Raw genomic sequence first — 288,358 nt, 5'->3', positions numbered from 1 at the left:
GAGAAGAATCCAAAGACCGTACTTTCAGGGATCATTTCTATACTTAAGGGAAGTCCAGTTATTATTGCCAGAAGTGAGACTTGAACTCACACCAGAGGAGAAGAGGTGGAAAAATGCTCTAAATTTAAAGTGTTTTTTTCATTTCCTACCAAGCAGTACCTCCATGCCAGCGTCAATCAATATACCCACCATGTGTGGCCTTGAACTATCATTGGGAATTTAGCATTGCTGAGGGAACAGCTATTTCCCCCAACTCCTAGGGTGTCATCACCCTATGCAGAAAGTACAGGCTTTAAGAAAGAAGACATATTATTCCACATGAAAGTCACCACCATCCCATCCCACCTTCTATGCTACACTCTTCCAATGTGGTAGCCACAAGTGACATGGGACTGTTCAAATTTCAGTTGATTAGAATTAAAAATTCAGTTTTTCAGTCACTCTAGCTATGTTTCAGGTGCTTAATGGCCCCATGTGGGTGTCATATTGGACAGCATAGATAGAGAACATTTCTATCACTGCAGAAAGTTCTATTGAATAGCACTGGTCTAGAGCTCCTAATGGTGCCAGGAACTTTCTTTGATTATTACACACAGAATTAATCACAGCCTCATCTATGTTCCTACAAGTCTTTGTTCCCTCCCCTGCCACCCCCTTTAATACAGTCTGGCTCGAAATGCAGTTAGTTAAGTAATAGGTCTGTCTCTCCCACTTGACCATAAACTCATGAGGGCTAGGACCAAGCTTGTGTCATTTGCCATTATTCCTAGCACCTAGGGCAGAGACTAGCAAGCAGAAGTTCGTGAATTGAATGAACGACTGAACTGTAAACTCCTTCATGGCAGGAATGAAATGTTCTCATTTTTGTATTCCCCACACTTCCCTGAGCAAAGAGGGAACCTCAGTGAATGTCTGTTGGATTGTTGCATGTTGTTACACCTGCCAGCCTTAGGATGTACCTTAGCATCACTAAGACAAAAAGCCATATTGCTGTGTCCCTCAAACCACCAAATTCACTAAGCTCCCTCTCACCTCGTCTTTGCACATTATCTCCTGTGGCTTTGCCACATCCTACCCCATGTCTCTCTGCTTGGTAGCCCCACCTTGCCTCCATGAGGCAGGTTTCTTCATGTACTGCCTAACCCATACACACGTACACACACACACACACACATACACACACACACACGTGTGCATGAGCAAACACATGTGCACTTCATGCTTGTCCTTTGGCAACCTTTCTCCTCACACCTGGAAAAGTAGTCTCCAGACTGTGGCGTGTGCATCCCTATGAGTTGTTTAATATGATCCTCTGGAGGGCAGAGAAAAAATGTTTGGACTTCTGGAATTTTTTTTTAATCTCACTATTTAAAATCACCTTATTCTGCTATTTAGTTTCATATGTTAATCATATATTAGTGTAGTAATATATGCTTTTTAATAAAATAAATACTCATGTTTGGAATGCGATCTAACTTATTTTTATTGGTAGGAGCTTGTGCGAAGAAAGGCAACTGCCCTGGCCTACCTCCTGCGTGTCCTTCCACCTCCTGGTCTTGCATCTCAAAGACCAGCAGGATCCCCTTCCTCTCTGCCTGCTCCAGTCTACTCTGGCTCAGCAGATTTTCAGGGAACTGACATAGAGCGCTTACCAACCCCTGAGGTCTTCCATCTATGAATTCTTATTGTGCTTCCTGGTAGCACACTGTACTTGCTGTTGAGTTCTTTGGATTGTTTTCTATGACTACCTTTGTCTTTCTAACCAAATGGCAAATTGCATGAGCATCTTACACTTATTTTGTACCGGAGACACTCTCAGAATGGAAGGGCGGAGACAATACCGAGTCCAATCACATTTTATACATAAGGAAACAGAGTCAGAGAGGTAAAGTGACCTGCTCAGGGACACACAAGTAAAAGCTTGCCCCAGTCATACATGGTCATACCCTGGGACCATGGGTTTGGACAGAGGTAGCTCAACAAATGTGGGAAAAACTATGCTTCCAAGGGTCTCTGCTCCAGCCCCATAAAAGCCGCCCTGAAAGCCAAGGTTATGTGTTTCCTGCCTGCCTTCAGCTTGCTGGGCTCATGAGGAACAGCACCTCTGTGAGGCTTGAAGAAAGTCTACACACAGAGGAGGTGTCAGCTGCTACTTGACAAAAGATGAGAGCCAAGGTCATGACCTTCTAATGGCAAACCAGCCTATTAGTTTAGCATTATGTGTCTCCAACATCGGAGCCAGGCCTGGTGGAGATTTGATTTTTTTATTATTCAGGAAGCCCCTTACTTGAAAATGAGAGCAACCTCTAGCAACTGCTGGAAATCCCTTCTTTTAAAATAATAAGAAGAATCTTCACCTAAGAAACTTGGCTCCATGCTCTTTTACACTCAGCCATGCCCTTAAAGCCGGTGGAGGAGCAGAGAAGGCAAATGATTCGAACCTGTGGGCTTTAAAAAAAAAAAAAAAAAAAAAAAAAAAAAAAGATGCCAATCAAATGTAAATGATGATCGCATTAAATAATGATTTTCATTCAAACTCAACCAAACAAATTTCTCGGACTTTGTGATTAGTCCTGTGTCAAACCTGCGCTCTTAATTTTTTTTTTTTTACCAGTTCATTTGTGATATTCTGCGATCATTTTAGGTTTGGGGGTTGGATTTTTTTTTTTTTTTTTTTGTTAAGTACTGACCAAAAAAATCTTGCTGCATTCAGTCTCCTGAGAATGTTGGGTCGAGTTTTTTGATCCCTGTGGCTCATTGATTTGCGGGCTGATGTAGTGCGAGGGGTCCTTATTAGTGGCGTCTGTCCCTGCTGTAATGTTTTTGTTATTTTTCCTCATTTGTTCACTCTGACATCATGTCATTACAGAATGGTGCTGTTCAGGCCCTGCCTGGGCTGTTCGTTAGCGTGTGTTTAATGAGCAGCTTAATTGAGCTGTCTAGGAGGCCACCTGTCGCCCTCCGGACTTATTAACATACTAATGGCCTGACATTGTATTCTCTGACAGGCAACAGGGCTTACTGATTTGATGTCTGGACATGAGGATTTGATGCAGGAATGAGAGCGGGCATTGGGAAGGAGGTTTAAAAAACGCAAATTAACTCTGGTATCTCTGTGTTTATGGCTCTCTTGTGGGGCTGGGGCGGGGGTGGGGGGAGGAAAAAAAAGTTCAACCCCTTGCAGGCCAGGAAAGCATGTCCTGGGGAGCAAGGCTTGCCCCTGTTGTGGTTCTCCGGAGAGAAAATCTGCTCCCCCTGAGAAGAGCGGGCTTCGTTTAGGTTTACGTTATTCTTGTCGGGCTTCAAAGGGGAGATCGGCAACCCCCAGGGAAAGTTTTGTGCCTGGACTGCTTCTCTGCTTGGGGCTGAACAAACGAAAAGCAGCAATGCTCCGTCTCAGGGCCTTGAGTGTGGTCTGCTGCCCCTGCCTTTTGAATCCAGCAGGGGCCAGGATGGTGAACACTGGGCTCCAGGGGAAGGCCTTGGAGAGATGGCCAGAGCTCGCACAGACGCGTTGGCCAGGGACACCTGTTCTGTTTGTGTTTTACGTCTGTGCAGTTGCCTCCCTTCTGCACCCCGGCCTCCCTCCTAGAGGCAGGAGGAAGATCTTCTGTCCTGGGAAATTTCAGGGGAATGAGGCCTAGAGGGCGGGACAGCACTCCTTCAGGGGGCTGGATGTTGCTCTTCTATCCTCTCATCTTCTCTCCCTAACCATCCCTTCCTCCTCCAATGAATGCCTCCACACAGAATAAGCATAAAAAGAAAAACCTCCTTTAAGATGTCAGGAAGGGGTCATGACTAAGGGCTGAGCAGAGTGAGCCAAATCCCTGAAGTAGCTTGGAGATGGGGTGGGAGCCCCTGTGGGAGAGCCCCATCCGGTGGCTGGGGTTGGCCACAGCGACACCTGCCCCCTCGCCACCAGCCCTGGGGCAGACGTTCAAGTCTATAGAAGCTATAGGAGCTACAGAAGGCTGGCTCGGCCGAGGGAGCCAGAACGTGTTCTGGATGTGGCTGCCTGGAAGCAGCATCCCAGAACTTGGCATGTTGAACCTACAGCCTGCAGACCTTCTTTAGGGGAGGTCAGGAGTGGTTCCCTCCTCCTGGGTTCTGAGCACAGGAATGCTGCCAGTGGAGCAGTCACATTTCCGATCCTTGCTAGTACCCAGCCATATGGGGAGGAGGAAGAGAAGAAGGAGGGGGCAGGGGGAAGAGTGGGGAGGAGAAGAGCAGAAACCTACATACTGTCTGTGCACTTTCCTGTAATGATGATAATGATGATGATGATGATGAGAGAAGCCTTATTTTTATTCCTTAAGCCAAGCCTTTCATAAACATGATTTCATTTAAGTTTTCAACCCTAGAGTTTCTCCACTTCAGCACAATTGACCCTTTAAGTCACATTGTTCTTTGCTGTGGGGGACTGCCCTGTGCCCTGCAGAAAGATGGGGTGCCTCCCTAAACTCCACCTACTAGATGCCAGTAGCAGAATCCCAAATGGACTCTGACCATCAAAAATGTCTCGAGACAGATGAACATAGGGGAAGGGAAGGAAAAATAAAATAAGATAAAAAACAGAGAGGGAGGCAAACCATAAGAGACTCTTAACTCTAGGAAACAAACTGGAGGGGAGGTGGGTGGGAAGATGGCCTACTGGGTGATGGGCATTAAGGAGGACACATGATGGAAAGAGCACTGGGTGTATATGCAACTGATGAGTCACTAAATTCTACCCCTGAAACTAATACTACACTATATGTTGACTAAATTGAATTTAAATTAAAAAGAAATGTCTCTAGACATTGCCAAACGTCACTAGTGTTGGAGGGAGAGTTGCCCCCAGTTCAGAAACACTGCTCTAGAGGGAGATGTACTGCCCTCAGTTGGCAGATGGGAAGCAAACAGAGTGTAAAGGGGAGACTCACTTGCAGCTAATATGCAGGAGGCAGCGGGGTTCAGACGCAAGTGTGTTGGATCTCATATCCTGGATCCCTCCTTTGCACAATCCTCCCTACGCATGATGAGGATGGATCTAGCTGTGACCAGAGATGGGTCAACTGTCTGCATCCCCAGCACTGACCATTGGAGAACTAGTAGAGATTGGGTATTTTGCTAAGGATTTCATATATTACCTTTTAAAATTTTCTCCATAGGGCAGCCCGGGTGGCTCAGCGGTTCAGTGCCTGTCTTCAGCCCAGGGCATGGCCCTGGAGACCTGGGATCGAGTCCCATGTCGGGCTCCCTGCATGGAGCCTGCTTCTCCCTCTGCCTGTGTCTCTGCATCTCTGTCTCTCTCTCTCTGTGTGTCTCTTGTGAATAAATAAATAAAATCTTTTTAAAAAAATGCAATCTTAATGATGTCAAACATCTCATAATGTTGCCCATTCAGACAACTTATCCCCCTGTGCTACTTTCTGGGTGAATTCCTCTCTAATCATCTTCCAGTTCATCAATTCTCTCTTTAGCCATCCAATGTAGAGTTTCTCTTGCCCTATTAAGCTTTCTTAAATTTCAGTGATAAGCTGCTTTATCTCCAGGATTTCTACATGGTTCTTTTTCATACCCATCTGTTCATTTTCTATTTCTGCTCGGCTCAAGTCCTTACTTTTTTATTTTTTCATTTTGTTACTTCTTCCTTTAACTCTTGGAAGATTTCAGCATAGTCATTTTAAAAATCTTTTTTAAATTGCACATTATTTTTATTTTCTCTAAAGTGATTTCATTTCCTGGCTGGTGATTTTGCTGATTTGATGTGAGCTTGTCAAGAATGAGTTTATTTTTGTTTTGTTTCATTTTGTTGTAGCTGCACTGGCTCTGTACTCACTATTCCCTTTTGGGTAAAGGGAAGAGAGAGCGGGTTGTTGTTTTCGTTTCCCCCCTGTTCAGAACCACATCTTCTGGTGGGTTTTCAGAGTGTTCATCCTAAGGAGGTAACTGAGGGCATGGTAATCACGGAGCCATTTGGTAAAACACCCAGATTCTGGCTGCAAGGCTTTGCTTTTCCTCATTTTAATAGGTGTGCATTTTCAATGTAGACAGTGGTGGATGGAAGCATGTTTTATCCTCTCTTTAAGGGGGAGCTGCACCTCTTCCCTGACTCCATCCCCTGCTTTGCACGAGCCATTTAGAATTTCAACCAATAAGCTCCGGCTTCCTCTAACTGCTTCCAGCAGGCTGGTAGCTTCAGTCTTGCTTTCTGTTTTGTGTTTCTGGATCATGGTGATGTTATCTCTTTGGAGCATGGCAATTAAAAAAAAAAAAAAACTATCATGACTCTGTGTTGCTGCCAATGAAAGGCTCAAAGCATGAATCTTGGCGGAGTTTAACGTCCCCTGCTGTATACGTGTCTTATCACTAGTCCACGATATCATATCAAAAAATCTCCCTAACAGGGAAGAGTTGTCTGCTTGCTATCTTGGCTTACAAAATGCTCAAAAGTTGTGGGCAAAGTCAGCCTGTTTGGGTTCAAATCCCAGATCTACTACTTCCAGTTATGGAAACTTAGGACCACATTGTCTAAGGCTTTAAGCCGTATTTTCCTCATCATGAAATATATCAGTAGTATAACTTTCTAAGGTTGTTATGAGGATTAAATAAAATAATTCAAGCAAAAGCACTTCCCACAGATTCTGGCACATGGTCAGCCTTCAGTAAATGTCTGCTGTTATTATGGTGGTTATCACCACTTGGTTTGCATCAAATATCCAACTTCAGAGAATTATTATTTTTCAAAAGGTTCCAGTGGCCTGCAAGGCAGAAGAGAGAAGTGCCAAGAAATATTTTAACTGCCAAGTTTTTTAATCTTTAAATTTTTTTTAAACTTCAAGGTGCTTTCATATCCGTTATCCATAGTCCCACAATAAATCTCTGCTTTGTTTCTCCCATTTTATGGATGAGAAAATTGAACCACAAGATTAATGCACACTTTTTTTTTTATTACTGCACACTTTTGACTAACAAGGCCCATGAATGAAAAGTAACACTTAGCTCACACTCTCAGGGGCACCAGTGATACCACCATTTTTGGAAAGGGATTGGGAAGTAGCCCTGGTTTCTCCCTGGAAAGTGGTATTCCCCATTTCCCAGATCTGTCAAAGTTGCTATGCCATTGGTAGTCCTGGACACTGAGATTACACCTGGATATATACTCCATCTTTTATTCTGGGAAACTGAGTGGCTGTTTCTGCCTCCATATCCTCTTCATGTCACCTCTACTCTGCTCTGGGTCCTGCATCCACATGGTTTATATCCACAGGCTCCCCTGACCTCTGGCTCCTGGCTGGTTTGGGCAATAGGCAGGGTGACTAGCCCTTGAGAAAGTCAGCCTGGGACACAGCCACATAAGAGTGAACCAGAATCACTACCCATAGTACCCTAACATATAACAAATACTCAGATACAGGTGTGTTATTCCTTTAACATAAAAATATGAAAAATAGGAGAGCTTGGATGTCTCATTTGGTTGAGCAGCAGACTCTTGATTTCAGCTCAACTCATGATCTCAGGGTTATAGGATTGAGCCCTGCGCCAGACTCGGTGCTCCTCGAGGAGCCTGCCTGAGGATGCTCTCTCTCCCTCTGTCCCTCCCTCTGCTCCTTCTCTCTTTAAAATAAATAAACAAATCTTTAAAAAGAAAATATGAAAAATAAAAAGGTACATCAAAGGGAATGTAATCAACGATATTATAGTAGCATTGTATGGTGACAGGTGGTAGCCATGCTTGCTGTGAGCACAGCATAACATATAGACTTGTTGAATCACTATGCTGTATACCTGAAACCAATGTAACATGGTAACATTGTGCATCATCTGTACTTCAATAAAAAAAAAACAGAAAAGGGGGAAAATATGAAAAGTAACTGAAATTATATATTATATTATTATATTATTCTATATTACCCACTTTCCTGTTACATAACGTTATTATGTGAACAAAACAATGGGGACGTTTGGGTGGCTCAGTGGTTGAGCATCTGCCTTGGGCTCAAGGCGTGATCCCAGAATGCCTGGACCGAGTCCCACATCGGGCTCCCTGCAGGGAGCCTGCTTCTCTCTCTGCCTGTGTCTCTGCCTCTCTCTCTGGGTCTCTCATGAATAAACAAATAAAGCCTTTAAAAAAAACAATGGTTGGACTAGTGAATTAGTTGTAATTAGTAGTGGGATAATTAAATAAATAATATATCTGAGAAAATATAACGATACTTTGATCATGTTTCTTTCTGTCCTCTAATACAGCAGTTTATTTTAACTCCTTATTGGATCTTTAAATTTTGTAGGCTATGTGAAGATACATGAATGTAAGATATTTAGAAGGAAAATATAAACACAATAGGACTACTTCAGTATTTATATTTAATAAAATGTGGCGATGATGTGTGTCTTTCTGTCCAGTGATACAGTAGGGATATTTTTGCCCTTGCTGTTTCCTCCTCTGCTAATACCTCTCTGAACTGCCTTTAGGACATCCTTCTTTTTCTCGTACGTGGTGATAACGCTGAACATAGTCAAAGGAAAATTCACTTTGAACTTACGGCTCTTCTCTCCTTTTATTTATTTATTTGAGACAGACAGAGAGAGCACAAGCTGGGAGGAGGGACAGAAGGAGAAGTAGACTCCCTACTGAGCACAGAGCCCCATGCGCGGCTCAATCCCAGGACCTTGAGATCATGACCTAAGCAGAAGGCAGATGCTTAACCGAATGAGCCACCCAAGCATCCTCTTACAGCTCTTCTCTTATGGGGCCCCCATTATATTGATGCCTGACGTCAGTCCAAAGTGATGACATTGAGCTATCTTCTCAACAAAAGCATTTGAACATAGAAAGCTTCCTTGCTGGACACAGAGGTTAATTTTATATGTATCTTGGCTAGGCTGGGGGGCCCAGTTGCCTGGTCAAACAGCAGTCTAGATGTTTCTCTGAAGCTATCTATGTTTCAGATGTGATTAACACTTTTCAGTAGGCTTTGAGTGAAGCAGATGACCTTCTATAATATAGGTGGGCCTCATCCAATCAGTTGAAGGCCCGAAGAGCAAAGACTAAAGTTTCCTGAAGAAGAAGGAATTTTCCTCAAGACTGAACACCCTGCCTGAGTTTTCAGGCTATAGGCCTGTCTCACAGGTTTTGGACTCAGGACTACAACATCGTTCTTATCTGAGTTTCCAGCCTTCCAGCCCAACTACAAAGTTCAGACTTGCCACAGTCATGTGAGCCAATTCCTCAAAATCTCTCTCTGTCTCTCTGTATGTCTCTGTCTCTCCTCTGTTTCTGTAGAGAGCTCTGTTTAATAAACTATCAACAGCAAGTTTTTAGACTTGCAAGAACTTGTTTCCAGCTCTGCAAAACTGCCCATCCACTCTGTACCCACAGGCTTGTTTTTGTAGGCTGCTATTTCTCACTCAGGACCTTTGCATCATTAAACTCGTTATGTGGGGGCCCATGTCCAAGATGCCCATCATTTTAAGCACTCTGAAGCAGACGGCACCAGTTAAACCTCTCTTTCTCAGGGATAATGATTTTAAAACATAGGAAGAGTTTTAACTTTGGAAATTTTAAGTTAGAGTACAAATAAGTCACAGATTTAGTAAAAGAAAGAGAGAGAGAATCCAGTTGCCCTTTCTAGTGATTTTAAAATTTTCTCCAGTCTTTAAAAAATAGTTTTTTTTAAAAAAATATGAGCTAGTGGGTCACCTCCGGGTGGCTCAGTTGGTGAAGTGCCTGGCTCTTGATCTCAGCTCAGGTCTTGATCTCAGAATCATGAGTTTAAGCCCATATTGGGCTCCACACTGGGCATGGACCCTACTTAAAACAAACAGGAGCACCTAAATGGCTTAGTGGTTAAGCGTCTGCCTTCCACTCCAGTCATGATCCCGGGGTCCTGGGATCGAGTCCCCCATCGGGCTTCCCACAGGGAGCCTGCTTCTCCCTCTGCCTATGTCTCTGTCTCTCTCTCTGGGTCTCTCAGGAATAAATAAATAAAATCTTTTAAAAAAATAAAACAAAATTAAAGCATGAACTTTTGTCATAACCCCCACCTTCCATCGAACAACTCAAGGACAGTTGGTTGGTCCTTTGCTAAGCTTTTTGTGACCCCTTCAAAGACCGTTAGACAGTGTTTGGTAAAGAATATATTCATTCTCTTTTGCTCTCAGCCTTTTCCCCATTCTCATCCTTAATGTCTCCCCAAATCAGAGAAGCGCATTCTTTTCGCCCCAAACTGTGAATATATGTTTTTGCAGCAGGTCAGCATCTTTCTCACGGGGGCCAAGAAAGACAGCCACGTTACAGGCACAGGGCTCAGGGGGCTGGCTCCTTCCATCTCTATCAAGTGGGAAGTCTCCCGAAGTGCTTCTACATGTTTTGGGGAAACCAAAAGTTGACCATGAACTTTCACTACAAAAGTGTCAATATCCCCAGTAGGAAAATCACACCTCATAAATGCAGGACGATTTCGTTTTCTTTGGTAAGAAAGTCGCAGATGGAAAGGGACGCTTGCTGAAGTTCACATTTGCACCGTCAGCCAAATCTGTGCCGCTAGATTGACAGAGTTTAGTGTTTATTTGAGCAAAGGATTAATGATCTATATTTTCTGCAGTTTCATAAAACGCTTCATGGAATCCAAGAAGATGATCTGAAACTCTCTTTGGGGAATGTAAGTCCTTACGAGCTGGGGAGAACATTTTTTGGTTTGCTGTGATTTGGTGCATCATTTGACATACTGCAGAAAGCATGACTGTTGGTAAGAGATGAAAAAAATAAATCAGCTCTACCGTGTAAGAGACCGACATATCTCTTATCAAAATTTTCCCCTTTTGTACGCCTGTGTTTGTGGGGGAAAATAGTGTGGCAATAGGCTAATGCCCAAATACCACATCGCTCAAAGTTTCTGGCTTGATAGAAGAATGTGGTGGCCTGCTGAAGCCTGGGGGACAGTGCTAGCCGAAAGGGGACATGCTAGAGGTCCCAGTACTGTCTGCACCTGCCTTACACACCTTCAAAAGGAGCCACTACATGGGCCCATCTTCCCCTGAGCCAGAATGCATTGGGCTGGGAAGCAAGGAGGTGGAGATGAGAGCACCCCTCCCACTGTTATACAATATAACCCTCTCATCTTGGAATTGGAGGGTTCAGAATTTGTCAGGGCCTGCCATGGTCAGTGTGATGTGTCAATCTGTCCAGTCTCTAGCCCCCTTACCTAATCAAACACAAACCTAGGTGCTGCTGTGTGTTCTGTAGATGGGATTAACATCTACAATCAGCTCACTTCTGGTAAAGGAGATTATCCTCAGTAATCTGGGTGGGCCTGAGCCGATCAGTCGAGGGCCTTAAGAGCCCAGCTGAGATGTTCCTGCGGGAGAAGAAACTCCCCTGTGAACTGCAGCATTAGCTCTTGCCCAAGAGTTCCAGATTGCCCTTCCTGCCGGCCTGCCCGGTTGGCCTCCACACTCAGGCAGCCAATTTCTTGAAATAAATCTCTTAATGTTACAACCCACTTGCTCTGTTATTCTGGTGGGGTTCTGACTGCATCCAAGAAGGAAATAATTCACCCCGGGAGCCAAGGCATAGCTGTTCTTAGGGATCCTCACGCTGCCTAATCAACAGCGAAGGGGGTCACCGTGTTGACCAGGGTGATTGATTCCAATAACCATCGGGCAAATCACCTCATGTGGTTGCGTGTGTGGGTCCCAAGACATTCACTAGGATACTTCTTGCTATTTCTTTATCCAATAGTCCAGGACAATGGAAAGAGAACCACCAAGGACCCAGATCCTTCCAGAATGAAGATTCAGGTGATCCTTCTAAGTAAAGAACTCAACCTAGTTGACATCGGCATAGGATGGGGGGAACACAGAAGGACGAGGGCAGAGGGCAGTTATGGTTAGCACCTTGGATTTATGACCTATTACAATCACGAATCATGTCGGTTATATAAATTAACCATTCCCTGCCTTTCTTTTCCTCATTATCAAATATAAAGAGCCCTGGTGGTAGCTAATATTTTAGATTTTAGGTGGGAGTTTGGCTGAATTGATAGCACTGAATTGAACAATACAGTAACTGATGGGATTCTATGTGACTCTCTCTGTTGGGGATAAACATTTTTTTCAACTGGACAAAGGACAAGAGCAAAAAGTAGGGGCTGGAGGGGTGGCCTGGGCAGGATATCTTCCGTCTGCATCCCCGACTGTGCTCCCCATCCCCATCTTCTTGCTCTGCACCCAAAATGTCGAGCTGGGAGGGTCACATCGAGGGGCTCTCATGCTCTCTGACTCCTCGTGGCCCTTGACCAATGGGGCCAGAGGTGAGAGAAGCTAGAGGTGAGAGGTCAGACCTCTCTGGGGATCACTGCGGGCTGGCCAAGCCCCTCCAGACCTGCCAGGGTCGGATGTCACCGCCACCCAGCCCTGGCTCCATTCAGCACCTGTAGGCCTGAGGGTGGTGACAGCATCCGCCACTCCCCCAGCCCAGGAACAGGCTCCTGTCCTTATAGTGCCTTTCCCCCAGTGCAGCCCACACCCCATAAGGTGGCCCCGACTGACCTTCCCCCAGATTCCACCATGTGCCTGTTCTGTTTCTCATTTGCACCCTGAATCTTACAGGGCTTCTGCAAGCTCTCCAAGGATTTCTCCAAATATTATCAAAGACTGGCAGACAGGGAAGGGTTGGGACCGCATTCTTCCCACAGATGAGACAAATGGAGGCCCATGGGGTGAAGTGATAAATCCCAGCTCAGCCAGCCACACAGAGGCCCATCCAGACCTCATGGCCTCTCCTTCCTTCGGCCTCTGGCTCTGTGAGTTAGGAACCCTTTGTAAATTCTTCTGAGATGAAGGAAGTAAGCACAAAGGAGAAACCCAGGAGATGAAAGACCTGGGGGAGGGAGAGAATGCTGGCTTTCCAAGGGCCTTCAAACCACACAGGAAGTAGCACTCATAGAAGCAAAAATCAGCAACCCATGTCAGCGAGGGGCAGCTTTTGGGGCCCCGGCCAGAGCATGAGGAGAGAAGTTTATCTATCACCCATCCCATCCTCAGTTTACGTCCTTGTCCTCGCCTTCCTTGGTTCCCACCAGCTGCCACTCACATGCCTCATTCTCAGGAACCCCTGCTCAGACTGACCAGACAACTGAGGAGTTAACAGATTTTTCTAGGGCATTAGCCAAGCAGTTCACAACAGGGGAGAGAACTCTCTTCAGTGTGGGCTTCCAGGAGTAATTATGCTTGGAGACTGTGAAGAAATAGCAGTTTCCCCCAGCTGGCACCACCTCCTCCTCCTGGGCCAGCAATGGAAACCCACCGAGGGGACACGGGGATCTGTGGCCTCTTGCCATTCCTTTGAATATTTAGCAGTAATTTCCTTCCCTAGATAAAAGTTCCCTTGGATAGGGACACCTGGGTCACTCAGAGGTTGAGCATCTGTCTTTGGCTCAGGGCGTGATCCTGGGGTCCTGGGATCGAGTCCCACATCGGGCTCCCCACAGGGAGCCTGCTTCTCCCTCTGCCTGTGTCTCTGCCTCTCTCTGTGTCTCTGTCATGAATAAATAAAATCTTAAAAAAAAAAAAGTTCCCTTGGATAAAAGTTTCTGCAGGCCCAGGAGCTGGACAGATGCTGTTTCATTTCGGGTATTACAACGTCCATGTCATATACTGGCCACAATTCCAGCCATGATGTTAAGCCTTCTCAGCTTCAGCTCAGTCCTGCTTCAGGTCGGAAGCCACACCAGGCAGATGAACTGGGTTCGTTTCTTTTCTTTTTCTCCTCCTGTTGCTTTTATGCCTCCCGGTCCTGCCTCCCTGCTTCCCAGTTTCTGCTGTGTCCAGAGTGGGAGCAGCACAGCAGGGAGGAGGCTATAAGGGGATCGCTACAGAAAGACCCCAGGAACTTTCCAGATTAACAGACAGGAAGGACACATGGCAACCAAATGCAATACAGGGTTAGGATGGAGTTTGGGGACGCCTGGGTGGCTCAGTGGTTGAGCATCTGCCTTCTGTTCAGGTCGTGATCCCAGGGTCCTGGGATCATGTCCTGCGTCTGGCTCCCTGTAGAAAGCCTGCTTCTCCCTGTGTCTCTGCCTCTCTCTGTGTCTCTCATGAATAAATAAATAAAATTTTTTAAAAATGAAATGTTTAAACCAATTTTTGCTTGTGGCACCACAGAAGAAAAGAGAGATGAATGTCTGCTGAATTCTTCAGAAGTTACCTTTTCCTGGTCACCTGGGACTGCCTCACCTGGATCATTCTACCCAGACTCCATTCTTCAGAGAGAGAAAAGTTTCCTGACCTAGAAGAACTCCTTACCTTCCCAATCCCCCACAAGAGGTGTGTGCTGTTCTTCAGCCACACGCAGTGGGGCTTCTGTCCCTTTCCGAGGTCACCCTCCCCACCACCCCCAACTGGTTTGACTCGGTCTAGAGCTCACCACATGATATTCACTGTCCTGACTGCACAGTGAGATCCCCAACCCATGACATGCACACAATATGTATATGGTGTCCATATGTCACGTGGGAGCTGGAAGAGGGTAGGGGAGTAGCCATCTGGTAACCAAGGAGTCAAGCTAAGAATTTAATACAAAGAGCTGTTAAGTAGGTGTAAAATTATTTAAACAGTAACTAGAGCTGGCACTCCTCACAGGAGGAACAGAAGCTCATCTCAGAGGGCTGGTGTTTCTGGGCTCATAAGAGGGACCCCATGGGTTGGAAATGCAGCTCTGGGAGGGGGGCACTCCCGCCAGAGGGGGCAGGGAGCTGATTTTGTAACTGTTGGAAACACCACCCCCTGGAAGCATCTCCTAATTCAGGAAGAAGCCTGCTTGGATGGCCCCTCCAGGGAGAGGAAGCCACAGGAGGAGCTGGTCCCTCTTTTCCACTCCAGCCTCATAGTGTTTCCTTATCACCTGACTGGCAAAGCCTGTGAGGGACCCTGCAGGGAAAGTAGAAATGGGATCTGCAAAGCCCCAGGGCAATCCAACAGCATATTGGCAGATTGGAGAGGGTGAGCTGGAATGGAAGGACCACAAAGCCTGAGACATCTCCACATTTAAAGTGATGGGGTCCATCAAAAAGATAGAACACATGTGGATTTACAGGAGATGGCCCCCTGGTAAGAAAATGGTCTCCTAAAATGGTAATAGTTGGATTTTCTCTGCAACCACTCCAGTCAGTGTACCCCATCTAAACAGAGACCAGGACAGCTTTGGACAAGTTGAATGTGCCCTGGTGTTGCCCAAGCTTCTAAATGAGCCGCTTTGGCAGGAGGGCTGGGGAGGGGAGGGGAATTGGGGCTGAGGACAGCATGAGTCGTATCAAAAGGTAATTAGGTGTAGGCCATCTGGGTGGCTCAGCCGGTTAAATGTCTGCCTTCAGCTCAGATCATGATCCCAGGGTACTGGGATTGAGTCCCACATCTGGCTCACTGCTCAGCGGGAAGTCTGCTTCTCCTTCTCCCTCTGCCTCTCCCTCTGACTCCTGCTCCCTCTCTCTCTCTCTCTCTCTCTCTATCAAATAAATAAATAAAATATTTTTAAATAATTACATGGAAATAATCCAAGTGTCCATCAACAGAAGAATAGATAAACAAAATACAGTCTATTCATACGCAGACTATTACCCAGCCATTGAAAGGAATGGAGTTCTGGTACATGTCACAACGTGGATGAAACTTTAAAACTTTATGCCAAAACATTCAAACAATAAGCTAGACATAAAAGGACAAATATTATATGATTATATGACTTCACTTATATGAAGTATCTAGAATAACTGGGTTCCTAGAGATGGAAAGTAGATGAGAGGTTGCCAGGGGCTGGAAGAGGAGAAATGGGAAGTTAACCATGAATGGGTGCAGAGTTTCTGTTTGGGATGATGGAAACGTTTTGGAAATAAATAATGGTGATGGTTGTACAACATTGTGAATGTAATTAGTACCACCGAACTATGCAGTTAAAAGTGGGTTAATGGCAAATTTTATGCTATCTAAACAATTTTTAAAATTAATGTAATGTGTGAAAACTATTTTGGTATATACTGTGTTTTTTAATTTTTTAAAATTCGATTATAGATGACACACAGTGTTACATTAAATGCAGGTGTACAACTTCTCTATATGAATAGTGAATCAACTTCCCTATATGTTATGTAGGCTCACCAGTGTAGCTGCCATCTGTCACCATACAACACTATTATAATATCATTGACTATAATTCTTATGCTGTGCCTTTTATTCCCACTATTTACTCATTCCATAAGGGGAAGCTTGTATCATTCATTGTAGTGTATACTTTAAATGGGTATATTGCACAGCTTGTGAATTATATCTCAATAAAGCTGTTTAGAAGACATGCACGCACACAATCACAGCTCCTAAGTCAATTTTTCAAACACAGTGCAGCCACTATTGGCTATCATAGCCCATGGAGCCCCCCAGGAAGCCTGCCTTGAAGTAACTCCAACTCACGCTTTCATCTCCCTTGATGGATCCAACAGTTTGAGGTGAAATTCCCCCCATTCATCCTATCATCTCATTTCACAGAAGAGTAAGAATGGGTATGTGATGAGAGTGAGGTGCAAGCTGTTGTCTGCTCAACATAACCACAGAGCCTTTGCACAGCCCCGAGAAGTGTTTGCCTGCAAATGAATCAGTGATCAAAGAGAAATAGAAACAGTCCTTCCTTCAATCTTTAAAAAATTAAATTACTCTATTTTCATTATTTAACATATAGAGACAGCTACATTGAGATACAACCTCATATTCATTTGGATAGCTATTATGAAGAAACAGGAAATAACCAGTGTGGGTGAGAATGTGGAGAGAGTGGAAGTCTGGTGCATTGTTAGCAGGAATGTAAGATGGTGGAAAACAATCTGGTTATTCTCAAAAAAAAATTAAACCTAGAATTAACATATGTTCCAGTAATTCTATTTCTAAATCTATAGACTCAAACAAATATTGGTACACCAACATTCATAGCAGTATTATACACAATAGCAAAAAGATTGAAAGAACCCAAACACCCATCAGTGGATAAAAGGATAAACAAAATGTAGTATATACTTGCAGGTGGAATGTTGTACAGCCTTAAACAGGAAGGAAATTCTGACAGGTGCTACAACATGGATGTCCCTTGATGATGTTATGTTAAATATGTTAAAGACAAAAGGACAGTACTGTATTATTCGTATTATTCCACTTAGAATAAAATAGTCAAATTCTAGGTACCTCATAGAGGCAAAGTAGAATAGAGGTTGCCAGAGGCTTGAGAGAGAGGGAATGGGGAGTTACTATTTAATGGGTACAGAGTTCCAATCTCAGAAGATGAAAAATTCTGGAGATGGATGGTGGTGTTGGTTGCACAGCAACGTGAATGTACTTATTGTCACTTAATTGTACATTTAAAAATGGTTAAAATTGTAAATTTTTAAAGAAAACAAATAACCATTATCTGAATCAAAAAAAAATTGTGAATTTTTGTTATAGCTTACCACTATAAAAAATGTCGAAATGAGACAAGGAAAAAATAAAGATTGCCAATAGTTCTCTACCCAAAGTCAGTTGCTAATAGCAGCAGTCAAAATCATTGCAAACTAGTTCTGGGAACATGGGTTAGATTAAGCAATGGCTGAGAAAAATTGAGCTCCAATGGTAAATATATCAAATTTGTACCTCAGGCATTGTTTTAATTCATCCATGCACTTATTCATTTGTCAAAGACATTGATTTTAGTTGTTAGAAACACAGAAAGAGAATATGGGTTGTCCAGTGGCACAAAGATAAGATGTGGTCCTTCCGGTGGGCATTTACAATCTTTTGGAAAATATGAGACCTTAACAAACCACATGACCACAAGGGGAAGATTAATGATCTTGATACATAAGAGAGGTAGAAAGTTTCTAGAAAAAGAGCTCTCTTATAGCACAGTGTCATGGGAAGCATCATGGAAGAACCAGTATTTGAACTGAGCCTTGAAATGTGAGAAGGGGAAAGATTCTCAGGTAGGAAGATTCTCATGTCTTGACCAAAGTGTGGGCATTAGGAAGGTGAGTCTATTTTCAGGAATTTGACCACAGGACTCAGTAAGTGTCACACTGTGAGTAAAAATAACTGAGGGTCAAACTAGAGGAGAGTACATGAAGTTAATAGAGTCCTTGGAGATATGACATGACTTGTGCTTTAGTAAATTTAATCTGACTTCCAAGACTGTGTACATGTAGCTCTGAGGAGAGTAGGTTTTAATAGGGTTTAGTAATAGTCTGTAAGGATGGGTATTTTATAAAAATTACATTATTTTCTAAAAATCAGTTTAAAATTTGTTTTACTTCTAAGAACATGTGCCCTCAGTGCAGAACATTAGTCTGAGCTGTACACTACTACCACCTGTTGGCGACACCTCTAATTGTAGGCAAAATACTAGCGTGTGTGTGTGTGTGTGTGTGTGTGTGTGTGTGTTTGGAGGGTATGTGAAGGGTGAGGAGAAATATTCCAATAGTGAATTTATAAACCAAAACACATGGTATAATAACATATTAGCACAGGCGATTTTTATTTTGACAAGAGAAATTAAAATCGCAATACCATACTACTGACCATAAGGGGAAGCACAGCTAGAACAGAATGTATTAATTCTGAACTACAGAGAGTGCTTTTTAACTTTGTGAGGAGCAAAAGAGAAAATGCACAGGTCCCCTTATAGTAAGACATGTAGCACCTTTTGGGCTAACTTCACTCCAAATCATACCTGCAAATAATGGAAATAAAAGTTGGCAAGAGAGACTGTCTATCCCCTTGCTTCAATACCTGTTAGAAATTGGCATCCTTTCCAACCATTAAAAGAGACAGCCAGCTGCCCTAACATCCATATTTTTGTTGCTCCAGCTTAGAAGGGGCACAGGCACATATTTGCCCAGCTAAACAACATTCTCCAGCCTCTCCTGCAGTTAACTGTGGCTGTCAGACTATGTTTTTTCTAATGAGACACAAACAAAAATGCTGCTGCTGCTGCTGCTTCCAGGCCCATCCACAAAAACTTTTCATACACGTTCTTCCATGCTATGTCCTTCTTCAAGTTGACCAAGATGATGAACACCAGGACAACCTTGGAAGTCCCATGTTGAGGATGGTCCCTGCATGACTGTGTGGAGTAGGGTTGCCACTGACTTGCCCCCTGCCCTGGACAATCAGCTGAAGAATAAACTTTGTATTCTTTGTTTTTAAAAGATTTCATGGATTTACTTGGGAGAGAAAGAGAGAGAGTGTGTGACAGAACAAGGGTAGGGGGAGAGGGACAAGCAGACTCCACCCCAGCATAAAGCCCAATACAGGGCTCAATCCCATGACCCCAAGACCACAACCTGAGCTGAAATCAAGAGGCAGATGCTCAACTGACTGAGCCACCTGGGTGGCTTTTATTCTTAAAGGCACTGAATGTTGGGAGTCCATTTGTTACCATAGTTCAGACTATCCTCCCCCATCCTTTTTCGATGCCTCCACAAATTCAGAAACTGGAAGTCTTAAGCTGCATTTCCCAGACCCTGTCCCACAAGGGAGCTAGAGACAATTAGATCCTGCCGATCAGATGCACTTGCACAAGATTTGCAAGTTAGAGGTGAGGCAGAGCTGTACTTGCTATGGTGAAGGTGTCCAATGGGTAGGGTCCACCAGACACAAAGCACTGCAGCGGCCAGATTTGCTGTTTTGCTCTGGCATTGGCTTTGTGGACCAGTGTTCAGATGGTGATGGATACTTCTCCCTTCTGGATACAGCTGCTGTGATGTGACCTTGGCACCTGGTAAATGCCTTCTGCCTTCTACTTCTCTAGCCCTTCTACGCTAATGGAAGCATAATTCCCTATATTAAATACCTTTCTGCATTTAAGTGTTCTACACTGATACTGGCCTCCACTCTAGGGGGAGAGTAACATTTCTCACCCTTATAAATGAATTCACTGTATCCACAACAATTCAGCCTTTTACTTTATTTGCCTTTCTCGGAGACTCATCTTCCCATGCATCTCCCTGGTTCAAACATTTGTCTAGTAGTTATTCAATATTGTCTTCTGAGCCTTAACTACAATATCTATAAAATGGGAATAATAATTCCTGACCAATAGAATTGTTCCGAAGAGAAAATGAGACAATATTGGATGGGAAAACCATCAGACAGATTGGATCATGACATATTAGATCCAGGAAAAAAATGATTGAGTATTATTTCCATGAGTTGGTAGGGGAAGAAACTGTAGCATTTGCCTATTATTTGAAAGAAATTCACTTTTTGAAGTATTGACATAAATGCTATGTCTCTGCATTTATATTTTCAAAATATATGTACAGGAACATGTATTAGGCTCTAGACATTCTAAGGACGGGTTGATTGCTTAAATGTGAAATTTAAGTCATGACACAGGAGCTGCAAAGTGTGGCCCTAATTATGTAAAACATCTTGAATCATTCAATATTTATTTTCTAAAAGTAATTCTTTTTACTGTGACCATCAATGACCAACTGAAAAACTTTTTAGATTCAAGATAAAGTGTCTGTGCCCAAGTCCACCCTCTGATCAGCAGCTACTCTCTCATTAACTCTTGTGGCCTCGTTGATTTTTGCTCTCATTTGTGCTGCGCGAAGGGCCTCTGACAGCTTCCTTCCCTCTCTGTTCAAACAAACAATAGCCTATAAAACAAAGAAGGAAATTTGTAGCAGGTGAAAGTTTAGTTTTAATGATCCAGAGACCGAATTGTTTTTAAACCTGAAATATCTAAAAGACTCCAAGTCCCTTTAATTTCTCATTTCTCACAATTATCCATTACAGTTTACCAAATCCCTTACTTTGAATCACAGAATCTTTGAAAGAAATTCAGAAACTAACCCTTTGCACATACGTAGCTTATTAGCAACAGGAAAAATTGCTTTTCTCTCTGTGAACTTTCTCTCCGCAGGATGGAGAAGCAGTGGCCAGTGAAACTTTCATATTTCCTTGGGGAAAGAAAATCGAGGCTAGAGAGGGTAAAAAAGCATATGCTTGGTCATTTGCATCCACATGTAGCAAAGGAGCTATCGGGCACTGATGAGTTGCTCAGATCAATACACCCACGGCTGTTGGCAGTTCTCTTCATGCCCTGCAATCCTTGAATCAGAACATTCTAATTGGTGTGTAAAAAGTCACCTTAACAAGGTTCACCATCACCTTTCTGGCAAATCTTCATGACAAAGGATTTGTGAAAACTTTTCTAAACAAACATGATCTCGCTAACATTCAGCTATAGAGAAAGGAGAAATGTCTACTTTCACATACAAGGTCATTCCCACTCCTTGAGAGCTCTTGCCCACCAATATCCAGAGGTAGCATTGAGGATGGAGGGACCAGATATGAACAGGTGGGGGTGGCAACAGGTGTATTAGTCAGACTCAGTTATACAAGCTGCTGGGTCAAAGGGTAGATACACCTGCTGTTTTGATAACTGTTGTCCAACAGCCCTCCAGGGATTGTACCCATTTGCATTCCCACCACCCTTACATAACATAAGGATGCCTTGTTTCCTCCCAGTCTGCCAAGCAGAGTGTGCTACCAAATTTATGGAATTTGTCTTCAATCTGCTAAATGAAAAAAAGAAACCAGCTGATATCAAAATTTCTGAAAATCTAGTGTAGGATATTTCTTCTCTGTCTTTCTTTGGATTTTTTTTTTACTATAATAACATAAAAGTTACCATTTTAATTATGTTTAAGTGTAAAATTCAGTGGTATTAAGTACATTCACACTATTGCACAGCCATCACCACCACTCACCTCCAGAACTTTTTCATCATCCCAAATTGAAACATTAGCCAGGTAAACACTAACTCCCCACTCCCTCTCCTTCCACCTCTTGTAACCTCTATTCTACTTCTGTCTCTATGAATTTGTCTATTCCAGATTCCAGGAGGTTCACGGAAGTGAAATCATATGATATTTGTCCGTTTGTGTCTGGCCTCTCTCACCTAGCATGTTTTCAAGGCTCAGGAATGTTGTAGCATGTGCCAGGATGTCATTCCTTATTAAGGCTGAGTAATATTCCACTGTATGGATAGACTATGTTCGGTTCATCTGTCAAAGGACACTTGGGTTGTCCCCAGATACCTTTTGGCTATTGTGAATAATACTGCTATAAACATGGTATAAATATCTGCTTAAGTCTCTGCTTTCAGTTCTTTTGAAGTGGCATCTCTGGATCATATGATAATTCTATGTTTAATTTTCTGAGGAACTGCTAGACTGTTCTAGTAATGACCTCATCATATTGCTTCCATTAATTTAAATCCAAATAACTGATGTTTATACAATCACTTAGAGTCTGTCAAGTGATCTTTCCTTAAAGAATCTCCTAAAATCCTTGTGAAAATACCATGAGGTGAGTGTTATCTCAATCCTCATTTTGCATGTGAGGAAATTAATATAGGCAGAGAGTAGGATCCCAGAGATCTAGCTGGGGTCCTTTGTTCTTTTTTAAGGAAAGTAGGGTTCATACCAGCGTGGAGTCCAATATAGGACTTGAACTCACATCTCTGAGATCAAGGCCTGAGCTGAGATCAAGAGTTGGACCCTTAACCAACTGAGCCACCCAGGCGCCCCTAAGTGGGGTTCTTACAACAAATAGCAGAATCTACTCCAGCTAGCTTAGGAAGAAAAGTTTCTTGTCAAAAGGTTCCATAGGGAGTTCATAGTTTTTAGGAGGGCCAGAAGATCAGAAGCCAAGAAACCCAGTCACACTGGAGAGCAAAGATCCCATGACTGCCCCACCGGGCACAGACATGGCACCATGTGTTCATGGTGGTTGCTGGACTTGGGATTTCTGTCACTGATGCCCCCAAAGCCAGATGCCTCCCTCATCACCCTCACTAGAGACATGGTTTGCTGTGACGCCTGTTTCCTCGTGCTACCTTACTCCAAAATCCATATATAGACACCTGCTGCCTGCAAATCAAAGCTCAGAGTTGGTGCTGTCCCTTCAAAGAGGTAGGCTTGAGAGGCTTTGTGTATGTTTATTTCAACAGGCTGGCATCTAATTGACTTAAAGCAGTGTGGGGCTCCTATCTCTAAATTCTCCTCAGAGCCAAAGGCACACTCTTTTGATTATAATCAGTAGGGGTAAATCAGTGCTTTAGATTCCTCATCCATAAAATAGAGATAACAATCGCTCATTCTTCTTAATGTTCTTGAGAGCGTTAAATGATGCAAAGTGCTCAGCACAGTGCCTGGCACATGGAAGAGCTTAATAAAAGTTAGCTATTACAAGTGTTATGATTGAATCTTGGTAGGGACCAATCTGAGCTATGGTATTTGGGGTCCTAAGTGAGACATGCTTATAATGAGTATGTGGAGCTTCCCTGCAGGACCATGGACCAGAAAGTTTGCTGAGCAGGATGAGCGCGCTCATCCTAATGAACATTAATCATTAATGAACATCCTTCATTGTGTGTACTAACCACCTCCTACCTGAAGCATGCGAGTGGGCACCTCCTTCCTTACTGCTAAGTCCTCCTGTCTTCTCTCCAGTTACTGCAGAGATAGAGTTTCTGCAACACAGAGGGGTCTGTTACACACTTTCCCTGCATTGTTGAAAGCAGCTCCCTCCCACTGACTGGCCAGATGACGGTGCCCTGGGCAGTGACCTGACCCTCAGAACAGGTGAAAAGATCATCTCAGAAAATCCATATAGACATCTCCCGCTGCTGCTCATCCTCGAAAATCTTTAAGGGTCTCTGTGTTAACATATGTACTCTTAACTCAGCCCTTGTTCTGAAAAAGGCACTGTGCTTTGCCAGGTAACTCGATGCCCTCTTTGAACAAGGGTCAAGGCTCAGACCTGGTAGGCTCAGTGAACTCTGTTGGAGGTCATGCCCTTACTGTGCAGGAAGGCTTCCATGAATGGGCATTATCTGGACCCCTGGGAGGAAATGTTCCCCTGAGAAGCTGCCCTTAGCATCTCACAGGAGCCTGGTCCCATCTTCAGAGTGACCACTCCCCAGAACAGATGTTAGAAAGTGAAGGGCAGATGGCCTGATGTCACCCCTCATCCCCATGGTCATTGCGTCACAGGGGGACTCAAGATCTGAGAAGCCCAAAGTTCCCTTTTACCAGCTTTTAATCTTTACTGTCTCTATCAACAGATACAGGATAGACAGATGATCGATCGAGGGTCGATGATGATGATAGATGGTAGATAGGTGGATACTATGTAGTGCAATGTAATAATAGCTGAATTTGTGTTATTCTTTAATCCTCTCTCAATACCTCATAAATCTGTGAAACAAATAGGTCATCAGTAAATAGCCATTACTTTTACTGTTGTTATCATTTTTACTAGTATATGTGCACTATTCTTCTTTGAATAAATATTGAGTACCTAATACATGCCAAGGACCCTGTATAGCCTGACTCCTATCCAACCATCCAGACTTTCCTTGGGTCACCACCTGCTGGGTGCCCTGAGGTCTCTACATGGAATTACTCACCAATTCTTTACCCAGTAGAACTCACTGCTCTTTCACCTCCTGCCACTCCTTCTGCCTAAAATAGCCTTTCTTTTTCTGTATCTGGCAAAGCTCAGTAATACCTTGGGACCCTTATCGGATGTTACCTCCTCTCCAAAGCCTACCCTGATTGGCTTCCCCTCTTTTTATACTTATCGGATTATATCCTAATTATTGGCTCACGTGTGTGATTATCTCTCTAGACTGTAAGCTCCCCTTGGTCACTTTATTCTTTCTACCCAGTGCAGGGCCTCCAGGAGGGTCCTTGACATATATTTGGTCCTCAGTTCATGTTTGGTAAATGAAGGAGCATGTCAACACTGATAGGAGGTATCAAGAGGGGAATGAAGGAAGCCCAGAAGACAGACATTGCCTACTTCCCAACGTGTGTTGTATGAGCCTCCTTACCACGTAGGCACCAAGACAATTTGCTCCCTCTTTACATGGGGCTTGACCTGCTTCCTCTAGCACCTTATAGCTTTAGAATGGGTTAATCAGGGTAATAATTTAGCTTTTCCCCATAATGCCTACTCCCAGCGACTGCAGATGATTTTTGTAGAGACAGACCACACTGTGATGGGTCCATGAGCTCTGTGTGGTCCTGCTTCTGGCATGCTGGTCAACCAGAGAATCCAGGTAGCATTCCATTTACTGTTAAGGAGCAGGAGGAAAAGTGGATTTCGGGAAACTGATTAGCATAAACTCCCACTATCAGCCTTTTTGTCTCAGAGCATTTGGTACATGTGGGTTTGTTCCTCTGCTCAGACTGTGAGATCTCATGCTTTTCCAGAGACTAACAACCAACAGGCTGAAAACAGGCACAGGGTCGGCTGGCTGCCTGCTCCAACTAATACTCCCTTGTATTGTCATCTCTTTGGCTCCATCTAAGAGAGAGACCTTTGGGTGTTTGTGGTGACCTGTCTGCTCTGATCTTGCTGAGAAGCCATTAGTTAAACTTCTGTATAAAGAGCAGCAACTTCCCTGGGAGAAGAACAAGAGTCATTAAAACTTTCTCCGTGAAATGAGAGCAAATATTAGGTACAGACATAGAAAAAGTTCTGTGAAAGATGCTTATCAAATCCTGAGGAATGTTAAAATCTGCAAATGAAAAATACTTCGTGTTAACATACCTTATTCAACAGCTTGCCTCAAACGGGGTTTGTTTTTTTTTTTTTCTGGTGGAGTTGTTAATCACTCTTAGGGGTCCTTAAAAGGTGATGTGTACAATCAGTAAGCCCCAGTATACGTTCTAAAGATCCTATTGGAATTTGTAATAATGTGTGGATGTCTTGTCTTACCTACCCGCCCCCCACACACACACCTTGTTTTATAAGTCCTGAAGGGAGACGGCTATTTCTTGGTCCACCCCAAACTCCTATTTTTCTGCCTCCCCTATCTGCCAGCCTCAGATGTCTGTTCTTGGGTTGGTTCGTGACCCAAGTGAACCAGTGCTTCGTTGCCCCAGGATGTGTAGAACTGGGATGTAGAGTGAACTCTGCAAGTCTTCATGGTCATGGTGATGAGACATGAGGCTTCATTGCAATCAGGAATCATGTTTCCTCCATGAAGAAAACTATAGCTAGAGAGAAGGAAGATGCAGAGACAAGAGGCAGAGAGATTTAGGGGACCTGTGGAGTCCCTGGGGGCAGTCGTTCCTAAAGCCAAGCTGTCTTCCTTCCTGCCTCTTGGCTAGGAAACAACTCATTAGACTATGTGAGCCCTCCCAAGATCCACTGCCTATTTTTGTATGGCCTGTAGACTAAGAATTTACATTTATTAAATGGTTCAATATAAAATATTTTGTGAAAATTAAATGAAATCCAAATAAAGTTTTATTGGAATATAGCCACATTCATTTGCTGTGGCTGCTCTGGTGCTACAGTGGCATAATTGAGTACTGGTGACCAAGCCCCCAAACCATAAAATAATTCCTTTTTGGTTCTTTACAGAAAAAAAGGACTTATGCTAGTCAGAAACAATGGAGCATCTTTTAAGAAGTCATGAAATTAGATCAACTTTTAAGAATGCTACTCATAGTGCAGCCACTAGAGAAAACAGTACAGAGTTTCCTCAAAAAATTAAAAACAGAACTACCACATAATCCACTAATTCCACCTCTGATTATATATCTGAAGAACAAATTACTGTCTCAAAGAAGTATCTACACACACATCCTGTGTTCACTGTAGCATTAGTTATAATAGCTAATGGAAACAATCTAAATGTCCATTGACAGATGAATGGATAAAGAAAATGTCACACACACACACATAAAATCACACGATAGAATTTTTTTCAGCTACAAAAAAAGAAGGAAATACTGCCATTTGTGACAACATAGAGGGAGCTAGAAGCATTATATGAAGTGAAATAAGTCAGACAGAGAAAGACAAATAATGTATGACCTCATTCGCTTATATGTGGAATCTAAAAACACTGAACTCAGGGGGTGCCTGGTGACTCAGTTGGTTAAGTGTGCAACTCTTGATTTTGGCTCAGGTCATGATCTCAAGGTCATGTCAGGCTCCGCACTGGGCAAGGAGTCTGCTTAAGATTCGCTCTCCCTCTCTCTCTGCTCCTCCTCCTACCTCTCTCTCTCTTTCTAAAAAATAAAAAAAAATAATAAAACACTGAATACAGAGATTCAGAGAATTGGTGGTGGTTAGAGGTAGGAAGGAGTTGGGGTGAGGCAAGTAGGTAAAAATGGTCAAAGTAATACAAAATGGAAGGTGGAGTAGGTTGAGTAGTGTCCTCCCAAAATTCATGTCCACCCAGGACCTCAGAATGTGACTTATTTGGAAGTAGAGTCTTTGTGTGTATAATTAGTTGAGTATCTTGATATTTGTTGTCCTTATAGGAAGAGGAAAAGTCAGGGCCCCTGGGTGCCTCAGTTGGTTGAATGTATGACTCTTGATTTTGACTCAGGTCATGACTCATGGATTGTGAGATCAAGTCCCACATAGGACTTCACATTCAGCTTGAAGATTCTCTCCCAGTACCCTCCCCAACCCCCTAATCCCTGCAAATAATTTTTAAAAATTTTTTAAAGATTCTTATTTATATATTCATGAAAGACACACACAGAGAAAGAGAGAGAGAGAGAAGCAGAGACACAGGCAGAGGGAGAAGTAGGCTCCATGCAGGGAGCCCGACGTGGGACTCGATCTGATCACACCCTGGGCCGAAGGCAGGCGCCAAACCACTGAACCACCCAGGGATCCCCCTACTTTTTTTTTAAAGAAGAGGAGAAGACACAAAGAAGTCTTGTCAAGAGGGAGGCAGAGGATGGAGTTATGTTTCCACAAACTAAGGAATCTCAAGGCCACCAGAAGCTGAGCGAAGCAAGAAAAGATTCTCCCCAGAGCCTCTGGAGGGAGTATGGCCCTGCCAACAACGGATTTGAGACTTCTGGCCTCTAGAACAAAAGACAGAAAATTCCTGTTGTTTTCAGCCACCAAGTTTGTGGTACTTTGTAATGGCAGCCCTAGAAAACTCATCTGGAGTGGCTTGAGTTTCCATAGGGTATGCTGATAGGTTAGGTAAGAGACAGGGACTGAGGCAATTATTCACACAGGACCGTTGCTACTGCCCCTTCCATAGCCAGGTCCTACCCTCTCATTTCTACCCTTCTGTTAGACCCCAACATTCAGCCTTCTTCCTCGGACTCAAGAAAGACAACCCAACGCATGAAGACCTGGCCTCTTAGTTGTCTTCACTGAACCTCTTAGTTGGCCTTCATTGGCCTCTTTGTTGTTTTCTCCTGTTTTGAAACTTTCTGTTTGTAATCCTATTTCCTAATTTGTGTTTTCTGTATCACTCTTTTCACATTTGTAAAATTCCAACTTTCTTATCACCACCATCTCTTTTGTCCTTAGGGAAATTCCCTGCAGGTATCATCAGTTCGATGCACAGGTGAACACCAACTTTTCTCCTAGAAACTCCATAGTGGCTCAGGGGAGCAAGAAGGGTTGGGGATTCATCTAAATCCTGAATACTTCTAATTGTGGCCAATGCATCATGAATAAGCAGAACAAAGCTCTTAAAGCATTCTTATTTCTTTTAATTCCCAAAGCATAAATATACCCTGTCTCTTACAGATCATATACTCTAAAGGTACAGTTGACCCTTGAATAACATGGGTTTAAATTGTACGGGTCCACTAACATGCATGGTTTTATATTTTTTTATTATTTATTTATTTTTTTAAATGCATGTTTTTAAAATAAAAATGGTACAGTACTATAAATATATTTTCTCTTCCTTATGACTCTCTCAATAGTATTTTATTTTCTCTAGCTTACTTTATTGTAAGAGTATGGTATATAGTGCATATAGTACACAAAGTATATGTTAATTGACTGTGTTATCGTAAGGCTTCCTTCCGGTCAGTGGTAGACTATTAGTAGTTAAGTGTTGGGGGCGTGGGACTCAAAAGTTATATGTGGATTTTCAACTGTGTGTGGGGTTTGGTATTCCTCCCCCTGTACAAAGGGGGAGGAACTGTAGTTCTTTTGCTACTTCTGTTCAAATGCTTGAAGTCTACTCTAAAAAAAAAAAAATTGATCATATACACTCTTGAAATTTATGCTCTTGGAATGTAGTCAGACCATTTTTTAAATATTTTTTAAATTTATTTATGAGAGACACAGAGGGGTAGAGACATAGGCAGAGGGAGAAGCAAGCTCCCCACAGGGAACCCAATGGGGGACTCAATCCCAGGACCCCAGGACTACCCCTGAGCTGAAGGTAGACACTCAACCACTGAGCCATCCAGGTGCCCCCAGATCTTTTTTTTTTTTTTTTTTTGATGAGGAAGGAAAATAATATCGATACTAAGGCCTATCTTCCCCAAAGTTATGTATTCATCAAGACTGTTGTTCTTCATAGCATAAGGACATGCTGACAATGAATATCTGAAATTTTCATTCGGTAACTTTTCACATGTTCTCAAAGCAGGTGAAAAACCAAATATTTACCCTTGGTTGCAAATAGGTCACTAGGCTACAGTCAGTGGAACATTAGATTAAGACCAGATCTTCTCTTCTTGGCTCATTTATGTCCTTTAGAAAGTCACACCAGCTCTCCAGTGTTTTGCTCTGTTCTGTTCTGTTGAAGGCAGGCTGGATGAAATCCTCTTCAAGGTCATTTGTGGCTCTAAGACTCTACTCCTAGGGTGGTTCTTTCTGTTATTCTGTGTTGTTGGGGGGACTTGCATTTGTAATCAGCCTACATGCATGGAACATAAGCACAGTCAGGGGGAGACATAAAGCTGGTGAAGCCAGATTCTGTTCCAACCCACTTCAGCAAAGCTGGTGCTTGGTACTTGCCCCCTCCTCTGTGGCATTTGTCTACATAGCGAAAATCTAGCTTTCAGAAACGATGCTGCATCCTGCAGATGCTTGTCTCTGGGACTCATCAGGGGGACAAAGACAGAGCCACCCAGCGCTCATTAATCCATGTGGAAATAAAAAAGATTAAACAGCACAGACACTGTGACCACTGAGAAAATGACAGAAATAAAGATCATTACACGCATCTGGTTTTCCAGGGGGAAGAAATGGAGATAAAGCGTTAAGTCTTTAATAAGGCTAGAAATTAAAACCAGGATTAACGACAACGAGAAGCATTTCTAAGAAGCTGTACATGACATCCCTGCCTAAGTTCTGCTGGCCTGATATCCAGAACATTTTCTGTTGTTATATTTATCATCATCTTCTTTTCTGGTTGAAAAAATAGTCACTGGCCATTTGGTTTCAGGTCCACAGCCTTTTTGTAGATCCGCTCGATCTGCTTTAGGGCTGTATTTCTTTAAAAGTCATCATTTAGCATAATTTCCATGAGGTTTCTGCAGAGATGGAAATTTCAGTAAAGCTTTGAGGTCTGGCCTCACTCTGTGATACCTGGAGAACACAGCCCCCTTGAGAAGTGACTGAGGGTCTGGTGTCTTGGGCGGCGGGGGCTGGGGAGGGCAGGAAGGGAAGACAGGCTCCCTCCCACGTTCAGATTCTCCTGCCAGAGCCACAGTGGATATCTAGAAGCCTGTGTTAAAATGAAATTCTTCCACTTGGCTGACCAACTGTTAGTGGGTTGAAATGGGCGCCCCACAAATATATGCTGAAGGCTGGGGGTGGGGGTTTGGGGGAGTCAAAAGTTATATGTGAGCTTTCTTTTTTTTAATTGTTATTTATTTATGATAGTCAGAGAGAGAAGGGGGGGGAGAGAGAGAGGCAGAGACATAGGCAGAAGCAGGCTCCATGCACTGGGAGCCCGATGTGGGATTCGATCCCGGGTCTCCAGGATCGCGCCCTGGGCCAAAGGCAGGGGCCAAACCGCTGCGCCACCCAGGGATACCTATATGTGGGCTTTCAATTGTTGGGGGGTCAGTGCTCCTCACTCCAGCATTGTTCAAGGGTTAACTGTAGTTCTTTTGCTTCTTCTCTGTTCAAATCCTTGAAGTCCAGGATGCCCAGGGGGCTCAGTGGTTGAGAGTCTGCCTTCCACTCTGGTCATGACCCCAGGGTCCTGGGGTCGAGTCCCACATCAGGCTCCCCGCAGGGAGCCTGCTTCTCCCTCTGCCTATGTCTCTGCCTCTCTCTCTCTCTCTCTTTGTGTCTCTCATAAACTCATGAATAAATAAAATCTTTAAAAAGAATGTTCTAGGGAGAAGATATTTGCAAATGACAGATAAAGGGCTAGTATCCAAGATCTATAAAGAACTTATTAAACTCAACAGCAAAGAAACAAACAATCCAATCATGAAATGGGCAAAAGACATGAACAGAAATCTCACAGAGGAAGACATAGACATGGCCAACAAGCACATGAGAAAATGCTCCGCATCACTGGCCATCAGGGAAATACAAATCAAAACCACAATGAGATCCCACCTCACACCAGTGAGAATGGGGAAAATTAACAAGGCAGGAAACCACAAATGTTGGAGAGGATGCGGAGAAAGCCTCTTACACTGTTGGTGGGAATGTGAACTGGTGCAGCCACTCTGGAAAACTGTGTGGAGGTTCCTCAAAGAGTTAAAAATAGACCTGCCCTATGACCCAGCAATTGCACTGCTGGGGATTTACCCCAAAGATACAGATGCAATGAAACGCCGGGACACCTGCACCCCGATGTTTCTAGCAGCAATGTCCACAATAGCCAAACTGTGGAAGGAGCCTCGGTGTCCATCGAAAGATGAATGGATAAAGAAGATGTGGTTTATGTATACAATGGAATATTCCTCGGCCATTAGAAACGATAAATACCCACCATTTGCTTTGACGTCGATGGAACTGGAGGGTATTATGCTGAGTGAAATAAGTCAATTGGAGAAGGACAAACATTATATGGTCTCATTCATTTGGGGCATATAAAAATTAGTGAAAGGGAATAAAGGGGAAAGGAGAGAAAATGAGTGAAAATATCAGTGAGGGTGACAAAACATGAGAGACACCTAACTCTGGGAAATGAACGAGGTGTAGTAGAAAGGGAGGTGGGTGGGGGGTTGGGGTGACTAGGTGATGGGCGCTGAGGAGGGTTCTTGATGGGATGAGCACTGGGTGTTATGCTATATGTTGGCAAATTGAACTCCAATTAAAAAAATAAAAATAAATAAAAATAAATAAAAAGAATGCTCGAAGTCCATTTGAGGTTCAAAATGGGGGTTACCCCAGTACCTTGGAATGTGACCTTATTTAGAAACATGAAGTGAAAATGGGGATCATAATGGTGGGCCCTAATCCAAAGTGACTAGTGTCCTTATAAAAAAGGAAAATATGGACAGAGAGACAGACATACACAGAGGGAAGTTCAGACGAAGAAACTCAGTGGAAGGCCATGTGAAGGTGGAGATTGCAGTGATGGACAATCTACAAGCCAAGGAACACCAAAGATCTATGGCGAACCAGCAAGTCTAAGAGAGCAGATTGTCCTTCACGGCCATCAGAAGCAGCCAACCCTGCCCACACCTGGATCTCTGACTTCCAGCCTCCAGAACTAGACAACACATTTCTGCTCTTTAAGTCACTCAATTTGTGACACTTTGTTACATTAGCCCTAGGAAACTAATACACCAACACTGCAACCAAGTAGAAATTATTAGTGCTTTAGCTATTGTCACCTAGCAAAGAGCAGCATTTTAAAGGAACGGACAGGGGCCTGGATGGCTCAGTCAGATGCATGTCTGACTCTTGGTTTCGGCTCAGGTCACGATCTCAGGGTCGTGAGGTCAAGCCCCATGTGGGGCTCTGCACTCGGCTCAGTATCTGCTTGAGATTCTCTCTCCTGCCTCTCCCTCTGCCCCTCCTCCCCATCACTCTCTCTCTCTCTCTCTCTCTCTCTCTTTCTCAAATAAATCTTTAGAAAAATTTAAAGGAATGGAAAATGTGTTTGAGAGGGAAGGCCTAAAAGATCCAGAAGAGGGATTGGTGCAAGCAAAGAGCACAGCAGAGGGCATGTTGCCACAAAGGCCATAGCATCCCCAAGCACTAACCTAAGGTCACTGGGAGCCTCAGAAAGTTAGGGATGGAGCCTGAACTGAAGGTCAGGAAGGTGTGAAAGATAAGCTCTCCTACACTGACTTTGCTGAGGCTTTGACCACTAGGTTTTATCTATAACCTGAAATAACCAAATGGCAATGCAAGTAGTATATTAGTTCAGTGCAGGCTAACTAACCATCGCGAGCAAGTGCAGACTGCATGGCTTAAACTGAAGGCTGGAAACCCAAGATCAGGGTGTCAGTAAAGTAGATTTTATCCTGAGGTCTCCTCTCTTGGCTTCCAGAATGCCACCATCTCTGTATGCTCATATGACCTCTCTGTACACATGGGAGAGAGAAAAAAACTCCCTGGTGTCCCTTCTTATAAGGACATCGGTCAATCAGATGAGGGTCATACCCATATGACCACATTTAACCTTAATGTTTTCCTACTCCAAATATAGCCATACTGGGGGGTTAGGGCTTTAGTATTTGAAATCGGGGGGATACAAGCATTCAGCCCATGACAGCAAATTTAAGTGTTTTCTCCTACCATGTTAGGCTTAAGATCAAGTTTATTTCCATTTTAGGGAAATAAACTAAATTTCTCTCTTTGCATCTGAGTGTGTGACCTGTAAAACTCGGGCCATCCGTATAACATGTAACTATCATGTATCTTGTATCTAAGCATGAATATATAAACTTCTAGAGGATTTATATAAAATATTAGCATTGGGTAGCATTTGGAAATGGCCTTAGATGAGTAAAATGCTATTTTTTCTCATGAACAAGAAGACCGAGGGCTGGGGACTGATTGACAACGTCATCAAGGGGACCAGCTCTTCTGTTGTCCTGACCCAACATCCTTAGCGTGGCCTTCATCCTGAGGTCACAAGATGCCTGATGCGCTGCGGGTATGTGTGTGCCCACTCTCCAACCCGTGAATTCTTCACAACCATCGATTTTGTTTCCATGGATTCGTGGAGACTTTGTCTCTACCGTGGTGGGCAGAGAGCAGCTGAAAATGGCAGTCTTCCTTTCTTCCCCCACTCCCTTCTTTTTAAAGAAATATCAGGCTTCCGGGATTAGTAGTAAGAGCTGCTGATTGACACATCGCCTAGAGTCACCCAACATTTTTTACCCAAATCTGATGTCATTTTCTCTGGAGAGATTACAGGCCCGTCTGCTTCCCCTTGCGGCCACAACAGCAGCAACTACAATTGAATAATCGTGGTTATCCCAGGGTTCAGCCGTATGCAGTCCTTCCTTAAAAACGAAACAAAACCAAAGGAAATATCCAATATGTTTGCAATTTTGTTCCTTGCTGGGAAGGGCCCGGTAAACTGCCTCTTGCGGCATAGCTGGAACAGAAGAGAAACCCATCAAAGGCGGGAGAGGCTGAGGGGGTGCAGACACAATTATCTCCCAGCCATTTGGGCTTTCAAGTTAAGGAAGCCGATTGTAGCAAGTGACTCCTTTACAGAACTGCCAACTTATTAGAGCTGCAGCCAGGGACCTGGAGCTTAGGGAGGCGGGCCCGAATGCTGCAAACTTCTGGCGCTGACTTGAATTTAGAATCAAGTTCCAGGAGTTTTTACCCCAGTGAGAATCAGTATTCCCTAGTTTACTTTTGAAAAGAAAGTTTAAGTCCTCTAGGAACCCAAAGGCGTAGGATAGAGACCTAGCAGTTTACTGCTTATAATCTGAGGGGGGAAAGAGCTGTTTTCTTTTTCTGTTACTTGATGAATGCAAGAGCCACTGCTCCTGGAATATAATTCTCTCTCTTTCCCTTTGTCTCTCTCTCTTTCTTCTATGCTGACAGTACTACTTTGCAATGTAAAATGCCCACCTCTTCTTTCTTTTTTTTTTTTTTAATTTTTATTTATTTATGATTGTCACACAGAGAGAGAGAGAGAGAGGCAGAGACACAGGCAGAGGAAGAAGCAGGCTCCATGCACCGGGAGCCCGACGTGGGATTCGATCCCGGGTCTCCAGGATCACGCCCTGGGCCAAAGGCAGGCGCTACTAAACCGCTGCGCCACCCAGGGATCCCCTTATTTCTACTGCTCTTTGAATTTTGATAAATGTGACCCCATATAACTATCATCCAGTGCAAGATATAGAACATTTCCGTCATCCAAGAATATTCCCCAGTGCCTTTTTCCTGTCAGCCAGCACTATTCCAATTTCTATTACCATGGATTAGTTCTTGAACTTTGTATTAATGGACTCGTAAAATATGTATTCTTTTGTGTTGGCTTTTCGTGCTCAACATAACCTTTTTCAGACTCATCCATGATCACCTGTATCAATAGTTTGCTCCTTTTGATTGAGGAGTAGAATTCCATCATAAAAACATATCATAGTTTATCCATTTTCTTGTTGGTGATTCCAGTTATTATAAATAAACCACCAAGAACATTCTTGGACATATGTTTTGGTGGAATATGTGTTCATTTCCTTTTGTTGTTGTTTAGAAGTGGGAAGGGGCAGAGGGAGAGGGAGAGAGAGAATCTTAAGAAGGCTCCAGGCCCAGCATGGAGCCCGATGTGGGGCTCGATCGCACAATCCTGAGATCATGACCCGAGCAGAAATCAAGAGTTGGACACTTAACCAACTGAACTACCCAGGCACCTCTATGTGTTCATTTCTGTTGGGTATATATATCCAGAGGTGGATATTCTGGATTATAAGGTACATGTTTAACTGAGATTATACTATTTTTATATCTGCCATCAACAATGTATGGTTGTTAACACTTGATATTATCAGTCTTATGATTTTGGACATTCTGATGAGTGTGCTACAGTGTCTGAGGTTTTAATTTGCATTCCTTGTTGCCTAATGATATTGAACTCTTCATGTATTTCTTGGCCACTCAGGTATCTTCCTTTTCAAAGTGCTTATTAGAGATTTTTGTCCACTTTTATGGATTCTTTAAAAAGTATTGATTTATAAGAATTCTTTATATATCACAGAGAAAGTCCTTTTCAGATGTAAGTTCCTTGAATATTTCCTCTCAATCAGTAGCTTGACTTTTCTCTCATTTTTATTCTTCTGTGTGAAAATTATCAAAGTAAAACTGAGTGGAACTTACCACTGCACAAATAAAGGTGTATAGATTGTGGACATGTTCTGTGAAATCGGAATCTTATAAAAGCTACAACAAAACCAATTCTATGTCTGTGAACCTAAAGGTTCTCTTAAAAATAAAGTTCATTGACTTTTAAGAGAAGAGGAATGCCAAAAACAAAGAGAAAAACAATTCTACTTAAAACAGAAAAGAGAGACCCAAAACCAAATCCTATAATCACTATAATTGGTGAATATTGAGGAATTTGGTTCTCTGTTCCCTGCAGCACTGCTTGTCTTCAACAACTACTAATAATACAAAAATCCTAAAATGCACATTTTTATCCTGGGGTTAAGAATTTATCCCTTTATAATCCGGAAACCAAAATTGTCTATGAAATGTGTAACCTGAGTTTGAGGAACAGAGGAAGGCTCCCTGAGAAGCCCTGTCTCATGTCACCTGCCTCTCACCACCTCCAAGTTCTGTCCCAATTCCAGCATCCCTCAAGTCCTTTGGCCGCTGAGCTAACCCAGGGATCTACTATGTGTGAGGGTGGACTCATCCCAGGCCAACTTCCTGAGCTAAAGTGGGGTCCCATGTCCCGTGCTGGGGGACACCAGCTGCACCAGGTCTTAACAACTATCTCCTTAGAGCCTCTTTTCCCAAGCATGCCCTTCCTCACGGTTTGACTTGGAACAAAATTGGGTAAAGATTCCTTTTTGCAGGGGATTCCTGGGTGGCTCAGCAGTTTGGCACCGCCTTCAGCCCAAGGCCTGACCCTGGAGACCCGGGATCGAGTCCCATGTCAGGCTCCCTGCATGGAACCTGCTTCTCCCTCTGCCTGTGTCTCTGCCTCTCTCTCTTTCTCTCTATGTCTATCATGAATAAATAAATTTCAAAAATCTTAAAAAAAAAGAAAATTCCTTTTTGCAGAGCCCCAAAGTAACCTACCTCAGGAAACCAACTCTTCATAAACTGTCAGAGCAAGCCACACCTCCCACCGGGAATCAGGAAGTCTTGGTTCCATAGTCAAAACTCTCTTCCAGCCTGCCCTGGGGTGGTACCTGCTCTCAGGTAACCCATGTGCAAAGCGTAATGCTCCACATCCATCCTGCCAAGCCCTTTGGCATGCCTCCCTTCAGGTTCTGTGTGGCAGAGAAGGTAGCCTCTGTACCTCACCAAGCTCCATTGCTGGTTCCTACAGCCTCTCCTGACTTGGTTCTGAGAGATATTCCTTTTTTTTTTATTTTAATTTTTTTATTGGAGTTCAATTTGCCAACATATAGCATAACACCCAGTGCTCATCACGCCAAGTGCCCCCCTCAGTGCCCATTACCCAGTCACCCCAACCCCCGCCCACCTCCTCTTCCACTACCCCTTGTTCATTTCCCAGAGTTAGGTGTCTCTGAGAGATATTCCTGATTCCTCCCAATCAACCACCCTACCACACACAGCCTTTTTGTCTTCTTTTTTCCTTTAAGATTTTATTTATTTATTCGTGAGAGACACACAGAGAGAGAGAGAAAGAGAGAGGCAGAGACATAAGCAGAGGGAGAAGCAGGCTCCATGCAGGGAGCCCGATGTAGGACTCGATCCCAGAACCCTGGGATCATGCCCTGAGCCAAAGGCAGATGTGCAACTGCTGAGCCACCCAGGCGTCCCCTCTTTTGTCTTCTTATGGTCATTTGAGTCGGTTTCGGGTACCTGTCACCAAAATAACCTTGACTTGGTTCAGGGGACGCCAACATGTATGAAAGTGGGGAAACAGAAGCATTGGCCGTGCCCTGCATGAAGCCCCGTGGTGGACATACCAAGAGAAACATGGGATGGTGAGTCAAGACCTCCTGACAAGCTGACCCCACCATCTGCACAGGAGCAGGGAAACATCTCCAGAACACAGAGCCGGAGGAGGGTGCCCTTGAAAACACAATTCCAAACCATGCAGTGGGGCTGAGAAATGCAGGGCGCCAGGGCTGGCCAGTCCCCCCCAAAGGACAGCATGAAGAGATGTGTGTTTCCAGATGTGCTGGGGCAACAGTAACCAAAGAGCAAAGCCTAGACACAGGCTTTCCAAGTGCAGAGTCAAGAGAGGTTTGCTGGTTAGTCCAGGCTTGTTCCAGCCCATGGATGAAAATGCCACCAGGACCCACCAACTACTCCACATTCCAGCTCTGGTTGTGGCTGGAGCTACCCCCTTTTGTTCTCATGCCAGGCCGGGTCTTAGGTACTTCAGATTCATCAGTGAAAGGACCGAGCGCCCTGCCCTCAGCGAGTTCACATTCTATTTACTGAGCATCTATGGGACGCTGAGCAATCGTCAAAGCTCTTCACCGCGTTCATTCAATCCTCAGAGCAGCCCACTGAGGCAGGCACTGTTCTGAGCTGTACTATACAGTTGTTGAAACAAGGCTCAGATTGATGAGGAAAGTGACCCAAGGGTGCACAGTTGGCAAGTGGCAGAGGTAGGACCAAGCAGACAGCCTTGTTCCAGGACCAGAGGCCTTGACTTCCATCTAGGTAGAATTGGCAACCTAGGCCTATTTCCCCTGCTCCTCACACGCATGAACCATTCAGCTGGAATCCTCTAGGCACCGGGATACAATGGGAGAGGAACCCTCGGTCCGGTGAGAGGTGCGGCCTTGTTTGGTCTTGGCCAGTAGGAGCTCTAAAGAAGGAGCCATTCGTGCCACAGGATGTGGGATCACAAGGAGGAGCAGTCTCCAGAGAGGACACCTCAAAGACAGGGTGGGGGGAAGAGTGAGGGGGGGCCTCGGGGGATGACAAGGGATCTGGTATGGCTCTGAGACCAGTCCCTTGTGGTAGGGGTTGGGGAGGGACAGTGAGGGAGAGATGAGGAGGGTCAATGGGAAGTGGGTGGGAGGGAGTGGCGGGATGTCCAGTGCCTGTCACCTCAGAGGAAGGAAAGGAGGAAGAAAAGAGTAAAAAACCAAGGAGGGACTGGTTATGAAAGACAGTGTTCCATTAAAAAGTTTGGGCTTGGGCAGCCCGGGGGGCTCAGTGGTTTAGCGCCACTTTCGGCCCAGAGCCCAACCTGGAGACCAGGGATCGAGTCCCATGTCGGGCTCCCTGCATGGACGTCAGGTTCCCTTCATGGACATCAGGTTCCCTGCATGGAGCCTGCTTCTTCCTCTGCCTGTGTCTCTGCCTCTCTCTCTCTCTCTGTCTCTCTCTCTCTCTGTGTTTCATGAATAAATAAATAAAATCTTAAAAAAAAAAGTTTGGGCTTTCTTTTATCAACATGGAGTCAGGAATGGTTTAATTGGGAGGGGATAAGTGGTATTTGACAACATTTGTGTTTCCATGCTAGATAAATAGAGGTGATAGAGATAGATAGACATAGAGATGGATGAGGCGGGCCAGAGGTGAGGAGAGATGCAGGAGGAGATGGGAATGACTTGGATGTGGGGTGGTGACAGCGACAGGGATAGGGGGCGTATATCCTTTCCCCTGGGGTGGGTGGAGGAGTAGAGGGACAGGGCTGGGCAGAAGCTGGATTACTTGTTCCATTTCTCCTCCTGCCATCGCCTCAGTGCAAGGAGTCCTCTGCTCCTGGTTGGCTGGTGGCCGGTGGCTGGGGCTGGGACTGGTGGCTGGTGGCTGGGGCTGGGACTGGGACTGGTGGCTGGTGGCCTGTGTCCGCAAGAAGCAAGCACCGGGCTGGAACAGCCACTTCCCCTATCAGTCGCCCGCCACGGGGCTTCAGATCGGCAGGACGCCCCAGCAGACCTGCGGAGAATGTAGCTGCTAATCGCCGCTGAAAAGGTCCCTCCTTAGAAACCAGGGGGTTCGTGCTTGTATTTTGCCATCAGCAGCCCGGTCCACGCCGGCCTCGGTGTCCAGCCCTCCCTGCCACTGCCTTCGGGCCTGCACATTCTGAGGAGGGGACAGATCCCCGCAGGTAGCTGCCACCTCGCCCACAAAGGCAGCCTCGGAGGGAGCCGGCCCCCGGCGGCGAGGGGCCGAGCCAGCCTGGGAGGGAAGTGACCAAGGTCAATGTTGGGGACGCAGCATCTGCAGCAAAGGCTCCGGCCCATTCTCCTCCTGTGGTCATTGTTACTTTCCACTGACCAGCTGCCTGCAGGCTCCGGGCGAAGACAAAATGGGTAACACAGCCACCATTCAGGGGAGATTAATGCCTGAAATGAGCCACACCTCCGAACAATTGCTTCCTAGAAGAGGGACAGCGCTGAATGGCCGGGGAGCCCCATTGACGGCTGCTATAAAAGAGGGGACGGGAAAGAAAAGTTTCACCCCGCCCCTCAAACCCAGCTCCGGTTCTTCCGTGTCGCCGTCCTTTTCCCTCCTGACTGCCCATTTTCCTACGTCGCCCTAATCCAGAACCTTCTTTTGATCGGGCCTCGGGCTGCACGCTTAAAATTCACGGGTTTGCTACTGTAAGTCATATCGGCGCGGCTGCGCGCTGATCGCATTAGTACCATTATCTCTGCAACTTTCCGACTTGACAATTAGTTACTATCATTCACGCTGTGCAATCAGCTGTTAAATCCTCATTTATGCTAATTTGAATACGAATGTGCTGTTCAATAACACGTTAGATTGCCATGTTTACAAATATACTCCAGGTATTTGGAAATTTAGATGATGCAGAACATACTGTTTAACTTGTGCTCGGTGCCAGTTTAAATAACTTAAGCCTATTTACCAGCCACTTAGCAATTCTTTTCACATACTTCTGTTTTCCCCTGTCCTACCCTTCTCAACCCAAACGAAAATATGCTCTTTGGGGTTTGTTTGCGTGGTGGCCGTATTAAACTAATAATCTTCAAGATGAGACTTAATTAGCAGTCACCTCTACGTGGGCCTCCTTTCCTGATTCCTGCTGATCTAATTTCTCACCCCCCTCCCCCACGTTTAGAGGCGGATGAGACTGTAAAAGGGGAACCAGGCAGCTGCAGCGTTAAATATCAAGTCCCCGAAAGCAAGTGACCTGTACGTAGCACAAAAAAAGGAAAGAAGAGCAAATCTCTGAATGTAGTTACAACCTCAGAGAGCAAGATGCATCTGCTCGTCAACTTCTGGAAGAGCAAGCAAGGTGTCCTGGAGAGCAGGGTGTTCTCAAACTTTAACGTGCAGTTGAACCGCTTGGAGGTTCCCTACGACTTGCAGACGCTGGTTCATTAAGTGAGGCTGGGGCTGACATAGAGGGTGTCTAACCACCTCCCAGGTGCTGCTGACCGGGTACCATACGAGGAGGCAAGACTCGAGAGCAGATGTAATGCGCCCACCTCCAACTATTAGCTTTACACGAAGAACACGCTTTTCCATTGGAGATTCCAAAGTCAAGCCTGACAATTCCACTTCTGGGTATATAGGCAAAAGAATTGAAAGCAGGGACTCGAACAGCTATTTATGCACCAATGTTTATAGCAGTGCTATTCTCAATAGTCAAGAAGTGGAAGCAGCCCAAGTGTCCATCCATGGATGAATGGATAAACAAAATGTGGTTCATACATACAATGGAATGTTATTCAGCCTGGAAAAGAAAGGAAGTTCTGACACATGCTACGACATGGATGAACCTTGAGGACATTATGTTAAGTGAAATAAGCCAGACACGAAAGAATAAATACTGTATGATTCTACTTCTAGGAGGCATCTAGAGTAGTTAAATCCACAGAAACAGAGGTAAAATGTTAGAGGGAGGAGGAAATGGGAAATGGTTGAATGGACATGTAATTTGGCAAAATGAAAAAGTTCTGGAGGTTGATTGCACAATGTGAATGTACATGACACAAACTATGTACTTAAAAACGGTTAAGATGGTAAATTTTATGTTATGTGTATCTTACCACGATTTAAGTTTTTTAAATACGAAAACAATCATTCTTGGTTTTAGGGACATCGTGAAGAAGGTTTACTTCTACCAAGAAATCTATATTTCAACGGATTCATAATCAATTCTTCAACGAGCTGGCCAGATTTCACCAGCCCAGATACCAGCCCGGAAAGAATAAATCGATTTTTCTCCCACACTCTTATGTCCTTTGATCAAAATTCTATTCCAGCAATTATTGCATTCTGATCAATGTTCAAATTCTGTGTGTATCTCCATCCCCCCAGCCCCAGAGTGTGAGGTTTTCAGGGTGGTTTGCCCTACAGTGATGGAGCAGGCGCTATCTAGCCTTCAGACACTCCTCTCCCCCATCCTGACACAATCCTGATTTTGTTCAAGTGTCTCTCCTTCTCAACTTTGTCTATGTGCTTTGGAGGAGGCCACGGCCCTAGAACATGGACCACGAAAAGTCTAAATCAGTTGTGAGGGCTCCATTCCCCCTTCCAATGACTGATTCCAACCTAGTGGTGGGTCAAGTTTGTGGTCATTGAGCTATGAGGGAGCCCTGTGGAAAGGTTTCCTTGCTTTTATGAAGAGATACAGGAAGACACTGTTTCTCTATTTATGAGGGACGTGGTCTGGATGAGACACGTGGAGAGAAGTTGGCCGTCTTGACAGCTGCCTGATTAAGCCAGCACTAGAAGGTGACAGAGCCAAAGGACTCCAGAAAGGCGGAGCCAGAGCCAGAGCCACCCTACCTTTGGATCTCTCGCCATGTCAAAACCAGAGAGCTTCCTAGTTTAAGCTGATTGAGGAGGAATTTTCTGTCCCTTGCAGCCAAAACAAATCTAATTGATAACATCTTGTGAGTAGGAGATATTCTGATATTTGATGGATTAAATTAAAGTAGGAAGATTGGGTTGGTTCACTGCCCTTAAGGGACTCCTCAGGCAGGGTGACAACTGTTCCTGTGCTAAGCAACCTCATGTGTGAAATGGATTTTCCAACTAGAAAGATTAACAGGGTATTATTGTTTGTTTTGCTTGTTTTATTCACAGATTCTCCTTGGGCTACCTTTCCTGGGATAACATGTAAAATGTCATTCCATTTATAAAGTTTCATTAAATTTTTACCTTTTGACAGATCTGTGTCTTACAAGAGCAAACTTCAGGAAGGGTCATTGTAATGGCTGATGTTCATCTAGCATTTATGCGCCAGGCCTTACGCGCAGTTAATCCCCAGATTGATTCTATGATCACCCTCCTTTCACAAATAAAGAAACAGAGGCACAGAGAGCTCCATTCACTTGCCCAAGGCCACACAGCTAATCATGGGCAGAGGATGGGATTCGAACCAACTCTTAGGCGTGTTGTGGCTTTCCTCAATTTGGATCACTGTCATCCATTCCCTACAGCATGATCAGAAAGACCTTAAAACTATTAAAATCTCCTTAGAACTCAGACCATGTTAACCTCCAACTCCGTGCCCCTCAGTGGATTCCCGTGGATGTCCCAGATAGCATCCGAAGTGCTGACACAGCTCACAGGCTCCACCTGTGTTGGTCTTCACCACAGTGTCATCTCCAGGCCTGTTTCCCTCCCCTGGCCACTCTGGCCACTGGTCAGCCTCTTTAACACCTTCTTTGGCACGTGTTATTCATTCTGCCTGAGTGCAACACCTTCTAACCAACACACACGCACACACACACACACACACACACAAACACACACACCTGCCTCCTGGAGAACTTCCGCTCATCCTTCAAGTCTCAGTTGAAACATTTTACTTAGAGAGTTCTCTGCTGACCTATCAATCTAATTTGTCTCACGGTTATTCCCTCCCTGTCACCTTTGGCACAGCATTTCTCAGAATTTATAATTGTATTAGTCTGTGTGATTTTCTGCTGTGTCTCTGTCCTCCCAGAGGAGAGGGTCAGCTCCACTTGTGCAGTATCATGCCCGTGTTGTCTGCACCTTATCCAAGTGATGGGCACGCCACAACAAGAGTGGGGAAATACTCGGGGACAAGAGGGAGAAAGGAGGTTGAAAGGCAAAGAAAAGACTGGAAGGAAGGGAGGTGAGATTGAGGGAACACTGGCAGGAAGAAAAGGACCGTGAGGCTCCACAAGTCGCCAAGTATTTGAAAATGTTTACCACGGTAACATTCTCTCCCCAGATAAGCCAGGGGCACGGCTCAGCAATAGCTAGCTTCTTTCTTTCTTTCTTTTTTCCTTCCCTCCTTTTTCTTTCTTTCCTCCTTCCCTTCCTTATTTATTTATTTATTTATTTATTTATTTATTTATTTATTATAGACATAGAGAGAGACAGAGACACAGGAGGAGGGAGAAGCAGGCTCCATGCCGGGAGCCCAACGTGGGACTCGATCTCAGGACTTCAGGATCGCACCCTGGGCCAAAGGCAGGCACTAAACCGCTGAGCCACCCAGGGATCCCCTTCCTCTCTCTTTCTATACCTGTTTTCCCTTTTCATTTTATTTTTTAAAAGATTTATTTATTTGAGAGAGAAAGTGAGAGTGTGAGCGAGGGAGAGGCCGGAGAAAATCTCAAGCCGACTCCATGCCCAGCTCAGAGCTCGACATCAGCTCAAACCCAGGACCCTGAGACCATGACCTGAGTGGAAATCAAGAGCCAGCCACTTAAGTGACTGAGCTACCCAGGCTCCCTCTGTTTCCCCTTTTTAAAAAAATCTCCCTAAAACAAAAGTAAATGACCAGCATTTAAAATTAAATCATCTAGGGCACCAGGGTGGCTCAGTCGGTTAAGCATCTGCCTTTGGCTCAGGTCATGATCTTGGGGTCCTGGGATTGAGCCCCGCATGCCTGCTTCTCTCTCTCTTCCCCCACTCATGCTCTCTCTATCTCTGTCACTATCTCTGTCTCTCTCTCAAATAAATAAAATCTTTAAAAATAAATAATAAATAAAATTTACATCAAATTTTACATCAAATTATATCATGGGGTCATGAGATTTACTGCTCAGACATGTTCCTTTAATGAGTTCAGAAATAACTAGTGAGAAAAAATATAATGACATGAAAACACTGAACGATGAGAGCCCCTAAAACAGAATAATCTGTGCACAGCAATAGAATTTCTAGCACTTAAAAAAAAAGAATTTCTAGCACTTTAATTCATTTTAAAATAGATGAAATAAATTTATTCCAGAACAAATCCAGCTACCTATGACATATGATGATACTCACTATATTGTTTTAAATTTTATTTTTCAGAGTACTGAGTTATTATAACTAAGGTGGTATTGACTAAGAAATTCTAGCTATCCCACTTAAGCCATACATTTCCCTAGGTTTGAAAGTACGAAGTATTGTACTTTGTATGGAGTAACTGAAAAATGGCTTCTTTCTTTTGTTTGTTGGAGTCATTTTTATTTATTTATTTATTTTATTTATTTATTTTTTTTTTAAGGAGAAGCAGGCTCCATGCACGGGGAGCCCGATGTGGGATTCGATCCCGGGTCTCCAGGATCACGCCCCGGGCCAAAGGCAGGCGCCAAACCGCTGTGCCACCCAGGGATCCCTGTTGGAGTCATTTTTAAATTCATTTTATTCAGAGTGCTGATTCATCAATGAATCACCTGGTGTAGCAAAGAAAACCAAAGAGAGGGAGGGAGAAAGAAGGAGGAAGGAGGGAGGGGGAGAGAGGGAACCTATGCATCCAAATTAATATTATCCTTCTACTGTGTTACCCTGAGATTACACATTCATTCTTCTGTACCTCCGTTCCCAAATATTTGGGGGAAATTTCTATCTGGAACATATATATATATATTTTTTAAAATTTTTTGTAGCAGTCTTTCCTGGCAGTAGGTCTAGCATGGGCTAGACCATCACTGATGCATCTATATCACACATCATGATAAAGGTTTAATCCTGGAAGGGACTTTAGAAGTCATCAAGTGTGTATCTTTAGATAAGAAAACTGGAATTCTGAAAGTTCAAGACACTTGACAAAGTCACAGAGCTCTCATTTACTTAAAAAATCAATGAGAGGGTAAGAAAGGGGATTTGAATCACTGCCACATTGAATTATTCAAAGTATATCATTCTTTTTCATTGGATTTTCTCTTTCATTCATGCCACAAATATTTACTGCGAGCCTTGTGTGTTGGGGGCACTGCCAGGGATATAGCAGTGAACAAATAGACAAAACATTCCACACGTTCATGGAGTTCATGTTCCAGGGATTCAATGTGATTTAAATTCTTGATTCTACTTTCCAATTCAGAGGTGGCTATTTTAACGATTTTCAGGAACCACCTAATTAGAATCAAAGATGCTGAACAAATTCTCTATTGACACAACTTGGTGAGTGTAGGAATTGCAAATATGAGTCAACTATTGATTACAAAGAGGAAACGGTGTACACACAAGTTTTTTAGGGAGAAATAATTAAGCCCCATGAAAAAACAGGGCTCCAACATGACATTCAGATTCAGCCGCCACATCTAAAACACAGGGAAGGACTGTTGGAAATAAGAGAAAACTAAGCATTTTTAAAGGCTTTACATCCGAGATAAGAAGACATTAAACTTTTGGCAAGCATCCTGGCAGCTAGCAGAATGGAACCACACACTGCCTGCAAGTGTTTAGCCCACAGCTGTTGGAAATGAAGAATGTCAAAATACCCAAAAGCAAGAATCCATGCACACACATCAAAGAAGCAACGCTCTGGGGGACACCCAGTGTCGAGTGGATGATTCCTGGAGCACCAGAGGAAAGGCAGAAAGGGGAGGTGCTGGACAACATAGAAGATGGACCAATCTTGATATCACATCTCTAACTTCAGCTGTGTTCATCCCCCCTGTACCACCGTGGAAAGTTGTCCCAGACATTTGAAAATTCATTTACTAGGACCCAAAGCCTGTTGCTGTTACTTCATTCTGCAAAAGGTGTGTTGTTTACTCCATGATGGCATCATGAAAACTCAGGCTGGGGTCCCTTTTCTCTTTTTCTAAAAGTTCTGCTCTTTTCTTTTCTTTTCTTTTTTCTTTTCTTTTCTTTTCTTTTTTTCTTTTTTTCTTTTCTTCTTTCTTTCTTTCTTTCGTCTTTCCTTCTTTTTTTCTTTCTTTCTAGAGTGGTGGGGAGGGGCAGAGGGAGATAGAGAATCTTAAGCAGGCTCCATGCCCAGTGTGAGCCTGACGTGGGACTTGATCTCACAATCCTGAGATCATGACCTGAGCATAAATCAAGAGTTGGGTGCTTAACCAAATAAGCCACCCAGGTACCCTCTTTTTTCTCATATTTACTGCACCAGTAGAAATAGTTATTTTTTAACCCTTAAATTAACCTTATATTATAAAGAGAAAACATTGTTTATTTTGAGAAGCCAATGTTCTGAAAGTTCACAAATCTATAGCTGTAGTTCTTTGGTTTAAGATGAAACATCACATTCTAGCCACAAGAGAGCAGCAGCTTCACAAAGGGGGCAAACATTTGTGTGACTTTCTAGAGGACAGTTTGAAGATTATGTCACTCAAAGCAGTATGGTACTGGCACAAAACTATAGACATAGATCAAAGAAGATTATGTCACAATTTGGAGAAATGGTGGGGTTATTTTTCTATTTTTCTATCTTTATGGAATTAGACAATGTTGGTTTTATAATTTCAATAAATATTTTCTACGAAATAAAACGGAGTGAATCTCTACTACAGCTTAGAATATGTGGCATGTGCCAAGCTACAGCCTTTCACATAAAATGACAAAGGAAAGTGGCAAAGCTGGAGAAAGCAGTGGAGAGATTATCCATGGACCAACTAAATCAGAGGACATATGCAATAGAGAGAGGGAGAAGGTGGTATTTTGTAAATTGCTGAGGCGAACCTAGAGAGAACACAAGACAACTATAGTCACAAGGCATAAGAGCTGCAGGTTGCAAGAGGCTGAATTAATACAGGTCAGCATGGCTTCCCAGCCACCGTGTATCCTGCCCACAAAAAGTCAGCTGGCAGGATTTGTATTATGTAATAAATTCCCAGAGGACAGCTTGACTACATGTGTAAAAACCATCATATTATCCTTTGACCCAATAATTCTACTTTAGTCAGAGAAGTACATACTATATATAATCACAAAAATTATTATATGAAGATGTCCATTTCAGGGTTCTCTATACTATGAACAAAACGGACATACTCTAACTGCCTCACAAAAAAGGGCTTAGTTGGGTAATTAAGTTGTGTCTGGATGATGGACTCTTATGCTCCCTTTCAAAAGGAATGTGCAGACCTAGAGTCAGGGATATGGAAATAATTTCTATAATATTCTGTTGAGCTAAAGCAAGCAGTTTGGGGCCCCTGGGTGGCTCAGTTGGTTAAGCATCTGCCTTTGGCTCAGGTCATGATCTCAGGGTCCTGGGACAGAGCCCCACATGGGGCTCCCAGCTCAACGGGGAGCTTGCTTCTCCCTCTCCCTCTGCCTGTTGCTCCCTCTGCTTGGGCTCTCTCTCTCTCTCTCTCTCTCTCTCTCTCTCTCTCCATCAAATAAATAAAATCTTTAAAAAAAACCAAGCCATTTATAAAATGGTATGTGTGGTATGGCTTAATTTTCACCTAATAAAATGTACAAATGCCAGGGAGACATCTGAGAGAGTGGTCTCCAGTCTGTTGATGGTGGTGACTCTAGGTGGAGAATTTAGGAAGATGTCTACTCTGTTCCTCATCCTGCCCCATGTAGCCTGAACATTCTAGAAGAGTCGGTGTGGTACCGGAAGGAGGCCTCTGGGACAGAGCTGCTGGGAAGTCCTGAGAAACCCCAGGATAACGGTCCATGGAGGCCCTGTGGATGGATTTGAGGGTGGCAGAAAGGCGTCAATGATGTGGAAGCAAAGAGGGATCCAAAGCAGTTTATGGCAAGAGAAAGAACTGTGACCAAGCAGAATTTCCGGGTGATTAGACCTAATTCACTGGGAGGCTGCACGGGATTGCGTGTCCCATTATTATTCATAGAATTCCTGCCATCATAGAACTCAGCGCGCCACTGGCACGGTCAGGCTAACCAGGATTTTTCTCAGTTAGCTTGGGGCTTGTGCAGGGAAAGGAAGTAGCAAAGCTAACTTTCTCAGGAGACACCACAGTCTTTGGAGGTGGGACAGAAATCTTTCCAAGCAACATAGAAATCGTTCCAACCCATCCAGGTCCACAGTAGGCTGAAAACTATCTTGAATGGTGTGTGTCCAGCACTATGAGATATAATAAGTTTTTCTTTCCTAAAAAAGAGGGGACTATCCCTGTAACTATTATACTCAGCTTTAAAGTCCTCATCAATCAAAGATGTGAATAGTTATCTGTTCTAAAATAGACTAGTTTAACGGTATAAACTTTTCTGTGGGGGAGAAGCTTCGGTGGCCCAATTACTAATGTGCCTGATTGAATGTTCTCTTTAGAGTAGGTGGAGCTAGCAACAGAAATGAAAAGCGTTCTCTCCTTAAAGAATTTCCAATACTTCAATAACACAGTTTATATCAGCTAAGTTAAAGGGAAAAAAGGCATTCTAAAAATATAACCTAAGTACACATTAACAGGAAATTATCTGCAAAATTTTTACCCCAAAGAGTTCCAACTTAAATGTCTAGGGAAGTGACATCCTAATTTCTAGAGGGCTTTCCTCCTTGATCATTTTAAAATTTGACTGCCAAAAGAAATAAAAAAGTAAAACCATAAAGCAAGGCCAAGCTGCAACAAAGGATCCTCAAACATTGATCCCATTTAAACATTTAAGAATGTCTCCAAGTGAAAAACAAGCATCTCTGCTCAAACCTAGTTAGAAAATGTTTGATGTTACAACGCAGATTTTCTATCATGCACTTTGCGTTAACACAGAGATACAACTTAATACAATAAGCATGGCTTCTCCCATTTGGGATTCTTAGAACATAAGAAATGTAGCATGCCGGCTATTTATTTGGTTTGAATGAATAGTGATGTACATATGGGATATGATTAAGATCAAGTTAGTCTATGACCATTTGCTGCTTGAAATTTTCCCATTCAGCAGAATCTATACATTGCTGATGTTAAAAATGAGAGGGTTTTTGTGTGTGTGACCCAAAAAAAAAAAAAAAAGTATTTGTGTAATCTTCAAAGTGTTTAATTTGTATTAAAGCTAAATCCAGAGGCTCTGAAACCTTAGGGGCTCTCGATGTGGATTTTTGTTCTGGTTCACACACCTTGAGACAAAGGCTCATAGTCAAGATGTGGAGGAAAAAGACGTTTTTTTGTGTGCGAGATGCGGGGCAAATTTATTCCGCAGGCAGCCTGGAATGGGCTTCAGAAAATGGATAGAGTGTCTTCTTGAAGAAAGGGCCTCTAAGTAAACTCGACTGCCATTCAAAAGATTTGCTCTGACACTTAACAAGTAGTGCAGGAAGAAAGGAAAATCTGTTGTCAGGTTTGGGGTGTTTATCAGCCCCCCTCGAGACACTTGACCTAATGCTGTGGCCCCCCTAATCCGCTGATCTGCATGCCGTGGCCTCGCGAGCCTCAGCCCGCAACTGCCAGCAAAATTGCCTGGAACACTTGTTCCAACACATTGATCCCTCAGTATATTGTGTGCGGCTCACCTACTCCCCCTCCTCCCCTCCCACCCTCCTCCTGCGGCTTCCCCTAAATTTAATTCTGCTCACAAATTGTGAAATAAGTTGTTTGGGCTGGATTTGTCGAGTGAATTGTCCCACTAATGAAACAGTCTGTTCATTATACAGTTGTAGGACGGAAGATTTAGCGCTCCCATACCCCGGGACCCGGGCAGGTTAACGTTTTTAGACTGACAGTTGACAAAAGAATGAATAGCTCTCTCCTGTCAAATCAGGCTTACAAACAGCTTGGCATACAAACAGTTACTGCTTGTGTGCATGTGGATTTAGGGTCCCCGCCTGCTAATGCCCCAGATTTGTAAGTACAAATTGGTTAGTCTTCAAACTGTTTGCGAAAGGAATAAAATGACCAAAAATTAGTTTGTTTTAGCCTTTCCCCCTCCCCTCCCCGCTCCTGCAAGTGAAACATTAAAAAAAAAAAAAAAAAGAAGAAGAAGAAGAAGAAAGAAAGAAAGGAAAGGAAAGGATAAAATAGTGTGTAGTGGTCTCATGGAATATTGTTGGGTTTTTGCTGAAGGCATCAAATTAAGCAGGACCATTGTTTGGCAGGAAACATTTTGTTCTGCTTGGGCACCCTGCTTCTCGGAAAGCAGCTGAAAATCTAATGGAATTAATTTAAGACGTGTGATTTTAAAAGATAGAGCAGAGAGAGTGGAGGGAGAGCTCAAAAACTTTCATCTCATTCATTTTAGTACCTGTTACTTCAAACGGGTTATAATACCTCCCCTCCTTCTAACTGCATTGATCTTTCAAAATGGGTCCTTTGGATTTCTGAATCTTTTCGTAGGCAATTATGTGTAAATTAGCCAAAACCCGTTTTATTTTTCTATGGTAGTTTGAATTGTTTGGTGAATAAGTTAAATTCCTGCAAAATCTTCGAGGATGCTGTATAGGGAGTCAGGTGAAGGTTTTTCTCACGTTATTTATCATCAGTAAGGTGATAGTTTTCATTCTGGATTGGGTTAAAAAAACTCGTTGGTGTATTATGACTATAACAGAATAGTAGATAAGAGTAATATATAGTTCTATCACTTTATAGGAGAAACAAACAAAAAAGGTAACAGACTAAGAATTTTTTTTAGATTTAAGGTTGATCTAACACCTCTGAGTTCAAAACTCTCCCCTTGGTCAGATACAGCCCCAGGATGGCCAACCCTGCAATACTAGGAGCTATCCTTTCATATATCAGGAAGTTCATTATCACATGTTTCCATGTGATAGGCCATTTTTAAAAATCAGACTTCTAGGCAATGTTGCAAGCAGAAGTGATGAGTTAATTCAAACATTCCTTTAAACCTTTTCCCTTATTGGTGCCTAAAACTTGTACTGATATTTTGAAGCATTAAGAGCTTCCAAACTCATGGGGAGTCTGCTTCTCCCTCCGCCTATGTCTCTGCCTCTCTCTCTATCTCTCTCTCTCTCTCTCTCTCTGTGTGTGTGTGTGTGTGTGTGTGTCTTTCATGAATGAATAAATGAAATATTTAAAAAAAAAGAGTTTACAAACAGTAGGTATGATCATACCTCATTAATGTTCAAAGTCAGTGACAGCTGGCTACTGGCGATCTGAATAAAGCAAAAGCATGAGAGAGAACAGTGGATCAGCCTCCATCCCAAATAGGGTGCAGTCGTTTCATATGAATTCATCCAAGCCTACAGAGTTTGCTGCACATGTGAGCCCTTAAGCCAAAACTGGTCATTTAAATCTGGGGACACGAGTGGCAGAGAAAACTACAAACAGCTCAGAGACAACAAACTACCCTATGGCTGCACATAGAATAGACCTCTTCCCAGTTTCCAACACTCGCTACTATTCCCAGAGCATTGCAAACATCTTTCTGTAGCATCCATCCCTTTTTCTTCAAATGTAAGAATTTTTCCCTACTTCGTCAGGATGTTTTAGGACATTTCAAAGACAGAGGCCATAACTCGTGAAGAATTGGTCTAAAATATATTGCATATGTTGAGTGCAATATTTTTATTTTTTATTTTTATTTTTTAAAGATTTTATTTATTTATTCATGAGAATACACAGAGAGGAGAGAGAGAGAGAGAGAGAGAGAGAGAGAGAGAGAGAGGCAGAGACACAGGCAGAGGCAGAGGGAGAGGGAGAAGCAGGCTCCATGCAGGGAGCCCAATGTAGGGCTCGATCCCCTGTCTCCAGGATAAGGCCCTGGGCTGTAGGCGGTGCTAAACTGCTGAGCCACCCGGGCTGCCCAAGAGCAATATTTTTAGAGAGACATGGCATTTCCCCATGAATTTTGTAATGCAGTGAGCAAGCTATCAGCAAAGGCAAGAAGTTTTAGTCATCAGTCACCTGCTTGGGGCAGGCTTCTCCCTAACAATCCACTGAGATTGAAAAGAACCCAAGGATGATTGAGACCAAAGTTGACCCAAGTTCCATGCAAAGATTGAAGAAAAATGAATCAGTACTTAGGGCTGCTTATTGTCTTAGATACATAAGCTGCTAGCAGAAATATATTTACATAGCTAACAATAGGCTAAAATACAAAGCATTTTTAGTAGTTCTAAAAAGGTGACCCAACGCTAAAAACAGAAAGCTAGATAGTTAGCAGGGAGGGATGGGTGTCGAGTGTGGGTCTCTCTGCTGAAGGAAATGCCATTGAACTACACATGCAATCTTCTGTGGTAGCAAATTGACTCTTCCAAGAGCTTCCCTGCCCGGTTGTAAAGTGGGAAAAGTAGTATCTCACACTGTTGTCGAGTTGAGTAATTTATGTGTAGCACAGTCTTGGTTGCCTGGTCCAGCAATCAAGAAATAGAAATAAAAACATATATTTCTGAGAAATCTCATTTGGCCGAAATAAAGAAATACTAGTGTTGCATGAGACACCCAAAAGATCCAATGGAAAGCAGAGGGCCATGACTATAGCTCATAAGCTAACCTGACTGGTAAACTCACTCGGCTGCTGCATTGCCAGGTAAGACTTAATTCATCGAATGTCAGTTCTGGATGTCTACCTCCTTCATTTCATAGGTGAGGAAACCAAGGTTCAAATTCACAAAACTCCGGCCTCCTGACCCCCAATCTAATAATATTCTTCATGCACATTCATTTAAAAGGAAATGCTGTGAAGGCTGTATCCTGATTTGTCTTTTCAATGCATGATTCCTACTTTGTATGAAATGGAACATTTGGGTGAGTTCAGAGAGTTTTCTGAATTGACATTGTTTGGCTTCCCTTTGCCTGTTAGGTGTGTTTATGGATCTGTAAGAGCTATTTTTAGAAATTAATTACAGTGTCTATTTTTTTTTTGTCCACTTCACTGCAGAGGTGGTGGTTATTGTTTTGTTACTTGTGAAGCCAAGTTAATAAAGCAAAACAAATCTGTTTGTCATTTAAAATCTTTTAAAAATGTAACATCAGAAATACATTTCTCTCTCTCACACATACACACACACACAAATGTATGTGTGACTTGAGAAAACAGTCCCTAATCATGGCCCCAGGGTGAAATGAATGGTGAACAAGAATGCCAATTAAAACAGGTTGTCTGAGAAATGTACTTGCACAGGTTTTCCAAGATCCTAAGTCCCCCCCGGAAACCTATAAAGGTTTTTGTTTTCTTCTTTGACATTCTCCTTCTGGGAAGGCTGCCAGACCAGCTTCACTGCAAGCACCAATTCAGCATGTAGACACGGCGGCTGAAACAACTACCTCTCAGGGTTCAGGTTAGGCCATCAGCAGTTCCATGCTTGGGCTACCTCTTGCCTTGATTCGACACATTTCTCCCAAAATGCAAGTATTACAAACATCACAGATCGGCAGAGACTGTCTTTCAGAAAGAGAAAGCTAAAGGCCCCAAGACAAATTTCATCATTGGCCTAGTACCAGCCCATGGAAAATCCATGTAAACAGAGACCACTCTTGAACTAAGGATGGGGCCAGGGAATTAAATCTTGAATCAAAAGGAATATAATATAGGGATTGAAAAGAGAAACAAAACCAAAAATCAAGTAGATCGTGCAGAGAACATGGCTTTGAACTTTACTGCTGCTATGGAGAAGCTGTGCGATTTCTCTAGGTTATTTGACGAGCTTGTGCACTGGTTTCTTCGTGGATCAGGTGGGGGTGATAATACCTACCATGAGGCTGAAAGTAAGGATTAAACAAACATGCATAACACAGAAATAAGGTACTTATAAGACAGACTCTAGGGTTAATAAATGTTAACTGCTATTATTGGATAGTCTCAAGATCCTCCAGGGTCTTGCTCTTCAAAGTGCGGTCCTTGGACCAGCAGTATCGATAGCACGTTGCCAGCAATGCAGAATCCCAAGCCCCATCCCAGATCTGCTGAATCAGAATCTGTTTCAGTAAGACACTCTGATGATTCATAGGTACTTAAAATTTTGAGAAATGCTGACTACTTAGTACACACCTCTTTCTACACTTTAAACCCACCCCTTGAGGCTTGGGTTTGTAGAAACGAATGGAAGAGTCTTTGGCTAGGATCCCCTGTTTGCCAGAACACTACCCAGCAGTGGGGGTCATCAGGCTGGTTATTTAATGAGTTTTATGATACATTAAATCTTCTAGACCCCACGGCAATTTGACCATTAAAGAAATAACTTTTTTGAAGGTAGCCCAAAACAAGCCAACTCAAGCGAATAATGGGATTAGCGTGGTGATATTGAAATCAGAGTTGTACCACGTGAGTCTCTCTCCATCAATCACAACCGCTGTCCTCACGGCTGATTATGGCACATTGTTTCATCAAATTAAACACCAAAGGGATGTTGTAAGGACAACATATGGTCCTCTTTCAAAAGTCATTAGCCCGGCATTGCACGAGCGGCCTCATCCTGGCTCCCCTGAAACCTCCCTACATCAACACATTGAGGGTATTTGCTTTGGCAAAACAATGTCTCATAAAAGTGGTCGCTTTTAATGACAGGCTTGCTGTTGTCGGAAGCATGGCCAAGAGGCATGAGAGGTGAGGGAGTGGTGGAATCAGGGTAGGAGGGGAAAATCAGCTGCTCGTCTTTTTCTGGGAGAAAAGATGGGCGGATACCTGTTCTCATTTCTGCCACTCAGATGGGTACTGAGCCGCACGAAATCTATTTTTCACACACCCTGTTACACAGAGCAGACTGGGGATTCGTTTTAGAATCAAAACAGAAGTACCTGCATGTGGCTAAAAGACTGGCTGAGAGGATCAGGGAAATACAAATCAAAACCACAATGAGAGACCACCTCACACCAGTGAGAATGGGGAAAATTAACAAAGCAGGAAACCACAAATGTTGGAGAGGATGCGGAGGAAGGGGAACCCTCTTGCACTGTTGGTGGGAATGTGAACTGGTGCAGCCACTCTGGAAAACTGTGTGGAGGTTCCTCAAAGAAATAGATCTGCCCTACGACCCAGCAATTGCACAGCTGGGGATTTACCCCAAAGATACAGATGCAACGAAACGCCGGGACACCTGCACCCCGATGTTTCTAGCAGCAATGTCCACAAGAGCCAAACTGTGGAAGGAGCCTCGGTGTCCGTCGAAAGATGAATGGATAAAGGAGATGTGGTCTCTATATACAGTGGAATATTACTCAGCCATTAGAAACGACAAATACCCACCATTTTCTTCGACGTGGATGGAACTGGGGGTTATTATGCTGAGTGAAATAAGTCAATCAGAGAAGGACAAACATTATATGGCCTCATTCATTTGGGGAATATAAAAAAAAGCGAAAGGGAATAAAGGGGAAAGGGGAAAAAATGAGTGGGAAATATCAGAAAGGGAGACAGAACATGAGAGACTCCTAACTCTGGGAAATGAACTAGTTGTGTTAGAAAGAGAGGTGGGCGGGGGGGTGGGGGTGACTGGGTGATGGGCACTGAGGGGGGCACTTGATGGGATGAGCACTGGGTGTTATTCTATATGTTGGCAAATTGAACACCAATAAAAAATAAATATTATTTAAAAAAAAAAAAGACTGGCTGAGAGGGAGAAGATTTTTCTCTAAGGATCAGGAGACACAGAGGATCATGTTTTGTGGTGGAAAGGCCCAGCCGAAGGGCAGCTTGGGCAGAAACCTTGTGGCTCAGGTGCCACCAAAAGGTGGGACCAGCCCAAGACTGAGTTCCAAGAGAAAAGTCATTAGGCAATATTAGCAGCAATGTTTGGTTGTTATTTTGCATTTATGTGGCTGGCCTTTCCTCCAAGGAGCATGAGCTCTCACCAAGGTGTAATTAGTGAACAGCGAGCTTCACAGCACCCCTGCAACCCAGCGTGGAATGGTGTCAAAGCCACCAGCCACCTTCCTCTCTCTCCCTACTGCAACTCTTTCTGCCACCCTCCCCTAAAAGCGCCCCCAAAGTAAGACGGCTTGGCCAACCCGGGCGCAGGGGTTCCATCAAGTCTGCCGCAGGGTATGTCAAGTCACACTGCCATATATCCTAAGCTTCACAGAGCTAGCTGTATGTTCGTTACATTCCAATAAAACTGGGGAAGATAAAAGATGACCATGGGGCACCTCCTACCTCCTGGTCTGTAGGTAGCCCTTGGTCACGTCTCACCGCACAGCTGCCACCAGCCCCAGGGGGCAGCTCCAAGTCCATAGCCCCTTCTGTGTCTGCTCGGAGGCAAACATACCCAAACACAGAGGGCATCTTTGAATCAGAGCCTGAAAAAAAAATTGTTTTTGCATTATTGAAAAGTGAGACTTGGTTGTTTTTAAAATTTTTCAAAATAAGGGCGCCTGGGTTGCTCAGTCAATTAAGTGGCTGACTCTTGGTTTCAGGTCAGGTCACCATCTCAGGGTCCTGGGATTAAGCCCCGCATCGGACAGGGAATCTGCTTGGGATTGTCTCTTCCTCCCTCTGCCCCTCCCCCTGCTCGCACGCACTTCTCCATTGACTGTCCTTCTCCCTCTGTCCAAGAGCAATGGCTGTTACTGGCGTGTCATGTATTCTGAAAGGGGTCCTGGATGGTGCTCATCAATGTCCTGGTAGATACTGGAATCTCCTCTATGATGCTGAGAATGAGCCAGAATGTGCCTGCTACATCAACCGTGGGGGGAATATCTCACACATACCATAACCTTTTCCCTTGGAAATTCAGAGGTTTGGGTTTTGTCTTGATTTGTTCATTTATTTATTTTTAACCCTGGGAGGATTATACAGTAGGGGTGCTATTTTACCCATCATAAAATGCACGTGACAAAACTCACCACCTTCTTACCAGGGAGGCAGAGAAAGCACTAAATAGATAGGTATCCAAGACAATAAAATCCAAGAGAGTGGTAATTTCCGTGACCTCAAAATTCTAAGTTATTTTCCTCAACCGATTGGAAATTTTTCAAATAAGCAGACATTGAAAAACAACAGGTAAGGTTGCTATCTGCCAAAGAAGCTATTAATAAAGTAAAAGGGTTCTTTTAACAAAAACAAAACAAAAACTCTCATCCACTGATCTGATTGAAATAGTTCAGCGTGGAGAGATTTCATTCTAAACTGGAGGGAAACATTGCATTTCTGCTGGGATAACATGCATCTTAGAGTGGAGAGTGAGCCTTCCAACCCCAGGTTTAGAACACTACACAAATCTATGCCCCCAACTGTGACAGGGGTAGGACCTCGTGACCACGTTGTTCCTGGTGCAGGATTCATGGGAGCTGGTGCCTGTGTACAGTCTCTGTCACTCAGCTATAATAATGGATATGCTTAACCAGTTTAAGTGACCTTAATAAAGCTGTAACCCTGGTGTTTTGGCCACTTTGGGATCTACTGTCGCTGAAGCGTAGCAAACAACCAACCTGCTGGGGGAAGGTGCTACTCAAAACACCCCTGTAACGAGTTATTTTTTGGTATCAATTTAAAGCCCAAACACTGATGCAATTTGGCCCTCTTTCGAGCTGGCCTTCATCAGCCGCTCTCCCCATTAATTAACGTGAGTTGTAAGATGTTGCTAATGGCTACACATCTTGTAAACATGTTGGACTGGGCCTGCCCCTGAAGGCCCCACACTGTTAAGTGATATCTCAGCTGGGGCTGGCAGAGCCAAGATCCCCACCAGGGAACAGCCAAAAGGTGTGCAGCCTCCATTCAGCATCAAAACATCATGCTCCGAGAGCTTCCTTTCTGCTGTTGCTCCCATAGAGGTGACTGCCTTTTGGTAGTAATGAAAGTAATAATGAGGAGAATAAAAATAAAAAGAGAAGAAGGAGGAGGAGAAGAGACTTGCACTTACACTCACTAGGGAATGTTTCTGCCAAGGCTGAGTGTTGGGACTATGGAAATCCTGGTTTCTTCCCACTGGCATGAATAGAGATGTCAAGACTTGCAGAAAAGGAAGTCTGTGACTGTTCCTCAGTCTGCTGAGGTGGCGGTCAGCTGCTTTTATAGGTTGCTACCTATAAAAAGCTAAAATCATAGCAGTGGCTGTTTAGAAACAGGTTTGCAAAACAGCTTTCAGATAGGAAAACTCTAAGCATGAAGAAAGGATGAAGAGGTGAAGGCCCAAGGGCTGCCATTTTGTTTGCTAACTTCATGCTTGAATTCTGCTGCAGGAGTGTGTTCAGTTTGGGGTATTAAGTGGTATATCAGGAAAGGTGATTGTGGATACCAAGCAGGGAGGAAGCCTAGAGTTACTGGAGGTGGACTCACCCAGTTTGCGTGAACTCTGATGGTTTCGGCACTGGAAATCAGGTGTCCAGGGAGACTCTTTGGTCCCAGACAGACCAGAGCAGTTGGTCACTCTACCTGGAGTCATCACCATGCATGGGTGAGAGAGACCCTAAAGACCATCCCGCCCAACTCCTCATCTTACATAAGAGGAAACTGAGACCCAGAGGAGCCCATGAGGCAGCGTAGCATAGGACTTGGGTTTTCTTGATAAATGATGAATATATCTACTGTCTTGTCATATGGGTAAAGTCAACAGACATTACTAAGTACAAACATGGTACAAGACAAAGGACTGGTCTCCAAGTGAGCTGACAGGGATTCTAATCTTGGCTTTGCCATTAAATAGGAACCCCAAGTATGGTAACTCCCACTTGCCTACCACCTTCAACTGACTATTTCATTAACCTGAATGATAGTTCTTTGAGGGAATATTAGAAATGGGTTCAGAAGTCAAGTAACTCACCTAATGTCCCAATAAGACATGAGATCTGAAGGCAAGTTCTTCTGACATCATGGCAGACGTTCTTCCCAGAATGGCACACTGGTACGAAACTGTGGACAACTTCCAATAGCTCATGGCTCCTACCAAATGATTCACCAAACGGGAGTGGCAGTTTGGAAAAGGATTATTTTCTATTTGTGCACTGCAGTTGGAGAGGTGCCCAAATGACTATATACTAAGAACTGCCTACTTCCAAGAAGGATTTAGATTAGCAGGATACATGTATTGACCTGAAATTTCTTTCCCTTTTTTTTTTCCTTTGTGACAAACTCAGCATCTGGTAGACTTTTTAAAATGTTAAAGCCACCAGTTTCTTATCTCCATCAGAGTCAGAATCTTAACTTCATGAGGACAAGAATTTTGTTCACGGCAATAACCCCAGGGCACACATGCCTGGCACATAGTGGGGTTTCAGTATATAACTGTTAAATGAAAGAATGAATGTATAAATGAAATTTAAAAGGCAACATAAGAACAGTAAGTAATTTTATTATGCATTTTTATTTTATAATGTACTTCAAGTTTGATCACAAACCTGTTAGGGAGGAGGTTGATATCAAGGAGGCAAAGATATATCTGCCAGAAAAGATTTAACCAAAAAAATTACTGAATGGGATCTTAAATATATGTATGTGTCTTTAATTTCTGTAAATTAAATACTTTTAGTTATACTGAAGGAGCTTGCTATTTAAAGGAAGCATTGTGTGCATATATATGTGTATGTGTGTGTCTCCCATAATGAAGAATCTTTTCAGAAAAGGGACAAAGACCATAAATTAATTTTCTAAAAAACTTTAGGGTTTATACTGGATTTGCTTCCAGTGAGGGGTTTTTTAAATGGTTGAGTTCAGTCTCACTTCTCTTTATGTGGTGACACACATGTAGGGAGCACAAAACTGAATGATGTATTTTATAATTATTTTTGCCTCTTAAATATTTATCAAGCATCTATTGTCAAAACAACATTAAATAATCAGAATTCTCCAAGCTGATTTTTAAAATAAATCTGTAGGTCTTTTCTATATGATTAACATTATTTTTCATTAAAAATCCTACAAACATATACAAGCACCTCTGCTTTTTATTTTTATTTTTTTAAGATCTTATTTATCTATTTGACACACAGAGAGAGAGACTGAGAGAGAGAGAGAGAGAGCACAAGCAGGGGGATCAGGAGAGGAAGAAGCAGGATCACCACTGAGCAGGGATCTTGATGAGGGGCTCAGTCCCAGGACCCTGAGATCATGACTTGAGCCAAAGGCAGATGCTTAGTGAACTGAGCCCCCCAATGCCCCACATCTTTGCCTCTTTTTTTTTTTTTTAAGCATATATGTTATATTCAGGATTCCTCTGATACTCTAGATGAACTGGGTATGCAGCATTAGGGGTTTGGAATTTATGGGTAAAGCTTTCTACCATTTTCCAAGTTCTATGTTCCCTAACTATGAGTGCTTGAAAATGGTAACACATCTTTGAATAATGCATGTTTGACAGTGGACGATAAATAAGAATAAATCACAGAGCTTCAAAAATGTTGTTACCATTGTCTCAGCTCTTAAAGCACATTTTAGATGAAAAAGTAAACTCTTATAGAGAGTTAATCATAATAAAGCAACATGTCAGGTTTGATGGCAGGAGATCAGAAAGTAGGCTTAAATGTAGTATATGGTGTTTGGAGTTTATGTATAAATGTAATGGTCTGAGAAATAACTTTCTGATTGGATTGTACTGCCCTTCTGTGTTAGATGTGCTATTAAGATAATGATGGAACATCTTCTTTCTTTGTGGACACAAGAGGTCTAGTACCATAAAGAATTGATTAAATCTGTGACTTTTTCAAGGCAAACAGTGCATAAAATACCCATACTACAACAAGGAAATGTATCTAAGCCAGGTTAACAGATGCATGAAACCATATGAACTCTGCTTCTTTTGGCTTAGTCTTTATGTCTCCCTAGAACTATGACTAATCCTCTTTATTTGAACAACTTCAAAGACTCTGATTTGACACACATGGCACACATATAACAGACAAACTTAGTTCCTGCCAGCAGGTAATCAGAAGCAACAAAAAGGTGTGTCTTCATGAAGAATTGCCCTGTTGTCCAAGCCACCACTTCAGTTTCTCTGACAGAAATCTGCCCTGTCACAGCCCACTGCTCAAGGGCAGAAAGAAGCCCAGTTTGCAGAGGCAAAAAAATCAATCTAGTCTATCAGAAAACTTTTTGGAAAGTCATCAATTGCATCTCACGGTATTTCTACAAAATCTTGTTTATAATTCTCACGGTATTTATTTAAAGAAACCTATTAATTTGTGTATAACTATCTTTGTTACCAAGCACCTTACTTAGTTATCTTGTTGTTTCTAATATAATCTGCAAATAATTCCTTTGTCATATTTGTAGAGGTTTTGTTTTTAAGATTTTATTTATTTATTCATGAGAGACACAGAGAGAAAGGCAGAGACATAGGTAGAGGGATAAGCAGGTTCCTCGAAGGGAGTCCAATGTGGGACTTGATCCCAGGACCTGGGATCATGCCCTGAGCCAAAGGCAGATGCTCAACTGCTGAGATATCCAGGCATCCCCAGGATTATTCCTAATTAAAACTTTTAAAATTAAAAAAATGACTTAAATTTTGATGAAAAGCTCTTTTGGCCATCAAGAATATAATCATGGGGTTGTTCTCTAAATTATAAATATAGCGAGTTTGGATGTTAGAGTTCATAATATCAAACTATCCTTGCACTCCTGTGATTTTCACACTTTAATAAACTCCTGAATTCTATATGCTAATGTTTTCCTTCAGAATTGTACCTAAGGATATATAATATAAAAGAATAGGATTATCCCCCTCCATACTGATATTTCGATTCTCTTTGGCACCATAGGCAGGGGGGATGCTAGTAATAACTTTAGAATTTAGAATTGATTTGCTGAAAGCAAGTAATAGTAATAATTGTAGCTCACAGTTAGATAGTGTGTGTTCTGTGGCAGATGCTAGTCTAACAGCTTGGCATGTTTTAATGTTTTCCATCCTCAGAGCAGCCCTATGAGGAAAGCACCGTTGTCCTCATTGTCATGGTCACCATCTCTGCTTCTCAGATGAGGAAATGGAGCTTGAGTCATGTATTCAAGGTCACACAGGTAGTAAGTGACAAAGTCCAGGCAATTTGGCATGAGAGCATATGCTTTGATTCCCTAAGCCACTCATTTACTCCACCTGCAACGTGTATTTACCGAGTGACTCCTATTTTGAAGGCACTACACAATATTTTGCTTTTAAAGAAGCAAGTGAATATTGTGATGGATAGTTGAGTCTAAGTTATGTGTCTAATGCTTGCATCTCTTTTATTCAGGTAATATTTGTTAAAAAAAAAAAAAAAAAAAAAACTTGTCTTGCAACATTTCTGTCCTCCCTGATCCCGTGTGTCAGACTGAGGAAATATTAAGTTTAGCCCAAGAGACTAGCTTAGTCTGATGGCATCCTAGCAGATCCTGTGCAGGTATGCCCACAGTAATGAAGGAGAATTAAATATCCACATGAGTTTGATGGAGAGGCTGCAAGCAACACTGCCAGACACAAGACATCTTGTCTGGTAAAACTAGATCTAGTTAGATTAAGATGGACAGCAAGACACACCTGCTTGATCAGGAGAAAGGTAAAACACGGGGAGAAAGTGGTTCTTCCTCTCTGTCCAGAAAATCACTGAGCGCCAGCTCGAGGCAGAGCATGAGTGGGACAGTGTCTGGGAGGTGGCCTTCATCCCATATGTCTTTCCCTGCCTTAGAGCCCCTGTGGCATTTTTGAAGTGTTGGTCTTCGATCCTTCTATTACCTGGTTTTAATTAACCTCCAGAAGCCCCTTTGTCTGGGTGGCAGTGTCAGCTGTGAGGGCAATGAATAGAAGGCACCCCTGTCAATATTTTTTGGAAGGAGCCTTGTGAATGGGCCTGATGAGCCGAGGCTAGGGGGCAGGGCCGGGGAAGGAATGTTTCTTCTTTAATCCGGCATTTAATCACTGGAGCGGAAGACAATGAAGGCTCCTTCAGCCTCCCCGAGCCTGATTCCATTTGGCAAGCCCAGCCCTCTTTTGTCAGCCTCCCAAGGAGGCCCCACCTCCCCATGCTCCACACAAGATTCCCTTCACAAGTGTCATTGAGATGAAACAGCCAGGATATGTGGGGCTTGGGGACTGCCAGGCCCAGCCTCTGCTACCAGTGCTGGCCCATCCTTCACAGGCTTTGTTACTCTCTAGATCCATAATTCTATGAAGGCCATGATTTAATTTCCAGGCCCTTTCCTAGTTAGGGAGTCTCTCGTAGGGAGTGTAGCCCAGTGGGACCATTTTCTCTATATATTATTTTCCCTGAAAATTCTCATTCCACTAAAGGAGCTAAAGATGCCAGCTGGCTCATAGCATTGTGAAATTATAAACTCAGTGGTACTAAAATCCAAGGACATCTCTCAACGACTTAAATGTCTGCCTTCCTCTTCCAGTCCTTACCTACTCTGCCTGTCGAGTTCTATATAATAATCACAGCAAGGATGCATCTCTGTTCCTTGTGGGGGTTTTCAGCCAAGCACTTTTTCATATTGCTATGTTGCTTCCATAATGACGATTTCAATGGCTAGATATGTATTTTATCAAGTTCATATTGTTGACCTTTACGCTCCTGCTGGACACATATATGAAGGGACGTTACACTACTGGTGAGGTGGCCTCAGCCCTGGTCTGCCTTTTTCCAACAGTGTAATCTGTGTACTTTTACCACTCTGAACATGAGGCTCTTCATTTATGAAGTGAGGGTAACAACAACACCTACTTCCCAGGGCCACCGTAAAATCAAAGAGATGATGAGCGTGAGAGTTGTTTCTGAAGCAAAGAGCCCATACAAGTGGTAGCTATGGCTAGCTGGTTTCTTTATGCCCCACACTAACAGTAGGATCACACTGAACATTTTCAAACACATACTGTTCAACTTCTTTTTAGTTCTTTGCCTAGGAGAGAGTCCAAGAAGTCTGATGACTGGATCAAACATGAACATTTTTATGATGTGAGATCTCAACCCTGAATCGCTACCTGATTTTCAGAAGACTTGTACCAATTTTCACTATAACCAGCTATATATAGATACAGCATTTTCCAAGGCCTCACCTGCACAGCAAATTTCCATTTTAAAGATTTTATTTATTTATTTATTTATTTATTTATTTATTTATTTATTAGAGAAAGCGTACACTCAAGCAGGGGGAGAAGCACAGGGGGAGGAGGAGGGAGGGGAAAGAATCACAGCACAGAGCCCTAGGAGGGGTTAGGGTCCTGAGCCGAAACCAATGTCAGTTGCCCAACCAACTGCATCACCCAGGCGCCCCACAGATTTTCATTTTAAAACATGTTTGTGGGGCCCCTGGGTGGCACAGTCAGTTGGGCGATTTTGGCTCCCATTGTCATCTCGGAGTCATGGGATCAAGCCTCACGATGATCTCCATCCTCAGCATAGAGTCTGCTTGAGATTCTCTCTCCCTCTCTCTCTCTCTGCCCCTCCCTCTCATGCTCTCTCTCAAATAAATAAATACATCTTTTTTTTTTGGAAAAGTAAAACATGTCAGCTAATTATAGAAGTAGCTGCCATGTCTGCTGACTACTAGTGAAGTCTGAATTTTTCATGAGTCCCCTTATGAAAAATAATTCCTCCTGTTTGTGATTGCTTAGCCATGTGTCAATAAGTGAGCTTTATTTTATTTTATTTTGTTAGATTATTTATTTATTCATGAGAGACACTCAGAGAGAGGCAGACACATAGGCAGAGGGAGAAGCAGGCTCCCTGCAGGGAGCCTGATGCAGGACTCAATTCCAGGACCCTGGGATCACCACTTGAGCTGAAGGCAGATGTCCAATCACTGAGCCACCCAGGTGTCCCTATAAGTGAGTTTAATACAGTATTAAGACCATTTTTAAGAGAATGTAAATTCCCCAAGGTTAGTGAGAAAAAGACTATATAAGGTAGAGAAATCCACTTGAGCTTTAAAATGTCACTCACAGGGGCACCTGGGTGGCTCATTTGGTTAAGCATCTGCCTTCAGCTCAGTTCATGATTTCAGGTTCCTGGGATTGAGCCTCTCATCCAGCTCCCTGCTCTGCAGGGAATCTGCTTCACCTTCTCCCTCTGTCCCTCCCCACCCTGTTCCCGTTCTCTCTCTCTCTCTCTCTCAAATAAATAAAATCTTAAAAAAAAAAATAAAATGTCACTTACATATAAAAATGTTTGCAATATTCTGCAGGCATGGAGCTCCCAAAACCAAGATTCAATTTTCAACTTCTTTCCTGGCATGCATCCCTCTGCAATGGCTTATCCAGAGGTGGTGCCCGACCTGGCATCTTTGGTCCTTTTCTATAGTGTGGGTGTGACCTTGTGAGGAAGGTCAATGACACATTTAGAGTCTGACATTCTACCTGTGAGAAATAGGTCTGGAGGCAGAGGGACTGCACTTTAATTAATGGATTGATCGACAGGATTTATTAAGTGTTTTTAAGCAAGCATTAAAGCGTGGTTTCTACTCTCAAAGGAAACAATACCTGCCCAAACAACAATGGGAAACCATCAGAGAACACTGAACATACTTGGAAGTCCAGTGGTGTTGCCTCTTGGCACCACTGGAGACCAGGAGATAGGGAGACAGTGTAGCCGGAATGAGCAGCAAGTCTTCGGAGAGGAGACAAACATTGCCTTGCCTTAGACCAATGACAACAGAAGAACAGACCTGAGGAGCTGGTCCACCTGAAGCATTTCATGGTTGGCCACTGTGTTCAGCTGCCCCTGTCCATGAGGAACTTCATATGGAGGGTAGGACATGGAGTTTGACAGAGACAGGGTTTGGAAATAAATGCAAATCATAAAACAGAGAGATAACTATGACAAAGCTCTGAAGATAGTATTATGGTTATAATACATGAGTGGTAGTTCAATGATATAATATTTGAGCATGGTATTATGATTATAATATCTGAGAATTTGCATTTTTTCATACTATTTGAGTAGAGCCTTACAATATGTGAATATGGGTACTACAGTATAAGATTGGACATGCATTATAGTATGTGGACATTGGGACTATCATAAAGCATTTGAGTATGGTATTAATATGATAACATTTGAGCATTAGTATCTGAGTATAAACATTTAAGGATTTCATTATAATTATAAGATTTGGGTTGCATCCTAGCCGTCTGACTTCACCATAACATACCTGAGTGTGTGTCTTCATTCGTGGGAGTGTAGTATTTCCTTGCTCACCAGGCTGATGTAAGAAAAATATGCATTGAAAGACATGTTTGTAACATTTACTTAATGCATTACCATTTTTTAAAGGATTTTATTCATTTATTCATGAGAGAGAGGCAGAGACATAGGCAGAGAGAGAAGCAGGCACCCCACAAGGAGCCTGATGTGGGACTCGATCCTGGGACTCCAGGGTCACGCCCTGAGCCAAAGCTGACACTCAATCACTGAGCCATCCAGGCATCCCCTGTATTACCATTTACAAAGCACTTCCACTATCCCCTGGCTTGATTGAGCTTTATGGATTCATTTTACAGACTAAAACACTGAGGTTCAAGGAAGTCCTATGATTTGCCTAAGATCATAGGAGCCAGGTTAAACCTACCAGAAGCCTACAAGTCTACATAAAATGGTACTTTATTTTGTATCTACCATGTATGTGCCAAGCACTGTGCCAGCCTTGTTCCTTGCAACCTCATGCAACCCTCCAGCCTCTCTCGATGAGAGTTTGGTCCTGCTCAGCCCTGGTTTGTAGAACAACACCAAGGTTGAGGGAGAGAGAATCAGTTGATGACACAGCAGGAGGAGCTCAGGTCTGTCTGACTTCAAAGCCTGTGCTCGCTTCACAACATAACCAGCCTTCCTGGGAGATGATAAATCATATCTTAGATGAGTGATGCCCAACTGCTGGACTGCATGGGGAGAGCCAGTGGGCTGCCAGGCCCACCTGAGGGAGGGGCTCTCTAGCTCTCTGCAGAAAGAGTGGGCTGGAGACCACAGAGGCCAACAGCATTCAGCTATAGTTCAATCCCAGCAACAGTTTGGCTCTGAAATGTGCGTCCCCACCTACACCACACATCAATGAAAAAGGAGCCAAAACCCTGCTACTTCTCATTTCATTTGGGGCAGACAATAAAGGTGAATCATGACCTAAAAATGTTTTACCATTTGAGCTAATCAATGAAACTAGGTTATTTGTTCAAGGTAATAATTCTATTTCTTTTTTTAAACCTTAAAATACACATACACAAACAAAGTATGATCATTTATGAGTTTACTGCTAAATCAGTTTAACACAAGTTTCCGTTTCTTTGTGTTTGGCTCTCTGACTATGGTGTGTTTTGTAAAAGTCTAGCAAAGTAAAGTAGCAGTGAACCAGGTAAAATGTTTTTAGTAAAAATGTAAATGTTCTCACCTTCTTTAAATACAGAAATTGTATCCTTCGGGTTTAGAGTTCTGCTTTTAAAAATGTGTGATTTATTAAGAAGGACTTGTCTTTTCACAGAATTTCATATTAATTTGCATTCCTTTCTTTCTTGGGGGTCGCAGCAACATTTTGATTGTATTGATCATCTGAATTAAATATAACATGATTACTGATTTTTGTTTCATTCCTTAGCACGCAGTACAATTTTAGAAAGGCCATGTTTGAGTTATGATAATTGCAAATGACTCTAGGTAAACATTTAATATTTTAAAAACTCAGAATCTTTTTATAAGATTTCTTTTTTTAAAAAATTGCAGTTAAACTACTAGTTCTCCCATATCCAAAGAGAAGCTGTTAAAATGTAATTTGTAGTTAGAAGAGGAAATTGAGGGTATACTAAATTAATATCGTATGATACCAAATTAATTTGAAATATATTATCAGTTTTCATTTTATTTACAATTTACATTTTATTTACAATTTGGTGGCTTTTTAAAATTCTATTTCTCCATGTCTGTTATTACTTGAACCTTATGCAAAGAAATTATAAAATGTCTGTTAAAACCAGAGATGATTTTGAAATAAACTGAAAAAACAATTTGTTTCATGAATTGCTTCATTAAGAAAGTGAGTTTACAAAGCACATTTCAATTTTCATCGGTAGATGATTAGCATCCGTTGAACATGGTAGAGAACAGGTTGCAGAATAAGTTTGCTCTGGGAAAAATACGTTGTGGCACAGCTTTAACACAAATTTCTTGCATTTTCAGCTGCAAGCAGGAAAAGGACGTGCATGGATCACAGAGCCTAGGCCTGTGGCGCTCTGGAACAGCAAACGGCAGCCCTTTGTAAGTTTTATTTAGTGGCCTAGCAAGTCCATCGGACAAGCACAGGAATATTTAAAATAATTGAAATAGTTGATTTCTTGAGTTTCAGAAACTTTCCCACTGTATTTCAACAGCTATCAAATTACATAGAAAACTATAGTGACATTTTGCACAAAAGCGTGGTCTTATGTGCATAGATTTTTTCCAAATGTACAGTCATTTTTTGCTGGCTGGGTTCAGCTCAGAGTGGGAATATCTGGCTGATGACTAAGGTTCTGAAGGGAAATGTGGAAGCGAGTGTATCTGTGATTGTTTGCTCCCTGTAACCATACTGACAGCACTGGAGCATAATGCTGGTGACAAAAATAAAATACAAGAGAGCTGCGGAAGCCCTTGGGGAGACATCAGAGCCCAGGGAAGGACCATCTCTCCCTGCCAGGCTCTGTCTCTGCCAGGTTCATTAGGACACTGTGCCAATGGGGTGACGTTTCTTTGCCCATCTTTCCCAGTTCAGCTCCCAAGTTGGGAAGAGAGGGGCCAGAAGTCCATGGTGACAGGCAGGCAGACAAAGTTAGCCCTTATGTTCACGCCAGTCTCAGGATCTGGTGGGAAATGCACCTGTTTGTCTTGAATGCCTATGGCTTCCTCTTTTCTCATTCTTGGCACCCTTTCTTCTTCTTAGCTCTTGGTGAAAGATCTGACACCTTCCTGTTTTAAGTAATTGGGTTACCTCTTCTATTTAAATCCAAAATCCCTATATCCTTTTTTTTTTTTTTTTTTTTATTGGTGTTCAATTTACTAACATACAGAATAACACCCAGTGCCCGTCACCCATTCACTCCCACCCCCCGCCCTCCTCCCCTTCTACCACCCCTAGTTCGTTTCCCAGAGTTAGCAGTCTTTACGTTCTGTCTCCCTTTCTGATATTTCCCACCCATTTCTTCTCCCTTCCCTTATTTTCCCTTTCACTATTGTTTATATTCCCCAAATGAATGAGAACATATAATGTTTGTCCTTCTCCGACTGACTTACTTCACTCAGCATAATACCCTCCAGTTCCACCCACGTTGAAGCAAATGGTGGGTATTTGTCATTTCTAATAGCTGAGTAATATTCCATTGTATACATAAACCACATCTTCTTTATCCATTCATCTTTCGTTGGACACCGAGGCTCCTTCCACAGTTTGGCTATAGTGGCCATTGCTGCTAGAAACATCGGGGTGCAGGTGTCCCGGCGTTTCATTGCATTTGTATCTTTGGGGTAAATCCCCAACAGTGCAATTGCTGGGTCGTAGGGCAGGTATATTTTTAACTGTTTGAGGAACCTCCACACAGTTTTCCAGAGTGGCTGCACCAGGTCACATTCCCACCAACAGTGTAAGAGGGTTCCCTTTTCTCCGCATCCTCTCCAACATTTGTTGTTTCCTGCCTTGTTAATTTTCCCCATTCTCACTGGTGTGAGGTGGTATCTCATTGTAGTTTTGATTTGTATTTCCCTGATGGCAAGTGATGCAGAGCATTTTCTCATATGCATGTTGGCCATGTCTATGTCTTCCTCTGTGAGATTTCTGTTCATGTCTTTTGCCCATTTCATGATTGGATTGTTTGTTTCTTTGGTGTTGAGTTTAATAAGTTCTTTATAGATCTTGGAAACTAGCCCTTTATCTGATATGTCATTTGCAAATATCTTCTCCCATTCTGTAGGTTGTCTTTGAGTTTTGTTGACTGTATCCTTTGCTGTGCAAAAGCTTCTTATCTTGATGAAGTCCCAATAGTTCATTTTTGCTTTTGTTTCTTTTGCCTTCGTGGATGTATCTTGCAAGAAGTTACTGTGGCCGAGTTCAAAAAGGGTGTTGCCTGTGTTCTTCTCTAGGATTTGGATGGAATCTTGTCTCACATTTAGGTCTTTCATCCATTTTGAGTTTATCTTTGTGTATGGTGAAAGAGAGTGGTCTAGTTTCATTCTTCTGCATGTGGATGTCCAATTTTCCCAGCACCATTTATTGAAGAGACTGTCTTTCTTCCAATGGATAGTCTTTCCTCCTTTATCGAATATTAGTTGCCCATAAAGTTCAGGGTCCACTTCTGGATTCTCTATTCTGTTCCACTGATCTATGTGTCTGTTTTTGTGCCAGTACCACACTGTCTTGATGACCACAGCTTTGTAGTACAACCTGAAATCTGGCATTGTGATGCCCCCAGATATGGTTTTCTTTTTTAAAATTCCCCTGGCTATTCGGGGTCTTTTCTGATTCCACACAAATCTTAAAATAATTTGTTCTAACTCTCTGAAGAAAGTCCATGGTATTTTGATAGGGATTGCATTAAACGTGTATATTGCCCTGGGTAACATTGACATTTTCACAATATTAATTCTGCCAATCCATGAGGATGGAATATTTTTCCATCTCTTTGTGTCTTCCTCAATTTCTTTCAGAAGCGTTCTATAGTTTTGAGGGTATAGATCCTTTACATCTTTGGTGAGGTTTATTCCTAGGTATCTTATGCTTTTGGGTGCAATTGTAAATGGGATTGACTCCTTAATTTCTCTTTCTTCAGTCTCATTGTTTGTGTATAGAAATGCCACTGACTTCTGGGCATTGATTTTGTATCCTGCCACGCTACCGAATTGCTGTATGAGTTCTAGCAATCTTGGGGTGGAGACTTTTGGGTTTTCTATGTAGAGTATCATGTCATTGGCGAAGAGGGAGAGTTTGACTTCTTCTTTGCCAATTTGAATGCCTTTAATGTCTTTTTGTTGTCTGATTGCTGAGGCTAGGACTTCCAGTACTATGTTGAATAGCAGTGGTGAGAGTGGACATCCCTGTCTTGTTCCTGATCTTAGGGGAAAGGCTCCCAGTGCTTCCCCATTGAGAATGATATTTGCTGTGGGCTTTTCATAGATGGCTTTTAAGATGTCGAGGAATGTTCCCTCTATCCCTACACTCTGAAGAGTTTTGATCAGGAATGGATGCTGTATTTTGTCAAATGAAATCCCTATATCCTAAATACATGGGAGGGGGACTAAGCCATTGTCACCCGTGAAAGCATGATGACATGGATGGGGGAGGTAGAGCCACCCACACTGGTGACCAGGCTTGCTCCAGCCCCAGGTCTCAAAGCTGTGGGGGCCTCATGGGGGTCACCTGATTTGGCCTTCAGCTCTCAGCCTTGAGGCAGGCAAGGTGATGACCTATGTTTGCCTAGTTGGTACCTGTTGGAGGAGCATCAGACCCCAGGCCGCATCTCTTGGTGCGGTGAGCTTTCTCCTTGTAGCTAGCTAACCAGTAATCTCTTCCCACAGACTTGGTGACTTTTAACACTGCTGCACTATGAAGAAACAGTAAAATTCCAGACAGCTGGAATTAGACACCTCCAGACAGGTGGTAATAGAACAGGCCTGGCCTGTGTGGTCCAAATGGAGAGAGTGGATTAAATGACCTCTTGGAACCTCTCAACTCTCCAATTCTGTGATTCTGATAAGCAAGATCTTAATAGTTAGGGTAAATATTGCCTTTAAATGAAGAATGTAGAGATCGCCACCTGGCTTCCTGCCCCCTGGCACCATCCACACTCTAGTTTTGCAGCCAGAAGATATCCACCTCTTTCCCTCTCCAACACTTATGCCCTGTTGTCTCCAACTGTTACTATTTCAAATTCTCTCTCGAGTCTTTAGCTTCTCCTTCCAGTTATTGTTCCTTCCACACACCTTCTGTCTCCTCCCCCACCACCTCAGGTCTGCTCTTAGGAGCATTAATATGAGACCAGCTAATCAGCCGAAAATGTCATTGCACTGGGCCACCACTCTGCTCCCCAGCTGGCACCCCTCCTCCTGTCTTGGCCCTCCCCTCTGCTCACCTGTGCTTCTCACTACCCTCCCCAATTCCAGCCAACCCCTCCTCGTCTCTGAGCTCATCATGCTACACTCTGCTTGCTCTGCCTGGCCTTCACTCATACTGTTTCTCTCCCTGGCAAATCTTTCCCCTTCCTTATACCTTTCCAAGTGTTACAGTTTTAACTGTGTCCCCCTGGAAACCATAGTTTGAAGTCCTAACCCCAGGACCTCAAAGTCTGACTGTATTTTGCCAAAGTGTCTTTCAAGGAGTCATTAACTTAAAATGAGGTCATTTGTGTGGGCCCCAATCCAATATGACTGCTGTCCTTATAAGATGAGATTAGGACACAGATGGGCCCAGAGGGAATGCAGGTGAGGACACAGGGAGAAGGCGGCCATCTTCAAGCCAAGGAATGAGGCCTCAGAAGAAACCAGCCCCGCTGACACCTTGATCTTGGGTGTCTAGTCTCCAGGACAGTGCGAAAATAATTTCTGTTAAGCTCCCCACCTGTGGCACCATGCAGACTAATCCATCAGGTCAGCCATTCATCGGAAGGGCTCAGTTCGAGCCCTACATTCTCTAACTACTCTTGTCCACTCTGTTCTTTCCTCTAGATATCGTGTTGGAACCATGTAAGCTGAGCAAAAAGACAAGTGAGGAGAAAACAGTAACACATCAGCAGCAACTAGTACCATAGTTCCAGGTTGGGTCAGAAATCATGGGAGTTGAGTTGATCCAAGGATCGAGATAAGCAAGGAATTGCAGGTACTGGTAATGACAAAGTGTCATGCCCAGTAGCGTGCTTGTCTATCAGCACTTACTACATTGCATGTTTGATCAGTCCCTCAGAGGGGGCTGTTAACAATTCTCTAATTATTCCACTTGTCCGGGCACCTCCCAGCTACCACACTCACTACCCAGTACATAGAAGCCTCCAGCTGGGCAAAGGAAAGGAGATTTGCCAAAGGGCTCATCTATTCAGGGCTACAAGTTGAAGATGAAGGCTGAAAAAGAGAAGTTTAGGGGCACAAGAGGCTAATTTATATCCCAGAGATAGACACTTGGGCATACAGCAGAGCAGAAAAACAATGCCCTCAGAGAGCTTCCCGACTAGCAGGGGGTTGGAAATGCTCCAGGGGCCCCCAAGGACACCACATCTATTCCCACAGAAAAGTAAGGAGAATACACGACACATCCCCAATCCAGCTTGCAAAAGTCTGTTTTAAGGTTAGAGGGGCACCTGGGCAGCTCAGCGGTTGAGCGTCTACCTCAGCTCAGGTCGTGATCCTGGGGTCTTGGGATCAAGTTCCACATGGGGCTCCCCGCAGGACTGCTTCTCCCTCTGCCTGTGTCTCTGCCTCTGTGTGTGTGTGTCTCTTATGAATAAATAAAATCTTTAAAAATAATAAAGTTAGAAATGGGTCAAGTAAACATACATCCTTTATACAACATAACTCTCTGCAGTCATCAAAAACAAAAACCTCGGGATCCCTGGGTGGCGCAGCGGTTTAGCGCCTGCCTTTGGCCCAGGGCGCGATCCTGGAGACCCGGGATCGAATCCCACGTCGGGCTCCCGGTGCATGGAGCCTGCTTCTCCCTCTGCCTATGTCTCTGCCTCTCTCTCTCTCTGTGACTATCATAAATAAATAAAAATTAAAAAAAAAACCTCAAACCAAAAAACTCTGAGGTACCCTTGAGATAAGAAATTGACTTCAGAAAAGTTAAGAAAGGAACAAGGTACATAACAGTTTGTATAGTATGTTTCCATTATGTAAAAACGGACACACACACACACACACACACACACACACACACTTACATGTGCACTTGCATATTAGAATAATTCTGGAAAGTTACACAAGAAACAGGAAACACTGAGTAACTGAATACACACAGATGTACAAAGAAACTGAAAGACTGGGATAGGATGATAACTTACTTTTATTGTTATTTTTTTACTATTCCATTTTATCGCATATATTACTTTTTCAATTAATAAAAAGTAAATATCCATACTTGGAAGGAATAAAGTCTATTGAACCTTTTTTTAAGTAGGTACCACACCCAGTGTATGCTCAACATAGGACTTGAACTCACAACTCTGAGATCAAGACCTGAACTGACATTAAGAGTTGGACATGTAACCCACTGAGCATCCAGGTGTCCCTGAACTTTTCATCTCATCCTGTATTCGAACCAAATTCCTGATGGATTAAAATTGTTCAATTTTAAAGCACTAAGTACATATTGCAATCTCTAATGAAATCATCAATTCAGGCAAGAATTCTCAGCGGATACTAACGCCAATAGGCAAATTTTGTTAGAGGAACAGAAGCATCACAGTCTCAAAGCATCACCCCACAGATTGCTCTTTAATTGCAGAAGAAAATGTAAACTGATCTCTGGATGAGAAAGAATGCATGCAAGCATAAAAACAAAACGAGAAACCCATCTCTACTACACACACACACACACACATACACACACACACACACAAACATAGAACAGGTCTGACCGCACACAAATACAGATTTTCTTTTTCACAAGAAAATTCCACTGTAAGACCAATTAAAAGCAAATTGCAAAATCTGAAAAGTACTATGACCAGTACAGTAAATCGGTATATGTATTATATAAAAACCTGACACAAACTGACTTGTTACAAAATAAAACAGGGATGCCTGGGTGACTTAGTTGGTTGAGCGTCCAACTCTTGGTTTCCACTCAGGTCATGATCTCAGAGTCACGATCTCAGGGTCATGTGGGGACAGAGCCCCACATCAGTGTCCATTCTCAGTGCAGAAGTCAGCTTGAGATTCTCTTTCCCTCTCCCTCTGCCCCTCTCACTCATACTTTCTCTCTCTTTCTAAAATAAATAAATAAATCTTAAAAAAAATAGAACAACAAGGAAATTGACAAAGGAAAAAAGATATTTCACAGGGCAGATATATGACAAAAGGAACAATTTAAAAAAAATAAGACTTACCCTATCATCAAAGTAAGGCCAAGTGAAATAGAATTGTACGTTTTGCTTTCCGAAGTAGCCAAAATTTAAAAATAATGGTATACTTAGACTCTAAAGAGAATCTAGCCAATGAATTTAAAAATTGGAGCACCTGGGTGGCTCAGTTGGCTAAGTGTATGCTTTCCAGCTCAGGTCATGATCTCAGGGTCCTGGAATCAAGCCCCACATTGGGCTCCCTGCTCAGCAAAGAGTCTGCTTTTCCCTCTCCTTCTACCCCTCCCCCTTCTTTCTCTCTTTCTCTTTCTCTCTCTCTCTCTGCTTCTCTATGTCAGATAAATAAAATCTTTAAAACAAAATGTGAGTTGAAAAAAATTTATTCTAAAAAAAAGAATTTAAAAATAGTTCATATACATCAACTCAATAGTTCCATTTCTATGACACTCATCTAGAGAAATAAGCCAAATGCAGATGAAGCTTTATTATCTAGGATATCCATCGCATCATGTTTATAACAGCTAAAAATTAGAGGGCATTCAAACATCCAGTAATAGGGAAATAGTTCATTGCAATACATCCCTACAAGAGAGTATTTTCCAGCCAATAAAATTAGGATTTTGGTGAGATTATAAGTCAAAAAGCGGCAAACAAAAACCATAGAGTATGATCCCTATTTGGACTTTAAAAAATAAGCATTAAAAGTGTGAATGCTTTGGGGTACTTGACTGGCTCAGTCAGTGGAACATGTGACTCTTGATCTTGGGGTTCTATGTTGAGCCCCACATTGGGTATATGTATAACTTAAAAAAATAAAAATCTTTGGGGCACCTGGGTGACTCAACATCCAAATGTTGTTAAACATCGACTCTTGATTTCACCTGAGGTCATGATCTCAGGATCGTGAGATCGTGCCCCTGTCAGGCTCCTGGCTGGGCATGGAGCCTGCTTAAGATTTTCTCTCTCTCCCTTTCCTTCTGTCCCTCCCCTTGCTCACATGCTCTCTCTTTCTTAAAAAAAAAAAAGAAAGAAAGAAAGAAAAGAAAAGAAAAGAAAAAGAAAGAAAGAAAGAAAGAAAGAAAGAAAGAAAGAAAGAAAGTTAAATTTTAAAAATAAATGTGAAAGGTTAGCAATGATTATCTCCATGTAGTGGGATTACACATCATTTTTATGTTATTTTACTTCTTTGAATTTTTCAAACTTTTAATATTCGTTTTGTAATAGAAAGGTTTACACAATAATGGTAACAACAACATTAAAAACTAAGTATTGGTCATTTCCTATGTGCCTGTCCCTATGGTAAGCATGTTACCTGTGTTATCTCCTTTATATTAATCCTGTGTCATAGGGATTCTTATTACTTTCACTTTGCAGATAAAGAAACCGGGGTCAGAAATCAATGAGTTCACAGTTTGAAGAATTTTTACTGGTGAAAGGAAATGCTTCTGGTAATTAAAAATTAATGACTGTTTTTTTGTAATGCACAGAGAAAAATATTGACAGTAAAACGTTAACAGTGATCATCTCTGGAGATGGAATTTGGGGGAGAGTCCAGTATTTTCCTTTGTGTTTATATTTTTGATAATAACCATAGATTACCCAAATGATAGAGGGAAATGATAAAATGTAGTGATGCTGATGGTTAATTTGGAAAACTAATCATCATGTAAAATGTTAATTAGAAAATGTATTTTGAGTTCCAAATATTTGAAAATTACAGCCCTTCATAGGCAAGGGGCTGATTGGATTATTTTTGATGACCCAGTATGTTTACACGGTAAAATCGTAGTACTTCTTCAGTACATACCAAGTACCTCTTTGTACCTGTCAAAGTGCTAGCACAATTTTTTGAACGTGGACTTCTCTCCATAAAATCTATTGATAAAAGTGGCAATACTAAAAGAAATGTACTGGGAAGGATTTTTTGAACTAGGAGGCACAGTGACATGACAAGGTAAGCATCTTGTAACGTGCGCTGACCCCCAGCTGAGTCATCCTAAGACCTAACTCAGCCTTGCCTATCATTTGGATTCTTTCCAACACCTTGGGTGAAGAAAGCCCATGAATGTGGTACATCAAAGAGAAGGAAACCAAGCTCCCTTCTTAAATCCAAAGCTAGGTCCAAAGATACTTGCTCAGAAGAGCCCCTGCTTCCTATTATGTTTTCACTGAGATGTTTGCTGTGATGGAGTATCCCCTCTCTTCTCTTTTCTCACTCTCTGTCTACTTTCCCTACTTCTTGGTCACCAGCCTCAGGGGACCAGGGCAACTCTCCTCCCTTGGTCCCCAGAAGCTTGTACCACTTCTAATTTGTCTCCTGGAGTCAGGAGCACTACTGGGAGCCCGCGGGCACCCCCTAGGGGAGTCTACTAGCTTGTCCCAGAGCCTACAAATCTGGTTTGGTTTGCAGAGAAACATTGCCATCTAGTGCAAGAAAAAACAGTGTATCCAATTCTTTTCTTGAGCTATGGGTATGATTGTGGATCGAATGTTTCTAGTGCCATCTCATTTTGGGTTGTTGTTGAGATTTATCTATTTTAGAGAGAGCACACACTCCAAAGGAGGGGCAGAGGTAGAGGGAGAGAGAAACTCCAAGCTGACTCTGTGCTGAGCTTGGAGCTTAATGTGGGGCTCAACTCAGGTTCCGTCTCATGACCCGGAGATCAGGACCTGAGCCAAAACCAGGAGTCGGAGCCTTAACCAACTGTGCCAGCCAGGTGCCCCAAATGCCATCTCACTTTTAGGCTGAATCACATTTAAAATTTTCTAGAAAAAGTTCTGATAATTTTCTTTCCATGTTAAATGTTATACTTCAATGAATTGAAACAAATGTAATTGCTACTTTCCTACCGAAATCTGAGATAGACAGGGAAGGAAATCAGGAGAGAATAAAGGCATTTTTCCTTTATGATCAGTTTGGGATTCCCTTCATTTTTACTGGTACTTTCCCCTTGTCTATGTACATACTGTGATTTCCTTGTCAAAACTCCACTTAGTCTGGCCCCATGGGCTCAGAATACATAGGTGTTGGTGTTAATAAACCTTCCTGGTGTGGTATTCTGGATTGGTGATCCCGTTTTGGAAATATGCTATCAAGAAATTATTGTCGAAATAGAGATGAGTTGATGGGCCCAAATGAAGAGAAAATACTTGAGATTTCTGAAAATCACAAGGGCAATAATGAACATTATCATATGTGTCCCATAGGCCTTGGCAGAGCAAGCCTTAGAAAGTTTTGAGTAAAAACAGAGGGAGGTATGGGCTTCAGTGGAGGGTCACACAATGGAAGGAGCCCAGGTCATTGGGTCACCCTGGAGTTGAGTCATCCCCTTATAGGACCACTTGGATTGAACAGGAGCATGCAGCCTCCGCAGAAAACCCAGGAAATTGTAAGATGCTGTCAATTCCAATTGACTTCTTGTGAGTTGTTAGGATTGGATTCTTGGTCTCTTAGGGGATACTTTTCAGTCCTGGGTCCCTGCCTGCCCACAGTGACCACACACAAGAAGAAAGGAAACCTCACAGAAGGAAGATCCTGGGAACTTTGTGGATAGCGCCAGAGTTCCTAAAGCAGAAGGACAATTTAAACCAGAGACTCATCCAGGGGAAGGACCTCCACCATTCTGCCCTGACTTCTCTTGTGCTCATAAAGGCACATGGTCTGGCCCTACTTTGACCCCATAGGTTTGCAGGAAGGCCACGGGGGCCTAGAATGGTGAGCTCCAGGCTGGGATCGGCCCCTCCAGCCTCCCCCAGTGCTTTCTACTTCAGAGCAGTTAGGGGGGAGCTATTCTCTAGAATGTGGCTGGCCTCCCCTCCCCCAGCCCAGCTGATCTTCTCTGTTTGCCAGGCACCTGTTACCTTAGAGATGGAACTCTCCATAGGGTTCTGAGTGGTCAGCTGTGGCCCACGGGCTGGCACTCGGAGGCAGAGCTGTGGAGCCCTACGCAGCCATGGAGGGCCCACCTTTGGCCCCCGGATTCTCTTTCCAGTTCATCCTGGAGCTCATGTCGCATGTACTTCTGGTGATTTCTGGAAGCTGGGGACATAGCCCAAGTGTCCCTGTGTTTCCCTGGGGCGATGCTGGTATGTACTGTGGTGCTGGTTTTCCTAGAGAAGATACGACTCACTCTAAGAAGTATGAAGGCGCTGGGCAAAAGGTGTTCTTCCCATGGTAAAGCCCGTGGAGGAGGCAGTGAGAACACTGGACAGATGACACCAGCCAATGATGCCCTCAGGCCGCCCGGGGTGGAGGCCAGTCCTCCCACATTGTAAACCTGCTCGTCAGCAATGAATGCAAACCTGAGCAGGCTCTCACTTCGGGACACTGTCAACTTTCTGAAAAAGGCACAGATGGGCCAGCCTCCTAAACTTCCCCAAGTCACTGGTGAAAAAAAACCCATCTTAAGGGTATCAGAGAAGGATGGAGAACAACTTTGGAAGAAAATAATGGATCATTTGAGTAAAAACACTCATTTTCCAGAAAGTCCAGAACTGCTCAACCAAGGAATTTCAAGATGGAAGCAAAGAGGTCAGGAAAAGGAGGGGGGGAAAAGCCTGGGGCAGTGGACAGCAGGCATGGAGGCGTCCCGAAAGATCCAGCCAGCCAGGGGATCCCTGGGTGGTGCAGCGGTTTGGCGCCTGCCTTTGGCCCAGGGCGCGATCCTGAGGACCCGGTATCGAGTCCCATGTCGGGCTCCCGGTGCATGGAGCCTGCTTCTCCCTCTGCCTGTGTCTCTGCCTCTCTCTTTCTCTCTGTGTGACTATCATAAATAAATAAAAGAAAAAAAAAAGATCCAGCCAGTCCCAGCCCACAGGCCCTGGGCTGCAGGCCGCCCCTCGCCTGACCTCCCTGCAGATCATCAGGGTGCCGGGACCTAGGGAGTCCAGCAAAAGTGGGGAGCAGGACACAGCGATCACCCTGCCCATCGGGCACAAGGGTGTCACTGATGATGCTGGGATCAGTGTGTCCCTTCAGAGCTCTGACCAGGAACATCAAGAACTAGCCAGACAAGCGTGGGAAGAAAAGCGAAGGGAATGAAGAGCTTAGACGACAAATAAAAAGTCTCCAAACTGAGGAAGCATCTTTGCAGCGTGAAAATTCACAGCTTGAAAGGGAGATTCAGCGGCTAAAGCTGCAGCTTCAAATTCTGCCTGAATTACACCAAGAACACATCCTGCAACTTCAGAGAAGACTGGCGGAGGAGGAAATGCGGCACCTGCACCCGAGAGGAACCTGGCCAGCCTGTGGCGAGGCACGAGCTGCACGCACGTGTCAGATCCGCAGCCTCTGCGGGAGGCCGGCCAAAGACGCAGGCAAGGAGTTGGGGAGGAGCACCTGCCACTGTCGCCAGAGGGCCTCTTCATGAGAAAAGCGGTCCAGAAGGCTGGGTGGCAGCTGTACTGACCAAGAGGGAGCTCAAGGAGCTAAGAAGTGATCGCAACGGGCACCTGCTCGCTGGCCGACGTTGAATCCAAGCAGCACTGAGTCTGCCCCCTGGACAGGTGCACGCGGTGAGGCCTCTGGGCCCCCTGAGCTTACATCCTCGCCAGGGCCAGGGCAGGGCAGGGAAAGGAAGGGGGTGTGGAAGAGGAGGAGGAGGAGGAGGGAGATGATGGGGGATGAAAGCTCTCAAGCCACCAATGGCCTGTAGCTGGTTCTTACCGTGGGAGGGACCCTCTGGCGGTGGCCTCAGCAGGGCCTGACCCGTGACCGAGCCTCCCGGCAGCAGCTTCGGAGCCCAGCACGCAGCCAGCGGCCCTGGTGCTGAGGCTGTGGTCCTCGTCCCCTGCTGGCCCTGACGTCCCCACTGGGACTGAGAGGCTGCACTCTGTCGGCTGGCAGGGTGGCCAGAGTGGAAGCTCTGAGCCAGCTTCACCTCTGGAAGCCTCTTGCCTTTTGGCTGCGTGTGATCATTTCCACGTTGGGTCTTCTTTGGTGGCTGGACCAGCATCCTCACTGCTGACCCAGCACAGCCTGGTGGTTCAGAGTCTGACTCCTGGCACCGTCACACGCTGTGTACCCTTGGCCTGGTCACCTAACCTCTCTGTGCCTCAGTTTCTCTTACATAAAATACGATTGCTAATCAATAGTATTCGCTGTGCACAGTTGGTAGGAGGTCAGGCTGTGACCCTGGCTCAGTGCTTAGGACAATGCCTGCTCTGAGCAGATCCCATGTGCTTGTTTTCTTGTTGAGCAAATGGAGCTCTGGTGGTGAGATGAGCCACCCAAGGTGAGGCAAGTGCATGGGGACCCAGCCAGCCGGTAGAGGTACAGGAGGTGCAGCCAGCCTGGTGTGGATGGTTGAGCGGAGTGTGATGGCAGCGCAGGCTGGGTGCTCAGGGAGCTGGGGCAGGTCTGCAAGAGGTAATGGCAGTCATAGGTCACCTGGTGCAAGCTCCCAAGTCACCAGGATTCCCTGAGCCGTGGGACCCGGGGTTCTCCATTTGCCCTTCCTCGGGCTCTCAGGAGTGGGGCAGGGGCTGGGGCATCAGGGTGGCTTAGTCAGTTAAGGGTTTGTCTTGGGCTCAGGTCATGATCTCAGGATCCTGGGATCAAGCCTGGAGTTGGGCTCCCTGCTCAGTGGAAAGTCTGCTTCTCCCTCTGCCCCTCCCACCTCTCATTATCTCTCTCTCTCTCTCTCTCTCTCTCTCTCTCTCTCTCTCCCCCAGCCCTCTCAAATAAATAAAATCTTTTTTAAAAAATTAAAATACTTTATTGATAAAAAAATGCTAACCATCATCCGAGCTTTCAGTGAATCATAATCTTTTTGCTGGAGGATCTTACCTTGATGTTGATGGCTATTGATTGACCAGGGTGGTGGTTGCTGAAGGCTGTGGTGGTTGTGACAATTTTTTACAATAAGAAAACAATGTAGCTTGCCACATCCATTGACTCTTCCTTTCATGAACAATTTAATTTCTCTATAGCATGTGATGCTATTTGAAAGTATCCACAGACCTTCTTTCAATACTGGAGTCATTCTTTCAAACCTTGCCACTGTTTTATCAACTGTTTCTGTAATATTCTTAACCTTTTGTGGTCATTTCAACAATCTTCATAGCATATTCACCAGGAGTAGATTCCATCTCAAGAAACCATTTTCTTTGCTCATCCGTAAGAAGCAAACTCCTCACCTGGTCAAGTTTGATCATGAGACAGCAGCAACCAGTTCCATCTTCAGGCTCCACTTCTAATTCTGTCTCTATTTCCACCACATCCATAGGTACTTCCTCCACTGAAGTCGTGAACCCCTTAAAGTCATCTATGAGCATGGGAATCAGCTTCTTCCAAACTCCTGTTCATGTGGATATTTTGACTTCTTCTCATGAATCATGAATGAGATCTTAATAGCATCTACAATGGTGAATGTTTTCCAGAAGGTTTTCAATTTGCTTTGCTCAGATCCATCAGAGGAATTGCTGTCTATGGTGGCTAGAGCCTTTTAAAATGTATTTCTGAAATAAGACTTGAAAGTCAAAATTACACCTTGGTTCATGGTCTGTAGAGTGGATGCTGTGTTAGCAGGTATGATAACAACATCTCATCCATCTCCATCAGAGCTTTTGGGTGGCCAAGGGCATTGTCAATGAGCAAGTAATATTTTGAAAGGAATCTTTTCTTCCTGAACAGTAGGTCTTAACAGTGGGCTTTAAATAGTAAACCATGTTGTATACAGATGAGCTGTCATCCAGGCTTTGTTGTTCCATTCACAGAGCACTGGGAGAGCATATATAGCATAATTCTGAAGGGCTCTAGGATTTTCAGAATGAAAATCAGCATTGACTTCAACTTAAAGTTACTAGCTGCATTAACCCCTAACAAAAGAGGCAGCCAGGCATTGACTTCTTCTCTCTAGCTATGAAAGTCCTAAATAGAATCTTCTTCCAATGTGAGACTGTTTTGTTTACATTGAAAATCTGTTGCTTAGTGTAGCCACTTCATTGGTTATCTTAGCTAGATGTTCTAGAGAACTTGCTGCAGCTTTTACATCAGCATTTGCTGCCTCATTTTGTACTTTTATGTTACGGAGATGGCTTCTTTCCTTAAACCTCACGAATCAACCTCTACTAGCTTCAGACTTTTCTTCTGCAGCTTCCTCACCTCACTTGGCCTTCACAGAATTGAAGAGTCAGGGCCATGCTCTCAGATCAGGCTTTGGTTTAAGGGAACATTGTGGGTGGCTCTGTCTTCTATCCAGACCATTCAACTGTGGTGCTTTTTTTTTTTTTTTTTTTTTTCATTTGTGTCCTCACTGAAGTAGCACTTTTAATTTCCTTCAAGAACTTTTCCTTTCTATTCACAACTTGGCTAATCAGCACAAAAGGCCTAACTTTCGACCTGTCTTGGCTTTTAACGTGCCTTCCTCACTAGCCTTAATCATTCTAGCTTTTGATTTGCAGGGAGAGATGTGTAACTCTTCCTTTTGCTTGAACACCTAGAGGCCATGGTAGGGTTATTAACTGGCCCAATTTCAACACTGTGTCTCAGTGAATAGGCCAAAGGAAAGGGAGACAGACAGGAACTGCCTGTAGGTGGAGTAGTCAGAACACACAACATTTATACAACTAAGTTCTCTGGTCTGGAATGAGTAGTTTGTGACACCTCAAAACAATTACAATAGTAACACCAAAGATTACTGATAAAGATCACCATAACAAATATGACAATAATGAGAAAACTTGAAATGCCGAGAATTGCCAAAATGTGAAACAGAGATACAAAGTGAACAAACACTTCTGGAAAAATGGTGCCAATAGACTCGATAAACACAGGGTTGCCACAGACATTCAATTTGTAAAAAATGCAGTATCAGGCAGCCTGGGTGGTGGTTTAGTGCTGCCTTCAGCCCAGGGCCTGATCCTGGAGACCCGGAATCAAGTCTCATGTCGGGCTCCCTGCATGGAGCCTGCTTCTCCCTCTGCTGTGTCTCTGCCTCTCTCTCTCTCTCTCTCTCTCTCTCTCTCTCTCTGTCTCTCATGAATAAATAAATAAAATCTTTTTTTAAAAATGCAGTATCTTCAAAACACAATAAAATGAGGTCTTCCTGTAAAATTGGACACCTAGACAAAGAAGAAGAGAGTTACAGACATCATGCTCCCTGATTTCAAACTATATTATAAAGCCATAGTAATCAAACCAAAATGAAAAGGCAAGCTACTAGATGGGAGAAAATATTTGCAAATCATGTATCTAATAAGAAGTTACTATCCAAAACATATAAAGAACTACAACTCAGTAGCTAAAAAACAACCAATCCCATTTTAAATAATTTTAATTCTATTTTTCCAAAGAAGACACACAGATGGTCAACAGATACATGAAAAGGTGATCAACATCACTGATCATCAGGAAAATGCAAATCAAAATCACAATGAGATACCACCTTACACATGTCAGAATGACTATTATCAAAGAGACAAAAAGTAATAAACACTGACAAAGATGTGGGAAAAAAGGGAACCCTTGGTCATTGTTGCTGGAAATGTAAATTAGTGCAGCCACTATGGAAATAATATGGAGGTTACTCAAAAAATCAAAAATAGAACTACTGTATGATTCCACTTCTAGGCATTTATCCAAAGAAAATGAAAACACTAACATGAAAAGATATCTGCACCCTCATGTTCACTGCAGCATTATTTACAATAGCCAAGACATGGAAACAACCTAAATGTCCATCAATGGATGAATGGATAAAGAAGTTGTGATATATATGTGCAATGGAATACCATTCAGCCATGGAAAAAAATAAAAACTTGCTACTTGCAATGATATGGATGGACCTTGAAGACATTAAGCTAAGTGAAATAAATCAAACAGAGAAAGACAAATATATGATGTCCCACTTAAATGTGGAATCTAAAAAAGCAAAATAAAATTGAGCTCATAGAATAAATTGGTAGTTGACTGAGGTGGGGAGTGGGGGGAAGAAATTGGTAAAAGGGATCAAAGGGTACAAACTTCTAGTTATAAAATAAGTCACAGGGATTTAATGTACAGCATGGTGACTATAGTTAGTAATACTCTGTTGCACATTTTTAAGTTTATAAGAGAGTAAACTTTAAAAATTCTCAAATTTGTATGATAATGGATATTAACTACACTTATCATGGAGACCATTTTGAAATACCTACAAACATTGAATCATTATTGTGTTATGCACCTAAAACTAATAACATATGTCAATTATACATCCATTTAAAAAATATCTATATTATGCTCAAAATTAATTATAGGTATGTTTTAAAAAATCACATGTGCAAAGTAAAACTTTAAAATGTTCAGGAGAAAATATAAAAAATAACCTTATAACATCAGATGGGGAAAGGCTCTGGAGCCAGGCTGCGTGAGATCCAATCTGAGCTCCAGGACTCACCAGCAGTCAAGAACCTGGGCAAAGCATCACCTTAATTCCAAAACCAGACAAAGACCCCACCATAAAGGAGAATTACAGACCAATATCCCTGATGAACATGGATACAAAAATTCTCAACAAGATACTAGCCAATAGGATCCAACAGCACATTAAGAAAATTATTCACCATGACCAAGTAGGATTTCTTCCCGGGACACAAGGCTGGTTCAACACTCGTAAAACAATCAATGTGATTCATCATATCAGCAAGAGAAAAACCAAGAACCATATGATCCTCTCATTAGATGCAGAGAAAGCATTTGACAAAATAGAGCATCCATTCCTGATCAAAACTCTTCAGAGTGTAGGGATAGAGGGAACTTTCCTCGACATCTTAAAAGCCATCCACGAAAAGCCCACAGCAAATATCATTCTCAATGGGGAAGCACTGGGAGCCTTTCCCCTAAGATCAGGAACAAGACAGGGATGTCCACTCTCACCACTGCTATTCAACATAGTACTGGAAGTCCTAGCCTCAGCAATCAGGCAACAAAAAGACATTAAAGGCATTCAAATTGGCAAAGAAGAAGTCAAACTCTCCCTCTTCGCCAATGACATGATACTCTACATAGAAAACCCAAAAGCCTCCACCCCAAGATTGCTAGAACTCATACAGCAATTTGGTAGCGTGGCAGGATACAAAATCAATGCCCAGAAGTCAGTGGCATTTCTATACACTAACAATGAGACTGAAGAAAGAGAAATTAAGGAGTCAATCCCATTTACAATTGCACCCAAAAGTATAAGATACCTAGGAATAAACCTAACCAAAGAGGTAAAGGATCTATACCCTAAAAACCACAGAACGCTTCTGAAAGAAATTGAGGAAGACACAAAGAGATGGAAAAATATTCCATGCTCATGGATTGGCAGAATTAATATTGTGAAAATGTCAATGTTACCCAGGGCAATATACACGTTTAATGCAATCCCTATCAAAATACCATGGACTTTCTTCAGAGAGTTAGAAAAAATTATTTTAAGATTTGTGTGGAATCAGAAAAGACCCCTAATAGCTAGGGGAATTTTAAAAAAGAAAACCATATCTGGGGGCATCACAATGCCAGATTTCAGGTTGTACTACAAAGCTGTGGTCATCAAGACAGTGTGGTACTGGCACAAAAACAGACACATAGATCAATGGAACAGAATAGAGAACCCAGAAGTAGACCCTGAACTTTATGGTCAACTAATATTCGATAAAGGAGGAAAGACTATCTCCACTGGAAGAAAGACAGTCTCTTCAATAAATGGTGCTGGCAAAATTGGACATCCACATGCAGAAGAATGAAACTAGACCACTCTCTTTCACCATACACAAAGATAAACTCAAAATGGATGAAAGATCTAAATGTGAGACAAGATGCCATGAAAATCCTAGAGGAGAACACAGGCAACACCCTTTTTGAACTCGGCCACAGTAACTTCTTGCAAGATACATCCACGAAGGCAAAAGAAACAAAAGCAAAAATGAACTATTGGGACTTCATCAAGATAAGAAGCTTTTGCACAGCAAAGGATACAGTCAACAAAACTAAAAGACACCCTACAGAATGGGAGAAGATATTTGCAAATGACGTATCAGATAAAGGGCTAGTTTCCAAGATCTATAAAGAACTTCTTAAACTCAACACCAAAGAAACAAACAATCCAATCATGAAATGGGCAAAAGACATGAAGAGAAATCTCACAGAGGAAGACATAGACATGGCCAACAGGCACATGAGAAAATGCTCTGCATCACTTGCCATCAGGGAAATACAAATCAAAACCACAATGAGATCCCACCTCACACCAGTGAGAATGGGGAAAATTAACAAGGCAGGAAACAACAAATGTTGGAGAGGATGCGGAGAAAAGGGAACCCTCTTACACTGTTGGTGGGAATGTGAACTGGTGCAGCCACTCTGGAAAACTGTGTGGAGGTTCCTCAAAGAGTTAAAAATAGACCTGCCCTACGACCCAGCAATTGCACTGCTGGGGATTTACCCCAAAGATACAGATGCAGTGAAACGCCGGGACACCTGCACCCCGATGTTTCTAGCAGCAATGTCCGCAATAGCCAAACTGTGGAAGGAGCCTCGGTGTCCATCGAAAGATGAATGGATAAAGGAGATGTGGTTTATGTATACAATGGAATATTACTCAGCCATTAGAAATGACAAATACCCACCATTTGCTTCGACGTGGATGGAACTGGAGGGTATTATGCTGAGTGAAGTAAGTCAATCAGAGAAGGACAAACAGTGTATGTTCTCATTCATTTGGGAAATATAAATAATAGTGAAAGGGAATATAAGGGAAGGGAGAAGAAATGTGTGGGAAATATCAGAAAGGGAGACAGAACATAAAGACTCCTAACTCTGGGAAACGAACTAGGAGTAGTGGAAGGGGAGGTGGGCGGGGGGTGGGGGTGAGTGGGTGACGGGCACTGAGGGGGACACTTGACGGGATGAGCACTGGGTGTTATTCTGTATGTTGGTAAATCGAACACCAATAAAAATTAATTTATTAAAAAAAAAAGAACCTGGGCAAGTTACTCTCTGTTCTCTAGTTTCCATATCTGAAAAATCAGAATAATAATAGAAGAATTTGATGAAGTCTTTTTCAGAACTCTCCTCCATTTTGTTTGTAGGTCATAGCAGCAAAGAAGGAATCCAAATAAATCCAGTGGACAAGTTGGAGAACTTCACCACATTAGGTTATAATCCCATGTGTCTGAACTCCTCCCCTGAAAGTTTAAAAAGTTAAAAACTGATGGAATGCAGAATGTTCTACCCTGCACAAGAGCCACCAGGGCTGATCCTGACTTCAAAAGGCAGCAGCAGCGAAGGGGGTTGTAACTGTAGCATTTACTATCTTGCCAAATATAGCCAATAAAATTTAAATCACATGAAGTTCAGTTCAGAATAAATATGTTTCTAATCTAAGTGTTTTCATAGATCCTCACTAATGCTGACATTCTTGACTTGGGAGGCACTTGGAGTCTTCTCTCTGCGAAAGGAAGGCCCCTGAACAAAGTTGAGGAGGCATGTGGCCAAAAAATTTTATGATATGCTAAAATATGATATGTTAAAATGATATAGCTAAAATATGCTATAATTTTATGATATGATAAAAAATTTTATGATAAGCTGCCACAGAGATTTAACTACTTCTGGCAATCCTAAGAGAAAGTAGAGAACAGGAGTAGGAAGTTTAGATTATCTGTGTATAGATACAGTATTTTTAAAAAAGTAATAACAGAACCTACCTCAAAGCATTGTTGAGAAGATTACATGAGCAATATGCATAAAGCATTGAAAACCGCCTGACACTAAGTGCTTTATGGGTTTTTGTTGCTGTTATTGTTTTCTGTTGAAGTAATTACACCCGGTTACAAGAGACAAGTGTGTTCTATTTGGCAAATCTCTGCCTAACAAAGTCCAGAAATTTTAAGAAGGAAGGAAAGGAAAGGCCATTCAATCCTGGAAGGTAACAAAGAAGGAAAAATAACAGAAAAACATAATGGAAGGACAAGAGTTCAAGATCTACTCATCAAAACCAAACAAATATAAATGAGTTGAATTGCTCTATCAATCATTTCAATCAATCATTTTATCTGTGTATGTCCCCCCATCCCACCACCAAACTGCCTCCACCAAGCATAAGCTCCATGAGGTGTGTTTTTGCCTTCTTTCTCTCTGCTACACTTCCATATTATAAAATGTGCGTGCATCATGGGTGTCCAACAAAACTCAGTTGATCAAGGACCAGAATCTGCAACCTTGATGCTGCAAGTATGGCCCAGATGATGTATTCTTTCTCTGCTTGGAGGCACATTTTCTAGTAAGATGCCATAGAAATCAGAAACAGTGAAACAGATTTCTTAGAGGTCCAGCAGACTTTGCAATAAGACTTTCCTTTATACTCCTCGTTTACAAGTATTTATGATTCCTTCGTTTTTAAAAGTAGTTCTTTAATTCCATACTACTTTTATGTCATGTTTTTCAAAGACTGACAAACTGCAATGTACAGGATTACAGTTCACTTGCTAAAACCAGTAACATTGCGTATCTACAACATTTTATGTTTTTGACACAGTAAAGGTGTGGTTTTTCTGTGCTAGTTTTACTATTTTACCATCCTTTTCATTAGAAAATTTATTACTATCATTCTAGCTGTATCAGCCAGTTGAATATATTTTCAGCATTGCCTGCTTTTGCAAGATGGTATTTAAAATACTGAAGAATTGATTTTTTTAAAAAATCCTGTGAATTGAACCTAAATTTCATTTCTGACTAACCAACTAGCAATACTGCCTTGTCATCTAAAGTTAGTAGGACTCCAGGAGTTTGTAAAAACATTAGTTTGGACAAGTCACCCAAGTGGGAGTTTAATGATCTGCAAAGTTCTGGGTTTGCTATTTCCTTCTCAGTAAACTTTAAGGATTTATAACAGACAACCAAATCACAGATTTGAAGACTATAAGTTAGAGGAATCAGTTGGAATTAGGACAAGGTTGAATAAGGAGTATAGATGGCCTTTCTTGCCACCTTCTTGACTACTTGAGCTCTTTCCTACCAAGATGAGAAGCTGGATTTTGTTTCTGGTTTCACCCTATCAGTATCTGGTATATAAATAAATTAATCTCTAGGATGCCTGTGTGGCTCAGCGATTGAGCGTCTGCTTTTGGCTCAGGGCGTGATCCTGGAGTCCCAGGATCGGAGTCCCACATTGGGCTTCCTGCATGGCGCCTGCTTCTCCCTCTTACTATGTCTCTGCCTTTCTCTGTGTCTCTCATGAATGAATAAAATATTTTTAATTAATTAATTAATCTCCTATTGCTTCACGGATAATGCCCGTAACAAACATTGATTTTCTTGTCAATAGTTTGAAACTTCTAGTAGTAATAGGATAAAGGGAGTGTGAGCAACCCCTCTAAAATAGGCCTTTCAAGGTAAGTGTTGGTTTGGTCAAGTACTGGGACAGCTGGGTTTAAGATCTCAGTCTATGAGAATCAAGTGTCACCAGTAGGTGGAGTGCTTGGCCAGAAATTCATGGGGGGCTTGGGGATGGGATGTTGGAGATGGAGAAGGTTGCCAGCTTAGCTATTAAGTGATCCAAGCAGGTCAGAGGATGCTCCTGATCCAGATAGTTTAGCAAATATCAGGAAGTGGGTATTTAACTAGATGAGACCCAAGACTAAGTGGAAATGTGGGACATAGTGAAGGATGACACCACTAAACCAGGGCAGTCCTCCACAGAGTTCCAAAGACACCTTCTCTTGGGCAATGGAGTCCTAATCTTTATTGCACACTGTCATAGCCCCCTGAGCCAGGGCCCTCTCCATCTGGCTGGCTGACACCCAGAACACACCATGATGTGGAACTGTGGATTCCAGCCACCTACACTTCAGCAGGTTGCCAACAGATGCCCAGCTCAGCTGAACATACAGGCTTGGTGGGATTCAGGAAGTTAAGGCCAGTGTGTCCTCTAATCACTGGTTCTCCATCTGGTACATAAATCTACACATTCTACTATACTGGTTGTTTAAATATTTGTGCCAGTTTGTCTCCCAAATATCCTAAGAGGCTCCTCCCTCTTGGACATGTGCTTTGCAAGCTGGGATTTTTGCAAAAAAAGTTAATAAACTGTCCATTTCCTTTTCCCTTCTTCCCCGTGCCTCACATTACCTCACCAGGCTTATACACCAGCCCCCTAAGGCTTTGAGTAGCATGAGCTTGTTCCTCAGAGCATGATCAGGTCCACATTCGCTGAAAAAAAAATTGAGTTTCTTGTAACTCAAAGTTAGATTAGACCCTGAGTGATGATGACCTTCTAAATGGCCAGTCACCCACTTCTGTGGCATCTCTAAAATATGTCTCTATAACCACTGCATAAAGGATGCCATTCCATTTTTATATTCCAATTCTGAGTCTGCTTCCAGTAAGAGGAGGTGATATTGGCTTGGATGAATGTGCCTCTGCAGTTGGCCCTGACAAAAATTGAACAATTGTGCTTGGAGGCTGCTTACTGTCCATTTGTGAATATGCTGTTCCCTGGTTATATTGCTTTGGATAAATTAAACTCCAAGGTAGGCTGGAACATTAATATACCCAGAATTTGAAGATATGACAAGTAGGTTTTAAGAGAATGAAGGTTGACAAAAAATTCTTTTGTGGATAAAGTCATTGAAAGGAAAGTCTCAAGTTTTTTAAACTTAGCCAGTGGCTCAAAAAAATCTTGATGCAAAGTGTAATGGCAAAGATTGTGACCCTACTGTATTTGCTAGGCAAGGTCAAGGTATGACAGGAGCACCTTCCCTTGTTGCTACAGTTCTGAATAAACCAACCATGCATCTCCCAGGGCTCCATTTGGAAACAAAGAACTCAATACAGGTTCTGGCTTGGAGGGAAAGAATCTTGGCTTAGGTAATGGAAATAACAAAGCAGCCAAATCAATGCAACAGGTCAATGTATTGAAACCACTGACAAGTTGGAAAAGCAAAGGAGTTCTACTTGAAAAACTAAAGAATGTTGAATGGATTTGCCAAGAGAATATGGAAGAAGATTGTCCTGTGTTGGGAGTACGGCGTCTTGCTTTTGGGAGGAGCTAAGATGGCAGCATAGTAGGAGGACCCTACGCTGGTCTCATCCCTCAAACACAACTAAATAGACGTCAAATCTCTCTCAATACTCCAGAAATCAACCTGAAGACTGAACAAACAGACTTCACAACTGAAGGGAAGGAGTATGACATCACTGTACCACAGATGAAGCTTTGTGATACCTAATGAAGGCGACCTATGGGAAGAACCAGCGCAGTATTAACAGCCTGAGCCAGCAAAGCAGTAACATCTGAATTCTTCACTCCAAATCTTGGGCTTAATTGTAAAATGCTCTGTGTTATTCTTTGAAGACATGCTGGTTGGTTTCAATAAGCAAAATGCACACTTAAAGTGCCCATTGCAGAAATTTCTTTATTTCTCCAATAAGTTTAAGTTGGGATCATTATTCCTTACCTACAGTATTAATATCCAGTGGATTCACTTTGGAAATGAAGAGTCACATCTTGGGAGTTCACCAGGGGGTTGCTGGACAAGGTGTGTTATGTAGGACACGAAGGTGAAGACTCTAAAAAGAAATGTAAAGACTTGATTCACTGAATTGAAATACGATCCTGTGAAATATGATTACAAAACATTTTAATGAGTCTTACCATACATAGGTGATAAGGGCAGGGGGGAGAAAGTACAAACAGAATTTTTCAGTTCTTACTTTATTTTAGCTCCCTGCCTTGTGAATAGTGTACACTTCTATCTCATTCAAGAAAGGATTTAGGATAAGATTCATATTTTTGGAATGTAATAAGTTGATACTTTCCTTGCTGACTTCAATTCTTCTTTCAACACTTTTATGGATATAACTCCTATACTTCCTAATACACTCATTTAAAATAATAAATTCAATGTTTTTAGCACATCCATGGAATTGTACAACCAGCCTCATTATCAATTTTAGAACTTTTTTCTTAAGATTTTTTATTTATTTATTCATGAGAGACACACAGAGAGAGGTAGAGACATAGGCAGAGGAAGAAGCAGGCTCCTCGCAGGGAGCCCAATATGGGACCCAATCCCAGACTGGGATCACACCCTGAGCCAAAGGCAGATGCTCAACCGCTGAGCCACCCACGTGTCCCTAATTTCAGAACTTTTTTTTATCACTTTTTTATCCTTGTGGGGTTCCACCCACAACCATTAGCAATCACCCCCGATTTCACTCAACCCCAAGCCCTACACAATCAAGAATGTAGTTTCTGTCTGTATATATTTACCTGCTCTGGATAGTTCATGTCAAGGGAATCATATCATATGTAGTACTTTCAGACTGGCTTCTTTCACTTACATGTCTTCAAAGTTTATCCATTTTGCAGCGTATATTGGTACCTCATTCCTTTTTATTGCCAAATAATATCCTGCCACATGAATATATCACATTTCATTAATCCATTTGTCCACTGATGTTATGCATAATGCTGCCAGGAATGCTCGTGTACAAGTTTTCATGTGAACACGTTTTCATTTCTCTTGGGTATATACCTAGCAATGGAATTGCTTGTGTCATATGGTAGTTCTGCATTTAACATTTCAAGGAACTGCCAGACTCTTTTCCAAAGTGGCTGCACCATCAATACTTCTTATCTTTAAAGTTTCTCAGTGTTCAGAAATTTGATCACTGTTCAAATAATTTTCCTATTTTTCTATGGCTTTGTTTTTTAAATCTATTAATCCCATATGGACTTCATCCAATTGTAGTGACCATCTAAATTTGGATTTTCCTCTAAATTCGCAGCCAGCGATTCCAGAATCATTGTTATGTAATCTTTAATTTCTTCATTGATACTTATTGTCTTCTTTTAGATTTCACAGTTATATATTTAATAAACTATAATTCTGCACTGTTTATGATGTTCCATTGATCTATCTGCATACACCCAAGTTAGTACCATACCATTTTTATAACTCTAACTTTGTTTTAATGATTCATATGGCTAATCTCTCCTTATCACTCTTCATTTTTGGAATATTTTTATTATCTCAGTTGAATCTTCAGAATACTCGCACTGACTCTTTTGGAAAAAATGCAGTGGGAATTTTTATCATTATTGCATTATCTTTATAAATTAACTTGAGAGAAGTCATTTTTAGAATATTTCATTCTTTTACCTTGAAATATGCTATTTCTGCAGAAGAAATTTCAAAACAAGACTTGCAGTTGTTTGCTCTTTGGACTGAAGGAGAAGGAAAAATAAAAAATGCTTCTGGGGCATCAAGTCTGAGGGACCAAAGGGAGCTTAGTATGAGACAACAGAGTATTGCAAAGGACTATTAAAAAGAAGAGGGCAGATTTTTTTCAGTGCTGCTTTGGAAGGCAGAGAAACAATATCTCATTACCAGGAGACAGAGTCAACCATATATAACAAACCATTTTACACAGAAGCACTCTCTAGAAATGAAAAAAATCTGCCATGTAAAGAGGTAAGACCTTCATTTCTGGAGGTATTCTCGCTGAGGATGGATTACCAAGTATTAAGAAGATGACATTCCTGTGTTGAGTTCTGCTGTGTTGGGTTTGTCCTCCAAGTGGGGGTAGCTTTAGGATTATTCAAACAAGGGATTGGAATTCATGAAGAAGAAATGTAAAAGAAGATAGGAAAAAAGTTATGACCTTTAGATAGTGCTGAAAGGAAAGAGAAAGAAGAGCTATAGGGAGAGAAAGAGATGATGTAATTATTAAGTAAACACGAGAGAAAAATCACAGAATCAAGGACCATAGAAGGGTTGGCTAATAGTCAAGAACCACACAGAGCATAAGTAGATTAAGGCCTTGAAAGAGGCCTTTATAAAACCACTTTAGGGGCTTAAGACATCACTTTGGAGTTTCCGGTATTCTATTTTATGGAGACAATTATATACAAGAGAGATCCTCAAAAAAAATTTTTTTAATTCTACATCTCTTAAAACTATCAAGATTTTACTTACTGGAGGAGGTGAGGATATCACTATAGAAGAAAACCATCTCAGGAAAGGGGAAGGGCTGGTTTTTAGCTCAGAGGAGGAAAAATATTTCAGAATCTGGAAAGAAGAACAAAGGATGTGTCTTAGCCTGGTTTCCTCAGAGACAAGAACATGAGAAAAACACATATCTGCAAATCTTTTGCTAAGATTGTGATCCCAAGAAGCAGCAGTGAAGGAGAGTGACACACTGGGAAGTTCTCTTATTGAGTTGCTTGACCCCACAAGGCACCTGAGAGGCCATTGGACACACATCTCAGGACTGTCTGTGTGGTGTGAGAAAACAGGCAGAATGTGTCTGCACCCTCCACTGGTCAAAGAATACTCCATGAAGCATTAACTCCCCAGCACTTCCAGGTTGTGTTTATGAGGATGCCAAGGGTTGTCTGCCTTGTTCCAAGCCAAAATGACAAGAGAGAAGCCTTAGCATAGAAGGCAAGAGGTACTTGCAGGTTGCCTTCAGGCACAGCTGGTGGGACCCATGGCAGAACTATTTACCACAGCGGTGACTGGAGTAGAAAACAAGTATGGCTGAAAGAAGGTGGAGTGGTGCATAACAGGTGCCTGCTCCAAGATTTTTGCAGTTTAATAAAACATGTGTTTCTATGAACAGAGTGATTTAAAAATGGAGACCAGGTTCCTGGCTCCTCCCAAGAAAATAAGATGCAAGGACCTCTTCCAAGAATGAGGGCACTGTGGTAGGAATGAATATTCAGTATAAGTAGAGGAGAGTCATCAGAGCCACTGAGCAAGAGCAGACTGGAAGGATGGTCAGATAGTGCAGGGGTCCATTGAAAGCCAAGCATTAATGAACTTCTGGATCTTTGCATTGTTTCCACAAGAGGAGCTGAGAAGGCAGTTGTGGGGGCAATCCAGGTCTGGGCTGGTATGGTGTGTACAGCAAGGGCTGGGTGGGGAGTCATCAGAGTGGTGGGGAAGGCAGCATGGAAGCAGCTGATCACAGAGTCAAGAGTGGGTGAAACAGATGAAGTGAAGCCCAGGCACTGCCCACATAGACATTTCCATGAGGGTAAAGCAGAGCAGGAGTCGGGGGAGAGAAAGAACAAAAAGGAAACAGTGACAACTTGAAGGTGGAACAGAGCCACATGCTGATGACAAGGTCTAGAGCACAATCAGTGCTAACAGATGAGGACACAAGCCTCAGTATCCTGCAGCGGAGTAATAGGGACGTTCTGATTGACATATAAGAACCTGGAATGGAAAGAGAAAACCTGAGATACATCCTGAAGTTGCCCAGGATGGTGTAAATCCTAATAGAAGATACTGGTAATGATCTGGAGGCGGTTATGGAGTGGTAAGAAAGACTTTGGATGATAACACGTGGAGAAAGGCTGTTGGACAGAGTGGAGTTAGAGGCTTTGCTTTAAAAGAGTTTAGAGAATGAACATGTTAATTAACAATCAAAGCAGATACTAAAGTTTGAAAACAAAGCAAGATTTGCCTCAACGCAGACTTCTAGCTGGCATTATTTCTGCAGGATAAGTTGGAGAGGTGTGTAGAATTTCACTCTTACTAAGTGCACTGAGTGTTATTTGAATGTGCTATTGGGAGCCTACATCGCTCTTGTGGGAAAGAAAGAGAGAGAGAAGAAAAGAAAAAGAAGAAAGAAAAGGAAAGAAGGAAAGGAAGGAAGGAAAGAAAGAAAATTAGTCAAGGGCAAAACTAGAATTCAAGCCCACAGTGAACAAACACTTGTCCACTACCTTTGACTCCTCAGCTGAACAAAGCAGGCAGCCTAAGGTGGGGTTTTGTTAGTTTTCCCAAACTCATTTTTGCTAAATCCCCTTAAACAGTGTGACATAGGTCACACCAACACTAAATGTTTTATAAGTGAGGGTTTTAGAAAGACAGAGATATAAACCCTGTTGTAAATGTTTAACATGCTACACACACAGATCCAGTCATATTCATCAGCAGCTGTTTGCTTGACCTTCAGGTTTCCAGGGAGGAACCCATCTCCTCACGCTCTGTGTCTTTGTCCCAGTGTCCCCCGCTCAGCAAGAGGTCCTGGGAGGTATCGATGTCCTAACAAAGAGTAATACTGACCACAGTCACCATTGTCCATGGCTCCTTTTGTGCACAGCTCATGCTTAATGCTTCATGTAGTTTCTCTTAGTTATAAAATACCTGTGAGCATGTGATGGTATCTTTCTCCTACAGACGGAACAGTCCAGAGCTGCTGTGGGGATTCAGCAATGTCCTCGAGGCGCCAAGCTTCCCCATGGTCCTGCTCTGCCCTCCTCAGTGACAGGATCTGCTCCTGCAATCTCTGTCTGTTCACCCAGGAAGAAGCAGCAGAGGAGGCAGTTACCAGCAAACAGCCACTCACCTGGTATTGGCCAGAACTTGTCCCTGGTATGTCATTCAGGGTTCAGGTTGGTTACAGACAACAGAGTCCACTCTAGTTGGTTTTAAAAACAAGGAATTTCTTAAGACATACGGATAGTTCTTGAGTCATGGGGAGGGCTGAACAGGCCCCAGGTAGAACTCAGAAAGTCCCCAGGGAATTAAGCTGTGGAGGGAGCTGCTGCCTCTTCCATAATCAGGAAGTTGAAGTAAGAGGCCACCTTCTACAGCAGGAAGCCAGGACCACAGACATCAACTCCAAGTCATGACACACATCTGCCATGACCAGGAAGCAAGTCTATCAGAAAGCACCAGCTCCTGCATAGGCCAATTCTGCTGAGGCCGATGTCAGCAAAAGACATGCTGAACTCTCTTCTTATTTCCCACTGAACTCAATTCCTAAACAAAGTCCCATGGTCCTCTCTCCATGTGACTTAGTTCCGGATCAAGGAGAAGTGATCAATAAAACTTAAATCCTATCTGGAGCTGCAGCAGCAACGGTAGTGGAAGACTGCAATTTACGTATTTTGCAGATGCAGGCAAGAGAGAAAGGCACTGGGACAGAGGTTCAGTGTGTCATACTCCGGTATTAGCCACAATTATTCTGGAAAGTTGGGACAGCTGGGCTATGCTTGGTCAGCTTTCCCCTCCTCTACTCTCAGGATTCCTAACAACATATATCATCTCATCGAATCCCCACCTCAACCTTTCAATGAAGTATTGCTATCCCTTTTGTAGATTAGGAAACTGAGGCTCATGAATTTTAAACAATAACGTTCCAGAAAGTAGTGGAATCATGATTTGAGCCAAAGTCCATGTCCGTCTGTTCTCACATGGTAGAATTTATATGTTTGCTTTGCTAAAACTAAATGCTGGGGATAGTGGATTCACTCTTCTCAATCCCCTTCCTCCAGACTGATTCACTGGCCTTCAAAGAGCTGAATAGGCTTGGTTCTCTCCCATCTTCAAACCTTTGCTCTAGCAACATTCTTAATTGCTTTAGTAGCTTGGTCCCATGGATCATCTAAGATGCCAGATGACCTGGGTGTCAGGACTATATGGGATAAGGGAGGAGGAAACCTTCATCCATCAGCTCATATCCTCCATTGGCCAAAGATTCACTCTATGAGGCATTATTGTCCTTTTCCTTTATATCCGATTACTCAAATCCTAGCCGTCCTTGAAGGCCCAGATCAAATGCTACCCCTCCTCTACAAAGACATCTTCAATTTCCCTGCCAACAAGCAGCTCCATCTTCCCTGTAACTCCCCTGTATTTTCTTTGTACTTCCCTTCAAACATTTCTCATATCAATTTATATAACTACCCCTTCCATATTATAGCTTCCTTGAAGACAAGAACTATGACATTTCTTTTTTTTTTTTTTAAGGTTTTACTTATTTATTCATGAGAGACAGAGAAAGAGGCAGTGACATAGGCAGAGGGAGAAGCAGGCTCCATGGTGGAAGCCCAATGCAGGACTTGATCCCTGGACTCCAGGATCATGCCCTGAGCTGAAGGCAGACACTCAACCACTGAGCCACCCAGGCGGTCCCAATGACATTTCTTTCCGTTGTACCTTAAAGCTCTTGGCACAGCACGTGTATATGGTAAGGGTTTACTAGATAAATAATACAAAAAAAAATGAATTTCCTTAAAGAAGTGGTCTCTTCTTTAAAATACTGGATAATCAATCTCTGGGTAATTACAAATCAACTGCTTTAGTTTCCCTCGTGTTTTTCATTAGTGAGACATTCCTCCATCACCACCATCCATCTGATTTCTCCAGTATTTACTGACCCCCTCATCAGTAACATATACAGAATATTTTTTACATATTTCCTTGCTTTGTGGCTCTTAAAAAGTGAATGAAAAAAAAAAAAAGAGGGAGAGAACAGGACATCTTTGGAGTTGAAATGAATTCATTTTCTCTTTGAAACAACCACAAGAGGACAGTTTTTACCCTAGTTCAGGCATTTGCATACATAACAATCCATCAGGCCAAAAAGAGTAGAACAAAGCATGAAAGTAAAAGCATGTAGGAATTTTCATGCTCTACACTTAGCCCATTCGATTCCCGCTACAGTAGAATTTCTTTCATTACTGTCGGCCCTTTGGGGTCAGCACACAGCACCACTCTCCCTATTTTCTTCTGGAAACTTTCCACTGTAGAACCCCAAGACAGTCACCAGCACTCACCAAAGCAGGTTCCGTCCTGCTGTGTGGGTAATGAAGCTGGTGGGCCGGCAGCTTCCTCCTGGTTGCCAGGGGAACGACCAGGGCCATTGGCCCTCTGAAAACGGAAAAGAACAGCAAGTGCAAGACCACGCATTCCATCCTGCCTTGCAGATTAAACCAGCTGTCAAGCCAGAGTGAAGAATCAAGCAGAGGTCTGCCGACTGGAAAAGCAACCCTCACGGTGGAACTCTGAGATGTAAGTACTTCCTCTGTTCTTTTTTGAAAAGCATGTCTAGCATGACGGGTAGTTTTCATAGCTTCAGAATTTTTGCTCCCTGGCAGGCAAGTTCTGTGACCCTGTGAGGAGCCACTTTGGGCAACCCCTTTTTCTCACAGAATTTACATTTCCTGAACATAATGTACACTTACGGGTGGCTTTCACCACGAAACAATTTTTTTTAGGCTTCCAGGCACATGCATTGCTCTTTACTGAGATTTTGCCTTTAAAAGGAAATGTTTTAGTGCCTTCAGCAAAGAGTGAAATGGTCTTCTCATTTAGTCTCTAAGCAGATAAACTCACTTAGGCTAATATTATATAAGAGACATCTTCATGGAACCTGGGCTTCTTGTTTCTATTTAAAATATTTGGCTCTATTTCCCTGTCCATCTTCAATGTGAAATCATAATTACATACGAGATGACCTCTTTCCTTATTGTGATCCCAAACAGAGAAAACTGGGAACTCTCAAAACATCAGTTTATATTGTTCCTTTGCTCTGTTTTTATCTAACAGTATTACATTTATTGCTTTTTTACACACTGCTCACTGGAAAACATAGAAAGATAAGAAGAAAGTATGCTTAGATGAGCATTAGCCATGGATTGGTTAACTTTTTAAAAAATGTGTCCTTTTATTTAAAAGTGAAAAATTTTGATAAATACTGTAGTTGAAGGCAAGAGGATAGGGGTTTTTTTTTTTAGTTCAAACCTATAGCCTTACACAGTCTGCATAAATTTTATTGTTAATAAGCATGTTTCTGGACAGTTTTTTTTTTTTTTAGCAGTAAGTATGTTGGTGTGAACTGAGAAGAGGAAATGTTTCAGAAAAGTTGTGCATAATATCCTATAAAAACCTGTCTTCAAAAACTACCAAAAATATCCAGCCTCATTTGTTTGAAAAATTTGTTAATGAAAACAGCGATCTTTGGGAAGTTTTTAACTTTTATTTTTGGACCAAGTAATGCAATATGTTTGAAGGAATAAAAAAATATTCTCACTAAATTTTTTATAGAAATTGGGCATTTTCTGAAAATAATAAGTTCAATAAAGTGTTTATGGAAATGAGTGCTTTTCCACAGCTGACTTGGATTTCCCAATTTTCTTTTCCATACCAATATTTGTGTTGGTTAAAGCTGGTATACAATCAACTTTTTAAATCCATTGTTCAGCAGATCACATCTCTGTATCAGTGTCGGGAGAACAGACAAGTCACATGGCTTCATGGGTATATGATTAAGGGCACAGACATGGGAGTGTGTGGCATGCTAGGGGTCTGAACCCCAATGATCTGATTAGCTGAGCATAGATCAAGTCATTCAAGGGAAAGGCTTCAAGGGTTTGCAATCACTGGTTAACTAATTCTCACAAGGCCCTGTGTCAAGGACAGAAGTGCAGTAGCTACACATTTTAGTGAAGTCTTCCCATTTGCTCAGTCTCTGAGATAGTTTGTGTCCCACATGCAGAGGCAGCACTCAACTGATGCCCTTATTTTTAAATCTAATTTCTAAATGTTCTTTTTTTAAAAAGTGTTTCTGAAATGTTTGTATCTTTGTTTCCTATTCCTCTAGCATGAGGTTCCTAAATACCTTTTATGTTAAAGGGCACAGAGTCTAGTGATAGAATACGAGGCATTTGAGTAGGGACATGACCCTGGCATGGAAAGTAACCCTGTGATGTCCACCACGACTCCCTAGAGCATATTTGGCTGCCTGGGTTCAAATCTTAGCTGTTTCTTACCAGCACTGTGACCTTGGGCAAGCCATTTAACCTCTGTGTGTCTCCATATTCTGATATAAAAATGGGGCCACAATATCTACCTTTATTATGATTGCAAGGATTAAATGATATAAAACATGTAAAAGTTCTTTGAAGAATACCCAGCACAAGAGAAGCAATCTTTAAATATTATTATAAATCAATAAAACATATGTATAGTTCCTAATTTCAGTCAACTTTCAACACAATGTATTTTCCACGTTTCTTATTTGGAAGTACATCATCTGTTATTAATGTTTTCTATAGTTAGCTGGTTTAGTTGTGTGAACACAAGGCTGAGGGGCAGTAAATGTCGATGTGGTAAAATGTTGATTCGATAACATGTCTTCTCTAACAAGCAGTCTGAACTCTCATGGGAATCAAAAGTTGTGTTAAGTTGAGGTGTCTTGAATATTCTATCAGGTTGAGCTAGCAAGTAAGATGCTGGATATATGAGCATGAAGCTCAGGAACAGTTTGGGAGATGGTTCATCATCAGCATATAGACAATATTGAAGTCCATAGATTAGCATGCAATCAGGAAAGGAGTGGATATACACAGAGAAGGGAGCCAGGCACTGAACCAGAGGCAGCCAACAATGACAAGGAAGAAGGGGGATGCCAAAGAGACTGAGAAGGAGCAACCACTGAGGTAGCAGGAAAAACTGGAGAATATGGTATCAGGGAAGAACAGAAAGTTCTTTGCTCAGAGAGAGAGTAATGGTGGAAAGAGGGCAAGCAAAATTAGATCAGGAAATTAACTACTGGATATGGGCATGTTGGAGGGTGGGAGTCACCAGAAAGATGAGGATAAGGGTTTTAATGGGGTGATACTAATAGAAGCCTGACTGGAGTAGCTTAAAAATCTAACACAAACAACATATGGGCTCTCTCTGTACAATTACAGATTTGCTTATAAGAGCTTGTTTTTAATATCTTTTATGGTAGACTGGTGTAGCCCTATAGGAGAAACAGGTTTGAGGCAGGCAAGAATAGCCATTCATGTCCCTAGCTACTACAGTTTCATGCAACAGGTAGGATTTAAAGATGCTTTGAGACGAGGCTGGTTTTTTAGCAGTTGGGAAATAGAAAACACTCCCAGACACAGGGAAAAACATAAGCCACATGAAGGAAGTCTCTCTCTCTTTCTCTCTCTCTCTCTCTCTCTCTCACACACACACACACACACACACACACACCAAGCCCTTTCAGGACTTCCTCCCACAATATTTCCTGATGCCTCTCCCTTCCAGTTTTGATCCATTTTCCATAAAAGGATCATTTCCTGTTTGCGTCTCTGAATTGCCTGGCCTCCAAGGTCATCAAGAAAGCCAGGATCTTCTTGTGGCCAAAAGGGCTAAAGAATTCATTTGGAGTCACGCCTAGACATCATATCATGGGTACTCAGTTTGGCCCAAATTGTGATGCCCAGATGATCCACTGGAGCTCTGCTGTTGTCACAAAAGTAATCTTCAAGAAGTCAACGAGATAAGGAGGCATTCTTTTAAAAAAATATTTTAGGATAGTTTTAGTCTTAGAAAAATTGTGCAGATAGCATAGAGACTATCATGTGCCCCACATCCCGTCTCCCCTGTTGCTACATCTCACCTCATTATGCTACATACATTTGTCACAATTAATGAACTAATATCAGTACATTACTATTATTAACCAATGTACACATTTTTTTTTCAGATTTCCTTAGAATGCCCTATTTCTCTTCCAGGATCCTTAGCCATAATTCCCAGGAGGCATTTAAAGACCCTTACAAATCTTTTAAGAAAGCAGCAATGTTTGGGGCACCTGGGTGGTTCTGCTGATTGAGTGGCTGACTCTTGGTTTCTGCTCAGGTTGTGATCTCAGGATTGTGGGATTGACCCCTGTGTCAGACTCTGGGCTTGGTGTAGAGTCTGCTTGGGATTCTCTCTTTCTCTTTCTCTCTCTCTCCCTCTGTGCCTCCCCTGCTCACATGCACACTCTCTTTCTCTCTCTAAAGTAAATAAATCTTTTTTTAAAAAAGAAAGCAGCAGGGTTTAAATTGCTTTTGGTTCCAATATTTCTAACTGAAACCACTAAAGGAAATTTAATTCTTACTTTTCTAAAATCAAATTGTTGGAATAGTTGAATACAGATGAAAGGGAAAAGCTTAAGGCTTACGTTGTGAGGAAATAGTTCAAGGCATTTTATGGGACTGTAATAATGTATAACACTAAGTGGAAGAGCTTACTCCTTTTTTATTGTTTTGGAAGCAGGTAATTAAAATATTAAAGGTTTGCAAGCTTTTCTTTTCCCCCCCTCATCTCTTAGCAAAGGGATTGCTCTGACTCATTCTCCTTGGCAACCTCACATTCATATAATATAGGCCCAGTAATTTCAGCAAAGCTGTTCCAGGATAGTTTTAAAAACTGGGTGCTTAAATGTTGGGTTGTGGGGAAGTTTGCAGTAGGGGTTATTATAACTCCTCAACCGGGAGCAATTAGGGCAATGGCTTCTAATGCTCACGGCTATCTGTGAAATCAATGCTTACAAACTCTGCTCACTCTTCCCATAAGGCCTGGATGGGTGTGTGCAGTGAGGTAGAAGGACAGGGATCTGGGGCCTTGACTTGGGGCTCATAGTCCCCATTCCAGGCGACTGTATTTCGCCCTGTGTCTCCATCAGACTTACAGGAAAGTTCCAAGGCAACTGCAAACCTAGGTGGCACTCATTGCTAAAGCCACAGAGGTTGGGGATGTTTCATAGGATTTTTGCCAGGTGTCACTCAATGGCTTTAGCGGGGACTCATAGACAAGGCTTAGGATATCAAGTTCATATTTCCCATCCTCTCACCCATTCACAAAGTCTCAATATGCCTGCTTTGTCACAGCTAGGCCAAACACCAAAATTCCTTCTAAAAAAGATGAATTTTGTTTGCTGATTTGATAATGTGATGCACTCCACAATTCTAGGAGGTGAAAGGTAAAAGAAGAAGCAAAGGATCAACGATATGCATCTTTGGTTTAGCTAATGTAGGGATCCACTTGGGTAATATAAATATTTATGGAATGCCTCTATGTATCTGTGCTAAGGACTGGGGGAAAAACCATAAACAAAAAGACCAGTTTTGTCACATCAGAAACCTGACCTACACAGCATACCAACAGCAAGGGGTCCAGCATCCAATTTAGCAAATTAGCAGGTGAAATGAGTACCCGGCTGAGCTCAATGCTTTCAAAACAAAATGCCTGCTTTTCATTTGTTTCAAGTTGGTTCTTAGTCCAATCCAGAAGCTTCTGAGCCCATTTCCATTATTAAATACATTTAATCTCAAAGCAGTAATCCATGGATCTTTGAAGAAATCCTGACTTCAACCAACCAATGAGCACAAATACGGTTAAATGAACATTAACCGCTTGTATTTTCCTGGTCTGTGCTTCCACCTACCTGATACAGGTCCTTGCCTCCTTTCCTACCACTGGTTTGACATAGTAGAGTCCCCAGGAATATCTTACCCGTGCTCAGAAATTACCCTTTCACCTGATTCTGTCGCCACCACAACTGGATGTTGACTGTCCCTTGCCTTAGCCATAGGGTTCCCCACTGATTCACTACTTGAAGCGTAATGACCAGGGGAATCTCCAGTCTGTCCTCCTGGAAAGGCCAAGTGGTGTTGCCTGCCCCTCTTTCTTTATTGTGCCATAGCTCTCTGCACTCCATGCAGAAGTGGGGAGAAGGACTCTACCCCTAGCTCAGTGTCACATTTTGTCACCCAGATAGGGCCACTTGTGCCCCACCTTTCAGAGTTCTTGAGAGCAGTCTGTGCAGCCTCTGCCTACAGCTCCACTGGACTCAGCCCAAGGCCTTAATTAGTCTGGGCTGAGAAAAGACAAGTGCCATCCTGTCCTTCCACTCATCCCTGCCCCAGGCCTTCACACATCATCTTCACGCTTCCTTCTTTCTTCCTTGACAGTTCCACACATGCAAATAACTACTGGATACAGGCCCCCCTGTGAATTCATGAGACATGTCCAGATGCATCTGTTTAGGCTGGGCTGGGTCCAAACAGCATGACGACTCTGGACAGTTTTGAGCTTGGTATTTCAGAAAACAAGTAATGGAGTTGAGGATACAGTTACCCCAAGAGCTTATTTATGATCCAGTTTGGTGAGAGTAATAAGACACAAGAAACAATTAGCAAATACTGTAGGGCTGTAAACAGAGTTGCTAGTGCGTTTGGTCCAAAGGGTGGTGTGATATGGGTGTTTTGTAGTTTCCTCATAACCTCCTTATTAGTTTCCTATTACTACATAACGAATTTCTACAGAGTGGCTTAAAAGAAATTCATTCTCTTATGTTTCTGGATGTCAAAGTCCAAAAGCAGTCTGACTATGCTAACAGTCAAGGTGTCGACAGGGCTTATTCCTTCTGAGGCTCCAAGGGAGAACCAGTTCCTTGTCTCTTCCAGCTTCTAGTGGTTGCTGGCATTCCTCATCTTGTAGCCATATCACTCTCATCTCTGCTTCTGTTGTCATGTTGCCTTTTTCTTCTCTGTCTCTTCCTGTTTTCTTCTTAGAAAGACCCTTGTGATTACCTTGGGCTCATCCAGATAATCCAGGATCTCCCCATCTCAAGATCCTTGACTTAATCACATTTGCAAAGTCGTTCTTGCTCTGTAAAACAACATTTATAGGTTCTAGGGATTAGGACATGCAACCTTTATGCAGCCCCCACAGTATCTAGCAGGAATAAGAAGAGACCGGAGAGAAATTGTTTTGATCAAAGTCTATACCCTGCTGCTCCTTTAAACATTTACACACATTTAAATTAGCAGAAATCGCTGGACACTTCTTTCCATTTACTAGATGTGCTCACTAATGATTTCAAGGCTTCCCATTCCCCAGAATTACAGAAGAATATTTGCAAGTCAGAGTTATTTGTTACAGGAAAAATGGTGCAAAGAGGCATCTTTGCTTTACGTTGAGCCTGTTCTTTATTCAAATTTTTGAATAAGTAGTAAGTAGTGCATTAAAAGAAACATTAACTTTCTATTCCTTTGGGATGGCTTTTGGGATGCCCTGATAGAACATGTTAATTTATCCCTATTATCATTATAATTCTGACATTACAAAATATCATAGCTAATAAGTAATACTATAATACTATGTATATCATAGTATACTTAGTAGTAATAGTATTTCATGAATAACACTAATAGACTCTATATATTTCCACATGCACCCTGCTTTACTCATATTATATCCTAGTGTGGTAGGGATTATCATCCCCATGGGATGATGGGAGAAATGACTCAAAAAGTCATTTCTGAGTGGCCCACATGCACAGTGAGTTGAACATGAACCATCACAAAAATACTTTAAATTGTGTCCTCTGGAGACCCGAATGGCCTGCTTGATGCTAATTTTGCCTCAATGCCATTTTATGGAGGCATGAACTTTTGTTTCCGCCTTTTTCTAGATGAGGAAATAAATCAGATGATAGTAAACAGTTTAGCTCCTACTATATAAATCCAACAAGATACCGATCATCTCAGAATCACGGTGAACTCCACTTTGTACCTCTCACAGTGAACTGTGTCAAGTTCAGTGACAGGGAAGTGCCCTTCATCAACAGAGTGTGCACACGGTGGTGCCTCCAGAAGTAGACACTTGGGAAGGCATGTGAAAATTCAGTGGCTCCTAGGGGGTGTGCTGTTGTGGAATGCGAAGAAAGAAAAGACAACCCTTATCACAGTAAGAAAACATTGAGGAGAGACCCAAATCAATGTGGCTTTCAACATTATTAGGATTTCAAATATTAAATGACAAAGCTATCACTCCTCTTTTAAATATCGTCTTTCGCAGTGTTTATCTGTAACCTGCCTCCTGCAGTGTGTTTGTGGGACAGAGACAAAGAAAAGAAAATGCCCCAAATCCTTTTTCTCAAAGAGCTTCTCAAGGTCCTGCACCTAATGGGTCTCCCATGAGCATCTCATCCACCTGAGCCATGAGCCTGCCCTTCCTCCTTGGCCTGCCTGGGAAGGGTGATTGTATAGCCACAGATGAATGGAAACCAGACCTGAGAACAGGAGATCTCTCAGTTCTGGGGTCCTTGAGATGAGTCCCCATCCCACACTCCTCCCCTACTTATTTAATCCTTGCTTTCCCTCTAACAAGGGACAAGTAGAGATAAAGCTCAAAGTGCAAATACCCTTGAGCAAGAACGTGTTTACTTAAATCCATATTAAGGTTTCACCAAGTGCCATTTAGGGCCCTGTATGAGGGTGGGTTTTTTGCACCAGGTATCTGGATGAGCCCTGACCAAGGAATTAAGAGGAAGGCATAGCAAGGGGACCCTGGGGATGGGAAAGCTATTGTATCCACTTCAGAATCTTGCCTAGAACTTGTCTTGCCAGCAGCTGGTCTTACTGCCAGCCTAACAAAACCACCCAGAGGCTCCTGACTCAGAAAATGAACTGTGCCTTTTTCAGGGCTGTCGGGGACAGAATGGGCATCTTCAGGAGTAGAGTCCAAGGCAAGCCATGATGGGATGCTAAGAACGAAACCGAATGCTTGCCAGTGCTGCCCACTTGGGATTTCCTGCTTCCTACACCACCTGTTCCTCCTGAGGAGTTCAGGCAGGTGTCCCCGGCTGCATGCCCACAGCAGGGCAGGAGCTTTGTCCTCACCCCTGCCTGTTGAATCCTCCTCCCTCAGTCCCCTGCCCCATCCCAGGATTCTGGATACTGAAATCGATTTAGCTGGAGAGCCTGGAGTGAGAAGTCAGCAAATGCAGAAAGAAAATACAAAAAAAAAAAAAAAAAAAAGTTCTGCTATTTAGAACTAATTGTATTCTATCTCTACTCCAATTTCATCTCTGACCAGCGCCTAAATGACCTTCCCTATACAGGGAACTAAACAGGTCTGCCTTGCTTACAAACTTTCAGCACCTCCTTTTTGCCTCTTCCAGGGGCCTCCAAAGGGGGTGTTTGCATCCAAGGGAGCACACAAACCAGGCCAGTGGGGTAGAGCTGAACATCCTCCAGCTTTCACTCATCTCAAATTTTATTTTTTTTAAAGATTTTATTTATGTATTCATGAGAGACACACAGAGAAAGGGGCAGAGACACATACAGGCAGAAGGAGAAGCAGGCCCCATGCAGGGAGCCTGACATGGGACTCGATCCCAGGTCTCCAGGATCAGGAGGCCCTGGGCTGAAGGCAGTGCTAAACCGCTGTGCCTCATCTCAAATTTTAAAAATTCTACTCTTCATGTATTGCTTACAATGCAGATAATATAGAAATACGGTATTTATAATGTTCTTACAAATAAAAGGTTTCATCTATTGGGGAGGATTTTTTTTAAGTTTTTATTGATGGGGTGAGGATTAGTAGGGTTTGGAGACTAAACCCCTGAGCTTGGCTGGCAAGGTCCTGTGTAACCCTGCCCTGCCCACACTCCAGCCTCATGGGTCCCCAGATGCGCCAAGCACTACAGTCTCTGAGATTTTGCTCAAGTGATCCTTCTATCTGCCCTCTCCTCATGCCTGGCCCTAACAGCACCCATTTGGGGAGTCTTTTCGGGTCCTTCTGCCTAACGCTTGCTCTGTGACTTTAAAATCACTCATCAATCTCATTGCCCTATAATTAGTTGCCTACTTGTTTGATCCCAGAGTAGCTGCTGAACTCCTGGGGCAATTCAATTCATTGGACCCCTGGGGTGAGTGAGGCCATCTTACTGCTCTCAGGGTTAGCAGCACTGGGCACCTTTGGGATAAAATACACTTCCAGAGTAAGGTGTAGGTCTCACTTTGTGGGATACACCCCAAATTCCAAATTGTCACCTTTCCTGGAATTTCCCTCATTTTCGCTCCCTGAGAATCTTCAACTACTTGCAAAAACACCCTTTGAGAACTGCATTTGGGAGAGACATCATCCTAACCTAGCTCCCCAAGTCGTGGCTTTGAGTGGGTTTCGTGGGGTACGTGGCCACTAGCTGTCTTCTGCCTTTCTTCCTGTGTCTATAGTTCAGATTTCTCTTTCAGACCATATGTTTCTTGCTGGAGCATCTCATTAGTCTATGGTCTTATTTTTCAGCTTCTTCAACAGAGTCTTTTCCCTAAGTGTCTTTCTACCTTTAAAAGTGAAAAATCCTTTTTAATGTCAAATTAAACTTGCTTCTCAATGAAAAACTTGAAATCACTCTTAATTTTTAATTGCAGTTAGAATCTGGAGAATTCCACTCTGTTTTTCCACAATTGTATTTTCTCTCTTTTGTGTTGAGACTACAGAGTTCAAAACATCATGATTCAAGAGGTTTCAAATCTGTTTTGGGCAAATGGTCCAAACAGTATCCTCCCACCGACAGACACACTATCTCCTTACTAGTAATGTCTTCTTATAAACAGAACTAGTGCGGTTTGAAACATTCCTTTTGGAGCCAAGTATAAACATTATCTAAAAGTTGGGTGTAATCCTAGATTGGGGAGGAATCTGTGTGGAACTTGTTTTGAAGTAACTGATGTCTGTATCTGCTCAATTCAGAAATCTTTGCTTTTATGCAGCTAATTGCTAGTATTAATTGCTGTTGAGATTTCTTCAGTTGCAGAACAAAACTAATAGTTGAACTGATTCTGAATAGTTGCTATGGTTTTCCAACATACTCAGTGATTTAAAGGCTCGAAGATTTAATGATCATACATGGTTTTCTGCACCTTGCCTGAAAAATTTAGGTGGGTTGACACCACCTGGTCGTTTGTCATCATTGCATAAAGCCATTTATTATGTCTCACAACCTAGGCAGGTCGTTACTGGCGCCCACCAGTACCCATGCCATCCATCCTCTCCTCTTTTGGCATAATGCTGGACTTCATTTTCAAACTGCCTGCAGAGAGGGGTTGACATGTGCCTGAGTTCTGGTCGGTGAAATGTGAACAAAAATTTCTGTAGAGGATCCAAAGGCCCAGGAGATGATAGAGCTATGGATGAAAGCTTGAGTCCCTGTATGACCATGTGGAGAAGAGCACACCCTCCCCATCCCCACAGCTCCTTAATGCCATTACATCGCCACATAAGGGGCAAATCAACCTTTGCCGTAGGTCCACTATGTATTTTTTCATGTGGGCAGATTCCAGCACAACAGAAGCAGAACAGCACAGACATGTCAAATTGCCCCTGTCCCCTACTAAGCCGCTGCCCATCCTGGGGGTGGGGAGAGGGCTCATCTTAGGACATAGGAGGCAAGTCCTAATGACAGAGCACACAAAAAGCTAGGATGCTGAGAAAATGATGTGTCAGGGCAAGTCACAAGTTTTCACCCCATAGGACTACTTACCTCCCCTCTTGCACCGCCATCCCCACAGCCCATCAATCTCTCTGCCCTACTCCTGGGTTTTCAAATTCTGATCACCCTATGATAATTACATAGGTAACTTTTCCTATTCTTTTTTCACTTTTACTGCCCTCCTCAGATACTTCCTCTTCCATGAAGCTTATGACACCTTCCATTTCCAGGCAAAGTTAAGGGTAGACTTAACACTCTGTACAAAATGTTATAATGATCGTCACACCATGCTGTGGTTGTTGATTCAGGGGTCTCTTCTACTGGTGTAGAACCCCTGAGGGAGCTCTCATTGCCTTTATTCTCAGTTTCCAGCACAGTGCCCAGTATATAGCAAGTATTCAACAAAGGTTTATTGAATGAATGAAAAAAAAAAGTTTACCAAATGTCAGTGTCTTCTTCGTTGCTTGTTAAAGAAATCCAATTTAGACTGGTTTGAGTAGGAAAAACAAAAACAAAAACAAAAACTTGGTTCATATATTTCAAAAATCAAGGAAGGATGTCAGGCATGGCTTGATCCCAATGCTCAAAAAAGGTTGTTAGCAATGTCTCTTCATTTCTTGTCTGTTCTTCTCTCTGCGAGCTTCATTGTCAGGCAAGCTCACCCCTTCTGGAGATAAGATTCTGGTCACCAGTAGATCAAGATTTCCCTTCTAACAAGATGGGCAACCCCCCAGAGGAAAAAGTTTCTTTCCCCATAGTACCACCCCCACAACAGTCAGAGGCCTAGCTAGGGGAGGAAAAGGGTCAGGGTGATGTATCTGTGCCCATTCTCCTTATGCCATACTGGAATCTGCCCACAAATGAGTAAATGCATAGTGAAACTAGGGTGTTCGCAATCCAAATCTAAACAAATTAACAAATCTAAAGAAACAAATCTAAAGAAAGTAGTCCAGGGTAAAGCTGAAGGAGAAAAATCTCCAACTAGCATCTTTTTGGAAACCCCATCAGCTTGTTACCAGGGCCATCTATCCCATTCTGTGCTCTATCAGGAGGCTTCATGTATCTAGCCTCCTGGTTCCAGCCCTGATAACCAGAAGGCAGGGAAAGGCCACCCTGAGGTCCAGCCAGGGCTTTGACTGCAGGGGGTGGGGGGCCCGAGGGGCCCGGGGAACTGCTCACAAGTCCCTTTTATGATCTCCAGCCCCACTCATTTCAGGAAATCAATGTCCATTTCCCTTCCTACCTCTTTTATTCCTCCATGAATGCCTCTGAAAGGTATTAGCACCTGCAAGAATAAAGTAGACATGTTCCTCACCAAGCTCCAGGCTGATGGATAGATTCTCTTCCACCTCCCTGTCCCCTCGGGCTGGGATCAGAGCAAGCTAGGGATATTGCTGACAGCTTTCCTAGTTCTGGGATGAAAGGGTTACCAGGGTATGAAGTCCCAGAAACCTCCAGTGGAATCTGGGACAACTGATCATCTAAAATTATCTTGTAATTAACAAATTAGTCACTGCTCCTTACTAAGTGGGGTAGTCACCACCACATTTTAAAACTATTTAAAACTGTTAAACCCTGTGTTCAGGAAGAAATCTGACCCTATGCATTCCTCAAAGCCCTTCTTTTATTACAAAATGAACCAATGAATATAGCCTTTAAGAAAGCCCTGTGCCGAGTTCAAAATAAACACAAAACTCTATAAAGTACCATGCTCAGCCCCTCAAATGGACTTTAACCTAGCTCTCCGCTACGTCCCTATAACTATTCATTTGTTCAATTGGCCTTTCTCAGTTCCACCTTATTTGTCCCCTTCTGCCGATAAGCCCTTGGAGGGCAAGGGTACGTGTCTTACTTGTCTTTGTTTCTTCTGCTTGCCCTTGGCACATGGCCCATGCTGAATCCTACCTGACTCCTCTACCTTTGCATCCTCTTCCTCCCCACTGCTGCAGCCCCTCAATCCTCACCTGAAAGGCCTGGAGGCAGAATCAACTCCCTTAGAACACAAGTTCCAAAAGCTCGTTGTCTTCTGGGCTGTGTCCCCAAGGCTAGCAAGGTGCCTGCTGCCTGAGGAACTCCCCATTAACGTTTGCTGAATGAATGGAGTTATGATTGCTGTGAACCAATATCTCACCTGCTCACATATACCTGGCTCAGCTTATTTTTAGTCTCCCGGCTCTCCAGGCACCTGCTGATGAGCTTGTGCTTGCAGCCCGTCTACCTGACCCCGGCACTTTTAGCTTTACTTCCCTTGACTTCTCTTCACCTTGCTTTGCCACCTCATGGCCTCATCTTGCACCCTAAGTGTAGCATGTCCACCTCGCCCCTTTCCTGCTGTCACCATTCTCTTTGGACACATGTTCAGCTCCTCAGACTGACCCACCTATCCCTCCCCAGCACTTCCTGCGGGGGCCCTGCCACCAACCTTGGACTTTCCAAGTCAGAGGTCTTATTTTAAGTATTTTGCCAAACCCATGGTGCTTTGTACATGCAGATTAATTCAACTATGTCTTTGGTCAATTCAGAGGAACTGAATTGTACCTTTGGTCTTGTATCTCTTGGTCAGGCATCAGCTCACTCAGGGGAAATGTCCTTATTTTTGAAAGACTAAAACCTGACCCTACTTCATAATGTATGTCTCATTCCAAGCTCACCATAAAAGAAGACCATGTATCTATGATATGCCAGGTACTTAGAGCATTTTCCTCCAGATCAGACATTGGCTTTGCTCCTTCAACTATGCATGCGCTCCTACCTTATTTAGATCATTGAACGCTACTGATATATTGCTTAGTTTTGGAGGCCTACACTAAATTATTTGATAAAATCAATTTATAACATTTATTCTGGAGAAGGAGCAGATGAGCAAGTTTCTTGTGATTAATTGGTGCGTGTTAGCGTGTTCATTATCCATCAATACACTTAAAAATCTACTCTGATACTTCACATTTGTAGGAGAGCAGGAAGTATCAATGGACCTCTAAACAGATTAATATGATGGGGGGGCATGTTTGTCTAGTTAGAAATTAAAGTTTATCATTAACTAAATGTTTCACTGGTATTCATGCTATGCTGTTTAACAGGTAGCGCTTGGGGAACTGAATCCAACGCGGAACTGTTTGTGTCCTAAATTCCAGAAAGTCAGATACTGAGGGGGAGGAGGGAATGTGCAGGTTTCAGAGGTTGCCAGGGATTCAGTACAAGGAAGACAATGTTTGGAGAATGTGCACACTCAAAGCACTACAAATCCCTGCCCACAGACAGGGTGCACCGGGTCTTATCTCAGGCACCCTGTCTTGCTTGCTGTTAGTGTGTTAGCCTGTCGGCAGACATCACAAGTTTTATACCTCAGATGAGCAGGTTGTTTGCTGCCTCTCCTGAGGCCCTGAGCAAAGATCATTTCTGCACTTGGGCTCCATGCATTGCCTGCCTTTAATAAAACTATGAGAGAGAAAATTATTGTGGGTTATTTCAGGAGCTCCTTTTTTATCAGTGGCATGTTTCTTAAGTAGTCTCTACACCCAACATGGGGCTCAAATTCACGAGCCCGAGATCAAGAGTTACAGGCTTGAAAAAAAAGAAAGAAAGAAAGAAAAGAGTCACAGGCTCTCTATGGACTGAGCCAGCCAGGCACCCCATAAGCTGCATATTTTTAATGACAGCCTGTATGCTTTTCTTTCAGGTGAGCTTCAGGGAACTGGCTTGCAAAGAGGAAACACATAGTTGCTGGCCCCCGCTGAGACCAGAATGGCACCACCTTCTGGGCACAGCCTCCTTCTGACCAGTGCACTGGGCATCTTCATACTCCACTGCTTCACACGAGGGCAGAAGAACAGCACACTCATTTTCACAAAGGAAAACATCATTCGGAACTGCAGTTGCTCTGCAGATGTCCAGGACTGTGACTATAGTTTGGCCAACTTGATGTGCAGCTGCAAAACTGTCCTGCCTTTTGCAATAGAGCAAACCAGCTACGATGGCCATCTGACCATCTGGTTCACGGATACATCTGCACTGGGCCTCCTATTGAACTTCACACTGGTCCGGGACCTGAAGCTTTCTCTGTGTGGTACCAACACTCTCCCCACTGAATACCTGGCTATCTGTGGTCTGAAGAGACTTCGTATCAATGCTGAGGCCAGGGGTCCATCACTGGAGCAGAGCTTACTCATCTACAACAATGGGGAAAGTGAACCCAGAGAGAAGATTATGTTGTTACACAAAGGCTGGCAAACATGTATGTACATCTCCTTCTTGGATATGGCACTTTTCAACAGGAAGTCATCCTTGAAGGCATACAGTATTGAAAACGTTGCCAGCATTGCCAACACTTTTCCTTACTTTTCTTACTTTGAAACTATCCCAATTTTAAGCAACAAAAGCTATGTGGTCACATTCATTTACTAACATTGAAACAGGCTCCAAACACCAAGAACTGTGGCCAACTATGCATAAGGTGAACAAGGAATCTGGAAATAAGGCCTTGGGTACCCTTACCTACAACTTCACCTGTCTGCCCAGCCCTATTCACAACAGAGCCACACCTACAACCAGCCTTCTCTTCTCCACTCTCTGCCCAACCATGGGAGGTGTTTTGAAAACCAAAATTAAAGGAAAGAAACAAACAAAAACTCAGGAAAAAAAAAAAAACCAAACCCAAAACAAACAAACAAACAAAACTACTTGAGTCCAGAAGGTCTTAAGAACCAGCCAGAGGCTGTGGAGAAATGTCAGGTCAGAAACAGAGAAAGCAGTGCACACCAAGGACTCAGCAGAGGGGGATGACCCCCAAGGAAGACATCTTCCTTCAAAACACTGCCTTGATTTTTTTCTGCTTCCTTTCATTACATTGACTAGAATTCCCCTAAGAAGAGAAGGATAGGATTCCAGAGGCTTCAGGACTGTGAGTTCCACAAAATGATTACATTCTCTTAGACTGATATTTTGCTAAAAATCTTGCTAAAAACTTGAGCGCTGTGAAAGGGGAGTTTCGAGAGTGGAACAGGCTGGGTTAGGGTAGGACCTTCACCAAATGAAAGCACTAGGTTTTGAAGAGTGTGATACAGAAATTAAAAGCAGAGAGCACAAAAACCAATGGCATATTGGCACCAAAATTTTGCTTAGGGCAAGCCCTAAACCTGGAGAGTTTCTCTCTTTATCCTTTCTCTTTCATTTATTCATTTTTTGACTTCTTTGTTGTCCCTTCTGTACCATTTCACCTTTCTCCTCATTTTCCTCATCTGCCCTCTCCCCTTTATCCTTCTGCTCCAGAAATAAGAACTTAGATTAACACCATTAGAACTGAATTTAACACTACTAGGGGCTAGCCTGCAGAATCTAAGAATCATTTATAATGTTATTCTTATGGGCAAAAATGCTCATATTACTAACAGATAATTACCAAAAGATCTTTTAGGGCTCTTTTTAGGTTGTGCATCATACAATTTACAAAAGATTTTTTCCATTTGATGTTTAATTCTGGAAAGTTAGGGTACTTTGTATGACATGGTTGACACAAAATGGTCTTAGATGTGATGACAAAAGGAACCAAGGCAACATAGTTAAAAAAAAAAAAAAAAAAAGGAAACTGACCTTAGTGTACAAAGGAAAATTTTCCTTGCAGAGATTCAATTTACCACCAAGATAGAATGTAAAGAGTCCATGGCAATCATGATACAAATGACCAAACTCACAATGCAAGGAACTAGAAACATAATTGCATTTATAATGTCATAATGGGAAGAAAGATTTTTTATTATAAAGTAACAGGACGTCTTGGGGTTCATGATTTCAGATCACATTTACCACATTTTTCTCTTAACCTTAACATAGGGCACCTGAAATAACCTGAAATATCCACATTCACTTAATTGGTGGGGGATTTGGCCACTCAGGCTAATTAGCATGAGTCCATAATGTCAGTGTTTAAATTAGGCCAAAACTAAGATCAAAGTACGAATTTTAATAGAACAATGCAATGACCTCATTACTGACATTGTATTTGAGAAGTAAGTTTAAAGTGAGAGAAAAAGACAAGGAAAAAGATGATTTGGAAAAGGAAAGGCAAGAAGAATATAAGTGAAAGGATGAATAATAAATATATTTACTATCATTAGTTACTGAAAATGTAAAAAACTGAATTTTAATGGATTTTTATTAATAAAGTATAAAATTAAATGATTTAGAAATTATGAGCATCTTCATATGCATTATCTTCCATTTGGTGGCATTGAATAGTTTCAAAGCTCTTTCACAAATGTTGTAAGTGATTCTTGTAAGAAATAATTGTAGATCAATGGAACTTAAATCAATAGAAGAGGAAAGTTAATTTAGTAATAAATCAAGCTTGCCTGATTTATTTCTGGCCTGAAAATATGGTTCAGGTTTCACTGACAGAGGATAAATAAGGAACAGTGAAAATCCACAGCACATACATGGGGGGAAGGACACTTGGTGCTCAGTGGAGGGTGAGGGCTGGTGAGACACCAGGGAGCAGTGGGGATAGTGGCAAATTGAGAGTATTGCCCACCCTTTGAAGGTCCACAGCACCTCAGCTCTAGCTGTGGGAGCATATAATGGGGCCAGATTCCATCTTTCAAGAAAATTAGGAATCCCAGGTTTTTATGTGAAACCTCACAATTTGTAAATGTTAACACACTATTTTGCCTTTTTGTTTGTTGCTTTCAGGAACACTATGTGGTCACGACCATGTCAATGGTCCCCTTAACCTTGGGGCTAGCCATTTGTCACCTCTGATTAGTGGTATGCTGGTAAGTTTAACCACCAGCTCTCCAGAAAAAAAAAAAAAAGTACATAGATAAATATGTACATAAGTTTATTATAAATTTTGCTGATAGAAAGTTTGTGTATCACACAATTTACAAAATGATAATAAAATATACATAATTAATTCCTGAAGAATGCTTTTGGTGATTTTTGGCAAATTCTTGTATCCAAAGCTAACCTAGGGTTGTGACTGATGAGTGCATATAGTTAGTTCTGGCATGAATGCTGGCTGATATTTTTATTTATGTTAGGAGTAAGAGGGAAATTAAAAAAGGTTTTTGTGGGAATATCATTTGCTAGTCAATGATGTAAGCAAATTGCTGAATCAAATAATATTTTTCAAATACTGGAAAGATATTTCCTTAATTTTGAGGACTATTCGAATGTTAAGGCTATTGAAATGATACACTTTTATGTTTAATCTGTATTGTTAACATTTTCTCCAGCACACTCAACATAACAACAAATCAAACCCTGATATGTAGTGTTTTCCAATGTTAATGGTGTAAATACTGACATCATAACCAAGAGAAGCCACTGAGCACAGAATTGAGCAAAGATATGCAGTAGGACATGATTAGATAGCATTTCTACCTACAGATGCAAGAGGCACAAATAATCTCAAGAACATAAATAATAGTAAAATGCAGTAGAATAATGAAGAAGTGGTAAGTTTTGAGGAATATCTTTTTTTATACAATTAGTTTTAAGTTTTTATAATTTAATTTTTAATAATGACTATTTAACAATCAGCTTGCAAAATTCCTGAAAAGTTAACAGTCAGCTCTGGTGAGCGAGTGCAAGAGAGCTCCAGTGCCCCACTGACTGGTAGAAAGAGATGCAGAAGGAATGGAGTGAAGACAATGACCTCAGGGTTGTGGAAGATCACTTGCAGTATTTTTTTAAAGATTTATTTATTATTTTAGATGGACAGAGTGTGCACATGTCCTTAAGAGGATGGTGGGCAGAGGAAGAGAATCTCAAGCAGACTCCCTGCTGGGTGTGGAGCCCTCCCCTGGGCTCAATCTCAGGACCCTGATCTCAATCAGGGCCCTGATCTCAAGACCCTGAGATCATGACCTGAGCTGAAATCAAGAGTTGGATGTCCAAATGACTAAGCGACACAGGCACCCCCTCTTGCAGTATTGATATGCCTCATTTCCTCATCTTTCAGAGCTACAGGTGGGAATTTTAGGAAATTTGCCCTCCCCTCCCATGCAGTAGCTCACTCTTCAACATCTAGAGTCAGGATCCTAAAAGCCCTTAGGTGGGAGATGGGGGGTGGGCGGATAGTGAGGGATCTAAGGCCTTATGAGAAACAAGAGTTCAGGGTTAAAAATCTTGAGTAAACCTATGAAAGGCTCCTGAAAGGAAGGAAGAATAAAAGAATCAAGAAAAGCCATTAATAGCCTTTTACACGTTAAATTAAAAATGGGAGTTGGACAATCAATTTCCATTTCCCAGAGTCCATTAATAACTCCAGGATCTCTTTTTCCAGAATCTACAGAAGGACGTTTATAAATCTGATGGGATTTGTTATAGGAAAAAAAGATGTGAAAACAAAAAGTTGTTTAATGCTGAGCCCTTTTTCTGTTCAAAATTTTTTTAGGGAACCCTGGGTGGCGCAGCAGTTTAGCGCCTGCCTTTGGCCCAGGGTGCGATCCTGGAGACCCAGGATCGAATCCCACATCGGGCTCCCGGTGCATGGAGCCTGCTTCTCCCTCTGCCTATGTCTCTGCCTCTCTCTCTCTCTGTGACTATCATAAATAAATAAAAATTAAAAAAAAATTTTTTAATTTATTTTTTTATTGGTGTTCAATTTGCCAACATATAGAATAACACCCAATGCTCTGTTCAAATTTTTAATGCATTTTAAATTTAACAGAGTCCGTAGTCCCAAGTCACAACTCAGAATGACACATGTGTCACCAGGCTACCTGATGTAGCCTACAGGAAAGCACTGAGGGGGAGCTGGCTCTGCAGGAGCACAATGTATCATAAAGCCTCATTCATTCGTTCATTCATTCATTCAAGACACAGAGAGAGAATCAAAGAGATAGACAAAGGGAGAAGCAGGCTCCTTGCAGGGAGGCTGATGTGGGACTCTATCCCAAAAGCAGGATCACGCCCTTGCCAAAGGCAGACACTCAACAACTGCTAAGCCACCCAGGCGTCTCAAGCCTCACCAATTTAAATGATACAGGCACAACACCACACAGGCGAATAAATAAAGCGGTAAGAACAACTCAAAAACAGATGCCCCGTTTAAAAGAATCAGCACATGTTAAGAATAAAATCACAAATCCATGGGAAAAGAAATTTAATAAATGGTGTGAAGAGGAGAAAAAGGGAAGGAATTTTAATAAATGGTGTGCAGAGGGGTAAAAAGATCAGAAGGATATACACTGGGCAGCCTGGGTGGCTCAGCAGTTGAGTGTCTGCCTTTGGCTCAGGGTGTGATCCTAGGTTCTGGGATCCAGTCCACATCAAGCTCCCCTCCAGGAGCCTGCTTCTCCCTCTGCGTATGTCTCTGCCTCTCTCTCTGTGTCTCTCATGAATAAATAAATAAAATCTAAAAAAAAAAGTATATACACTAAAATATTAATGGTACTGCGTCTGGGTGATGATATTAAAAGTGATTTTCATTTTCTCCTTCCTGAGTATCTTGATTTTCTAAGCTTCTCTGAATAAACGTAGAATCACTTTTGTAATAGGGAAAACCCAATAAGAGCATTTTTATATAAACAAATGTTAGAACAAGTGCTTAGTACCTAAAGCAAAAGCCTGACCTCCTAAGCAACATCATAATGTTAAGTTGGGTAATACTAAAATGAAACTACAAACAACTCTAAAATATGGGAAAGAAAAAGAAAAGGATTAACATTATATTAAACAGAAATAAATAAATTGGTGATTCACATGACACTCAAATAGCCAATAACTGAGTTAAAAATTACCTCTACTAAAATAACCAAGACAAATGAAATGGGACACTGATATTTCATCTATTTGATTGGCAAAAAAAAAAAAAGCTACTTAATATCAAGTTTTGTCTTACTTGTAGGCAAATAAATATTCTCATATAATTTTGATGGGAGAATAAACTCATACAGCCACTTTAAAGTACAATTTAGGAATGTGTCTTAAAGCACAGACAAGCTAGAAGCCAATTCTACTTCTTTATATCTATCTTATGCACCTTCCCCCACAAATATACAGATATCAACTAGTAAAAATTCATCTAGCCATTCACCTAGAAAGATACGTACCTTTAAAAATCACATTATACTTCAATAAAAAGTTTTTTTCAATAAAAAGTTTTAAAAAGAAAATAATAATATAACTGATACTCATGTAATTATCATCCAGAATTGACAAATGTAAATATTTTGTCAAAATTACCTAAAAAATGTTTAAATATTTGTTTAAAATTTTTTAAACAGGGCAGCCCCAGTGGCGCAGCAGTTTGGTCCCGCCTGCAGCCTGGGTTGTGATCCTGGAGACCCGGGATCCAGTCCTGCATCGGGCTTCCTGCATGGAGCCTGCTTCTCCCTCCGTCTGTGTCTCTGCCTCTCTCTTCGCTCTCTCTGAATGAATAAATAAATCTTTAAAAAAAATTTAAACAAAACATATATAAACAATATTAGTTTTAAAAACTGCAAATACATTATGAATTTTATTTAGAAGGCTTGTTGGTAGTAGTACTGGCATGATTATGAAACCATTTGGTGTGTATTATAGGATTGTGCAAAAGAGTAAATATGTTGAAGATTTGGGAAACCAGAGTTCTAATAATAGGAAATATGAACTAAAGGGAGGAAAAGCAACAACCTGTGTTTGGAAACAAATTAATCACAAACTCAGGGTTTTTAAGATATACATTACATAACTTTATCCACTGAGAGGCCCAAGAAGTAATGACATCCTTGTGGCAAAGAACACATCAATACCTAAATTTTGTTTTCTCAAAACCATTCCTCATTAAAACAAACAAACAAACAAATAACAAAATAGGTCCTTGAAGAAATGGCTGATTCCAGGGGATAGCACAGCAAAAGTATAAGGTAAGTCTGGAATATCTTATTGTGACAGAAATTAAGAAAAGCTCAATAAATTGATGGGAACATATCCAAAAACTACAGAAGTCAGACTAAAGGATTCCACTGGCCATAAGAGGGGCCATCTGAGCATCAATATGATCAATTACAGGAATGGTTTATAGCATATTGATTCGAAAAATATTCCATGAGTCTGTATTATCACAGTGAGAAGGCACAACATTACCTATTTAGTATTCTTGTTAAAAATGTTAAGTCTGCATCTAATTTAGATCCAAATTAAGGCACATTCTGCAAAAATAAAAATGGGGAAAAACTCAGAAAGCTGAACTGGACTCTAAAAATATCAATGTCATGAAAACAAAAAAAAAAGTGAGAGAGAGAGATGGGCTGTTCTAGAACAGTTATGTTCTATGACAACTGAATGTAATACACAATCTTCACTGGATTCTGTATTGGGGAAAAACAACAGCTATAAAAGGTAGGAGAAAATCAATATCACAGCTCAAGCAGAAAATGAATGTCCCAGCGGAAGTAGAGTGTTCTGTTTGGGCCCTCAACAGATTGGATCATGCCCACTCACATTGATAAAGGAGATCTTATCTCTATGGGAGACATTTCACAGATATATCCAGAAATAGTGTTTTATCAGCAATCTGGGCATCCCTTAGCCTAGTCAAGTTGACACATAAAATTAACCGTCACAGGGGAAAAAATCCATGGAATAACATCTCAGTTATCCAATGAGGACAAATTGTTTCCCCTTAATGACTGGAATGGCCTAGTATAATGAAAATGACTGGTCCTCCCAGGGAATGTTTCATATTGGAGGATCAACCTTGGTTTCTGCTGTCAACAGGTTGGGCACTAAATAGATCAGTTTTGGTGAAGGAAGTCCATGTTGTTGAATCCATGCAAAACCTTCATCCTTGACACCATGACTACTTTGTTCCGAAGGCCACTGTAAACTAGTGTAGCTAGAGAAAGAGGTAGACTATATCCATAGAATGAGTCATCTGATCCACCTGATTATTGAGAGCATTCTTTTTGGTGGGGGGACTTTGCATCCCCCCACCAAGTGCTTATTTTGAGTCTATTCATATCATTTGTTCCCATATCACTTTGTCTAATTCTAAGTCACTGACCATTCACTCCAGCCTTTCTTACCCTGGCCTCTGCAAGAGAATTAAACCATACAGAAAATGATCTGAATGGCTATTTTCTTAATTCTCTCAAGATGGAACATACCTAGATGCATACAAGATAAGTTCATTCTAGATGCATAAAAGATAAGCTAATTTAAAACTTAAAAAGGATGCCTTAGGGCAAAGAGGCTAATTTTCTTGAGGAACCCCAGCTGAAGAGTGGAAATTAATCCATTGGTGACTTATATAATGAGTCAGAATAAACCTGTTCTTCTAGCCAGCTTTTCCCTGGCAAAGCAAGCAGCCAGACGAACTGGGATGATATCCTTTCACAGCTTTCTTCATGTCCACTCCTGACTGGGGCTATACCGCTACAAAGCCCACTTTAGGTGGTGTCAGCACATCATGTAGAACCACATGTAAACTAGACTTGAATTTTTTCTTCCTTAATCAGCTGGTCTTTGGGAATACCTCAAGAAGCCATAGGTATGCTTCAAAGGACAGGTAGCAATGCATCAAGAGTACAAGACACAAAGCACAGGGAACAGCGTCTTCAAGATCCGTTAGCATCCAATCACATATGTACTACTTCCACCAAATTTTAGAGGACTGTTTTGCATGTCCAGCTTTATATTTTAGTAGATCAGATAACTTTAGTTCATCAGGGCAGCTAGATCAACATGGTCACTTGGTATCCCATGGTTAGGCATTCAAGTGTCTATTTGGGCTTAGGGCAAACCAGGAGTAATTTCTCAAAAGGTGATTACTTATTTGCCAACTTAACTAAATTCAACTCCTACTATTCACTTCATTCAATTCAACTGGTCCATGTTGGTCACAGGCCTAAGGTCATCCTTATTATGATAATAAAGCCATATGATTTAATTCAATTGTCTAACAAGAGAGTTAAAAAAAATGATCTAAGATCAAACAACAAAACAATTGTATACTTAGTGATTACTTACAGGAGATCCTCTAAAGGGCTAGCAAGGTTAGTGAAAAAGGAAATAATATGAGCCTGGGGTGTTTTTGAAGCAGTGACGTTCTGCTAAATGTTTAATAACCAGCTCTCCAGGTAAAAGAGATCTGATTTGAGGAATCTGCTGATTTCCATGGAGTAAATATTCCTGCCTCAGCCAGTTTCAAGCTACAATGTGACAGCACTGAGCATGAAGTTGAGAAGAGATTGTATTACCAGCTCTTCTTAAGTCCACATAAGTCAGCTCCCGTACACCACTGAGAGGACGGTACTTCAAGTAGGAGAGTGGGGTCAATCAGTTTGAAGGCTGTTGATAAATTAAATAAGATGAACATAGAAGCATCCTCTGGATTTGTAAGAGGTCAGTCATTGGTGGCCTTAAAAGAGGAGTGTTAGCAAAGTCGTGGAGACAGAAGCCAGACTGGAGAGGTTTGAGGAATGAATGGGAGATGAAGAAGTGCTGGCAATGAGTAGAGACAAATGTATGACGTTCAGCTGTGAAGGAGACCAGACAAAAGGAGCTAGAGTGAAATGTCCAAGGAAGTTCTAGGATGGAACTTACTAAAGTAGGTGTGTGTGCTGACAGGGAGCAGAAGACACAGGGGTTAGACAATAGAATGAAGTCTTCAAAGAAAGAGAATACAGTGCATACTTTGATAGATTAATTTTAGCTAGGAAGAAGGATTCTGTTTTGACTGACATGAGTGAAGGCAAACAAGAGTAAGTACAGATGCAAGCAGATTTGTAGATGTGGCCCTTTCTGATGGTTCCATCTTTTCAGTAAAGGGTTATATAGTCATTAGTTGGGGACACATGAAGGGCTTTGAGAAGGGGTTATATGCTAGTCTCATAGTATGGGAGAGGAAATTTACCAAGAACACAGATTAAAATTCTGGATAAATTTACTGAAATCCCTCACGTGCAGAAGTCTCTTTCATCTCCTTTGTCATGGTTTCATTGGGGTGATGGGAGAAAAGACTGATAATAACTTTGGGGTCATTCTCACAGCTTTAAGTCAAACTCTATCTACCTCTTTAATATCTTTCCTGCTTCTTTCTGTTATTGGCTTGTTAAGAGCCATTTGGCTCTTCTTAAGTCAGTTTTGTGAAATGTGTATTTTGTTACAAAATACATTTTCTGTAGAATTTCATATGTATTGTTGCTGGGTTCCATATTACATCTTCTTGTAATTAATTTGGCTCTCGTTTTATCTAATGTTGTAGGTGGTTTGTGTATTTTGTAATGCTTTTTAAAATCAGGCTTAGGTTTTTCTTTATAATTCCTACGTTTTGGGTGTTATTGTTTTCTCATGTATTGATTATAGTTTTCTCTTTGAATATTCCAATTCTCCACAACCTTTGAATTACTTTGCCAGGGTTTTGTTTTGTTCTTTCTGAGGTTGGGTAATTTATTTCTATCACAATTTTCATAATTACAAACAGTTTGAAGTTATACTTCAACTATACCTTTAGATGTGTACCATATACTTTATATGCAACTATCAGCATTTTTATTAATTTTAGAATTTTTAGATAATTTAAAGCATATTTTATTTCTTCTTTCATTTGGAGATTTAGGTGGCTGCTCAATAATTCCCAAGTAGTCAAGGCTTTTTAAGGAATTTACATTCAGAAGGGTTACTCGCCTTTTTGAGTTTAGTTTGTCATGTAACTTTCTCTGTGGTTGGAGAGAATGTGCCGTGTAAAATCTCTACCCTGAAGAATTTGTCCAAGTTGTCTTTTTTTTTTTTAATTGTAGCCAGGTTAATGATGGCTAATTATAAATGTTTCCCAGATGGAACAGATGATTAAATAGTTTCTGGAGAGTACATGATTCTATCATTTTATCTATACATTTGAGCTCGCTGATTATATTATTAACATCTCATGTACCAAAAAAATAAATAAAAAATAAAAATAAAAAAAATAAAATCTCATGTACCTTTACATATGACTTGGCTACTACACTTGTCTGACTCAAACAGAAAAACATATTACAACAATGTATTATAAAGAAAAATGTTTTTAGCATCCATATGAAGTCTGCATTCCATTTAAAACAGAATTAGGAATTTTAGCTACTCAAGAGCAGATACAAAAAGTTCTGCCTCAACTATGGCTAAATTTTTGCTGGGTGAGTATAACAAAAGGAGAGGGGAGAGGAGAGTTAAAATTGTAGGAAAGGGGTGACTATAATCTTGCCCCATGAAATCCAACCTGGAAAAGGAGGGAAACAAAGGCAGGAGGAAGAGAATGGGCAGTGAACAGTGATGAGTAACTGGATGTGGAGTAAGCAGACGGGAAGGATGGAAGTGAGACAGTTCCTCAAAGATAACCAGTAACTCCACCAGTGACTTGGAGAAGGTCTGAGGTGCAATCATTGTAGCAAGCCAAAGTAGAGTGGTGGATATGATTATTAAAGATGAATGGAGTATAGAACTAACTCCAAGTAGATTATGTACCAGAATGACGAAGTCACTAAGAAGCAATGAATGAAAGTTCATCAGACAATTCTGGAAGGAAATGCATCAAAAATTAAGTGTTAAGATTATAAGTAATAATTTTCTTTCTTTTGTTCTGCATTACCTGAATTTCTAAATAGGCAGGTAGTACTTTTATAATTAAAGAAAGGTTATGTTTAAAAGTCCACTTAATTGGGGCACCTGGGTAGCATAGTCAGGTAGGCGTCTAACTCCTGGTTTCAATTTGGGTCATGATCTCAGGGTCTTGAGATCGAGCCCAGTGTCGGTCTCTGCACTCAGTGAGGAGTCTGCTTGGAACTTTCTCTCCTCCACTCCTCTCCACCACTCTCTCTTTATCAATCAATCAATCAATCAATCAATCTTCAAAATAAAATAAAAGTCCACTTAGTTTTTAAGGAATTGCAAGCTTGCTTTGGTTCTTCTCTATGTAATTATACTACAAGGTTACTGTGTTTACCTTGCTGCCTTCTAGTAACACTCAATAACACAGAAGAAAGAAACATTGTCTTTTGTACCTAGAAGAGATACTTATAACTGTTGTTTTTAATAATGTATTTTCTTTTCATTTTTATCTCAAGTAGGACAGACAGTAATGTATGCATGGTATTGAGCTAACACAAGTGAGTTCTTTCAGAGAGGCTGCATTGCTATTTTTGCTTTTGCATTAGTAATATATTTCTTAGATGCATTTATAAGGTGTCCATTATGAATGCAATATAAGTATTATATCTGTACTATGCTTGCAAATTATACTCTTTCACAGAGCAACACTAGCAATGTAAAAAAATATGGGGGTGCCTGGCTGACTTAGTCAGAGGAACATGGGACTCTTGATCTTGAGGTGGTGAGTTTGAGCTCCATACTGGTATAGAGATTACTTCAAAAAAAGACAAATGTAAAATACTGAACTAGATAAAATGATTTCAACTGCTCCTCATTTTACATGAAATTTTTTAAGAAACGTTTACTCAAGGAATCATCCTGGAGCTAGTATTTGTAATCTTGAAAGAAAATGTTCTGTCTCAATCCTAGAAATTCTTACATATTTACTGATGATGAAGATATTTAAATAGTCATTGGCACATGGGAAGAAATAAATAAAGTTAAAATTTCTATCACTTTATATTTGTGCTTCTTAGGATGTAGTACCCTACTGATTTCTGAATAATATTAACTGCAGTTAGTAATTAATTTTTATGTACTTGTTTGTTACGTCTCTAGCACCTGACTACAGACTACAGGTCTGGAAGGAGAAAATACATATCTGTCTTGTTCATTATTGTTTCCTATTGCCCACAATGCCTAGAACATAGCAGATGCTCAGTAAGTTTTGTTGAATAAATAGATAATAATAGAATGACCTGGTCTAAACAGCAGTTGTATTTTTCAAATACTGAATAAGCTCAATATTTCCATACAAGGAATTAAAACATTGTTTACTTTTATTATGACACCCTAAATTTGGATGAAAAGAAATTTTACTTGCTTTTTTTGAAAACACTTGTCATTTCAGAAAATTGAGGAAGAGCCATTACAGTTGAATTGCTAAAACATTCTTAAAAGTTGAGTGTCTCTCTAATGAAAATTCTAATGTGGTGGAAAAAAATTTAACTTTTAAAAGCCTGAGTCATTTAAATCTGGATTCCATCAATAATAATGGTTTGATAGAAAAAGATAATTTTACGGAAGTAGATACAATGATTCTATTTCAATAGAGTTGGAGACAAAGGATTTAGAAATTGTCTAACATTTTTTTTAAAGATGTTATTTATTTATTCATGAGAGACATATATATAGAGAGAGGCAGAGACACAGGCAGAGGGAGAAGCAGGCTCCATGCAGGAGCCTGATGTGGGACTTGATCCCAGGTCTCCAGGATCACACCTTGGGCTGAAGGCAGCACTAAACCGCTGAGCCACCAGGGCTGCCCTAACATTTTTAATAGTATCATTCACATGCTCTGGATGGAGGTACTTGTTCTCTGTACTTGCAATAACTACAGACTTGCAAGATAAAGAGCTTTCCTCACTTTTGCTTGTGACTTAAATGCTAGTATCTATATAAATATCTTAATAAAAGTAAATTAATATCTGCATGGATATCTTAAGAGAAAAAAAAAAGAAAGACAAGTCCTCTCTAAATTTCTACAGTAAAGCTGAAGAGATATTAAGCTGCTAAACTTAAAATTTTAAAACCACAATCCCTATCAAAATACTACCAATATTTTTCACAGAGCTAGAACAAACAATTTTAAAATTTGTATGGAACCAGAAAAGATCCTGAGTAGGCAAAGTAATGTTGAGAAAGCAAAGCAAAGCTGGAAGCATCACAATGCTTCACTTCAAGCTGAATTACAAAGCTGTAATAATCAGGACAGTATGATACTGGCACAAAAACACACAGATAAATGGAACAGAATAGAGAACCCAGAAATGGACCCTCAACTCCAGGGTTAACTAATCTTCAACAAAGCAGGAAAGAACATCCGGTGGAAAAAAGACAGTCTCATCAAAAAATGGTGGTGGGAAAACTGGACAGCCACATGCAGAAGAATGAAACTGGACCCCCCCCCCCTTTTTTTTTGGTGCTTATGGGACCAGATCTATTTTCAGGTATATTTCTTTTCTGGATCACTTTCTTAAACCATACATGAAAATAAATTCAAAATGAATGAAAGACTTAAATGTGAATCCATCAAAATCCTAGAGGAAAATACAGGCAGCAACCTCTTTGACTTTTGCCACAGCAACTTCTTACTGGAAATGTCTCTGGAGAGAAGGAAACAAAAGCAAAAATGGACCACTGGGACTTCATCAAGATAAAAAGCTTCTGCACAGCAAAGAAAACAAAAGCTAAACTAAAAGGCAACCTACAGAATGGGAGAAGATATTTGCAAATGACATAATGGATAATGGGCTAGTATCTAAAATCTATAAAGAACTTGTCAAATTCAATACCCAAAAAACAAAAAATCCAGTCAAGAAATGGGTAGAAGACATGAACAGACATTTCTCCAAAGAGGACATCCAGATGGCCAATAGATACATGAAAAAATGCTCAACATCACTCATCATCAGAGAAATACAATCAAAACCACAATGAGATACCATCACACCAGTCAGAATGGCTAAAATTAACAACTCAGAAAATAGGAGATGTTGGTGAGGATGCAGAGAAAGGGGAACCCTCTTACACTGTTGGTGGGAATGCAAACGTGGTACAGCCATTCTGGAAAACAGTATGGAGGTTCCTCAAAAAGCTAAAAATAGAGCTACCCTACAACCCAGCAATTGCACTACTAGGTATTTACCCAAAAGATACAAACATAGTGATTTGAAGGGGCACATGCACCCCAATGTTTATAGCAGCAATGTCCACAATAGCCAAACTATGGAAAGAGCCCAGATGTCCATCATGAGATGAATGGATAAGGAAGGTGTGGTATATATATATACAATGGAATACAAAAAAAAAAAAAATGGAATACTACTCAGCCATCAGAAAGAATGAAATCTTGCCATTTGCAATGACATGGATCAAGGAACTAGAGGATATTATGCTAAACGAAATAAGTCAAAGACAAGTATCATATGATTTCATTCACGTAGGAATTCCCTATGTGGAATTTAAGAAACAAAACTGATCAACACAGGAGAACGGAAGGAAGAAATAAAATAAGATGAAAACAGAGAGGGAAGCAAATCATAAGACACTCTACCTCTAGAGTGTCTAGAAACTAATACTATACTATAGTGATAGTAATACTACCTCTGAAACTAATACTACACTATATGTGAACAAACTTGAATTCAAATAAAATCTTGAAAGAAAAAAACCCACAATTGTACAAAGTGCACAGATAAAATTAGCATTACTATGAATTTAAAAAACTTTATCATTTTGTTAGAATTTGTTAGAATTTTTTGGTCCTAGTGTTGATTCTAACTAATGGAAACAAATATGAGGGTTTTTTTTTTTAAGATTTATTTATTTATTCATGAGAGACAGAGAGAGAGAGAGAGAGAGGCAGAGACATAGGCAGAGGGAGAAGCAGGCTCTTCACAGGAGCCCAATGCAGGACTCGATCCCAGATCCCGGGATCACAACCTGAGCCAAAGGCAGCCACCCAACCGCTGAGCCACCCAGGTATCCCAAACGTGAAGTATTTTAAGCAAAAACACATAGTCAAACAAGAAAACATCCCCAATAGCAACACAATGAAAAAGAAATTTACCCTAAGGATTCTGGGGCATCTTAGGGAGCCCACAGACCGCAGTGCAATCCTGCTTCAAGGAGCATTGAGAACAAGAACCAGGAAAGAAACAAGAACCCCACAGGCTGTTTTGCCTTCTGCTTTCTAGCACATCTGCTTCATTCTTTTCTTCTGCTACACAGACTAGTTTTCTCAGCTTTTGAATCGACATGGTAATTTATGGCTTCCCTTGGGCTCTTGAATTCATTGCAATGCCAGCCACAAGCAGGGACTCATGGTCTTAGTTTCAAGTGCAAAATCTGGGAGAACCTGATTGGCTCACCTTGGATCAGGTGCCCATGTTCGCCCAGTTAGTGCTATGTAATCAGGCTTCCAGTTCCTAAAGGCCTATGGGGACCTATCTATTACTGCTTTAAGAACTCATCTCCCCAGTAATTTATAACAAATGTATTGCGAACTTTTGAGAATAAGGGGACATAAGCTGTAGAAAATGTAATTTATATCAACATCGGAAGAAAATATTTATCACTATTTAAATAAACAGATAATGTTCAGTACCATTCAGTCAGCAAATATTTATTGCCTATTGTGTGCAGGTGCGATTCCAGGGACCATGAAGATAACAGTGAACAAAACATAAAATCTCTTCTCCCATGAAGCTTACACTTTAAATTGATGCAGAACTGCCTTCAGCAAGGCAAGCTCTAAAGACATTTAAATAATTAAATGATTTTTCCAGAATAGGATTTTTGAATTATAGTCTTAGAAGGAAAAGAGAAAAAATCCTAGATCAGGGATTCCTAGACTATGAGATTTCACCTGCCAAATACAATTTTTAGATGAAATTAAAAATTTAGGAGGATTCATAGCTTTTACTTTTTAATCTGCCAAATAAGAATGCAAAAACAAACACACAATCATATACCATCCTTACTGTTTCAGACAGAAAGAGATTTTAGTAGCTTAACCTGGAAAGAGAAAGACAATCTCAGAATAAATATTTTTTCCCCAAGAAAGGACATCTGGCTACTCTACACAGATTGTTCTTCCTCTTCTCATTTGGCAGCTGACTAGGGAAAGCTTTTCACAGGTTCATAGACCTACATTTCGTAACCATTGTTCTAGACTACAGAGTCTAATACTGAGTCAGCAAACAAAACAAAACTGGTTTGCCTGTTTTATCTGAATTTATGGGTCAATTAATTCGTGCGAAGTCACAATTCAGTGGGGGAAAAAAACAATCAGAATTATTGCCTGGAAAGATGGCTCTTTAAGAAGAACTAACTTCTTGATTCAAACAAAATGACTGATATAACAGTTCTATGTAAGCTGTGTTTGTTTCCCTAGAATACTAAAGACATTCCAATAATAAATGGTGATGACATACTATACGCAATAAAGTTAGTCTGTTTAATACTCAAAGCACAGAAGCATTTTATAAAATCATCAGTTTGCATAATATACAGGCTGACAGGCAACCAAAGCAGCTATTCAGTTTCAGGAATTTAATTTCCACAAGATCTATAACTTCTATAAAAGGACCTTTGGCTTGCTTGTGCAACAAAATAACTTTCAAGTGCTTAACTTTGCCCTTTAATTATCTGAATAGGTAGACTGTCAAAGTTATAAATACATTCATTGTGTATCACTTTCTTGGCTCATGTTAAAATGACAAGTGTCCTCCCCTCTCTCTATATTCAGCCACCATTTTTTCGGTGGAAGATCTTTTTGAAATTTTAAGCCAAGATATTAACATGTTCTGTTCTGGACCGTATGTTTGTTGCCTCTGCCCTCATCATATTACTGTAAATCTGTCTCTTGGCTCAAGTGTCTGGAGGCCGATCAGCACAATTTGAATCTTCTGTGATGGGAACTGGAGTTCCATTTCACCAATGAAACACTCTGTTGGAATCAGCACTTAAATCAGTGCTGAGCAACTAGAATATAAGAACTTAGAGAAATGAGAGTAGAATGGGAGTTAGATGCTACTAACCTTTCGTATAAACTGGACGAAAATGTTACAGAAGAGGCTCTTCACCTAAATCATCCTTCCAGTTTCTAAAAGTGGGTCCCGGCTGGGCAGTTCTCACATCCAAAGAAAACCAGAGGGGGGAAAAAGGTAGATATGTATGACATAGAAATTCTTGGTGGGCTTGGAAACTTCTGCTTCAACTTGGAACTTAATTCTTTTTTTTAATTTTTTTTATTTTTTTATTTTTATTTTTTTATTTTTTTTAATTTATTTTTTATTGGTGGTCAATTTGCTAACATACAGAATAACCCCCAGTGCCCGTCACCCATTCACTCCCACCCCCCGCCCTCCTCCCCTTCCACCACCCCTAGTTCGTTTCCCAGAGTTAGCAGTCTTTACGTTCTGTCTCCCTTTCTGATATTGCCCACACATTTCTTCTCCCTTCCCTTATATTCCCTTTCGCTATTATTTATATTCCCCAAATGAATGAGAACATATAATGTTTGTCCTTCTCCGACCGACTTTCTTCACTCAGCATAATAGATTCCAGTTCCATCCACGTTGAAGCAAATGGTGGGTATTTGTCATTTCTAATAGCTGAGTAACGTGGATGGAACTGGAGGGTATTATGCTGAGTGAAGAAAGTCGGTCGGAGAAGGACAAACATTATATGTTCTCATTCATTTGGGGAATATAAATAATAGCGAAAGGGAATATAAGGGAAGGGAGAAGAAATGTGTGGGCAATATCAGAAAGGGAGACAGAACGTAAAGACTGCTAACTCTGGGAAACGAACTAGGGGTGGTGGAAGGGGAGGAGGGCGGGGGGTGGGAGTGAATGGGTGACGGGCACTGGGGGTTATTCTGTATGTTAGCAAATTGACCACCAATAAAAAATAAATTTAAAAAAAAATCCTAGAGGAGAACACAGGCAACACCCTTTTTGAACTCGGCCACAGTAACTTCTTGCAAGATACATCCACGAAGGCAAAAGAAACAAAAGCAAAAATGAACTATTGGGACTTCATCAAGATAAGAAGCTTTTGCACAGCAAAGGATACAGTCAACAAAACTCAAAGACAACCTACAGAATGGGAGAAGATATTTGCAAATGACCTATCCGATAAAGGGCTAGTTTCCAAGATCTATAAAGAACTTATTAAACTCAACACCAAAGAAACAAACAATCCAATCATGAAATGGGCAAAAGACATGAAGAGAAATCTCACAGAGGAAGAACTTAATTCTTTAAAAAAAAAACATTTTAAAAAAATTTGTGTATTCACGAGAGAGAGAGAGAGAGAGAGAGAGAGAGAGGCAGAGACACAGGCAGAGGGAGAAGCAGGCTCCCTGTGGGGAACCCCATGCGGGACTGGATCCCATGACCCCATGTTCACAACCTGAGCCAAAGACAGACACTCAAGGACTAAGCCACCTTCAATTTTTTTTTTTAAGATTTTATTTATTCATGAGAGACACACACAGAGAGAGAGGCAGAGACACAGGCAGAGGGAGAAGCAAGCTCCATGCAGGGAGCCCGAGAGGGACTCGATCCCAGGTCTTCAGGATCAGACCCTGGGCTGAAGGCGGCGCTAAACCGCTGAGCCACCTGGGCTGCCCCGGGAACTTCATTTTTAAGCGAAATTTTGACAGGATGGCGTGGGCAAAAGGCGCTCTCACATTTCCTGGTAAGAGTACAAATAGACACAGATTCTATAAAGAGCAACTTATAATTAGCAAAGTTACAAATGCACACATTTGGATCTAGCAAAGTCCAGTTCTAGCTTGTTCTCCAGATGTGACCATTTTTCAAAGATTTTCATTGTGGCACTGATTATTACAGCAAGACGGGAAATAACCTTATGGGGTGGTTTTATAAATTATGGTACCTTCCAACAAGAGATCCATATGCATAGGTAAAAAAAAAAAAAAAAAAAAAAAAAAAAGCCAACCTTTATGTATGGACACGAACCAAACTCCAATTTATGTTAAACTAAAAACATAGTTTACGTGCTGTGTAAAAAGAGGTAATTCATAAAGATACACTCATTTGCTTTCACGTTCATAGAGTATCTCAGGAGGATCATGAGAATTTTAACTGAGGCACAACTGGAAAGCTTCTGGTGATGGATGGGCTCTTTTTTTTTTTTTTTCTTCACTATAGGAATGCCCTTTGTTACCCTCTCAATTTTGAGATGTGCAAACGACCTGCCTAGAGGCGCACAGGTGAAGGAAAAGGCCTCCATCCGGGGATACCCTGGGCAAGCAGTCCCGGAGCCTGCTGGGGCCTCGTCAGTTAAGACCCTTCCCTCTGTGACGCAAGGCTGAAATGTGTCACAACCGTCCCCACTCGTGCAGGTCCATTTCCCTTCCGTTTCTGAAATCAGCTGCGTTTCAGAAATGCTGCAAAATTTGGCATTCCCTCGAAAACACTACAACACGTTGGCTCTCGGCTTAACGGAGACAGGGGCTGCAGCCATCAGGCCCGGTGACGCGTTCTCCTAGATGAAATCCAATGCTGCCGACAGTGCTTTGTGGCTACAAAGCTGTAGGCACACGAAGTGGGACTCCGTAGAGTCAGTGACAACTACCCTAGAGTTCGGGAAGCCTCTCCCACCGTGGGAACCTACTTTCCCTCCCCAAACCTGGTCTGTCCTTCTGATTTCCCCCACCTCCTCTCCCCTCCCCTCTCTTCCCACTACTTCCACTCCTCTCCTCCTCCTCCCCTTTTTCCTGTCCTCCTCCCCTCCCCCTTTTCCTCCCCTCCCCCTCTTCCCCCTCCCCTCCCCTCCTCTTCTCCTCCCCTCTCCTCCTCTTCCCCTCCCCCTTGCCCTCCCTCCCCTCTTGCCCTCCCCCTCCTCCCCTTCCCCTCCCTTGTCCCCTCCCCTTCCCCTCTTGCCCTCCCCTCTCCTTCCCCTCCTCCTCCTCCTCCCCTCTCCCCTTCCCCCCTTGCCCTCCCCTCTCCTCTTCCTCCCCTCCCCTCCTCTCGTCCTCCCCTCCTCCCCTCCCCTCTTCCTCCCCTCTCCTTCCCCTCCTCCTCCTCCCCCCTCCCCTCTCCTCCCCTTCCCCTCTTGCCCTCCCCTCTCCTCCCCTCTCCTCCCCCTCCTCCTCCTCCCCTCTCCCCTTCCCCTCTTGCCCTCCCCTCTCCTCCCCGCCCCTCTCCTCCCCCTCCTCCTCCTCCCCTCTCCCCTTCCCCTCTTGCCCTCCCCTCTCCTCTTCTTCCCCTCCCCTCCTCTCGCCCTCCCCTCCTCTCCCCTCCCCCACTTGCCCTCCCCTCCCCTCCTCCTTCCCTCTCCCCTCCCCTCCTCCCGTCCTCCCCTCCCCTCTCCTTCCCGTCCTCCTTCCCCTCCTCTTCCTCCTCCTCCCCCCCTTCCCCTCCTCCTCCTCCTCCGTCGGCCCCTCCCCGCGCTTGGCGGGAGCTTTCCTCGCGTGACCACTCTGCGTAAGTGCGGAAGACGCAGTGCAGCAGCGGGGGCCGCGGGAAGACCGAGCTTACCCGGTCCTCTCGTCTCTATGATCCTCTCTGTGACCCGTCGGACGGCGCCGAGTCCCAGTTCCGCGCCCACGGTCCTCCACGCCGGCAGAGGACACTGCGACCAGCTGGCGCTCTCGCGAGAGGCGCGTTGGGGCTCTCCTCGGAGGGAGCGCGCCCGCGCATGCGCGCTCGGAGGTGCGCGGTAGACGGCCGGCGAGACCGGGCCCGGCCGGGGGGGCCGGAGTGCGCGCGTGCGCCGTCGCGAGCTGGCCGCCGCCGGGGCCGCCGAGTGGGAGCGGGCGTGAGACCGCCGTGCGAGCCGCGGGGATGTTCCGAAAGGCCCGGCGAGTGAACGTGCGCAAGCGGAATGACTCGGAGGAGGAGGAGCGAGAGCGCGATGAGGAGCAGGAGCCGCCGCCGTTGCTGCCGCCGCCGGGCGCGAGCGCGGGCGCGGGCGAGGACCCGGGCTCCGGCGGCGGCGACCGGGCCCCTGGGGGGGAGTCGCTGCAGGGCCCGGGGCTGCCGCCGCCTTCCGCGCTGACCCCGGGCTCGGGGGCCGAGGCCGGGGGCTGCTTCCCGGGCGGCGCGGAGCCCGGCAACGGGCTGAAGCCGCGCAAGAGGCCGCGGGAGAACAAAGAGGTGCCGCGGGCCAGCCTGCTGAGCTTCCAGGACGAGGAGGAAGGTGAGCGCCGCGCCGGCGTCCCCGGAGCCCAGACCCCTGCCCTGGGCCCCCCGCCGGGCGTCCCCGCATCCCCGGACGCCCAGCCTTCGCGCCCGACCCGCCGCGCATCCCTCCCCGCCTCCGGCCTTCTGCTCCCGGCGGAGGACGCGCTCCCGCGCCGCCGCCAGCCTTTTCTTAACCACCGCCTCCTCCTCCTCCTCCTCGTCCTCCTGTGCATTTCCTGCTCAGATCCGTCATTCTGAATTTTTGTTCAGTGGAAATTTCAGTGCCCCCCGTCCTGCTCCCCACCCCCCCGGCGGGTGTGTGTCGGGGAGAACTTGAGTTGGGTCCCCCTCGTCTGCTCTTGGCCGGGTCTCGGAATCTTCTGCAGGTCCCGGGGCCCACGCCTCTTGGGGGGAGTCTGTCCAGGCATCCTTGACCTTAGGAAGGCCGGGATTGTAAGGAGGATTTCCTAAATCTGGGAGCAGAATCCCCGGAGTGGAAGCCCTGGTTCTGAGTGACCTTGGGTCAGTCCTTTGCAAATGCCAAGCCTCAGTTTTCCTATGGGAATAAGTAGGGGTGCAGACGTCCGGCTTTCCTCGTGCCGTGGAGAGAGACGGTGCAATAGTAACTGAAGGCGTTTTATCCAATCGGGTGTGAGAGGCCAAGCTGCAGTGAATTTAGCTTTCTGATCATATATGAGCCTTAAAGCTAACTTCCCGACCAGTTGCATGTGTGTGTGTTTATGTAACTCAGTTAAGCGTGTGTTAGGAGGAAAGACTTTTGGATATCTCACTTGCATCTTGATGCAAGATGCTTTCATCTTTCCAGTAAGGTGGGCAGTTTCTTTTTGACCTTTCTGTTAATTTTTATCTTGTTTGAGAGGACCACTGCCAGATTTTTTTTTTTTTTTTGCATAGTGATGCAGTGATGCAAACTAGTGTTTGCATTTGACTTGAAAAATTTCAAATCAAAGGCGGTGGATACATACCCAACTTATTTTTGAAAACTACTTTGTTCTCAGCTTAGTCTTGAAATAATATGTCAGTTTGTGATGGACAAAGATTTAGTCAGACTTGACAGCTCTATTACCCAGCATCTTTTGATTTCGGGTGTTTGTTTTTTTTTTTCCCTTGATACCCTAATAAAGTAATTATGTGCTTTTTTTCAATGATTTTGTTTTCCTCCTGAGGAAGACAATAGGACAGGAAAATTTTGTGCAGTTGCATATGTTGTGCCTTTTAAAAAGTCTCAAATTTGCATTATGCGAGGTTAATTTATGAAGTTGACTTCAGCTTTTGAGGGTCTGTGACAGATTTGGAATAACTTCAAATGATATAATGCTTTGTTCTATGAGTGTCTATTTGGATGAATGCAAAAAGCACCTAAGTTCATGTGAAAGTTAGAAACGAAGCTATCTGAAATGGTTGCTACAGACTTCATTTAATTTCTTTTCTAAGAAAATGAAGAAGTTTTCAAAGTGAAGAAATCAAGTTACAGCAAAAAGATAGTAAAATTACTTAAGAAAGAATATAAAGAAGATCTTGAAAAATCGAAGATTAAAACAGAACTCAACTCATCAGCAGACAGTAAGTACCAAACTCATAGGAGTCTTTTGAAACAACAAAATGAAACCTCTTTCTCACAGGGATTGAATGGATTTGCTGTATATGTAGAGTCAGTTGACTCGATTGTTTTCAGAGGTCCAAATTGAATATTGATACAGTTCTATTATTTAATTCTAACACAACTACACAGTAAATGTGATTTTTCACAAAGACAGAATTCACTGCTGCTGAAATGTTTCTGCTGTAGCACCTGAATCCTCCCCAAATTTTCCTGCTGGTGTTCAGGCTGCTGTTGACCAGAGAAAGGAAGTTTCCCATTTTAAGCCTGAGACCCAGGTTTATTTCTGTTTGAGGTAGTACTGTGTAAGTTCCTGTACTTGTATTTTATAGAGACTGGTGTTCAATTTCTTTGGTGGTATTTCCACAGTTGGTTTAATTCTTGCAGAACTTTTAGGAACGCCCTTGTTTTAATGTTTATTGATAATGCTTTCTCATTCTGTAGCCTTATCAGATACGTGGTGAGGACTCCTCAGTGTGAGGCCCCTGCCTGCATTGTACAGACATTTCTCACACCCTTTCACAACTGAAGCTTAACAATTTTAAAAAGTTATTTGTCTGGGAGGAAAGTGGATTCATTATAATATGCTGTGGTCTGAGTTATTCTCACGCAAATACCTTAGAGAAATTTTTTATTCTATGGAATTAAGGATAGAATTATTTCACAGGTTCTCAGCCATAGGCTTAATGTGAAAAAGTATGTCATTGTATCTCAAATTTAGAGTCTAATTTTGGAGACAGCATCAAAATTACTTAAATGTATCATTGGACCTAGTGTTTGGCAAAATGTCCAGTGAGTGGTTTAAAAGGGAACTACATTTTTTTTTCTTTTTTTGGAGGCAGGAGAAGGAATGCTTTATAGATAAAGTGGAATATGAAACTGGGTTTTTGATGATTTAAATTCCAAAAGATGGGAAAGGGAAGATAGAGTGTATCATCAAAGATTAAAGTGACCTAAGGCAAGAGCAAGTATACCTGTCAGGTCAAAGTAGATGATTTGGAAGTGGAGGTTTGGGGTGAAAGGTACATTGTTGACCGATTATGAAGGATGTTTAATCTCCAATAAGGGGTTTAGAGTTGCTGTGTTCAGTGGCTTGCCAAGATGGTGACATGAAAAATGCCTTTGAAACTTTAACCTGGTATTAACATGCAGAATGGATTGGTGCAAGGAGAGATCGGAGCCCTAAAGCTGTTTGAAATCAAGGGCCAGCTTTGATCAATTAATAGGGAGTTTAAAAAGGTCTTAGTTGAGCAAGACTAAGGCTTTTCCTGACTCAGTGGGAAATTGTGGATGAGTTAAAAATGTTTGCTGTGGGTGTGGGAGAAGAAATGAAAAGAAAGGATTATTTGAAAAATGTTCCAAGGAAGAAATTGGTAGGCTTGATATAGGCTTTAGCTATTGGACTTAAAAGAAACAGTCAAATTTGAACTTTTGTGCCATGGTGACTGAGAGAACAATTCTGTATTATATACAGAAATAGGGAAGGCAGGTGGGAGGAGGAGTATTTTTAGGGGAACCACTTATTTTGGAGTCTAGGAAACTGCTTTTTTCCCAAATATCTTGAGAACCGACTGTGTGCAATATAATAGTGCAGGAGAGGTCAGGAGAAATGAGAAAGGACCATTAGAAATTGAAGCAAGTCTGGGATTTTTGAGGCCTTCCCTGTGACCTGTCTTCCACTTTTACATAACTGATATTGCACTTGCCAGGTAACTTAATTAACGTCCTCCCTAAAGGTAGAGCCTCTGTATTATATATTGTCATCTTTACCCCTGAAATGATGGTGCTGTGGAGCTCTTTTCATTAATCAGCTGACAATCCTGAACTCTTCCTTATGCAGTCCTCCTTAGATAGGCAGAGGTGCATTAATCTCCAAATCAACTACTGTCAAGTTAGAAAACCCATTTTTGTGTTATTCATAAAATAAGGAGTTTGCTTTTAAACTTGAACTTGAGTGGAAATAGCCAGTAAACAGTTGGGGAGATGTGGATTTAGGTATGGTGCTTAGCAAGGTATTTATTAATAGCAGAAGTAAATGGAATCGATGAGGGAGCAGCAAGGAGGAGAAATTCCAGAGGACCAAAGACTTCTATCTTTAATAAATGTATGCATAGAGAAGAGGATTTTACTAAATAGAATCATAATAGCCAGAGAAGAGACAGGAAAGTTTCAAGATGATGATACTCATTTGTATGAAATAGGACCAGAAAAGTCAGGAAAAGAAAGGACCATGGGGTTGAGGGAACTTTCTCAGGGTTTCTGTTGTTTTCTTTCTGGAGGAGAATGTCTGGTGGAAGAGACAAGCCCACTAAACAAGCTCTTACCTGTTTGGATGAAGAAACATCTTTTGCTAAATTGCTTGATACTGTATGAATTAATTGTAGCTGCAGCCATTGGGATAGCTGGTATGGGAGCTGGGACTGCAAGAAATCAAAGGCCATTTGCCCAGGTTGAGGCACAAGTGGTGACGAAGTAGAAGGCAGCAGGTCCACACTGCTTTCCAGAAGTTTGTCAGAGAGAGTAGTAGAGGACAGAGAGAGTAGCTAGAGAGACCATTGGGATCAAGGAGAAGTTTTTCAATAGAAATGTGTCTGTAGACAGAAGAAAGGCATGGGAGGGCCTGATCAAGGTAAAGAGAATGTTCATGAAAACAAGTTTCCTGATGTGGTAGTAGAAGAAATTGAAGATAAAAGAGGAGCCTAGAGAAAGATTATTTAGTATCTCTTTTTATAAAGACATCTGGAAGGATAATCCATGTCCACTAACAAAAACTCAGCTGTTACCATGTTGTGCACTTGTATGTGATCAATCATAAAATCTATTTGCTCAGTCTGTTAAAATCTGCAGAAATCATTATCTGAACATACCTACCTGGTTTAGTGTACATTTCCCAGTTCTATTAAAAGCCATTGATGTAGTGTGGGTTTAGAGTAGAAGGAAATGGATAGTTTTTGACTCTCGTCTAACCGTATCCATCTGATACGGTGAATTTTTAAATCTTACAGTGTCAGAATGTACTTTAGAAGGAAGGCTGTGGCTAATGAGGTAGGAAGATAAATGAGAAAACTAAGGAGCTTAAAACATAATGACCTAAATCCTAGTCAAGTTAAAAGTGTGTATGTAGGGGAGTGTTGTTATCTCTGGGATTCCTATTGAAGGTAGTGGAATATGGCTTGAGAAGAATAGAGAATCTTTGAAACACTTTTTGGGAGGGGAACATGCTAGGGAAACAATAGAAGAATATCATGTTTAGAATAAACTTCTAGTATTTCATTATATTCATCATACCTATAATGTGCCAGGTTCAGTGCTCATGGTGAAAAACACTTTGATTTTTCTTGATTTTTTCTTTCTTTTTTCTTTTTTTAAGATTTTATTTATTAATGAGAGAGAGAGAGAGAGAGAGAGAGGCAGAGACACAGGCAGAGAGAGAAGCAGGCTCCATGCAGGGAGACTGATGTGGGACTCCATCCTGGGACTCCAGGACTATGCCCTGGGCCAAAAGCAGATGCTTAACCGCTGAGCCATCCAGGGATCCCCTCTTGATTTTTTTCATCAGTCCTACTGATAGTGCAGTAGGACTGGTTAGCTCTATAAAGATACAGTGGTGCCTCCTGGAGTACAGTGGCAGGAAAAGCAGTGTTGTGACCAGTCTTAGGAATGGCCTCAGCATTAGGGAGCTCTCTCCTCTGTCCATATGGCAGAATGTGGTGCACTCCAGCTCCCTTCCTGGTTTACATGTGGTGGTTTTTAGTGCCACCTGGTCTCTGACTTGTCTTCTGTCTCAGTTCCAGATTCCCGGAAAGAGAATCAGGTTGTCTCTGCTTTGGTCACAAATCCTGCTTTGGTCACTTTTTGAATCTGCTTTGGTTAGTCTTGAACATTCAGTCATGGCAGTGGGGTCAGAGTTACACTGTATAAATGTGACTTAAAAGGGTCTTATCCCTTGAGGTGATGGATGGCAAATATTTGTGACCTAAGAAGATAATCCTGACGTATTCATTACAGTGAGGGTTTTTTTTTCTTTTTTTTAAGATTTTATTTATTTATTTATTTATTTATTTATTTATTTATTTATTTATTTATTTATTTATGAGAGACAGAGAAAGGCAGAGATACAGGCAGAGGGAGACGCAGGCTCCATGCAGGGAACCCGATGTGGCACTTGATCCCGGGTCTCCAGGATCACACCTCAGGCTGAAGGTGGCGCTAAACTACTGAGCCACCGGGGCTGCCTACAGTGAGGTTTATATGGTTCATAAACATTGTTCTTGATGGAAAGCTGCCTCAGATGGACTTTGAGTTTAATAAAATACTGGCATATAAGATGAAATAAGCTTCAAAGAGGTATGAAGTTATCAGTGGGAGTTTAGAGGAAGAAACAGTTAATTTTGATAAATTCAGTAAAATTTTGATGTAATGAACTCAAGGTGGAATTGAACAGAGCCTCCAGTGCACTCCTGTGACCCCTGTATTATTTTTACTTCCCATTTAATGCCTATTGTTTGATATTTCATTTTCATACATCAGTGGTTTTGAGTTTTAAGAAAATTAAAATAGTTGCAACTTGAATAAATTGAGCTTATAAATGAATAAAAGGTGCCTCCTTATGCAGTCTGTTTTAAACATCTTTTAATAACTTTTCAAAAATGTAGACGAACCACCTTTGGACAAAACAGGACACGTTAAGGACACCAGTCAAGAAGATGGAGTTATCATCAATGAACATGGTGAAGATGAAATGGATATGGAAAGTGAGAAGGAGGAAGAAAAGCCAAAAGCTGGTGGAGCCTTTTCTAACGCTTTATCTTCTTTGAACGTTCTCCGTCCAGGTGTGTACTTGTAAATACTTCTCAGACATGAAGGAAGCCCCCAAGGAGGGGCCATGTGTAGCGATGGTGAAGGAAGGAGGTAGCGAAGTGGTGTTTCTTAGGACATTCCTATATAAGCCAGGGTGTTGCCTTTTGCAAATAAAGTGAGAGAACTAGAAACTTTCTAATTTTCCAAGTTTACTCTCAGGCATCAGCAAATGTGGGGCTTTGAGTAAATGGATAAATGGAACTGAAGTCTTTTTTTTTTTTTTTTCACGTATTTCATCAAGACTTTAACATTTTTAGAAATGCTACTAAAAGCAAAAGTAATTACTACTAGTTTTATGCCCACACTTCGTTTTTACTTTTCTGTAGGGAATAGTTTGCAGAACTATTCTCTGGGTAATCAGCTTTCCAGTAAATAAATGTTTAGAAAAAGAATCTAGAGGGATCCCTGGGTGGCGCAGTGGTTTGGCGCCTGCCTTTGGCCCAGGGCCCGATCCTGGAGACCCGGGATCGAATCCCCCATCGGGCTCCCGGTGCATGGAGCCTGCTTCTCCCTCTGCCTGTGTCTCTGCCTCTCTCTCTCTCTCTCTCTGTGACTATCATAAATAAATAAAAAATTAAAAAAAAAAAAAAAGAATCTAGAAAGAGAAGAACAGCTTAGTAAGTTAAGGTACACTTAACATGATTGATGTTACAAAGCCATTAAAATAACAGACAAGTAGCAAGGCATTAATTTTTATTGAGGTAAAAAGTCAGTTTGATCATGTAGTAGATTAAGCCATTACAAATTATATTCATGCCAAACAACAACATGGAAAAAACTTTGCTTTAATAGGAGGAAGAAATAGGTACACAATGATATATTCTGAATGCTTACAGGTGAACTTAGACTATTTGCAACAGAAACATACTATGATAGGCTTTTAAGGTTTGTTTTTGGGTGCCTTTTTTACTGGTTGCTTTCTAGTTTAGTAATATGATTTGATTACTTTTGTTTATTTCTTAAAAATGAAAAAAAAGTTACAGTTAAAGTAACTGTATGGTGGATTTTCCCCTCCCCCCTTTCCCATACATATTGCCATTATGTATATATTTTTAGGGTCCTTAGCGACTTTTAGCTTCCATTTATGCTAAATTAAAAATAAATCTGATGGATTACAGGCACATTTTGGGAAGGGGAGTACCAGTAACTAACGTTAGTTAGAACGTCACTGCGACCAGGCTGTTTTTGAAATTATTTTACCCTTCATATTTTCAAGAAACTAGAAATTTTATTCCCTAATACCTCTATCTTTTATAATCCTTATCATATGTTTCCAGGAGAAATTCCAGATGCAGCTTTTATACATGCTGCTAGGAAAAAGCGTCAAATGGCCCGAGAATTAGGAGATTTCACTCCTCATGATAGTGAGCCTGGTAAAGGCCGCCTTGTTAGAGAAGATGAGAATGATGCCAGCGATGATGAAGACGATGATGAGAAACGCCGCATAGTTTTTTCCGTGAAAGAAAAGTCACAAAGACAAAAAATTGCGGAGGAAATAGGTAACTTGATTTAATACGATAGTAAGCCTGTTGCATTGCTATTAAATATGATTTGCTATTAAATATAGTCCTATGAAAAGTACCCACATTTACTTAACTATGTTTAATGTTTGAGGACTGTTTTTGTTTGGGTACAAGTGTCTTATTGGAATTTTTTTATTTTTTTTAAACTATAGCATGATGTTGAAACTAACGTTTATTGAGTACTTCCTGAGTAGGCAGTACTATGTTAAGCACTTTACACGCATAAATTTTTTATAATCAGCTTAGCATTCTTTAGAGGCCTTTAAGATTTGTTCTTCCCTTTGTCGATTTGATGTCAAGCTCACAGAGAATAGGAAACCTTTCTAAGGTTTTAACAATTACATAATACTTAGCCTTTGCTTCAAGGGATATGGTGGCCAAGACAAGCAAGGCCAGGAGGATCAAAGGAGAGGAGATCAGGTTAGACATTTTAGTGAGACTGAGTTAATACCAGTAGTTTTGAAGTGTCAGGATAGCATCTCTTCCCTCCCTGCTTTTCTAAAAGTATTTAATTTTCTTTGCTGCTATGGCTGTAGGCATCGAGGGGAGCGATGATGATGCTTTAGTAACTGGAGAACAAGATGAAGAGCTCAGCCGATGGGAACAGGAGCAGATAAGAAAAGGAATTAATATCCCTCAGGTGAGAACTAAAGGATTTCACTTCAAAAATTAAAAAAAAAGTAAATGGAAAACCTTTTTTTGCCTATTTTGTTGAGTTAAAAACATTGCACATTGAATCGAATCTTATTCATTCAACCAATGTGGTTAAGAAAAGTACATAAAGTTATGTATCTGATAAGCTTTTAAAATAAACTGTATTATCTTTTGCTCTTTACAGTCAGAATAATGGGAAAATGTCTGGTTTCTTAGATCAGTATTTCTCAGAGTGGTCCTTCAACCAGCAGTAGCAGCAGCAGCTGGGAGCTTATGAGAAATGCAAATTCTCACCCTCTTGAGATCTAGGGAATGAGAAATGGGGTGGGGGGCAGCCAGCAGTGATGCACGCTGAATTGGAGAACCGCTGTTCAGATAAAACCTTTCTTCTCTGTATGGCTTATTGTTTCTGACTTTAGAAATTATTTTGTGGAAAATGGATTTCTCTGTAATGTGAAAATTTAACTGTAGATGAAAAGTCTTGCTCAATTGTTACAATAATTTGCTTTATAGAATTAAGTAGTACAGTGGAAGTGTTGCATAAATGTAAACTACTTTTGTTACTGGTGTTTTGACACAGAATTTTGCACACGCGGGTTAAGAAAATAGGATACTTAGATCTCTAGTCTCTGCTTATCTATCTTTACTTATAAGAAGTCATTTATTCTCTTCCATTCATAACATGGTGGCCTTGGATTATTTTTTATGTCCTTTCCAACTCTAAACTTCTTTGATATACTGTTTTCTTGAAAATTATTAGAAATGATTCTCAAAATAAAAATTAAAAAAAAAAAAAAAAAAAAAAAAGGGATCCCTGGGTGGCGCAGCGGTTTGGCGCCTGCCTTTGGCCCAGGGCGTGATCCTGGAGATCCGGGATCGAATCCCACGTCGGGCTCCCGGTGCATGGAGCCTGCTTCTCCCTCTGCCTGTGTCTCTGCCTCTCTTTCTCTCACTGTGTGCCTATCATAAATAAATAAAAATTAAAAAAAAAAAAAAAAAAAAAAAAGAAATGATTCTCAGCAATCCCATAAGAGTTAGAATGTTTCCAAACCCTACCTTTACATGATTCTGAAGAACTCTGAAATTATTTATCTTAATTGGCATACTGTTTGGAAAATGGTATAATTTTTGCTATTTGTTTTTGCTTTTTTTTTTTTTTATATTAACACTAGCGGTGTGATTTTATAGTTTTAACTGTTAGTTTTCATATGTGTCCCCATTTCTTTTCTAGGTTCAAGCAAGTCAGCCCACTGAAGTGAATATGTACTACCAGAACACTTACCAGACGATGCCTTATGGTTCATCCTATGGCATTCCTTATAGTTATACTGCCTATGGATCATCTGATGCCAAATCTCAAAAAACAGATAATACAGTCCCTTTCAAAACTCCCAGTAATGAGATGACTCCCGTTACTATTGATTTGGTAAAGAAACAGCTTAAAGACAGGTAGGGCAGATCAACTTCTTAAAGACCTGTCCTCTAGCTTTCTGTTCCCTCAGGCAACATGTAGTCTGGGGTAGCAGATGCAGAATATCCGCAACGAAGATTTCACTGGCCCATCTTCAAAAGCTAAACAGAAGATGACTTCATACTTTGTTCTGCTACCTTCTTGGATTACTTCTGTGGAAGCCTCGAAAAGTTATAAAAAATGCCACTCCATGATCTTGTTGAAGACAGTTCTGAGTTTGTACCTCTCGGACTTTGAAAAAGTGTAGTCAAGATATGGGGGGAAAAGCAAAAGATTTTGGTTAGCCCACCAAATAACTTTATTTGAAGTCTGTAAACTGCCTTTTTTTTCCTTTTTTTTTCTTTTTTTTTTTTTTTTTTTTTGAGGAAAACGGTACAGATGAAAAGATGGCCACTCCAAGTATTTTTATATTCTAATAGTGGAACTAAATGCGTTATTATAATATTGCAAGAGTCCTGACAGCACAGACTTTTGGATGTAAATGTGTTATATTTATCCTTTTGTGTTCTTAAGGTTGGACTCCATGAAAGAACTGCACAAAACAAATCGACAGCAGCATGAGAAACATCTGCAAAGCCGAGTGGACTCTACCAGGGCTATTGAAAGATTAGAAGGGTCTTCTGGGGGTATTGGTGAACGGTATAAATTTTTGCAAGAAATGCGAGGGTATGTCCAAGACTTGCTTGAGTGTTTCAGTGAAAAGGTAAGAATGCAAAAATACTAATCTCTTTGACTAAGGCAAAGTTAGGGAGGTCTAGACGGCCTTGTGTAGATCATTTCTGTATATCCACTGAATTCAGCTCTAGAAGTGATGAAAAGCCATGCTTCATTTTCTTCACTTCATTAGCAGCATTCTATCTTGGGGATGGCATAGTGCCTTTGTTGAAAACAAAAAAGGTTGAGCATATTTAAATAAGACTTTGGCAAGTTCTGCTTAATATAGTGATAGATTTTTGGCCGGCCCTGAAATATTAGAATATAAGGGACTCCTGGTGGAATATGGTTCTGGTCTAAACTTAACCTTCAAACTGTTTCCACAAGTAATTCCAAATAGGCATAAACTTGGAAAATTTTATTAGTTTTTTTTTTTTTTTTTTTTTTAACTAGATAAAGTTGGTCATGTTGCTACTGATAGTTTTCATCTAAATAAGCCTATGCTTTATCCACTTCAGGAACTGTAACATTGGTCGTAATTTCTTTGAAGGCCTCATTTCTTGCTTCCAAGTTCGTTTTTTGTTTGGGGTTTTTGCTTGTTTTTTGTGTAGTAGTCACTTGGCATAGTTTTTTGCATTCTTTTGTATTGCTTATTTGCATTTTTTAAATTAGCTGCACATAGGATCCCCTTCTCAAATGACTTAATTTTTTTTTTAAGATGACTGTTTTTGGTGCATTGGTTTATAAGCATCTATGGACTTTGTGGCCCTATGTTTTAAAAAAAATTAAAATCTTTGAATATCCTGAACTTTGAGGTGATACAGGATTAGGAGGCACATTTTTCCCTTCTTGGTTATGTGAATTAGCATAGAGTCTGTAATTATATGTTTAAAGGAGTATTTTATTATCTCTGCTGATTGCTTCAATACCCTAAAGCCAAAGACTTGCAAAAAGAACAATCCTAGACTATGTCTTCCTAATGGGTCTTACTGGTTCTTAGGCAATCTGTGGTCAGAGCAGGTGGAGACAGCATTCACCAGGTCTTATTTGTAGGGCTTATCACGTTCTTGTCTTTATCACCTGACTTCTGAAGAAGCAGCTATAGCCTGAGCTATGATATCCCTTGTGGCAGGTCACTGACTTAGGGTGACTAGTACAAGGGTGGGAAAGAAACAGATTTGATGCTGCAGGCAATAGAGTCAAGGTAGGAAGTGGACATAGGTATCAGAGCTGGTGGTTGTGTTCTTCCTGTTAATAAAGTCCTTTTGAGCCCAGTGGGCATGGTGGGCAACTCTGACTAGAGAAAGAATCTTTGTCTTAAACCATACTTTGTAAGTAAGGTTTGTTCCTGTGGAGTTTTTTTTTCTTGAAGTACCTTTGCTTTTAGAACTAACTTCAGTAAACTCATACACTTGTAACCATAAGCTTAACTTAAAAATTGATAGTAATATGGTTAACTCAATTATATCATTCTTGAATTAAAGAGACTGCTAGGATGTCTGGTTCATATGGTATTCAATTGCTGTTTTAAAAACAAGTAGTAGCATAATTTATTGATCTCAATTTTCTAGAGAAATCACTTAAGACTGTGCTAATATGGTTTCAGAGGCACAGAGGTAGATAATCCTTTATTTTAAGGATGAGTTTTATTTCATTTTGATATTTTGATTGGATTGAGCTTTATTAAGAGACTACAACTAAATTAATAATGCCATAAATTGTTGCCTTGGAAATATTATTTAGGAGTAATTGGATACATTTGAATATTCATTTTATACTATAAAAATTTGCTTCAGGGTAAGGCCATAGATAAACATTTCTTTGTTTTTTTTTTTCCTCTTTTGTTATAAAAGTTTAAGTAGTTTTGAACTTAGATTTTTTAATTATTTAAAGATCATTTTAACTTTCCATTGTTTTATTTCCCTTTAGTCATCTTCCTTCTTGTTTCCTTCGCCTTAAATTTGGTCTTGAAATAAAAATAGTCAAGAACAATTTTGAGTTTGGAGAGGGTAAAGAAATTGTCATGGTGCATACTCTTGAGACAAATCAATATTGTTAAGAAACATGAAAGAGAGCTGAAGAAGTGTTGGAAGGTTTTTGTTCTCAGACTTTTCTCAGCTTTGTTGAAAAGCATTCCAATGACCTAAACAGAAAAATTACATTATCAGAACTTTAACTACAAATTGAATAATTAAATTGTCTGATTCAACCTGTGGTGTGTAGCTCTTACAGTAGAGGAATGTTAACAGTCTCCAGGGCTGAAAGAATGCACCTTAGGTATATGGATACGTTAGTCTTTAGTCCTGTGTGGTGTGGAAAAAACTAGGGGGATGGGGAAGTGTAAGTCACAGTAATATAGCACCAAATGCTTAAAAAAAAAAAAAAAATCACTCGTAAATTTTAAAGATAGACTCTTGTGGGCTCAGCTGTCTAAGATAATCAGGGCAGATTTGGGGACATTGTTGCCCATGGTGTGGCATAGTAGAAATTAAAATAACTCCATCAGTTTGATCGTTCTGTGAACATCTACTTTTTCAACAGAATCATGCAAGTGTATAAAATTGCTTTTATTACAGACATCTTTGAATTCCACCTGCCTTTTTTTATTTTCCATTTGCAGTCTGTTCAGTTCAGGAAGCTGCTATAACACTTGGTGCCAGTGTTCCCAAACTCTAAATAATGTGTTTTCCATTTGCACTAACCATCAGGAAACTAGAATTTCTGGTTTCCTCAGGTATGTGTAGTGGTCGTTAGTGTTTTGTGAAAGTTGCATAGCATTTTGTTATAAGATATTGATAAAGAGAAAGTTTTCTGTTTTTTCTTTTTAAGTTAGGATTCATGCTATAAGCTTTTGTATGCTGTATGAACCGAGTGAATGTTTAGTTGTGGATATTAACCTGGAAAAATCCAGTGACTTTGTAAACTGATAATTCATGTAATGAATTTTATTATTTTATTTCAAAATATGGAAAAATTTAAACGTTTTATAGGAAGTTTTCTGAGTTCGAGGTATTGATATTAGGTTAGTGAAAGCTAGAAATTTTATTTGTCTTACTATAACGTAAGTGAATGCAGTTCACAGTGAAGAACGTGTGATAAAGCTGCAATGTAGTGTGACATTACCATAAGATGCTTGGTTCATGTGAGTGGCAGAGCAGTTTAAGCGTCCAGAATTGGGCAGTTAGCAGACTCCCATTCTTACCTGCTCATGGAGCCCTTGCCTTTTTTTGGTACTGTACAGCAATAATGGTTTATTTTAAGCTACAAAAATTCTAAGGTAGATCATGCTGCTAGAAAATTAAAAATGGACATTAAAAGACTTGCAAATACTTTATTCTGAAAGAAAAAAGCACTACAATTTTTGACATTTCTTTACTTGCTCTCTTTACTAATATTTACTAAGTGTTAAGTTTCCTAACCAAACTTTTACTCCGATAGCTAGGCACTGGACATTATAGCTCTATGTATGGATTAAAAGAAGAGATGTGTTCTAAACACCTAAAACCGAATTGCTATTGTGTCCCACTGGGAGTTCATGATTATTCTGTCCATAGAGGGTACTTTTTCAGAAATCCGGAAATAGTATGGAACCCTCAACTAAGTAAGCAACTGAGGAGTTTGGTGTTACGGAGTGTGTTGTATTTTTACAGGTGCCACTGATTAATGAACTTGAATCAGCAATACATCAGCTGTACAAACAGCGAGCTTCCCGCCTTGTCCAAAGACGACAAGATGATATTAAAGATGAATCTTCGGAGTTTTCAAGCCATTCAAGTCAGTCCATCTTGAAGGTTTTTATTATTCATTAAACAACCTTGTTTACTTAGTGCAGCCTAATTGAAAATTAGAGAGCTTAGCTTTTTTTTTTTTTTTTTTAAGAAGCACATTTCCTTGCTCTTGTGTCAGGTAGTTCTAAAACTTAAAACAGCACGTACTTGGACTGTGTTTAAGAGCTCAAAAACGTGCACTGATATTCTATCAATCTTATTCTTCTTTGGATATACTTTTTCATTCTTTAGAGTATAGAAAAGACATCAGCATTTTATCTTAAAATCACTATCATTTGGCCCTAATTGATCCCCCCCTCCCATTTTCATCCTGTTCATAACACCAATACAAATGCTGTTGCTGATAACAGTCAAAGATTCTGAGTTTAGAGATTAGGAAAGTACTAAAGAGGGCAGAGGGGGTTTTAATGACATAACAAACAACTCCAAGATTAGGGGATTTTTGAGCTTCATGTCTCCGAGGAAGGCAAAAATTTTTTATTCTCTACTTTGCCTTTTATCCTAGGTTTTTTAGTGAGTCAGTTGATGCCTCCAATTCTTGAAATTTTAATGTAAAAATTTAGAGATTCAGTTTGTATTCCTTTCATTATGTTATGAAAAACCAAAATTAATTGGAAACCTCTTATTAAATAGTTCAGCTGTGATTCTTTAACCAGATGTTTTAAACTTTTTAATTCCGTTTTTCCATTGTGCTCCATATTCTTTGGTGCTCTATTAGGAATTTTCCCAGCATGGATTTCTCGTAGCTTCTTTTGTCATCTCTTTGTTCCTATCTCAACAGTTCTAAATGATGTGTGCATGAGAATTACACGTGATACAAATTTAAAATGCAGGTTTCCTGGTCCTATCCCCAGAGGTTTTTGCTAGGTCTTGGATGGTGACCAGTATCTGCATGTTAACCACGGGTGATCCAAGTGCCAAGGGCCCTAGTATTATTCTTTTTGAAAATAGTGCTTTGTCATACAGCGTGTCATCTAAAGTAGATGCTGGATCCCTGAGAAGGCATCCTGTGTGTGGGATGGGTTTGGAGCATTGTAAAGAGATGGTAGTATGGCCCTCAGAGCTGAGCGAGACTCATATGTGAGCCATATGAATGGCTTTGATCTTATACTTTTGCCTCACAAGCTTAAGTTGGATTATTGCCACAGTATTGGGCACCTAGATGGCTAATGCAGGCCTTCCAGATCACTTTTGATCCAGGCAGAACCAGATTTCTGGGCAGATTACAGGTAACCTTCTATGAAGGGAAGTGATTCCTTCTTAAGTTAAATGGTTTGTATGAGCTGTGCATTTTACCAAATACCTCTTCCTACCTATGATCTGTTCTTCATAATTTGGAGCTATTTACTTAAGTGGAATTAGAAGTAAGGGTTGAATGATGTATATTAATTAGATTGAAAGTTGAAAAGGAAGTCAAAAGTAATGAGAAAGTGAAAAATACTGTCTTGGAAGGGAGTATTCATTGTCAGAGGTTTGAGGAGCATTACATGGGACACAAAAGTATCCCTTCCATTTCTGATCTTTTTTTAAAGAAGCAACCTGAAATTAATCCTTTGAGATTTGTGAACACTTGCCACAGTTACTGCATGTAGTTCTTAGAGAAGTGAAGGAGGCTATCCCTTAATCATCTACCCTCTCATATCTCTCTTAATATACTGTAGAGTTTTATAAACATAGCAACATTTTAAGTATTTATAATAGCAATGAGTATTTTTAAACTATTTCTTTAAGGAAGGATACCTCTTAAAAAGACAAGAATCATTTTTATAGTTTGGGGCTTTAGCTAATTTACCTGTGCTGTGTGAACTCACAATTGAGGTGCAACAGGGACAGGCTTGTTTACCATGCTCATCTTTCTTTATTATTGCTGAACTCTAGAACAGACTTCCTTCCTAATGTCAGAACTATTTTGAAATATGAATGAACAATTCAGTAAGAAAGTCAACTTTTAAAATAGTTGGGTCTGTAGTAGTTAGGATACCCTGAAGTGTAGAGGGCTAATTTTGGGGTTTGTTTTTTTCCTGTTGCTGCTATTGGTGGCACATCTCTGATATTGGGGGAAAGTAGCAAAAACCTTAAATCAGTATTTTTCATTTTATGTGTTTTTCCCTGTATCCTATCCCTGGGATTGTTGGCTTCTATTTTGATCCCTGTCTTATGGATTATCTTTATAAAATGTAGAAATGAGAGAAGTATTGCAGACAGATATTACCACCACTCCTCTTCCTACCCTAGACAAGAGATTAGAGGACAGTTCTCTGGAGAAAGAGAATGGGTCCAGAGAAAAGACTCTGAGACACTAACATCTGGGAGCCCCCAACAGAAGAGTTGACATTCTCCCAGTGGTCAGATCTAGAGGCTGCTGTTAGACACCACCCACCTTTGTCCACAGAACTTTCAGGCTCATTCTTTTATTTGAGGTAGTTACTGATCATCAGAGATCGCAGCACACACAATAGAACCAGAGGAACTGAGGAAACAAAGACAACGCAGGTGACAGAAGGAAATATAAAATATACTTGCTACCCTTTGGGAGGTCATAGGAGGTGTCCTACATGTGACATAAGCTAGAGGATGCTATAGAAAAGGAGTATTCTAAGAATAAGAACCATCTCTTAGAAATTAAAAACATGGTGACTGAAATATAAATTTAAATAGGAAGGTTGGAAGGTTAAGGCTAGAAAGTTGCCCTAGAAAGTTAAAGAGAGATGAAAATAGGAAGCAAAAGAAGTACAGAATTCTGCTTTGAAAGCGATTGTTTGAGGCAGCATTTAAGTTGGTCTTCTTAGATCATGTTTCCAGTCTGCATGTTGATTCTGCCTTTGTTCTATAAATAGTAAGGAGAATAAATTTCTACTCAGCAAAATCAGAGTAAATAGGATAGATTACTAACTTCTCTGAAACAAAGCTGTTTTTCTCATCCTTCCTACTTGTGTTTCTTTTCTGTCATACCATTCAACATGTGATGCTTAACTTCTTCCTTAAAAAGTAATCTATTATTTTTCCCTTTGCACAGGTAATTTTGATTTTTAATTTATTTGATTATCATGATAGCATCAACTAGTTCTTACAAGTAGATATAAAAACAGTGATTAAGCCCAATTGTATTTGTGTAGGGTTGTTGAACTCTCCATTTATTTTTCTACTCCTTTTCATGGGAACGCAGAATAATACTGAGATTTGCTCTAAACTACAGAACTATCTGGTTTACCAGTTACTGCAGAATCCTGCCATTGAGATTAGCAAACAGTCTATCATTATGGCTTATTCTGTGCAAACTCTTTCCTCAAGATTGTTGAAGGAAGGCTTTTAATTTTAACTATTGTTGTTTTACAGATAAAGCTCTAATGGCACCAAATCTTGATTCCTTTGGGCGAGATCGGGCACTGTATCAAGAGCATGCAAAACGCAGGATTGCAGAACGGGAGGCCAGGAGGTAATTCTAAAAATGTGTGGCTTTTGCTTTGTTTGCAAAGGGAGGAATCTCTTCTATCTGGTTTGGGAACATGATCTTTGTTATTTAGGACTCGTCGTAGACAAGCCAGAGAGCAAACCGGTAAGATGGCAGATCACCTTGAAGGCCTTTCCAGTGATGATGAAGAAACTTCTACAGATATTACAAATTTCAATCTGGAAAAAGGTTAGACATTTATTGGGAAATGAGATTTATTGCCACTTTTGTTTCTATTTGGATGTGGTTTTTACCATAAGGCGGTGTGAAGTTTTGTGGCCTCTGCGTTTAGAATCAGCCACTCTTTTCTTAATTGTAAAAACTTGCACCCATTTTTCTTAACTGAATATATGATGAATTCTCAAAAATAGTGATGATACCTTATCATGGGCTTTATTTAGCACTTGCATAATAAATGATATTACTCTTCAGAATCATAGAATTTTAAGTGACCAAAAAAAAAAAGTGTCAGATTCCCAAGGATAGCCCTAATGCAACCTGTCCTAGGAAGGTACAGCTCGGCCATGGGACACTCAGCCCTGAAGGAAACTACTGATTTGGGGAGTTCTGAATAATTTCAACCAAGAGGAATAGTTACTACCAATATGTGCCAGAAAAGCTCCTGGAACTTTCAACTCATTGAAGTACAACTGTATTTTTCATTAATAAATATTTTTGTACTAAAAAAAAAAAAAAAAGGGGGGGGGTCTTCAGAAGTCTTCATTTCCCATCATTGGTTGTGGTTATTTGGAGTTTTACCGGCTACAAGCCATTGGAACTTAGTTAGAGAAGTCTATTTTTCTCCCACCTTTTTATAGTGAATATTTTTAAACAGACAGAAATTAGAAGGAATACCACAGTGATCACTCATGTACTTGTCACCCAGATTCAACAGTTCTACCAAGTTGAGGGAGGGGGTGGTATACCTGTGTGTATGTATATTGCTGAACTATTTCAAAGTAACCTATAAACATCATGATACTTTATAAGCAGTTGAGCATGTTTTAACTACAAGTTCTTAATATTGTGTCTATTTAGTAGCAGCTCTTGAGACTCTTTTTGGTGGATTATTCTGTATTTTCCAAACTAGAATCCACACGAGATTTCCTGCCCTGTATTTGGTTCCATTTTTTTCCCTAGAATTAATCAATGTCCATGAATTCCTTACACGTCTACACACCCCTATTGTTTAAGACATTGGGTTTTTGAAGAGATCAGGCCACTTATTTGCATTCTACATTCTAAATTTGTCTGTTTTCTCATAGTCTTAGTTTGATTTTTCCATTCACTGTATTTCAACGTAAGCCGGCACTTAAGTCTGAAGACTTGATTAGCTTCAAGTTAAGCTTTGTTTTGGCAAGAATACTTCATATAAGAGCCTGCTACTTATTGTATAATATCAGATGGCAAAGGTTGAGTTGTCCCAGTATTAGTGATATTAAGATTGATCTTGAGAAGATTGTCACAAGTAGATCTCCCCATTATAAAAGATTCCTGTTTCCCAAGTCATCAGTGTCATCAAGTAACCTTCCACTTAAAGGTCTTAACATTCATTACTGATACTTGTCTGTGTCCATCCTTGCACTCACCAACAGATTTTGAAAGAAGTGTTATGATTGTTCACTGATCATAATGCACTTCTGATCTTTATAGTGATTTGTGAACTGAAGAACTAGCAGCAAAGTCTGTACTTCATGCAATTACTCATGATTAATATACCATAGTAACTGAAATTTGAAACTTGTTGGGGGACAGGTGGCATTTAACAAAACTCTGGGAATAGGAAATGGTATATATTGGAGCCGTGCAAACACTCTGGTTTGCATAAGAGACATTTGAAACCTAAACTTACTCTCTTTATGCTTTCTGTTAAATTGCAATTAATAATGATTCTTCTGTTAATGAGCCTGAGTGATTCTGAAGCTACAAAGAAAATACTGAATTGTGTTTTGTCTACTCCATACTAAATTATGGTTCTCTGTGGGGTTTTTGTTGTTTTCTTTAGATCGCATTTCAAAAGAGTCCAGCAAGGTTTTTGAAGATGTCCTTGAAAGTTTCTATTCAATTGACTGTATTAAATCCCAATTTGAGGCATGGCGTTCAAAATACTATCTGTCCTACAAGGATGCTTACATCGGCCTTTGTTTGCCAAAGCTGTTCAACCCCCTTATACGGCTACAGCTTCTCACTTGGACTCCTCTCGAGGTAAGTGGCTTGTGTCACTAGTACCAAGCAATATAACATGATGCCTGGATAATTTTAATCTCAAAGCTAGCAAAATATTTTTCAAGGGAGATACGGTCACAGGGCTACAATACAGATTGTATAATGTCATGATCTTTTATGCAGTCTTCCTTCTGAAGAGAGCTGTTTGTGATTTTCAGGTTACATACAGTGCTTTCCTCAACTAAAATTATACATAGTGGGATCCCTGAGTGGCGCAGCGGTTTAGCGCCTGTCTTTGGCCCAGGGCGTGATCCTGGAGACCTAGGATCAAATCCCACATCGGGCTCCCGGTGCATGGAGCCTGCTTCTCCCTCTGCCTGTGTCTTTGCCTCTCTCTCTCTCTGTGACTATCATAAATAAATAAAAATTAAAAAAAAAAAAGAAAAAGAAAAAAAATAAAATTATACATAGTGACACTGGGATATGAACATGAATGAATAAGAATTTGATTCTTTGGTCCTAGAAAGATTTAGAACCTCATGGGAAAGCTCAGTGAGGCAGATGTAAAAAGAGGACCTGAACTAAGTAGGTGGTAATGGAAATTGGGAGAATAATACAAATTGATAAATTTAGGAAGTGGAATCAATTGGACCTGTTGGCTTGGTTTATAAGAGGGGAAGCTAGATGGCCTATATGTGTTCAGTGGCCCTGTTTAAGGGAGAGTGTTAGAGGTTACCTACATGTGGACAGAGAACCATGGGCCTGAGTGAGATTGGCTGGGTTGAATGTGTAAGTTGTAAGGGGAAGAGGACTGAGGTTGGAGCCCTGGAAACAACTGAAAAACAAAAACTGAACATTTGACCTCCAGCTCCCATTTGCTCTTTGCTGGATATTGTGTCTTTGAACACAGCAATGGTTGGGGATTTGTGTGCATTTTGGAGTCGTTGTTCTGGGTCACTCCCTCCTCTGCCCCCACCACTTCCAGTTGTCTCAGCCACCCTGAACTCCAGTACTTTTCTCCACAACTGAATAAAACTGCTCTGCTTGCGATTCCCACCCTGCTCTGCTCTCTCCACCAGGAGCTCACCTCATGTGATTGTCTCCCTTTTGGGGGCCATCTTCCTATACTACCTTGTCCAGTGTCTGAAAATAGATGTTTCATATATTTCGTACAGTTTTTGTTTATGACTAAAGGTTAAATCCTGTCCGTTATTCTTAATTATGGCTAGAAGCAGAAATAGCAGATATTTTAAATGTTTTGCTTATAACATTCTTTTTTCTAGGCAAAATGTCGTGATTTTGAGAATATGCTGTGGTTTGAATCTTTGCTATTTTATGGTTGTGAAGAGCGAGAGCAAGAGAAAGATGATGTAGATGTTGCACTATTGCCTACCATTGTGGAAAAGGTGATTCTTCCTAAACTAACAGGTAGAGATTTCTGAATTGAACATTTAAACACATGGGTTTTCCAATTCTATTTTTATGAGTTTCTAACCAGAGCGTATTTCCTCATGGAAGTTATATTACAAATGCTAAGGTAACCACTGGACTAAAGGATAGATTTCTCTTAACCTAGGACATGGGGTGGGCTTGGAGTTGGAGACAGTAATTGATCCATAGATGAATTTTAGAGACTTTTATACACTATTTGAGGCAAAACTGAATACATACTTTGGCAGGAGGGTACACATTTTCCTGGGGAGCAATTTTCATTACTTCCATCAATTTCTGAAAAAAAGATTAGGAATCATTGGTGTGGGAACCTATTTAAAATATTAAAAATAAAGTTTTAAGTTTAGTTAGGAATTCTTGATGCTGGGACATCTCCTAGGATATAGAAATCCTCCCCTCCCTGGCAATGTTTATTATCGCTGAGCAGCAGAAAATAGGACGAATCTATGCCCTCCCCACATTTGCCTAATCCTCAGCGTTCCCATTGTTAAGAGGACAAAGAAGACTGCAGCTTATACTATAAAGAGAGAAAAAGTAAATCAGGATTGGCATTTATAAGTTGAGGACTGCTTGACAGCAGATTTAAGTCAACTCCAATTTACTTCTGTATCTCAACACATTGTACTTTTCTCTTAATAGTAATAGCTGAAAATATGTGGGACCCTTTTTCTACGACACAGACTTCAAGAATGGTTGGAATTACACTAAAATTAATAAACGGATATCCTTCAGTAGTGAATGCAGAAAACAAAAATACACAGGTAATTAATTTATTTATTGTCTGTAGAAGGTTTTTCCCTACCTTTTCCTTTTAAAATGAGCAAGAGTTGAGGGAATGAGTGATACGTTCTAAGACTTGCCAGAAAATCTCATTCTCTCAGGCCATCTGGTCCTTTACAGCTTGAAATATACAAGGTTTGAGATAATCATTTTTAATTTTAAAATCTCTGGTGAGGGCAGCCCAGGTGGCTCAGCGGTTTAGACCGCCTTCAGCCCAGGATGTGATCCTGGAGACCCGGGATCAAGTCCCACGTCAGGTTCCCTGCATGGAGCTTGCTTCTCCCTCTGCCTGTGTCTCTCTCTCTTTCTGTGTCTCATGAATAAATAAATAAAATCTTTAAAAAAATAAAAAATAAAATAAAATAAAATCTCTGGCGAGGGGATCCCTGGGTGGTTCAGCAGTTTAACGCCTGTCTTTGGCCGACGGCACGGCCCTGGAGTCCCGGGATCGCGTCCCGCGTCGGGCTCCTGGCATGGAGCCTGCTTCTCCCTCTGCTTGTGTCTCTGCCTCTCTCTCTCTCTCTGTGTCTATCATGAATTAAAAAAAAAAAATCTCTGGCGAGATGATATCATTACTCCACGTAGCCTCTCATCCTTCTCACCTCCCCACCCCCCACTAATCAAACATCCCTTTAAGAACTTTATTTTTTTGGGAAAAGAAGAATGTAAAACTACTACAGTGGGTAACTGCTGATGATTTAAATGCTAAAACATTTAAAAACAGTTTCCAAACTTGAGATTGCTGCCAACCTCTGGCGTTCTTAGGAGCTGTTTAGACACAGAATATATACTCTTTTTTTTTTTTTTTTTTTTTTTTAAGATTTTACATATTTATTTGTGAGAAAGACAGCATGAGTAGGGGGTGCAGAGGGAAAGGGACAGGCATGCTCCCCCTGAGCAGGGGTTCGATTCCAGGACCCCAAAATAATGACCTGAGCCGAAGGCAGAGGTTTTAACCCCCTGGCCCTCTCAGGTGCCTGAGAAAAGGTACTCTTTATCACTATTTTCACTGACTTTATTTTGAGAAGAACCAGATTATGTGTCTGATCTTAAATCTTAGTGATATAGTAGACTCTAAGGGTTTACAGATTTCTAAGTGGCTTTATTGCCTGGTAGTTGAGGGCCCAATTAAGAATAGTGAGTATTAAAGACCTTTATGCTTTTAGAGAGAAAGGTAAAAAATTGAAGAAGACTATTGACTTGAAATCAAATACTACATAGTATATTTTAGAATATGACTTGTTTTTATTTCTTAAAATTCAACTTTTATCATGACCCTTATTAAAATGTGTGATCTGTTTTTTATTCTTCAGGTGTACCTAAAAGCACTTTTATTAAGAATGAGGAGAACTTTAGATGATGATGTGTTCATGCCCTTGTATCCCAAAAAGTAAGTAACACCTCAAAACATTAAAGATGATAATATTCTCCATTATCTTCCAGAGAAGACTTCTTAAATTCTTGAAAAACTAAAGGTAGCTTGAATATATAACTTTATGTATTGAGTGTAAACCTGTAGCCCAAAGAGACTTAAGTTGGTGGGGAAATTGTTCCCTTAAGCAGGATAAAGCAAATAAAACTTTTTGTTCCCCTTTGTATCTCAGCACTATTTCCATTATCTTTTAAAACTTCCCTTCTGGAATATAGTTATTTGAAAATTTGAAAAATTACTTAACTCTTTTGTTTATCTATTTTAAAACTTGTAGAAATCTTCTCCAGGAATCACATGGCACTTAATATATAAAATGTTTGCTCATGTTTTTTTTTCTTAGTGTCTTGGAAAATAAAAATTCTGGGCCTTATTTGTTTTTTCAACGACAGTTTTGGTCTTCAGTTAAGGTATGTGTCTGTAGGCTATCTAAAAGACTTCAGATTTTGTTTGACTCATATATTTTGGAAGGTATTTTGCTATTTGATTAAGCAGATCTATAGGCTTAGGTTGATGTCTGTAAAGAAACTCCATTTTACAAAGTAATTTTATTCCAAAAGTTTACTCAGGTTTGGTGTTTCCACACAAGAAAATGTTTTCTGAGTTCCAAGCAAAGTCCAAGCTAGCCAAGTTAGCCATTTTAATGTATAAGTTACTTTATATATATGTATATACAGCCAGAGTTAATATGTATGTATATAACAACTTGCTAAATCATAATTAATTTATTCATCAAGTATAGAGTATCAGTTACTTTTCTAAGGTGGGGAATATAGCACTGAATATAATAGAAGTGGAGTCTTTGTAGAGTTTATAATCAGCACAGTTGACAGCAGACAAGTATTATTAGCATCTCAGGTGTGATGAATCCTGAAAGGAGAAATTCAGGGTGATGTGGGAACATATAACAAGGGTACAGGAAAAAAAAAAAAAAAAACAAGGGTACAGAGACCTTCACTGATATGTTACAGAAGATCCCCGACTACCCTGAGTAAGTGATATTTAGATTATTAGACTAAAAGAATAAGTTAAGAGCTGGCACTGAGGTGAGGGAAGGCAGGATATATGAGAAAAACAGAAAAGTCCAAGATGCCTGGGGTAAGGGAAATGTGTGTTCACTACCCAAATCAAGATGGGAACACTTTTACCATCTCCCCAGATTCCCCAGTCTCCTTTGTAGTGGAGACCTCCCCTGTACCATGGCCACCCATTTTTCTTGTCCTATGGTTTTCTTTGTAAGGGTGCCCTAGGAATAGTATTATTTACGGGATACTTTTGAGTCTGGCTTCACTCAGCATAATGCATTTGAGACTTATCAGTGTTGTCATTAGTTCATGTCTTTTTATTGCTAAGTAGTCTTCCTTTGAAGGTGGATATGCCACAAGTTGCTATATTATTTTTTAATCCATTCCCCAATTGAGGAATATTGAATTGTTTCCAGTTTAGAGTGATTATGAATAAAGCTGCTGTAAACATTTGTATACAGGCCTTTTCTGGATATGTAAGTTTACATTTCACTTGGGTGAAGAATACCTATGCAAAGCTGGTTTTCAAATCAACAATACATTAATGTTCCCCAATTATTCCTCGTTTTCACCATGTAATGCAACACGGTATTGTCAGTTTTGGAGTAGTGGGTTTTTTTAAGTCATTCTACTATGTGTGTAGTGTTGTCCTGTTAGTCTTAATTTGTATTTCTCCAATGACTGATGATGTTGAGCATGTTTTCATGTGTTTATTTGCTATGTTCTCTTGTGAAGTATCTGTTCAAATCTTTTGCTTTTTTTTTTTTTTTTAAGATTTTACTTACTTGAAAGAGCTGGGGGAAAGGCAGAGGGAGAGGGAGAAGCAGACTCGCCACTGAGCAGGGACCTCAATGTGGAGCTCAATCCCAGGACCCTGGGATCATGACCTGAGCCAAAGGCAGATGCTTAATGAACTGAGCCACCCAGGCACCCAAATTTTTGCATTTTTAAAAATTGTCTTACTGAGATTTGAGTTCATATTCTGGGTATAAATTCTTTACCAGATGTATAGTTTGCAGTTTTTCTTTGCTACTGTGTGGCTTATCTTCATGCTCTAACAGTCTTTCAAAGTGCAGAAGTTCCTCATTTTGATGGAGTCTGGTTAAACACTTTTTCCTATTAAGGGTTGTGTTTTGGGTGTCATATCTAAGAAATCTTTGCCTAACACAAGACCACAGTTTTTCTCCTGTCATTTCATCTAGATAGTTCATAGTTTCAGGCTTTACATTTAAGTCTGTAATCCATTTTGAGTTAAGTTTTTTAGCAGATGTGGGGGCCTGGATTGAACTTCGTTCCAGAGTTTATTGAAAAGGCTTTTTTTTTTATTAAGTTTTACAATTTTTATTTTAGTTCTAGGTATAGTTAATATATGGCATTATATTAGTTTCAGGCACACAATATAGTGGTCAACCATTCTATACATTTCTCAGTATTCATGATGTGTCCACTCCTTAATCCCCATCACCTGTTTCACTCATCACCTCCCCATCCCCAGCCTCCCTTCTCGTGAATATCAGTTCTCTTTAGTGTTGAGTCTGTTTCTTGGTTTGTCTTTCTCTTTGCTTGTTCGTTTTGTTTCTTAACATGTAAGTGAGATCATAGGGCATTTCTTTCTCTTACTGATTTATTTCACTTAGCATTATACTCTCTCTAGCTCCATATTGCAAATGGCAAGATTTCATTCTGGATGATGGCTGAATATTCTGTTTGTGTGTGTGTGTTTGTGTGTGTATACGGTATATATACCACATCATTTTTATCTACTATCAATTGATGAACACTTGGGCTGCTTCCATAATTTGGCTATTATAAATAATGGTGACAATTCAAAATGTCGTTATTGAATTGTTTGTGTACCTTTGTTGAAAATTAATATTGGTCATGGAAGGGTTTTTAGCAGGGAAGTGACATGCACAAATTGCCGTTTTTAAGATTACTCTGGCTGTTGTTTGGATAATGGATCACAGCAGGTAAGGTTAGCAATAATGAAAATTTATTATGGATGTACTATGTGCCAAGCACTGTGCCATACCCTTTATTGTTGAATCTTCACAGTAGCCTATGAACTAGACCCTATTATATTCTCATACTACTCCTGGAGCAGTTAGGCAACAGAATAACCTGCCCAGAGTCATTCTTTTGTTCAGTGTAGAAATGGGAGGCTAAGTGAGGCCAGTCTGACTAATGAGCAGCTCCTCTCAGTCGGGTTCTGTGAAAAAATGCCTAATGCCCTAAGTCCTCCATGGAACATAATGAATTCTCTTTCCCTGTGTCTAGAATGGTACTTGCTATGTACCATCTTTGGGAAAATTAAATAAGAAATAACTCAGATCATTTTCTGTAGGTTTTAGTTCTCTCACAGAACCCTGCTTAAGGACTACTCTAGAGCTTATGCTCATAATTGCTTAAGGGACGGTGGGGTCCAGAAAGAGACGATGGCAGCTTGGATTGGGGGGTGGCAACAGGAACTGAGAGAAATGGACACAGTGGATGGAAATGGGGTCACACAGCTTCAGGGAAAGGTGAAGAATAACATCCAGGCATCCGGCGTACTGAGTTGGTTGGATAATGTTAATGTTTACTGAGCTGGGAAATACTGAGAAACTTTTATGGTGGGTTGGGCCGGGCCCTCCCATTTTGTAATAATGGCTTCTATTTTGCATGTATTGAGCGTTAGTAGCTTGAACTCAGTTCAGGTTCGTGAGATTGAGTAAACATGCAGTGTTGTAGTCAGAGAATTTCCATCTTTTTGAGGATGGTTGTAGGACTCACTTAACCATGATTTTTAATGAAGGACATTTATGTAAGAATCAGCACTTCCCTGGTAGTACTTTCTATGATGATGGAAGATACTCTGTTTTTGGCCTGGCATATGTAGTAGTCACTAGCTTCATGTAGCTATTTATGTCTCAGTTAGTTAGTTTTAACTAATTAAAGCTTAAAATTCAAATCTTTAGTCATTTGAGGCAGTATTTGGACCCTTTAAAACTGTTAATACTTCAGCAAGACATAGTCCACTGTATTTCTTTCACAAGGTGTTTTACTCTGTAACTATTTTCTTTGACTTAATAGTACCTCTGGATAGTTTTTCTTCTCATAAAAAAAAATTTACCAGACTTGTAGAAAGAGAGATCTGATGTGTGTTTGCCAGAAGTGGGAGTCTAGGATGGAAGTGAGTAGGGGGGTTCTGGTGAAAGGGATCCAAAAGTACAGATTTCCAGTTACAGATGAAAAAGTTCTGTGAATGTAATGTACAATGTGGTGGCTGTAGGTGATAATAACGTGATATATATTTAAAGCTGAGAGAGTAGATCTTAAAAGTTCTCGTCACAAGGGAAAAAATTCAGTTAGGTGAAGGATGCTAACTTACTGTGGTGATCATTTCACAATATATACTTAGATCAAATCATTATGTTGTACACCTTATACAGTGTTATCTGTCAATGATCTCAGTCTGAGGGGAAATAATTTCTTTTCTCGTTCTAGCTATTAGGGAATTTTCTTCAGTGGTATGGCATTTTCTCCAATAAAACTCTTCAGGAATTGTCAATAGATGGTTTATTAAACAGATACATTCTCATGGCTTTTCAGAATTCTGAATATGGAGATGACAGCATCAAAAAAGCCCAAAATGTGAGTTAAGTGATACATATTGTAGTTTGTAAAGCATGTAAATTACAATGAACTAAGTTTCCTTTATTTGAGGAGAGATTTTAGACTTTGTGAAAACCCCTTTGCTTATTGACCTTGGTGAAATGTTGACAATCAGTTTGCCTCCCAGGTAGCTCTGAACCCCCTTAGAATTTTTCACATAAAAATGTATATTGTAATATATGTATCTATCCTTTTATCCATCTATTATATCATTATTTTGGTAGGTGTTAAAGTTGTTAATTTCAGAATAATAAATTTTTTACAATTGGATGCATACTATTTTGAGTGTTATTATAGCAATAGTCTCTCATTGAAATAATTTTAATTTTATTTTTTTATGATTTTATTTATTTATTCATGAGGGACACATAGAGAGAGTCAGAGGGAAAGGGAGGCAGACTCCTCAAGGGGAGCCCAGTGTGGGTGGGACTCGATCCCAGGAGTCCAGGACCACACCCTCAGCAGAAGGCTGATGCTCAACTGCTGAGCCACCCAGGCGTCCCTGTTTAATTTTATTTTGTTTTCTATTTTATGGGAGTTAGTTTCATGTTTTTTATATTTTAAGATTTTATTCTCAAACAATCTACATCCAATGTGGGGCTTGAACTTACCATCCGTATTAGATCAAGAGTCATATGCCCTATAGCACCCCTAATTTCCCTTTTTTGAAAATATTTTTTGAAATAACTATAAAATTAAAATTTGCAAGTACGATAGAAAATTTTTTCCCTCAACCATGCCAGAGTAAGTTTCTAACATGATACTCCCCTGCCTCAAATACTTTTATGTCTGTTTCCTATAAACATGGGTGTTCTTATATATAATTGCAAGCTATCAATATAATTTATCTATTACTGTCACCTAAGCTTTGAGATCTTTTAAGTTTTGTCAGTTATGTCGATAATATCACATCCTTGGCAAAATACTGCCCAGATCATTCTTGGCATTTAATTATCATGTCTTCGTAGTCTCCTTTAATCTGGAAGAGTTCTTGGCTTTCCTTGACCTTTACAAAACCTTGACACTTTTGAAGGTGAAGGGCTAGTTATTTTGCAGAATGTCCCTCAACTTGGGTTTGTTTTTTTTTTTAATCTTTTCATGATTGGGTTCAGATTCTGCATCTTTGGCAGGAACTGTCCCAGATTTCATTTGAGTCCCTGCCAGTTGACTTCTGTGACCTTGTAACATGTACTCTCATTTTGGGGGAGCACTTTCTTTCTGGCCCGTGATGTTCCAGGCTCATCTTCTACTTGCTTGACCCCAGCTCTGGAATCAGTCATTTTCCCAAGCATCCCTGGGTCCTTTGGTCCTCTGCTCACTTAAATGAATCCTCCTGGTACATTGCTCTCCCCCATGTGGAAACTAGCCTCCCCTTACCAGGGTTTTGTACTGACACCATGCCCAGGTCACCTCCTGCCCTAAGCCACCCCCCTGCTGCACTATTCTCTTGAACCCACTCTGGGCCAGCTTGGACACCTACTCACAGAATTGGTCAGAATGTGGAGGGGCTACACATGTTTATGCTGTGATACTTATGCTGCACATGTTTTTTTTTTTTTTTTTTAATTTATTTATCATAGTCACAGAGAGAGAGAGAGAGAGAGAGGCAGAGACACAGGCAGAGGGAGAAGCAGGCTCCATGCACCGGGAGCCCGATGTGGGATTCGATCCCGGGTCTCCAGGATCGCGCCCTGGGCCAAAGGCAGGCGCCAAACCGCTGCGCCACCCAGGGATCCCTGCACATGTTTTTATATCAAAAGCCACTGATAAAAATGGCAATTCAGTTCATTTTGGGCTTCCTGGAAGACAGGAAAATGAAGCAATTGGTTAACAGTTTTATGTTCCTAATTTCCTTAAATATTGAAGGTCATTTATCTTTTGTTTTGAGTACCTGTTGTTGAAGTTAAAAGTACAGATAATATTCAGGTATATTTGTATAGTTAATGTGGAAAGTCAGGTTGAAAAGAATGTCTCTTCAAAGGTATTGGCGATACATATATAGTTCAATAGCAGGTCTTCTAGTTACATACATTTTACCCCCTGTCTAGGCTCAGCTTTTAGACAATTTATTTTAACTATTTTATTTTACATCTTTCTTCTTCATAGGTAATCAATTGTTTCCCAAAGCAGTGGTTCATGAACCTGAAAGGAGAAAGAACTATTTCTCAGTTAGAAAACTTCTGTCGATACCTTGTACATTTAGCAGATACAATCTACAGAAACAGTATCGGATGTTCCGATGTGGAAAAAAGAAATGCAAGGTAATTTTTTGGTAATTGTTTAATGAAATGGTGGGCTAGAGTCTTTATTTTTTGTCACATTTAGTATTATTAGAATGTCTTAGAGTCATGTTTATATTTTACCTTAAATTGTGCATTGATTTGGTATTGGAAAACCCACCAAAAATACACATCCTTTTTCATTTTTGCAGTTTTACCTAATCTTTTTTTTTTTTATATGTTATTTATGAAGGTATTAAGAAAGACTTCTGGTAAGCACCAGTTCTAAGGAGAATGAATGAATCATGGTTTTCTCTTGTCTCCTTTGAAGAATTGGGGAGATTTCAGGCTCTTAGAATGTCATGGATCTTAATCTCTGGAAGTTCATTATAGAGATAAAAACACTCAAAAAGCTGGTCACAAAAACTTAAGTGTATTAAAAGTTAGCCAATTTCAGGACATTTGTTCTCCGTGTGGAGTTCTCTTGTATCCATCTCATATAGGCTTAAGGTTCATGATTTTTGGGGAGCAGTTTGTACACAGTTTTTACCAAGAGTTGCAAGGAAGGAATGAACCATTATCCCTTTTTGCTTATGTTGTCTTGGATATTCATGTAATTTGGGGATAAATCTCTAGCATAAAAAAGTAAGTAATAATATTAAGAAGTACAATTTGAAAGAATTTTCTAAGTTTTATTTCATATAGTCTTCTGTCAGAGTTTTCATATTCAGAATATACACCATTAGTCATATCCCTGTAACAAAATGTTTTTCTTTTCCCTCATTTCCCTTCCATGGAGAAGAATTCTATTTTCTTTAACAAATTTGCTGTTTTACAATAAAGTTAAAAACCAAGTAGATAGTAAAGATTTTAGTGGTAAAATTCTTTGGCAGGTGATTTTGATTTATATTTTAATTTCATCTTTAGGTCATTTTGTTGTTGGTTGATATTTATTGACACTAGTATTTCTCCTTAGTGTTTCTTACTAGATCAGTCCTAATCATTTTTTAACTTTTGATTTGTTTATATATAACTGTTTTTGTTAGGAAGTTAAATGCCAACAAATGGTATTTACTTTTCTACAGAAAAGAACTTCAGGGCAGCCCGGGTGGCTAAGTGGTATAGTGCCGCCTTCAGCCCAGGGCGTGATCCTGGAGACCCGGGATCCAGTACCACGTCAGGCTCCCTGCATGGAGCCTGCTTCTCCCTCTGCCTGTGTCTCTGCCTCTCTCTCTTTCTCTCTGTGTCTCTCATTAATAAATAAATAAAATTCTTGAAAAGAAAAGAAAACTTCATCCATTACAAGCATTTGCTGTGAGCAGAGCCCTTAAGATAGGTTCCATGTGGGTTACAAAGTTTTACAAATATAATCCTTCCCTGAAAGATGCTTGCTACAATTTTGCAGATAAAGCTAATAATGTCACATTGTATGCTGTTTCTCACACATGGTTCAAACTTCATTGTTCAAATGGTCATTCTTCAAGTGGTTCCTGGATTATCATCATCACCTGGGAGATTTGTTAGAAATGCAAATCTCAGGCCCTACTCCAGACCTACTGATTTTGAATTCTGGGGGTGGGGCCTAGTGATCTATGTATCAGCAGTCCTTTAAGTAATTATGATATATGCTAAAATTTGAGGACTACTGGGAATGGCTGCTAGCTGGGGTGATAAGAGGAAGCCAGTTTATGCTCTTAGCAAATTTTGGAAGAATGGAGATTATGCAAGATTGGGGATGAATACACACAAATACATTTATGTTCCAGATAATTTCGGAAAGACCTGGGAACTCTGGTTTGGGAGAATGGGAAGCAGGTCTCTGAAGTAGTTTGGCAATAGATTGCTTTCTCTCCTATCTAGATATCCGTGAAAATCATTGATCTGAATGAAATTTTGGGGTGGTTTTGTTTTTGAAAGTGGATCCTTGGTCTCCGGGCTAGTCATTTAAACATATACCAGTTTTGTTTTATACGGACAAATTTATTTATTTTTTTTTGCATGCTGTAGCTTGCTTATCTCTGTCTTCTTTAAAAATGTACGCTTGAAAAAATTGATTGCAAACCTCAAAAATGGTCATAAAATCAGTAACTTAAGATGTTGTTACATTTTTTCTTTTCTAGGGAAAACATAAAACAGATAGTAAAACTCCTTGCAAGTGTTCGCGCTTTGGATCATGCCATGTCTGTTGCAAGTGACCATAATGTGAAAGAATTTAAGTCTTTGATTGAAGGAAAATAGATCTGTGAGACTAAAAAGCCTGTTTGCTTTAATACCATTCCCAGTGTATAAATTTTGTATATATGTAAAGTTTCTTAACTGTAAAATACTGATTCTTGTTTTAATACAAAGAACATTATTAATATTCAATACTGTGTCCTTAAATGCAATTTCTTTGGAATGAAAGGAATTCACATTATTTCTAGGAAGCCTATTAATGTTTTCCTTACTGCCTGTCATACTTTGTTTACAGACGTATTTTTTATGGTCCTTCAAATTAACCCTCTCAGTTAATTGTTCTGTAAACGATGTGTGCAGTGTAAATTGTGTAATTATGCATATATATATATTTATACCACCATGGAGTTACTTTCACACTGGAAATTTGTGGTGTTTTTCTACAGAGTAAGCCTTTTAACAGCAGAAAATTATTCAGTAGCAAATTGTCTTAGGGAAATTACTACACTGTTGCAACAAAAGGGCTGGCAAGTGACTAAGTGTTCATCACCTTTTGGTTAGCAGTTGCTATCACTGTAGCTTTGCTGCCTTAAAATTGAGAGTTGAGTGTGGACTTAGTCATTGGGTGAATGGAAACTTTCTTCCTTGAATCAGCATTACAGTCAAATGTGGGTTTAATATGAACTCTAAATGATATATGCAACATAGGTTTTTGAGAAGAACGTAGAAGTGTAACTTTTAGAAATAATAGCCCTACAAACCTAATGCATGGTTTTGGGCTGACTGTCCTGTCTCATTCATGATTTTACCCCCTGACCAGCTTACAAAAATACATGCATTTGAATTTTAGTAGTCTGTCATTTTATTTAAAATCCCACATATGTGAGTTATATATGCAATAAAGAATACGCCTTGCTGATTAGGTACACCCAGGCAATTTAATATCCTTGGTCTTCTATAATGTTTATACCACATTGTAAATATTCAGAGAACTTGTTTTAAAGTTTATGCTTTCTGATTCTGTGATTTTCAAAAGAGGAACTTTTTGGAAATTAAGGACTATTGTTTGATAATTATATATGTAATTAAGCTTTAGCCAAGCATTAAATTAATTTTTAAATAGATCCTTTGTTGTATTTTGCTGGTGACTAATTTTAGAGCATTTCAAATAACATTTATAACAGTGTCATGCACTCTTAAGTGCTCTGTCAGTTTTTTGTTTTGTTTTTTCAGATTTTATTTATTTATTCATGAAAGACACAGAGGGAGCGAGGGGCAGAGACACAGGCAGAGGGAGAAGCAGGCTCCTTGCAGGGAGCCCGACATGAGATTCGATCCCGGGTCTCCAGGATCACGCCTTGGGCTGAAGGCAGGTGCGAAACCACTGAGCCACCCAGGCTGCCCTGCTCTGTCAGTTTTATCTTTATTGTAGGAACACTACTTATCCCTACATATTCATTCTGTTTCACAATCATGGCCTAGTGAACAGGATTAAAATGAGAACCTCAGTGGAATAACACATATACACATGGATAGTTACAACATTCACATCATTTGTGCCTTAAGTTTGTGTTTCCAACTCCATTAGACTGGTGACTTTTCCTGTATCTACTTTGAAGGACTCTTGGAGTAAGCTTGGAGACTTTTTTATCCTGTGCAATCCCTCAGGCTGTTTTGGTTTCAGGATTGGGTTTGCATACCACATAGGGACCTTGATGTGAAGTGAATTGAGTGTAGTGCATAAAACAAGAGTTCTCCTGTCTCAGCCGGAAAAGGTTTTGTTCCTGAAAGAGCTTAAGTACATCCTTATGAAGGGAATTGGCAAAAGATAAATAGAGGGTGACATTTTAATAAAGCTAAAGGTTTGCTGCTTCAATTTTTCCTTTTGTTCAGTCTTCTGAATTAACTCCAAGATAGGTGAGAAAGGTTTTTGAAAAGGAAAGTTATTTTATTGAAACAATATAAACCAGTCATAAAGACTTATGGCTATGTTTTACCATGTGACGGCGGTGCCCCACCCTTACCCCTGTGGATGCTCTGGTGTCCTGCAGGTCTGCCTGAGGGCTTTCCTTTGGCCTGTGCAGTACACTGGAGTGCCCACCAGATAATGTCCCAGGGAACAGCCCTCAGCCAAAGAAGGGAACAGGAAAAGAAATACTCAGTAGTCCGGGTCCTCTGGGGAGGCAGTCGCTGAGGTAACATTAGATAATGCAGGAGGTTTTTGATAGGGAAAAGAGAAGGAGCTGGACGAGACCAGGAGAGCCTGAGAATTGAGAGTTCATGAGGCAGGCAGGACCTCTGAAGCAGAAATGGGAGGAATGAAGTCTCAGATGCAACAGTTAAGAAGGTCTCAGCAGGCCTGACAGGAACTCCTCAACCCAGAGTCACAGTTCTTTGAGGGACTTCATGTCTCTAGGAGCTAGCCTGCCTTTGTCTCCCCACTACACTCAGTCATTGGTGCCCAGGGTCTCTTTGTGGGAGACTGGGAAGGCACGATTTCAGGTCTACCATACCAACCACACACACCAGTTTCTTACTTATTTGAGAGCGAGTCAGAGTGAGCACAAGCAGAAGGAGCAGCAGGCTCCCTGCTGAGCAGGACTCCATCCAAGGACCCTGGGATCATGATCTGAGCTGAAGGAAGATGCTGCGCTGGCAGCCACCCAAGTGCCTCATCACACCAGTTCCTAATCTCTCCAGTATGTTCGTCATCGTCTCCCAAAGGGCTTCAGCTGGCTTGAATCATAGTTGCCGGCAGTGATGATAACCTCATTACTCTGAATTGGCCCCAAATTGTACAGCCTCACCGTGAGTCCCTTCCTCATGAGAGTATCCTAAAATGTAAAATTGCCTAATACCTTTAAAGCTAGATTTATTGAGGTATAAGTTATAAACAGTAAAGTTTGCCCTCTTAAACTTACGTGCATTACTGGTCAGTGAGTTCTGACAAGTGCCTCATTTTGTTTTAAAAGCTAATTTCCCTCAAGACCAGGAAATCCTAAAAATGGTCAGAGGTTGTAGAGCTGCAAAGTGCAATGTGTAAGGTGCTACACTGTAGTGATTCTGTATGGTTACAAGAACTCCTCTCTAATGTGATAGCCATACGGTAAAGGGATTCGCCATCACCAATTGTAACAACATTTTGGTCTGTTGTTTCAGGTAAATTAAAGCACTAGAAGAACTTATACATGTAGTAAGAACGATGTAAAATGTCTGAATGTTTGGGAGGCCTGATGCTTTGATACGGCTCTCATTGTCCAAAATGTTTTGGAGACTGTCCTTCACAATGGAAATTATGGATAATGGGTTCACAGTTGCTGGGAGAGGCTTCAGACTTAACTGGCAAAGGCAGACAGGCTAAAAGTTTATGGAATTGGTTTTGATGTACAATGTTGACTGGCCTCTGGTCTGCTTCTGGACCTCCAGGCCTCAGTAATTTATGCTGGCTTAACCCTAGGCCTGCAGCCCTAACTCGGAGGGGTTTGGATGTTAACAATCCTCCAGCTCAATGAGAATGCCTAGCACAACATTTCTTGGAAGATATACTATGGTCCTTAGTTTAGGGCCTTTTACTTAAAAAGATCTTCAGAGGGACACCTGGGTGGCTCAGCGGTTTAGTGCCTGCCTTCGGCCCAGAGCATGATCCTGGAGTCCTGGGATCGAGTCCCACGTCAGGCTCCCTGCATGGAGCCTACTTCTCCCTCTGCCTACGTCTGCCTCTCTCTCTCTCTGTCTCTCATGAATAAATAAAATCTTTAAAAAAAAAAAAAAAAGATTTTCAGGAAACTAATATCCTGAGCTTGATGATTCAAAACACAGGGTAAAGGGTGAAAGATTTGTCAAATTCTTAGCCATGTTAAGCTACTCTACAAAAGGCACTTTGCCCATAAAAGCTTAACTTTTGTAGCCATAGGTGTTGAAATTCCAGAGACACCTGCTGCTCAAGGACCAAGAGCTAGGTTGACATGAACACCCTCCAGCTCTGATCTCAATGAGGCTGTGCCCTCCCTTTGCTCTGGTCCTTCCGTTTCCATAACAATCCTTGTGTATCATTAAAACAAACCCCTTCACTCACTCTGTGAGGTGGTCTGTTATTCCAAATGAAAACTTTTTGACACACACAAGTTTCCTGTTCATCACAGGGGTAATGTCCTTATCTATGGTATGTGTGAGCAATTTTTCAGTCTTTGAAAAGTTTTGATTTTATTTTCACAATGATTCTGCTCTCAAGCTTAGTATGTATCCTACTTACAGGGGTTCCATTTTCCATTTTAAAATCTTTTCCTTTGCTGATTGCTACAAACTTACTCTAAGCACATGGTTAATGCTATTTGGAAGCTACTGTTGTGCTGCCTCTCAGGGAGCTGTCCCTTTCTATACACTAATAGCTCTGCAGAATCTGATACAGCTCTAGTCTATGTAACCTGAACAAGAGCCTGTTAGAGATAACTGGATCAGGCTGTTAATATTCCCCAAGTTTGCCAAAGGTTTTCTAGTATTTTTGATAAAACTCAGGCTTTAAGGAAAAGTAGACCCTACTACTAATTTGTATTTTAGACATCTGTCAAAATTCGTGATCTAGTAACCTGGTACATAGTTTTTAAAAATCTCTTGGGAATAATATGTTGTTTCTAAATTAACCCTAGCTACAGTGTACTGGGGACAGACTATTAGGTTGAGCCATTTATAGTTCCCTATAGGAGTATTTTGGACTTAATAGAAATGATGAGTGCATATATTAACTTGATACAGAGAACTGACCATAGGAGAAATAATTTGGTCAAAAATCAACATTTAAAACTCAAGAGTGTTTGCCGTCAATTTGTTGATGCTATTGAAGCTCGTATCTGAATCATCTATCTGGGACTGTTTTTGGTCTTCTCAGTTTCTCTCCTGATGGGAAGTCATAAAAGACTTGCATTGATTGCCTGGGGCTATTGTAACAAATTATCACAAACTGGGTAATTTTAAACAATAGAAATTCTCTCACAGTTCTGGAATCCAGAAGTTCACAATCAAGGTGGTGGCAAGGCCATGCTCCTCCAAAGGCTCTAGGGAAGAATCCTATCTGCTCTCTCTGGTGGCTTCTAGAGGTGGCTACAGACATTCCTTGGCTAGTGGCCACATTGCTCCAGTCTCTTCTGTCTTCACATTGTGTCTGTGAGTCTAATTTCTCTCTGCTACCCTTTAAGGACAGCTGTGATTACATTTAGGGCCTACCCAGATAATGCAAAATAATCTCAGATCACATTAGCAAAGGCTTTGTTTTCCCTACAAATTAACGTTCACATGTTCCAGGGATTAGGACATATTTTTTTCAGCCTACCACAGGCCTCATTGCTCATTTTCAAGGGAAAAGAAAGTGTCAGCACATCTCTGTGGGTCCTTAAGACCTCATTAAGAAGTTTGTGGGTGCCCCTTAACATGTATTTTAAGTCAGCCACCCCAACCCCTGACACTTTTCAAATCTGGGGAAACTCTGTCCAGCTATTTTCATGTGCTGTAACAAGTATAAGTAATAAGGAGGGACAAGAAAAGGAAGGAATAAAATTTTATGAAAGTCACTAGTAAAATGGCCCTTGTGTTCAAGGGCATGTGCTTATTTCATGACTAAAATAATTTTGAAAGGCTTTGGAAAAATCCTTGCCTTCTGACAACTCTGATAATGAGTCCTGCTTACCCTCACTCCCACCCCCAGTTCATTCCAAAGAAAGAAACAACAGTTTAAACCCATATCCAAGAAACTTTGACCTTAATCTCCTTAGTCCAAACTCCAAGGAAATCAGAAATAGAACATCTACTCCTAAAAGAGCCCAGCTCCCATAATTGCCACTCTGAGAAGGAGGGGTTCCCAGTGTAGCCTTGTGGATAGGCATGGTGGAAGTCGTCTTAGATTAGGAGTGGGCACGTTTGGTTTCAGGTCCCAATTCCACTTGAAATTCAGTAAATTTTAACAACTCATCTTTTCTGCATTTCAGCTGACATTAAAAAAAAAAAAAAAAAAAAACAACTCCCAAGCAAAGTGTTCAATAACATCAACATCTCTCCTGGAGCGATATCCTTCCATATGTTTTTCTGGTGCATACATCTGGTATTCCTTCAGGGCTAGAGAGGCATTATAATTGAATAGGCAAATAAGAAAATTTCCATTCCCACCCACTCCCATGTACTTTCCTCTGTCAAATGCAATCTCTAATTGAAATGGATTCTTCAGGGGTAGGGGGTGGGGTGGGGGGGGTGGTGGAAGCAACCCCAGTCCAGCAGAAAATCTTCATTTAAGTTTAATTCTCAGTCACCACTACTGAGAGCCAAACACCTTTTTCTTCTTTTTTTTTTCAAACACCTTTTTCTAAGTCAATAGTACTAAATGAGAAATCCTCTCCAGTTCTCAGAACTAAAACGTGTCTTTGCATACTGTCCTTCTAGAAAAGAAATGGCTTCTCTTCTAGTGAATGAGAGCTTCTTTAGTATCCTGAAACCAGGGTGGGTCCAGCTTCTCTAAAACGGATGAAGAAATGTTAAATCAAGCCGCGTGACACAGGGCCTGCAAAGGAGGGGGGAAATGAGTTTGTGCAATATAACAAATTTAAATTCTGCTTTCGCTGCTGAAATAAAAGCAAGAAGGGGAAGAGGTAAAAAAAAAGAAAAAAAAAAAAAAACGAAAGCAAGCAGGGACGGTTTCTCAGAGTGTCAGAGTGCTGGGTTCTTCAGGGTTTCAATTCCCTTTGGCCCCGTTGGCTTTGACTTCATTCCCATATTTGGGTCTGATAGGTGGAAGCAGAAGGAGAAGTCCGTGGGACACACTGATGGCCACGTAGCGTGCTTTGTTGAGAAATGAGTACACGGAACGGGTTAGATGCCTTTGCCTATTAAATTCCACGGTTGACCCAAGCTGTCGGCCATTCCCTGCCAACCACAGCTGCCTCCGAGCCTTGAGGTCCCGGCGTGTGACCCCCGCCCCTCCCGGTGTCCACGGCTCGGCGCCGTCTCACAGTGGAACCCTCCAGAAGAGAAGGCAGCCCACGGAGTTGCTGCAGGGCAGGCATTCGTTCCGCTTCTGCTGCCCACCCAGACACGCTCGGCGCAGGCACCGGGCGCTGCGGGCGGGGAGGCACCATGGACAGCTCTCCGGGCGCCGCCCGAGCCTCCGCCGCCCCGCGGGACACCCGGCCGGGCACGCGCCAGTCCCCGCGCCCCAGAGCTTTCCCTGGCGCCCGCGGGGACGGTTGGTACGCTCTGAAGAAGCCCACGCGGGCGGGCCGGGGGAGGCCGAGCCTCCTGTCCCCGCCTCCCAGCGGGGCGACCCGCGACTCCCGCCGGGACCCCAGGGCGGCTCTCGACGAGCGTGGCCGCGCGCGCGCCGAGAAGGTAGAGACCCGCGGTAGGGCTCGGGTGGGCGTGGCCTGCCGCCGGCGGCCCCGCCCCGCCCCCCGAGGGGCGGGCCTTCCGCCCCCGGCCGCGGCGCAATGCGGAAGAGAGGGGCCCGCCGGAGCGGAAGTGACGCCTGCGGCGGCTGTGGCGGCGGCGGCTGCGGGTGAAGGAGGAGGAGGAGCCGGAGGGAGAGGTGAGCAAGCCGGCGGCGGGGGGGCGGGGAGCGGGAGCGGGAGCGGCGGCGGCCGCGGCCAGACCCACCGGCAGCCGGGCGCGCGGGCGGACGCCTCCCGGGCAGCCTCCGCCGCCGCAGCGCGGGCGGGAACGGTGAGGGGCGACCGCGGGCAGCGCGGGGCCGGGAGCGGGGAGCCCGCGGGGCGTGCGTGGGGCGGGGGGCTGCGGTGACAGCGCTGTCAGCCCGGCGGCGGCGGAGCCCAGCGCGTCGGGGCGCGGGGTCATCGCCTCTGGCGCATCGTGGAGGGAGCCGGCGGCCGGGCCGCCTCGTCCGCCGGGGAGGGAGCGGCTTTCCCGGGACCCCCTGAGGAGCCGCGGTCGGGTCCGGGTGCTCAGCGCTCCCGGGGGCCTGCGGGCGGCACCGCGCCGCCCCCCCGCCTGCCCTTCTCTGTCGCCCCCGGGCGAGCCTCTGGCGTCGGATTAATCCTCTCCCCTCCTCCTGCCCCCTAAGGAGCTTTGGAGGCCGCCTCGCTCGCCTCCCCACCCCCCTCCCGGGCCGCCGAACGGCTTGAAGTTTCCGAATCGGTTCCCGAATCGGTTCCCTTTCAACGTTAGTGACAAACCCCGAAGCAGGAAGCTGATAAACAACTCCGGACGAAATACGCCCAAAAATCTTATCTTTTTTTTTTTTTTTCTTTTCTTTCTTTCTTTTTTTTTTTTTTTTTGCAAACGTAAAGTAAACGAGTAACTCCTCCGAACCAAAAACCGCTCGTGGACTTAGAGTTAATTCAACCTTACGTTGCGTTTGCAGGGAGAATCGGTTAGCTTTTCTCTCCTCCGGCTTTTTTTTTTTTTTTTTTTTTTTTTTTTTTTGATGAAATTAAGTGACGGCTTCTTTTTTTTTTTTTTTTTTTTTTGGAATGAACCATTCTCTACCCCCCCCTTTTTTTTCTTTTTCTTTTTTCTTTTCTTTCCATCCTCCTCCCCCCCCCCCCCCCATCAAAACCTGGCAAGGAGGACTTCTGGACGCCTTGCAGTCCTTGCTGCAGAAGGAAACGTTAGCTTCATTTATTCGTTTTTTGCTTGTTTTTTTTGCAGGGCTGCCTCTGAAGAAAGGAGAATGGCGTTCAGCAAAGGATTTCGGATCTATCACAAACTGGACCCCCCACCTTTCAGTCTCATAGTGGAAACTAGGCATAAGGAGGAATGTCTCATGTTCGAGTCTGGGGCTGTAGCTGTGCTTTGTAAGTCATCTGTCATGGCCCAACTGATCGTGTCTCTGTTTTGATTTGAAACCATTCCGATGCAGCCGGTTCTTTGGAGGACACCCCTGGCAACCCCTTTCCTTCACTGTATTTTGCTAAGCAGATTATGCTCTAATTTTCCTTTCATCAGACCTTATTTTAAACTTTGACTTTCTATCCTGCCCCCTGCTACAGGTTTCTTTAGGAGGTTTGGGGGTGGGGTGGGCCGGAGAATGCAAGTTTGGTTACAGGTTTTTGCTTTCTTGGGTTCTTTGGCTGCTCATAACAGTAAATCTTTCTTTCCAAAAACAAAACAAAACCATATATATATATTATACACACACACACACACACACACACACACACATATAGTTACAGTTTATATCACATCACATTAACCCATAAAGGCTTGCTTGACATCTTTACTGTAATGAATGGGATTTCTTATATATCAGTTATCATAATGAACTACCAGGGTGCTTATTTATCTGATCTTTTCGGAATATCTTATGTTGAGGCCCTTACATTTTTTATTAAGAAAACTGTATGTAAACTTCTAAAAGCTTATGTGGGATATGTGATTGGGTTCATATTATTTAAAAAAAATTTTTTCTTGATAAGTCTAAAGAAAAGGACTACTGTACCACAAGGAAAATAGCAGATTGGTATGGTGTAGGTTATTTTTGGGCAGATGGATGAAGTTAAAAATAAAAATACTAATTTGAATATTAATTTTCTTTCATAATCTAAGATTTTGGCAGATAACTCCAGCTTGGAGTTATTTGAAATGCGATTGTGGTTTTTTTTTTTTTTTTTTTGCGATTGTGTTTTTAAAGGCTTTTATTAGTGATAACTACTTTTTTTTTTTTTTTTTTTGTCATGTTTTTGCTTTGTTAGCATCAGTTTAGCTACTGGTCATATTTTATGAATTAAAAATAGTGTTTGAAGGTCATACTTACAGGGGTGCCTGGGTGGCGCTGTTGGTTAAGCATTCAGCTCTTGATATTGGCCTAGGTCATAGTCTCAGGGTTGTGGGATCCAGCCTTGTGTTGGACTCTGCACTCATTGCAGAGTCTGCTTGAGATTCTTTCTCTCCCTCTGCACCTCCTGCTCCCATGCAGGCATCCTTTCTCTCTCACTCCTTTCCCTCAAATAACTAAATAAACCTTTAAAAACAAAAAAGTCATACTTACAAATATAAGCCCCTAGATATTTTAAATTGTTAAACTTTGTTCAGATTCAGTAAGTGAAGAGCATACGTAAGGCCCTAACTTTTGCATATAGAACATTAACCTGATAAAATGTTAACCTGATCTTAATATTCTAAAATAGTAAAATTTTATCCTGATTGGGGAAAAGAGAGTGGTGACATAATGAAAAAGCTTAAGCAAAGTTAATGTATAAGAAATGTATATATTTTTGGTACATACAGTAACATGGCTTGAGTGAGCAAGAAGAGCTATTTGGGTTCTAAGAAACAAGTATTAATGAGTTATACTTTATGGACTTAATTCAAAGTTTTTTTATATTTAAATAAACTGAAATATATCTTGCTATAATATTAATTTGCAGGTTTTTTTTCATACTACAAACATAGTTCTTATACTCATGAATTCTTAATATCTGGGGGGAATGGTGTGGTTTAGTTGTGAAATACTTTTTAGCTGCTTGCGGGTTTTTGTTTGTGATGTTACCTGATTTTCTAATTTGTCTAAATTTTAAGTGTTTCTTCAGTTGTGATTACTGGTAATAATAGGGAGTCAAATTCTCAGTTATCCAGTATATATAAGCCATAGTTATTAGAATTATTGCTATATTTTACTCTCAGGAAACCTGACAATAATCATACTTCTAAACCTCTAATGGCTCTCTTTTATATCAAATAATGGTTAAAAAAGCAAACGGCCTAAACGATCCATTTTGGCATTAACATTTACTTTAAGGAAGAAAATATTAAAAATACTGTCTTAACATTATTGAGTGTATTTATTTTCATTAGATTTAGACTATATAAACAATTCAGGAGAAAAAAGTTCAATAATGCCTTTCTCAGTAAAAGTAGCATAAATGGATGTATAATTTTTTGGATATGTTATTAGCTTTCCTAAAATAAACTCTATTGTAATAACTTAAAATAGTACTATGAAGAGCTAACAGACCTATTTATAAATCCTTTACTTATAAAATTAATTTGACATTCATTTGGGAGCAATACCAAGGTGCATATTGTGCTGTAGAGTATTCATTTTTAAAACATTACATTTCTTAAAGGCCTGTTATATTCAGGGAACTGTGCTTGGAAGATACTGAGATGTTCTTTTTCTCTTTAACACTCCCAGCCCCTTGAATCTCAAGACATTCTGCTTATTAATATGTAAGAAGAATCTTTTCACAACATGTTGGACATTAAACCAGTTTTTCAGTAAGATTAAGTTTAAAGTCTTCAACTTGTCCATCAAGGCCTTCCATAACTCGGCCCCACCCTGTGTGTCCAGTGTCAATATTGGTCTCCTTCAAGGAGACTTACTTTTTCTCAGTGTTTTCCCAAGTTACCATGCTTTTTTTCCCCCTTCATCATGATGTTCCTATTGCACCTTCTTCCTTCATGGCTGCTAGAATGCTCTTCTCTTTCTTTTTTTTTTTTTTTTTTTAAGATTTTATTTATTTATTCGTGATAGACATAGAGAGAGAGGCAGAGAGACACTGGCAGAGGGAGAAGCAGGCTCCATGCTGGGAGCCTGACTCCACCGGCCGGGACTGGGCCAGGGATCACGCCCTGGGGGATGATAGGCGCCAAACTGCTGAGCCACCCAGGGATCTCCTCTTTCTAATTCAAGCTCTTTCATTCTCGCTCAAGCCTTCTTCCTTCCTGAGAATCTGCCCACCCGCCCAATCCATCTCTTGTCTCTTTCTTTTCTTCATTTTGCTAGAACCCAGTCTGTTTTGCAGGATAACCCTTTTTTTTTATGTGCGGGTTTGTGATTCTTATGTGCAGGTGATCTTTTTGAAAGTAGATGGTAAAAGTGACCCTTGCAGGAAGTAGTCGTGCCCCATAAGCTGATGGTTTCTACAGGCCTCAGTTGTCCTGGCTTTAAAGTTTAAAAACTCAGACATCTTAGGCAGTACATATTGGATTGACAATCACTTAATTTTTTTGGCTTATGCCAAAAGTGCCATGAGATACCCAACAGGAAACCTTATACACAATATAATTGTGTATTATTAGCACATATCAAAAAATGAGGTGCAAGTGAAAACACAGTAAAAACAATTTCAGGTCATGGATCTTTGTAGATCCTGAGTGTCTACTAATCTAGCCTCAGGACTCTGTCTTTATGTTGCTAAGTTTCTAAACTTAAATCAGCCATGATACTATGACTTAATCAATTAGTGAGCCAGTGGTTTTCAGCCTTGGAGGCACATTGTAATCACCGGTGGGGGTTTACAAATGCTGCTGCCTGGGCTCCAGCTCCCTAGAGATTCTGTTGTAATTAGGTTGTGGTGATCGTTCTGAGCATAATTTATATAGGCCTTTTTAGGATAGATTATGAGACAACTTTTTAGCTTGCAAATTTTATCCAAAGTAGCCACATTTCCAAAATTTTAATGCTATTATTGACTATTATGGGCCAGTAGCTAGTTTTCTTGAAACCTTCAGCCTGAACCAATTGCTAATGATCCCATAAATACTTTTGATACAGTGCCTTCAGTGGAACTTCTGTGCCTGGGCACTGTACTCCTTGAAAAAAAGATCCATATCTTAGTAATCTTTACATCTCTACTGCTTAGTTCAGTGTTTTACTCATGCTTACAGAATAAATAGCTAAATTAGTGCCTTGAGGGGGAGTGGAGATTAACCTAAACTAGCTTACAAAGTTGACAAAAATATAGTATTCTGTGTTTGAAAGTACGGTACCTTTTTCTCTAAAAATTTTTTAAAATCTTTTAAAGAATGCTATTTGACAGAACTGCTGATATAAAAGACATAAAAATTATCAGTCCAGAAAACCAATTAAACTGAAATTCGATGTCCGTGGAGCCAGTGGTTCAGTGTAGCAAGTGGATTCTCTGTGTCCAGTATACTATGTCTGGACCAGTATAATAAGCAGCAAGTGTGATGGGCAAGTTATAACACTATTTTTTCTTGGAAACTAATAGATTAAAGAAAACATCTACTAGTTTTTGTTTTAAGATTTTTTAAATTTATTTATTTATTCATGAGAGTCACAGAGAGAAAGAGAGAGAGGCAGAGACACAGGCAGAGGAGGAACAGGCTCCATGCAGGGACCCTGATGTGGGACTCAATCCCAGGACTCTAGGATCATGCCCTGGGCCGAAGGCAGGTGCCAAACCACTTAGCCACCTAGGGATCCCCACATCTACTAGTTTTGAGTCAGGTTCAGTTTTCCTCATCTTTCTAAAGTTATTCGCACAGAAAGACTGCAACAGGAGAAGGACAAGTAGCCAGTCTGACCAATGCATGCATGAAATTCACAAGCTGTCCCATTATTTTTCATCCCATCTCCTGCTTCAGGAGAGGTAAATAATTTACTTCATAATTGTATTCTAAGTAGAAAAGAAAGGGAAGGGAAGGGCAACAGATGGGAAATGAAGGATGATTCTAAAAACAAATTATGAATATCTGTTTAAAAGATGAGATGGAGGGCAGCCCAGGTGGCTCAGTGGTTTAACACCACCTTCGGCTCAGGGCCTGATCCTGGAGACCTGGGATCAAGTTCCGCATTGGGCTCCCTGCAGGGAGCCTACTTCTCCCTCTGCCCGTGTCTCTGCCTCTCTCTCTCTGTGTCTCATGAATAAATAAATAAAATCTTAAAAAAACAAAACACAAAACAGATGAGATGGAAAGTGGTAATATAAATTCCTTACTTTTACTATTAGAGCTTTTGTTCTTTTCAGTATATGCTAGTATGGAAGTAAGGATTAATTGCTTCTGTCTAGTGGTAAGATTATTTTCAGGTTTTCCAACTCAGGACTCAAATCATGTACTTACTAGACAGCAAGGCCATCTCACTGTACTCTGGATCTAGTTTTACTCCAGGTTGTCCATCTGAATTTCTTCATATATCTAATTTTTTCTTTATGGAAATATGAGCCATAAAACTATAGGACAACATTCTGGTGATCTTTGTCACAGAATGTGAATTACACTGCCTTTTCTATGACCATAAAGGAGTAATAATAGAAATAATAGTTGCCATTTCCTGGGATCTCCCTCTGCCAGTCACGACATGAAGCCAGAAGTTCCAAAACCTTATTTTTTTATGTGTCTCATTAAGTTTTTCACAGCACCCCCAGGCCACAGTTCTGTTTCTTAAATAATTAGGTCTAAATGTTAAATATGTCTGTCATAACAACCCAGTGGCTATTTGAAAAAATGATGCAGGTAAATGGAACATAATCTATTTCTTTCATAAATAACCAGTTACTTACTAATGTGATATGTACATGTTGAGCATTGAGCAGCTTTTCAAACCTTAGAATCAGACTGGACAGCTCCACCCTCATTTCCTGTTGATTTTAGAGTGGTACTTGCTTTTTGTCACAGCAAGTACTGAAAACACAGCATTACAAAGATATGGTACCATTAAAGGAATCTAATGTGAAAACTCTGAACTACCTCAAGCTCATAGTTTGAGCTAGGCAGCATCTGTTGAGTATCTCTGTGTTTCTTTCGATTTAAAATCTCCTGCAGCTCTTATGGGAGTTTGTTGACATGTCCTGGAGCATTTCAGCCTAAGGAGATGTGGTCATAGACATCCTTTATTTCATTTAATTCTGTGGATTATGCTTTCATCTCCATTTCACAGATGTGCAAACTGAGGCTTAGAGAGACAGAATAACTGGTCTAATGATGTAATCTAACCATTTTATTTTTTTCACTTTAATGATTATTATTTTGCTGTGAGAGTGGTGGTGATTATTTTGGGAGTTAGGGAATGAAGAGCAAAAATAAGGGAATGCAAGTAGAAGTTAAGAGTGAAATTGGTAGCATTTTCTAATGAGGGAAGTGTTAAACTTGCTGTGTTTTTGCCTACAAACTATTAATATATTAGGGAACATGATTTGATTTAGAGTTAGGTCATTAAAACAAAGTTGCTGTGCTGAGCCAAGTTAAATGTCAGGTTCTGAAATTTTGGATAACAAGTATAGTAGGTGGTGATGACAAGCACTGTGCATAGTTTTTTTTTTTTTTTTTTTCCTTAATTGCCAAATGCTGGCAGTCAGCATGCTTACCCTTTAGATAAGTTGCAGTATCCTATCTCTTTTTAAGAAAAATTTCAAGTTGAGGGAAGAAGTGACTTTTTATAGTTGACCTTTTCTGCACAGAATGATGAAATTTAGACTTGTTATATATCACTTTGTGTTAGGGTTGCAAAAATGCATTTTCATTTTGTAAGTAATTTTTGGAATGTTCTATTTGATAGAAAAAGTAAACAGCAACTTAAATATCTATGCTTAAAAAGAAAAAATTTAGCCTAACCTTTTACTCCTGGGCCAGAGAGCGGGATTAGCTTGTTAATATAGGGCCAAAGTAGTAGTTCCTGAGTGATTTCCTTTCTCTACCACTTAACTTTGCTATGAGAAAATAAAAGGTGAAGCACAGTGTGTCTCTTATTGAACAGTGAACCCCCATTATGTGACTTTTATTATGTAACTTCAGGTTTACCAGATGTTCTAACTTGTCTTATAACTAGTACAAATCCATAATAGAGTTTTTCTTCTGATCATGATGTTATAACAGGAACTGGGTTTACCCTTTTACTTTACATAACAACAAAACAACTAGAATGAAGCAGTTTTCAGACATGAACAACAAGCAGGTGGCATGAGACACTGATCCTTGAGGGAGGGGAAACAAAGAAGTGAGCCTTATGATTGCTCTAGCAGATCACTCTGCTTACTACCTTGAGTACTTCCAGGCTGCAGTAGCAGTGAGATGCGCCCAAAGAAAGCCTGGCAGTCTCCTGAGTTGAGGAGACAGAGTAAGGAATTTGTGGAAGCCAAGTCAATGAGAATTCTCAGGGCTAGTACCGAAGAGGAGGTAGCTGCACAGTTTTAAAGATGTGCTGAGGGTTCCACTTGAGATTTCAGCTGAGCACTGAAACTGTCCAAGGCAAGGAAAGAACCAGCAAAAAGGAGCAGTAAGAAATATTCCTGGACCTCACCCAGGGCTGGAAATAGTTAAGCTGTTAACAGCTTCCAGAATGAAAAAATATTATAGTACTCTGGGAACTCAGTTGAATATTCAGAAGGGTATATTGCTTCAGTAGTGGGGCAGAGTAGCTCTAGACTAAAGGCTTCTGTGGTCCTATCTGACAAAGCTTAAAAGCAAGACCTAAAGGGATCAAGCTGTTTCCAAATAACCTAATTTCTAAAAATCTTCACTGTACCCTAGAACAAAGTTTAAGAATATAGGAATACAAAATAGATATCCATATATCCAGCATTTGACTCTGTAAAATTCACAATGTCTGGCATTCAATTAAAAATTGCCATACATGGAAAGAAACAAGAAAACACACCCCATAATGAGGAGAAAAGTCAATCTGTAAACACAGATGTTAAAATTAATAAACAAGGAGGGGCACCTGGGTAGCTCAGTGCGTTAAGTATCTGACTCTTGATTTCGGCTCAGGTCATGATTTCGGCTCTGCCCTGAACATGGAGTTAGATTCTCTCTCCCTTTCCTCTGCCCCTCCCACACATGCTCTCTCTTTAAAAAAAATCAATAACAGTTCTTGAAAATATACTTCATATTTCTAAGAAGTAGAGGAGAGAATAAACATGTTAAAGAGAGACATGAGGGGTACCTGGGTGACACTGTCAGTTGGGTGTCTGCCTTCTGCCTAGTGGTGATCTCAGGGTCCTGGGATCAATTCCTGTGTCAGACTCTGCTCAGCAGGAATCTGCTTCTCCCTCTCACTCTCCCTCTGTTCTCTCTCTGACTCTCAGATAAATCTTAAAAAGACAAAAATGTGAAAGACCTAAACCAAATAGAAATGAAAATAATTATCTGAAATGAAAAAAAATACACTGATAGGGATTAGTAGATTAGACACTGCAAAATAAATGATTGTGAATTTGAAGACATAATAATAGAAAGTATTCAAAATGAAACACAGAGAAAAGACTAAAATTGATAAACAGAGCCATCAATGGCCTGGGCAGCAACGTTATATGGCTTATATATGTGTAATTGGAATCCTAGAAGAAGGGGATTGAAGCAGAAAAATTTTTGAAGAAATAACAGCTGATGTTTTCCAAATTTGGTGAAAACTATAAATCCATAGATCCAAGAAGCTAAGTGAACCCCAAGCAGAAGAAACATGACACAAACTACACCTAGATACTTTATCAAATTGCTTAAAACCAGTGATATGGAGAGAAATCTTAAAAACAGGCCAAGAAAAAAGACATAACCTACTGAAGAAAGAAGACATGAGATGAATAATGATAGACTGTTCTTCAGAAACAATCCAAGCCAGTGGATGTGGAACAACATCTTGAAAGTACTGAAAGAAGAAGAAAATAAAACTGTACACCCAGGTTTCTGTGCCCAACCACAATTAAGATGATGTAAAGACTTTTTCAGATACCCCAAAGCTGAAAAAATATGAGCCAATTATGTGGGTAGCAGTTTAAATAGTATAGCTTTTCTTTGCATCTAGTACCAACATGTTCAACAATGGTGATAAAGTCTGACTCAGTGAAATTTTATCACTTAGTTACCATACAAAGTTAAACATAAGTTAGTTAAACATAAGAAGGAGGGTGGACTAGTGCATTTGGGGTTAGTCTTGTAATTCGAGTGCCAAAAGGAGACAGAACTTAAAAATTGAATACTGTACTTTTATTGGTGACAGATTATATCTGCTTGAGTTTTTTAATGGTTGTAAATAAGAATTTGTGTTTTTATCTTTTTCTACTAAAACAGAGTTTGCAAGGGTAAGCCATCGTTGTTCCTCTTGTTGTATTACATGATATAAGCAGGTGCTCACATTGGAGTGCATTTCACAGCCACTGAACTAGTCACATTCTTGTGAGTAAATGTGGCATTTGGGGAGATGAATTAACATGTTGGTCAGTTGGACACTTTTTAATCACTCTTTTAGTTTAGGTTGAAAGATATGCTCTTTAAATTTCTGGATGATTTTGAAATAAGAAAAGAAAAGGAAGGGAAAGAAAAGGAAGGAAAAAAATATTTTGGGTTAAATTGTAGGCTTAAACATTATATATTACTATGTATTGAATGTTATATTTATTAAAATCTTCATTTCCATTTTATCATAGTTTTTATATAACATTATATATAAAGTGTGTTTACTTATATAAACTAGGTCTTACCAATAAATATTTATTATGAGTTGTGTTTCCTTCTGCTTACTAGTAGACCATAGGATGCTGTAGTCTTTTGAGTACCTTACTGAAATGTAGATACACAAAGTCTTTTAATCCTATGAACTTTGTGTGAAGTATAGGAAGAATGAATCTTATAATTAAGTAAATTCCTAGCTAATTGTACATTAGTGCTCATTAGTGATCTGTGCTTGGTCCACATTGGGTCTAGTCTTTGGCTTATTTTGTTGGATGAGTTCATCATTCTCTTGGAGAATAGGTGGAAAGTATAGTTTACCAGACTTGTAGATGTTGCAAAGCTGTGTGGGACTGATACAGAGCTGGGTAGAATAATACTTATGTTGGATGACACAATTGAAATCTAAGGGAATGGATTGGAACACACAAAATGAACATGAACTTTCTGTTGCACTGGATCAAATTGAGTTTTGTATCCTTTCCTGATTCAAATGCTGTGGCTGTAGGGGTTTCATATGCAATTTGCATTGGGCTGTTGATTAGCAAAATAAGGTAGAAATTACTATCATTGTCTAGGTTTCCATGATACCCCAATCTGTATGGTGGCTACACAGTACAGAAAGGTTGGAATAGATACTGGGTTTATAGTCACATCGATCTCTGCACTCCCTCAAACCTGCTCTTCCTTATCTTAGTGGATTGCAATCCATCCTGCCTTGTTGTTTAAACCAGAAGAATCATTCTCTACATTTCCTTCTCTCCAACTTCACACGTTCAATCTACTACCATGTCCAGTATACTCAACCTTCTAATTTCACTGAGAATCCATGCGATTCACCATTTAGCTGGTTCTACCACTGCCAAGCCACTATAGTCCCTTTCATGGACCATTACTATAGCCTCCTTAACTGATCTCCTTGTTTCCACTCCTCTTACCCACTGTCCAGTCTCTTTAAAAACAATTTAGATGATTATTATTTCCCTGATTAAAACCTTTTTGTGGTTGACCACTGACTTAAAATCCAAGCTCTTTAAAATGATCTGCATTAAATCATTGAGTCCCTGCCTCCCTCTTCAGTCTTAGATTATTTTGCCTCTTGGTTTTTGTGTCCCAGCCACTTCGGCCTTCTTTTAGTTCTGAATGTACCAAATTATTTCTGATCTCAGAGCCTTCACATATGCTGTTTCTTCTATTCGATATTTATTTAAAAAAATACATTTACTCATGCATGTAGAAAAATACAGAAATCATAAATGTAGAATGTGATGAATTATTAGAGTGAACATATGCATGTTACCACTGCCAGGTTGAGAAATAAACATTACTGGCTTTCTAGAAGATACCCTCACATTCTTCCCCAATTATTATCTCAACCATGATTTGCAGAGATATTCACTGCCTGATTTCATACAATCACAGATTAGTTTTATCTGGTTTTTAACCTAATGTAAATGGAATCATTCAATATGTATTCCGTTGGATCTGGCTTCTTTCTCTCAATGTTCTATATGAGAGATTATCTATGTTGTAGCATGTTGCAGTAGTTTTCATTGTCAAGTAGTATTCCATTGTATAATTTTTCCAGTATTTGTTCTGTTGACATTTATTTCTAATTTTGTCTGTTATGAATGACACTAGTATGACATGCTTATCCGTGTCTTTTGGTGCATATATGTACACATTTCTGTTGGATATATTTTTAGGAATGGAATTTCTGGGTCATAGAGTATTTGTATGTTGCCTGGAATGTTTTTATTATTATTATTATTATTATTATTATTATTATTATTTGTTTGGAATGTTTTTACCTCCACTCTTCATTTGGCTAGCTTTCTGTTTATTCTTCAGGTTTCCTTGTAAAGGTCACTTCTGCAGGCAGGCTTATCCTAACCGTTGCTCTTCCCCTAACAATTTTAAATGAGTTCCTCCTGTTGTAGTCTTATTGGAACTCCATCATAGTACTTACTACCACTTAGAATTTTGCATTTGTGTAGTTATATAATGGCTATCTTCCCAATGGAAAGTATTAGAACACTGACTTTTTTTATTTGTAGAACTTTGCTAGAGTGCTGGTACATAGTAAGCATTCAGTAGACTGGTTACATGAATGAGTGAAAGGTTATTATTATTTTGAAATGTTGTCAAGATTGGGATTTGCAGTTTATACAGAACATTAATTTGGATAGTTTAATGTCTTTCAGCTGGAATTTTAATTATTTAATTATACAAAGAGAACCTTTTCCTTTTAAAATAATTTTTGTTTTAATGTATGGTAAAATGGAAAGTGGCTTTACTGCCAGGTAGTTATATGATCTTGAATGAATCATCTAAACTCTTAGTGTTTTTTCCTTTTGAAAATGAGTAGCTTGTTTTGCACGATCTCCAGGATCCTTTGACTAGAGGCTCTCTCATTCTACACCAAAGTGCTACCTGTATGCAAATAAGCTGACCACAAACTGCAGTGCATGCAACCACAGGCAAATTGTGATTCTAGGAAGAGCATGCTAATTTGTAATCTTGTTTTCACATTCTTAATGACTTTTTTTAGTTTGGTCTTATCAGCTGAAGAAAGTCTACTGCCCAACTGGAAGGTTTGAGTCACAGTAGAATGTTGACATTGGGTAGCAGGACCTTCATTAGGTAGCTTTAATTGTTTAATTTGAATTATTGTAATTCTAAGAAGTCAGAGAAATTTTCCTATAAACTTAATCCTCAATACCATTTAAATTTAAAATAAATGACTTTGTAATTATCTTGTGATCTTAGGTAATAAGTTAATTTTGTTTCTTTCTGTTCAGATGGTAGAGTTAGCAATGCAGGTCTGATCACCAGTTATTCTCTGTTTAGTAAGCCTCTGTTTTAGAGTCACACTCATGAAAATCAAGAAATAGGGATATGATTATGTTTTCATCTGACTTTCTATAGATGATGTTATGCTTCATTATTTGCTTAACATTCTAATTTGAGAAGAGAAGGTGTGATACCAATAATGCTGAATAATGTCAGTTATGTCGTATGATATAATCCTACAAAAGCAAGCCACTCCAGCAAAGGAGGGTGCTGAGCAATGTGCTAGAGGACAATTAGTATGTTAAATTTTGATGAAGACCAATTGATACATGTATACTTTTGAGTGTTTTCTGTAGTCTATAAATCACCTCTTCAGCTTCTATTTTCATTACTTTCTGTTGCTTCAGTAGGAAACATAGGTTAGGCCTCCTTGCTGTCCTGAATTTGTTCAGTTAAAAGAACTTTGAAAGCAGTACAGAGCTAAAACAGCTGAGTGAGTTAAGTCACTTGAATAAAGGTGTTGGATGTCACTACCTCATGGCTTAGTATAGTTTTCAGTATTCCTCAACCTCTCCTGTGATGAGCCAGGGCCAGCTTGTTATTCTCCAAGACTGTTTTCAAGAGAGGAGGATACTAAAGCTAAGTTATTTAAGATGAATGTAAGGAAAACATTTATGGCGGAGTACAGCATTATTTACCCTTCCTGGGGTCTCCATTCTGGAATCGCTGAGTTTTCCTTCCCAATTTATTATATATTTATCATTTGATGATTATATGAGCCTTAGAGTGGGCTATGGGGTCATTTTTTTTTAATATTTTATTTACTTTTTTATTTGAGAGAGAGCATGTGTACCTGTGTATAGGAGGGGGGTAGAGGAAGAGGGAGAGAGAGAGAATCTCAAGCAGACTCCACACTGAGTGTGTAGGTGGACATGGGGCTCTATCCCACGACCCTGAGATCATGATCTGAGCTGAAATCAAGAGTTGGTTGCCTAACCACCACCCAGACACCCGCTACGGGTCTTTCTAAAGGCAGTAGGACTTACGGCTTCCTTTCAAGTTCTAAAAGTCCAGATGCCCATTGAGCTTTTGATTAGTATACCTTTGGTTGAAGGTAATTGGAGGAAAGTACCTCTCAGATTACTTAGAATTCCAGTAGCCCCTGCTCTCACTGACTGGCCAGAGTTATCTTGCCTTCTCTTCTTTCTGAACTTATCCAGCATGCCAAAGAATGTTGTCAGAATAAGTTTTTTTTATCATTTTATTTTGGGAAGTCTCAAACATGCATCAAAAAAGGGAGACTAATGTCATTGTACTCCATGTATCTGTCACCCAACCTCCATGATTATCAACTCATGGACACTTGTGTTTATCTATATCCCTATCTACTAGTTCCCCCTCCCTATTTATTTTAAAGTGAATACCAGATGTCATGTAATTTCATCTATAAATATTCTTATGAGAATAAATGTTGGGTAGCCTCGGTGGCTCAGCAGTTTGGTGCCTGCATTCGGCCCAGGGCATGATCCTGGAGCCCGGGATCAAGTTCCACATTGGGCTCCCTGCATGGAGCCTGCTTCTCCTCTGCCTGTGTCTCTGCCTCTCTTGCTGTGTCTCTCATGAATAAATAAATAAAATCTTTTTTTTTTAAAGAATAAATGTTTATGGCACATATTTTCTTTTGTTTTAAATTCTATTCTGTGCCTCTCTTGCTGTGTCTCTCATGAATAAATAAATAAAATCTTTTTTTTTAAAAGAGAATAAATGTTTATGGCACATATTTTCTTTTGTTTTAAATTCTATTCTATGATCTTATTCGTATTCACATACTTACTAGGATTAAAATCAGAAGACTTTCAGATGATCAGTTCTATAGAGGTGTGGATATATTGTAAAATAGCCCCATGTTCTCCGGAACTGCATGTTCGCATTAGATGGTAAATTAAGAAAAAATTGAAAGCGTAAGTGAAAGGCAGTGTTGGGTGTGACAAGGGAAAAAGAGCTTTTCTCTTTAAGATAAGCCTTAGAGGAAGTTGGGTACTGTTGAACCCTGAGGTATTCCAGTAGTAACTTGGGGAGTCAGGCCCTGCCTTACTTTACATGTTGAACAGATGAGCCAGAGAAGTCCAGCTCTACCTGAGTTGAGCTGCTACGGGTCTTGATGGTGGTTAGAAATAAGTAACTTTTAAAAAGAAAGGTTTGTTTTTCCTAGCATCCTGTTTGCTTAACAACATCAACATAAACAGGAGAAAAAAAATACAGAGCAGTCTGTTCCCCTGATTGAAAACCCAGTAGATACCTTGAAAGACAGCCCCAGGGGCAAGGAGGAACCTGAACCTCCGTATCACCACACCTGCTGAACTCTCATTCCTTTCATTCTTTCACTCTGTTTTCCTTGGGGCTCTCCATACATCCTACCATTCCATAAACTCCACTAGTTTAAGCTCTGGTTAGAAATCATTTAACAAGGCCTGTGTTGCCCACTCCCAACCTCACACCCCCAGAGACATCCACCATAGATAGACATCATATTGGAAAATTTCCAGACGTCACTGTGAGGAAAAGTCAGACTTTAGAGCATTCAGATGCTATTGGTAGTAAGGTTAAATGTTTATCTTTTTCTATATTATTTAAAAACTCACAGCACATTCCCTTCTGTGCTATAACCTCTTAATTTGTTTTGGTCTATTAGATGAATACTTAACAATCGCAGTGTTCAGTGTCTCTGGTTAGGTTGGTATTGTGTTGAGATAAAAAGAAATGAGGGGCACCTGGGCACTCAGGTGGTTAAGCAACTGACCCTTTGATTTCAGCTTAGGTCATGGTATCAGGGTCATGAGATGGAGCCCCTGTTCTGGGCTCCCCATTCAGTGAGGAGTCTGTTTGAGATTCCCCCCCCCCCCCCCGTTCTCTCCTTCTGCTCTTCTCCCCATTTGTGTGCTTACGTGCTCTCTCTCTCTCTCTCTCTCTCTCTCATTCTCATAAGTAAGTAAATAAATCCTTTTTAAAAAATGAGGCCATTTCTGTTGCTGTTCGTATACAGGGAATGAGGTATAAAATAACGAGAAGGAAGATTTACTTCCGGCATGATCAAGGAAAGCATTTGAGTTAGGTATTGAAGGATGGGTAATATTTGGAAACAGAGAGATGACTAAACCGTGTTCCAGATGGAAAGAACACTGTGAACAAAGGGAAAACAATGTGGAGCACACAGAAGGAGCCACCCATTATTCATTTTTTATTCATTTTGGCTGCAGTGTAGGATGCCAGGGGAAATTATGAGGAAAAAGGAAAGATGGGGATGAGAGAGTGAAAATTGGTACATTTTGTGTTTTATCTAAAGGTTATACACAGTATTTTAAAGTACTATGGCTTTTTAATTTAAGTAATCTCTTTGTAGTGGAAGATTCCCAAACTATTTTCAAGAATTAAAAGTTACCAGAGAAATAGAACAATAATTTAATTAAGTCTCTCCCTCTTACATCATGTACTTCTATTTCATGGAGTTTCATAAAATAAGAGAATTCTTTCCCCATTAAAAAAATGTTTGGGGAGGAGGTAACATGATACTCTAAGCATTTATCTTAGTGCTTTGTAGAGATAAAAGCTTCTTAATTTAGGAATGTGCATGTGTTTAAATTTTATTTTTGATGGTTGCATTTCATTTTTTTTTTTTAATTTGAAGCATTGTCAAAGATACAGAAAAGCTGAAGTTCAGTACAAAGAACTTTTCTCTGATTTATTGGAGAATATTGCTGACATAATAATGTTCAGTCACCCACAAATACTGTTACTTATTTCCTAGAAAGAATTGCTCCTTCATAACTACAATATAACCATAAAAAAGTTAACATTGTACATCTGTCTAATCCTCAGACTCCATTCAAGTTCACCAACTGTCCCAACGACTCATAGTAAAACGATCCAGTTTAGATTTATCATTTTATTTGTTGGCCTCCCTCTTTATTCCCTTTTAAATCTGGAAAAGTTCTTCAGTCTTTGATGTTTACGGCCTTGAAACTTCTGAAGATGAAGGCCAGTTGTTTTGTAGAATGTACCTCACTTTGAGTTTGTCTCATGGTTCCTTGTGCTCAGATTCGGGTGATATGTCCTGGCAGGAATATTACAGAAGTGGTGCTGTGTCCTTTCCATTATATCCTGTCAGGGGGCACACAGTTTTGACTTGTCCCATTACTGTTGGTATTTATTCTGATTATTTGATTTAGGTGGTCTCTGGCAGACTCCTTGTATAAAAAGTGTTTTGAGGCAAGGTACTTCGAGAACATGTAAACTTCCCCATGACTCATCACACTTTCAGTTGATGGGCTTATTCAGTGGGTTGTAATCTGTTAACTATTTTAATTTGTTTTGATGCTTCAGATTGTTCCAGATTTCTCTAGTAGACGCCCCTTGAGGCTGGTTTCTTATTTCTGTGACATTTCTCCATTATTCTTTGAGTATTCCTGTTGTGACACAAGAATATGTTCCAGGCTCCTCTTGTCTCTGCCTTTGCCCTAGAATAGCCATTTTTCCAAGGAATCCTTAATAGTGGACAGTGGTATTAGAAAGCAAAGTCTGGGTGCTAGGTGTGGCCATTGCTATTGGAGTACTGCTGATCTCAGGCCCTGTCAATGGATAGAACTAAGGAGAATGTGTAATTATGTGTGAATATGTATATATATAGTTATACACACTCATTTATATCTATGTCTGTCCATCTGTCTATCTAGAAAACTAGGAGTTCACATTGGTAACTCTAATTCCTATCAACACTGCAGTGCCCATTCTAGTTTTCTCTCCTTCCATATTTGTACGCTCATTCACTGACAGTGAGGAACCTGGTTCCCATTATCCTGATCATTCCCCTTATGATCAACCACTTTCCTGTTGCCACTGAAGCTGCCTCCACCGTGTGGGTGCCTTCCTCAGCCTACAGGGCCTCCAGCACCCTGCCCTGGGCTTCCCTTCAGTGCACCCTGCCCTCCCCACCCTGCCCAAGCTTCAACCTGCCATACCAGGCCTCTCCCAACATCCCTGGGTGGGCACCACCCTCCTCACCCTACTGAGACTTGTCTTATCCCAGGCTGTCCTCCCCCCAAATGAGTGCCCTCTCTCCCTGCCTCTGGCTTCAAATCCATGCACAGAGCCATTGTTCTTACTCTGCTTGGGCTCTGACAACCTGCAAAAGACCTCCCTCAATTCTACCCCAAACCTCTGAAGCGTATATGGAAGAATAGGAAAACATCTACAGTCCTTTACATAAAAAAATGTTTAGGAAGAAAACACTATGTTCTCTTAGGGAATTGAAAGTGTCTGGAATTAAAATTGCATATGGCTCTGAAATTTCATTCACAAATTCATTTGACATAATATCTTTGAACTCCTACTGAGCGCCGGGCACTGAGCTCTGCCACTGGGGATAGAGCAGTGAGCTAGGCCAAATCCCTTCCTTCCGGGGATCCCTGGGTGGCTCAGCGGTTCAGCGCCTGTCTTCGGCCCAGGGTATGATCCTGGGGTCCCGGGATCGAGTCCCACGTCAGACTCCCTGCATGGAGCCTGCTTCTCCCTCTGCCTGTGTTTCTGCCTCTGTGTGTGTGTGTGTCTCTTATGAATAAATAAATAAAATCCTAAAAAAAAATCCCTTCCTTCTGAAGCTGCATTCTTTGGGGCTGTTTAAGAGGTTATCAGTTTGTTAATAACAAATTGATCACCTCTCTAACCCCGTTTCCTCATGTCAGATGGAAATAGTCGTAATTTTGCTGATGGGATTCTTGTGAAAATTAAATAATATGTGTTACTGTCATAATCATCACAGAAACAATATACAGATACTTCAACTGCAGCATCATTTATCACTCTAAAACTTATTTTAAAATTTCATTTAATAAAAAAAATAAAAAATAAAAAATAAAATTTCATTTAATAGTTTGAGAAGAAAGCAAAACATTCCTGGGAAATAAAGTGATATCTGCTCTTCAAATTATTTTTCCTTTCCTTAAGCATACTTTTATCTAGGAATAGGCACTTTAGTTTAAATTGTATGCCTGTGTGTGTGTGTCCTGTTTCCTGAGTCTTAGAATATAATATAAAAGTGTAAATAAGCAGCATGACATTTGTTGGCAATGTTTGAATCAGATGACAGTTTAATAGGTTTTCATGGGGCCTGAGAGACACAACATATTCATATATTTGGAGCACAGTCAATGAAAAGATAATTATTATACATGACTAGAAGAGTGACCATGTACCAGAAGAGTCAGGCACAAGAGATTAGGGTAAATATCTGGTAATATCTATATTACTATATTAGTGATGGTATTTAAATACATAGAGCATGTATGCTCTAAAACTAACATTTGCCCTGGAAGCCATGCCTTCTGTCATCAGAGATGTAACAAGTCTCTAACGTTTGCTTTAATGTATATGTGGTACTCTTAATGAGGCAGTATTTAGGGATAGGATCCTGATTTACTTTATAAAATATAATTAAAATTAATGTGACATTTTATATTTGTGTCATTTGTCATTTAATGTTAGGAGTAACAGTTACTTAAGCATATGTTGTAATAAGGAGAAGAAGAACTCTGGGAATGCAGAAGGAAATACAAATCCTCATAACTTTAATGGCTGGGTGAAATCTTACTCTCTAATTTTGTATAGGCAGCTTTGATAAAGGTAAAGGCCTCACTGAATAATGAGCATGCTAGAGAATTATGACAGTATCAGCTAATTGAGTGATTAATTGAGTAATTTAGTTTTTGCCTGTGCTGCCAGCTAGCAGAGCACAACTCATTCCAAGGCAGAAGTGGGTTAACTAGGAAGAAGGCTTATGAGTAGATAGTCCAAAAAGAGGTATATCGGGCAAGGAAGATGAGATTGATGAAGTTTTGGAATATAGGTGAAGTTTGGTGGGGTGAGGTCCGGAGCCAACGACCAGGAAAGAATTCTTGAGACGTCTTTGGTGCAAAATGGTGGGGTTTTTTGTTTGTTTGTTTGAAGATTTTATTTATTCATTCATGAGAGACACACAGAGAGAGAGGCAGAGACAGGCGTTCCAAATGGTGGTTTTATTAAAGCACGGGGACAGGACCTGTGGGCCGGAAGAGCTGCTGCCCCGGCTTGTGAGGAGTGACTGATCATATACCTGAGAGTTGGGAGGGGCATACTGTCCAAGGAATTCTGGAAGCAAGGTTTCCAGAATCTTGAAGGGCCTAGCTATTGTTGGGAAAAGGTCTTTTATTACCATCTAATAAAACCTTAGTCATGAGACCCTTCAGAGGTATATCGGTGTGCCATGTGCTTGGGGGATGATTGCCAATATGTATCTTGGGGGGGGGTGTTTAGAGATAAAGGAGGTTTCTAAAGGAATTTTTATATGTTAAAGTAGACTTACAGGATCCTGGGGGTCGGGCTAAGATTGCCTTCTGCCCTCAGCAAAGTATTAACATCCATTGAGGCAGTTGAGTCAGTAGAGGAATGTCCCTCTACCTGCTTCAAGACTTTTCAGTGTGCTGCCCTGGGCTTGTGCTTTGTCCTCAGATAGTCCTCTGTTCCCTCATCATTTCCCCCCCTGAACAATTAGAACCCTGGAGAAGAGCTTGGGGGCAAAGGAAAAGTTCTCTAATACAAAGTACTAAGGAATATTAGGCAAAGTAGTAGGCTGAGAAGATAGCCCTTTTGTTGGCTGTAAATAAAGATTGACAAGTTGGAAGGCATTAAGGATCTGATAATATGCTTTCCTTTTCTTTTCTTTAAGATTTTATGTGTTTATTAGAGGGAGAGAAAGAACACAAACCAGGGATAGGGGCAGAGGGAGATGGAGAAGCAGGCTCCCCACTGAGCAGGGAGAAGAGTGGAGCTCTACTCTGGGCTTGATCCCAGGACCCTGAGATCCTGATCTAGGCAAAGGCAGACGCTTAACCTACTGAGCCGTCCAGGGGCCCCATAACATACTTTTCTAATGTGGAACACATACTGTTGCCAAACTGTATTATAATTCTGTATTGTAGATGAATGAGGAAAGGAGAAAGGGGTCAGGCACAAGAGATTAGGGTAAATAAGGAATGAACCAGTCAGTCAGGAGGTGAGTTGGGGAGTGTGGAATACAGAGTGGAAGGGGAGAACAGTAAAGAAGGAAAGAAATAGAAGAGAAAGGACAGAATGAGAAAGAGGATCACACCTTTCTGGATTTGTAGACTTTAGAATTATTTGGAATTGTCCATTGAGTTACAAATTATGGCTTAAATTTCTTCGGGTGTTTTTGGTAAATTTTTTAATATTTGCTAAGAACTGGGAAGAGTTTTCCTTTAAAGTTTCAGGATTTGTTTTTGTTTTTCAACAGAGTAACCATAACACCTGACCTAGGGATATTATTCTGTGGATTGTATTCATCAGCAAGATAACATTAACTTGATAGCAGAAGAAATGAATCAAGACAAAGGTGCAACTGAAGATATCCGTTCCTCTGCTAAACTCTGCAGTCAAGCGTTGCTGTTAGCTTTTATCATTTAAACATTTGTCATCTTCTATGTTTCAAGCACTATTCTAAATGTCAGGGATAAAAGGATGCATAGGACAACATTATTGCCTTCAAGGATTGGGCTGGTTAATGGGAAAGAGAAGTGATGGGTCTATATAAAATGTTTTGACAACATGAAGAGGGAGCTCTGTGAAAGAAGTGTGCCTGTAGAGGTTAGAGAAAGGTTTCCAGAAAGTAACTTTGTGTGATGTTTACATAAGGTGGTCAGGTAGAGCCTTGTAGACAGAAAGCTAGATTGCTGTGCAAAGGTGCAGGAATGTAAAAGAGTGCTTTGGGGGCAATTAGGGACAGTTTAATGTGATGAGAGCATAGAAGGGGGGGCGGAAGGAGGGGGAAAGTAATTGAAAAATGAAGCAGAAAGAGGAGGTTGAGGCCACATTCTGAAAGATTGCTGGTGAAGGAGTTGGATGTTGTCTACTAGAGGTGTGATAACACAGGGCAGTGCTGGTAGTAGACATGGGCAAACAGGTGAGTGGGACAGAGAAGATTCAAAAACAATCTCCAAATAAATAAAATCTTTTAAAAAAAGGGGGGGGAATGCCTGGGTGGCTCAGTCAGTGGTTGAGCGTGTGCCTTCGCCTCAGGGTGTGATCCCAGAGGTCCGGGATCGAGTCCCGCATCCGGCGCCCTGCGTGGAGCCTGCTTCTCTCTCTCTGCCTCTCTCTGTGTGTCTCTCATGAATAAATAAATAAAATCTTTAAAAACAAAAAAGTCTCCAAAACATGAGTATTATTTAGGGCAGTACTTCAGATCATTGGGAGAGGCTGGATTTATTCATCAGTGGTGCTGGAAAAATTTGTTGACTCTTTGAGAAGGACAATTAAGTTACTAGCTGAGGAAATATTTTATTTGATATATTTATATTAAGAATATCAGGTTTAGGGATGCCTGGGTGGCTCAGTAGGTTAAGCATCTGACTCCTGATCCCAGTTCAGGTCTAGATCTCCAAGTCATGAATTCAAGCCCTGCATTGGGCTCCACACTGTGCATGGAGCCTACTTAAAAAAAAAAAAAAAAAAATATATATATATATATATATATATACACACACACACACACACACACACATATATATGTATATATATATATGTATGTATGTTGTATTTAGATTTTTGTTTGAAACTCTGGCTTTATAACTAAATAACCCTGGAACTTTTTTTGTAGCATCTGCAGAAAAAGAGGCAATCAAGGGTACATACTCCAAAGTACTGGATGCATATGGACTTTTAGGTGTTTTACGATTAAATCTTGGTAAGTTTATTATTCAGTATAATTAATAATCTTTTTTATCTCTATTAATTCTAAGGATTTGAGAGATTGCTTATATATCATTTCATATTCCATATTTGAGCTAAAAGCATGGTAACATCTTTTAAACCCTAATTATGCTAATCTTGGGAAAATGTCAGTTGAAAAGGCATGTGACATACTCAAGCTGTTGTGATTTTAAGTTTCAGAGACATTATCCTATATGAACACTTTAAGATTGGTATCAGTTGTTAAAAGAGAAAATCAGGGCATTGTCTTTTTTTGTTTGTTCCAGTGCTTTAAAAAAAGACATCTTAGAACCACACTGATTGCTCTGGTTTATAGTAGAAAGGACATCTGCTTTGTATTTAAAAGGTCACAGCTTGAGTCCATCCCTGCCACTTAATGTCACCGCAGGCTGCAGAGTAACCCTTGTGACTGCGTAGCTGGAAGTGTGGCCCAAGGCCTGGTACCAGTCTGTGAACCATTTTGTTATTGGTATGTGATGAGATAAGGAGCTTGCACCATCATGCAAATCAACACATGGCTCCCTTGGTTGATAGAGTCTTACTATGCAAAAAAAGTCAGCTAAACTGAACAGTGAATTTAGTGAGGTAATTGATTTCCATTCGGGAACATGCACCTTTCTCACTGTGACAGTCCATGGGCCAAACTTTGAGGAGGACTGGTGTAAAGTGGAGATTTGTCATTTGTTATGAATCTATCACATGTAAAGCACTGTGCCTAGGTGCTTAGCTAATACTGCCTCAGGTAACCCTCACAGTCCAGTGAGGTTTATTTTAATCCTGGTTTGTGAGGGAGTGTATCTCAGGTTGGTTCTGTTAGCACACTAAAGTTGGTCTAGATAATAAGTGGCAGAGCCAAGATTCAGGGCCACTTCTGCCTGTCAAAGTACACCACCACTGAATTTCGCCTTCATGCTAATTTCATGGGATTTTTGCCAAAATTAGTGAAAATATCTATGAAAGTTTTTGTAAACCAAATTGCTTTATAAATTGTTATCAAGGGCTTTCTGTTCATATGTCGACAACAGCAGCTCACATTTATATTTTTTCCATTTCTTTGAACTGTGCTATTTACAAAGAGCTCCCACATTTATTGTCTTATGTGGATTTCCTGACAAACATAAAGGAAAGATGGGGAAGATAACATATAGATTATTTTTTTACTTGATAAATTTTTTAATATCAGATTAATCAAAGGAATAATTTCATCAATGTGAGATTATTCTGTTAATGTTTAAATGGTTCATGGATCTAAATGTGTTTAATCAAGGATTTTTTTCAACTTTTGCAAAAATCCAGTTGTAAATGTAAACATGTCCATGTCAGTTTAAAATAAGCATGCTGTCAGATTTTAAAAGTTGGAAACATGACAAGAAAGTTGGAGGAAATTTTGAATAACTTGAAAAATATTGGGAATTCAGGGACTTTTCATCCGATGAATTCTTTGGTTTTTGCAGGTGATACCATGTTACATTATCTGGTTTTAGTCACTGGATGTATGTCTGTTGGAAAAATTCAAGAATCTGAAGTTTTCCGAGTTACTTCTACTGAATTCATATCACTACGAATTGATTCTTCAGAAGAGGATCGCATTTCAGAAGTGCGAAAAGTTTTGAATTCAGGAAACTTTTATTTTGCATGGTCTGCATCTGGAATCAGTTTAGATCTAAGTCTTAATGCACATCGTAGCATGCAAGAACACACAACTGATAATAGATTTTTCTGGTGAGTTTGTGTTAACGTTTTTTCCCTTGGTAATCATGTGCTTGCTGTGCAATAGTTTGGTGATTTGGTGCATAGTGTGTTCATCAGTTATTTCCAAAGATAGCAAGGATGGGCATTGCTGATTGAGCACCCCACTGTCTCCTGCTCCAGAATCCTCAGCAGAGCATAGCAGGCAGCCAGTGTCAGCTTATTGAAGTTCCCATGTGACATGCAACCCATTTGCTCTGCCCAATCTAAACTGACCTTTCGTTTCTGAAATATATTTAAGATATTTATTTTAAAATTAAGAATGAATTAGTTGTAATCAAGTTGTGATACTCATATTTACTGTTCATAGTTTTGAGATCTTGTTTCTGGCAGTACTGTTTTTCTTTTTTCTTTTTCTTTTTTTTTTTAGTACTGTTTTTCTAAGACAGCATTGCCTCATTTTTTTTTTTTAATTTTTTATTTATTTATGATAGTCACAGAGAGAGAGAGAGAGAGGCAGAGACACAGGCAGAGGGAGAAGCTGGCTCCATGCACCGGGAGTCTGATGTGGGATTCGATCCCGGGTCTCCACGATCGTGCCCTGGGCCAAAGGCAGGCGCCAAACCGCTGCGCCACCCAGGGATCCCCTCATTTTTAATTTAAAGGTAATAGGTGCATAATCTTGATTTAAGAGCAATGGACTGTGAAGAAGTGATATGCTAGGATAAAGGTTAGTACTATAATAAAGTAAGACTTAAGTAGGTAATGGATATTTCATGATTATGCATAAACTGTACTATAGTATGCACAAAGGTAAGCACATGTAACTATAATTAGTGCTGCTTTATTGGAGCTGACCAGTTTTCTAGGATATTGCTTCTCTTGTCCACAGTCAGCATTGCTGTGGGCATTTTCCCCTAACATCATGTAGTAATTATATTTCATTATGTTTGCACGTTCTAAGACCGCAGTCCAGGACTCTCTGCCCTTGGGTCTCCCTCAGTAGGTCAGATTCAAGGTGTTCTGGATATTTTCTTTTCCTCCCACTTGCACCATCTACCTATAGTCCTTGAGTGGCCCGTTTAGTCTGACCTATCTGTCTTGGGTGTCAGAGGGCTCAAAGTCAACAAAACCTTAGGATAAGAAACAAACTTTAGAGGAAGCTTTTTAGCTAATGTGCAAGTTTTTTTTGGCCCAGCATAGTAATACAGAGGAGAAACGAGGCAGAATGAAAAAAAGACTCCAGCATCCTAGAGACTTGGAACCTCACAAAGGAGGAGACAATGAAGGGCTGGGAAGGAATGGTTAATAGGGCAATTAAGTGGGCCTAGAGGTCAGCCCCACACTTTTTCTGATGGAAGAGACATGGAAATCCCTGAAAAGTTAAGGTGGCGCAGATGGGCAGGGCAGCTGCCCTGACTTTTTTCTCCCCACTCTGGTCATTCTAACCCCAAATATCTTAGATTAAGAGATAAAAATTTTCTTGCCAATAATTAGAAGTTTAAGCAGGTGTGGATGCATTGGCTCCAATGATCAGCAGTTAAGCACATTTGCTAAGTTTAACCAGTAGGAGTAATTTATTTATTTATTTCATTTACTTAAGGGTGGAGGTGGCAACAGTTTACCTAACAGACTGAAGGGGTTTATTGAATAGGAGACAGGTTGAACAAAAGGGAGACTAAAACACCAAAAATGAGTTTTGGTAATTTTACGCTTTCTACAATTTTTCCAAGGATTGGCATTCTTGAGCTTCACCTTGCATAGAAAAATGAAAGCTTTATGAATGTATTATGCATACTCTTGTAGCTTAGTAGAAATATTTTCCAGGATACAGCCAAGTAAGTTTTGTTTCCAGAGTCACAAACACCTATCACAAAAACTCCACTCATTTATTCCTTTGGAGATTTGAAGCTGCGGCCAGTTGAGAGTTGTTTATGAATTTAAATAGAATTAAGACAGCAATTCATTGACAGCAAAGAGAAATGAAAACTGATGGTAGAGAGAGAAACTACCTGAACAAATACATAGGATCCCACTTGTATTTAAATGGAGACAGGTATATTGCTTATACCTCTGCCATGACATGGGACTCTCTATGGTATCTGGACATACTGGATCACAGTCATTTGAACTTCACCTCAGATCAGTATAGGCAATAGTAGAGTATGGAGGCTTATGTCATATTTTGAAAATACTTAATGGCCATTGGATTGAGTGTTAGTCTAATAGTAATCTCACCATTCACTTACGTAGATGGTTTATCAGAACTACACATGCCCACCAGCTGTCTTAGCTCTACCATCACCTATACCCTGAGGAGGAGGGCTGGGCAGCTGCTGGTCTAGCAGTAGTGCTGTGTATTAATGAGACTAAGACAGCGAGATAGTGCAGAGTACTTAAGAAAAATTTCTACCTAAAACAGGGGAGTTTTAAAACTTGAGAACCAAGCTTCAGTATTATAGAAAATTCACTTTTATGAGACTCCTGGTTCTCTGAAAAGCCAGCCAGTAAGTTTTTCTGCACAACAATATATTTCCTTTGGTGATAAATTGGTCAGGATATTCCATATGCATTCTTTGGAGGGCTAGAGTCCAGTATAGAGCCCAGAAGAGGCAGTCAGCAGGATCAGAAGGTAGCCAACCTGGCAGGATTCCAGCCCCTATCCCTGCTTTAGCCATAGTGACTCAGCTCTGGTGAGTTTCCTACTCATTGGGCTTCTGTATGTTTATTTTAATAAAACTTTTTGCTCTGAAAAAATTTGAAAACGAGGCCCCCACTAAACCATTCAGAGTAATGGAAAAATCTAGACATGTATTAATATGGTAGCTACTAGTTCAGTTGGCTATTTAGAGCCTTATTAAAGTCAAACGTTAAGAGTAGAGCTTTATAAAGTGGGGTGGGAGTATTTGTATGAAATCCTTTTTTGGGGGAAAGTTAGGTTATATATACATTATATGAAAAGACAACAGAATGGAGCACAGATACTACAAACATAAAAGATATGTTTCTTTTCTTTGAACCATAGATCATATGCCGGAGGATCACATTTTATAGCCTCATCTTTTGATTCCTAGCATGGTAAATGTAAATGAATTGACTTATTTGTAGGGCCTTTTAATTGAATGACATTAAATTAATGTTTCAGGAGCACTGTTTTAAAACTTATGCTGTGTTATCTGGTACTCAGTAAGCTAATGAGTTATTTTTTTTCTGCTAGGAATCAGTCTTTGCATTTGCATCTCAAGCACTATGGTGTGAATTGTGATGACTGGTTATTACGCCTCATGTGTGGGGGAGTAGAAATCAGAACAATTTATGCTGCTCATAAGCAGGCAAAGGCTTGCCTCATTTCCAGACTCAGCTGTGAACGAGCTGGGACCAGGTTTAATGTCCGAGGAACAAATGATGATGGTCACGTTGCTAATTTTGTAGAAACAGAACAGGTACATGGTGTTTTATATTGCTTGATTCATGTATTAGAAGAGAGGCTCAGAAAATAATAGATCCATAGATTTCTACTGGATTCAAAACTCCTTTTCACATCTGTAATGTCATTTTGTGGTTGTTCTTGGCTGCTTACTAGCCTTAAGAAAGACTTCCCTAAGACAAACTTATTTATAAACAAACTTCGGTATGACTCTTCAAATGAGTAACAAGATTTTTACTAATTAGCATGATGTCAGTGCTATACGTTTTGGTATTGAATTTAAAAATCCTCAATTAGAGAGCTAGATAATTTAATAAAATGTTTTCTTGTGTGAAATTAAATAAAAAATAAATAAATAAAAAAAATTAAATCAAGCCCAGCTCTTAAAGGTAGATATATATACCAACTAAAAGTAAGTTATGACATTTGCAGTCAGAGAAAGACAGATACCATATGATTTCACTCATATGTGGGATTTAAGAAACAAAACAAAAAAAGAAACAAACAAACAAAAGTACTCTTAAATACAGAGAACAAATTGGTGGTTGCCAGAGGGGAGGTGGGGGAGTGGGGATGGATGAAATAGATGAAGGAGATTAAGAGTACACTTATCTTGATGAGCACTAAGAAATGTATAGAATTGTTCAATCATTATATCATATGCCTGAGACTAATATAACACTGTTCATTATATTTGAATTAAAAACATTTTTTTTGGCTCTGAAACTATATTATTGTACATTCAGGCCTCCCCCCAGCCCAACTCAGTACTTCAAATTAGTTTTAGAAAATATAAAAAGCTAAAGAAAAAAAATAAATATAAAAGTATGTGTGTAAAATATTGAGATTCAGAAGGCATTCTAAAAGTGATTTTTATGCTTATATTTTTACTATTTTTTTGGTTAATTTATGGAAAAACTATCACTAGTTAAGAGAAAAATCACACTTATTTGGTGGCCTTTTCTGGATATTTTGTTAGGACAATTAGATGTGAGTTGGTTATAAGATAAAACTAGCATGCAAGAGATGTTAGTATATTTGTCTTTGTAATGTAGAGGTAGTAACTTTGTGGAAATATTTTATATGTTATTTTTCTCTGTAGGTTGTATACTTAGATGACTCTGTTTCTTCTTTCATACAAATCCGGGGATCCGTTCCTTTGTTCTGGGAGCAACCAGGGTTGCAGGTATCTGTACAACATTGTTTTGTCTTGTGTTTTCTCTTGAATGTTTTCTAACCTCTCAGGGTAGTTCATTACTTCATTAGTTAGTTATTCAGTTTAGTAATATTAGCTAGATACACAAATGAGGGTCTAAATACAAGCATTCTTGGAATTGTCTTAGATATTTTTGTTTAATATTCTTTCAGATGTCCATAGAAATTCAACTGCTGTTTTTAATATTAAAATTTTAATGTTTCCATAGCACGTTGATATTTAGTGTTTCATATTTACTATCTCTGTATCTTTATATAACAATTTTGCCCCTTTAGGTAGGAGAATGTAGTAGTTAAAAAGGCATCTGAAACGAGACTTCTCAGTTTGGATCCTTACTCTGCCACTACTAGCTGTGTGTTCATGGGCAAGTGGTTTAACCCCTCTGTGTCTCAATTTGCTTATCTGTAAAATGGGAATGATAATATTAGTAGTTCCTCTTCATAGGGTTGTAAAGATAAAATGAAAAATATTAAAACCAGTGCTTGGTACCCACAGGCAACACTGTTGTAAGGGTTAGCTATTGTCGTAATCAGTAATATATCTGATACTGAAATTTTACTTTATGATTTGTAGGGACCAATCATCTGTAGTATGTTCTTTGGTTTGCTTCCTGATGGTTTCTTTTTAATTTTGTTGATATAAATATCTAATCTTTAAAATAAAAGATTTTTTTCATGTAAGTTCATAACATTAGATTGCCCATAATAGCGTGATTTTGCATTTTATTTTTATTACAAAATATTTAGTCCCTAAAGTATACATTATTTTCATTTTAGGCTTCTAGTGTGTATTGTCTAGTAAGTTTTATGCCTTAGCCTATAGTACTAAGAAAATGGACAGAAAAAAATCTTGCTTCCTTTTAGCTCACAGCTTCCTTTTAGCTCACATTTTAGGATGGCTGTTATGGAGAATGATTGCAGGCCAATTGAACCTTTGCAATACTGCAATTTATATAAGACAGGCCAAGAATTAACAAGGATTAAAAGCAGTTACAATTCCTGAGTTCTTGTCAAGAATTTTAACTTATGCAGGTTTTCTCTTTGGCATGTAGGGATAACTTAAGTAGATATATCTCTCGCCAAGTCTCTTTTGGGAAAGAATCCCAACCCTATTCCACTTCCTCTAAACCTTTGTGATCAGCGATGGGTGTTTAGAATATTCAAGAACATTCCTAAAGCCTTGTTTTGATGCAAGGTGAATGCTTTTGCTTTAGAGACAGAGGAGTATAAGAAATGGTAGTGATCTATTTATGGGCTCTGTATTTGCCACTCTCTGTGATATTTTATTAGAAGCTCAGAATTACAGTGTTTGACCATTCAAGATGGTCGGATGTTGAGTAGTCACATTGATGGATGAGGCTACCCTCCTCCCTCCTGCTGTGATCTGTGGCTGGCCCACACAGTTTCTGTCTGGCTAATGTCATCTTGTTTATGGGCTGAGAACTGTGGATTTTTAAATCATGCATTTCTTGATAGAAATAATAATTTTTAAGACGTTGAAACAGTCCAGCAGTTCTACTAAATTGTCATGGAGCTGGCCTATTGTCTTGAGTTGAGGACTAAGTGATTCTCAATTATTTAGCTTAGTAGTTTTTAAAGTCAGCCTTTTATGGAACAGAAATGGATTATTTTTATAAGTATCTTTTACAGAAAAACATTCTCCCCATCATTCTAAGAATTGGTAATAGAGGAATGAAAATATTTTATCAATTTTTAAAAACTGAAAAATAGACATTAATTTTTAAAAATAAAAAAATGCCAAGTCCCCAAATTTATTTTCCCTTAGAAGACAAAGAACGGCTTTTGACAGAGACTGGTTGAAAACGATTGTTAGGTATCCTGTGTATTCTCAAGACGGGAATTAATTTTGGGGTTCCTTGAAGTCAGTGTTACCTAGTGAGATGTCCCACTTCAGAAGGCACGGGCAGAGAATCCTTAGGAGTTGTTCCTTGACTTGCCTTTTATCCTCCACAGTTAATTCCTCAGAGGTTTTTTAATTGTAAGATTTTGAAGGAATCACCTGAAATGATTAAATACAAATTCATGGCCTCAACTTCACATCAGCTGAAATATGAAATAGAGCCTCTTGGAATGGGGCCAGCAATATGTATTTTTAACCAGGTTCCCTACCATTCACATTTGAGAACTTCTGTGTACATGATGCTATTCTGCTATTCTTTAAGCATCTCTAAGGTCTGTTGACCTTCAAGCAGCTCCAAGCCTATCTGTTCCAACAGCCAGTCCTGAACCAGCAAAGGTAGCCTGCCCTGTGACACTTAGCCCAGCGTTCTCCTAGGCACTGGGACTCTCCCTTTCTTTCAGTTCCCACTGCTATCATCCCAGTTAGGGTCTTCTCATTTCTTCTTGCCCAGAAGACTCTCACAGTTTTCTAACTGGTCTCCTCCCAGCTCTCTGGCACTTTTCCCGGCTTTTGATATATTATGTTCATCAGATCTACAAGATGCCCTTTTCTTCACAATCTGTCTTCCTCTGCTTTCCTCTACCTATCTAACCTCATGCCTTCCTGTCTTCTAACAGGTGTCCTTTGCTCCCCAAATAAAGTTGTCATCCTTCAATATAGGCCATTCAGATCTCCTTGAATGGAGTCAGTCCCCCCTCCACACTGATCTCTTCATTAAATACTTAATACTTCCCCGATGTATATTATTCTATACTGGGTGTATAGTGTTGTATACTATGAGAGATTCAAAGACTGTACTGATGCTTCAGAGAGAGCTTACCATCTGTTTGGAGAGGCAGGCCTTTTATAGAAAAAGCAAATGTCAGTATGAATTAGAGGAATTATAGGAGTTGTCATAAGGTGCTACACAAGTAAGAATGATATTTTAAGTGGTAGCAACTCATTCATTTTACTTATGACTTTGTTTCTTTGAAATTATTTAACATTTACAATTTACACTGTTACTCTGACAGTATGTTCTAGCTTAAATTAGCCTTAAAAGATGGTAAACATCATCAGATCTATGTCTAGTATTGAGTGTGCAACGATTTTTGGTCGAATTGAAGTTTTAGAAATACATGAACATGAAGCAATAATATTGATGGAAAATGATGTCCCATACCATCCAATTAAATGTTTTTTTAAAAAATATCTTTGATACAACTTTTTTAAAAAATTGGATAAATTTGTGCTTATTTTAAGCCTTAAAACTTTCTGGAGTACTACTTTTATCATAATTAATATAAGAGCTCTTTTATTATAGAATTTTTTTAGGCAATTGTCCTAAAACTTTAGTAATAAAATCAATCTAGTTTAACCAATATATTACTATTAGAGTATGATGTGTGGCTAGTTGTGTGTTATAGCAGGATGATGGGGAACAACCCCAGCCATTGCTTGAAAAACAGAACTTGTATTTTGTTTTACCTTCCTGACAGTTGGCAGTACTGTTCAAGATAAATATTAATCAATAGACAAAATGCTAAGTCTTGGATTTTTACAGAGTTATAGGCAATTACCTGAGAGTACTCCAATGAAGAGGTATCGACTTCTGCTGAATTTTCTTCAGTCTAAAATGCTTAATGTCCTGGGGTACACATCTTTCAAATTTTAAAATTTTCATGAAGACTACTAAGCACTATAAAGTAAAATTGAATATAGGCATAACATTAGGCTAATCTATTTCTTATTGAAAAGAAAAAACAAAGGGCATGTGGGTGGCTCAGTGGTTGAACGTCTGCCTTTGGCTCAGGTCGTGAACCCTTGGTCCTGGCATCCCCCGGTCCTGGGGTTCAGTCCCGCATCAGCCTCCCCACAGGGAGCCTGCTTCTCCCTCTGCCTATGTGTCTGCCTCTCTCTCTGTGCCTCTCATGAGTAAATTTTAAAAATCTTTAAAAAAAGAAAAAACATTAAAGAGAGGATACTGATTATCAGGAGAGTTAGTAGGTTGTCTTGCTTATCAGGAGAGAAGAATGATGAATGAATAATACTGTTAATTTAATTTTCAAATTGGATGAGCGTGTTAGAATTTATTTTCTGATTTTATCCATTGAACTGCATGACTGATTTGGTAGCCTTCTTCCCATGCCCCTTTATTATTGATTGATTGATTTTTTATTAGAGTTCGATTTGCCAATATATAGCATAACACCCAGTGCTCATCCCTTCCACTGCCCACCTCAGTGCCCATCACCCAGTTACCCCAACCCACCGCCCACCTCCCCTTCCACTACCCCTTGTTCGTTTCCCAGAGTTAGGAGTCTCTCATGTTCCGTCACCCTCACTGATATTTCCCACTCATTTTCTCTCCTTTCCCCTTTATTCCCTTTCACTATTTTTTATATTCCCCAAATGAATGAGACGATATAATGTTTGTCCTTCTCCGATCGACTTACTTCATTCAGCATAATACCCTCCAGTTCCATCCACATGAAGCAAATGCTGGGTATTTGTTGTTTCTAATGTTCCCATGCCCCTTTAAAGTCACTTTGTCCAGATTAGGGAGAATGAATTCTGGGGAACTTTGATCTCAGAGCTTCAGAGGGAGATGTTTAAAAGTGAAGCTCAGGGAAATAATCTGGTGTTACTTTTATATTTCGTCTTGGCATCTCTTGTATCTTTCTTAATTTTGTCTCATCTTTCTGCTACTCTCCTTTGTGAGAACAGAAAAACTGTAACAAAACAGAAAGGCAGATATTTTCCATTTTGTTTAATTCTCTTAACCCATATTTTCTGATTCTGTGTGTGTGTGTGTGACTGTGAGACTGCCTTGGAAAGCCAGTTTTTCCAGGTACAGTATTGTTTTTAATTTGTTGACTTGATGTAGGTGAAGTGAATAAAGCATTTAGTGTAACAAAGAAATTTGTAGACCTTGTACTTGTAGTCAGCTTGGAAGAGTAGGAATTTAGTTCAGAAGACCTAAATTCCCATGTGAATTGTTTTTTGGAATTCTGTTGACCTAAGAGGACAAGTTATTTCACTTGTCTGAATTTCAGTTTTTTTATTGCCCAAATGGCAGTAATATGTTAACTTACACAGGGCATATAGTTTGAGTTTTAAAAAAGATAATGTATATGAAAGACCTCTTAAAAATATCTTTCATAAGTAAAAATTCTTGTTATTTTGTAAGTGTTTTATAACTTCTTTTTTTTTTATAACATCATGTTTTTTTTTGTTTTTGTTTTTGTTTTTTTAAGATTTACTTATTTGAGAAAGAGAGAGGGCAGACAAGCTAGGGAGAAAAGAGGGAGAAAGAGACTCCCCACTGAGCAGGGAGCCCGATACAGCTTGGTCCCAGGATTCTGGGATCATGACCTAAGCCAAAGGCAGATGCTTAACCAACTGAACCACTCAGGTGCCCGAGAAGTCATGTTTTTAAAAATAAAGGAAAAGGAAACCCTTTGAATTTTTTTAAACAATAATATGAATGAAAATCAATTATTCAATTTACTGTTGTATGTTCAGCAAATGAATTACTACATATTATGAACAGTTTTCCTTTGTCTACATGTTGGCTTCTAGTATAATTAAATGTATTTCTCTTGTGTAGGTGGGATCTCATCGTGTTCGTATGTCAAGGGGATTTGAAGCCAATGCACCTGCTTTTGATAGGTAAAACTGATTATTTTTACATAATGCTATAAGTTTTGATTAAAAGTGTTGTTAAACAGCAAATCTAGTTATTATATTTTACTGATTCATTTCAGCTTGCTTTGGCTGTAAGTAGAATTTTTTCTGACTACTAATTTAATCAGAAGAAAGTGATACCCAGTTTTGGACTTCTGGGGTTGGTACCACTAGGTTGTGGTCTTGATCTCCTGGCCTTAAAGCCACGTCTTTGGATGTGCTGTCTGATAGGGTAGCCACTAGCCACGTATAGCAATTGAGCACATGAAATTCAATTTGAGATGTACTGTAAGTATAAAATACAAACTAGGTTTCAGAGACTTAGAGCACAGCAACTTCTTTGACCTCAGCCACGGCAGCTTCTTGCTAGACATGTCTCCAAAGCAAGAGAAACAAAAGCAAAAATGAACTATTGGGACTTCATCCAAATAGCTTTTGCACAGCAAGGAAAATAGTCATCAAAACTAAAAGGCAACCTACAGGATGGGAGAAAATATTTGTAAATGACTTCTCAGTTAAAGGGCTAGTATCCAAAATATGTAAAGAACTTATCAACCTCAACATCTCCAAAACAAAAAATCCAGTCAAGAAATGAGCAGAATACATGAACAGACATTTCTCCAAAGAAGACATACGAATGGCTAATAGACACATGAAAAAATGCTCAAAATCACTCATCAGGGAAATACAAATCAACACCACAATGAGATACCATCTCACACCAGTCAGAATGGCTAAAATTAACTCAGAAAACAACAGATGTTGGTGAGGATGCAGAGAAGGGGGAACCCTCTTACATAGTTGGTGGGAATGCAAACTGGTACAGCCACTCTGGAAGACAGTGTGGAGGTTCCTCAAAAAGTTAAAAATGGAACTTCCCTACAACCCAGCAATTGCACTACTAGGTATTTATCCGAAGGATACAAACATAGTGATTCAAAGGAGCACATGCATCCCAGTGTTTATAGCAGCAATGTCCACAATAGCCGAACTATGGAAAGAGCCCAGATGCCCATCAACAGATGAATGGATAAAAAAGGTGTGATGATTATATTTATATATATTACATATATATAAAAAATATAAATATATGTTATATGTATATATACTTGGTAACATATATATATATATTAGTCATCCAAAAAATGAAATCTTACCATTTGCAGTGATATGTATGAAACTAGAGGGTATTATGCTAAGTGAAATAAGTCAGTCAGAGAAAAATACCAAATGATTTCACTGGTGGAATTTAAGAAACAAAACTGATTAACATAGAGGGAGAGAAGGAAAAATAAGATGAAAACAGAGAGGGAGGCAAACTATAAGAGACTCTTAACTCTAGGGAACAAACTGAGGTTTGCTGGAGGGGGGTGAGTAGGGAGATGGGGTAACTGGGTGATGGGCATTAAGGAGGGCATTTGATGGTAATGAGCACTGGGTGTTATATGTAACTGATGAGTCACTGAATTCTACCCCTGAAAGTAATACTTACACTATATGTTAACTAAATTGAATTTAAATTTTAAAAATATTTTAAAAAATGCAAAATGTAAAATATCTTATTAATATATTACATATTGAAATGATATTTTAGCTATATTGGGTTAAATAAAAAAATATAAATTATTTTCATTGTTTATTTTTGCTTTTCTTAATGTACCTTCTAGAAAATTTAAAATTATGTTTGTAATTATGTCTGTTCCTGTTATATTTCCTTAGGATGGCATTGCTCTATAGCACCTGGAATGATTAGAAGCTAGAGAGAAAAAACCCCTCATATTTGGGGCCTATTTTTCTTAAGACTAGAACTGTTAAGGAGATCTCCCTGAATACCCATGGGGTATGTGATGTCCTCACATATGAGGTGCAACCCTCCTAAGTGGCTGCCATCCCCAAGTTGGATGGCTTGTATTCTCTGTGCTTGTCTGGCACCAGCCTCACATGTTGAAGAGGGTGGGTCCAGCAGCTCCAGCACAGGTGGAAGTCTCAGCATTGATGAATCAGAGGAAATGGGCATTAACTGAATTTTCATAAATTCAGAGTTTTGAGAAGAATGATTTGGTGCAATGAATTTGTATCCAGTTTTGCCAATTCTAGGAGTTTAGAAAACTGCCTTGAAGTTTCTATTTAATGGATTTCTGATTGTCCAAAAAAAAAAAAAAAAAAAAATTAGCTTACAGGCCCCTGTGCTCAGTAGATTAAATATCTGCTTTTCACTCTGTCATGATCCTAGGGTCCTGGGATTGAGCTCCACCTCTGGCTCAATGCTCAGTGGGGAGTCTCCTCCCTCTCTCTCTCTCTGGTGCTCCTCCTGTTTGTGTACTCATTCTCTCTCTCTTCTCTCTGTCAAATAAATAAAATCTTTTTTAAAAATTAAGCTTATCACTTGATACATGCTTATTTCTTTTTTTCTTTAATAGGCATTTTAGAACACTTAAGAATTTATATGGTAAACAAATAATAGTAAATTTGCTTGGATCTAAGGAAGGTGAACATATGCTAAGTAAGGCTTTCCAGGTAGGCATGATCATTTTTTCTTCTGTTCTGGCCCACAGACATATAGAACAATATTTAAAAATAATATAATACAATAATGAAATTACTTTCTAGAAAAAGACTGGGTACTTGTTGGAACCATTACCTCTTTGGGCTACTAAGAAACAGTCTTGTATAATGTTGCTGAAATTGGGATATGGAAAGCTTTCAAAGCAATTGAAGCTGTTTTCTGAAATATGCTTATTTATGCTGTGGAGAAGCAGAAGAATATCCTCCCCTCTGAAAAATATTCATCTGTCACTGATAAAAAGATACCAGGCAGTTTCCTCCTTCATCTGTTCATTGCCTTGCCTATTTCTTAGAAACCATCGTCATTGTTTTAAACCTGAAATGAAATGGTGAATAATGCATTTGTATAACTGCAAGGCTATGCCTTCTTGTATTGATGAGAGAAAACCTGAGAATTTCGAGTAAAAAAGAATCCAAAGATATGTCCAACTTCTTTTTTTTTATATGTCCAACTTCTAAAACCAAAGTATTCTTCATAAATACTTATTGAATCAATAATGAATTAATGTAAATAATGGTGTAATAAAATTGTAAGCTTAAAAATGGTTTGAGAGTATTTTCTGAAGTTCAATCTAATGAAGTCTGGAAGTAACTTAATTATGTGACTGTTCTGTTTTAAGTTTGTGAAATAAATATTGTTAATAAACAGATTATACTTGAGAGAATGACTTAAAACACTTGAATGATATTATAAAAAATGAATTTTTAAGTCTTTAATAGGTTTTGTCTGAAATCAGTTACTTTATTTTGAGATTCTATAACAGATACATTGTAAAAAATGAAGTGCTAGGGTTAGAAATAATTTTTAATTTTCTAAACCAGATGAGAATATTATTTAAGTTCTCTGATGTTAATTATGTCACCTCATCTCTCGGGGGCAATGTGTGAGCTTTTACAAAAAAGATGTTATTGGATATCAGCAAGTAATTTTCCATTTTACTGCTAGTATTGATGCAAGCTTTGTGTGCGATCAGGGAGGTTTCGAGGGACAATGCTGAGCTTTAAATTTAAAATGTAAGGTTCCAAAAATAAAAATAAAATAAATAAAAATAAAAAAATAAAATGTAAGGTTCTGTTTTAATGTTACTTGGTAAGGTCATATTTAGTTAACATTTAGATGAGTATTTGCCTTTTTTACTTTCAGAGTCATTTGAAAGCTTCTGAACACGTTGCTGATATCCACATGGTGAATTTTGACTATCATCAAATGGTTAAAGGAGGAAAGGCAGAAAAATTGCATAGTGTTCTTAAACCTCAAGTCCAAAAGTTTGTAGATTATGGATTTTTTTATTTCAATGGAAGTGAAGTCCAAAGGTTTGCTCTATTTCTCTTTTCTTTGAGTTGGCACTGGTTATTGTAAAAGTTATTCTTAACATTGAACTTTTAAATTTTCTTTATATCAAAGTTTATAATAAAATAAAATATTATACTTGATTTTTAGGCTTGTTTTTCTTTACAGTTGAACAAGTAATATTAATAATAGCTTATATTATTGGGCACATATTATGAGCCAGGTAGTGTACGTAGTCTTTACATCTATTTATAGCAACAATTGTAGGAGTAGGTACTATATTATCTCCATTTACATTTGAGGCGACTGAGGCATAGGCAATAATTTGCCCAAATCACAAAGCTAAGAAGTGTTAGAGCTAGGATTATCTGGCTCCAGACCTCATGCTCTGAGAGGTATTCCCACTTCTCTCTTTAAACTAATCTTTTAATATTTCTTTTTTTTTTTTAACTGCAAGCTGCAATTTTATTAACACTATTTTTCTCTTAAACCAAGTTCATCATGCTGACATTCCCAGTGTTGGGAGGCACAGATACCATTAACCATCTTCATTATTTCTTCACCTCAGTAAGGACGTTTAAAAATGCCAATAGAAGTGAAAGACATTGCTTATTGTCTGCTTTAGTATAATTTAAATCTTCAGTTTTTTATTATGAAGTAGAGGAGGAAAATAAGTATTGAAAAAATTAAGATCAGAGTATAGGATGAGGTAAACTTTAGTGGATAAAGCTCAAACTTTCATTTTTTTTCAATTTGTGAAATATTTAGCATCAATGCCATAGAAATTGTAAAGGTCAGTAGAGAGAACAGATCGTAGGTTTTTAAATTTTCTTCCATAAATATTTATCTTTTATGTGCAAAGAGCTATGGGATTATAAATCTGAATACATATTTAGCTCCTGACTACTGACCTAATTAAAAATAAGTGGGTGTAGATAAAACAGATATGTGAAAAAGAATATATGACAGAAGATGACTGGTTGTAGAATCTAGATGGTGGGTATTATAGATGTTTGCTGTAAAATTCCTTCATCTTTTTTGTGTGTTTGAAATTGTGGTAATAAAAAGTTGGGGATAGAAAGTAGATGCTATATTTTAATCACCTTAGTTTTTCTCATTTTGTTTTAGCTTCATTATTTTTGTTTGAAACTAGCTGTTAAACTTTACTGAATTTGTTGCAGATGCCAGAGTGGTACTGTTCGAACAAACTGCTTGGACTGTCTTGATAGAACAAATAGTGTGCAGGCATTCCTTGGCTTAGAGGTAAAAAAAAAAAAAAAAAGTTGAAATGTATGTATGTATGTGACTTGTATCAAAAGCCTCTTTTCTTTCAATGTTCTTGTAATATTCATGTTTCTTACTGGTTTTCATAAAATGAAATTATGCTTCAGTAAAGGCGTTTCTTCTCTTACTGGGTTCCCCCCCCCCAAAAAAAAAATTCCTTTTCATTTAAATAATTCCCTTACTTGTTTCAAATACTCTTTTTAGATAGGTGATATTTCACTGTATTGTTCCCTCACTTTCCCTTAAAAACTGCTATTTATACTATTCCAATAATTACTTCTTTTGCCTTTTGGAAGAATAAAATATATATAGATATGGGTATATACACACACACACACACACACACAATGTTTATATATTGGCCTTTGTTCTTTGTGTAATTTCTTCAGAATTGGGGAGGATCTTTTCCACATGTGCAAATCTATCGGATTATAGTTTTGAGAGTCTGTAACCCAGTACAATTTGCATGGTATTCAAATCAGTAGCTACAAAAACCAGGATCAGTGAAAATGTCTTTGTTAGTGAGAATGAAAGTGAATGAGACTCGGCTTCTGTAACCGTCTTTGTTTAAAACTTTTTTCCTTTACCACCTATGCTATTCAGTCTAATATAGTCTCAACTATATGACAAACTTACAATGCTGAGCTTTCTAAGTCTTTCCTGTTATGCAGCAATAGGGGTCATAAGGCTGCCGTTGGGTCTTCATTTACTTACATAGGAACTTAGCATCGTTCTCAAATACTATAAAAACAGGAATAGGAAATAACATGTTCTTACTTCTTTTAGATAATGATCTTAAATTTGGCCAGGACATTGGTTAATTAGTTATTTTGCAGCTGAGGTCCTTTCTATCTCAAAAAGCAGAACACAGGGTGTAGAGTTCTTCTGCATTTCTTCTCTGCTACAGAAATGCAGCCTTATGTAGCTAAATGAATTTTACTGTTTTGCCTTTTTAAAAACTCTATCATTGAGTCTTATCATTATAGTTTATATAGAAAATATGACAGAGACAAGAAAAGTGAAAAGCTTTTGGTCATTTGAATGGCATTTACCACATGGCTTGGATTTGTTTTGAGTTGTGTTTTTAAGTGGCTGAATATGTTTATTTAAAAGTCTTCATGAAACGTATAACAAGTATTAGTTCTCAGAATCTGAGTTAGGTGACTATCCACTGTTGGTAGTTAGGTGTGAGAGTGTACTCCCTCTAAAATAGCAATTGGTTGCCTGGTTACGAAATTTACTGCTAGTAGGCAAAGCCAAACTAGGAGTGAAAGTTAGTTTTTCCTTGAAGAGAGGGACCCATAAATGATAAAGGAGGTCCTGGAGGCTAATATTGTTTTCTTCACACTAATGAAGAACAGCTCTGGATCAGTCCTTAGGTAATCAAATGAACCTAGTTTAGTGGTTTTTTTTATATTATTTTAGTTTTTTTTAATCTCTCTATAAATATGGATAATCGTGATACTTATAGATAAAAAGAAACACAAACGGGAAGGAGGTAAGTAAAAACACAAGGCATAAAATATGACTGGATTCCAAATAAAACATAGACTGGGTGAGAATTATGCATTGCTTTGACTGTCAGAGGCCAAAGTTCATACAAAGACCAATGACTCTTCTAAACACGTTTATTGTTATCTATGATGAAGGAGTTGTGGTAGCCTAAAGACCATACATTCTTGCATGATGTATTTCCCCTCTAGTTTCCCTTTATAGACTTTGCCAATATAGATTTTATGCATTAAATCAGACGGTCATGACTTTATTCAGAAATAGGACTAATTTATTTAATTCTGTGACAGTTCAAGAGCAACTCTACTTTTCTCATAATTTCCTGATTTTAATCACCCAAATGTGTAGAAACCAATCCAAAAAATAAAGAAAATTAGTTATTTCTATATATATTTAAATAACCTAGGTAGATATTTTCTGTGCCCTATTGCATGCAGTTGAATAATCAGTTCTTTTAGTGAACAAGGTAAGCCAGTCTGATTTATAGAGGCATTCTAATAAGGTTAATTTTTTTTAATAAGGTTAATTTTATCATTTAACCAGAAAGAAGTTCTTATTGCTATATGGGAATATTAAGGTACTTGTAAGCTTCACTGATGTGATATTTACTTTAAAATTGAAATGGTGAGACAGAACACAGCTTGGTAAACTGGTAGATTTTCAGAATCTAGTCCCATGTAGTGCTATAAACTATAAATTTTGATTCTTGTAGTTCTTAAAAAGTCACATCACAATGTATTAATATACTTATAAAAGTTTCTTCTTTGGGTGGTGGGATGGGGTGACTGGGTGACGGGCACTGAGGGGGGCATTTGAAGGGATGAGCACTGGGTATTATATGTTGGCAACTCGAACTTCAATTAAAAAAATAATAAAATAAATTAAAAAAATAAAAGTTTCTCTTGCTGTTTTAGATGCTAGCTAAACAGCTGGAAGCTCTCGGCTTGGCTGAAAAGCCTCAGTTGGTGACTCGCTTTCAAGAAGTTTTTCGGTCAATGTGGTCTGTGAATGGTGATTCCATCAGTAAGATATACGCAGGGACTGGAGCTCTTGAAGGAAAGGCTAAGGTAGATATAGATTTATCATAATGTTATAAAATGTCTTTATTTTCCTTTTAATAAGCTTTTAAATCATCTCTTTTTAAATTAATAATTGGTGGCGCCTGGGTGGCTCAGTTGGTTAAGCGATCAAATCTGGGTTTTGGCTCAGGTCATGATCGTATAGGTCCTGAGATCCAACACACACACCCCTCCTTGTAGGCTCTACGCTCAAGAGGGAATCTGCTTGGGATTTTCTCCCTCTGCCCCTCCCCTGCCTACACTCTCACTCTAAAATAATTAAATCATTAAAAAATTAATTAATAGTTGGGTTTTTTAGGTATCTCTTTCAGAATTCTATTTTATCATACCTTCATATCCTCTTTAGTACTTCCTTCTGTAGCGAATACTAGTCATTGGATGGAAGAGAGTTATTTCCTTCGGTCTGGGGGGCATTACATATGTTGTATTTAGTCATTTAGTGATAATCCACTAGGCCTATGTATGTATTGCTTGAATTTTTTTCATGATTTTCCCTTACATATCTATTTTACTTTTTATGTTGTTTATTTGGATTATAAATATGACTTATTTTAACCATAGTCATCCTAATAAAGGATCCTATCACATTTGGCTTTGTGCTCCTAGCACTTGATGCAGTGCCTACTGTTTAATTAGAATTGTGACAAATTACTGGATGGATGAACAAGTCCCTTGACAATTTATGCAGCACTTACTATATGCCCAATACCTTTAGAGCTTGGTTATTAAGTTTCTATTCTTTTATTTATCTTACCTTGAAAAGGAGGCTATCAAAATGTACCGAGGTGTGAGATGGACTTACTTATAATTCAGTGCCTTATCGTTACTTTTTAATTACTGGCATTATCTACAGACCACTTTCTCTTCTAGTATTAAGGGATGTTGAAAGCATACTAGAGATATTTTTCATTATTTTATATATTTACATACTGTCTTTTTAAGCCTTCTGTTCTTGGTTGGATTTTATTAACTTTTAAATTCCTACAATTCTTCAGATTACCTCAGGTGTAGAAATAAGGAATTTATCATTTTTATAGTTCTCTAGCCTCCTCAGAACAGTACCTGAAGTTCTTTGAAAACCATTCATCATCTCTAAGTTGTTGCACTTAGTTGTTGCATCATCTCTAAGTTGTTGCATCTCTAAGTTGTTGTTGTCTTTTTTTTTTTTTTTAAGATTTGTATTTATTTATTCATGAGAGACACACAGAGAGAGGCAGAGACATAGGGAGAGGGAGAAGCAGCTCCCTGCAGGGAGCCTTATCTGGGACTTGATCCCAGGACCCCGGGATCATGACCTGAGCCAAAGGCAGACACTCAACCACTGAGCCACTCAGGCATCCCTCTAAGTCTTCTTTTAATGTCTAAATCTTTTTCCTCTTCTATGTCTCATAAAATGCCATGCCTCTCTCTGTTCAGAGGTATTGGCCTTACCTGCAAAGCTTCTTTTGTTCAACTCACAGAAGTGATTTTGTTGACATTTACAAATATTTGCTTCTTAAATGGGCCCTATTTTTTGAAAACCTGAAATTGTTAAACCTCATTTATTATTCCTTTAAAATAGAAAATATTAAGTCTTACTGTTAAAACTCGATTCTTTACAACTGTTGCTTAAAATAATCTTTTATGTTCTTCTGTCTTCTTGTTTCTGGAGTGACTAAGACTATATATATATATATATATATATATATATATATATACAGAGGTTACATATATTTTCAGTGGTCTTTTGTCTCTAACATAATAGAAATGAAGTTTCATGTATTAAATATACTAGCCTGAATTGAACTAAACTCTAACATCTGAACTGCTCTTTCTTTTCCTTTCTCTGGGTTCCTTTTGATTAATTGCCTGATAATATGAATGGTGAGTGTCTTTTCAAATAATATAATTTGTTTGTGTTGTCATGTGGAAGACATTTCAAATTACTAATCTCTAAGGAATGAAAATTATATATTACAAACACGTATTTTTCTAAAAGGCAAGAGTTTTTTTTTTTTTTCTAAACAGTCGTTAAATATGTAAGAGGGAAGGAAATCTTTATGGTAACTAACATGCTAAGTAAAATATGTATTCATTAAAAGTTATAATCAGGAAATACAGGTTTCCAGTTATGGAATGAATAAGTCATGGGAATAAAAGCTACAGTATAGGGAATATAGTCAATGGTATTGTAATAGTATTGTATAATGACAAATGGTAGGTAGCTACCCTTGTAGTGAACACAACATAGTGTATAAACTTGTCAAATCACTTTTAGACACTTACACTAATATAACATTGTGTATCAGCTGTCCTCAAAAAAGTAGCTATAATCAACTCTCTCACTGTAGGAATGGGCTTCAGTTTATTATTTTTATTATTTATATTTACATAAATAAATGACCTAAGATATAAAAACTAGTTTGCATTTAATATTTATTTATGAACTGTAATTATAAATTTCTTTTTAGACTAGTCCTTCATTCGTGTGTTCATTCAGTCTTGGTTTTAACTAATGTGAATTATTTAGGAACAATTCCAATTTTAGTTTTCTGTTAAAGTACTTTGAAGTTTTTCTGAGAGCATGTGAGTACACCATATCCTCCTTGATCTCCTCTGCTTTCACCCACCCATGCCATCCCCAATTCTGAAAGTTACAGTGTAAAAAGTAATTTTCTTGTTTTAAATAAGTACACTTCACTTTATTTCCTTTATAGTAAACAATTTTAAACATATACAGCTCTCGATGTCATTAGTGGATGGGGTTATAGTATTGAGCTTTTTTTTTCTGACATCTTTTTGTGCAGAGCTCTTACGCAAAAGGAAGAAACAATGACATCTTGAGCCATTTTAATAAGACGATATGATATTCAAAATAGAATGATTAGGTCCTTTTTATTGCAGTAAAGTCATTTAAAACTGGTTTAAAGTTTCCGAATGCCTAGTGAGTAAAATCAACACTATTTATAACAAAAATCCATGCTCTTTTTTTTTTTTTCCCCCAACAGGCTGGAAAGTTAAAAGATGGTGCTCGTTCTGTTACTAGAACGATTCAGAATAACTTCTTTGACAGCTCCAAGCAAGAGGCCATAGATGTTTTACTACTGGGAAATACTCTAAATAGTGATTTAGCTGACAAAGCTCGAGCACTTCTAACTACAGGAAGTTTGCGTGGTATGCCTACTTTATATTTTGATTACTTTATGTTGTTTATATCCCTTCTAAAAGTCCAAGAAATAAATGTAAATTTATTTACATAAATATTTTTTTAGATCAAGTTGATTAAAATAGTTATGGGAGAAGTTTCTATTAATGTAATTTTTTAAAATTGTATTCTCTAAAGGAAATTGATCTTTTTTGAAATGTTTTTATCATCAATGGTATTACTAAACTATAAAATGAGGCCCATGCATGTTTTCCTTTACAGCTGTAATTAGGGGGTATATGGTTTAAGTATTGCTATATCTAAGGCAGAATTTCATAGAATATTCACTTAGTCCTTTTAACAGGACATCTAATAACCTAATTATGTAGAAAACAAATGCTTTATTGAAAAAAAATAGTACCTATATTGGTTATTTTGCTAATTTCTAACCCCAGATTTCTATAACTTGATCTTATCTTGCTATTGTTTGAACAAGCATTAAATCATATGAATTAATAATTTAGAATATTGCTTAATATTTGACATAAATATATGGCTTTCAGGGCGGCTTTTAATCTTTGAGTCTTTTATTAAAATCAAATGAATCTGAGCTCATATCATTGAGTATGTATTTAGTATCACAGGAAAACAGCATTATTGTAGAACTAGTGAATTAACTTCCTTAATTCCATATTTTTTCTGTCTTAACTTTTCAGCACTTTGAGCATTTTTACTTCTCTGTTATCCCCAAACCAAACCTTTCCCTGTCCATGTAAGAGATATTGTTCCCCGTCAGATGATGAACTCTTGGATAATTACTTGGTCAAATAGGTTATCATGGATTCTTCCAGAATTCTGCATGGCACTGGTAGTTGATTACAGTTAGCTGGGAGACTGAGACCCTAGTAAAGCTCTAAAAAAGTCTGATCTTAGCTACCACTTTTAACTTCAGGCTTTCTTCCTGGCTCCCAGCAGTGGAGACTTGGCCAATTTGCATTTTACCACTTCTTTCCTGTGCCTACTTTGATATGGAGGCATTACTAAATAACAATTGAAAGTAAACAATTGAAGAGGAGAAGCAAGGAAGCTAAGAATTCCCAAACCTGATCATAAGTTTTTTTTTAATATCCTTGCACATTTTACTATGTGTTAAATATGCTTAAAAAGAAGTACAGTCAGTTCCGCTATAATGCTTCTGAGAATGGGAATTTGTTCCAACATGGACGCTCTACGAGGGAACATTTGGAGCATAATGTCAGTTCTGCATTATTTTATGAATGGTTTCACCTAGCAGAATTTAGAGGAGTAGAAATATACAAAGCACACATAGACTAATGCATACACTTAAAACCTTTCTCTACCTCAGTTCCCCACATGTGTTATGAGATGTACCCATTCACATCTGGTATTACCAATTACCATCCCAATTTTAGAGAACCGTCTTCCATCTTTCACAATTACAGTTGACCCTAGAACAACACAGGGCTTGAGGTGCCCACCCCTAGAGTCGAAAATCCATGTATAACTTTTGATTCCTCAAAAACTTAACTACTAATTACTTACTATGGATTATAAGCCTTACTGATAACATAAACAGTTAATTAACACGTTATATATGTTATATGTATGTTATATGTAGTATATACTGTATTCTTACAATAAAATAAGTTGGAAAAAAGAAAACATTAAGAAAATCACAAGGAAGAGAAGATACATTTACAACATTGTAGTTATTGAAAAAAATTTACATATTGATTGGACTGGTGCACTTCAGACCTGTGTGTTCAAGGGTCAGCTTACTTACAAGCTCTACCTCCTGATGCCCACTTCTACAAGCAAACTTCAGGTCTTTTTCAACACAAAGTGCTATACTTAAATTCATACCTCTCAAGCTATTTAACAGTGTAAAACTGTACTACTATTTTTATTAGGTTCCCATCTTTTTTAGTATGTCTCTGTTGGAAGGTTTTGAGTGCTGTGCCCTAAACCCATTTTCCCCCTAAGCTCTGTGGCTATTGGAATTTGTATATTTCGGCGCTGCATGATTATTTTTTGGAATGTATATAGTTTTGTTATAACTGAACTGATTGTACTTATCAACTGAGTCCCAGAAGAATACTAAAAGGTAGATATTAGGGTAGTATCTTTCATGTGCTTAGTATCCTCTATTTCAGTAGGTTTTCAGATTTGTACTCTCCCTCACATGTATGTGCACATGTACACATGCGCACACACAAACACAGGAGCAGTCTGAAAAGCAGGCTAAGGACTTCCTGATTGAAACTCTGGACATTACTGAATCACTGTAGGATCTTTCTAAGAAGATGCTGAGGGTTTGCATCAGATATTGTCATATATTTCTAATATTTGGTGTCCGAAAGGCATCAAATTGACTTAAAAGAAAAAAATGAGGCCATCTTAGAATGTATTGTCATGACACTCTAGGTTTTAATTGTAACTTGTTGTTTTACTAATGATTCTTTGTTTTCTTCTTGATGCATCCATAGTTTCTGAACAGACATTACAGTCAGGTACAGTATAGAAACTGATCTGTAAATAAAAGCAAATTTTTCTTTATTTTTTTCTAAAGTTGGTATTGTAAATATAGAGAGCCATATAAATGGAAACTTTCTCTTATTTTGCCCTCAGATTCTAACAGGATAAATTAATATCTTGTTTTAATCTGAGAAAAAAATTTTAAGGTTGAGAAAACTAAGTACCTCATTTAGAAGAAAATATGTAATGCTGTCTATCTTCCTGTAGCAAATGCTTAATTCTAATTAAATATAGCTCATCTAGTTTTATTTTCACTTTTATATTTCATTGAACAAACATTGTTAGTGTTCTACCTTATACTCTTAATAGGCTAATGGAAAAAACCCAGACGAGGCTATTTGGGATTAATTTCGGAGTACTATCTGTGCTATTGATGATTGTTCAGCAGCATTTCTCACACGTTATTATTTGAAAAAGCTTTGACTTGTTTTCTCATACAATGGAGGAATTATTTTTTTGTAACCATAAGACCTGCACTAAAATGTGATCTGAACTCTTTTAAAAAGCATCAAGATTGCTAACCAAGTTAGAGGAGTTAAGTAATTAGGACCTAAAGGTCATTATTTTTCTCACATTTCCTACCTCTAAGAATCTCATGCCTTCCTTTTCTGGACAAGATTCATGAACTTGTCCTTAAATATGAGTCAGGAAAAAGGAAAAAAAAGGCTAAACTCTTTCCAGAAATTTAGCAGGAAAAGACATCTCTTCTTCCCTTCACTTAAGATTTGGTATCACTTGAGATTTGTTTTGCTTATTTACTGTTTAGAATGTTCTAAGACATTATTGGTTATTCTTGTGAGAAGGATTGAAGAGAGCACTTGGATATATTTTTGAGTTAGGTAATGAAATCCATTTTCTGAAATGATATGGCATTTAGGAATGGACATCTTCTTGAACACAGACTCATTTCTTTCTGCACATTAAGGTGCCTGTTAAGAATACACTAGAAAATTTTTAAAATGCCTTATTCCATTTATAAACCGATTTGACTTTATTCACACAACATGGCAACATGTTTTCACACAATTCATTATTTGTCTTGCTGAGTATTTTAAGCTGTTAAATCATTTCAGAACTTGTGTTTTGATATAGAATGGATCACAGAGGCAGTTTTCATAATAATAGCAATGGCAGTGCTAAAGACAGAGAATGATTCTTTAGGTACAGCCAGCTTTCAATTAACTATACCAAAGACCGGAGCAAATCATCTGCTTCCATTACCACCCAACACCTTATACAAGTAATCAGATCAAATAGCAAGAGACTAGAAGTCTACATGTTTGTCCCTGGAAACAGTGGGATGGGCCCTATATCTACAGTTCCCTCGGAAGGTTCACAGGTCAAACTATTTTCATTCTAATATTAGGATGCTATTTGCCTTTTCACTTTCATTCTCTCACAAGTCTGCTGTTTCTTAGTATCATAAAATAATTAATAATAATAAAATCATTGATAGAGAATAATAAAAAGGTGAGAATCATTGTGATTTCCTTTTCCTCTTACCAGTTAAGTACCAATTAAGTATTCATTCTCTGTTTTTAGATTGAAGTCCTGTTAAGGTTCTAGCTACATTAAGTGCCGAGAATTTAATTTAATCAAAATGAAGTGTGATTTAGAAGGAAGATGGATGGTAGTCAAAAAATATGCAGGAAAGAGATTGAAGATCCGAATGTATTGAGCATTCATTTAACAGTGATTTACTGAGCACTTACTGTGCACCAGGCACTCTATAGTCACTAGAAATACTGCAGTAAACAAAACAGACCAACATTTCTGCCTTTGTGGATCTTCTCCATGTCTGTCTCCACTCTTGAGACAGGAGATGACAGTGACAGCATAAATAAATAAAACTCGCAGTCTATAAATGGTGGTAAATGCTATAGAAAAAAATAAAACAAGGAAGGGAAATGGAAGGTTAGGGAAAGAATGCAGATTTTAAGAAGATGGTGAGGAAAAGCCTTGCTGGAAAGTAAAGACTGGAAGGTGGTGAGGAAAGAATACTGCAGGCAGTGGAGACAGTCCATTCAAGTCAGTGCAGAGGCCGCCTGGTAGGACCAGGCAGGCCTCTTACTGAAACAGCAGGGAGTCAGCAGCTTTGCAGTGAGCCAGCTGGGAAGACGTAGCAGATGAGGACAGAATGGTGATGCACGTTGTTTAGTGCCTTGTAGACCATTGTTAAGGACTTTGGCTTCTACTCTGAGATGGAAAGAATTTCATAGTGACTTCAATCTCTGAAGCCTCATTAGCATACATAATGTGTATTTTTGTCAGGGAGCCATTTTTCTTCAAGCGACCTGTCAGTAGCTAGATTCTTAAGTGTAAGGGTTCTTCAATGTTTTTGTTTGGAAATAAATAAGGTTTATTTTTTTCCAGCCTTCAAATGAAAGTTATATGAAAGTCAATCGCTATATTCCTAAAAATGTAGTCTCTAGTTTTGTACATTATAAAAATGGTATACTTACTTCACTGAAACAGAACTGTTTTGCATGTTTTACGTTGTTGCAATAATTTTGTAAGAGCATCTTTACCATGACTATTGTATTAAATGTCAAATTTTTTAAAAAATTGTGTTGATTACTTGCATTATGCTGGGCTCTGCATGTATCTTCTGCTTGTTTGTGTATGGTGATAGCTGTACTTTCCAAGCATTATTTCTCAGGTATAAAACTCAATTTCTAAAAGTGGTTTAATGCAGCTAAAATTTTGTTATGTTTTGTTTTTGATTAGCATCTTCCAAAGTACTAAAGAGCATGTGTGAGAATTTCTACAAGTATTCAAAGCCCAAGAAAATTCGAGTATGTGTTGGAACCTGGAACGTGAATGGTGGGAAGCAGTTTCGCAGTATAGCTTTTAAGAATCAGACACTCACCGACTGGCTTCTTGATGCACCTAAGTTAGCTGGCATCCAGGAATTTCAAGGTCTGCTTTTTATAGTAGGGATTCACTTAATAAATCCTGACTGTGATTTTATTAGTCTATAAAACACCTCACAATGTGCATTACCTTATAAAAGAAACTTGGATTTATAAGTATGAAGGCCAAATCTTTATAGGTAACCACACATCTAAGAAAAACTGGTTCTGTTCTTTTAAACTGACACAAAGCAAGCTTATTTTGTAATTGATAATTTCTTAAGCCTAGTGTGTTTCATTTTTTAAATCTAGTTCTCTAGTTAATTACAAAGATAAGAAATTTGGGGTGGATTTTGAAAAATCTTACAAAACTGGTTGTGACATTTGTTGGTACTCTATAACTTAACAGTACTGATTTATCCTTGTAAAAACCCAGTTGCCATTCAGCCACCAACCTCTTAATAGCCCAAACCAAACACTGAGCTGAGGATGCTTTTAAGAATTGATTAGAATCATAAATTTAAGGCTGCCTTATTTTTTTAAAATTCACTTTGAATTCCTTTTCAAATGATACACATCTAGCAAGTATTATGTTTAAAGGTGACATACACAGAAAAAATTGTGAGGTACAGATTTTCTTTTCTTAGTTACCTGTAATCAGTCACATCTTAAACCCTAAGATTTTCCCCAGACTTTTATTAAAATTCTCCTTTTCACTTATATTGAACCTAATTGAAATTGTAGTTGTCATAATACGTAGTAGTATAATAGTACTAAATAATACGTAGTAGTAGTAATAGTAGTAAATAGTAGTAATAGTAGTAAAATAACAGCTAACACCACAGTTCTCTAAGTGTGCACATCTAGTCATTTATTCCTCATAACAGACCTGCACAGACACTATTATTATTCTGATTTCACAGATAAGGAAACTGAGACATAGCAGAGGAAGTGACCTGCCCAAGGTCATGGTTGGTAATGGCAAGTCAGGATTTGAACTCAGGCAGTTTGTTTTGGGGTCATTGTGCCATACTGCGTAAATTTCTGGGCAAGTTCCTTAGGTTCTTCAAAGCCTCAGTTTCTCCTCTGTAACTAAAGGACAAAAATAATCTCTTATAAAGTGTGTTGCAAATGAGACGAGGCATGCATAATCCTTGCACATATTAGCAGTCAATAAATATTTTTGTTTTATTTCTCTATTCATATTATTTATAAGCCTTTTTCTAGCTACTCTCATTACTGAATACTTGGGCCGCCCAACTACCCCTGGGCTGCTTATCTCAAGTAGCTTCTGTTCTCTCTCTTTGCTTGTCTGTTAGGAGAGAGCGAATGGCTGAAACAGGGGGGCATATCTAAACCCTCGATCTCTATTAATTTTCTTGGATTCTTCTAGGAATAGTAGAAAAATAGTAAAAAGGAAATAGTGAAAAGGTCAAGCCTCTGGTTTTCAAATTTGGATGTGAAAAATCCCTCCTGTTATCTAATTTGAGATAGGCACAGCCACTTTGTGCCTTTTCAGAAGAATCCCTTTATCCAATATCTATTCACTTCAGCCTTTGAGAAGTGGCTTGTTTCTCTGATACCCTTGGTATAGACTTTAGCGAGAATTTGTTGAAAATTATTTCTTAAAGAACTTAAGGATCTTGATGAATAACAGTCTTAAAAAAGCAAACTTAGGCCTAAATATAAGCTCACTTTAAAATAACTTTTCCCAATCATTTTTTTTGCCTATAATTTGAATTTGGTTAAATGTAAAACCCAAAAAAGGACTTTCATGAGATCTGGTGTTGATCTTAGTTGTGCTGGGTGGGTGAGAGGGGTGCCAATTGACTAAGGCTGTATTTTAAAAGTTTTTCTTGGATGCTTAATTGTAGATAAAAGAAGTAAGCCAACAGATATATTTGCAATTGGTTTTGAAGAAATGGTTGAGTTAAATGCTGGAAACATCGTGAATGCAAGGTAAGCCAGCAAAGTAATTGTCTAGTTGAGGGGCATAGAATGCAGATAACTAAGTAGTTGTTACAAAGATAGATTGAGATAATATATGTAAAGGTGCTTTTTTTTTTTTAAAGAGATATAGATTTATTTATTTATTTATTTATTTATTTATTTATTTAGATAGATAGAGATAGATAGATAGATAGATAGATAGATAGATAGATAGAGATAGGAATAGAGGGAAAGGGAGAAAGAATCTTAAGCAGACTCTACACTGAGCATGGGCCAGATTCAGGGCTCAGTCTCATAAGCCCTGAGATCATGACCTGAGTGAAAACCAAGAGTCGATCGCTTAATCTACTGTGCCACACAGGCACCCCTTTGCAAGTCTTTTGATATCTGACTTAAAACAGCTGAATTCTCACATTTACTTCTATATTAGTCTGTTGCAGTATGTTGTTTTGATTGAAGTGTATGAAGAAAATCATATAAATATTTCATTGGAAATGGAACTAATTTAATAGCCTTTTCAGATACTTTCTTCTCTGATGCTACACCAAAGCTCAACAAATAGTTTCTTAAAGGTTAGTTCAATATGGAGTCTGAAACCACATCAATGAACTTGTTTTTGTGTTCTGTTACACTAAAATTCATTGGTCTATTTTTTACCCTTGCATGATTTTGAAACATCATGTATTGGTCATTTTGAAAATATTAGTTCACTGAGTTATATAAATTTTCCAAATTTTGACACATTTCATTGTATATCAAAGCATCATATTGGTTAGTCTCGTTACAGTGTCATCAGCAAATTCTTCAAATATTTGGAAGCTGCCAAGATCACAGTAGCAGATTCAAGTTTTCCAAAATTCTAATTTTTGCTGGAAAATTCAACTTTTATCATTGGAAATAAATACTATTGGTTGTTTCCCTTAAAAATGTTGGCTCATTTGAAAAATATTTGTCAAAATAACTTCTAAGTCTGCATAACCATAGTTTGTCATTAGTTCTTTCAAATAAAAATGCTTTTCCATGAAAAGAGTGGCAGTTAGTTCTCAACTCAAACTATCCAGTGCTTTTCTAACCATCTGTGCAGAAGTGCTTTGTGTGTATTTCCTATTCATCACATAGAATATGAAAAAGATAGGACTCAAGACTGAGCTTTGATCAGATTGATAACATTTATTGCTTCAACAAGGATATTCTGAGGTGAAATGATAATATTTTAAATGTAAGTGCATGGTGGTGAAGACTGATGTAATCCTAGTACGATTTGGTGTCTGGATTCATCTGCAACATCAGCACTTTTACTCATTGTTGCTTTCGCATCATCATGCAAATGTCAGTCAACACTGAAGAAGACAAAAAAGTCTTAGTAGTATTCTGAAGATAATTTTGACCTCATTGATTTGGGGGAACCCCAGGCCACACTTTGAGAACTACTGTTCTGAAATCTTATTACAAATGCAAATTACTTAAGTGGAACTTAAAGCTTGAGTGTTTTATTTTAATAAAGTATGCTTGCTTTTAAATGAGCAGTTGCCCATCTTCTGTGACATTTTTTAAGATTTTCAGAATAAAATTATAGGCTGAAATAGTATGGTATAGTCATCAATCTTGCAAACGATTACATTTTTTTTCTTAGCTGCAGTGAATAGCATTCATATAGGGAAGTAGAAGTCCAATTTCATTCATTTTGCTGTTTGGAATCTCTTTTTTGAAAATAGATATTCAGGTCTACAGGGCACCTGGTGGCTCAGTCAGTTAGGTGTCTACCTCTGACTGAGGTCATGATCCTGGAATCCTGGGATCGAATGCCGCCTCTAGCTCTTTGCTCCACAGGAATCTGCTTCTCCCTCTCCCACTATCCATGCTTGTGTTCTCTCTTTTTCTCTCTCTGTCAAGTAATTAAAAAAAAATCTTTAGGGACGACTGGGTGGCTTAGTGGTTGAGCATCTGCCTTGGGCTCAGCACGTGATCTCTGGTCAGGGGATCGAGTCCCACGTCAGGCTCCCCGTGTGGTGCCTGCTTCTCCATCTTTCTATGTCTCTGCCTCTCTCTCTCTCTCTCTCAATGTCTCATGAATGAATGAATGAATGAATGAATAAATAAATAAATAAATCTATCTTAAAAAAAAAAAGAAAACAGATATTCAGGTCTTAAAATAGAACATACTCTTACAGTTTCTACTACCAAATTGTTCAGTTGGTTGTCTAAGTGAGTTTAATCAAATTATTCTTTTTTAAAAAAATTTATTTATTTATTCATGAGAGACAGAGAGAGGCAGAGACACAGGCAGAGGGAGAAGCAGGCTCCCTGAGGGGAGCCCAATGCGGGGACTTGATCCCAGGACACCAGGATCACACCCTGAGCCAAAGGCAGATGCTCAAACACTAAGCCACCTAGGTGCCCCTAATCAAATTATTCTGAAGTAAAGTGATTATTCATTCATTCAACCAGTATCTATTGAGCCCTGTTCTAGGTACTAAAGATATATTAGTAAATAAGATAGGCAAGAACCCCTACTTCCATGAATCTTCTATTCTAGTGGAACAGACAGGCAATAAACAATAACTGTAGTAACTAAGTTACAGGTATACCTTGGAGATCTTACAGGTTCAGTTCTCAACCACTGCACTAAAGCAAATAGGACAATAAACCTAGTCAAATTCCAATGCATATAAAAGTTAAGTGTACACTATACTATAGTCTGCTAACTGTGCAATGGCACTATGTGTAACTAACAACAAACACCCCTTAATTAAAAAATACTTCATTGCTAAAAAATGCTGGTCACCATCTGAGCTTTCCACTAGTTGTAATCAATCACCATAACAAATATAATAAAAATAAGAAAAGTTTGAAATATTGTGAGAATTATCAAAATGTGACAGAGACAGGAAGTAAGCAAATGCTGTTGGGAAAGTGGCACTGATAAGCTTGCTTACACAGGAATGCCACAGACCTTCAATTTGTAAAAACCACAATATCTGGGAAGCACAATAAAGCAAGTCACAGTGAGACAAGATGTGCTTATATGTAGCATGGTAGAAGATGATAAGTGGAATGGAAAGTAAACAGAAGTAAAGAGGGTCAGCCATGTGGTGTTGTGCAGTTTCAATGGAATGATCGGGTAGGGTTCACTGGACCTGAGAAGTGAGCTGGATAAATAGAAGAAAGTCATCATTCTCTTCTTAGAATCCAAGTTGTAGTGGTAGGATTATGGTAGGTAGTAGAGGAGAATCCATGTGCTGGATTTGTATTTTGGGGTCGGTATGGCAGGGTTAGATTAGATAAATGGGCGTGAGGTCATGTTCTGGCTCACCACTTATAATGTGTGTGGCCTGGAACTATAAAAACACACTCTTTTGCTCTCCTTGTAGGTTCTTGGGCATTCTTTGGAGATTCAGACTTATTACTCTGAAAATCTATAAAGACCCCAGCATTTATGCTACCTTCTCTGTATGAACTGTGTTTCAGACTAATTGAATAGTTGAGAAAAGTTCTTTATAGAAGAATTCTAACTTACTGCAAATGCCTATGGAATGCTGAAATTATAAAATCAACATTGTGCAACCCTTAATGAAGTAATGGCAGTGATCAATAGACACTAAAACCTTAAAAGGATTAATGGGAGAACTTTTCATTATAAAGAGTTGATTAGATTGTCAGAGTCTGCATAGCAGATCAGGTTTAACAGCACAGAGATTAGGTACTTCCTGCTTTGATGCAAGGGTGACTGTATTTGCCATTAGGTTATTTTTGCCAAAACAAATAAATAAATTTGAATGGGTTCCTTAAGCTTCTGCATTAACCAGTTTAAAGCAAATACGAGTGTTAGAGGAACAAATTAAGATACTGTGAAGACACATCAGTCAAATCCAGACTGTTGAACATTTCACAGACAAATGGCCCAACTTCTTAAAAAAATAAATAGCATTAGAAAGGGGATGGATCTGGGAAGATTGAGAGACTATTAAAGATTCAAGAAATATAACAAGCAAATGCATTGTGTGGGCCCTGTATGGACCCTGTTTTATTTGTATTTTTATTTCTTGAAGATTTTATTTATATGAGAGAGGGAAGGGGCAGAGGGAGAAGGAGAGAAGCTCAAGCAGACTCCCTGCTGAGCACAAAGCCCAATGCGGGGCTCTATCTCACAACCTTGAGACCATGACCTAATCCTAATAGAATTGTGATTATGTAAAAATTAAAATGTCCATTGCATTAGATGGTGCATACTAAAGTATATATAGGTGAAATGGCATGTGTCTTAGATTTAGTTTAAAATATTCTAGGTTCATGCATGTGTATACACATGAGCACACACACAAGTGAGGAGAGAGAGAAGAAAAAAGATTGCCAAAATGTTACTTGTTGAAGCGAGGTAATAAGTTTATGGTGCTATATCTTACGATTATCTCTTTTTTGTACATGTTTAAAATTTTCCATGATAAGTTTTAAAAAGATATTAATTATAGTATGGAAAATAAAAAGGTGGAAAGCATGTCTGGAAGCATGTACTTCTCTGTTATCCTAATGAAAACTAAAGGAAAAAGTACAACTGTAGATTACTCAAATGGTGAGCACTCATTTGATAAGTATGCTCAGATTTTCTTTGTAAAGGAGTAATAGACTTTGAAGTATGTTATTCTTTTGGCTAAATTTTAGGTTTTTCTTTTTAAAGGAAACAAAAGATAGCCTACATAAATATTTCACTGTTGGTATGGATCTCATAATTGTTTGATCTCATGTAGTCTTATGAAATTTGAGTATATAAAGATATATTTGACAATTGCCTTATAAAGTAGGCTGTGTTGTAAATGTCTATTAAAAGATTCCCTTTTTAATATTTTCTGGTAGCACAACCAATCAGAAGCTCTGGGCTGTGGAACTGCAGAAGACCATCTCCAGAGACAACAAGTATGTGCTGCTGGCTTCTGAGCAGCTGGTGGGCGTCTGCCTGTTTGTTTTTATCAGACCACAGCATGCTCCTTTCATCAGGTCAGTAAACACTGCACTCTTGGAAGGCTACATCCTACTATCATGTAACAAGAAAAAGACCTGGAATGTTTGTTGCTTCAGAGAAAACGCTCTTGAATCTTGGTTTTAAATGTGTTTTTAATTAAAGAGTCATTAATAGTTTTACCATATTGTTGCCCAGCCTTGTTCTCAAACTGTTAGTTTTATATTTATGTCATAGACATTCCTAATTTCTTATGTGCACAGAAATATTGGAAGTTCTGATCTTTGATTTAGAGTCCTTTGTTTTAAAGGGATGTTGCAGTTGATACTGTGAAGACTGGAATGGGAGGTGCCACTGGAAATAAGGGAGCAGTTGCAATCCGAATGCTATTCCATACAACAAGCCTCTGCTTCGTCTGTAGCCACTTTGCTGCAGGGCAATCACAAGTCAAAGAAAGAAATGAAGATTTTGTAGAAATTGCACGGAAGTTGAGTTTTCCAATGGTAAGCTCTTACTGATTGTTCTTGAAGATGAAACTTTTTTAAAGATTTTATTTATTTATTCATGAGAGGCATAGGGAGAGGGAGAAGTAGGTTCCTTGAGGGGAGCCCGACATGGGACGTGATCCCAGGACCCCAGAAGCATACCTTGAGCCAAAGGCAGATGCTCAACCACTGAGCCATCCAGGTTCCCTGAAGATGAAGCTTTGAAATGCACTTTAATTTATCCCTAATTCTCTATCAGTTTTTAAAAATTTAAGATAGTTCCTAGAAACATCAACAGTGGTCACCTAAATAGATGTTTCATGTGTTATTAGTCTCGGGGCAAATAAATAGGGCCTGGCCAGAGGAAGGCAAGCATATCTGAAGCAAAGAAATAGTTGTAAAACATTTTTTAGATTGACTTTTTTGAACCTAAAATCCCTTCTCCTTGCCTTCAGGGAAGGATGCTGTTTTCCCATGACTACGTATTTTGGTGTGGTGATTTCAACTATCGGATTGATCTCCCTAATGAAGAAGTTAAAGAGCTCATAAGACAGCAAAATTGGGATTCTCTTATAGCAGGAGATCAGCTTATCAATCAAAAAAATGCTGGACAGGTACATACATATTTAAGAAGATTCTTGTGTTGAGAAGAAGGGGACGTTTATTACGAGACATGCTTTCCTTAATCATAGTGTCCTCCCCACCTTTTTTAAATTCTCTTGGAGTTTTTCTTTTCTCTTCTCTTTTTTCTTTTCTCTTCTTTTCTCTTCTTTTCCTTCCTCTTCTTTTCTTTTCTTTCTTTCAGAGGGGGAGAAAAGGTGGAGGGCACAGGGAAAGGGAGAGAGAGAATCCCAAGCCCTGGGTATGGAGCCCTACAGTGGGGCTCGATCTCACAACCCTGAAATCATAATCTGAGCCAAAATCAAGAGTTAGATGCTTCACCGACCGAGCCACCCAGGTGCCCCTCTTGGAGTCTCTTCATACTTAAATACATGTCTCTAGTTTAACATACACTGAATTACCTTTCCTTAAAGAATAAAAAAAGAAAAGAAAAAAGACACATATTTCCCAGGAGGAAAAATATGGTAAGCCTCTGTAACATTCACCTTCAAGTAGAAGAGTATACATTTTTGGTTCTTTCTTTTTTCAATAGTAGTGAATTTAGAATCTTAGTCTTTAGAGCCAGTTTTTTGCCTTTAAGATCCCGTGAAAATCTACTTTATTCTTTTGTTTCTAATATCATCTAAAGATTTCTAAAACCTGTTTTTTAAAACTTACAGCCACAAAATTTTAAAAGGTTAAAATAATTTTTTTTTTTTTTTTAAGTAAGAGATAATCGAGGCCACTTGAAATGGTTCCTTTCTGATCATGTGATTTAAATTCTAACACTTTGGGCCCCACTTAACTTTTTAGGCTTTACTTCCTCATTTGATAATTAGATGTCAGACTATATGATTTCTAAAAATCCACTATAGTTTTAATTGTCTCTTAGAACTCAAAGGCCTGATAGAATTCCCTTATTCACATTTTTGTACTTTGTTTAATCAAAGGTCAAACAAGTGGCATGAACAAGTCCTAGGTTTTTTTGTTTTTTTTTTTTAACCTTTGTTCCATTCAGTTAGAAGTGTTTATCTAATGGACACAAATTTTGTGTGAATCTCCACCGCATAATAAACATTTAATGAATGGCTGTCTGAATGAAAACAGAACTTTTTTTTTTTTCAAATAATTTACTTTGCGTATGTTTGTTTTAGATTTTTAGAGGATTTTTAGAAGGAAAAGTGACCTTTGCTCCGACATACAAATATGACTTGTTTTCTGACGACTATGACACCAGTGAAAAGTGCCGCACCCCTGCTTGGACAGACCGTGTCCTCTGGAGAAGAAGGAAGTGGCCTTTTGACAGATCAGGTTCGGACATGGACTTCCTCATTTAAATTTGCTAATGCGAATTTTAGGAGGAAGAAGGGAGTGATATAAATGTTAAGGGAGGAGGGCTGCTTTTTTTCAACAAAGGTTTCTAGAATAGAAGAGATAAAATATAAAACAATTTTTAAAATATTCTCAGACTTGTTTATAAAAATTTAATTTTTTAGTCTATTTTCTTTCAGTGACATAAATTCATATAAAAAGAAACAAGGAAACACTTTTCTGAAATTTTTATGAAAATCTCAATGGAGTGCTAATGAAGGTTTTTAATTTGAATAACAGCAATAATCGCACCTCGGATAAACCTCATTGGCTACAATACTGCCACTGTGCAAAGCTAATTTGAATAACTAATATGGTTCATAAATATAATGAACTGCCATTTGTCTGTTGAATTACTTATGAAACACTATATGGTCACAGGCCTTTAATCTCAGAAGTAAAGCCTTAATTTTTACTAAGTAAAGCATACAATGATAATTTAACCAAAACACCTCTCTAACTTAAAGGTATCTAGACTTCCTGCTGACTAACAAGTGTATCAGGCATCCCAGCCTTGGGTGACTGAGGCCAATAAAGCAAAGCAGCTAGCTCCTTGCTCCCCATGATCTGTCATGCTCATGTAGCTTCTCTTGTGTGTGTGTGTGTGTGTGTGTGTACTTTTTATTTCTGACTACAGCTGAAGATTTAGATCTTCTAAATGCTAGTTTTCAAGATGGAAGCAAAATCCTGTACACATGGACTCCTGGCACTTTGCTGCACTATGGAAGAGCTGAGCTGAAGACTTCTGACCATAGGTTTAAATAGTCTTGGTACTTCTAATGGTGCTTGAAATTTATTTGAAATACATCCTTTCTTAAACATTTCTAACACACTCATCTTCCTTTATGCCTCAAGGCCTGTCGTTGCCCTGATTGATATAGATATATTTGAAGTTGAAGCTGAAGAGAGGCAAAACATTTATAAAGAAGTAATCGCAGTTCAGGGCCCACCAGATGGTACAGTATTGGTCTCAATCAAAAGTTCTGTCCAAGAAAATAATTTTTTCGATGATGCTTTGATTGATGAGCTTCTGCAGCAGTTTACAAATTTTGGTGAAGTTATCCTCATAAGGTGAGTAAGATATTTAGTGTCCAAAAGCAGCTCATGACTCATGAGTATTTTTCTGTATCAGAAATTACCTTTTTATTGTTTGAATAGCATAGGAGTATAGTAGACCCTTGAATAGTGTGGGATTTGGGGGCACTGACCACCCCCAGGCAGCCAAAAATCCACTAAGAAGTTTGACTCCCCCAAAACTAAGAGCCTATTATTGATCGGAAGCCTTACTAGTAAGGTAAACAGTCAATTAACATATTTTATATGTTATATGTCATATATCCTTATAATAAATAAAGTAAGTTAGGGGAAAGAAAATGTTATTAAAATCATAAGGAGGAGAGCAAACACAGTACTGTATGTATCGGGGAAAATCCACATAAGCAGACATGTGCAGTTCAAACCTGTGTTGTTCAAGGGTCAACTGTATTTTTATTTCCAAACTACAGGAATATCATACTATAGAAATGTTATTCAAAGGATTCATAGGTTTTGAAACTAAATTGTGGTTAGAAAGCTTTGCAATTGAGTAACAAAAGTTTGTGTGAACAATTGATGACAAAAATATGTACGCATTTAGATATGGTATCTTAAGACTCCCATACAATCTAATGTATAACACAACCCCATGGCAAAAATGGAGCTACGATCACTGTTTTATTTTTGTTAGGAGAGCTAGGAGTAAAGCAGAGTGACTTTTCCTCCCTCAGTTTAAGAAATCTGATGTTTTAAGAAATTTTAAGTACATTTAATTTCCAGCTAACAGAGAAACAGCACCACAGGAGGAATAGTCAGGAGTCATCCATTCCAGTCTTCATTTCCGGCTTGACTTAACCATCTGCCTTTTGCAGAACCAGATGCTTCTTTCCTTGTTTAAAAAAATGTTCTCTTCCAAGTGTTCAGCAGTTTTTGAGAGACTGAATGACATGTATGTGTTTGAATTTCATGGGGAAGAGGTTTGATTCCTTTCTGTGCTTTTCATCTACTCATTTAGGTATGTTTTATAGCTATTTGGATGCTAGATCTCTGTATTAGGTACTGTGGAAGAGCAGAGGAGAATTGAAGACTATTCTTGCTTATAATCTAGTTGGGAAGACCAGAATTGTGTAATGGCTTCCCTAGATCTTAAACAAAGTACTCCACAGACTGAGGATGGTGTGCTTTCTGTGGAGCAAGAAGAATGCCCAAGAAACCTAGAGCCCTTTCAGAGAGTAAAGGAGCAAATAGAGAAGAAATTGCATTTATATGTCCCTCAAAACTTTTTAACAAAGATCCATCCCAGAGCTTTAAAATAAAACAAAAATTTCTAAAATCCTAAGGTACTAGGTAGTACGTAGTAAAATCTCCCAAGTTTACAGATGAAAGTAAGCTTTGCCAAGTACAGAAAGCCAAATTATCAGGAGCGCCATGTGGGCAGCATTGTAGCAGACAAGTGTCCTCATGAGCAAACGTAAAAGAATCCAAAGTGTACATAAAGGATGAAAGACTCTGATAAAGAAAAACCTCTTTATAACCCAGTCTCAAAGGAACTTGGTATTAAATTTGGAGTCAAAAGTTTTCTCCAAAGTACTTGTCATCATTAGAAAAAATATTGGTAACAAAACAAGGTATTACCCTAACATTATAAAACTATGCATTTCCTCCACACATGGAATATTCTCATTGTTATACCTGTGGACAACCAACTTAGAATAGAAAGAGCAGACATGGAAGTAAACAAGGAGAGGACTACTGTCACCAGTAAAGCTAGACTGACCATTATCTTTTGGTCTAGAATAAAACAACCATTCAGGAGTGACCAAAGTCTGTAAACCCATTTATTTGTAAATAAGAGATTCCCTGGAAATGTAAACCGGGCAAATTTAGATACTTTTATTAATTGAGAGAAAAATCTAGAAGCTTTTACCCTAGTAGTAGAAAACAGGAAGAAAACACAGCTTCTGAAAAGATCTACATAAGCCCATGGTTATTAGAACCAGAATCATGGGGGCACCTGGGTGGTTCAGTCAGTTAAGCATCTGCCTTTAGCTCTGGTCCTGATATCAGGGTCCTGGGATCAAGCCCCATGTTGGGCTCCCTGCTCATCAGGGAGCCTGCTTCTCCCTCTTCCACCTTCCCCCTACTCACATTTGCTTGCTCTCTCTCTCTCTCAAATAAATAAAATCTTTGGGGAAAAAAAGGAACTAGAATGTCTTGCTAAAGTTAAAAATGCATAAGGAGCACATTGCTAATTAAGGATAGGATCAAGAAATGAGCCTTGCCATATGACCACAAATGATTTGGTTCTACTACCAAAGAACAAACACTGTGGACCCCTCTTTATCCATGGTTTCAGTTACGTGAGGTCATCTGTGATCTGGAAGCAGATGATCCTCCCTCTGAGGTAGGGTCAGAAGGTCAGTAATAGCCTGATGTTATTCCATAATGCCTATGTCATTCCCTTCACTTGATCTATCATGTAGGCATTTCATCATCTCACATCATCACAAGAAGGGTGAGTACAATCCAATAAGATATTTTGAGAGAGACCACATTCATATAACACTTATTACGGTATATTGTCATAATTGTTCTATTTAATATTATTGCAAAGCCCTTGCTGTGCCTGATTTATAAACTGAACTTTATTGTAAGTATGTATGTAGAGAAAACATAGTATAGACAGGGTTTGGTACAATCTGCAGTTTCAGGCATCCACTGGGGTTCTTGGAATGTATCCCCCATGGATAGAAGGAGAGCTGTTGTAATGTTTGAGGTTGGGGGACTGGTGAGCATAAGTGCAACTTTATGGTAGTGGAGTATAACCTTTGGAGGAGGGATCTTCTCCATTGGCAACATGGAGGTATTCAGGTATTCAGATGGGAATGATGTCCCTGTGTCTTTCAAATGATGGCATCCTGTAGCTTAGTAACTTTATGCCAAAGAAATTAAGTCACTTATCTTGGTCATATTTGGGTGATTGTAGAATCTGTTCCAGCCCTCTGATTTAGACAGGATAAAGTACTTATTCATGTTTCTGCTTTTTAGCCTCTTCCTCTTGATATACATCGGCCATACTTTTGAATCCTAGGTTAAGTGTGTGTATGTACACGTGTACATATATACACATTTACCCCTTTGAAAAATCTGCAGGGATTTCTGGTCTTGATTTGTATAATTGGGAGTCGCTCAATGTGTAAAATTGTTTCTATGAATAAGACTGATACTATTCTTGTTTTCCTCTTTTTTAAAAACCATAACATTATTACATGTCAGTGATCATCTTATTCAGAACTTGTTTAGTGTCCTTTTTATTTTTTCTTTTGGGGTTTATTTCAAAATTACAAACTTAGAATCATAGCAAAGGCCACTGAAGTCCCAAGAGAGTAAATGGCTGTCAGTGAATAAAGGCAAGGACCACAACAAACTAAGGCAGCTCAGGGCCAGTCAGATTTAAACATTCTAATGACAACTCCCTAGCTTATTTCTTGATCAACGGAAATTTGCTTCAGGGAAGTCATCGAGACCGTGAAAATATATAGTTCTGGACTACAGGGATAGGGGACTTGGATTCTAGCCCTGTAACTCATTATCCTTCTAGAGTCACTTTGAACAAGCCACTTAGAACCTCTGGCCCTTTTTTCCCTTGTCAGTGAAGTGAAGGATTAGATTAGCATGGATCACAAATGGGAGGTCCACGGGTCCTGCTTTATTAGCATAATATTTGAAACAAATTTGAATTTGAAAGCTTTTAGAGGAAGAGTGCCCTCTTCAGATCATCAGTGATCCTGTTGCTCTCCCCATTGTTTTTCACTTCCTGGCCTCTATGGGCACATTAATCAATAGTCATTGGGCTAGTTATATATAAGGTATTAATTATTTTTTATGGTTTATTTTTTTTCTTGAAGATTTGTGGAAGATAAAATGTGGGTCACATTTTTGGAGGGAAGCTCTGCCTTGAGTGTTCTGAACCTAAATGGTAAAGAGGTAAGGTAACATTTGTTGTTTCTAAACCATTTTGAAATAAGGTATCTGAAGATTATGTTTTTATAGACATGCAGCGAAATCATCTAAATGTATTTCCAGTACAAAGCCTTATGGTGTGTTTTAATATTTATTATTTAGACTAGGTTTCTGACTGGCTTGGAATTACTTTGATCCTCCCTAAAGATACTAACCACTGGTAAGAGACTAAGAAGAAAACGTGTTTACCACCTAATTGGATTTTTATTATATGGAAACTTTATTAATTGAGATACATATTGTGGCTCATTCATTGTAGGAAAGATTTCTATCAAATAAAGAAAATGCTTTATTTACAAGAAAACATGGGGAAGAAGATATACTGTATTCCTAGGAACTTGTTTTATTGGCTTAGATCATGGTACCCAGATACCTTATTCAGGTATAGGTAAAATAATTCCCATAGATGACAAATCCATCTCCCTGAAATATTTTTGGAAACTTTCAATTAGTGGAGGTATTCCTAACCTATGATTTAAAAATGTTATTGATGGAAGAAATTTACATCAGTGACCTAGAATAGTTTACTTCTATAAAGTCCTGTGTCTATTTTTTCTGAATGCTTTTGGATAGATCCTAAATTACTAAGTATATGGTCACTAGACTAGATGATCTAAAATCCAGGCCTAATTTCTCCCAAAAGTGAGCAGGCAACTCATAAGGACTTCTCTGAGCTTCCTCTTCTATCACATTACTTGAGTTTCCTTGGAATAAAAGTAAAATTTCCACACATATATTGCTTTTGAAAGAGGTTTTATATGCTAGTTTTTCCTAGTGTAATAGTCATACCCAAGCAAAATAAATTGTAAAGAAAGATAAAGAAGAACACTAATCCAACCATTACAAAATAATTTCTCTTAACCTTCATGGATGCATGTATATAAAAACCAATGGGATTACATATACATTTGTGTGTGTATTAACACAAGTGGGATATACATGTTCACATATACATACATGCACAGACACAAACAAGATTGTGTTGTAAATGCTGTTTTCTCACTACCTCTTCACTTGAGACTATGTCGTGGACATTTTTCTCTATGAGCAAATATGTCATTGTTAATGTCTGCATTAATTTCATTATGTGGATAAATACATAAATTTATTTAACAAACTCTTATTAATAGCTAGATTTTATCCAACTTTTAATTATTAAAACCACTCCAGGGAAATCCTGTGTACACTACAACTTTGTGTGCTTCTCCTGTTATTCCTGACCTTAGGATAAATCCCTAAATATTAAATTTGCTATATTAGAAAGTATAGACATATTAAAATTTGGTGCTTGCTGCCTAATTGCTCTTCAGAAAGTGTAGATCTAATTATATAATGCCTCAGATTACCTAAGATCTGCATCCTGATTGATGCTGGGTAATTTCTAACTTTGACAACCTAGAAAACCAAAAATAGTATGTCATTTCCATGAAGATTCAGATTGCTGGTTATCTTAATTTATTGGCCATTGGTACTTTCTAAATGAGCTGTTTATGTCCTTAACCCATTTTTCCCTGGGGTATTTATTCATCTTCTGAAGCAGCCTTGGTGTAAAGTTCAGTCCCTTTCCATTTGTGCTGCAGACATTCCTGTCAGTATTGTAACTTTATTGTGTCTTAACTGTATGGAAAATTACAGATTTTTTAACTTCTAGCTTTAGTTTCTTCAAAAGCATGTCCTCATCCCCAAGGATATAAATATTTAAGAGCAACTCTCAATTTGACCTTGCCAGCTTACTCCCTTGCTGAGTATTTCTTTTGCCTTTCTCTGATAGTTTAATTTTCCTTGTTTTATTTTTTCCCCTCTAATTCAGCCCTCTCACCTTTAAATCTAGTTATCTGCATTATGCTCTTAGGAAATACCCTCTCTTAGCTCCCTAAAAATATTTTGAAAATTCTGTAAAAATTATGTTTATGGAAAGTACATAATAATGTTTAATTTGTCCTTTTGAAAGTTAGACATTTCCAAATGTCTAGTCTGCTGCCTTTGTTAATAACATTATTTCAGCCCCAGATCTTTTAGGATGTAGATCATAAGAGTTCTTCCATTCCAGGGGAGGATCTGGAAAAAGTTAGTTTAAATGGGGTAAACCTAAAGGATTACCTTTTTTTTTTTTTTTTTAAAGATTTTATTTATTTATTCATGAGACACACAGAGAGAAGCAGAAACATAGGCAGAGGGAGAAGCCGGCTCCTCACTGGGAGCCTGATGCAGGACTCGATCCCGGAACCCCGGGATCATGAATCATGACCTGAGCCAAAGGCAGATGCTCAACCACTGACCCACCCAGGTGCCCCCAAAGATGACCTTCTTGAGCATGTTCTTGAAAGACCTATGACGCGTGTTGCCAAGTTCTGAAATGGAATTGATTTGCTCTGATAGGCAGGTGAAGGATGATTAGCTTCTTATAACACTAACTTCAAAGCTCAGGGTGGATTCTAAATTGCTATTAAAAACCGTACCACTCCGGCCAACAGCTTTCAGTGTCTCCATTCTGTGCCTTCAAGGAATTCTAATTCGATAGCACTTGGAGCCAAGGAAGATCTGTACCCACAGAGGTGCCGGCTGTCTTCTCAGCATGTTGGTCACAGCTACACAGCTTATTTGGAAATACCAGAAAAGTTCACTTATTTTATATACTCCAGAAGCTCTTTAAATGAAGGGAGTTGAAACTATGTAGGAGAGAGCTTACATTTTAAAAAGCAAATTTGTTACATGGTATGAATTTTAAATGAGAATGGTTTTCTGGTGCATCGTCTCTGTTTGAGACCAGGGAGTCTGTGGCTGTCTACAAGTTTTTTGAGATTTATTTTTTAAATACATCAACAGGCTGGTGTGACTTAATTATAATGTGTTTGTTTTAGATTATACTTTTGTCTAAAAGTCACTCACAGTTATAGGAAAGGCAGAATGCCAATCCTTCTCTTCTAGAATTGTTTCATGTAAGAACAGTTACTTAACCTGTGGATCAGAATCAAAGGAAGTATAAAATTATGTAGCAAAGTCCTCAGTGAATTTACATCTGGCCAGGGAAAGATACTGGCTACAGCAAAGGAAACCTGGATCTGTGTGCATCTTAGAAGAAAGACCTTAGATTTAGCAACACGGTCTTTTAGAGCGAAGATTGGGAATGTTTAAGGTACTTAAAAATTCAGTATATATGAGACAGTATACATTGTATTGAATCTAGCTGAATGAAGTCTAGATTATTGCATAGTGTAACTAAAACAGTTGCTTTTTTCCAAGATAATTTTCATGCCAATGATTTTGTATTTTCCATCTCTTTTTATCAACTAGTTATTGGGTCGGACTATAACTATTACTTTAAAAAGTCCAGACTGGATCAAAAATTTGGAGGAAGAAATGAGTTTAGAGAAAATTAATGTTGCATTGCCATCATCGACAAGCTCCACCCTGCTTGGTGAAGATGCGGAGGTCACTGCAGATTTTGATATGGAAGGTTTGTTTATGGAACACATTGACTTTGACTTCTGTGCTTCTAGATAAGTGTCCTTCCTATCGGTGAAGTCTTAGTCTCCAAGTTTATCCATCTCTATCTTCTCGCCACACACAGAGCAGTATTAATTAAATTTGTTTTGCATTGTATTGTGTCTCTTTTGCCTGTACCTAGACTTCAGATTGCAAATGTATTGGCCATTCTTCCATTTAAAGGTTAAGATCTTTACAAGTGTAGGTTTATGTCCTTCTGTGCTAGGAGCACGAATTGGTATTTCTGGTATGGGGTTATGGTCCTACTAGTTGCAGTTACGGTAGAAAAGTAGAAGTTCAAAATGGGTGTTCTAACAACAGAAATGAGTTCTAAGTAGTTACAACAAAAGAAGATCCTTTTCAAAGTAATTTTTAAAGGATTCTCAAGAAGGCTAGGAACACATGCATTTAAATAGATCCATATAAATGTAGCCATTTCAAATTTAGTGTTTAGTATCCAGTTATCTGGATAATAATTTCCTTAAATGTGATTTTTTTTGAAGATGTTATGTATTTATTCATGAGAGACACAGAAAGAGAAGCAGAGACACAGGCAGAGGGAGGAGAAGCAGGCTCCATGCAAAGGAGTCTGAGGTGGGACTCAATCCCAGGAATCCAGGATCAGGCCCTGAGCCAAAGGCAGATGCTGCTCAACCGCTGAGCCACCCAGGCGTCCCTCCTTAAATGTGATTAAGAAATGAAGGTGCCTTCTCATGCTATATGCTGTATTATTCTAGCATATTTCCCATGACAGTGCATCCCTTAGTTTAAAAAATGACAATATATCATACTGTGAGGCCATGTATATCCAGTTAACACAATTAAAAGTTGAATCCTTACAACTCCAGCTTTCACGTTCCTCTGTTCATTCATTGGCATAGTCCATACATTTATATCCTACGTTGTATGTGCCAAGTGCATACTAGGTGCCAGAAATTCAACAGCTGTCATCCTGCCCTTCCAGAACTCCTAGCTTAGTGGTGTTACAAGTGACCAAGCAGTGAGAATTAGTGACAGAGATGCAGTAATGAACAACGCTGTGGTAGTGCACAGGACAGTTGCCTACCTCAGATTTGGGAAGTTGGGAAAGGTTTCCCAGAGAAATTGAAATTTGAGAATTAGATGAAGGAGAGAGAGAGAGTGAACCAGGAAGAAGGAACATACAGGAACCAAAAGAGGAAAAGGCTTAACGTTCTTGCATAAGTATTCCACTCATGAGGAAATAAAGGGAGAGAAAAGAAAGCAGGTGGGGGGGGAGTGATGTGGAGTGGAAGATGAATTTGGTTTGGAACATGTTGGACTGAGGTGTCTTTGGAGCCTTCTGGGCCCACATATAGGCTGTGGGTATGTGGACCTGGTGCTCCGCAGAGACCTCTGGGCTCACAGGGCAGCTCTGATGGCAGCTCAAGGCATGCTTTTTCATTAGCTTGGTAAAAAGGACTGTATAGAGATGGGAAAAAACTGGTCCTGGGAATGAACAGATTTTAAGGTCAGGAAAAAGGCAGCCGCTCACAAAGGGAAAATGAAAAAGAAACAACTATAAATGTCAAAGAGCCAAGAGATTGGCCTAAAAATCAAGGAAAGAACTGATAACAAGGAAGGCATAGTCAGAGGAGTCCTGTGTCACAGAGAGATGAGAAGATATGGAGACCACCACTTGCCCTTTGGATTTAATACCAATGAAGGAGGCTGTTGGCAACACTCATGAGAGTACTTTCAGTGCAGCGATGAAGGCAGATGGTGGTAAATTGAGGTGTGGAGAGAAGGTGAGGAAGTGGAGAGCGTGTCTCTACACAGCTCTTTAGGGAAGTGAAGATGGGGCTGGGGAGAGAGAGGCACTTGCTCCAGGGAGATTGGGGATCCAGGGAGTGCCATTTGAAATGAAAGAAGCTTGAGAGTTGGCTGACAATGTTAGGGACCAGCGGGGCAGAAGTGGTGATAGAACAGGTCACGGGGAAAACGGGGGTGGGCAGAACCACAAGACCTGAGTGCAGCTGTGGGATTGGACACAGCTTGGCAGCAGGTTGTTGAAGGGGATAGGGGTCCCATCTTAGGACTTCTTTTTCCTCTGAGAAGTGTTAAAAGTTGAGGTTATCTGTGGCAGTAGGATAACCCACAGTGTCTGGAGAGTTGAGAAGCTTTGAGATAAAGCCCCTGAGAAGGAGTCAGGGGAGAACCAGTCATGAAATTGCCAGGCAGCTTTGGGATCCCAGAGAAGGCTAAATATTGCAAATTTAATACAACTGCAATCATAGGCACCACGGGATTCTCTCCAGCAGCAGCAGCAGCACTCAGCAGCCCTGGTGCAGTGATGGAGAGGTTAAAAGTGGAACTGCTGCAGCTGGGACAGAAGAGTAGTGCGTGAGGGTGGCCGAGGTGAAGTGCCATAGAAACTGAGGACAGATCCAGAGAAGCAGAAAGGGATAGGGACCAAAAGCAGAGGGATCAAAGGCCTGGATCCTGATAAAGTCACAAGGGGCAAGAGTCACTGAGGGAGAGAACTGGCAGGCTGGGAGGTAGTGATCAGAATGAAGTGTTTTTTGAGTATTATTTCAGAGCGAGGGCAGTTGTGAGGGCTGTGTATGTTTGAGTGGAAGAGGATGTAAGGACAAGACCAAGGTATTATGGTTGTTGATGTCCTGTCTCCATGGATTTTGAGGTCACCCAGAAAGATGGTAGGACCCAACCATCATCCTACTCTCTGCTTAGTCCTTGATGAGTGGATTCAAGTCACTGGAAGGATGGAGGTTGGAGATGATGGCAGCTAGGGGATGCGGAGGGCGTTAACATAAATTCCTGCTGGCATAGCCTCAAAGAAGTAGACCTTTTTGTTCAGAATTGGAGGATTAGTGTTCTGAAACTGGAACCAGGTTGCAAAGGGCACCCTGCCTCTACTCTCCAACCCTGAGGAAAGGTGGAGAGATTGGGAGGCCTCAGGTGAGGAGACCTGACGAAGGGTGCATGGCTGTGAGGGCTGGAGTGGAGCTGAGGGCAATGGGGAAGGAGTGGTTCCATGGAGCAAGTAAGAAGGTTTGGAAGGAGAGTAGTAAACTTCTGAGTCAGCCAGCACTGAGATAGCTGCTCAGTGGAATATTGAAAGTCGTCATGTTAGCCCAGCTCCAGATGTTAGGCACTGCTGGCATCCTCTGCTCTGAGGTAATGGGCTATCTTTACAGTTTTCTGTAAGGGCGTATATACTCATTCTAGTTCTATACATATACATTTTTCATATATGTCTACATGTTTAACCTGTACGTGTTTGCAATGTCATAATGTTAGCATTTATTTTGTGTATTGAACCTCTTAAAACCTGGATTGGTGAAAACAATCTCTGAGAAAGTTAAAATGGTGGTGATTTTGACAACCTCCTTTCCTTAGGTGATGTCGATGACTACAGTGCTGAAGTGGAGGAAATTCTTCCCCAGCACCTCCAGCCATCTTCAAGTTCTGGCCTGGGCACTTCCCCAGGCTCTTCACCCCGGACCAGTCCCTGCCAGTCACCGACCATATCGGAGGGCCCTGTACCTTCCCTTCCTGTAAGACCAAGCCGAGCACCATCAAGAACTCCTGGGCACCCGAGCTCACAAAGTGGGTATTTATTTAAAGTTCTATGTAACTTTCCCTAGCTGACCTATTTGATTTTAGGTGGTCAAATCTCTGATGCCTTTGGATCTGTCCCATGTTTTCTGTGCATGCAAAAGAGGAAACTTGTAGATGGTAAGCCCTGAATGGAAAGGAAACTCATCATCGCTTTCATTAGATGAGAGTTTTTCTTAAACCTTTTCTTCTGTGAGGTTAGGTTTATCCATATCTTAAAATCAATGTTTTTTTGGTCAGTATATTAAGATCTCATAACTATCTGGGCTTAACTATCTATCTATGCATAACCTGTATTATAGTATGAAGCAAGGAGAGACAAAGAATTTTTTTGAATTCAAATTTAAGAGTCATTACTCCTCCAAAATTGGAAGATTTGTCTCTGGAAGTTGTTATATCCTATCACTAAATCACTGTTCTATGCTTACCAACATCTCCAGAAAATGTCTTCCATTTCATAAATTTCTCCAGTTCTCCATACTACTACTCTTAGAGGACTGGCTTCATTAGATAGGTATAGGGAAAAGAAGAGATGTGTTTTTTCTTCTCTGGATAGGCCAGCAGGCTGCAAATGACCTCATTGAACCAACACTTTTGCCCTCTTGATGGGGCCACTCAGTAAATCAGTGCTCCTGGGGCCTAGCTGAGGTGTCCATATGGAGCTAGCTAGCGCTATTGCTTCTGTGGTCTCGAAGGGGAATTTAATGGCAGAACTGCTTGTGTTATTGGTAATAAAAATGCATGTCAGTGTGCTATAGTACCAATGGAGAAAATGATCAAAATTGTGAATATATCATATGTCTTGGTAAGTACCATATCTTTGTGCTCACACCCACGTAGAATCTGATCTTACTTAACATACTTTTCTAGGTTCTCCTGTCGACACTCTCCCAGCAACACAGCTACAGCAAAGAGATTCCCAGCCCCTTGAGCCCAAACGGCCACCTCCTCCCCGCCCGATTGCTCCCCCCGCACGCCCTGCGCCCCCCCAGAGACCACCTCCACCTTCAGGTAACAAACCGTTTGATTTCCACTAATGCCAGACTGGAAAATATTCCTCCATTCTCTTTTAAAAAGTCTTGCATTTTTCAAACCCGAGCTTCTAGATTTTGTTGTTTTTCTGTCATTGTTGCTACTACCTGAGCTTTTCTCTCAGGAATGTGGTAGGAGCAACAGAACAGGTAAAAAGAGTGTTTCCCAACTGGATTTCAGAGATTAGGTTTTTCTAGCTGCCTTCTTACAGGTGTGCACAAAATGTTTGGTTTGTTTTTGCTAATTTGATGTAGTTGTACTAATTTCTGTAAAATATATAGTTAGAACCAAGGAACAAACATACATATACTTATTTATGATCAAGTTTTATATGTTTGCTTAAATATTCTTTTTAAGTAAGTATAGTTAAAACTTAAATTGTTAGAAGTATTTGCATTAAATAATAGCTTTTTTACAGTACCAAGATACTAATATGTAGTTCCCACATGATATTTAACATCATGAATACTATAGTAAATATTTGACAGTTCTTTATTTAATGTCCTTTCCTTCTTGCTGCATATTTTCTTATGAACTATAAGGGGCTAGGAGTCCTGCACCTGCTAGAAAAGAATTCGGAGGTAACCATTTATATTTGTTCTAATACATGCTTCTTGGTTCATTTATGTTTTAGAGTTTGATCCGTGTAATGAAAAGACATTTTAGATTTGTTTGATAAAAGCCAAAGTGAATGATATTTATACTCCAAGTTAAAAATAGTGCCAAACTTCCATTATATTCCTGTTGAGTAAAAGATTATAGTTTTATTAGTGAACCGAACTGATTAAAGGCTTCCATTCTCCGAGTAGACGTAGTTGAATTACTCATCAAGGACTGATACACTTTTTCTTAATAAATATAGTTAGTTTGGTTACGCAAATATAATTCCCCTCAAATCACATTAACTTTAAAAGGAATTCAGGTATAGTAAATATGGTAAATATTTTCCAAGTATTTGATTAGTGATGCACTGGTACTTTCCTTTTCTAGAAGCTTAGCAAATATAGTGATTAGCAAAATTTCCTAGGAATGCAACTTAAAGTTATAATTATCTGAAATATATCTTTCATTTTGCATGGCTTTATTGTAACTTGTCATAAAACTCATGCTTCACTTTTTTTAACAATGATTTTTTTTTCAATAAGGAAATTTTTTTAATAAGGAAATTTTTATTAACAAATGGGTCACTTTTTTAAAAAGTGTACTTCATTTGTTTTACATGAAAATTTCTCATAAAAATCAGTTGGAGGTATACTTTTGACAAGTTCATTTAATCTAATTCTCAAGAGAGATTGAGGCTGATTATCATTGATCTGCAGAAGAACAGATTTATAAATCCACTATTAATATTGTTAAGGTTCACTCACTATGCATGTGTGGTTGTTCTATGTCAGCTCTGGCTACCTAATGCCATTGCTGGCCAATTCACATGTTATCACAGGTTGACTTTGCTTGTATATAGATTTTAAGGACTTTGTATGAAAAGTATAGCTTGATTATTTTAGCATGACAGCTTCTGCAGAACACTGTTGGATGATAATTTTTCCATTAACTTACAAAAAAATTAATTTTTCCCATTTTAAACTCCTGCTTTTATTTATACTTTTATGTTAAGTTCTATTTATCCCCTTCCTTTAATAAAGAAAAAACTACAGAAAATAAACTTTTAAGTGAATTTGTGAAAAATTATATCAAACTTAGAAATCTGACTGAATTTTTTTAAAGTTGCTTCTTTTCATAATTCTTTTGTAGGGATGTTTGCAGCATATTTTTTTGAAACTAAACTATAACCAATAACTATAAACCAATAACTCTTCTAAGGCAGTCACTAAGAGAAAGTCATTATACTACTTACAGAGTTTTCTTAAAATAATCCATCAAAAACTAACTTCTAAGAAACTAATATAGTCTCATAGAATTTTTTTTTAAAGGTTTCATTTACTGATGAGAGACACACAGAGAGAGGCAGAACATAGGCAGAGGCAGAAGCAGGCTCCCTGTGGGGAGCCTGATGCGGGACTTGATCCCAGGATCACAACCTGAGCCAAAGATAGATGCTTAACCACTGAGCCACCCAGGTGCCCCTGTCTCATAGAAATTTAAAATGAAATTGAAACTATGATTTTTCTACCTTTGACTGTCAAATATTAGAGCTTTCATTAGTGATTTAACTGTGAATATAATGTGATGATCATAGAGCCAAAGCTTTCATTAAGATATTTTAAAATTCTGTACAGCTAGTAATCTATGTGAATCTGATGTGAAAAGAACAGTGTCATCCCCTTCCTATCCTGTTTGAGGAAAGAGAGGACTGGGGTTTGGGCTAGGCATCGAAAGTCGCTTTGGTTTGTATTGATATCTTTGAAGAAATGTAAAGGAGTAAAAGAATCTTTCTGCAAAAGTCAGTTGAACGCAGAAATTGTTTTGTGTGCCTGCCTTTCATTCTGTGCTGTGGGCCCTGAACAATATACAGCTTCTGTTCTTTCTCTAAAAAGGTGTTGGAGCCCCTCCCAGTCCTGGGGCAGCTAGGCGAGAGATGGAAGGTAACAAGACTTCTACACCATAGAAATGGACCTCTCCTCTCACTTGTAAATGTCAGCCCCCCGTGTGTAAAGGCACACTAAACCTGTCCTTAGTCTACCTGTAAACTTCCTCACCTCTCTTGTGTACACCATGTAATCTTGTACTTCTTCTCTTTCCATCCTGTGTTGTGGGTAGTTTCTAACGGGTTCCCCATTTAATTTCCCTGCGATTCTTATGTCATTTTGCACTCTGTTTTGTATATATTTCATATCTACTTAGGATGTGGAATTACTGTACAATGTTTTTTTAAGAAGAATGCCTTTCAAAATACTTTATGAAGTCAGATGTTTAGAAATGTACTATGCCAACTCTGAAGTTTTACAAATTAATTAAAATTTATAATTAAACCCTATTAATTCAGGCCCAAGACTATGTACTTTGTGGGTGATTTCAAATAACATAAATTTTTATGTATAATGATGCTGAACTAAGTTTGCTTAAAAGACCATTAAGACAAAGCCATTCATTAAGATTATAGTTGCCAGAGGGCTGATGTATTCAATGTAACAATGGCACTTAAATTTCCTTTTAAAAAGAATAAATTTGAGATGCTACCTTTAACAGCCCCCCTCCACCTTTTCACCCCCGGAGTGATTTATTTCATTTCATTTCATTTGTCCATTACCTTTCTTGTGAATTTGAACCACGTGTTAACACTATCGCCCATAAGGCAAATACTTAGTTGTAAGATATGCCTACCTTCTACCTTAGTCACAGGATTTTGTTGCAGAAATCTGAAATACCTCCTTTTAAGATTACTTAATCCATAGTGATATCTAGAGCATGAAGCTCTAAAACTGGGTTGTTAGGAGCACCCTTGTGTAACTTGGAAAATGCTGTTTGCTCAGGAGCAGTTTGTCTGCCAAGCTCTGAGAGGCAGTCGTGTCCCGTCTCATGACCATTCACATAAGCTGACCTTATGTTTTCGAGGTTCACAGGAGAGAACTCTGGAAAGGTCACCTTAGAAGTAGCTCTGTGATTGATATATCAGCCTGAGACCTAAGTCGTCTCTCATAAATGTCACTCTACATATTCTACTAATTTTTCTCTCTTTGGGGACATTTTCTTCAGGGCTGATAATAGCCTTCATCATTATCCAAAGCAGTGTACCTTTGGTTCCCATCTCACGCCCCCATTTGTGCTGATAATGATACAGAACAGCCAACGGATATTACACAGTGTTGCTTGAGTGTTTACTTATGACTCATTTTTTTTTTTCCCCTTCTTGCTTCAAAGCACCCAAAAGCCCTGGAACAACACGGAAAGATACTATAGGTAAAAACACTTGAATTTAGCTACTTAACTTTAAAACTGGACCATGTAGACACTTGGGGATATAAGTGCATGGCTTCTTGTTTCTTTCTTTTTAAAAAATACCCTAAATACATGGTGTGATGTCTTTGTTTCAGGACGCAATCAGCCTTCACCTCAAGCAGGATTCACAAGCCCAGGACCTGCTGGATACAGTGCAGCCAGACCGGTAGGCAACACCTAGCCTATGAGCCAAGACATTTTGGTTCTAGGTCCCAGTTTGCTATTAGTCATATGTGTTATGTTGGGAAATCCTGTGGCCTGTCTAAAATGAGGGCATGGCACTTGATGCCTCCAGGGTACCTTTCAACTATAACATTTAGCACACTCTTCAAAGGAATGAAATATACTTTATTATTTGAATAAAAGTGATATACTTAAGTAATTATGGTCACTAAGCAACTTAGAATCTCAAAGTTTATGAGAGGGCAATGTATTTGGGCAGCATTTTAAGCTTTTAGTATCTGAGTAATTAATGAGGATATAAAGTCATCCTTTAATAAGAAAGATTTAAAAACTAGATTGCAGGGAAAACGTTTATAATAAGAGTCCGTATACTAAACCTGGTTCTCAAGGTAGTAAAAGTAGGAGAGCAGATGGCATTTCAGGGCTTCTCCCTTCCTTGTAAATCTATGGTTTTCTGTGTTTATCGTATTTTCTCTTATATACATAATTATTCTAATGTTTACCTAAATGAAAATTTTCTCTGGGATCTAACAAATAATAAAAGAAAATGGAAACCAGAATCAGTGGCTTGTCCAGTGGCGCCTGGGATGCCAGGAGGTGGGGTGGAGCACCAGCGAGGTGCCTCTAGCTGAAGAGTGGAAGCAGGAGCTGGTACTCTCAGAAGAAATGCAGGGGCCTCTTCTAATGAAACTGCTTCTAATTCCTAATAAGAAATGGTCATAACATTTCTAAGACAGAAATCTTTGTCTTTCCTGTTGTAGCTGTCTAGTTAACATCCACCCTAAAAGTCCTTTACTCCACATAATATTACTCTCCACATTAGTGTCTTAGCAGGGCCCCTGGGTAGCTCAGTTGGTTGAGCGCCTGACTCTTGATTTCAACTCAAGTTGTGATCTCAGGATCATGAGATCAAGCCCCATGGTAGGCTCTGCACTGGTGTGGAGCCTCCTTAAAATTCTCTCTTCCTTTCTTTCTCCCTCTGCCCCTCCCCATCTGCTCATGATCTCTGTCTCTAAAATAAATAAATAAAAATAAAGTGTGGGATACAGATACAGATATACAGACACAGCTAGAGGATCTGTTACCCATTCCCCTTTTTTCAGAAAGGGAAAGTCACTCTTCACTGACTTTGCCAGCCACTTCCCACAAGCACTTTATGTATTCTGTTTAATGCCATCAGAATAGGGAAGGTAAGTCAGGATTTTGTGATTACAATAATAACTTATGCCAAAAATAAGAACCATTGAGGGCTTAGCGCCTCCAGCAAACTTATTAAAATAGCGTATTTCTCACCAGTGTCTGTCTTAATGTATTTAATTTAGCACATTGAGTTAGTCATTCAGGAGTTTTTACATCTGTGTTTGAAAAAAAAAAATATCAGGGTGTGGATTTTCTTAAGTGTCTTAGTTGTGTATCTCCATCTCCTCTTGAGCTTTCACAGCATCCCTGGCTCCAATCAAGGTATTGCTTAGGGGAAGGGTGTGGCCCTGCCATTTGTGACACTTGAGCTCCGGTCCTGGCTTTCCTTCCTAGCTTTGTGGCCTTGAGAAAATTGTATACGTTTCTTCATCTTAATTTAATTTAAAATAGAGTTGGTAAGGGCACATGGGTGACTCAGTGGCTGAGCGTCTGCCTTTGGCTTAGGTCATGATCCAGGGTCTTGGGATCGATCCCACATCAGGCTCCCTGCACGGAGCTTCCTTCTCCCTCTGTCTGTGTTTCTGCCTCTCTCTGTATGTCTCTCACGAATAAATAAATAAAATCTTTAAAAAAAATAAGATAGAGATGATAGGGGCACCTGGGTGACTTAGTTGGTTAAGCATCTGCCTTCAGCTCAGGTCATGATCCCAGGGTTTTGGGATAGAGCCCCTTATCTGGCTCCCTGCTCAATGGGGAGCCTGCTTCTTCCTCTCCCTCTGCTCCTCCTCCTGCTTGGGCTCTCTCACTCATTCTCCCCGTCAAAGAAATAAAATCATAAAACAAAATAAAATGGAAAAAAATAAAAATAAATAAATAAAATGGAGAAGCTAAACCTATCTCGAGGGGTATTTTGAAGATGAAATGGAAATACCTATATAGAGTGCTTAGTTAACATCATGTTTGCCACATAAAAAGTCAAAATAACAGTCAAAAATAAAAAGGAAGGTTTTATTTATTTTTTTAATATTTTATTTATTTATTCATGATAGACATAAAGAGGCAGAGACACAGGCAGAGGGAGAAGCAGGCTCCACGCCAGGAGCCTGATGTGGGACTTGATCCCGGGACTCCAGGATCGCGTCCTAGGCCAAAGGCAGGCGCTAAACTGCTGAGCCACCCAGGGATCCCCAAAAGGAAGGTTTTAAAACTTAAAACTATCTGACTATAAATAGAAAGCAATTAAAATGACAAGATGGGAGCTAATGCCAGAAAGGAGACTAAATGAGATACAAAAGCAAACGTATTTATAAAATCTTATCTATCAAAAATAAATAAATGTCTCAAATGTTATGTTTCCCATTTTCAGACTGTTCCACCCCGTGCAGGAGTGATCAGTGCCCCCCAGAGCCATGCTCGGGCATCTGCTGGAAGATTGACTCCTGAAAGCCAAAGCAAACCATCAGAAGTCCCAAAAGGTAGACCCTATTGTAGAAATACCAGTTTTGTTCTGAATTTTTTCACTTCTCTTTTTCCCTCCTCTCACTTTCCACGATGTACTCAAGGAGGGAGAGCCTTCCTTCCTTCCATGTGCCTTGAGAAATGAGGCTGCTAGGTGGAGGAGTAGGGGACTAGAATCTCCCAACAGCTCACTGAAAGGAAGAACAGAATGTGGCTTTCAAGAAAATACCTAACATCTGAAAATTCATTGTTTAGGTCCAGTTCTTCTTCCTGAACCACTGAAGCCTCAGGCTGCCCTTCCTGTGCAGGCTTCTCTGCCCCCACCTGTTCAGAAGATGCAGGAGCCTCTTGTCCCTGTGGCAGCACCTTTGCCTCAGTCTGCCCCCCAGCCGAACTTGGAAACCCCGCCACAGCCACCCCCTCGGAGCCGGTCGTCCCACAGCTTGCCTTCAGAGCCTTCATCACAACCACAGGTAAGTCCCACTTGTGAACAAGATAGTATCTTTGATGCCTTCAGTAGTCTCTGAACAGACTTACTTTAATTAACTCTGCTGAGATCAGGGGTTCTCAGAGAGTGAGCCTAAAACCAGGTTCTTGAGGGACTTTCCAAATGGTTCCTAGGTGGTTTTATCTTGGTTACATTTAAAGTGTTTGTAACTTTTTCATTTTTTTAAAATGCACAATTTACTTTGGGCAGTTAATATATGAGGATAAACAATAGTTTATTTTTCTCATTCATAGCTAATATATTAGATTTGGCTTTTACTTCCTGGAGAGAAATTCCTCACTATTGGCAGTATGGTCAATTTCCAGTAAACAGAGAATAATCCTTTTATCCCTCCAGCTACAAGCAGTCATTCTTTTCTGAGGTGGAGCTGGTCCTAGGATCCTCAGGTATTTCCGTGACAGTCATTGGTCCAGTTTAAATGGTTTGGCTATGCCAAATGGTTGGTAGAAACCATCAAAAAAATAAGGTCACCTCATTAGTGTTGCACAGAAAGCAGTGCCATTACCTTAGTGGGTGAAATCATAGGATCATAAGGACTTTTATTATGCCAGTGTGACCTCATATTGGAAGAACTTCAGCATATACATACAGAGTTATTTTAATATAGCAATGGTCATGCAAGTTAAATTGTTTTTATTGGGTGCTGTTCTACTTTGTTTTGTTATGTACATTCTAGTAAAATTGTGAATATAAAATTTATGTTTAGTAAGAACATTTTTTTCTTGTATAACCTCACAATTTTATCCTGATGTTTTAACTTGAAAATGCCATCAAGGCCAAAGAAATGTGTACAGTTTTATGAGTCTGCTTTTAACTTTGTAAAGTTCTAAAATACACAGATACTATACATTGGCTATGCCCCGTAAGCACATTTATAAATAATAGTTTATATCTATTTTTACAGATATCTGGGGATGTCCAGCTAGTAGGGAGAAGTTAACAGCTTCTTATGCTTCTATATAGTGAAAAACAGATAATAGAGTAAATATGAGTCTTAAAAATGAATATTGTTAGCAATTAGCACTTTCTCAGATGATTGGTCACATTTGTAAAAACTGAAGAAGGATACATAATTGAGAGAAATGAAATGTTCTCATAAGCTGATTAACATCAGAAAGTATTCTATGTTTTTTAGTTTAGAAAATTGAGGATGTTGGTGGTGTATAAAAATTGTAGAAATCCTTCAAACAGTAAATGTCCACTGTTTTTTTCTTTCTGCCAATCCACTTTTAGTGAGTCATGATTTTTTCTTCTAATATTCTTGTTGTATGTTCTATTGTATTTTTTTTTTTAATGTAATTGGGGGGTGGAGCAGCTGGGTGGCTTAGTCGATTGGTGTACAACTCTTGATTTCGGCTCTGGTCATGATCTTGTAGTCCTGAGATGGAGCCCCGCGTCGGACTCCATGCTCATCTGGAAGTCTCCTTGAGGATTCTCTCTCCCCCTCTTCTTCTGCCCCTCTCCTGCCTCTTTCTCTCTCTAAAATAATCTTTTAAGGAAAATTTTTAATGTAATTGGAAGGCAAAAAAACTTTCAACCTAGCCATCTATTGCTTTCTACTACTGTTTTAAGACAGAAAGGGAGCATCTATTTCATGTAAAAGTCAACCTTAATTCCTAAAAGTCTGTAATGGTTTAAGTATTCTTAGACCAACATGAACATAGAATACTCTGAAAAACTTGAGAAAGAGCCAACTGTCCAGTAAGATTGCAATTTTCAGTAGGAAATCATAACAGAAAATCTTAACACAGGAGTATTATAGGACAAATATTCCCATGACTACCACATTATCATTTTCTTAGGCCATTTTCATTATTTTGGTTTCTCTTTTTGATTGGAATGGGTGTAGTGATTTGGTGGACGACAGCATGGGCTTTGTGTTTGGCTTGGTAGAGGATGTTCTCGAATCTTGTAGTATTCACTTCACTGAAATTACCAAAGATGTTCGTTTTAAATTCTGAATATTCTTTTTACCTCAGTCATTGATATCAGATTCCTCCAAACATTACATACACACTTTTATTTCTTGGGGGAGTGGGGGTCTTGTTTGTGTGCAGACCATCTTTGGGAACGATCACAGAGTGGTTTGACAGTTTCCTCTAAGTAGTGTTGGAGGGATGGAAGGAAGGGCAGCATTTTACCTTCTTGTGCCTCTTGAATTTTGAACCATAAGAATAATGCCTATTCAAAAAATAATAAATATCTAAAATTTAAATATCTTCCAGAGCCTTGGGTTGAAAAGGATAAGAATTTAAAATATGATATATTTGCTATTTTGGTGATATATGAAGTAGTCGTAGAATTGCATACTTAACAATTTTTATAAGTCTTTATTAATTCTGCCCAAAATATGGAGGTATTTAAAACATAAAAACATATATGGCCCAGCTTTGCTTTTTATTATTATTTAAGTGCTCTCTGACTCTATAATTCTATGTCAAAAAGAGTCATCCAATTCAAATGATTATATAACATGTACAAAATGTAGAAATGCCTCACTTCTCTGCCTGACGTGTAGCATCTTAGTCATCTGATTGTCATCTAAGGACCCGAAGTTAGGAGAGTCAACAAAAGATAAAGGAACAGCCTCAGTGCTGTACCGTTGTGAGAGCTGACAGAGGGAGAGGGAAGAGATCACGTAGAAAATCTCAGCATTCTGGATCTGTTCAATACCTCTTACCTTCTGTCTGTTAGTACCAAAGCTGATAAACGTAACCCTGACGTCATCGAGAAAGTATTCACTTAAATTCAGGAATCTCGTGGTTCGTAGGCAGGAAACTCTGTTCATGCTTAATATATTTCTGAATGTGACCCCCTCAATTGTCAAACTGAATTTTGGTATTTTAAAATAAGGTAAGCTTTAGACATTGGGGAAGAGTTGGTCAAAACTGTTTTTGAGACTATTGTGTTAAAAAAAATACTGCTATATTATGGAAAGGTGATTTCATTTTTAAACAACAAAAAATAGGGTCCATTATTTTGTTGTACCTTCCAGCTAATAAATTGGTGAAGTCATGATAGTGACTTCTGAAAATTTGCATGATACGGAATATGCCTGGCTCCTGATCATTTTGTTAAAATAAATACTGATTTTTTCAGTAGGGTACTGCTTTTGCAAAGTGGTGCCATTTTGTACATTTTCTAAATGCATAGGCTACTTTGTGGCTGTGTCCTACTCTTTGTGGGCTACCATAACAAAAATACCATAAAACGGGTGGCTTAAACAATAGAAATGTGTATTCTCACAGCTCTGGAGGCTTGTAGTCTGAGATCAGGGTGCCAACACAACTGAGTTTTGGTGAGGGTTTTTCCCAGCTTTCAGACAGCTACCTTCTCACTGTGTGCTCACATGCTCTTTCCTCCATGCTTCCAGTGGGGGAGAGAAAGCTCTCTGATGTGTCCCTTCAAGGGGACACTAATCCCTCATGAGGCCCCACTCTCCTGACCTCATCTAACCTCAGTCACCCCCCAAAGGCCATGCCTCTAAAATATCATCACATTAAGGGTTAGGGCTTCACCATATGAATTTGAGGGTAGGGGACTCACAAACATTCAGTCCGTAAAAGATTGCTGAAAATATCTTAGAGCTCCAAAAACCTAGTTGGAATATTATTTTTGTAGTAAAAAACTTCTTTGAAGTAGATAGTTATCAACCTCTGACAAAATTAAATCTTGAGCCCTAATTCAACAGTACATTTTTTATTCAAAATTACAAAAGAAATTGGAGTTGTCTCTTGAAGGTTTGGTTTGATCTACAAATAACTGCTACGCTTAGCTTCTGTGTATAATCTAGAAATAAAAGTATTTTGAAGACAGAATTCTTAGGGTTGCTGGTTGGTCTCAGATTGTTCTCCTAACTCTTTCCTTTGATGTCTGTGTTCCCTTTCTCAAAGCAGGAGCAACCATCAGGGTAACAGGTATTGGATTCTTTCTCAATCTTATCTGTGCTTTTCATCTGTCTTAGCACATTAGATGTATGAATCTTTTGGCTTCATACATCTAAGGTTTCACCCATTTTTAAAACCACCTGTCCACATTAATAAATTCTATTATCATACCATAAACTTGCTTTTTTTTCTTAGTATTTCAAATTTTTAGGAACCATTTTAGTTCTTGTTAATGCTTTATTATTTTTTGCTTTGTTTTTTTATTAAAATTAACAAAACTAAAAAATGTAACTTCAAAAAGGTAAGCTCTAGGTTTTGGAAAGTCTATTTGGCAAGACCCAACCCTGTCCTGGTTTTAATGATAGCATAATTACATAAATACAAAATTCAACTTTTTTTTCTTAGGTTTCTTTTGGGAAATTTTTTTCAAAGAATTTTAGTAACAAGATTATTTTTGGTAAGGAAGAACTGATGATTTGGAAAGATAAAAGTGAATACTATTACAGGATTATTTAAAGGTCCTTCCAACACCTTTCTCTGTAAAGATACCATCATTTAAAAAATGTTAATTCATCACAAGTCCTGCTTAGATTACAAATTAATTCTAATACAGTGAATAGTGGTGTGGCTTTCATTGTAATTTCAAGTCTGATTGGGAAAAATGATCTTGCTTCAATCAAATTGCCTTTGACATCTCTTGAAAACAAAATTTTTTATATGAAAATAAAGGTATTTAAACAAATAGCATTTATTTGCCAAAGGCCTGCTATTCTAAGTTGGGCAATGCATAAAATTCTCCTGTCCTATAAATAGTGTCAGTGTTTTTGGACTGTTCTATCTGCTGTGGGAGAATTGGGTTCCAGACCTAATCAGGTACTTCATTTGTTGCATTAATCATAAATAATCCAGAGATTATTGGTAATATAGAGTTAATTGTAGTTTTTTATTCAATAATAGATCTTTTAGGCAGATTTCCATATATAAACCTGCTTACCTTCAATACACTTAGACTACAGTTTTGATTCTATTAAAGATTCTATTTTTGTACAAATTTATGGTCATATTCAGTTGAAAAATATACTTGTTTATTCAATTATAAAGTATGTTCTAGGACAATTGAATAAAACAATCAGACACTTGAAAGTTACTCACTTAATGAAGTTATGCACCATTTCCTTGTACAAATGAACAGTTTTCCCTGTTAAAGTAGCAAGTTAATACTTGATAACATGCAAGTATGTCTTTAGGGGGGAGCTGCTGCTCTTTTTTTCAACACAGCTTATGAACATGTAGCTATTTTGCTTTAACAACTATGTGAATTAATTTTGGGTAGTGCTCCATTTGGTTACATTGTAGGTCTTGAGCTAAATTTCTCCCTCCCTGCCCTTTCCAACCCAAAATTAGTCTTATCTTTAAATTTGGCCTCAATATCCAAGTCATCTATTTAGTTTCAATAATTGTGTACAATTGCTGGGGTTTTTTAAATTGAAATGAAGCATATGAACTAATTTGCTCATAAAGCCAGCATCCTCTTTCCCATAAGAGAAGTTGGCTTTGCTCAGTCCCACAGCCACACTCCACTTCCAGCTGGCTCATCTATGGACTAGACCCTAAGTGCACACTTTTTTTAAAATTTTTATTTATTTATGATAGTCACAGAGAGAGAGAGAGAGAGAGAGGCAGAGACACAGGCAGAGGGAGAAGCAGGCTCCATGCACCGGGAGCCAGATGTGGGATTCGATCCCGGGTCTCCAGGATCGCGCCCTGGGCCAAAGGCAGGCGCCAAACCGCTGCACCACCCAGGGATCCCAGTGCACACTTTTTATGACCATAAAGTCCTTCAGAACACTCTCCTACGAGTTCACTGCCAACCCTGTCACATAGAAAGGACTGTCCCACTCATCTCTTAGAATTAATACACCAAATAGAAAATGGCTTTCCGCCCCCCACTCCGGGTTCAAACAATCATTGTGTATGATTATTAATAAGCATATCTGTTTAGAAACATTTTTTAACAAGATGGGAAGGTCAGTTAAAGAATATTGTCACATTATTCACAAAGTTCAGTCTGTAAGGAGAACTTAAAAGGCAAAGAATGCTTTGAAAATTCATTTTTCCAAGTAGAAAAGGAAAAGATGCATTGTCTTTAGCTTATGAATACAAATATACTAATGAAATCTATTTTCATTCATAAAGTTGAATTTCCATAGTAACATTAACTTTAAATAAAAGTGTATTTAAAAGAAAAATGAAACCACATCATCATCATCATAGATGGGTGTTGGAAGTCTAATATATAAGTTTAGCATGAGTTCTGAGTATAGGTTTTTTTTAAGTTCATGCTAACATTTGATAGAATAGGGCATGAACAAAAGTCATTTGCTAATTCTGTAAAATTCTCCATTTTACCATATTAAAACTTGCATGAATGAAATGGGCTCTTTCTAATTTCTTTGGGATTTAAAAAATGTATTTAATAAAAGGGTTTATTTAGTAGGGAGTTTTTAAAGAGTAAGGTTTTAGTTGTTTTTCCTAAGCCACTAGAGTAACAAACTATACAAAGCTGCTTTTTACTTTCAAACTTGTATACTTGTCTCCCCCCAAAATGAAGAATAATTGAGATAGGAAGCATAGTGGGGGGTGTTAAAAGTAATATATTACCTTTTATTATTATTATTATTATTATTATTATTATTATTATTATTGAGTGCTCTCTTTTTCAGGTAAAAACAAATGGAATCTCTGCTGTCAGACTGGAATCACCATTAAAGAGTGACCCATTTGAAGATCTGTCATTTAATCTGCTTGCTGTATCAAAGGCTCAGTTATCTGTTCAAACATCATCTGTTCTAACTCCAAACCCAAAAGGGTTGATTCAGTTGCCTTCTGCAACACAAAGTAACATGAGTACTTTGAGTTCTGTAAGTTGCATGCCTCCAATTCCAGCCCGGAGTAAGTCCCAGGAAAATATGCGATGTTCTCCAAACCCATTTATTACGAGCTTGACCAGCACAAATCCTTTTACGGACAGGACTGCCGCTCCTGGAAACCCATTTAGAGCTGAGTCTCAAGAATCTGAGTTAAGTTCATGGCTTTCCAAAGAAGAGCCTGTTGCTAACAGTCCTTTCCCTTCTCTGAAGCCTCTTGGTTATAACAATAGCAAGCCTTCATCTTCATTTGATGGTTTTAAGGACAATTTTGATCTGCAGGGCCAGTCTATGGCAAAAGTCAGCAACCCAAAAGGATGGGTAACGTTCGAGGAAGAAGAGGACTTTGGTGTGAAAGGAAAGTCAAAGTCGTCTTGCTTAGACATACTGGGTCATCAGCCAAGTTCACTTTCTGGCTCCAGCATGACCTTTGATGATGACTGGAATAAAGGTACAGATGTTCCTCTCTGTGTGCAGCCATCAAGAAGACCACCTCCACCTCCTGTCACTCTGCTCCCATCTGGCACCACCCCTTCCGTAGCTCCTTTCACAACCTTGGCATCTAAGGCATCACCCACACTAGACTTCACAGAAAGATAAGTAACGCAGTAGAAAACTGTTGGTTTTTTAGGTTGGGCAGGTTAGAGCCAAAAAAATTGGGCATTAGTTATTCATAACGTGCAATAAGTAATTGTTAAGTGCACTGACGTTGTCATGAAATACCACTATTTAATGTGTACAGAGTTGGAATATGTGTATATTGGAAATAAGGAAAAACCCTTCTCATTATTAACTGGAGTTTTTGGTGTGTTTCTGTTTGGATAAGTCAGAGAGAGTAGTAGCCATAAACCGTGCTCAAAACTACTTGAGAAAATAGTCCTTATTCAGAAATTGGCAGTCTTCTCTGAAGAATCTCAAAAAGCCCAAATAATGTCCAGCTGACATTACTGCCGGCTCTTTTGTGCTTGTTAACAATTGGTGTTTCCAAGTATTTACCAAAGAGCTATCAAAGTTATACTGAAACAATTTTGGAAAGGCATGGCTTTAAAAAAAAAAAAAAACGTGTGTGTACAGTGTGTACACACATACACGCATATATATATATACACATACACTTCCTACTTGTAAAACTCCTAAATTAAATTCTAGGATATAAGTCAGACAAAATTTTACCTAAAAGTTCTAACAGAGTTATCTTTTCAATATTTTCTTATTAAAGGGATGGCTATAATTGAAATCTGGACATTTTGTTAATTTTCTTTCCAAAACTAGAATCTCACCACAGACCAGATTTTCCTAGCATTCCATCCCCCTCCCCCAAACACATACATAATGCACATCTATGTTACTTTGCCCTCCAACACTTCCATATGCTTCTCTCTGGGAGGAGGTTCTTGAAGCTGGAAGCAGCCTATTGTGTGGACACTGTGATGTGGATGGACACTCCAGCCCTTACAAAAAAGCACTATGGCCTTATCTGTCAGGAAGGCACATACCTCTAAGTTCAAAGAGAAATATTAGAGCTAAATGTACTCCCCTCTCTCTGCACTAAAGTGTATGTTGCCCATTTCTACCGCACACTTGGTCTTTGCTGCTTCCACTCTAGAACTTCGTTAGCAGGGAAGGCAGCAATCCTCAGAATGCTTGGAATTGGGGATCTACTCAAGTGTGTGTGCTCTGTCCCTTTGAGAGGCTATGCAACACATCTGTGATGCTGCTTTACATATTTAGAGGCCGTCCCTCAAATCAGCTGTGGATTTTGTCTCCTGCACTGCCAATATGCAACTGATCCTGCTTTTGTTAATTTTATGAAGTTCACAGAATTTTTACACAATGTAGTATTTTGATATCATTAAATAATTCCAAACAGAAAACTCCTCGGGCAGTAGTTGTTTTGTTGTCGGTTTTAGTTAAAATCATCTTTACCCGTTAAGAGTTATATTAACTGTTGCTTTTATAAAACGAGTTGTATATGTCCACCTAAATTCTGTTGTCCATATTTAACCTTTAGAGATGTGCATTGGGAGAATATCAGAAAATAGAGTTCATGGCTAAGATTATGTAAAATGGAAAAGCACAGCAAACTGCATTGCACTTAAATACATAAAGCAAATCTAGTAGGAAAAAAGCACTTTTCTAAATGCTCAAATGTTATCAAAATACTATATTTATAGAAGTAATCCTCTCTGTTAACAGCCCAGATTTGCTGTTAGAAGTAACTCTTGTGAGTTTTATATTGTGCTTTTTGGGGGTTCTAATCATTTCAGCAGTAGTATATTTTAAACAGCAGTATTACTATAAGCAGTGTGCTTCAGAATGTGAATTAACTTGTTGAAACTGTGGCTTTAACATCTATGTGATTAGTGTATATGGTATTTGCTGTCCATTAGCAGAAGAATTCATTATAAACTTCACTAGTGCAGATTGCAGTTGTGTGAGCAATGTTTCCTATTGAATATAAACTACTGTCTAAAATATACATATCGTGCAGCAGCTCAGCCTTTATCAGGAAAATTATTTGGCAAGTTGCTGAAAGGGCACAGAGTTAGGAAAGTTAAAGGTATGCTGCAAATAACTAGCCATTATTCTGTGTTATTAAAATATTTACCAGCTCTGTTAAAAGCAGAGCAGAAATTAGACACTAAGGATCTCTTTGTGAATTCTTTGTTCTCTATAGTAGATTGCTGTTTATATGTAAGAATTTTATTGCTTATGTGGCATACAATATTTATAACTATATACTTTATAGAAGTACAGTATTAAAGTCAGTGGTATACAAACATTCTGTACATATCCTGTGAAATGTGCTGTCATATGAAATAAATATACCTGTCTTTACCGTGTTGACTGCTTTGCTCAAGAGGGAAGAATTTTTCTAAGCCATTTTCCTTGAACTTTTTTATATCCAAGTTTAATGATATCTGGGAATTAACTCATTGTCAAGTCAGGTGTTTTGATTCAAGACCTTGCTTCATCCATTTCACTTCTCTATATAATACTCTAAGATATTCTGAGACTACAAATCATCATTTAAGAAGTCCATGCATGTACTCTGTCAGGCCCTCATTCAAAGTCTTGTTGGCTTGAAAACAACACTGAAGGAGGAATGATGATTCTCTAACCCACAGCAAAATAAACAAGTGGGGGTAGAAAGGAAATAGGCTCAAGGACAGCCAGACATAGGACACTGACCTGAGGAACCCAAAGGCCAAGGCCAAGGCCAGTAGATCCCTTGAGTATTGCCTTTATGCAGCACTACATGATTGCTATTCAGAACAGAAACCTTGCTTTTTTTTTTTAAAGACTTTATTTTAGAGGGAGAGCGTGAGTGGGGGAGGGGCAGAAGGAGAGGGAAACTCAAGCACAGTCCCTGCAGGGCTTGATCCCAAAACCCTCAGATCATGACCTGAGCCAAAACCAAGAGTCGGACACTTAACGAACTGAGCCACCCAGGCACCCCTAACCTTGATCCTTAAACCACTGGATTATGTTCATTAACCTCTAAGAAGTTATAGAGAATAATAGGCTTTTTAAAGGAACTTTGCATTTTAAGATGATTGAGGTGTCTATTTATCTATATATGCAGTTGTAAGAAATATTAGAGAGATTCCATGAACCCTTTACACAGTTCCCCACAGTGGTAATATTTTACAAAACTATAGTATAACCAGGATGTGAACATTGATGCAAAACATTCCCATCACTGGGAAAAGATCCTTGTGTTGCCCTTTTCCTGCTGCCTTCCCGTTGCATCCCATCTCCCCTCCCTTGTCCTTAGCCACCAATCTATTCTCCATTTCTATAATTCTGCCACTTGAAGAGCATTATATAGATGGAATCGTGGTAGATGACCTTTTGGGAGTGACTTTTTCTACTCAGCATAATTCCTTGGAGATTCATCTAGACTGCATGTGTCAATAGTACATTCCCTTTTTTTTTTTTTTTAAGATTTTATTTATTTGAGAGCACAAGTAGAAGGAGAGAGAGAGAGAGAATCCCAAGCAGTCTCTGCGCTGAGTGGGAAGCTTGATTCCAGGACCCGGAGATACGACCTGAGCCAAAATCAACAGTCAGACCCTTAACCCACTGAGCCACCTACGTGCCCTTTGTCTATTCCTTTTTATTGCCAAGTGGTATCTCATGGTATGGATGTACCACGGCTGGTTTAACCATTCACCCACCCACTGAAGGCTATCTGGGTTGTTCCTGGTTTGGGACTGCTATAAATAAAGCGGCCAGGAACATTCTTGTACAGGTTTTTGGTGTGAACGTTAGTTCACTGTCAACCAGGTTTTGAGCAGTAGGCTTGATGGATACAGAATGGGACTCAGGATAAACAGGGGGATGACCTTATGGCCAGCAGTGAGGAGCTCAGATGCCGCAGCAGGCCCCCTTCCCCCTCTGGGGAGAGAGACCTTGGCCGTTGGTGCACGTCCCAGGACATGAAAACTCCTCTGCTCCCTGGGCTCCATACGCTGTCTGAGCAGCATCACTGTAGCCCTCTTCATGGGAGGCCCTGGGTCCACGGTCACACACCACCCGCGCGGCACCCCCCCACCCCCCAGGGATGAAGTGTCCACGGTGAGCGCCCAAGTCTCAGGAACACAAAGCAGCAGGTGCAAAGCAGCAGGTGCAACCTTCCAGTCCATTCCTATTCGGCAGCCCTGAAGGAGATAACCTTGCACCGTTATCAGGCTCGGTGCAAGCGTCCTCCCCGACGGGGCCCTCCATGTCTAAAGAGCCAGTCGCCCTATTTGGTTTCCTCTAGACTCCTGTGAGAATTGCCTTGTCCCCGTATTTTGTTTTCTCTTTGTCACTTCCCCTGGACTGTGAGCTCCAGGACCGCAGCGACGCCTGGAACAGCGCCCGCTCAGTAGGAACCTGTCGGGCGACGGCTGGCTGACAGTCTGGGGACGGCCGCCGCGGCAGCAGCCGCCCGAGCCTCCCAGCACCGGGCCCCGAGACAGCCCCGGCCCAGGGCCGCCCCATACCCAGCAGCCCCCGCGCGCACTTCCCGAACTCCTCCAGCCCGGAAGCCGCGGGCAGCACTTCCGGAAGTGGTGGGGCGACGGCGGAGGCGGTGCTGCGCGGACGGGGACGGGGCTCGCTGCGGCGCTCGGGGCCCGGAGGTGCTCACCGCCCCACTCACTCCCGACCTAGCAGCCTCCTCCCGTCGCAGCCAGCTCCCTGCGTGGAACCTCGGGCGGGACGTCCCGCGTCCCCCTCCGGCGGCTTGCGTTGTGTTGGGCGGTTGCCCAGACAACAGGCACTTCCGGAAGGGGGGCTCGGCGTCGAGCTGTGTGGATCGTTGCCAGGCAGCACCTGCTTCCGGGAGCGCGACGCCGGACCTCGCGCCCTGCGGCCTCCCCACCGTCGCTTCTGACTGGAGCCGGGGGCCTCTGTGTTTCTCTGTTGCTCCTGGCAACAGCCACTTCCGGGAGCGAGTGCGCCCCCCTCCCCCCCCCGCCGCGTCCCTCCAAGGCGGGCGCGCGAGCCCCGGGTTCCGGTCTCTAAGCAGCGGTTAGTCGGTGGTCGCGGGTCCCCCTCGGGTTACGGCCTCCCGGGCCTCCTCGCCGCCGCGGCGGGGTCTCCGGGGCCGCCATGGTTCTGCTGCACGTGAAACGGGGCGACGAGAGCCAGTTCCTGCTGCAGACGCCGGGGAGCACGAAGCTGGAGGAGATCACGGTGCGGGTGGCCCAGGTCTACAACGCGCGGCTCAAGGTGCAGCGCATCTGCTCAGGTGCGGCCCGGCGGCGCGACGCGGAGAGTGGGCGGCGGGGGGGGGCGGGCACAGGACCCCCGGGCCGGCGGGGCGGGCGGGGCGGCGGGGGCGGGGTGTCAGGTCTGCAAAGATTTGCAAAGACGTGCGGCTGGCGGGCTTGGAAAGGATCGCCGGGGTCCCCGCGAGGTGCCCGAGGAGGAGGCTGGGCAGAGCGCGTGCGCGGGACCTGCGCGGGCGGGCAGGGGCGGCGGCCCCCGGGCCTTTTCACCTGCGGCGCGCCTGCGCGTCTCAGTCCCTTAAGCGTCGGACTGGATCTCAGCTCAGGTCCTGACCTCGGGGCTTGGAGTTCAAACCCTGCCCCGGGCTCCACGCTGGGTGTGGAGCCTACTTGAAAAAGCCTGAATGCACCGGGTTGAGACTTCAGTGGAGCACGCCCCCCCCCCCCCGCCGGGGGCGCGGGGGAAGCACCTCCCTGCAGGATGCTGCCCCCCAGGGTGGGAAGACCGGCCCAGGGCTTGGTGTTCCCTGCCCTTCTCCAGGAAACCCGAGCTTTTTTCTCATTATTATAGCATTTGGTCACTTCCGTCCATGATCTAGAGCAGCGCCGCCTGGAGACTCCCCCCCCCCCCCGGAGGGGGGTGATCCCTACTTGTGTGTCCGGTAAAGGCACCCACTTGGCACGTGTGGCCGCCGAGCACGACCCCAGGAACTGCGTTTTTAATTGCATTTCTTTTTCATTTAGGTTTTATTTATTTGTTGGAGAGGGAGGGAGCGAGCAAGAGCAGGGGGTGGGGCGGAGGGAGAAGCAGACATGGGGCTCCATCCCAGGGCCCTGGGATCAGGACCTGAGCTGAAGGCAGATGCCCAGCTGACTGAGCCCCGATTTTTATTTTAATCTTTTTTTTTTAAAGATTTTATTTATTTATTCATGAGAGACACACAGAGAGAGGGAGGCAGAGACCCAGGCAGAGGGAGAAGCAGGCTCCACGCAGGGAGCCCGACGCGGGACCCGACCCCGGGTCCCCAGGATCACGCCCTGGGCTGCAGGCGGCGCTAAACCGCTGAGCCACCCGGGCTGCCCCGATTTTGACTTAAATAAAAGAGTTGAGTGCCGGCTGGTAGCTACCACAGTAGACAGCACAGTACTTGACAGGACGGTACACTCCAGATGTGATCTAGAATGTTACTGTTTCTAGAACTCTGTGATTTTTGTGCCCTGGAGAACTCCTTAAGGGTCTTGGTGTCTACCTTTAGGAGGCAGACACGTAGTTTCTTGGTGATATTTACTGATACCAAAACAAGCTCAATATTACATGTTTGTTTGTTTTTTTCTTAAAGCATTTGGGGGAGAAAAGGGACTCCCAATTTCTTTTTCTATAAAATAATCAGTTAAAAACATGCCAGATGTTAATTGTCATGTTAGTGACTCCTTCATGTGTTCTGCAGCCCCCATTGTCAACTGCGGTTCAGGCAGGCCCCAGTGCTATGCCTGCCACAGACCAGCCCCTTCCCCAGCTACTTAGACTCTGGCGGGGAGAGAGACGGTAAAGACCCCGTGAAGTTAACACCGTTTGTTTTGTAGTACTGTATTATTACACGCCATCTGGTGTCCTCTACAGCACTGTGGGAAGACCTAGATCTGTGTGCTTTTCTACAGGAAGGAAGGAAGTGCACGCAATTTTGCAAGGTTAAAATGTGGATTAGGCGGTGCCCTGGTGGTGGCTCAGTCTATTAAGCATCTGCATCCCGGCTCAGGTCACAATCTCAGGACCCTGGGATCAAGCTCTGCATCAGGTTCCCTGCTCAGCGGGGGACCCTGCTTTTCCCTCTCCCTCTGCCCCTGTTTGTGTGCTCTCTCGCTTGCTTACTTTGTCTCTCAAATAAATATTTTTGCAAATAAAATGTGGATTAGTTTTGGGGTAAATATATATAGGATAGGAAAAGTATAAAGCCATGCTTTTGAATACTGAACATGATACTAGAAAACCAAAGTCTTGTCCCAGAGCCATTTTGGAAGGGCTGTGAACTGCCTTAAGTCCTCCCCACTAATCAGATTTACCCAAATTATTTTTTAAGTGTATATATAAAATAGCAACGCTGAACAAGCCTCAGATGATAGAGGTGTAAATTAGGGGAGATGAGGATGTTGATGGTTTTTCTCCCAAAAACCTACCTACCTCACACCTACCTCACAAGGTGAAATTAAATAAATCAGTGTGAACACACTTGGAAATTATAACGCCCTTTGTGGATGTGTGTTCAGAGTGTCGGTGAATTTTAATTTGTGCCTCCTGAATGCCAGGAAGTACAACCCAGCAGAGGATCAGAGCAAGGAACCTGCAGCCCTGCTGCCTGTGACCACAGTGAGCTCCTACATTCTCTGTCCTGCTGGTGACCTAGGACATAGCCATGACCATTTGTCAAAGGTCAAGGACAGGTCTGGCACAAACCAAGTGGTATCTAATGTTAAATAGGGAACCAATGGGCAAGACTGGTGACCTGTAGGGAGCTTACATTTCATTGGGGTACGAAGTGTTGTGATGATAATCATGATACATACTGTCTAACTTTTTCTTATTTTTAAGAAATGGAAGAATTAGCAGAACATGGCATATTTCTCCCTCCTAATATGCAAGGACTGACCGATGACCAGATTGAAGAACTGAAATTAAGGGACGAATGGGGTGAAAAGTGTGTACCCAGTGGGGGCTCAGTATTTAAAAAGGACAACATTGGCCGAAGAAATGGGCAAGGTAATCCAGCCTGTGCTGTTTCTGTGGGCACAACGTGCAAGCAGCTCTTTACATTGAAACACTGACCTCCGTTTTCTGTACAAACCTAGCAGATGCTGCTGCACTGGGTAGCTAAGCCCTTGTGGTGCAGTGCAAATCCAGAATGAATTGGGCGGGTAGAGGAAGCGTCTGTCTTCTTGCTTTTACTGAGACACTGCTAGCTTTTAAACCTGTTAGGTGAACCACTGGAAGCTACCATTATTGTAGGTAACAAATGGTGAAAATCAGCAGTTTCATGTGGTTCAACCTAATTGCCTTTGGGGGAAGTCATTGCAAATGTATTGAAGGTTCCGTTCTGTTTTGGTTTTGCAGATAACGGGGTTTATTTAGAGATTCCTTGAGAAAGAAGGAAATTAACGTGGCCACACGGGTCTCCCCTTGAATTGAAGGCATGCCTCTCCATGACGTAGAGCAGCTCAGTACCTGTCAGAGAATTCTGAAATTATTCCCCCTTTAGTGTGTGCTTGGTCGTGTGGAATTTCAAGGAGGAAAGATGGTAACCCGTTCTGATAGCTTATCCCTTTCAACCTGTGAGAAAGCTCCATTTAGAAGACTAATTAATCACTGAGCAAACACTTAAGTATCTGCGGTGCTCCTAAAACACTGTTAGGAGCCAAAGAAATAGAGAAGTGTCCCTACAAGGACTTTACACCCTCAAAAAATACTTTTGCAAAAAAACTTTGAAGATAAGAGCAATTGTATTATTTCCGTTGAGTTTTAGCCTGGAAAATGGTTGGCTGTCTTCCACGTCTTTTTGTATATAGGCTCCTTGTCAGTTTGGAGAGATTCTTTGCTTTATAGAAGAAATTGCATCAGTGAGAAAAATAATAGTGATAGTGTCTCAGAAGAATCAGTTAATATGGTTTGTGGTTCACCTTTAAACCAGTATTGTCTTATATTAGCCATTTCTACTCTAACAGGGCTTTAGGTTTCTAGCATTTGCACTGCCTGATTAGCACTTTTATTCATTAAGAAGTTAAACTTCGAGGTAGTCTTACCTGACTTCTCACAGTCCACTTTCGCGTGTCCCTCACCTGAATTCCACGCAGGTCCTTCTCTCATCTCCCTGCTCCCTGACTCAGCCAGGAGGGATTAGGATACTAAGAATCGTTTTAAAGTTGGCCATTTCTCTTCCTCTTCCCTGTTTTATTTTCACAGCTCCAAATGAAAAAATGAAGCAAATTTTAAAGAAGACTATAGAAGAGGCCAAAGCAATAATATCGAAGGTTAGCTTTTTAAATGATGCCCTAAAGCCTGTCGTTTGAAACAGACTCTACTCCTGGCTTCCAGAGTTCTCCTCGGACCGGCCTTTGATTTCTGTTAAGCCTTCCAGAGGCAAGGGAGACCGGCATGCCTGGGGCGGCCCCTCGCTTTGTCTTCCCGCGATGATGACACTGATGATGCCTTTGAGCACATTGAGGATCCTCCTATCCTTTCCCTCCCAGCTCCCCTGGGTGTCCTTGCTCTTGCCTTGTACATTTAGTATTTAGGAGACACAGAACTTTCTCCTTGGTCCTCCTCTCCCTCCTCTCTACTCTTCTCAGTGTTTTCCCTCCTCTGCCAGATGCATGCTTACCTCTGCGGTAACTCAGATCTGCCTCCTCCCCTGACTCCTTCCTTCCTTTGCACCTGAGTTTCCACCTGGTTCCTAAGTGGTTCTCCCTGAAAGCCCGCCAGCCGGGACTTCAATCTCAGCTCTCCTAGACTGGACAGCTCATTGATTTTCTTGCTCATCCCCGTGTTCTGGACCCGGGAAGAAGCACTTCCCGCAGATTTCCCCCTGGTGGCAGCAGAGCCCCCTGTGCCTCAGCGTGGGTCCCTTGAGGATGCCTGTCCGACCCAGTTCCTTGTCCCTCACCTCAGCCAGTTTTATTGCAGGCCTTTCAGGCACCAGCAAGGTGGCCTGAGTTCAAGTTTGACACTAACTACTGGGATCAGCTCGGATCCCACGAGTGGTAGGACGAGGCCCCAGAAGGACCCCCACACACACACTTAGTTCAGGCGCCAGGTAGCCCACACTGCTTCCGAATTGGCCCTAAATGTGGAATGTGGATGTTCCCACGACCCCCGCTCTACATGCACCAATTTGCTGGAACAACTCACAGAACACACTGCAAGTGCATACTTACTAGTATAGTTTTGTATCAAGGGTACAACTCAGAAACCGCCAGGTGGAAGAGATACTTAAGGCAAAGTCTGGGGGGGTTGGGGGCTTGCAGAGCTTCCCCACCTTCTCCTTCAAATATCAGTGTGTTCTCCAACCAGGGAGCTCTACTGAGCTTCAATACCCAGAATTTTTATCAGACTTTCATTACATGGGCAAATTATTGGCCAGTGATTTAAGTCCTCTCCAGCTCTCCCCTCCCCCAAGGGGCGGGTAGTAGTGATGGGGGTTGGATATGGAAGTTCTAACCTAACCCTCTAATCCCAGCTTGGTCTCCCCCAAGTGGCCAGTGGCCAGCCTTTCCCTCTAAACTAAGCCCGCCCCCGTCACCTCATTAGCATAAACTCTGGTGCCTCCAAAGGGACTCATTATGAATAACAACAGACATTCCTACCACTCAGGAAATCCCTGGGGATTTTGAAGCCCCTGTGCCAAGAACAGGGCCAGAGAGCAGATGTATCCTCCACTGTATCCTCTCCTGAGCTCTGCTGAGCCTGCCACCTGCCCTCCCTGAACCAGGGCATTCTTCACCCAAGATGAGGTTAGGCTCCCGGTGCCCCCCTCCTTCCCAGGAGAGGCACTCTGGCCTGCATGGCCCTTCCGGCCTGAGCCCCAGCTCCCTGGCCAACACTGGCTGTCCCGTCCCTCCACCCCCTGCAGACAGCCCACTGCTCTCCACTGCTTCCTTCTGCTTCTGCTGGGCCCGCAGCACCCCGTTCAGTTCCCGTCTTCACCCCGTCACTCACCCCTCCTGCTCCTGTGCCGCCTCCTTTCAAGGTGCTGCCTGACTTTCAGTGTGTACTGCTGAGTGTCCTGAGCCCCACTCAGAGTCAGCTTTATGGTCTAGGCCATGGTGGTTGCATGGAAGCCCCAGACTTAGACGGAGTGGCTTTGGTAGCGAGCACTGTTGGAGTCCTTATTGTCACGCTGGCAGTACCTGGCAAGAGTCTCCTAAAAGAGCTTGTTAAATATTTACTGAATGGATTAGCCGCCTTGTGAACAATGAGGCCTGTCCTTGTCCTTTCAGAAACAAGTGGAAGCTGGAGTCTGCGTTACCATAGAGATGGTGGAAGCTGCCCTGGACCAGCTGCGAGGTGCTGTGATGATTGTTTACCCCATGGGGCTGCCTCCCTATGATCCCATCCGGAAGGAATTTGAAAATAAAGAAGACTTGTCTGGAACTCAGGTATGTGGCTCGTGGGCATTCTGTGAGGTGCATCACCGCCCATTTGACCCCTCTGGGTATAGCATTCTGCTCTGTATGCAGCTCCCCCCCCCTGCTGCGGTTTACCTTTTGCTTCATGTTATTTTCTTGTTTTTCTCATTTATTTCTTAACCTACTGGGCAGTATCCGTGGCTCTGAGCCACCTTAAACAGGTGGCATATGCAGAAGCACAAAAACAGCCTCATTATGCCTGTATTTAAAACCCAGCAGGATTCCAATGTTCCTTCTTGGCAGTATCCTAAAAATCCATCCACAGAGAAGGGTGCAGATGAGCTCAGATACTCTCCCCTTCCCAGAACCAGAAGTTAACTGAGTCAGGGAGTGAGTTGGCATCAAAATGAGCAACGGCAAGGGCACCTGGAGGGCTCAGTTGGTTAAATGTCTGACTCTTGATTTCAACTCAGGTCATGATCTCAGGGTTGTGAGATTGACAACTGAGTCTGCTTGGGATTCTCTCTCTCCCCCTCTTAAAAAAAAAAAAAGGGGCAGTCTGACTTGGTGGAGGGGTTGGTTCTTCCTGTGTGGGGAGTGGGACGTGGAGGGTGGAAATGCCAGCCCCACACTGGCAGGGAGCACCAGCCAGGCTGCGCACACATCAGGGGTGGGATCACACACTTGGGGCGGTGTCCTGATAAACCTTAAAGCCGGTTCTTGCTGTGCCCCAGGCAGGACTGAATGTCATTCGTGAATCAGAGGCCCAACTGTGGTGGGTGGCCAAGGAGCTAAGGAGAACAAAGACGCTTTCCGACTATGTGGGCAAAAATGAAAAAACCAAAATTATCGTCAAGATTCAGCAAGTAAGTACTTGTGCTTTAACATGTCACAACTTTTTACTAATTATTTTCCAACTGATAAACATGTTGAATAAGTCTGACTTTACCTCCTAGTTGCAAATACTTGAATCCCACTAGTCCAGGCTTAAAGTCAGACTCTTTGTGCACCAGCAAAAACTGCAAGAATCTGTGGATGGATTATTGATTGACACTGTCTGGAGTTTGTTTTGTTTTAACGGGGGGTGGGGGAGGGGAGTAGATAAGCCTTGTTGACTTCAACTGTAGAAATGGGCTATAAGTAACTAAAAATATTTCCTCAATCAAGTGGAGGCCAAGATGAAGTTCTCCAGCTGGGGACACTGTCAGTTTCTTGAAATGAAAACTAGAGCCTAGAGGACTGATTTCAAGTTTTCAAAGTACTGATACTCTGTGAACGGGAGCATTTACGGATGTAGGTAGCCTAGAGCTGTATCTCCACAAGGCTGCTTTGGTCACATGCTGTCATGAATCATTTTTCTATGATTTGGGGGAAACGGGATCCTCCATGATCTCCCTCCGTTCCCCACTGGACCTGCAGTGGCTGCCTGGGGAATGGCCACGGCACACAGCACTGCCCGGCCTCTGGTCTCCGTCTACCATGAGGGCCCAGGGCGAGGGGCTGCTGGAGTCCAGACCTTCCCGTGCCGATCAGCATGGATCACCGTGTAGCAGTCGGCGAAGGCAGTCGTAAAACATTCTCTGTGACCTCCTGGATTGCCCCTGTGAGAATGCTGTAATCCACAGTCTGCTCCACCCTCCTCTTTTCAGAGAGGACAAGGAGCTCCAGCCCGAGAACCAGTGATCAGCAGTGAGGAGCAGAAACAGCTGATGCTGTACTATCAGAGAAGACAAGAGGAGCTCAAGGTATCGGGTTGGCAGAAGGTTTTCAGCGGAGCTGGCGCCAGGGGCATTCACCCCCTGGCCTTACCCAAGTGCAGGATGTGGGGAGGGGGCACTGCTACAGCTCCCAGCTCTCCAGGGCCGTGGGGACCCCACCTGGCAGCATCCCACCTGCATCCGAGTCTGGGAGCGCCCTTCTGGGCAGGCGGGGAGTGGGAGTTTCGACACAGGTTCTTTCCTCAGCCTGTGTTTATGTTGCAAAACACTTTGCAGAAATGCCTTCCTGAGCAAAACATATTTATTTCTAGAAATTGGAAGAAAATGACGATGACTCCTGTTTAAATTCTCCGTGGGCAGATAACACTGCTTTGAAAAGACATTTCCACGGAGTAAAAGACATCAAGTGGAGGCCAAGATGAAGTTCTCCAGCTGACGACGCTGTCAGAAATACTAGCTCACCTTTCATTTGAGCAAAATAATACAAACTTAAAAAAATAATAATAATAGTAATGGTAGTAAGGTGTTGAATTTCTAGTTTTCTTAATTTTTCTTTCAGTTTGAATGTTTAAAAATTATTCAACGTTTCAGAACTTAATAAATACATCCTCAGAAGAATCAGCCTCAATTATTTTTATTTCAAACCAACCATTTAGTATCTGAGGTTTTTCTTTGACTGAGTCCTAAGGATGTAATGACAAACATTTTTGGTTTTCGGACTTCTTTGTTTTATATTCTCACCACCACTGCCTTGGGGAGGAGATGGAGTTCCTCTTCTCCCTGCGAGCCCTGCGTGCGCCGCGGAGCTTGGCCGGCAGTGGCCACTAGAGGCCGCCCGCCACCTGCCGCTCGCTGCTCTGGGCCGACCTGTGGGACCCGCAGCCCGGATCCATCCACCGTGTCTGTGATTTGACTGAGAGTGTAAGTCACCAGGCATCGCCCAGCCTCCAAGGTAAAGCTCACCTCCTGGCTGACACCTGACTGGCCTTGCTTTCCAGGTGTACAGGCTACACCCATGATGGAAACCAGGTAACAAGCTTGTCTGACCTGGAAACAAGTTCTGGCATTGCTGTGTTTTTCCTGAAAACGAATGCAAACCCCGTAACAGATGCTTGTCCCTTGTGGCCTCAGCCTGCAGCTCTCCATGGGCAAGGCTTCCCCTGAGGCTGACAGTGGCGTTGGGGTCGGTGACCACCCATCCTGATGGGTTTTCTAGGATACCTTTGATTTTATTTTTTTTTAATCCTTTTTTTTTTTTTTTTTTTTATTCATGAGAGAGACAGAGAGAGAAAGCAAGAGTGGCAGAGACACAGGCAGAGGGAGAGCAGGCTCCGTGCAGGGAGCCTGATGCGGGACTCGATCCCTGGTCTCCAGGATCAGGCCCAGGGCTAAAGGCGGTGCTAAACTGCTAAGCCACCCGGGCTGCCCAACACACCTTTGATTTTAAACCCCGACCCATCATCCCCACAGACCCTGAGACTTGAGTTCAGTTCATCTCTGGGACTGCCTCGGCAGCCAGGGTGGCCTAGAAATCCTGTCCTGCTTAGCTTTGGGTCTGTAGGATACCGTTCCCCTAGTTGGAGGGCTTGCAGTGTGCTCACCGTGAGGAATTGCGAAGCGACAGGGACTTCCCCTGCTCTGGCCCTCCTGTGCCCACCGTTCCTCTTCCTCCCCCTCGGCCACAGAGATGGGGCTGAGATGGCAAGGGGGGTGGCGAGCAGAGAGGATATGCTTTATACCTGCTGAGGGGCAGGCTTCTGGGGGGCAGGGGACAGCAGGGCTAGTCACTTCCCCCTCTGCCCATCTCCAGCAGCAAGATTCTCCAAGACGCTGCCCCCACCTCAAGGCAAGGATCGGGTCCTTGGCAGAGACTAGCTTCCCAAGAGCAGAAAGGACCTCAAGCATCTATCCAGGTTCTTCTCCCAAAATGTTCAGCCTCCCCACCATTTCCAGTTACTTAGAGCTGCTGCCCCCAAGCTGGCTCCTGAGGTTCCTTCTGTTCCCAAAGCAAAGTTTCCTAAAGTGGGTTGTAGCCCACCCTAAGTCTTGATTGCACCTCACTCTTCTGTTTGTCAAATTTCATAAAATCAAATCTGTATCTTCTTCCTTTTGACTTTGATTATAATTTTGAGCGTCTCCATGAAGAGTTTTTGTATTGGATGACGTGAAGTTTGCAATGAGATCTTATGATTTTATTTGAGGAGCATCCTGCCTTTGACAATGTATGGCTCATGTGCTTTGCATCGGTGCCAGACTTGCAAAAAAATGTTAGCAAGCCACACAATCATACTAGATCTTTCCAAGAACTACTGTTCTACATCATTAGGAATTCTTATTGACTCGATGGGATATAAATGCTTTAGTGGCCATGATAGTTACTCTATGGCTTCACATAATCCAAAGTTATTAGCCAAAGAGTCACTCACTTTGGGGTATAGAAATCACTAGACTTCTACATCACACTACACTTCTGTGTTGGGTACTCATGTTAAAAAGAACACTCCTCTCTGCCCTTCGCTGCTTCAATAGCTCCAGGCTCTCTATTCAGACAGAGCAGCCCCTTGGCAGCTGTCCATAAAGCAAGGGGGCTGGCGGTCACTGGTGCCCACTCTGTGCCCACCGTGTTGATGTGGAGTCAGTCACTGTGCATCACCCACCGTGGAGGCTGGCGGTCATCTGAGACAGCGACCTGAGTCCTCCTTGGTCACGTTCCTAGTGAGGGCAGAGCCGAGGGGTCATACTCAGGACTTGCTCAGGAATCAGTTTATCAGCAAGTCACCTGGCCAGACAGGAGGTTACAGACCACCCTACAAACTCAATCTTGCTATTACCTTTTTTTTTTTTTAACCCATCTTCAGACCAGTATCCAAAGGAAACGAAGTGCCTATTGACTGCAATGCTAAGCTGGGCCCATAATTTTGTCCTTTTACGTAACTTGTGTTCTTATATGGTTATTTCGTGGAGACCAGGAATGCTAGTAATAAAATTTGACACCACCTAAAAACCCTTTGGACTAGCAAACTGAAACCCTGGGCAGTATTTCTGTCACAGGATTACTGCGTTCCTTGGCAACTGCTCTGCAAAGAATGTGCCATCAAGCTTGAAATTAACAGCCACATGCTTAGAGCACAGCGGCCTCGCACACTGTGGAGGTCCCCTGCAAAGCCTCCAAAACTGCCCCCACCACGCTGTGATGGCCAGGAGGTCCCTGGGGTCATCACTTCTTGTTGCAGAAAGCTCTACTGGCCTGAGTTCAAGGAGAGAGATGGTGGGACTTCCAGTAGAAGTCCAGGACGAGACGTCACGGTAATGGTAGCCGCCGCTGGCACCCTACTGTTTCTCAGATGCCTACACTAAGTGCTTCACGTACATTTTCTCATTTACACCTCACAACAGCCACATTAGGAAGAAACCAGGATGGTTGTCATTTCACAAACAAGGAAACCAAGGCCCAGAAAGGTTCATTGGCCCAAGATGAAGGATCTAAAACCCCACTTGCTTGTCCCAGAGTCTGTGTTAGCTCTAACGGGAAGCTTCTATTGACACCTGAAACCAGGGGCTAGTGAGCAGCAGGCCGGGGGCATCCAGGGAACACACATCTGTGCGGGACCTAGCCGAGGGGCCCTCCTGATTGGACACAGGGCAACCTGCAATTATTTTCATGCCTCAGGCAACAGCTGGGGGACTGTGGGTCCTGAGACCACTCTGGTTCACCTGTCACTGAAGAGGAGAGATGCCCACACCCACCCTTGATCAAAATGGTATAAGCAAAACAGAAGCTGGACTCCACTCGGAAAACCGCCGCCCCAAACGAAAGGAAGAGTGAGGGGTTATGTCCTGGCTGGAAGACAGACTGCGCACAGGACTCTGGGTCACACCAGAGTGGTGCAGAGGCCAGCGATGAACAGATTCCCACGGGCCAAGTCCTGGCCCATCATTGCTTTGAATAGATTGAAGTCTGTTCATTCAGACCAAGCAACCAACAGCCACGTCTGTCTTGCTGTTTCCACCACAAGGCAGGATCATCCTGAAACACAAAATGAAAGCACCCAAGAAACCCATACCAGTTTTGTCACCCGAGTCCCCGATCCCATGGCTGGCTATGTTGGCTCATGGAGAGGCCCACATGCCCTGGGCGCCCCAGCGGCCGTCAGCGCCAGGCTGATGAAGGTGAGAACACACCCGAGCCCTTCGTTCTGTCCCTCCATCTGCATCTTCCTGAAATAAGACGAGGCCATGTATGAGCGACACGGATGACATGATCATGGTGCAGTAAATGTCCACAGGCCTCCTGGACTCCCTGGCTGCTTATCGCCCCTCCCACCCCAACCCTCCACCCCCCCCCAACACTGGGCAGACACAATAGCAGCATTATTCATTCTTGTGGCTTCTCATTTCTTGTTATCCCATTTGCATTGTGCTGGAATGGATCCCATAGGCTCAGGGCAATTTGGGTTTTAGCGATAAATTTGCAAACTACAAAATGCACTCAGCTCTTTCGATCTGATCTGATTCTTTCGATCTGATCCGAATCCGGTGGTATGACTAAATCACTTATGCTGTAAAGTAAAAGAAATGGAAATAAAACAATTAAGGGCATTGATATGCAAAGCAAAGCCGCAAACCGGAGAGCTGCTTTGAGTTTAACTACTAGACCTTCACAAAATGAACTCCGCTCACATGAACACACGTCCACCTTTTCTGGCAACTGTTTCCGGGGCCGGAAAACTCTTGGCATTTCTAGAGGCAATTTACACTGAGCTGATGAAAGAGCTCTCGAGCGGGGATAGCTCTTGATTTTGCCTGGGAAGTAAATATGATTTACGTGATTGAATATAGGATTTTAATAGCTTTATGCTATAGGGACCCCCTGATTGGTGGACATCTATAGAAGAGAAATGTCACGAATTGATTAGCAAAGATTATTTGGCCTGTGAAAATTTCACCCAAGCTGTCTACATTGGAAGATTGGCCTTGAGCTGAGATGGAGGAAAAGGATAGGAAACCTACCTGGCTTAACAAACAACTTGCTTGGGGTAAAAAACAGAATTTTTAGGGTGTGTGTATCCCCTGTCCTTGTTGAAACACTTAAAAATCTAAGACTGAGAAAGTGTCAGACATTTTTCTTTCTTTCAAAGTGGACTACATTTCCGAAATGCCATTGTCAAAATATAATTTCAAAATTAAGCAAATTATATTCTCTGTAATTTGTAAAATCATAAATTGTATTAGGATGATGACATGTACATGATTTGTAAAACTATGAATTTTATATATGTATTTTTTAAAGTAAAACCTTCAGGTAAGGGGGACGCCTGGCTGGCTCAGTTGGGAGAGCATGTGATGCTTGATCTCGTGGTCCTGAGTTTGAGCCCCACATTGGGTGTGGAGCCTACTTAAAAAATCTAGGGAGCATTTCTTTAAAAGAGAGGCTGCCTTGAATTTTCCAGAAAGAGGAAACCTCTGCTGAAACCATTGAACTGTGTCACCAAAACACCTTCCTAGGAGCCCCACATTTAGCTCAGGCCCTCGGTGCTCCCACAGCTACCTGAGAAGGTGATGTCCATGAGGCTGACAGCAAAGCGAGCCTTCGAGTTTTCACTCGGGAGCCACCAGAGTTACAAAGGCAGCCTGTAAGTATATTTTTAAAATTATAAACTTAAATACTTCTCGTTTATAATATTTTTCTCAGTTGAGGCATCAGCTACGTAACACAACCCTCTGATTGTCACCTAACTTCCCCAGCCCAAGTGAGGCTGAGAAGTGGCTTCTGTCCCCTCTCCCAATGTCCCTGCACTTGGCCTGCTACACTTTCCCATCCTCCCTCCAGGCTGCTAGTCATTGTAGTCCCCTTAAATGGCTGTCACCCTGGACGGACGGGGAGCTCTGGAGGCAGGGCACTGTCTTAAGATTTAGTTCTTTTCCCTCAGAAGCAAGTATTGTGACACTTGTAAAGAAGACAAAGCTGATGTCAGGACCAGTGAAAGGACGGTGCCTTCTCTCCTCAACCAGGGGCTGCTTTGCCTTTACCCTTAGGGATAAAGGGAGCGATGGGGCTAGGAGGGGGGAGAGAGATGCAAATTCTCCACAAGGTCATGCTCCAAGGTCAGTGACGGTCCACAGTCAGCACGTGCCGGGGTCAGGGATGCTCCTGCTTCCACAGGCTGTGGCTGAGGTGGGATTTCCTGGTGCAGGGTGGAGTGTGGGTCACTCTGTGCCTAGTGGAGCGCTGTTTTCTGGCCCACCGTGTGTGCCATTGTCACAACCCGATTTGGAGGCCTGCAGACTTCCTCAGGGAAGGTCAGTCTCAAAGCCTTCTTGATTGGGGAAGTGGTCACACGATCATAACTGCATTTTAGAGGAGGAATCGTTGGCAGAGTCCAGGAAATCCTATTACTACACAGAGCACACCTTAAGAGATCAGCTAACTTAAAAAAAAAAAAAAAACAAACAGCATCCTAGTGAATCCATGCCACCCAACACAGCTCCAAATGGGGCAGGGTCTTCCTGTCCTTGGAGGCTTCCATCCAGTTTTGTGTGTCTGAAAAGGGCCACAGAAATTCTACCAAACAGAAAAGCTACCAAACCTTCGTGCAAAAATGGCAAGTAGGAAAAGAGAAGTGTCTCTGAGAAGCTTCTGGTGGGGCGTGTGAAGCCGGATGGGTAGACGCCCACACTACCCCCCCCCTCAGGACTGTATCTCCCAAATGCGGGATGGAGCACCCTCCCCTTGAGAGAGTTTGGGGTCCTAGAGCCCCCTTTTGGCCTCACAACAGCCAGTGTGCTGCATGATAATTGTTCCTTTAGGCCTTTCCTCACTCCAGCTGAATTCTAGCCCTGTCCTCCTAGGGCCACCTCACTGACCATGCATCTCTGCACTGTCCCGCCCTGAGGCCACTTCTAGTCACCTGTGGGCCTCTGCAGCCCTGACCTCCTGGTGAGCAGAAGCTCCACCAGCCAGCACCCGGGAGCCCAGACTGGTTTTAGATCAGAACCCAATGATCAGGTTTGCTCTTCATGACTTTTTAAAATGCCTATTTAAGGTGGGTGGGTGGGGGGGACATTTTCAAAATCAAATACCATCCTCCAGAAGCACCCAGAAGATAGGGCATGTGACTCTTGATCTCAGGGTCATGAGTTTGAGCCCCGTGCTGGATGTAGAGATTAGCCAAAAAATAAACTTCTAAGAAAAAAAATACCGTCTTCCAGAGAGAAGGTGTTAAAAATTTTTTATCATGAAAATTGAAATTTACTGGGAAAGTACAAAAAAACCCAAACCATGTTGAACTCCCAAGTACCCACCATTCAGCTACAAAAATTATCAGTGCCTTGTTGATCAATGCTTTGCAATCTGTTCTCGCAGTGGCCCCTATTGAAATCTTTTAAAGAAATGCCCAGACATCACTTTTTCTGTAACTTTTTTTTGTCAAAAAAAGAAGTTTTACCAGAGGCACCTCAGTGGCTCAGATGGTTAGGCGTCTGACTCTGATTTCTGCTCAGGCCATGATCTTGAGGTCATGGGATAGAGCCCCATGTCAGGCTCCACACTCAGTGCAGTCTCTCCCTTTCCCTCTGCTCCTCCCCCTGCTTGCAAGCTCACTCACTCTCAAGTCAATAAATCAAATCTTTAAAAAAAAAAAAAAAAAGTTTCACACATAGATTCACACATAGAAAAGTCACCAAAAAAATAAAAAAATCCCCAAAGTATAATTAATACAAACAGCATTTTCTGATCATAGTGCAAACCACAAATTCACACTAACCCCTTGAGAGATAGGAGATCCTCCAAAGCTGTACAGTTTCTAGAAAGTAATGATGTGAAAGCAGCACAGAACATATGATTGTGCTACAACAGGATCTAGAAGAAGGTCTAGCATTAAATACCAGAAACCATAAAAGTGAAAGTCAGTCAGTTAAACTGATTTAACTAGCAGAGGACCAGCGAGGGAACAAAAGAAAGCAAAAGGCAGGAATGAATGGAGGTTAAAGCAGAAATGTAATGAGTTGAAAAAGCATTTAATACATCAAAATTGATAGTTTGAAAAATAAACGGTATTAGAAAACTATTAGCTGCCATAACTAAAGGCAAAAAAAAAAAAAACCCATAAATACACAAAGTAGGAAATGACAAGAGTAAAATAAGCAGAAGAATTTCTTAAAATGAGACGACAGATCATTTCCACCAGCTCCGTGTCCGCAGCCGCCGCCTTGCCGCCAGCTCACTGCCTGGCTGTGGATGTTTGACCCGTGAAATCTCCTTTTCTCCTTGCATTTCCCACCCCCTGGGTCCCGAGCAGCTCCCCTCGGAGCAGCTCCCCTCGTCACGGTGGCCAAGACTCAGCCTTTGTACTGAAGCCTTGTGAGCGGTTGAGCCAGGGCTGGAGACCAGGGGTCACCGGGTGTGCGGAGGGGCCCTTCCCTGCGTGGCGCGTGCTCAGATTGTGTTCATATTCCACTGCGAGTGGCACAGAGTCGGGGGCTGGTTGACAGCGTTTTGAATACACCAGAAACAAAATATATTTTGCACTAGTTTAAGCAAATCTAAAAACTTGGAAGGGATGGATAAACTTCTAAGAAAGTCAAGTGTAGGGATCCCCGGGTGGCTCAGCGGTTGAGCATCTGCCTTCTGCTCAGGGCCTGATCCTGGAGACCTGGGATCGAGTCCCACATCGGGCTCCCTGTGTGGAGCCTGCTTCTCCCTCTGCCTGTGTCTCTGCCTCTCTCTCTGTGTTTCTCATAAATGAATAAATAAAATCTTTAAAAAAAAAAAAAGTGTACCAGAATCAGCCCAAGTAGAGGTAAAACATGTAGGCAGAGAACTTTCATAGAAGAAAGAGAGAAAACTCAACCCCCACACACAAAACAATCGCCAAGGGACTCTATGAAAACTTGAAAGACCCATGCGTCACAAAGCTGCATGAACCATCGCGGAGCACAGAAAAAGAACAGGCACTTCTCGGTTACTTCCGTGACCCTAATATAACACGATTAGTAGAACTGCCAAAGACAATCCTCTATCGCTCACAAATACTGTTGCAAACTTTTTTTTTTTAAGATTTTATTTATTTATTCATGAGAGAGAGGGAGAGGCAGGCAGAGGAAG

At 40.6% G+C, this 288,358-nt stretch overlaps 4 protein-coding genes and 1 pseudogene across 19 annotated transcripts; 4 read left to right on the top strand and 1 right to left on the bottom strand.

Annotated features, from left to right (window-relative positions):
- Nucleotides 1-79,638: 79,638 nt before the first annotated feature.
- On the top strand, nucleotides 79,639-123,610 carry C31H21orf62 (chromosome 31 C21orf62 homolog). Of its 4 annotated transcripts, XR_007407571.1 has the most exons (4): nucleotides 99,767-100,528; nucleotides 115,243-116,463; nucleotides 118,248-118,330; nucleotides 121,790-123,610. XR_007407571.1 is itself a non-coding variant. In XM_025449813.3 (3 exons), exon 3 carries the CDS (start codon nucleotides 115,308-115,310, stop codon nucleotides 115,965-115,967), a length of 660 nt encoding a protein of 219 aa, XP_025305598.3. In that variant the 5' UTR covers nucleotides 79,639-81,265; nucleotides 100,444-100,528; nucleotides 115,243-115,307; the 3' UTR covers nucleotides 115,968-118,481. The 4 variants fall into 4 exon arrangements, 1 of the variants encoding a protein (XP_025305598.3); XM_025449813.3 differs by lacking the exon at nucleotides 121,790-123,610 and adding an exon at nucleotides 79,639-81,265 and having other exon boundaries at nucleotides 100,444-100,528; nucleotides 115,243-118,481; XR_007407570.1 differs by lacking the exon at nucleotides 118,248-118,330.
- Nucleotides 123,611-136,875: 13,265 nt separating this feature from the next.
- PAXBP1 (PAX3 and PAX7 binding protein 1) lies at nucleotides 136,876-171,381 on the top strand. Its single transcript, XM_025449645.3, has 18 exons — nucleotides 136,876-137,351; nucleotides 138,791-138,919; nucleotides 143,612-143,788; nucleotides 145,094-145,315; nucleotides 145,876-145,979; nucleotides 147,225-147,442; nucleotides 147,978-148,167; nucleotides 151,769-151,892; nucleotides 155,243-155,342; nucleotides 155,431-155,546; nucleotides 157,363-157,562; nucleotides 158,807-158,951; nucleotides 159,615-159,736; nucleotides 161,069-161,145; nucleotides 161,528-161,594; nucleotides 165,696-165,842; nucleotides 167,970-168,124; nucleotides 170,203-171,381. The coding sequence occupies exons 1-18, from the start codon at nucleotides 136,997-136,999 to the stop codon at nucleotides 170,318-170,320; spliced, it is 2,766 nt and encodes a 921-aa protein (XP_025305430.1). The 5' UTR covers nucleotides 136,876-136,996; the 3' UTR covers nucleotides 170,321-171,381.
- Nucleotides 171,382-177,687: 6,306 nt separating this feature from the next.
- Nucleotides 177,688-268,542, top strand: SYNJ1 (synaptojanin 1). 13 transcript variants are annotated; one of them, XM_035709464.2, is made up of 33 exons: nucleotides 177,688-177,821; nucleotides 178,901-179,046; nucleotides 200,877-200,963; nucleotides 202,444-202,711; nucleotides 205,896-206,121; nucleotides 207,208-207,291; nucleotides 212,831-212,892; nucleotides 215,328-215,424; nucleotides 216,617-216,786; nucleotides 217,945-218,026; nucleotides 220,474-220,626; nucleotides 223,635-223,791; nucleotides 226,270-226,293; nucleotides 229,046-229,237; nucleotides 231,045-231,129; nucleotides 235,972-236,112; nucleotides 236,385-236,577; nucleotides 237,015-237,173; nucleotides 238,314-238,470; nucleotides 239,168-239,285; nucleotides 239,386-239,601; nucleotides 243,474-243,552; nucleotides 246,883-247,045; nucleotides 250,453-250,662; nucleotides 251,542-251,682; nucleotides 252,246-252,284; nucleotides 254,199-254,246; nucleotides 255,523-255,561; nucleotides 255,696-255,766; nucleotides 258,290-258,398; nucleotides 258,637-258,854; nucleotides 262,783-262,806; nucleotides 265,500-265,637. In XM_035709464.2, exons 2-32 carry the CDS (start codon nucleotides 178,923-178,925, stop codon nucleotides 262,801-262,803), a joined length of 3,933 nt encoding a protein of 1,310 aa, XP_035565357.1. In that variant the 5' UTR covers nucleotides 177,688-177,821; nucleotides 178,901-178,922; the 3' UTR covers nucleotides 262,804-262,806; nucleotides 265,500-265,637. The 13 variants fall into 13 exon arrangements, with proteins under 13 accessions (XP_035565357.1, XP_025305840.1, XP_035565356.1 ...); XM_025450055.3 differs by having other exon boundaries at nucleotides 223,626-223,791; nucleotides 262,786-262,806; XM_035709463.2 differs by having other exon boundaries at nucleotides 223,626-223,791.
- On the bottom strand, nucleotides 238,695-238,827 carry LOC112661937 (U4 spliceosomal RNA; annotated as a pseudogene).
- Nucleotides 268,543-270,555: 2,013 nt separating the features above from the next.
- On the top strand, nucleotides 270,556-279,873 carry CFAP298 (cilia and flagella associated protein 298). Its single transcript, XM_025449803.3, has 7 exons — nucleotides 270,556-271,443; nucleotides 274,011-274,178; nucleotides 275,376-275,443; nucleotides 277,409-277,567; nucleotides 278,272-278,403; nucleotides 279,187-279,282; nucleotides 279,567-279,873. Exons 1-7 carry the CDS (start codon nucleotides 271,305-271,307, stop codon nucleotides 279,675-279,677), a joined length of 873 nt encoding a protein of 290 aa, XP_025305588.1. The 5' UTR covers nucleotides 270,556-271,304; the 3' UTR covers nucleotides 279,678-279,873.
- The last annotated feature ends 8,485 nt before the right edge of the window (nucleotides 279,874-288,358 follow it).

The sequence above is a fragment of the Canis lupus genome, chromosome 31, assembly GCF_003254725.2.
Source record: "Canis lupus dingo isolate Sandy chromosome 31, ASM325472v2, whole genome shotgun sequence".
Classification (NCBI taxonomy): domain Eukaryota; kingdom Metazoa; phylum Chordata; class Mammalia; order Carnivora; family Canidae; genus Canis; species Canis lupus.
This window is presented reverse-complemented; position numbering and strand designations above follow the sequence as displayed.

Coding starts and splice junctions, on each gene's coding strand:
- C31H21orf62 (XM_025449813.3), top strand. CDS start 115,308: ATGGCACCACCTTCTGGGCACAGCCTCCTTCTGACCAGTGCACTGGGC.
- PAXBP1 (XM_025449645.3), top strand. CDS start 136,997: ATGTTCCGAAAGGCCCGGCGAGTGAACGTGCGCAAGCGGAATGACTCG. Junction 147,443..147,977: donor AAGAAACAGCTTAAAGACAG/GTAGGGCAGATC, acceptor TGTGTTCTTAAG/GTTGGACTCCATGAAAGAAC. Junction 155,343..155,430: donor GCAGAACGGGAGGCCAGGAG/GTAATTCTAAAA, acceptor TTTGTTATTTAG/GACTCGTCGTAGACAAGCCA.
- SYNJ1 (XM_025450047.3), top strand. CDS start 178,923: ATGGCGTTCAGCAAAGGATTTCGGATCTATCACAAACTGGACCCCCCA. Junction 212,893..215,327: donor AATGCACCTGCTTTTGATAG/GTAAAACTGATT, acceptor TTTCTTTAATAG/GCATTTTAGAACACTTAAGA. Junction 229,238..231,044: donor TGGCATCCAGGAATTTCAAG/GTCTGCTTTTTA, acceptor GCTTAATTGTAG/ATAAAAGAAGTAAGCCAACA.
- CFAP298 (XM_025449803.3), top strand. CDS start 271,305: ATGGTTCTGCTGCACGTGAAACGGGGCGACGAGAGCCAGTTCCTGCTG. Junction 275,444..277,408: donor CCAAAGCAATAATATCGAAG/GTTAGCTTTTTA, acceptor TTGTCCTTTCAG/AAACAAGTGGAAGCTGGAGT. Junction 279,283..279,566: donor GAAGACAAGAGGAGCTCAAG/GTATCGGGTTGG, acceptor ATTTATTTCTAG/AAATTGGAAGAAAATGACGA.